The sequence below is a fragment of the Eubalaena glacialis genome, chromosome 3 (assembly GCF_028564815.1).
Source record: "Eubalaena glacialis isolate mEubGla1 chromosome 3, mEubGla1.1.hap2.+ XY, whole genome shotgun sequence".
NCBI classification, from domain to species: domain Eukaryota; kingdom Metazoa; phylum Chordata; class Mammalia; order Artiodactyla; family Balaenidae; genus Eubalaena; species Eubalaena glacialis.
In genome coordinates this window covers 44,958,437-45,246,794 of record NC_083718.1, presented here as the reverse complement: position 1 = coordinate 45,246,794, position 288,358 = coordinate 44,958,437, and positions in this window count along the sequence as shown.

The following is a 288,358-nucleotide window of genomic DNA, read 5'->3' as shown; positions in this document are numbered from 1 at the left end:
TTTCGTGACAGCAGAGCTTCCTCTTCCACGTGGAGTAGCTAAGCCTTGTTGCGGCCTGAGGTTTTTTCCCCTCCACTAAACACTAACAACGAAAAGGAACTTCTCAAGGAAACTCGACAACAGGATTCAAAAGGAACAATAGAATTGCATTTGATTTGTTTAATTCTGAAATCAAGGTCACTAGAAAGTACTATGGGTCTTATTTGCGTGGTTTGGGTTTTTGTGGGGTTTTTTGTTTTTTTTGGCAACATCTTTCTTTTCATTTGATGGTCCTGTCATGCCCAGAACTGTGTATGTTACTGATCCTGCCTGTATTCAAAGCTGTTATTAAGTGGAGTCTTTTAGATTTTAGAGAAATGATAATGGTTCCAAAGATGACAGAAAGTGGCAGCTGGTGACAAAAAAACCCTTGATAAGACGACAACAGTAAATCAAACTACCGCCACTTTTTCGTTTCATGTTTGTTAATACCACCTCGCCTTTTGAAGTTTAAAGCAAGGTTCAAAAAAGCCAGGTGCTGAATCATAATATTAAAGCAAGTAAGGAGCTCCATGAAAGCCAGGAGATCTGAGGGGGGGAAGCAACAAACACAGCTTTCAACTGCCTTTTGTCGGCCTTTCTGCAGATGTCACCAGTGGTTATCCCAGCAGAGGGTTCAGCTTGTAGCAGCGCCTCTGGCTGATTCCCGCGCTGCGTTTCAAGTGTCAATCAAAAAGGAAGGACGCAGCTTAGGTCCTGGTCATTGTCCTGTGAAAAGAGCCAAGCATTTAACATTGATTTAGCTCCCTCAATATACAAAGATAGAGCCAGCTTTGTGCATCGAAAAGGGCCTTTGGCAAGGTTGCTTGTAGAGCAATTCCATCGCATCCAATGCGCCTTGGTTTGGCTGTCACACTGCAGTGTCTGGAGCCCTCTGAAAAGTTATTCAGGACTGAGTGAGCAAATTAAAAAGAAATAACACTCCCTGCAAGAGCGGTGCTGGTGCTGGATAAGGCCTGTTAGTATCTCTTGGTCTTGAAAACATTTCAAATAATTACAATAAATATCCAGCGCTTTTGAAATGGTGAGTTAGAGCAAGCAAGAAAGGAAGCCAGAGAAGACCCATGAACTCCGGTCAGTCCTGGGAAGGGGGGGCGGCTTAGCTGACAACGTTTGTTCCTCCAACTTCTTTCTCGCCTGTATCCCAAGTGGACTTCAGGGCTGAAAGTTTGGACCCGTTCCTATTGTGCCTTACCTTTATTTCTGTTTCCTCTTCCTGTGATCAGACTCTAGCTGGGCCAAATTTAGGAGGGAGAGTGATTACAGCCACATTTGAGTTTCACCAAATGACCTTGTGGTTTTGTTACTCTTTTTCTTCTGCTGCTTTTTCTTTCTTTTTTTCTGCTTTTCCTCCTCCTCCTTCTCCTCCTCCTCCTTTTTCATCCATTTTCCTCCTCCTCCTCCTCTCCATTCTCCTTTTTGCCTCTGTTTCTCTACCAATATCCAATTACAGAATCACAGTTTGCCTTGTCTTTTTACTTTTCAGCTGCTTGGTCTGGCGCCTGTGTGGACACAGCCCCAAGCCATGTTCCCTTCTCACTTTCCAAGTCTCTCTCCTCTCATCACTAAAGAGTCATGCTCCCTGAAATGTACTATTTGAAGGTAAAGTCTTGGGATCCTAGGTGGCTGATGAAGTTCAACAGCTGTGATTGATGCTCCCTGAATGTCCATGTGTGCTCTCTTTCATTTCCAGCTTTCTTTGCAGTTGGATTGGGGTCTGGAATAAGTTTGAGCTCATGGGAATGTGACCAAAGTGTTGTATTGCTTCTGCTTTGAGGTGCAAATATCAGTATGCTCAGTCCATCCTTTCCGCCCCCTTAGAGGCTAAGCATTGAGATGGCAGAGTCCTAAGATAGAAGTAACTTCTGACCCTGAGTGAAGGGAAGTTACAGAGTCACCCAACCCCAGTGAATTTTGCATGAGCAAGAAATTAACCTTTATTGAATTAAACCACTGAACTAGAGTCTCATCCATCATGTCTGATATACCTGGTTTAGCTAGAAGTCTCTTGATTAGGCACTCCTGGAAAAGAGGTGGTTCTGAAATTTTGGCTAGCCAGAGAGCTTTTTCCAGCAGCTGATGTAACCTATGTAAACAGAGCAAGGTGATAAATGGAAACACAGCAACACAAAAATGGTTCATTTTCCATTTAGCCAAAGTTCTTAGTCCTCAACATTGAATAGTCCGTCATACTGAAGGGTCATCTCTTCATTTATGCCCACCCATATCCTCAATTCCCTTGCCAAAATGTCCTTTAGCTGCATCTGCCTGTCGACACCCTAAGAATCAACCAAACCATCTGCCTCTTCCACAGTTGAACCCAGGCTAGTGAGTGTGACTTAAGGGAAATAAATCAACCATGCTGATGAGTGCCACTGTTGATGTTTGGTCTCCAGTCTCAGCTGCCCCTCAGTACCAATCAACCACTCCATCACATGTCCTCAGTAGTTTCTTCTACCATCCTCTCTGCAGACTGTATTACTTCCAATTCCACAGCAAAACAATAAGGGTATTCGAAGTTTTCCCTAAAATTCCCATCCATATCCCACAAGCTTTTCTATGCCTCCCTCCATAGTCTCAAAGCATTCTTCCTTTCATCCAAGGATGAGCCACACACCCGTCTTCTGGATCTCATCACCTAGAACTTTGCTCTATTAATTATCTCTTTAATTCCTGGAATTTCCACCTTCAATGGCTCCATCTTCCCAGCATTTGAAACAAGTTCTCTCTGTAGTGCTTTGGATAGAGTGGCCTACATTGACATTTTCCTTTTTCTCATTCCCCAACTCTTACTTGACCCATAACAATCTGCCTTCAATCTTCTCTATTTAAACTCCTCTGGCAAAGGCCACAGATGACCTCCCTGTTACCACCTAGAACATTAGATTGCCATCTTCTCTGTTTTCTCTTTCTCAGTCTCTTTCACTATATTCCTGCCCCTTTGAACAACATGCCTCCCTGAATGCCAGCTCTCAAGCTCTAATAGTGGCTCTTTTCTTTTCCAACTTATGGTTTTTTATATAGCCTTTGACATAGGTGCTGGTTGGAATCCGGGAAAGAACTGGGTTTAAAAACTCAAAATAGACTATGTATTAATAGAGGAACCTTCTTGGCCCAGATTCTGGCTCTATACTAGAATACTAATTCCCCCAATACAATTGGGTTGTGCAATTTTGCAGATATTTGACCCTGACTGTGCCAAGGACTGGATCTCCACCTATTTTTATGATGCTGGGTCTCTGCACAGAGCTTCTATAGATAAGACTTCTTAGGTCTGTGGCCTCCCTTGTGCTGTCTGGTTATAGGGGTAGAGCTGGGGCTAGAGGGACAGTTTGGCAACTGGCTGCTGCTTCTTGCCTCAGCATATCTGAAAATGCACGTGTTCGCCTGTGAACTTCTACACTCAAATGTCTACCTGGGGATCAAGTTCTAGGCAATTCCTTGAAAGACAAAACTATATACCTTCTTTTGCTCTGTTTTCCAGAGATGCATCTCCGAAGACTATCTTCCTTGACACTTCTTTCTCTTTATGTCTGGAAAAACTCTACTCCATCGCCTCTCACTAATTAGTAATTTTTTTACGTGTTTTGCTTTGATTTGACTCTAAACTTCCTGAATCAAGAACATGTGCTCTGTTCCTTATAACCCTTACACCCCCATTCCTAGACACCACTAGACATATACCCACTCTTACACTAAGACATCATACTAAGGATGCATCCTCAACCTTCTCCTTGTTACCATAGACACAAAACAATTCTTTCCCTGTAAGGCTGATGCCTTTATCCTTGAAAAAAAGAAAGCATGTTGGTTTTATCAAAAGCTGAACTATTCTGGACATCTCCATGTGGCAACTAGGTGAAGCGTTTTGACTGAGATTGCTAGTCTGGTAGACCAAGCCGTCAGCTTGAACTGATTGGTTCTTGTGGTCCAAACGGTCATATGGGTTACATGCTGATTTACACTGCTTTGGTGACTTCCTCCCAGCTTCCTAGTCATGATGACAACTCAGCCATGATTCTTAGATTGTGATTCATTTTTAAGCATTAACCCAGTTTTTAAACCACAAAAGACAGCAAAGCAATACGTCTGTCATATGGGAAAGGTGGAGTCACAGGACATTGAAAGAGAAAGAAGGAAAAATACCATGAATCCACAGACAAGGCAAAACTAATGTCATATGACGTGTGACTTTGTTTACTCTGAGCACTGGGGGCTGGGGCAGGAAGGTGAGGGAGACTTGTTCAGAGATGAGAGTCATCTACACATTGTGTCTATTAAAGATTTAAGGGGCCCTTTGGGTCTTCCCATTCAAAGCCTATTGTCTTCCTCTAGCTGCTTGGGTACTGTGCCTTCTTAGGGCACTCAGGGCCACAGTGTAATGAGAGGATAAAATGTGGGAAATATAGAAGACCAGAGAAGAAAATTAAATTCACCTGTAATCTCATTGCCCAGAGATGGTAACTCATGTTAATATTTGGGCATATGTTATTTGAAATATATAGAGAGGTAGGTATATAGATATGTATATGTATACAATTTACATTTATGTAAATTCTGTACATATTTACGTTGATATTTATGAATAGTTTTATTGTGTACACACACACACAAATATATATATACATATGTATTTTATTTTATAGGGATTATACAATATGTATTGTTTACTAGGACCTGCCCTATCCTTTAAGGAAATAGGATGCATTGAGAACACTCTCCCAAGTCCCCATAGCTAACTTCCTACCTCCCAACTTCCTTCCTCAAATCTTCTACCCTCGGCCCTGCTTCTTTTTAATGAGGCACTTCCGTATGTCTGTCATCTAGACCTCCCCACAAGAAGGTAAGCCTCAGTTATCTCTGGGCCTCCCCACTCCTTGTCCCGCCCTGGCCACAGTCATTACTCACTCTGTAGTTGTGGAATGAATTCATATTTAATTCCAACTTCTTTCTTCACTGCTCATACTTTTCTAGTAACTTTGGGACAGGTTTCTTGAGTCATCAAGTAATGTGCTCTGAGGAAATGCAAACTAATGTAACTCTTTCCCCAAACAAAGCATGAAAGAGAAGTTAAGACGGCTAAGAAATACACACGTGGGATAGTTAAGTACCAAGGATTCTTTAGTGCCTGTAGTTTTAGAGTTCACTGTGCAAAGTGTATGAATGCTCTTACCTATGAATAGGTAAGTGCTTTGTTTATGTTTCTCATTCACCACTGGTTTGTGTCTGCCTTGCATTTCTAGTTTTCTCTTTACCTGTCTGTTCTACCATTAGAATGCAAGTTCTCAGGCGTAGGGCCGCAGGAAGACTGTCTGAGCTTTTCCCCAGTACCTAGTATACAACCTCGCTTTTGGAAAGGCTGAGCAGAAAGGTGCACGGATGAAGGAGTCATGTCAGCCTTTCCCTTTTTACTCTGAAATCATGCTGAACAGGTACCTAGATTGCACCGAGGAGAATTGAAAACTGAAAGTTTGCATTTGGGCGTCAGGATTTAATTCCCTGACAAGTGACATTTGGCTTACCTCTAACCCCAATTCTCCACTCTCCAAAGGGAAATGAGCTACACTGTAACCGATTTACCATAGCTGAGGTTATAAAATATTAATTATGGCTTTTACTCTGATAACTTGCTGAAAGGACAATGAATTGTTTCTAGGAGATGAGATCTTGACATCACCTCCACAGGTCACAGTGAGCTGGCAGAGGATAGCGGGGAGGTGGGGTGGGAAGAGAACCTCGAAAGCCAAGATGTGTGTGTCTGGAGGAAGGGCACACAAGTAAAGATACACTGAAGAAGCCACACACATCCTGACAGCATGGAGTGAGCAGCTGCTCAGGAAGCTTCACCCAAGAGATGGGCTTAGGGAGTCAGCCATGGAAGCTTGGTATGATGGTCAGCTTTCTGTGTCATCTTGGTTAAGCTCAGCACCCAGTTATTTAATCAAATGTCAATACAGGTGTTGCTGTGAAGGTACTTTTAAAATGCGGTTAACATCTACAATCAGCTGACTTTAAGTAAATTACCCTCAGTAAGGTGGGTGGGCTTCATCTAATCAGCTGAAGGCTTAAGCGCCAAAACTGAGACTTCCTAGAGAAGAAGAAATTCCATCTCATGACTGCAGCATCACCTCCTGCCAGAGTTGCCAGCCTGCTCGCCTGCCTTAGGGATTTGGGACTTGCCAGCCCCATAATCAGATGGGCCAATCCCCTAAAATAAATCATATACATATACACATTCTGTTTCTTTGGAGAACCCTGACTGATACAGTTAGGAAACAGGATGCGCTCAGAAGAGGGAGGTTCGGGCAGAGGGTTGGGGGGGTAGCCACGGGGGGGACGGCGTGCCAAAGAAAATGAGAAGGAACTCAAAGACATTCCCAGTGCTACTGCCAGAAGTGAAGGACGTCCCAGCTCAAGGAGAGGAACCGGGACGTGAAGTAGGTCTGGGGGGATGCGGTGTCAATAAAGAACCGTGCGTCTGCCTCAGGAACCAAGGTGGCTGACAGCAACCCCTTGGACCTCGGTGGACATCAGGGCAGAAGCAAGAGTGACCGGGAACCCTTATTAGCTTGTGCTTTACACCTCCCCAAACCACCCCTGTGTTTCCTCACTTGGTTCCCACACCAACCCTGCAAGTTGGCAAGAGCCAGGGTTAAAATGCCCATTTCACAGATCAAAAAATAAAGAGCCACTGGATACCTCAAGGCTGGGAACTAACTCACAGATGCAACAGGGAGGTTTCACCCTGAAGAGACAGAATGGTGTTTCGAGCCCCATCAAGCTGAGGCAAATCAGGAAGCTGGGGCCAACCAACCTTTTCTGTACCCACCTGGGCCTGAGATGGCTCTACCTCAACAATAAAAAAACACCCCGCACTTTAGAAGTTACCTACTGGAGAACAGTCCCCAGGAGAGGCCCTGTCGACAGGAGACGCCTCCCAGGAGAACTGAAGGGGAAAGGCTTTGGAGGACAGAGTCTTTTCGAGGGGATGTTGAGCGGTGGCAGCAAAAGTTACCCGTCAGCAAAAACAGCTGGAGAGCCATCTGTCTGGGAGAAGCCTCCGGCCCGTTTCATTACCCCCCTTTCTGCATTTGCAGGAGGTCTGGCCGCTGATGGGAGGCGGTTTATAGCAGAGGGAACAGAAGGAAACCAGTTGGCCCTTGTATAACCTTGGCCTCATTAGCATCGAACCAAAGCCTACTGCACTATTGACTTCTGGTAAATATCCACCCATCCAGGAGATTTCCCCCAGCCCTGCCTGGGGGCCCTTCAGACACCACACAGGGCCTTCCTGCTCCTCCATCCCCGGCTTTGTGATCCAGGAGATGCTCCTCCCCGCCCTCAACAATGCAGCGCTCAGAAACCCCTCCATCTTACGGGAGAGGAAAGTGGGGAAAAGAAGGAAACCTCCGTGGTCCCCTCGCTGAAACTCTCCCATTCTCTCACTCCAAAGGGCCAAACAAATAAACCCTAGAAAGGCGGTTCAGCCAGTGAAGCGTACACAATTCTATTTCCAATGGCTTTGAAAACTTTTATTTCTGTACAGCAAGTAACACATTATCTTTGCGGAGGTCAGGGAATAATGCAGTCAGATTCTTGCGACATTGCGAGAGTTAATGTTTCTGTTTGCCATTGTGTCCTGTGCAAAGAAAGACGGCCGGTCACCTGGGGTTAGCACAACACAGCACGGAGATGGTCGAATCCACCAGAAGTGCTTTGAAAATGTTGGACACTATTGTATGGATGGCCTCCTTCCTGGCCCTCGCTGCATAATGGGCCTCCAAGTGCTAAGGAGATAAACGATACTATCCTTGGAGTGTCAGAGGTAGAGCTCTCCAGGAGCTGCATTCATAATTTCCTGGAACTTAAGGACTTCGATTTTTTAATAGTAATTGAAACATAATTCAATAGAAGTGTCACTCTAATATAATAATTGCCAAGGAAATTGAACCACAAAGAAGTAGATAAATTGCAATTTACCTTTATTAGAGTACTTGGAGCTGGCAATGTTTTCTCATCAAGAAAGCACACCCCCTCCACCGCGATATCTTCCCCTTCCATCATTTGAATGTTCATCCTCATTCACGCTGCCCTCTTCAGCAATGCCTTCACTTCTTAGATTTCCCATCTGCGTATTTGGCTCCTCTTTAAATACTTATCATTGCAAAGTGTTTATATTAATTGCTCTGGTGAAAGCTTCATAATATAAACTTCAGCTAAACTCTTCATTGTCAAATGACAGCTTCCTCACATTCTACCTAAAATGTTTTCTTTGCTTTTGTGAGGATAAGTGATATAATGATGTTTGTATATTAAAGGACTGGGTGAGTATCAGTTGCTATTATTGTGATTCTATACATCTTTCTTAAAATGAAACAATCTTTACATAAGTTATATTATACTACCACTGAACTAAATCCAGGACTCAGAGGACAGCAAGATAAAAAGTTCCCTCACTCTCCCCAGGAGGTGTTGCTTGGAACCATCTGAATTATTAGTATCATTATCATTTCTTTTGTTGCTAGACAGAGAAACTCTTCAGTTCCTAATGCTGTGGAAATGCACAACCCGCCCCCTTCTCATCCCACCCTTATGCCATGCTGTCACCCTTTTGACTGCCCTGGATTTGGAGCCATTGTTATAACTACCCACACCCCTTCTTTCATCCCTGTTTACTTCTAGGAAATATCTGGCATGAGACTGACCTAAGATGGGTGACCACTCGGAATTGGATTCATGTACTCCTGGAAAAGAAAGCAGGCGAGACCCAGTCAGAACTCAGCAGTGTCTTCATTCCCAGGGATCCCAGAAATCTACAGCAAGATTTAGACACACGTCCATATGTAAAGGCATAAATGATAGCCAAGTCATAGTGAACTTTAACCTATTTAATTGAAACGTTTGTGTAGGTAGCATCCTCAAATTCTTAGGAGTCAACTCCTTGTCACCTGATTTTGACCTCCCAGATATTAAAATATAAATAGGCTAGAAATGCACTTCTAGATCAGACTTGGATCTTCCAGACCTCTGCTGGTGAGGTCAGCAAGTTTGGGGAATGAAGGACATCACACTTAAAGTTTAAGGATGCCCCTAAAGCACACACGTTGTCCTTAGTACCTAATTTTTTTTAAAAATTTGAATCCATTACTTGGAACATTATTTAAATTTTTGAAATCATTTTGATATGCAACTAAATACGTGTGTGTGTGCATATATATATATATATATATATATATATATATATATATATACACACACACATACATACATATATATACAGGCATGACATGGAGATACTGTGGGGGTTTTTCCAGACCACTGCAACAAAGCAATTATTGCAATAAAGCAGTCACATGAGAAAATCATAGAGGGGAGAGAGAAAGGCTAAGAGACAGAGAAAGAACAGGGAGACAAATAAAAGAAAGGAAGGGAGAGAAGCGCTAGGGAGGAAACAAGAGAAGCTAACCACACACCTCCCGGACAAAGTCTGTGACATTGAGGCAAGTGGGGAAAAAGTGAGCTACAAAGTGTGCACCAAGATGCCTGTAACTATGGAGAATCTATATTAATGAAGACAGAGGATGGGAATAGAATTTATAGGTTGTCAGGATCATGAGTATTATTTTCCCCATTTTCTGGACTTTTTATTATGCACCATCTTTATAACAGGAAAATGGAAGCGAGAAGGTGTTAAGGAGTGGGAGTGTGGAGGCATGGCCACAGCTGCCCCTTCCAAGCCCCTCCCACCCCAGACCCCAGCCTTCCACAGCCGGGAAAGGAAGCCTAGACCTTTATCCACAGTTGGGTCTCTCCTGCTCTCTTTACTCAGAGTCCCCCAGGCTTGAAGGAAGAGCTTCAAAGTGGGAGCCATGAAGAGCTCTGTGTAGGGATACGCTGATCCCAAGGGCCTGTTCAGAATTCTTTGTAAGTCAAGTATTGCAGGAACAGCCCATGACAGTTCTTAAGGGACTCTTCTTGGAGGTTTGAATTCAACATTTTTTTTTTAACTGAAATTTTTTCTCATTATTTTCTTCCCTTTTTTTTAATGTACTGCCATCCCCCGTGGCAGCACATATATTGGAATTGTTACCACAAAAAGGGAGTGAGTCTGGCCTGCGAAAGAATGACATGAAGAGCCAAAAACATTACAACAAGCTTGGGCTCTGAAGTCACCTGGATTTGAGCTGTCACTGCATTCAGCAATTTGGTTAACCCTACTGGGCTGTGATCATCTCCAGGGCTAAATGAAAGTCGTTTATCTTGCCTCATTGGGTTGAGATGAGAGTAAAAGTGTCTAGAGTTTGCAATGTGTGTCAGATGCTTTGCGCATTTAAGTAATCGACAGGTGTAGTCCCCATTTCCTTCTGACCTGAGGATGCCCATTCACTCCTGTTCACTTCACTGGGCCTCTTCTACTTCCAAAGAACAGAGAATAACCCTCTGGGGCTACATTACTTGTTATCACACACATGTGATATGCCACTGATTATATCACGACCCATAAAATGTTCCAACCACATATAATAACCAAGTCTTGTAAAACACACTTGCTTGACAAGTTCCAGTATTGAAAGCAGGTGGCTAGGTGCTGGGGAGGAATGCTCCCCGGACTAGGGACCGGGTGTTCCAAGCTTGGGTACAAATGCCACAAACCACGGAGGGACTTTGAGCAAAGACACTGCTTCTCAGCCTCAGTTTTCTCACCTGTGAAATGAAGGGAAATGGTCAGAATCAGGAATGTTAAAACACTTAGAACCAGAACTTTAAAACAGTTTAGCAGCACTTCTCTGTTCAAATTGTATCTTACCCAAAAGAGAGATATTCTGGTCATGGCAGGGGGCAGTGTCTGGTGACCCCTCCCAACTTGGTGGCTGTCACTTCATGGGGATCAACCTTGAGGCCCATCTTCAAGGACACAGAGCAGAGCTGGAAAGCACAGATTTTTACAATGTCTTGAACCACTTAGCAATCTAACAGTCCACAATTTTATAGATTTCTATTCTACTTTATCAATGCCTAGTCACAAGACATGACTATTTTTTAAAGTATTTTCAATTTATATCAAAGCATACTATCACATTGCTTTGGTCATATCCATTTCTGGAGATTTAAAGAATATTCAACACATAATTTTGCTTTCCGGAGTGCCTGTCATCTCCTCCCCCTCCTTCTCCTTCTCCTCCTCCTCTTCCTCCTCTTCTTCTCCTTCTTGTTCTCTGATTGTTTTACTTTCTTTCATTCCTGCACTTTTCCAGAAAAAAATTCCTCCCTTGCTGATATTCTCATCGTTGACTTCCTTCCCTGGATTGCCTTGTGAGGAGGGAGGCAGGAAAGTTAGATACTGGATGCTGGTCATTTGGGAATGCCTTTCTCTCTCTCTCCCAGGTGGTGTTTCTCATTCATATTTCTGTCCCCAGATCTTCCCCCTTCCCCCAGACATTCTCTAAACTGGTCCAAGGACCCCTGGCAGTGGCGTTACCTTGGAGGTTTTTTAAAAACACAGATTCCTGGGTCTCATCCCATAGCTCCTGAATCAAAATCTCTGAGGTTGGAGTTTAGGACAGTAGATGCTAAAATGAGCTCCCAAAGTGATTTTTCATCTCCTTAAATTTTGAAAACTACCTTTCAAACAGCTCTCCTCAGTTTCTCCCATTTCTCCGTCTCCTGCTTCTCAGCTTCTTTCCCCTCAGTTTTCATCCTAATTACCAGCTAACTGGTGGATGTCACTGCTACTTAAATGTGCTCCCACTCTGGATCCCTAATCATGCCTATTGTGCTCCTCAAAGCTGAGTCAAGAATTGCTGCTTTTTATTTCCCCCTTTCTATATACTGTAGAAGGAAGCAGGTCCCTGCCACTTTTGTTATCCCTACTTCTGGGCCGAGCTCCATTTGCTCGTGAACAGGGCTTATCTTCACTCTCCCCCTCGAAATACTATAACATTCAGCATCCTTTCATGTCTGTGCTTTTAAAGTAAATCTTTGGACAATTAAAGATATGAAATGGCTAAATAGAGTTCTGCCGGTGTTGTTCTCTCCCTTTTTAATGGTTTAATCACACTTAATGGCTCTCTTCAAAACTTGAATTTTCCATTTTGGTGTTTTGACTCCATTGAAAGAGTTTACTAATATTCTTTCAAAAGTGTTCTCTGCTCAAATGAGCTATTCAATAAAGTTTTATGGCAGACTATAGGATTTATGCTAAATGGAAAATAATTTAAAGGGAGATCAGAGTTAGGGGGTGCCATTCCTCTCTACAGGTTTTGTTAGATGAACCATAATCATCAATATCGAGTCCATTAAAAGTTGGTGTGAAGGAACGAGAATTATCATTTAGATGTAAGGGAGACTATTGCAAGTGCAATTTCAACACCCCCCCTTTCCTTGGAGATAGTTTATTGTTCAGCTTTGTGAGTCTCTAAATAAGAACTTAGGAAAAATTCTCCTTCTTCCCTCCCTCCCTCCCTTCTTCCTTCTCCTCCTCTCTATTTTTTTCCTGAAGAAGAGTGGACAAAAGAGTAGGGGGGAGTGAAAGGAACCAGTTACAGATTGTTTTGAACAAATCGTCTTGACTCTTCCCAGTCTTAGTCCTGCTGAGTTCTATCTGGTTCTTACTTGTCACCGTCAAGAGTAGGAAGCCGGCAGGACACTGAGGCCCCCCTGGGTCATACTCACCATCCAAATGATATAGTTTGCTACTCACAGGGGAAATTTAGTGGAAAAGCAAAGCCAGTACTCCCTGACAGCATCTTTACTGACCCCTAGACTTTCTGGTGGGCTGAGTGATATAGAGATGCACATGATACTAATGAGGTACATTGGCTCGGATAAGAAAAATTAATGCTCTGTGTCTGTGACCTAATAGGGACACCTCTTCTCCCTGCTGCCCCCTGGCTTGCCGCCTTCTGCTTTGCTCAATTCTTTTTTCCCTCAAGTAACACTTGGGCACTTGCAACATGCCCAGTAGTGTGCTAAGTGCCTAGACATGTTTGAGGGAATTATGACCCAACCTTGAGGAGTTTCACGTTCGGCTAAAAGAAACAAGAAGTAATATAGATAATGCAAAGAACACAGAAGATGTGATCTAGGATCCAGGCAGTGTCATATGCCAACTCTGTGATCTCTGGGAAGGCATTTAACTTCTCTGAGACTCACTGTTTTGCTTTCAAGAACAGGGTTGCTGAGATCAAGTAGCATTTATTGATATCTGAAATCATCTCATTATTTATTTGCTATTTACGTCCCTCCCCAGTGTAAGCTCCATGAGACCAGGGGCCTTGGCTGATTATTCACCTCTGGATCTCTGTGCCTAGGACAGAGGCTGACACAGAGCAGATGCTCAGTAAATAATTGTTGAGTGGATGCATGTATTATAGTTAAAGAAATCTTGAAGACTGAACTACTGACCTACCAAGGCTTGCTTGGTTGGATTTGCATCAGGCGGAGGAGAGGAAGAATATTTCAACAAGATAGCAGCAGAGGGAACAAAACAAAACAAAAGCAATTTCTGTTTCAAAGATACTGAAGAGACCAGTTTGCACTCAGGAATAATGGATGTGCTCTGGGAACCATGGATTAGTCCAGATTTTAGAAGGCTTTATATGCAAGGATCAGCCAGTGGGGAGATAGTGATGGGATTTTGATCAGGGGTGTTATTTGAAGAAAGTAATGTTTTAAGAAGGTTAGTCAGGCAGCAATATTACAAGACTGAAGATGGTAGAGAAATAATTTAAGAAGACATTGCAATAACTGAGGCATCAGGTGACAAGGCCAGAATTAGAATCATGGAAATGGGAGTCTAAAGGAAAGGAGAATTAGGAGCTCTGACAAAGCAAGAATCAGTAGAACTGGGTCCCCGAGGAGCTAGAAGAGATGAAGAAGAAGAAAGCACTTAAGGTATGAAGACTAGAGTTCTGGTAGAATCAACAGAAATAGGGAAATCGAGAGGGGAGGCCATGTTTCAGAGGAATAGAGTGAAATTGTTTGGGGGCATTTTGATGTATTGGTGGAACACCCAAGTGGAAATATACAGCAGGCAGTGGAAAATGTAAGGCTAGAGAAAGGCACATGGGTGGTGATCAAAGATAACAGATGTCGAAGTCATCCCCTTGGAGGTGACAGAGAAAGCCACGGGAGGAGATGCCGTCTTTGAAGGAGGGAAGAACAGAGGCCCAAAGGCAGTACCTGAGTGAATGAATCAGTTAAGAGTGAGAGGAGGAGGAGTAGAGGCAGAAAAGGAGCACTCGGGGAGGGCCAGAAGTAGGACAAGGGAGGGAAAGCTCCCAGTCGTTTCAGGAAAATGAGATAGGATATTTGAAATGCCTATCACTGTGTCCAGGTCATGATATATAATCAGTATAGGGGTCATTATGATGCAAATCCTTACTAAGTATGAGAAAATGGTCAATCATATCAAGTGCTATAGAGCAGATGTCAAGGAGAAACTAAAATTAGACAAAGTCTTTAGATCTGCCCATTAGGAGGCCTTCGAGAAGAACAGGAGAAAGACTATAAGATTTTCCTATGTGGGAGCTTATTTCGCAAGGTAATTTGACACATTTTCAGCCTTTCTGTAAGAGCACATGCTGGAAAATTCTGTTTCCTTCTCACCTCCCATCCACAAGGAATGTCACATGGGGAAGTCCTTATAAGCCATGTGATGGCAGCCCAGTTTGTGTTCTGGATTATGAGCAGGTCAACAGTTACTGATTAATTTCACCCGCTAGAAGAGGAGCCACTGATTTCTTATCCCTGACACTTGCCATCACCACTTCTTTGTTTTGCCTTTTTCTGGAACCAAGTTCTCACAAATAGCATGTTTTCAAGACTCAGAGGGAAAAAAGTAATAAAATGTTAAACAAGCCTTGGTCAAGTGCTGGGCTTCCACAAGTTTAATTTCATCTCAAAAAGACACGTTGGGAAGTTGGGTTCCATTAGGTACAGAGCTGATCTAACATTACATACGCTAGGTTGCTGGCTGGCTACTTGTTAACATTTTGGGTTGCATTTTAAAATAATTCCCTTCTCTGAAATACTTTCCCAAATCTATCTATTTCAGCTTGGAATTCCTTTAAAGGGGACAAAGCCATGAATCCACAAGAAGAGGTCAAGCTTAAAGTATAGAATGTATATTGTGGCTCCATTCCCATCACCACTTGGTTTAAATTAACCCTGAAGAACAAATGACTTACAACAAAGAATAAAAACTACAACTTGATTTTATAAGATTCATCATAGTGTCCCTAAAAGCTGGTGCTAGGGAAAGGTTTTGAGTTTCTTAGAGCAGCTAACTTGGGTTACATGTTCAGATAAAGGTCAGGGCTGGGGGCTGAGGGTATGGGTTGGGCTTAGGTGCCTGGGGTTTATTTGCTTGTTTAGTTCCAAAAAGTTTCTTCAATTCAACAAACAGTAAGACAGGCTTGTACTGAGGCTGGAAATGCAGTGGTGAAAGCAACACCTGTGCCCTGAAGAGTCAGTGGCTCGGTCAGACTCCTAGGCAGATCATTACAAAACAAAGTGCTAGGAGACAGAAGAGCTGGCAATGCACTGAGGGTAATGGATGTACTCGGAGGAGCTCCCAGCCTCCTAGGTGGGGAGGTCACAAAGGCTTTTTTCAAGTGAGTTAAAGGGAACTTAGAGATGAGATCCCTCTCTTCTATCCTAAGTTGAGATTTGAGCAGAGAGGCCTTCTCAGAGTCACTGCAGGAACATTCTGTCTTGGTCTCTCCCCAACCCCATTCTCTCTTCTCTGAGGAAGAATAGAGAAAAACCAGTCACTACCAGCAAAGGCTACAGAAGGTTTACAGGGCTTGTTAATACTTTTAGGCCAGTTCCCCCATTAAGACTAAACAGAGGATTCCTTCCAGAAGTTGGGACCCACCGGCTCCCTGTTAGCAACCCAGTGCATCAGAATGACACCTTCACAGGGACGGAGTGGAGGAGGGTGTCCAGGGGCTGGTGGCCTAATGCCTCCCAGGGAGGCCTGGGGACTTGCTAGAATGAACCAGAGAAAGGCAAGGGAGAGCTGGGGGTGAGAGGCACCCAGCCCATAGGAAGCTTTCATGGAAGGAAATGGCCTACTTCTGATTGGTCTCTTGAGGAAAGCCAGAAAGTGGTGGGAAGGGGCAAGCCTGACTTCACCAAGACTGGAGGGGACACACTCAGCCCACCTGTGATTTTCCACAGCCTGATTGGAGAGGCAGGGTTTTCAGCTCTGGGCTTGACCTGGATGCCTTCACTTGCTTGCTCTGCCGTATGACCTTGATTGGAACCAACACTCTAGCATTAAAGTTGCACTTTGCAAGCTTTGCATTGACTCCCTGAGTTGGAGTCCTGTTCCCAAGAATGTTCACTGCAAAACTGTCAGAGGGACCCATGCAGGAGGCACTGGAGGCCAAGGCCAGCTTGGACAGTAGTGTAGAACCAGAGCTTTTGAGTTTTCTAGGGCTCATGGGACAATGGAAAGAGACAGCGATGGATAGCCATTGGGCCTCTTTCTGATTTGACCATGCTTTTGTTTTTTTTGCCTCAAACCCTGATTGCAGAGACTTGCCAATAAGAGGGTTTGATGGAGGCTGGTCCTGGATCCTTGAATGTTGAAGGAGGAGGCACCAGAACAGGAGGGAGAAGATGGGCAAGGGAGGAACACTAGAAATCAAGCTGGCTGACTGCACCGCGATTGCCCCAGGTCAGCCGTTCTTGGCTCTAGGAGATTGGAAGTCTAAGAAAGATTCCCCTCCTCCCCAAAGTTTTCATTTCCAAGAGAAATAGCTTCTCTCCCTGCATGTTTCCTTCAACTCTCAGTAAGACCTGTACAAGCACATGAAAGCTGTAAACCTGGTACTTCACTGGAGCTGTTTATTTTCAGGCGACAAATATTGTGCTGATGTTCACTTCAGTTAGGAGACACATTTGACAATCTGACTACTCCATCTGATGCCTCCAGGGCAAATTTCAACTCTTTTCAGGAAGGGATGGGCCGATAATGGATCCATATGAATAAAATAAACAGACAAGGAATATTCAAGGCAGTTTGGGGAAACTACCTTCTGCAGCAAGGAGAGTAAAATGTCTACATGAAAAAAAAATTCACATAAATAAAGCATGGGGCTTAAACTGGAGGGAGGCTGGGAATTCAGAGTGAAGACTACAGTGCCCGCTTGCCCTTCACCTGTCTAGAGTCGGAATTCAGTGAGAATCAGCATCACGGAGCCTAAGACATTTGTAATTCTGTGGAAGAAAGCATTGCAGCAGAGTTCAACTCACTAAGGCTCTTACTAGTCTTATTCCAGCTTTTAAAATCATCCTGACAACTGGAAGTTCTTCTGGGTGTGTAATTTCACTCCTTCTGTTGAATCCCTTCTCTTCTTTATTACCCTGAAGCCAACCAGAAAACGGCTCAGCATCCTCCTTTAGACAGCTTTCCATGTCCTAGAAGGTGAAAGTCAAGGACCAGGCCCCACTAATAGAGCAATTCCGGCTCAGAGTGGACCAGGATCCATGTTACCCTTTTCCTGGCAGTAGGACAATTGGGGCAATGGTTTAGACCCTCAGCCACACCTCCCTTGGACAAGTTTTATCAGCTCACAGGGCTCCTGTATCCCCATTAGAGGCAGGGAAGTCAGTTCCTTCCTTATCTTACAAGGGTCTTCTGGGAATAAAATCATGTGATAAGAGTGGAAGGAAGTGAAAACTTGGTAGAAATGGCGGCACCCTTGTTATTTAGTTCCTGTTTCGTGAGCTGACTTGATCTCAGGTGCAATGAGCTCCCAGGGGCAGTTTGATCACAGGTCAGAAAAAAAAAATTGCCTTTAAGTCAAGCCCTCTCAAACTTCACATTCATCTAGTGCCCTTGTTAATTAAACTGGGTTATCTTAAACACTTGTATGTATACTTGTTTTAAAAAGGACCTCACTCAGCTTCTACATAAGCTTAATAGAATAGGATTCATTTTGTACTTTAATATTAATGACAGGTATGTTCTATTTTTAAAAGGGCATTATAAACAGCTATTGTTAGAATAGAGAACTCTCTTGAGAGTGACCATCAATACTGCTGTTTGACTTATCCTCAAGACATTTTTCTTTTTATTGTTATTAGCAAATCTAATTGAAATTAAATTTATCATAAGAGAGTTCTTGGATAAATCCCTAGTTATTCCTCAATTCTTTCATTTTCTTTTATTCATTCATTCATTTACTCAGCAAACATTTGTGGCCCATAGGATGGACCAGGATGCTGGTAAAGTCATGTTTTCTTGCTCTGGGAGACAGAAAGGCAGACAGCCTTGTGCACGACAGAAGTGAAGTTGAGGGGAGAGCGTGTACTTAGCTCTGCACCGAGGAGCACACAGGTTTGATCTGAGACTAGGAATGTTAGTAGGAGATTGTGGTGCCCCAAAGAGTGAAAGGACAACGGGCAGAGAGCATCACTTGTGCAAAGGCACAGAGTTCCAGCCGGGACGGCACAGCTCTGGGTTTAAGATCTGGGCTTGGTTTTCCTCATCCTTCTCCCTCTTTCCAACCATCCCACCCTCCTTCACTCCCTCCTTCAATCCTCCCTTCCTTTTCTCCTTTCCCCCTTTTCTCTCCCCCACTTTCCCTCTTCCTCTCTCCCTGCCACCATTTTCCTCTTCACTCCCTCACTTTCATCCTCATGACTCTAACAATAATTTTGGCCTCCTCTCCAATCCAGATATATCTGAACAGAAATAGAAAAAAAAATCAAATACCTACACTTCAGGCAATGCTCCAATAAGCCCCATGATGAGAGGGAAGGGTACACAATGGCCAGATGCTGAGAGTCGGCACCCCCAGCCCACTACCAACCAGCCCTGAGACACCCTTGTCTCCCACTTGGTCTCCCATGTGAGGAGACCCATCATTCTTGCCATCATCCCTGCCACCTGGCTACATTTTTTCTACACGCTTGAAAAATTCATTTGAAGAACCCGGGGACCTGGCCGGATATGGAGAGGCTGCCCGAGTGAGCAAAGGAGGCACTGAGCCGTTGGAAGTTCGTCAAGGACCCAAAGGCAGAGGTGTGTGGACAGGCATCATTTACATGCCTTCCAATCCCGGCATCAACCAGAACGTGTGTGTACAGTCCAACCATCTCAGCAGCCTTTACACAATATGATATCAACAGGAAAATTACTATGCAAGTCTTATTAAAAGTCTCACTGAAATTATTGGGATTCTTTCCTCCGATCCATGTCGCCCATACAGCCCCAGATAGCAGAAATTATTAAAACTACACCTTCCTGCTTTGGTTTTCAAAAGTTTGTAAAAGAGAAATTGCTCCCGCTCTTGGCTGCAGTGGCCCTACCATGTGGCCTTTCCTCTCCCCCAAATTCATCTGGCTGTGCTTTTGAGCTAAACAACATGCAGCCTCAGACTTCATAAATCATCATTCCTCTGCCCATCCGGAGAGTAGAAATTCATGACTTGATCTCAATCAAACAGTGTAAAAACCCAAACAAAAATACATCTGGACAGACAAACAGGATGCCAGGTTTTTGCTTGATGAAAAGAGAAATAGCTCAACCCTGGCCCTTGAAATGAAGGCTCTATCTCAAAAAATGCTCATGGAACCTTAACAGAGTCTCTGAGACCAGCTTTGCTTATAATATCCAACATAAACTAGATATGGAGCTCATTTTGCTCAGTGTTTTGTGACCTGGAAAACATTTTGTTGGTGCCTTAAAAAAAAAATTAGCCCATGTTCATTTTTTATCCCCAAATGCGATGATCATCATTTTCTGTTCCTTGAGCCCAGGTGAAAAGCAGCCAGGGAGCTGGGGCAAAAAAAAAAAAAAGGTGGACTCGCAATTTCCTGACACAGTTAACAGGCCGTTAAAATTCTGTCCTGCTCAACCTTCATGTCAGTGTTCAGGGAATCAGAAGGCTAGAACTACAAGAGAAAAATAGATGCTTATCCCTCTGACTGGTATCTGTGCACAAAGTATCAACAGATTGAAGAGTCAACAACAGCAAACACCATTCGCTGGTCAGTTAAATAACCCATTATCCACACAACTGGTTACTAATGTGATGTTTGTCTGAATACACATTTTCCTCCCCCCGATTTTTTTTTTCCTGTGTTCTGTAGGTAGGTAACGTGTGGTGTATTTTTTAATAGCAGGAGATCCATCTGGAATCTCCCCCATTGAAAGCAAAAGCAAAACCAAAGGTTACCCGAGCTGAGATCCCATCAGACCAATTCAGACCAAAAAGGAAACCTAAAACTGTTGATAGATATTCCTCTCTCCTTCTCCTCCCCCAAGTCCTCTCTCCAGGGCTGGGAGGGTGGTGGTATCTGGGCAAAAGCAGCAGCAGGCAATATGCAAATGTTTTCTTAATTGTATCTCGGCCATTACTCAATTGTGGAGGCTTTTAAGATAATTTATTAATATTCTCTTTAACCACTATGGATGAAGCAGAGGGCTGCTGTGGGTTTTTGTGGGATGTGTGTGTGTGTGTGTGTGTGTGTGTGTGTATGTGTGTGTGATTTCTTCCTGAGTTATTTATTTGATAATGATATTAAATATTAGAAACTCTAACAGCTGGTGTGTTTATCCTGACTTGAGTGTATTAACCTCTTTAGCCCTTTTTTCCAGAAGAAGGATTCAGTATCACAGATTTGACTGTCAGCTGTGGTGCCTGGTGGCCCCGCCGATTGGCACCCTGACAGAATGAAAAGTCCAGAGCAGCAAGTAAACATGGATGACATTGCAGGGAGAGACAGGGGAGAGAGCACATGATAACTTGAGGCACCTGCAGCTGCTTGCACCCAAATCAAAGTAAAGGCTGAGCTCACTGAAATGGAAAAACACTGAATTTGCTGGGAGTGAGTTGGCGCTATGTTAGGTGAGGGAGGAGGGGGCTTGATGGAGGGCAGGGGAGGGGAAGACGGAGCCCCAAGCACCGGCATTTTGCCCACTGACAATACTCAGCTAAAGTACCTTGAGGGAAATCCCTGGGTCCTAAGGCCCATTGTGTCCCATATGGTGAGTGAGGATGGGCAGCTGCCAGCACTAGGCTGATAGGTTAGTGGGTGAAGGACAACCCAGGTAGGCTGAGCCACTGGGCAGGACAAAGGTCATGTTCACCTGAAACTCATGGGTCTAGCCCTGGAACTACATTTTACTGGCTGTGTGACCTTCAGCAAGTCATTGAATCTCCTGGCCTCAGTTTCCACATCTATAACATGAAAATAATACATCATCATGGTCATGGTGAGCCATAGTCAAATGACATAATGAATGGATGAAATGCAAATAGAAAGAATTGCTAGTTTCCTGTCTCCCCTTAACACACAGGAAATAACTTAGGACACTTCTCAACTGACAGCCCCCAAATTTTAAGACACTGAAGCATGTCCAAGCTTCTGTAGCTCCCTTTCCTTCTGGACTTTAAGAGTGTAGGATCCCGTTCCAGAGTCCAGGGAGCTCCTCACCCCATGTTTGGGCCTGAGTGTCCCTGGAATGATGACTCCGGGAGAAGGGATAAGTAATGGTACAAAGCAGTGTTCAGAGTCACCAGCAAGACTTCCCCCTTGGAAGAGACACGTTCTCTTCCAGGGCCACCCCGCAGTCTCAGGGCCCTGCAGTGTGAGATTTGCGGTGATTGGTCCAAGTAGATGGAGTGCAGCGTCAGGAGGGATGGAGAGCCAGGGACGGGGCTGGCGTTGCTTTAGGGCTGTAACTAAGGCGTTTCCATTGCTCTAGGAAGCTAAGGTTAGTCCTGTTTATCACAGTGCTTGGCATTTAGGAGGTGCATGAATCGGTTAATGAATGAATGAAGAAAGGAATCATTGAATAAAAACAAAATCCACTTCTGCAATGGAGCACGTGCAGAGAGTACATGTCAGTGAGTCACCACACGTCCGGCAGCGAGTTTCGGTATGCCGGACCCCTCTTATGTCTCATCTCAGATCTTCTTGAGCTCGCTTGTACTCAAGGTCTCAGACCCTTGTTCCACTCCAGCTGTCACTGCAGGGGCCAAGGAAAGCACAGCCTGACCATGCCCCCCGGGCCTGCACTGTGTGCCTCTCACCATCCCATGGGGCCCTCCCTGTTGCCTTGGAGACATGACACACTGTGGGAACTTCTTGGTGCCCACATACATGCCACTGTAAAGTGTAGAGAAGGTAATACCCTGTGGGGGGCAGGATCTGGGAGAATCCCTTAAATGTAATGGAAGACTCCTAGAATATTTTTTCGTCACTTAACTTGGGTACACAAGGATTAATACCTTCTTAACACACATTTGCGCTATGGATTAAAAAGTTAAGCAAAGACAATTGAATTAGATTTGTTGAATCATCTCCACTTCTATTTCAACCAACCTGAAATGTCAGATGGCTTCCTAAGCTACAAAGGCTGGGGACAGCAGTGAGCGGCTGTAGAAAGATTCAGAGCTCCCAAGAGGCTAGAAGGATGCGGACTCCCACCTCCCTCTTAGAATTCACCATCCTCACAGGGCTCAGGAGTGAGGTGGGGCAGGGAGGGGTTAGTAGTTAGTACAGTCTTCTTCCCAGCCTTCTCCATGCTTGTCTCTGCCCCCTCTGTGAGCATAGGATGACATGGTGATCATTCATTCATGTGATATAAGCATTAAAGTTGTCAATTGTGAGTTAAATCTACAAACATTAATTGAGCACCTACAGATGCTTTGCTATTGGGTAATATTCTGGGGCGATGGGGGTCATGGTGGAGGAGGAGTAGATTCACAGAAGCATATGTGCCCTTTAGCTTCTTAAGGCCTCTGGAAAGAGGCATGGATGTAAGTGCTGGAGGGGCTCAGAGAAAAAGCCTCCCTAAACGGCCAGGTGGTCCTAGAAAGGTGAGTGTAAAAGGAGACTGCAGATGTGGGTACTCAGAGAGCACATAACATTGGGAAACATGGTGAGAAACAGTTCTGTGATAGGAGGCAAGTGGGACCATCTGAGGGACAGAGGGTAGAACAATCCAGTGGGACCCTGGGAATGGCCTTCTTATTCTGGATCCACAGGATTTTGTCTGTAGCTGCCCTTGGGGAAGTGAAACAGATTAAAGTTTCTTGGCTCAAGTGATCTCCACAAATACATACCTTTGCTACGCAATCACCCAGACGGAGGACATTTTCACTGCCCGCTCTTCCCCATACTGCAAGGGTTAATCCATAGCCAGCAGCCCTCACTGGATCCACGTATGAGATTCATATTTTGCCCCAACATAATTCTGACCTTACACCAAAATAGTCTTTGCCCCCAGGTCTACCCTGAATTCTGATTCTTCCTCCCAATTTTGGGGAAGAAGTGGGCTATTACTGGGGCTGGAGGGTAAGGTGGGATTGGGAGATTGGAAAGGGAAGAGAAGACCCTCCTACCAATCTTGGAGCGCAGAGAGACAGCTGCCCCCTTGCACTTCTATTCTATTTTTTTTCTTTTCTTTTAAATTGCAGTATAGTTGATTTAAAATGTCGTGTTAGTTTCTGGTGTACTGCAAAGTGATTCAGTTATTATTCTAAGAGGTGAAAAACTGGAAACTGAGGATTCAGGCTTTAGGAACTGTTGAAAGCAGCCACACACTGTCTCAGAAGGCGGCAATGAAGGATCTACTCTTTTGGTTTGCTCTTTGTGATGAAGAAATTTTGGCTTGGAGGTGGGTATGGAATGCAGAAGGCATCTGTCTTGATCTGGAAGACTTGAGCAAAAGTCCTAATCAAATCCGTTCACTTTTCCCTGCCCTCTCTACCCATTTTTAGTTCTCCTCCCTCCAGGTGCTTAGCCTCCCAGCAAAGTCAAGGCCAATCGATTCAAAAAGTGTATAATATTGTGATTCAAATTAGAGCTTAATCTTCATCTATGATTCCTTCAATTTGCATTTTGGCAGGTATCTCTCCTTTCTCCATGGACCAACCAATGTTTAATTCAAAGGAATGACTTTCTAATAGTGGAATTTCTAGTATTCAGCACCTCATGGGGGATGGGGGGGCAGATGAAGTCCTTTCCCGCTTTTCCTTTAGTTTTGCCACATCAACAAGCACCTGCATGTGAGGTGAGCTCTATGTATATGTCTAAGTCAGGAGTCAGCAACCTGACCACAGGATAAATTGGGCCCACTGCTTGTTTTTGTAAATCAAGTATTTTTGGACCACAGCCACAGCTACTCTCATTTGCTTAACATATTGTTTATGGCAGCTTTTGGACCTACAATTGTAGAGTTGAAGAGTTGGGACACAGACTGTATGGCCCACGAAGCCTAAAACATATTTACTCTCTGGCCCTTTACAGAAAAGTTTTGCCAAACCCACTGTAGGTTAACACCTACCTTAGATTTACTGTAAGTTAGAGACCTGGGTATTGTCCAATCAGAACCTGCTTTTGGCCCTATCAAAGAATATTTTCTCTGGAAGTATGAGGCATGGAAAGAGCCCTATGTTCAGGTATTTCCAAAAATAATACTAATGCTACCACAAAATAAAGCCTTTTACTTACTTTATCTGATCTTAAGACTCACAATAACCCCCGGGGTAGATATTGTTAACCCAGTTTTAGAGATAGTCAAACTGTGGCTCTGGGAAGTTAAATAAGGCACCCTATATCTTGTAGCTGGGAAGGGGTAAAGCTGGGATCCAAACCCTGGTCTGGCGTGTGAGCTTAACCACTTCTCTATACCTCAATTGATGATAATTACTACCATGTATTAAGCATTTATTAAATACCAGGTACCATATAGTGTGACTTCCTCACATTTTCTCATTTAGCCTTTAAACCAACTCCATCAGATGGGAATTTAAAACCTATTTCATATATAAAGTCTCCATAGCTTTTATAAAGTGTCCCCAAACTACTAACCACGATGACAATGATCAGTGATGACCCTTCATAAATCCTTCAACTCTCCAACGGAAGGCGGTTCTCTTTCTGTTCCTGGCAGTTAATTCTGCTCGTCTCTGGGGCGCTCATCTGCTCTGTTATCTTCTTCCAGGCTGAGAGAGCTCAGCCTTCTCCATCCCTCTCCCACATCAGGGGAGCTGGACTTGTCTTGCTGAGTGGCAGGTGGCAGAGGGACTCCGGGTATCTAATTGGGAGGTGGGAGTGACAGAATGGACCAAAGCGTGGTTTGGCTGAAAAGATGAGAGAAGTGTGGTTTCTCAGCTGCCAGCATGCTCTGGCTCAGGAAAGACAGCAACACTGGGGTTTCCAGCTTTCCAGCTTCCCAGCTTCCCAATACGTTGGAGCCACTGGGTCACAGAGCAGCACCGCTCCAGGCAACTGCACCACCAACCCAGCATGCTCTTGCATGCACTCTAGTGCTCCCCAGCCCACCCTGACAGCCAGGATGATTTTATCATCTCTCCAACGATTGTGGTGTTCACTCATTATACCACCAAGGCACTTTGGGCCAGATGCACTATGATAATCTATTGTCTGTGTAGAAAATGCATGATCATGTAGTAAGTTGCTAAAATTGCTATCTGTCTACTTCTTCCAAAACGTTCAAGATACCCAGTTCTGCCAGAGGGTCAACTAGAAGGACAGAGCTACTCTGAGGGGCTATGTTACCCAGCAGTTTTGATTGGGTACCAGCTCCATGTACTTTAGTTTGGATTGGGTACCAGCTCCATATACTTTAGTTCCTCCAGTTCCACATTATCAGTTCTTTTTATGACCAGCAGTAGGTTGTTTTGTCATTAGTGTCTCTGGCAGAAAAGACAAAAGGTGGGATTTAAGAAACTGAAATCAAAATTAAAATGTTTCCTTGGTTATTGATATGACATGGGAAACTTTGCAGGGGGCAGGGGGCAATGGGTTGGAACTCTATCATACATGAGTGTAAGTGCAGATGGAATCACATCTTTGGCCCTATCTGTCATTGTCACTCCAGAACCCCAAACTTGCCTAAGCAGTTATCTATGAAATCTCCACCTACATGTCCTTCAGCCAGGTACTTTCAACCCAACAGGTTCAAAAGAGAGCTGTTTCTCCTCCTGCACTGGATACAGGTCTCACCATCCACCCAGTCTTCCAAGTTAACAGCTCAGTTGTCACCCTGGACATCCCTTCTTCCAGCCCATATATCCATTCCCATTCTCAGTGCCCTGGCTTGGACCTTCATCATCTCTCCTGGATTGTAAGAGCCTCTCAACATCCCCTCCAGCTTGTATTAAACTGTAGACTCCTTGCCAAGCAAGAACAAAGAGAGATAAAGATGTCAATCAGGAAAATGAGCAAACAGAGAGAAGGAGAGGGCCAACAGAGAACTGAAAGCAAAGATTTGCCCTCCGACTTCCAGTAAAATGAAAGTTTGAAAACTGACCCGTGTATGAAGCAGGAGATTCAGATGTGGTTGTATAAGACATTGCTACTTTGTAGCTGGAAAAGATGCCAAGTGTATGCTATGCTATGCTTCCTTACAATCAGGACTGATGTTTGCTACAAATTAATTATTGGTAACTTGTCCCTAACCCCCAAATAAAGTAAACCAAAATCAGGAAAAAGGCTCTTGAATTGAACTCACTCTGATTGTCAAATTTTAAAAAATATTTACTGACTAAAAAAGCTATTTTCATTTGACGTGTGTCTTCCTAGCATTTCATGTTCGGGAAGATAAAGCAAGCATTGTCTATACAGCTCCCAGAGAAATTTTTGAAGTTAGGTAAACAAATAAATAGTGACCTTGGGGATGTCCCCCGTCATCTTCCCCCACGATCCAGTCCCCCAACATCAGATGCATCACTCACCTCCTCAGTTTATCACAATTTGCCTTCCTCATAACACCCTTATGATTCCACCAGCAAGTCTGGGGACACCAGCAGAGTCCTCTCCTGAAGTTGTCCCCTGAATAACGATGACGACAGTCAAAGTGGTGCTGACAGTAGCTGCCACTCTAGACACTGTATTGAAATGTTGTGCAAAGTGAGCAGGAGATGGGGGCTGAGGGAGCTGGTGGTGCTCCCAGAGTATGTGGGGCTCCTGCAGCTCCTTCTTGATTGCAGGGATTGAAGGAAGGTTCGCACACAACTCTGATTTGTCTCTACTTCTAACCTGCGGGAAAGCTGGCAAGTGGGTAAAGATCTGAGAGACAACCCACGACATGGCCAGGGGCACATGCCTGCTGGTTGGAGGCACCTGTCTTTGGCTACTCCTCCCTCTCCCTGGAGTTCATGCTGCCCACAATCACCAAGTCCTCTTCTCCCTGGTTCTGGACACAGAAATCTCCTATTCACCTTCCATATCTCAATTCAAGGGTCTCCCCCCTGCCCTAAGGGAAGTAGAATTGACCATTGGTTCCTTTGCTCTCCTGCCTCATCCATGCATATGGCTGCCCGGCAGCTCAAACACTCTTACAGATGCTCATTTATGAGTCTGAACCCCCACCTAAACCATCAGCCTCTGGAGGGTTCGTGCTTGTATCCCAAACACCTTGCACAGGGCTCAGCATCTAATAAGGGCTTTCTTCTGGTTTATGAGAGATTCCGTCTTTGTCTTCCAGGAGCTCAGAGACTAGCAAGGCAGTCAGCCAGGTAAACATCATTTTAATATGATGTTGTCAAGGCTATAATTCAAACAATACAATTTCAAAAAAGATTTAATAGATTGAATGCTTATTATGTTTCTAGCACTTGCCTTATCTCCGGCAATTATTATCCCCATTTTAGAGTTACCCATAGGTAACCTGGAAGAGACCTGAATGTGGCAGAGCCGGTGAGGCGGTCTGATCCCGATGTGAGCCCCTCATGCACCCTCATGCTGTGATAGAGGTGGCATGGAAAGCTAGGAAGACAGGCCTTTGTTTCTTTTCCTACATGAGTATAGCACCAGGCACAACGTTAGACACTTAGTAGTTAATAAATATCTTCCACTGCATCTGACCAAGTGCTATTTCCATTCTCCCTTTGTTCTGAACTCCCAACAGTCTGTACACCACCCACTCTCACTCTCATTCATGAGCCTTTCCATTGGGTATGTCAATAGCTCCCTGATTACCTTTTTAAAATTATTTTTACCCCTAACTTGGCTTTAAAATCCTTGAAGGACAGGATTTGGTTTATATTTCTCTTTCTCCTTCTGCACCTAGCACAGTGTTGATATATGGCAATATCCTATATATCGGCTAGTTGACTGATTATTGCTGTGTTTTTCCCATGGTAAAACTAAACCAAATCCACTCCCAAGTTCTCTGAAGTACTGTTCACAATAGTCAGGATGTGGACACAACCTAAATGTCCAGTGACAGGTGAATGGATTTTAAAAATGCAGTTTACGCATACAATGGAATATTATTCAGCCTTAAAAAAAGGAAGGAAGTCCTGCAATATGTGAGAACACGGAGGAACCTGGAGGACATTATGCTAAGTGAAATAAGCCAGCCACAGAAGAACAAACACTGCGTGATTTCACTTATACATGAGGAATCAAAAATAGTCAAATTCATAAAAACAAAGAATAAAATGGTGGTTGCCAGGGGCTGGGGTAAGGGGAGTTGCTAATCAGGGGGCATAAAATTTCAATTATGCAAGATGAATTAGTTCTAGAGATCTGCTGTACAACATTGTACCTATAGATAACAATACTGCATTGTACATCTAAAAATCCAAGAAGGTAGATCTCATGTTGTGTTATTATCACACGTACACACACACACAAATCCCTAATGTCTTTAAATATTCCAAAAAAAAAAAGAGAAAGAAACTAAACTAAACCAAACCAAACCAGATCAAGCCAAACAAAAATGTACCTTGACCCAATTTCTTCTGCTAGTTGCTGTTTTCATTTCTTTACTCTCCTCTGCACCAAAACCCTTCAAAGGAGTTTCTTTCCCCCAGTTTTACTGAGATATAGTTGACATATAATATTGTATTAGTTTAAGGTATAGAACGTAATGATTTGATGTATGTACATATTGTGAAGTGATGAGCACAGTAAGTTTAGTTAACATCCATCACCACACATACATTTTTTCTTGTGATGAGAACTTTTAAGATCTACTCTTTTAGAAACTTTCAAATAACGCAGTACAATATTGTTAACTATAGTCACCATGCTATTCATTACATCCCCAGAACTTATTTATCTTATAACTGGAAATCTGTACTTTTTTACCACCTCCACACATTTTTGCCATCCCTCACCCTCCACTTCTGGCAACTACCGATCTGTTTTCTGTTTCTGAGTTTGGTTTTCTTAGATTCCACATATAAGTGAGTATACAGTATTTGTCTTTTTCTGTCTGACTTATTTCACAGTGACATAATGCCCTCAAGGTCCATCAATGTTATAGAAAGTGGCAGAATTTCCTTCATTTTTATGACTGAATAATATTCCATTGTGTATGTGTATATAATATATATATATATATGTATGTATATATATATATGCCACAACATCTTTTTTTTTTAAACATCTTTATTGGAGTATAATTGCTTTACAACGGTATGTTAGTTTCTGCTTTATAACAAAGTGAATCAGTTATACATATACATATGTTCCCATATCTCTTCCCTCTTGCGTCTCCCTCCCTCCCACCCTCCCTATCCCACCCCTCTAGGTGGTCACAAAGCACCGAGCTGATATGCCACAACATCTTTATCCACTCATCCATTGATGGACACTTAGGTTGTTTCCATGTCTTGGCTATTATAAATAACACTGCAATGAACATGGGAATGTAGATATCTCTTTGAGATAGTGATTTCATTTCCTTCAGATATATACCCAGAAGTGGGATTCCTGGATCATATAGTAGTTCTATTTTTGATTTCTTGAGGAATCTGCATACTGTTTTCCACAGTGGCTGTACCAGTTTGCATTCCCACCAACAGTGCTCAAGAGTTCTCTTTTCTTCACATTCTTGCCAACACTTATCTTTTGTCTCTTAAGTGATAGCCATTCTAGCAGTTGTGAGGTGATCTCTTACTGTGGTTTTGGTTTGCATCTTTCTGATGATTAGTGAGGCTGAGTCTCCTGTACCTATTGGCCATATGTACATCCTCTTTGGAAAAATATCATCTATTCAGTTCTTCTGACCATTTTTAAAAATTGAATTCTTTGGTTTCTTGCTATTGAGCTGTATGAGTTCTTCATATAGTTTGCATATTAACCTCTGATCAGATATGTGATTTGCAAATATTTTCTCTCATTCCATAGGTCGCCTTTTCATTTTGTTGATGGTTTCCTTTCCTGTGCAGAAGATTTTTAGCTGCTTGTAGACTCACTTGTTTATTTTTGCTTTAGTTGTCAAAGCCAAAAAAAAAAAAAAAATAAAATCATTGCCAAGACATATATCAAGGAGTTCATCCCCCGTTTTCTTCTAGGAGTTTTATGGTTTCAGGTCTAACATTCCATTTTTCAGTCTGTTTTGAGTTGATTTTTGAGCAAGTGAGTTTTCTCTGTCGTTAGTAATTCCTCTCCTCTCATTTTCTCTTAGACCTGATCCAGTTCAGCGTTTGCCTCCATGACTTCTCCAAAACAGCTTTGAATCAGGTCACAAATGACCTCATGTTGCTAAAAAGAATAATAACATCTTGGTACTCATCTTTCTTGACCTCCTCAGAGCACTTGAACTAGTGGAGTTCGATACATTTCATTACCTGGCTCCAAGCTCCCCAATCATTCCTACTGCGCAGGTGGCTCTCTCCCAGCCTCCCTCGCTGGTCTTCTCCTCTCCCCAGCCTCTTAATGTTGGAGTGTCCCAGGGGCCTGTTCCCAAGAGTGCCCCTGGTCCAGTTCTCTTTCTATCTTTCCTCACTCGCTTGGTGTCACACCCAGTCTCATGGCCTTTAAATACCGTGTGTACGCAAACCACTTCCAAATTGATATTTAAAGCTCAGAGATTCCCCCTCCGAAACATCTTTAGACTTGTACTCAACATTTCCTTTTAGACATCTGTAACAGACATATCAGATTCAACATGCCTAACACGAAACTCCTGATTTCTCCTTAAAATCCTCCCTTCCATCTGAGTTGTGAGGAACTCAGCTCTTTCAGGGCTGAAGCCCCAAACCTCAGGCTACCACCAATCTATCAGGAAATCTCCTTGGCTTCATCTCGAAATTATATTTGGAAAAGACCACTTCTCACCACCTCCACCTCTGCTGCCTCCATCATCTCTCTCCTCCTCATCCTTTCTCCCTGCCGTATACCCTTGCCTTTTCTTCTCAACACAGCAACCAGAGTTATCCTTAACAAATCTAAGTCAGATCTTGCCATTCCTCTGCTTAAGATTCTCTAAAGGCTCCTGGTTTATCTCAGAAGGAAAGCCAAAGATCTTACAATGGCCAATAACACCCTACAGGGTTGAAAGCCCAGAACTCTTCTGACCTTATCCATTACTCACCCTCGGCCACCCACGTACACCCTGATCTAGTCACACTGACCTCCTTGGTGTTCCTCAGACAGCCCGAGTGCTCTGCTACCATAGGGCCGTCGCACTGAGCAGTTCCTTCTGCCTGGAAGCTCTATCTCTGCATATCTGCACAGCTGAGGTCCTCCCCTCACTACAGTCTTTGCTCAAGAATCACCCCCTCCAAGTTCCCACCCCCACAACTCTGTGCTCCCAATTTCTCCTTCTCAGCTCTACTGTGCCTGTTCCATAGCATTCATCGCATTAGAACATGTGATAATTTGCTATTTCTTATGTTTATTGTTTATCATGCATCTTCCCACACTGGCATAGAAACTTCGCGAGGGCAGAGATCTATCTATTTTGCTCACTGAGTCATCCTAAGCTCCTGGCATATAGTAGACACCCAATATTTGTTGAATGAATTAACAATTCATTAGCCTATCACTCTGGAAGCAAGTAGGCAGAGTAAGGTCCTAGAGTGGGTCTTCACAGACCAAGAAACCTAGTGGGTACAGGGTCCCAGGTACAGGAGGGAAGGAGGATTAATCATTTATCCACCTGCCCTTCTCCTGATGGTGGTGTAAATAGAGATTTAACCCGAGCATCCTTCAAAGCTGTGAGCTTTCCCAGGAGAAAAGTGTTGACAAAGTACAGGAGGATGGGAGTTGCTAAGCGTGAGACTTTGATTTGCAGAATTTCAGTTTATTGGAAGAGCACATTGGGTCCTTCCCTCGTCATGGGACTGGCTCCCTTTGTCCTTCCTCTTCCATCCTGGCCTCACAGCTACACCCTGCGATCAATCCCCTTCCCCTGGGGGACAAGGCGGGGCTTGGTGCTCAGAGGAGACCAGCAGCACAACCCCAATCGATGCTGAGATCAATGCTGGTGTTTGAAATCCAAATCTGTGGCATTCACTTCATCCGGGGGCATTTTCCTCAGCTGAGTGGGGACTCCGGGAGCTGCAGCCTTTTTCCCCTCTAAATTGAAAGTGATTTTTTTTAGTCACAGTAGTGGGTTTCAGAACTGCAAACCGGAGAGGCGTTTTGATTCCACAAACAGCCCCCAGAGGAAACCATTTCAAGCTCAACATTTTTTTTCTTTAACCAGGGGACCCAATAGTATCATCTCAAAACGCTCCTTCCCCCAGGCCTCCCCCATCCCTTGCACACACACACACTCACACACACAAAAAAATCTACCTTCCATTGAACTAACTTAAATGGGAAATAAAATCAGTTTCTTCAGCCTATTTTTACTCCATCAGAATGAGGAAGGAAAAAAATGCATTATAAAGAACGGTTCTAATGACCTTACCTGCTTAGAGCTACAAACACCAGAGGATCTTATTAGCTGCAAAGTCTCTTTTGTGTTCGCATCTGTCTAGGTAGGGACACTACTGCCGGCGTGTTTGTGTTTGGATGGGGCCGCCCAGCCTCCCGACGTCCTGCGGAGAGAGGCACCTTGAAGTGCCTCACAGGGACATCACAGAGCCCAGTCTGCTTATCTGGGTCAGCAGAGAGCCAGCTCCCCCCAGGCAGCCGAGCACTTCTGGGGGAAATTGAGGATTTGTTAAGAACTGCATGTTTGTTCCTGTGCCTTTGTGACTAGCAGCTCTCACCTTCCCTTCCCGAGAAAGAGAAATCTGGAAAGGAAAAAGAGTGTCTCCTAGAAAGCCTGGGGCTTAAGAAGTACCAGTCAGAAGACATGCCTCTCACCTCATCCTTGCCTGGCTTTCAAAAGCTGTCTCACCTGATGGAAACTGGGGTGTTCCAGAACATTCCTCACTTTTGGAGAACACAGAATCCTGGGATATCAGATCTGGAAGGCATATTAGAGGTCGATCAATTCATCCCCTTCCCCATTCCCATTTTATAGATAAACAGACTAAGGAACAAAGAGAAAAGGCCATACAGCAAACAGGGAGCAGAGCTGGGCCTGACTAGAATGCAATTCACTTCAGAATTTCCACATAGGAAAGAACTGTGGCAGGCAATGTTTCGGAGCAGGCAACTAGAAGACACGTTTTGAAGCTGCTTTTGTGTGCAACATACTGGTTTTTACCTAAGATGCATGTTTATTTGGAAGGCCTTGCAGACAGTGCAAGGGAAGATTCGGGCCACCACTCTTGTCAATAGCTTCAAAGAGTTGAAAATCAGTAAACAGTATTTACTCTATGATGCCCAGGTCTGTGTTGCTCCTGCAGAGCCAGGAGCAGTTTGTTCTGCCATGTATTCAACTAGTACCTGGGGGACAGTGTCAGGACACGGAAATTGTACTGGTTCATGGAAGATTTTTTTTTCCCTAGAATGTTAATGTTTGCAGCAATCAAGTACAAATGTTCTCACAATTAGGGAGAAGTCCTTGACATTACATAAAGATCTTAAGAAAACAAACATTCTGGAGTGGCGCCTTTCATCCATTCAAGAAGAGGTGGGTTTAAGAAAGAGACTCAAAGACAGAGGAAACAAATGTATGGTTACCAAATGGGAAAGCGGGGCGCTGAGGGATAAATTAGGAATTTGGGATTAACAGGTACACACTACTGTATGTAAAATAGATAAACAACAAGGACCTACCGTATAGCACAGGGAACTATATTCAATATCTTGTAATAACCTATAATGGAAAAGAATCTAAAAAAGAATATATATATATATATATATATATATATACACATAAATACCTACATAAATACATATATATATATATATATATATATAGCTGAATCACTTTGCTGTATACCTGAAACTAACACAACATTGTAAATCAACTATACTTCAATTTAAAAAAAGAAGAAGAGGTGGGTTTAGTAGCTTCTATATTAAGTATAGAAGGAAGCTGCAAAGATACGGCCCCTGTGTTTAAAACAAAAAACAAAAAAAAAAACAGATTAATGAAGAAGGCTGTCACTAGTTTGTACATTTTAATCTTGAGGACCCTGGACTCTATTAGATCTGAATGTCTTCAAGGACTGACATACCCAAGGAGAAGCAGAACCCCAGTGTTTATGGAGAAACTAACTGTGATTCTAGCTGCAAATGCCAGCAAACAGTTAACTGTGCTAATATTTTTCTTAGGATTATTACTGTTTTTGTTAGTGCTTTAGTTACAAAGTTCTACAAGTTTTGAGTCACCAGCCAAACCCTATTTTTCCCGTAAGCCCTATTATTTTTATTGTGTAATTTTGTAGATCATGAAATAGTTCAGGAATGCCTATATGATGTTACAGCAGGAATGCCAGTTTGTGTTGGGTTTATACTTCCTTCTCAGCTGCTTTGATATGACCACTGTGATACTCAAAAGAAAATATTCCTAGAGACAACTTTGAATTAATTATTCCTTCCTTTCTATATTTTACCTTTATAATTTTCTCAGGTTTCAAGCTCTCCATCATCATCTCTAGTCTACTAATTACCGTTACTTCTAGAAACTAATCTCCAGTTTCCTCATTTTGCTCCACCTTAGATGGGTTGCTCCCTGGGTCTCTTCATAGCTTTTGTCTTCAGACACAATTCATTTTTTCTTGCGTTCCATATTTTCCTCTTCCTTGGTTTAGCCACTTTTATTTACTGGCATATATTCTTAAGAAACATCCTATAAAAGAGTACGAGAGGCATACCTGTGAATCCTTGCACATCTGAAAAGACTCTACTTCTAGCACTTCACCAAAGATTTGTCTGGGTATAGAAATCTAGGTTCAAAACATTTGCCTCTGAATTTTAAAGGCATTGATCTATTGTCTTCAGCATCCAGTGTTTCTGAAAAGAGCTGTGATACAAATATGATTCTTATTTCTGATTTTTTTCTGAAAGGTTTAAGGATCCTTATTCTTACTGTTCTGAAGTGTCACATGTGTGTTTAGTTGAGACTCTTCTTACTCATTATGCCTGGCACTTGATTTGAGGAATCTAGGAAATTCTCTAGTATTAATTCTTTGATAAGTTCTCACTTTTATTTTTTACTGTTCTCTATTTTGATAACTTTCATTAATCAGATGTTTGGTCTCCTGAATTAATACTTGATATTTCTTGTATTTTATCTTATTTTTCCATTGTAAAAGCTTTTCTGAGACATTTTTCCAGCTTCATCTCTTGAGCTCTCTATAAAGACTTTTTTTTTTATTTCAGCAATCATATTTTTAAATTCCAAGAGTTCTTCAGTCATTTCTTTTGTGTATCATCTTTTTCTCATGTATAGAAGCAATACATTCTCCAATTTTTCTGAATATATTTACACATTTTTAAATTTCTCTTTTGTTCCCTGAAGTATTGATACCTGTTGCCTTCGGGTGAGACCAAGGCTTCCTCCGCCCTCCCCAACTTCTCTGGTCTCTAACAGGCTCGTTACCTCCTTCTTCATGGCACATCCTCTAGCCAGGGGCTTCCTGAACTCTGCTTCATCAATTGTCACCCCTACATCCACTTTCTCTCTTCCAACAAGCCATTTTGTGGAAAACTCTTGTCTGTTTCTGTTTCTCCTCTGCACTGTCTTTATTGATGTGGGTTTATACCTGTGTTTAATGAGATCTCCTCATGGAGAACATGCATCTGTGATCAATTCAACATCTTGTGAGAGAAGTTGGCACCTAGAGTTTCTAAAAGTTCTGCAGAATACCATATGACCTCTGAGCATTTATCCTAGAAAAATGAAAACTTTTGTTCACATAAAAAATATGTATACAAATTTCATAGGAGCTTTATCTGTAGTAGCCAAAGAACTGAAAACAACCCAAATATTCTCCAACTGGTAACTAGATAAACAATTTGTGTTAGATCTATACAATGGAAAGCTACTCAGCAATAAAAAGGAAAAAACTATTGATATAGGCAACAACTTGGATGGATCACCAGGTCATGATGCTAAGTGAAAAAAGACAATCTGAAACATTACATGCTGTGTGACTCCATCTATATAACATTCTCAAGCTGACAAAATTATAGAGATGTGGAAGAGATCTGTGGTTGACAGAGATTAGGGTTGGGGGAACAGTGCACCTATTAAGGGATATGAGAGAGTTTCTTTGTGGCGATGGAACAGTTCTATAACCTGATTGTAGTGTTGGTTACTCAAATATACACATGTGATAAAATTTCATAGAACTATGCACACAGAACTATATACAGGGAGAGAGTGTATGTAAAACTTACGAAATTCAAATAAAGTATGCATCTGCATTGTTAACATTGTTTGGACAACATACAATGTTTACGTAAAATATTTTCAGTGGGGGAAGCCAGATGAATAATATATGGAACTCTGTACTATTTGATATGGGTTTATACCTGTTGTTTACTTTAAAATCCACTATATTAATGAGTCCTAAATAATTTCAAAATAAGAAGTTACTTTAAAAAAAAACAATTTCACAAGAAACAAGCAAACAAAGCTCTGCCAGTGCTGCCAATTATGAGTCAGTAATGAGTTGTACCACATTAAACTAGGCTCTGAGAAGTCCTACAATAAATTCATCCCATTGAACTCTGTTCAAACCAGCATTTACCGTGCTCATTTGTCTGAGGAACCTCTCGTTACATGCTATTTAGAAACATGCTCTGGAAAACTCAGTGGGAAATGATGATAAAAGAAATGTCAATATTGCTGCAAAGAGGCACTTCCTTGTTTATAAAAGTGCAGAGTCCTCCATCCCTACCAGCCAACCTATAAAGTCGGCTGCCTGATATCTTTTGCATTTGAACATATTTTTTAAACGAAGTTTCCAGAGCCGTTCTGACCAGTGTGGCTACTCTTTGCATACAGGTCTAGGACTTCGGGGTGTTAGCCCCTATTGCAAAGTTCTTCCACCAAGACACCTTGGTCATAGCTTCATACCTCTGGAGGAGTTATGTCTACCACCCTATTTAGAACACCCCCAGTTCAGTTCGGGGTTAATGAATGGTGCCCAGAGCAAATCAGACTTGCTTTCCAAGACAGGAGACCTACTCATCAGCCAACCTAGACCGTGGTGTCAGATGAGAGAAATCTGGCTGGCTGGGCAGGTGGGGAGGCAGGTCATTGCTCTGGACCTTTCTCTTGCCTGTAGATATAAAGTTGCTACTTGGTTTGATTGGTTCATAGGACAGAAGCTGGCTGCTGCAAGTAGAGCTGTGCTGATTAGTAAACTGGACCACCTTCCCTAATGTAGTCTGAAACCACCACTCTGCTTGCCCACATTAACCTTGCCTTGAACTTTTCAGGAGTTACATAACCTTGCCTCCCCCTCAGTGCCTTTGAACTCTGTTTCCAGTAGGCCAATTTGCACTGGCTTGTGTTTTATGCTGAAAAGACTGGAAAGTCCCTGTCATGGGCCTAAGCTGCATATTCAACCTTGGGGATTCACACTTATGTTGTTTTGAAATTATGCTAAGGTAACGCTAAGGTAAATGTACCTGTTTCCAGGTAGCTGAACTCACCATTTTGACTCCTTTGTAACTGGTCAATTCAAATAAAGCTGTCAATCTGAGTATGTTCTAGTCCCAACCTAGGTCTTTGCCGATGTGATTAAAAACTCCTTGTGAGGTAGGATTTACTTTTTTCATAGAAAAATCAAACAAACTAACAACAACAACAAAAACCCAAACTCTACTTCACTGCCCCAGCCCCAAGTCCAGAGCCGTGCACCCAGCTGATGGCCAAGAAATGCTCAGCTCACCTGCATGGTCTTGTAGAAGAAGTCTGGCTCGCAAGTCAAGAGGCTGGATCCTGTATTATTCCTACGTGAGACGAGAGCATTAAGGCCTCAACATTCAGCCATGGAAATGTTCACACAATAAATTACACAGAATCCAACATGTCTGAGCAAATCGGGAGCTGGTGTGCTCAGTAGTAGAATAGTGGGAAGGGCTTGGAAGCCCACTCATTTACCATCACCTTGCCACCTCCTTCAACTCACTGGGTCTCCAAGGGCTGCTTGGAGAATGGTTGGACCACCTCTGGATGATACCATTTTGGTTTCTCTCTCACTCCTAATACTGGAAAAAAGAGAAACCAAAGAAGACCTGAGATCTGCTTAGAGTGACCAGCTGTCCTGGTTTGCCTGAGACTGAGGGGTTGCCCAGAATTCAGGACTTTCAGTGCTAAACTAGGACAGTCCTGGGCAACCTGGGATGGCTGGTGACCCCACTGAAGATCTTAGAGAATATGGATTCAGCTGGTTTAGGAGAGAATTCCAATAAGGTTAGAGTGATGAGAGAGGTGGGAAGAGACTCCAGGTGTGTGGCAGACAAACCCTAGGTGACCCCCAGTGACCCCACCTCCTGGTGCTCACGCATTTGTGTGATCCCCTCCCTTTTACTGTGGGTGGGACCCAGGACTTCCTTCTAGCCAATAGAATACACAAAGGTGGTAGATACCACTCCATGTTAGCAGTCTGGAGCTGGAACTCTTCTCGCAGGCTTGAGGAAGTAAGCAGTCAAGTTGGAGAAGCCTATGTGTCAAGGACCTGTGGGTGGCCTCCAGCCCAGAGCCAGCAAAAAGTAAGAGCTCTTGGTCACACAAGAAGGAAAGAAAGGAAAATCTGCCAACAACCTGACAGGCTTGGAAACAGATTCTTCTCCAGTGGAGCCTCCAGATGAGAACACAGCCTGGCTGAAGCCTTAACTGCAGCCTTGTGAGACCCTGACCAGAGGACCCAGTTAAGTTGTGCCTGGACTCCTGACCCATGCAAACAGGGATAAGGTAATGTGCATTGTTTCAAGCTGCTAAGTTTGTCGTAATTTGTTCTGCAGCCATAGAAGATGAATATGAGGTGTTTTCAAATATTTCACTATGCCTGTGATAGCTTACACAGGAAAGGGTTAATTTCTTCACTTCACCATATTGTGATATGCGGTCCTCACTTCCTAAGAAGGTGGCCCAGCCAGGCCAGGTGGGGTCACGTTTCTCCACGCCCGAGGCCTCCGTAACCATGCTCCATGTTCCACAGAGAAACTACACAGAATCTGGGAGGACCTCCTTGTTTCTAGACTAAGATTCTCAAAATCAGAGAATCAAGGTTTTAAAAACAGGTCACTCCTGACTTAGAATCACCCTCCTTATATAGCGGTGACCAGCTTTCATTAGGATGTTACATTGGCTTTTAACAAATTGTCAAGTCGGGAGCGAAAAATCACCCTTCAAAACGATTCCCTTCCTTCCTTTCTGTCTCCTTTTCTTCCTTCCCTCCCTCCCTGGCCTCCTCCCCGTTCATTTGCACTCATTTCTCTTGTTCAGATAAGATGGTAAAAGGATTAGAACATGCAGCATTGTACCAAATTGGTCTAATGGAAATGAGGACCCGGCTACGAGAAATGTAGGGAGGACATAAAATAGGATAATTGACAGTTTTCACATTGCAGGCCAACCTCAGAGTTCCTTTGTTTGACTGGCCTGACCCCCATCTCAGTGTGATTATCTATTTTACAACTTAGTGAGGGAAATAGAACCAGGGCAGCGCATAAGTCTAATGCGTCCACCTGTGGAAGCAGGAGCACATGGGTGTCTTTGGGGCCCCTTCCTAGCACCTTGTCACCATATCCCTAAGACTGAACATCCCCAGGCAACTGACTTGGTCCCAGATTCGCATATAGAATCAGGAGCTGCCCTGGATACTCTGAGCTTAGGATCAGGGATGCCAGCAACTCAGGGCTGTTTCCAGTTGGAGAGGATCAGGGAAACATCCTCCCGGGAAGACATGAAGAGAGACAGAGTTCTTTCACAGAAGAACTCATCTGACTTCTCAATTCCGGGGCAACCAGCGCCACAGGCAGTAGGAACGAGATAGCTTCAAAACCATGACGTTGGTGCTGCCAACGCCAAGGTGCAGGGCAACGTAGCTCTAAAGCTCTAATAGTAAGCATTTACTTTGCAAACTAATAGATGTACTTATGACTTAAGGTGAACATTCCAGTATATTCATCAGTGGGCCTGGCCACCCACCTCTTTTCACAATATGCTACAGAGGACTTTTTTTTGCATATATCCGGGGGAGGGGAGGAGCGGGTGTCTTTACACAGCTGCATGAGATATGTCACTCAGTAAGGGAGAAGGCACACAGGCACACACATTCACACAGTGAAAAATCTCATGAGTCAACCTGCTCTGTGTTCCACTGACTAAGTAAATGCATGGAATATTTTATTTTATTTTATTTTATTTATTTTTGGCCTTGTAACATATTAATAAAAGCAAAGAAGAGAATACGAGCCGTTTTTCTATATACCCCATTGCCAGCCTCTTCTATGTGGTCGTTCTGATAACTTGCTAAACTTGACTTAAATGGTATCAGTGGAGACCAAGTCTACGTGATATCTAAGGAAGCTAGTTCATGGAGGAGAATTCAGCCCTGGGCTGTGGTCATCTGACCAGCTCCTTTTTTCATCTCCAGCCTCCTTGAAGATGGTGCACAAAGCTAATTTCTGAAGACAACTGTAGGTCAGCAACGATCACTTTTGTCACATGCTGAAGCCTGGACTATATATAAATAACTGATGGTCATTTTTCTCGTGTGTTCTTTTTTTTTTTCCATTAGGAAGATGGGTTTCTTCAAAGCACTTTGCTATTTTAAGGCCTCAGACATTTCCAGCACTTGAACAGGGTTGCTCTGAGCCTTGACTTATTTACAGAGAGATACTGGACTGAGATAAGGCTACTTAATAATCCACCGATTCTTACTAAACACAGTTTCTTTCCATATCCTCAGTGAAAGCTGGGAGTAAGCACTCTCAAATAGAGCTTTAGATGTTGCTGTGTTTTTATTCTAGAGAAGGTTACTTGAATCTTGAGTTATACAGAATGGCTTCCGTGGATGGATTTTAACATTGGTCAGTGGCCAAATAGTTTTCAAAGGCTGTAAGGTGAAATCCACAAGAAGGGGTTTGAAGGAAGGGAAATTTCAAATTCTCATCCTTACAATAATCTTACAAGATCAATAACATTATCATTCCCATATTACGGAAGAGAAAATAGAAGACCAAATCGCTTGTTATGTGGCAGAACCAGCATTTGAACCCAGGTCAGCCTGATTCATCACATCCATTACTCCCTTATCTGCACCATGCTATTGACCTACAGAGCCATGGAACCCCGGTTTTTGGCATTGCTCTGCCAAAAGGTACTACAAACACTTTCGCCCCAAAATTCATACACATGTCACATATGTATTAAGCACTTACTATGTGTCAGGTACTGGGCTAGGATCTGGGAATAAAAAGTTATTGCCTGCCTTGAAGTGCTTAGACTAGGAACAACAATCAATGATAATCAACATTTATTAAAAAAGCAAAGAGGTTAACCCTTCTTATTTTAGGCTTACACACACACACACACACACACACACACACATAAACTCATATATACACGCCATCCAGGCTGAATCTTTGTGATGCCTTTTCCTCTTCAAAACCACACTTGGATTCACTGCAATCTGAATAAAGTGAAATTAATAATTGAGGGGAAATATTGTCCCCTTCTCCCTCATCAGGGATAGCTCAGAAAACGGTACCACCTTGATTTGGGAGAAGAAACATGGATAATTCTAAAGAGTGAGATTTGTTTTTTAAATGTATTTATTTGCTTAGTTTTAAAAATCCTATTCATTATAGAAAAAATGAAAGAGAAAGAAAAATTATATCACACCTTCCCACCCCCATAAGACAATCAGTATTGACACCTTATTTATTGTTTCAAACTTTTTCCAGGCATGTGTATATAAACACAGGATTGTACCCTAGATACTGTTTTGTAACTCACTTTTTTCATTGTATATCAAAACATCTTGCCATGTAATTATATACATATAATTATATACATATATCATTTAAAATAAGTATGTACATAATCCACTGTTGACACCTCATGATTTATTTAATCAGTTGCTACTGTTGGACATTTCAGGTTGTTTCCAATAAATGATGTTCTACTGAACATTCTTGCCCATTCATCTTTGTGCAATGATCTGATTATTTCCTTAGGATATTTTTCAAGACATGGAAATGCTGGTTTAAAAACTATACACATGTGTTAAAGATTTTTGCTCTCCAGAAAGTCTGTATTATCTCACATCTCACGAGTGGAAGAAGGAGGGGTCCACTTTCCACACTCCCCAACAAACATTGGAAACTTTAGGCAGCAGTGGGGTGAGAGAAAGTTCTAAGACTACATGTGAGGCTTAATCCCAATGACTGACCCTGGAGGGAATGGGTCCTTGGCAGGCTTCGCATAAAGGAGTCATTGCCTGGAGGCAGGAGCTTGCACTTCATAATCTGCTCCTGTCTCTCTTGGTTTGAGGTTTCTATGAGCTGACTGATTTTCAGAGACAATCAGGCTTCCAGGAAGCTTTCCCTCCTCCTGCTTCTTTGATGGCTACAAAAAAACATGACAAGAGAATCTTGACCAGTTTAAGTCCAAGGAAGCTATTTTTGCATTAGGACACGATAAACGATGCCACATTTGGAAGCACAGGTACAGTTCTTGATCCTTTATTACAAAAGACCGTCACAGCCCCAAATGGGGGTGTAACAGGGAAGTAAGCAGATAGAGTCATTGACCCCAGGAGACCAAGGAAGTCGGACGAAAGTTAGAGAAGCTTGTTCTGGGTTATCAGAGGGAAATACTGCAAGATTTCAAACCCTCAGACGTAAGACTGAGGATGGTGGAAGGGATGAGGGGTAACCTGCTCACTTCTGGAGAAGTCCAGAGTCAGGCTGACCCTCCCCTGGTTCCTCGGTGCCACAGCAGGTCAATGAGAAAACACTGCAGGTTCCGGGACCTGCAGCACTGAACTGTTCCTTTGCTACTATGGAAACTCAACCGCTGTCTTTTACCTGTCACTAAGCACTCCTGGGCATATTTGCTGACCTCTCCGTGCTCTTTACTGACCTCTGCCCTCTGTTTAAAATGTGTTCACCCTGCCCTGTGGTTCAGCGTGATCCACAAAGCCCCTCACTCCCCGAGGAATCAGGAAACCCCTAGTTCTCGTTCTAGTTCTGCTTGTGTGAGTATCAGCCAGCCCTGGAATTTCACTGCGTCTCTGTTTCTTAGGCCCAACTGAGATGTGACCTATATGGACAAGTAAGAGGGCAGAGAAGTGATTCAGCTAGAATCGGGTGGCAGAAGCCCTAGTTGCCCTCACCCCTCTCCCCACCCCCATCTCCCAAGTTCTCTGCCCCTTCTTTCTTCTCAAGCATGGAGCTCATTCCAACAAAGCCAACAGGAGTATGCGGACCTGCCTGCAAATGGTGACACTAGCCCTTGCCTCACTTTACCTCTGAGAGCCCTGCCAGTGAGTCCTCTCAGGCTCCGATTTATAGATGAAGAAACAGAGGCTCAGAAAGGTGAAACACGGCTGGCATGAACGTCAGGCTTTTAGAACAGGGCCCGGCACACAGCAAACACTCTTAATATGAGCTCTTATTTACTGTTTGTTATGACTCCTTTATCACTGCGAGCCCAGTGAGATGTACACTCAATGCAGCCAGGGCTGCACTTGACACTTAGAAAGGACAGAATAAATGGTGACTGCTTTATGATCAGCCTAGTCTGGGACGATGTGTTTGATACCAGCACATCATTTTGTTCACAAATTTGGAGTCGCAAGGCTCCCCAAAGGCTCTGGCCCCTCAGATAATCTCCTCCCGGAACTCTTGGCCAAAGACTTCTTTACGGGGGATTAATCTCACCCTTTCCCCTGGTTTTTTCCTCTCTTCACCGCGTGTCGCTTATCACTCTGCTTTACTCTTCGGCTCTCCACTTCCCTCTATTATCTCCTCAGCCGCCCACAGTGGCTTCCACTTTGCATCCAGCCACTGCTTTCTGGCTGCTTCTCCCCTGTGACTCTCCTCCCTTTGTCTCTGCGCTCCTGAGTCTGATACGTGCATCGCCGGAAGGTCAGGCGCACTTCTCAGCTACACGTTTTATCTCCTGCCTTTGGAAAACAATGATTGCTCTCCTCCCCTTACTTTCTGTCACCGGGAACTTTTTCCCTTTCTCCCTACAACTTTTTTTTTTTTTTCTGAAAATCACCAGTGGTTTGTTTTCACCTTTTTTCGTCCTAAATACCAACTTAACAATAGTTTTTGCAGAATGCATAAAGACGTGGGGGACTGGAAAATCTCTTCTCATTTTCTTTCTTATGTCTTTGTGGTTTGGAAAAGGCACATGTATTTCTGCCCTGACCCCTTCCTTTTCTTTTGTGAGTTTCCCCTGACAAAGAACGACTTCAATCTTGCCAGCAATATCTTCCTGTCAATAAATCACTCTTGTGGCTTCTCAGCAAATAGTTCCTTCATAGACCTTGACTTCCATTCACACTTGAAACATTTCGTATTTACATTAAAATTCTTGGAAGTCCTCTCATTGTCTTGCTTTGCTTTACTTCTCAATATTGACACCCTCCCATCTACAAATTGGAATCCGCATGGTCAAAGCCAGAGCTGAGGTTGAATACTTTCTCTCCTGTACCTCTGATGACTTGTCTGTTCTTGCCATCCTCCCCGTTCCCCCATCTCAGAAGGCACATGTTCCTAGTTAGTATTTGCATGCAAAGCGTCCTCACCTGTGAGTATATAGCAGGAGTCAAAATCCCAGAGACGGTTAATTCTCAATCACATAGGTGCACATTTGGTGGATGGTCTATTCATCTCAGGCTGGGCCCCTCTGATGCTTACCAAATAATCCAGCTGCCCCTTCACATTCCCCAGCCCCCCTGCAGATACGTGGGGTCCCATGACAGGGCCTGGCCAATGAGCTGTGGGTGGGAGTGACGTGCCCCACTTCCAGGCCAGAGTATAGAAGAGCCAGAACAGTTCTCCAGCTGTTCCCTCACCTGCCCAGTGACTGAGGAGGCCTCATGTTGAGATGATGGAGCCATAAGATTAAAGCCCCCTAGAGCCCTGCTGAGAGCAGGAAAGAACTTGAATTCAGCCCCTGGGCTTGTTGGGAACACATCACAACCTGGCTTACTCTAATATTCTATCATTTCATGCTATAGGGCTAGGGTGTCCCTTATGGGTTAAATTCAGTGTTCTGAAAACTTACACTAATTTTAATATTGTTCCACAATAGACATAGGTAGAAAAATATCAGTTACCAAGACACACACATAATGCGTGCCAATCTCACAAGGTAGATAGGAAGACAGATCAAGAGACGGATACAGATAGAAATTATGCCAAATCACCACGGAGAGGAATATGATGGAAAAAATTTTAATATCCTTAGATGCTTAACCAGCTGCAATTTTAATTACTCAGTAGAGCGACGGGAGAAAGAGGCAGGCTGCCCCACAAGTGAGACCTAGATGGACTCCAGAATCATAGACATGTTCGACAACTCAACGCCAGCACCGCTATCAGGAGAGAGAAATCTCATTCTTAAGGACCATAGTCATATGCTCCAAAGGCAGATACCTCCTTATTATGACAGCGAATGCCATTTGCCTTTTGAAAAATATGTCTAAAACAGCAATTATGAAATCTTGAACAAAACTTTTAGAAAAACTATAGATGGATAATGTTTGTTGGTGGAGTATAAGATGTGGAGTCGAGTCTGTAAATAGTGTTTCAGACACCAAAAGCGCATATCATAAAAGAGAAAATCAAGTTTAAAGTTAAAAGTTTTATATAGTAAGGTAAAAAGATGTGTCACAAACTGGGAAAAGATATTTGCCAGCATGCAGTTAGCAAAGGATTCTTTTTCAGAATATGTTAAGAACTCTTCAAAATAAGTAAGGAAAAGACCCAAAAAAGGTAGAAAAATGGGCAAAGATATGAACTGGCAACCCATAAATGTGGCAGCCAAAAGACTAAAAACCATGTGAAACATACTCAACCTCTCTGATAAACAGAGTTATCCACCAACATTGGATTTTTAGCTAAACTTGTCATCACACTTAGCAAAAGAGGGCATTATCCCCAAGGCAAAGATTTACTTTGAGACAAAAGGGAAGGGGGCTCTGGATTTCTGTGGCTGAAGCATTACCCACAGCAGCAAGGCCAGACCTCAAAACACTGACCTTGAGAGAGCCCAGAATGCCTTTGGGAAAGCAAACACTGTAAAGAAGGACTTCTTTTTAGCCACCTGGCCCACATGCTGCTTTGCTGGCCTCAAAGCACCAGAAAGAATATGTGTTAAGGCTCCTCGCAACAGACACCCTCAAGAAGACTTCACTGTCATCGGGAGAGCCAGTGACACTTCCTGGAAACTGGTGTGAAATATTTCACGCTGCTGTCAAAGACTGTGTTGCTGGGCTCATGCCCAGAGTTTTCCTCATCACTGTGGACAGACTGCAGTCGTTCATGCCTTGTATCAAAGTAATGAGTTATCATTGTTGGGAAAATTTATGTTGAAAAATGTTGCACACTTTAATGTTGGCAGTCACTTATTGGAAATAAGATTTATTAGTCCTTTGGTAAGATGCTATGCCAGTAGCTTTAATTGAGGATAAAAGTGTTAGGAAGCCAATGAAAATCAGCTCCAGCTCAAACAGTGACTTACTCTTCCCTAGACAGCTCAGCCCAGTGGCTAAGAGAGGCTAAAACTCTTATGATGCATCAGATGGATTTGGGGCAAGTTCCATAACCTCTCTGAGCCTCACCTCAGTTTCTTAATCTGTAAATGTGAAAATGAATAGCTCTCCTTGGGCTTTGGGGAGGATGAATAAGACCAGGCACACAGCACAGTGCCTGGCACATAGCCTGCAATGGACGTCAGCCCTCCTTAGTAATAGATTAACAGACTGTTTTCATCCACAAGGGTGATTGTGCTCCTGGCTCCCAGGCTGTGGGGTGAGAGCCTTAGACTGCTTCTCCATCAGTGGCCCTCATTTGCTGAGAGCCAGCCACAGCCATGCTTGCAGATCCCCTTGTGACCTTGGGCTTGTATTGGTGAGACATATGACCAGGGTAGGGAGGGGAAGAGCATGTCTGTGCCTGTGGAAAAAGCAGAGTTAATATTCACAAAGGAAAGATGTCTAGTCTCATCCTTCCCCACTGAATGCCACTGCCCTTCCTCAATGAATCCACCCTTGTGGGAGATTTACACTCAGTCCTGCCTGGAGGTGGGATATGGGTTAGATGACGCTCCCTATGCCCAGACCCTGCTTTCACTTCCTCCATAGCCTGTACAATTATTCAACATGCCACATATTTTTTCTTATATTTTCTCTGCACCAGAATGTCTGCGTGTTCACTGCGATATCCCAAGCATCTGAACAGTGGTACTCAGTAGGTACTCGATACAACTTGTTGAAGGAATTGAATAAAATTCAACTGAGTAAAATCCAATGTTGACCAAAGTTACTGTCATGGGTTGAATTGTGTCCCCCACAAATTCCTGTCTTAAAGTCCTAACGCCAGTACCACAGAATCTGTATTTGGAGATAGGGCTCTTTAAAGAGGTAATTAAGGTAAAATGAGGTCATATGGGTAGACCCTAATCCAATATGACTGGGATCTTTATAGGAAGAGGAGATGAAAAATATACATGCACAGAGAGAAGACCATGTAAAGACACTGAAGCAAGACTGCCATCTATGATACAAACAGATGGAGAGATATACCATGTTCTTGGACTAGAAGAATCAATATTGTGAAAATGACTATACTACCCAAAGCAATCTACAGATTCAATGCAATCCCTATCAAATTACCAATTGCATTTTTTATAGAACTAGAACAAAAAAATCTTAAAATTTGTATGGAGACACAGAAGACCCCGAATAGCCAAAGCAGTCTCGAGGGAAAAAAACGGAGCTGGAGGAATCAGACTCCCTGACTTCAGACTATACTACAAAGGTACAGTAATCAAGACAATATGGTACTGGTACAAAAACAGAAATATAGATCAATGGAACAGGATAGAAAGCCCAGAGATAAACCCACGCACCTACGGTCAACTAATCTATGACAAAGGAGGTAAGGATACACAATGGAGAAAAGGCAGTCTCTTCAATAAGTGGTGCTGGGAAAACTGGACAGCTACAGGTAAAAGAATGAAATTAGAACACTCCCTAACACCATACACAAAAATAAACTCAAAATGGATTAGAGACCTAAATGTAAGACCGGACACTATAAAACTCATAGAGGAAAACATAGGAAGAACACTCTTTGACATCAATCACAGCAAGATCTTTTTTGATCCACCTCCTAGAGTAATGGAAATAAAAACAAAAATAAACAAATGGGACCTAATGAAACAAAAGCTTTTGAAAAGCAAAGGAAACTACAAACAAGATGAAAAGACAGCCCTCAGAATGGGAGAAAATATTTGCAAATGAATCAATGGACAAAGGATTAATCTCCAAAATATATAAACATCACATGCAGCTCAATATTGAAAAAACAAACAACCCAATCAAACAATGGGCAGAAGACCTAAACAGACTTTTCTCCAAAGAAGACATACAGGTGGCCAAGAAGCACATGAAAAGCTGCTCAACATCACTAATCATTAGAGAAATGCAAATCAAAACTACAATGAGGTATCACCTCACACCAGTTAGAATGGGCATCATCAGAAAATCTACAAACAACAAATGCTGGAGAGGGTGTGGAGACAAGGGAACCCTCTTGCACTGTTGGTAGGAATGTAAATTGATGCAGCCACTATGGAGAACAGTATAGAGGTTCCTTAAAAAACTAAAAATAGAATTACCATATGACCCAGCAATCCCATTACTGGGCATATACACAGAGAAAACCATAATTCAAAAAGACAATTGCACCCCAGTGTTCATTGCAGCACTATTTACAATAGCCAGGTCATGGAAGCAACCTAAGTGCCCATCGACAGACAAATGGATAAAGAAGATGTGGTACATATATACAATGGAATATTACTCAGCCATAAAAAGGAACGAAATTGGGTCTTTTGTAGAGATATGGATGGATCTAGAGACTGTCATACAGAGTGAAGTAAGTCAGAAAGAGAAAAACAAATATCATATATTAACACATATATGTGGAACCTAGAAAAATGGTACAGATGAACCGGTTTGCAGGGGAGAAATTGAGACACAGATGTAGAGAACAGATGTATGGACACCAAGGGGGGAAAGTGGCGGGGGGGGGGATGAACTGGGAGTTTGGGATTGACGTGTATACACTAATATGTATTAAATGGATAACTAATAAGAACCTGCTGTATAAAAACAAAAGACTGCCATCTACAAGCCAAGGAGAGAGGCCTTGGGATGAAATCAACCCTTCCAACACCTTGGTCTTGGACTTCTAGCCTCCAGAGCTGTGAGGAAATAAATTTCTGTGGTTTAAGCCACCCATTCCAGGGTACCTTGTTATGGCGGCCATAGCAAAACAATTCAGCCCTGAGGGAGGTTTCTGCAGCAGAACTGAGGTCTGGGTTTGGTTAGCTTGAAGCACTAACTTTTTAATAGTCCATCGTTTGGAAACAGTACCTCTTTAAAAGTTGAGCAACCCCCCAACGGGGTCCAAAGACTTGAGTTTTCAGGTGACCCAGCCCAGCTCTTCTCTTCTTTCCCTGGAAAGGTCAGCGAGTATAGCTGCAGCCCAGGATTCACCCTCTGGGAAGTCCCGCCCTCCCACGGCAGGACAGACACCTCCAACAGCTGCTTTGGCTTCTGAAGAGTCCTCACATGGGATTGCTTATTGCACAGACAGTATCCCTTGTTTACTTGGGGTCTCGCTCCACTGGAGAAAGGAGATGACAGTCATCTCATGTACTTTCTCATTTCCCAGTCGAGAGATGACAGCAGTGCTTTCTGTGTACAGGGCCCTGGGCTGGGCACTGGGAGGAGATAGATACAGTCGAGCTCACTTCCTTAGGGAAACCTATAGTCCAGTAGGAATAATATGATTTACAGACCTGAAACAGCCAGAGGCACAAACATACCCAAGGCGGGATCTAGTAATCCCCATCCTAAACGGTAGGTAAAGAGATGCTACAGTAATTCAGAGAAGAGAGAGGACTCGAGGCTAGAGTGGATGGAAGGGGAGGCTGGGAGCAGAGTCTCCTGTCATTGTAATATGGGGACTCGTGGTTGTAATGTAACACTGCACTATTGGGATGGTGACAGTGGGCTGGGAGTAAGGTGGAGCCTTCGAACCTTGGAGGACAGCAGAAGTCAATGTCCAGAGGAGGATTTGAGCACGAGATGTGTTTGTCATGTCTCAGAGAAAATATCTAAGGCACGGCAAGGCCAGCCACCCATTTCCACACTAGATCCCAGGAGGAAATGAGCAAAGCATCTGAGCTACATTCAGTTACTTGCTTTCTGACCATAGGCCTTTGGCCCAAACCCTAACATAGGCTCCTGATGTGTTCAGGGCGATGACAGGGAGCTGCTTCTCTCTGTCCTGTTACACGCAGACACCAATGTCCCCACACTAGACCACATCCGGATCCTGACCCTAAGCATCTCAGCACTGGTCAGTGCACACAGGCAGAGCAAGAAGGGAAGTGGCATGGAGGGGAGAACGTTTTCTCCTTAGAGGGTGAAATAGTGAAAGCTACTCAGTCACTCATTCTAAGTCTTCTCAGCAGGACACAGCCTCAAGCTTGCCTTTAAACCCCAGGTGTATATGAGGGGGAGGGAGAGAATAAGAGAGAGAGCAAGAGACCAAATGAATGAATGAATTCCAATAGATAACAGAGCATGCATTTAGAAGCACCACTAATAAAGTCCTTGGATCCTCCTAACCTTACCTTATCAAAAGTCCTCTCCTGGTTATGTGATGTGAGGAAAGGAGGTAGGCAAAGATCTTTGAGATGCCCCTGAGATATGGCAGGCAGTGACCAGGCTGGTCTTCTTGGAGTAGAAGGGAGGGCCATGCTGAGTGATGACCTAAGGAAGAAGGAGGCACAGGAGGCCAAATCAAGTTTTCAGATTTGCCACCTACACCTAAGACTAGGCTTCCCCATCAGTTCCTGTCACCTCCCCTCTTCTCCCCAGCCATGCACAGGTCTAGCAGTACAGGCAGGAACCGAGATAGGGTTTGCCTTTTTAATCAGTGCATTGCCATTATCCACAACTCCTTTGCCTCACTACCATGGATTATATGTTATTATTATTATTACAACTTGTTCAAGTATTTGCTCAGAAGCTTCATAGATTTTTCTTTCCTGAAACCCGAGTTAAATTAACTTATTTACATGTATACTTTGGAGCTGCATGGGAAGATCCCCCTGTACTTTGACACAATGTATCTCTTTCCTAGTGACAGCGATGGAGGTTAAGAGAGATCATCTCACTTTGGTAAGATTATACTGTGATGTCACATGGCATCGAATCACAGGACATGTACTAGTGGTTTCCCAATATTTCTTTAGCAAAAGGGGTCAGAGATGTAAGTAGGCGCAACTTCAAACTGAAAATAATGGCCTCATAATCGTTCTTAGCCATTTCAGGCGCGATCTTTCTGTGGATCACCATCTCTTTGAACCCATCTCCCAATTCTCTGCCCCTCTAAGGAGTCCTCTGACAGTTTATTCTTCATTGCTGTGCTGGACAGTTGAAAAACGTGCATTTATTTGAGAGCCTTCCTTCTTTCTAGCTGTAATCAAGCTGCAAGGTACATGTGAAAATTCCAATCAGGAACCTTTGGAACATTTTTTAAATTCCCTTAAGCCAATTTTTTAAACGTCAAGAAAAATTTGCGATGAACCCCCAGGCTATCCTCTGTTGAACACTTCAATTCTAATGATAGATGGTGTTACTAGATCTTAAACACTCCCCGACTTCTCTTAATTGACTGGATTTGGCTCAGTGCCTAGAATCAGCCCCTTGGTAGCCTCCGACCAAGTAGACTGTTCAATAGAGTGGAAGGAAGGTGGTGATTTCATGTGACTTTGAGCAATGCTTTTCCCTCCTTAATTCTTCCTTTGCTGCAGCCTGAGCAACAGGCTAGGAAATAAGATCCCCATGATTCTTGTTTGAACTGTTGAACATCAAACCCTCAACTATCCTTTTACTAAAAATTAAGTTCATGCTTCTTCCTGCAGGATGGTGCTTTCAATCATTTGCATTTCTCAGCTTTTATAGATTTGGAAATGTTTAGATGCAAGGATTGGGGGAAGAGATGTAGGCAGATGAAATGTACTGTTGGACAAAGTGGAAGATACAAAAGAGAGAAGGGAACAGAAAAGCAGGGAGAACAAGAGAGAAGAGAGAGACAGAGAGAGAACTGAAGCCTTTTGTCACAGACCCACCTGCCAACATTTCTTATAAGAAATCCCATTGGCTCTAAACTTAGCACTTTTCGATTTCCCACCAAAGGCTTTGGTACGACCACCATGGATATTTCCCAAACTATCTCTGTAACTCTCTGACCAAGGGGGTTTGGTCGCAGATGGCAGCTTTAGCAAATATAGGATCTCAATATAAAAATGCTTTGGGCTTTCCCTGAAATTTTCCTTCTCCAGAGAGTTCAGATGGAAGTTCCAGTAGCTTGGTCTTCTGTGTTTAACTTGACCTTAAATAATTACTGGCATTTACGGGGGCTGCCTCAATAATTCCCAGATCAATGTTTTATGTTCCTGGATTGCACTCTTGACAGAGAATATCTATATTTAAAGCAAATATATATTGAATAGGCTATGTACCCAGAAATAGAAGGACGTGAGAAGATCAGCTCAAGGGTAAGGAAGAGTCAGCCTTGCCTTTGGGCTCCCGTGGGAGTGGGGCAGACGAGAGCTCCCTCAGCCATCAGCAGGACCAAAGCTCATCATTGGTACATCGTTCTCTTCTAACTCCTGGAGGAGGTGGGTGCTAGGAAGCTTTCTCAGCATCCCAGTCCTGTGCCCTCGGTACCCTGCTTGTACTTTTTTGCCACATAGCTCATGAGCTGCTACAGGAGGGGCATCTCTGCATCCTCCCTGGGCTCAAAGGCTCTCTTCACTATTTTCCTCCTCACATTGGGTGTCTCCCTTGATTTTTTTTTTTCACCACTATATGTATCAGCCTTTTTCTCCCCAAACCTGACAAGATGAGTTTTAGAGGAAGCTTCATCCCCTCATTCCCCCTTCCCAGTCCCAACTGCTCTTCCTCTCTGTGCCCACCACACCCCCCCTCGCCCATCTCACCAGCCCTGCAGGAGCAGCTCCCTCACTTGCTCAGAGATGGAAGCAAGCTGGCCAAGGCGCTGCTCTTCCCAGCTCTCTGGGTGGCTGCCCTCTGCAGCAGTGCACATAGTGCACTGAGCGGAGGGCCGGGCTGGACCCCGGGGGGATGTTCACAAGCTTCTCTGTGAATTAAAAAACACTGTGCCTCAGCCTCAGTGCCACCTGTGTTGGGCTGACCCTATGGAGCACACTTGGTCAGAGCTTGCTTTACAAAGATGCGGACCGCCTGTGGGTTTATCATTCATCTGCCATTGTGGGGCTACCAGGAAATTCTACAGGCCTGACCCACCCCTGACATGTGAGTGCTGAGGTCTACAATGACCTTCTTTGGGGGAACTCCACTCTTGACATCTCTAAATCTCACTGAGAACTGGTTTCCAATTTTTGATTCACCTGAAGACCTCATAGCTCTGAGTACTTACACCTGGATAGAAGAACATGGTAAAAATCAAAAATGATAAACAGAGACTGAAACCTTTCTTTATAAACTCTAATCTTTGAGTCATTCAAATCCCCATAATGCTTCTGAGTATCTCTGTTGTACCTGTCATGCGTGGCCTGTGAAAGATATATGGAGATGCTTGTCTCTCCCAATGTCATAGCACTCTTAGATCATTGAGGGTCAACACTTGGCACGTAGATTGCCACTTTCCACTTCTAAACCAATTTCAGGGCTGGGTAATAGCTTACCCTTTCTTTACTAACAAGCCTAGATTCAATCTCAGAATCTTTTCTAACATAGCCTTCCAGGTTATCATTGTCAATCAGTTGAAGTTGGTATCCAAGATAAAACACATTTGCCTTATTTATCCCAGACCAGTGTTTTTCAAACTGCAAGTTACAACCAACTGATGAGTATATTAATTTAGCGGGCAACAGCCAACACAAGGGAGAGAGGAAGGGAGGAAGGAAGGAAAGAAGAAAGGGAGGGAATGACTGATTGGGGAGGGTGGGAGGAAAAGAAATGGAAAATAACAGACAGGATCAAATAGGAAATATCAAAACATATCACATAGAGTTAAGCATAAATATTTGGGTTGGTTACTCTCTGTTTGCCAACCCTCTCTCTCCCCACCCCCACCCCCAAGATTTATTCATCATCCTGCTAAGGACCTGGGGTCTCATCCTCCATGGACTCTATCACCACAGCTCCCTTGCCCCTGGCTTCTTGTTGGCCTTGGCCAGACAGGAGCACCAGCAGGAGATCCTGGAGAGCAGTGGCTGCATCCTTCCACACCTGCAGCCAGGTCATGTGGTCCTCTTGCCATGCCCCAGAGCTTACTGGACATCAGTATTACTTACTTCCTTCTTTTATGTCTTTATGTCTTTATATCTAGGGGATGTTAAAAAAAACTATTAAATTTTAATAAAATGTAAATATTTCCAAAAACTTTTGCTTCAGCATTAGATATGTACATATGTGTACATATGCCTACCTCTAGACACACACACACACAAAGTGTACCAGGATACGATGTAACATTTATTCCTTACTGTGTTGTAACATTTATTCCTTACTGTGTTAATAACTGTGTTATTGTGGGTCATGGTCCAAAAAAAAGTTTGAAAGTCACTACCATAGATGGCAGGCTAAAGACTTTCTTTTGGTTTCCTCTTCACCTAGTGCTTTGAGAATACATTAACTGGTAGTCATTTCTGAGCTCCTTGGACTTGACTCCTGCCAGTTCACCCTTGTTAATTCACAGCTGGGTACTCCTTTTGTTTATCATTTCTCATCATTTGTTCATTCAGCAACATCAGACACCAGCCATGTTCTAAGTCTCTTGTTAACCCCTGAAGGCACTGCAAAGGTCTCTGCCCCTCTGGTCTTGTTTTCTCGACCTATCAGGGAACAATCTGAAGGCAGGGCTTCCTCCAGGCTTTCCTTCTTGTCTCCAATGTCTTGCTGCTCAAAGTGTGGTCCATGCACCAGCAGCATCAGCATCACCTGGTTGCTTATTATAAAAACAGAATCTCAGGCCACCCCAGAACTAAGGCTCTGACTCTGCATTTTTACACACTCTCCAGGTGATTCATAAGCAAATGCAAGTCAGAGAAGCACTTCTCCAAAGCCCAGCCTGTGCTGGGCATGAGAACGGGTTGTTCAGCAAAGGGAGGTTGGGTGACTGAGAAGCTCTTGAGACTGGAGAAGATGGTACCCAGCAGATGGTGTGTGTGGAGGATGAGACCCTGGGAGACATGCTTCCCTGAGGCCTTGGAGACCAACAGGCTATCTGTGCCTTAGTCTCTTCCATCAGGAAATTGAGGAAATAGTCATTTCTCCCATGCAGTCAGCCTCTTATGGTAAAGTCCCAAGGGAGGAACTACCAGGTTTCCCAACGAGTGAGTGAAGAGAGCATCATGCAACTGGAAGGGAGCTAGTCCAGGATAGGAGAGGCTGAAATGACTCACCCATGGGGTTCAATTTCCTCATCTGTAAAAGGAGGATAATAATTGCTCTCCTGCCCACTTCTTGTGGACATCCAATAAAGTCCCAGGTGTGAACAGGCAGGTGGGCACCAGCCTCATTATCTGAGCAGTCTCAGCTTCTGGGTTGTGTGGGGTCCAGAACATTCTACCCTTTTACCATGAGTACCTGCAAGAACAAAAGGTTTCTGAAGGACTTTACAACATTTTAAAGTTTATCTCAAATAGAGAACAAGGTAATTAAGCTCATTAGCAGAAAATAACTTGCTCAGCTTGTCGAAGGTCGGTGGCTCCAGTCTCATGCACAGCGCAGAAGGCAATGGAGAAAGAGGTGGAGTTGGAACAGACAGACGATCCCTGCCTGGCCTCTCTTTTCCATTTTCATAGGCACTACAGAGTCTGGTGATGTTGAGAAGAATGGAAGTGGGAGCCTGAAGTGAGGAAATAATGGTGGAAAAGTAGGGTCTCTAGGAAATCTGTCTGGATGAACACTAACATAGGGAAAGTAGGTGCTTTCTTATGCTCTCAGGTAGAACATGCTCTCAGGTAGAAGCTCAAACCCAGGCAGAATCTAGTCTACAAACTCTGCTTTTGCAAATGCAAAGACTGGCTCTGAGAAATTATCTCTCTTTAAAATATACTCACTCATTCGATCAATATTTATAGAGGACCTACTCTGTGTCACACATCAGCAGTCAGAAAATACAATGCAGAAGAAAACATATTTCCCGCTTTCCAGGAGCATGTCTGATTTCATCAGTTTCTCTCTTAAAAGCCCTCAATAAATCCATAACTTAGAAGATGATATCTAGGTAAAAAGATGAGTAGTTGCCAGGGGTTAGGAGAAGGGAGGGATGAATAAGTAGAGCACAGAGAATTTTTAAAGAGTTAAACTATTCTGTATCATACATAATGGTGGATACATGTCATTATAAATTTGTCCAAACCCATAGGATGTACAATACCAGAAGTGAATCCTAATGAAAACTATGAACTTTGGATGATAATGATTTGTCAGTGTAGGTTCATCAATTGTAACAAATCTACCACTGTGGTGGGGAATGTTGATAATGGGGGAGGCTGTGCATGTGGGGGCAGGGGGTATATGGGATATCCCTACATCTTATTCTCAATTTTGCTGTGAACTTAAAATTGCTCGAAAAAATAAAGTCTATTAAATACTTTTTAAAAAAAGAACAAGGATGCTCACTCTCACCAGTACAATTCAGCATTGTACTGGAAGTCCTAGCCAGAGCAATTAGGCAAGAAAAAAAAAGAAAAGGCATCCAAATTGGAAAGAGGAAGTAAAATCATCTCTGCAGATAACATGATACTATATATAGAAAACCCTAAAGATTCCAGCAAAAAAAAGTTAGAACTAATAAATTCAATAATGTTGCAGGTTACAAAATCAATATGCTAAAATCAGTTACATCCTTTTCTCCAAAAAGAGAAATTAAGAAAATAAACCCTTTTACAACTGCATCAAAAAGAATAAAATACTTAGGAATAAATTTAACCAAGGAGGTGAAAAATCTGTACACTGAAAACATTGAAAAATAAAACATGGATGAAAGAAATTGAAGAAGATACAAAATAAATGGAAAGAAACTCCATGTTCATGAATTGGAAAAATTAATATCGCTAAAATGTACATACTACTCAAAGTGATCTACAGATTCAATGCAATCCTTATCAAGATTCCAATGGCAATTTTCACAGAAATAGGGAAAGCAATCCTGAATTTCATATGGAATCACAAAAGACCCTGAAAAGCCAAAGAAATATTGAGAAAGAATAACAAGCTAGAGGCATCACACGTCCTGATTTCAAACTCTATTACAAAGCTACAGTAATCAAAACAGTATGGTATTGGCCTAAAAACAGAAAGATCACTGAACAGAACTGAAAGCTCAGAAATAAACCCATGCATGTATGGTCAATTAATTTTTGACAAAGGAGCCAAGAATATACAATGGGAAAAGGATAGTCTCTTCAATAAATGGTGTTGAGAAAACTGAATAGCCACATACAAAAGAATGAAACTGAACCCCTATCTTATACCATACAAAAAAATCAACTCAAGATGGGTTAAAGACTTGAACATAAAACCTGGTACTGTAAAACTCCCAGAAGAAAATATAATGGGCAAGCTCCTTGTCACTGTCTTGACAATGATTTTTTTGGATTTGACACCAAAAGCAAAGGCAACAAAAGCAAAAATAGACAAGTAGGACCACATGAAACTAAAAAGCTTCTTCACACCAAAGGAAACTATCAACAAAATGAAAAGGCAACCTGTAGAATGGGAGAAAATATTTGCAAACTACATATCAAATAAGGCATTAATATACAGAATATATGAGAAACTAACACAACTCAAAAGCAAAAAAAAATAAAAACCAAATAACCCAATTTAAAAATGGGCAAAGGCCCTGAGAGACATTTTTCCAAAGAAGACATATAAATGGCCAACAGATACATGGAAAGGTACCCAACATCACTAATAATGAGGGAAATGCAAATCAAAATCACAATAAGATATCACTTCACAACAGTTAAGAAGCCTCATATCAAAAAGACAAAAGCTAACAAACGTTGGCAAGGATATGGAGAAAAGGGAACTTCTGTACACTGCTGGTGGTAATGTAAACTGGTACAGCCACTATGAAAAACAATATGGAGGTTCCACAAAAAGTTAAAAATAATATTACCATAAGATCTAGCAGTCCCACTTCTAGGTATATGTCTAAAGGAAATAAAAACAGGATCTCAAAGAGATACCTGCACCTCCATGTTAACTGCAGCATTATTCACAATAACCAAGATATGAAAACAACCTAAGTGTCTGTTGACAGATGAATGGGTAAAGAAAATGTGGTATATATGTATAATGGAATATTATCCAGCCTTGAAAAAGAAGGAAATTCTGCCAAGTGAGACAACATGGATGAACCTGAAGGGTATTATGCTAAATGAAATAAGCCAGACAGAGAAAGACAAATACTGAACGGTATCACTTATAGAAGGAATCTTTCTAGAAAGTCGAACTCATAGAAATAAGAGTTGAATGGTGGTTTCCAGGAGCTAGGAGGTGAGGGAAATAGGGAGAGACTGGTTAAAGGGTACAAACTTTCAGTTATAAGATGAATAAGGTCTGAGGATCTAATGTATAACACGGTGACTATAGTTGCTAACGCTGTATTGTGCAATTGAAATTTGCCAAGAGAGTAGAACTTAAGTGTTCTCACCAAAAAAAAAAATAATAATAATAATAATGTTTAATATGGGAAGTGATGAACATGTTAGCTCTATGGTAAGAATCCTTTCACAATGTATATGTATATCAGATCATCATGTTGTACACTTTAAATATATCAAAGTTTTATACTTCCATAATAAAAATAGAAAAAAAAAAAGATAACATCTAAACTCCTTTGCTTGGCTGTTCAAACTCCGACCCCAATCCACCTTTACAGTTTCTTCTTTGGCCAACCCCACCCCTGCCATCCCTCCTGCATAAACTCGACACTTAAGCCAACTAAAGCACTTTCCAACCCACAAGTTTAGTATGCTTTTTAGGTCTCCTTAACTTCAAACAAGTTCTTCCCACTGTCTGGAATATCCTTTTTCCTCTCTTCTCTCCCTGGTCAACTCCTATTCATCCTTCAAAACCCATCTCAGAAGACATCTGTCTGTGTAGCCCCCTTGATGTCCTCAAAAAGTGACAATTACTTTCTCCTCTGAGCTTCTACAGCACATAATAGCATGTAGTTTTGTTATACAATTCATTCAGCTGTTTACTCGCAGCGGCCAGCATTAGACTGAGTTTCTTGAGGTCAGGGCCATGTCTTTTTTATCTTTGCATCACCATCATCTGGATCAAGGACAGAGCTGGAACCAGGACCCAAGCTTCTAAATCCAGTGTTCTATTCATTTTGCCATCCTGCTAGCCGGCCAGCCTCACTTACCACCTTTAGGCTTTATTAGCTGGATTCCCAGAGGCCTGTAACAAGCACAAGGCAAAGAGAATTTGGAATCAGGATATGATTTCTTAAACTTTCTTTTCAGCCCTCTGACTCAGAGTCCATGAAATTTGGTTTTTATCTTATTTCTGTCATAACTAGTTCATCCTGGGAAAATGACTTAATCTTTCTAGGTTGCCTCAGTTTTCCCATAAGTTAAATAGATATAAAGAAACTTCTGCAAGTCTTTTTCATAGAGATGTTTTCAATATTAGCCAAACATTTAACAAGTATCTATTAAAGCCCTATCATGTAAAACCCAGAGTGAAATTTTATCCAAGGGGAAAAAAGATGAAAAGTCAGAGTCCCTGTTCCTAAGTAACTTGTCATCTAATAGATAAGAAAAAATGTATACCCTACTGTCAGTAATAAAATACAGAATGTGTTAAGTGCTATAAGAGAAGTACAAATTATGAGCTATAGAAGAGTGAAGAAAGGAATTATATAAGTATATAAGTGCTGTTTAAATACACCCTTTATTATATTCTAGAAACTGAGATTTTTGAAACTTCCAAATTATGTTAAAATATTTTATAATAAGAGTCTGCTTAAGTGCGTGAGACACTTTATTAACAGGAGGCTTGGGGAATTCTGAAGGAGACTGTCCACCTCCTTAAGAATGCCAAGGGGGAAGAGTATCAGTTACGGCATATTAGTTCCACGGTAAAAAGCCACTGGGCTGAGCATTCAGGAGACAGAATGTTCTGGAGCAAGCTGTCTTCAGGGGCATCAGAAAACATCTCTCAGAATTAGGCAGAGAGCCCAGGAATCCTGGCCCACAGAGGCCAGCTGTGGTCCTCAGTGCCATCCAAATGGGTGCTTAGACCACAGTCACGGGCTCTAGAGTAAAATACCTTCCTCATATGCAATCCACAGGATGCTAGGAATTATACAGAAAAAAATTAAAAAAAACAGTTGGGAAACTCCTACTTACACAGATTAAATAGATTCTTCTGTATTGCAGAACTTCTTGGATTCTTTAACATATTAATGTGCTTTAGAACTTTGAAGAGGAAAATAAATACAGCGGTATTTCCCCAATTTATTAGACTACAAACCTTACATTTTACAAAGCATTTCATGGAACTTGTGTCACACAGAATATTTTGGAAGACTGTGAAGAAAAAAGAAGGAATCTGAAACCTACCAGTTACTTCTTACATAAGTTTTCATATTTATTATAAACACGTAAGCATTTGATGGAGGAGTTTGTAGACAATGTACCCTTCATTCCTGTACCTTATTGGGTCATTGGAGCAAAGAGAAAAAGGGCTCACAGAGAGAATGAATGACTGATTTATAAATCTCAAATGTCTTGCCTGGCTTTATTATATTTTTCCTCCTTACAAATGCCAACAATGATGAAAACAGATGATGGACTAATCTCTCTGATCAAACTGCATTACTGGGATCCAGGCTGATTTTAAACAAATCAAGAAAAATACGCACTTCCCAGAGTATACCTCTTAGGGGGAGAGAGCTTTGTTTTTAAAGTCCTCTGTGAACTTTCAAACAGCAAGGATCTGAACCAGGAGTGTCAACTAGAATTCTTTGGGGGCCCAGTTCTTATCTTATTCTGTTGGCTTCTCACTTACCTGGAAGACCAGAAACAAATGTAGGTGAGAATGTGCATTTAGATCCATTCATAAAGGACATGTTAGACATTTAACCACCTCCCCATTCAACCGACACGTTTAGAGAAACGGCTGTGACCCAGCATGGTTCCAGAGGAAGAGAAAGATGGTCTTTCCCATGTACGAAGATAAGTAGATATACAAGGGTACAGTCTCCCAGCTGTTTTAAGCTCCCAGATCTGCCTCTGATTCCTCCCCACATCAGAGACAGTCAGTTCCTCATAAAAATTAAAAGCGAGCTTTTGACACTTTTATAACATTTATAGCCATTTTCGTGAACCACCACACATACTGCTTTCAACTTCCTTCCAATTGTCCATGCTGCCGACCACACGTCCTGCCCTCCCTTTCTCAATCTTGCCTCACAATTTTGCCCTAAATGAGAATCTCAGCTCCCCAGCGACGGCCCTTTCTCTCCTTCCCACGAAATGAACAATCTCTCTGGTCCTGCTGTTCCTCCCACTCCCACTTTCTGCTCCTGCTGACTCCAGGAGACTCCTCTCTGCACCCCCTGACCTGCTGCCCCCTCCCTAAGGAGAAGCCTGCAGACCGATGGCCCCACCCTCCCACTCACACAGAGCGCAGTTGGTTCTGCTTGTGAGGGCTGGGTGGCAAAGAGCCTGTGAACGGCTGCACTGTTGGCCTCATCCACTTCCAGCAGCAGCAACGTTTATCTCCAGGTTGAATGCTAGAATACAGGAAATAGTCGCCAAAGAAATCAAGCCAATCTGCCTAGAAGGGCTTAGAGTTCCCAGAGTGGAAGTTGATGCCCGAGAATAAGGCCTTCCTTGTTTTGACACTGGTCGGAGAATGGATTCAAATTTCTGAGAGAAATGATTTGAACCTAGACGTCCACAGCTCAGAATACACCCTGAAGGGAAGCCCACAGTATGTCTTGCCCTGTACACCTGCCCAGACAGGTAGTCAGGATTCTCAGGACAGAGAAAGGCTAGAAATAGCAGAAGAAACCCAGGTGAGCCATTTATACTAATCAACTGAATCCTTCATTCTCAAATATGAATGGACAACTAAGGATCAATAGAACACTGAGGAAAATAAGCAGCAGAAAAGGGAAGGGTACTCTACTGCTGTGAAGATGGCTAAGTCAGCATTTTCTTCTTCCTTCTAGAAATCATCCAAAAGCACAAAAAAAGAAAATTTTTAAATCCAACAAATGATATTTTTGGTGAAAATAACAACAACAACAACAACGATAATAACAGCTAACAATTATATAGCAATTATTATGTACCAAGTACTGTTTGTAAAACTTCGTACACACTAACTCATTTAACTCTGCACTAAATCATAGATATAACCAATTTTTTTTTCTTTTGAAGTTATTGAGGCACAAGATACTAAGTAATCTGCAGAATGTCACAGAGGCAACAAATCGAGAACTAAGATTAGAACTAAGGCAGTTTGATTCTGGGGTTCACAGTCTTAACCTTTGAACACTGTCACTACCTTCCATGACAGATAGAGTATGCACATTCTGAAGAATGTGTAATGTAGGGTCAAAGCAGATTAAATCAAACAGAAGACAGAAATGAAGGAAAGAAATACAGAGAATAAGGAGAGAGACTGGTAGCAGCATATCTTAGAAAGCACCAGCAAAAGTACACTTAGGGAAAGCCAGGAGTGCACTGAAATGCAAAATATATCTATAATTTGCCACAGTTAGTATGGGTTCTAAGGTAAACATGTCTGGTGGCAGAAGTTCTTCTGTTTCTGGTTGGTTCAGAGATGCAGAGGAGGTGGGCTAGAAAGAATACAAGTAAATGCACCAGCACTTTATGCCCTCCTTTATGGCAGAATATGACACATCCAAGTGATACTTTCAGGGAGGAATCTGTCTCTGTGGCAGCAGGGAAGACTTTGGGTTGTGAAAAACAACTAGTCTTGGTGACTTGCCTACACACACCCCACTCCACTCCACCCACAGAGACCTCATGTTGGCTTAGGAAAATGCAACTTATTAAAAGACAAAAATTAAATGGGAACTTAACAAAACATTGAAACAAAGATATCCAAGAATAAGAGCAGTAAAACTTGATAAGAAATGAACAATATTTACTAAAAATTATTGCTATGAAACAGATGAAAGTTATGAATAAGTGTTTCTCAGGAAATTAAAAGTGATTAATTGAAACAATTGCCTCTATGAAGCACGATTACAAAGTAGAAGTGTGAAAACTCAGGGAGAAAAAGGAATAGGGCAACAGGAACAGATAAAATATGAGCTGGCTCATTTAGGAGAAAAATATTATGTTGACCCATATGAAATTTTTGTGCATCAAAAAATGGTCAAACCTTGGTTATTGCATATGGTTAGCATAATAGGAGGAAAAATACAAAATAAAACCAAACCATCATAGAAATAAAAATGAAATTGGAAAAAGCATCAGAAATTATCTAGATTGTGAAAAAAATAAAGGACAAAGGATATTAATTAAAAAATGCACAAAATAAAATGGAAATAAAAGGTCAAGAAGAAATAAAGAAAAAATATATATATACACAGGAGAGATACAAAGGAAATCCAACATAATTGCAGACCCAAAGAAGGAAACCAAAAACAAATAACAGACAAATATTTAAAGTTATAATGTGGCTAAAAATTTCCTGAAATTAAGAAAAACTTGAATCTATATAAAAAAAGGGCACAAACGGTAGCCAGAGAAAATTGACCAAGAGCAGTCAAAACTAAGTCATTGCAGTAAAGTTTCAGACTTCAAAGATTAAACTCCTTTAGTCAATAAAATAAAAAGATAGGTCACTTTTAAGTGGGGTACAAGTAAGGATAGCTCCATATTTCAATGCAAAATGAGACTGAAGACAGAAAGGAACAGAGGCAGGCTTGAAAGTGGTGGCATGTTTACTTGCTTAATAACTGTGACTATTGACCATTGAGACCTAGTGTAGTTTTCCCACAAACAATGAATAAAGTGTGCCCACTGAAATAAAACACAAAGTCAAATTGGAAAAAGAAAAGAAATAGTGCCAAAAGTAATAGAGCAACACTTACACAATATTCAGGAAAAGAAAGGCTGACTCAAAGGTTTTATATCCAGCTAGACTAACTCTGTTTAGTTACAGGGAAGCAATTTTGAGCGTACAAGCACTCAAGTAGCGTTGGTCCAGTGAGCAATTCTTGAGGAAACTACTAGAAATAAACTTTGGCAAAGAAAGTGATAAGTAAGGACAGTACAGAAAAATAATATTCTGTGAAAATTAATTATATTTACCTATATTATTAAGGTGGCAGATTTAAGATAAAATCAAAGGTGGATTACAGTGACAACCCAGAATGTAAATATTATTGGTCAGGCCTTGTAGAAATGATCAGACTAATAAAATTAGGAGAGGGGAGAAAGAAAATGGGAAGCAAACTAATTTCACTGATTGAAAGAGGCAAGTTAAAGTTTCTACAATAGCTGGGAGTCAAAATATATTATTTAATAGTGCAAAGATAAATACTAAAACATATAATATTATTGACTAGCATCAGGTAATAGTAGAAAAAGAAAGAGGATAGAGAAGAGGAGGAGATACATTAATTTTGTCATTGTTCATAAGGACCTAAAAAGTTGAGGACCAAAGGTATTACCCAAAGTTATAATCATAAAGGTAACCACTATAATATAATAGAAACCTTCCTAAATATCAAGGAAACAATATACAAAAGGCAAATAGGACAAACCACATAATAGAATATATATATTCTATAGTAGAATATACATATATATGTGTGTGTGTATATATATATATATACAAAATTTAAGATAATGTGGTCAAAGTAAAACTAAACATATTTCTCATACTAAAAATATGTGCACTTAATTTATCATTCTAAAGAAAAAATTTTTTTTCAGACAGGATTATAATGCAAAACTCAACTTTATGCAGTGATATATTCAGCAAATGAAAATAAATGAAAAATGAGTGGATGTTCAGACAAGGTGGAATTAAGACCAAAATTAGTTGAATAAAAATAAAGAATTATAATTTAGAATGCTAAAGGGTGAAATTCATAATGCAGAAATATTTTCATTAAGAAAGCAGAAATTCAGAAATATAAAGAAACATCATAATACAGAAGACTTTAATTCACCTCTTTCGATCCATCAAGATCAAGTGGGAGGGGGAAAAATAGCTAATCATATGAGTAAGTGACATAAAGGATCTGTTCAGGAAGATCAATTCTCTTCCCCAAAAGAGAAAAATAACAAAATGGAAGAGCAAAGAAATCAAAGAAATAATAGAAGAAAACTTTCTAAGGCCTAAATATAGTAAGGAAACAACTAGTACATTCATGATTAATGAAAAATGACACACATCTAGACAAATCCTCATGGAATATCAGAACATCAGAGCTCACAAACGGATACTAAAAGTGTCCAGAGAGAAAAACTGTATCAGACTTGTTGTGGTAGGTAGGCTTTAAGATGGCTCACAATGATCTCTGTCTCCTGGAATCCATGTCCTTGTGTAATCCCCACCCTTTGAGCATGAGCAGGACCTGTGGCTCACTTCTAACCATTAGAACATTGCAAAGGTGATGGGATGTCATTTATGTGATTTTGCTACATAAGATTGCAACTTTTGTCATACAAGCAGGCTCTCTTTTGCTTTCTCAGCTTGCATGCTTTGACGAAGCAAGCTGTCATGTTAGAGAGGCCCATGTGGGAAGGAACTGAGGACAACCTCTAACCAAAGTCAGTAAGAAGCTGAAACTCTCAGTCTTATAGCCCACAAATAACTCATTTCTATCAACAACCATGTGAGCTTGGAAGCAGTAGAGCCTTGAGATGTGACTGAAGCCCTGGTGGGCACCTTGACTGCAGCCTGATGAAAGACCCTGACATAGAGAAAGCTGAGGTGTGCCTAGATGCCTGACCCACGAAAAATGTGAATAGCAAATGTGTGGGGGTTTTTTCTTTAATTTTACTTTATACTCTTAAATGATTTACTTCACTGTTCATAATCCTGTTATTTTTAGACTCTGCAATCCCATATTTCATTTCAATTCTGAGATGGGATTGCAGAGAACTAAGATGCATAGTGGAGGGACCACCAAGGCATGGAGTTAGTAGACTTCAAATCTGTTCTCAGCTTAACACATTATTTAGGCTTATATTTATGTCAGCATTATTTTGGTAAAGTCACTTAGACTCTTTAGCTTCAGCTTCCTCATCTGTATAAATGTAGGATTGGACTAGATAATACCTAGTATTCTTTCAAGTCCAAAAGTTCTATTTATATTTAATCTTAAACAAAGTAAGTGTCTGGTGTTTTAAACTAAGTTTGTGACAATTTGTTATGCATCACTAGATAACTGATGCATTGGCATCAGATTTCCCTTTAACATATGTAGAATCAGAAAAAGCTTTTGAATTTGGATTATATTTACAGCTAAATTATCAATTAAGTAAAACTAAATCATTTCAAATATTATTTCTGAAAATAATTTTTAGAAGTTTGCCTCCTACACATAACTTCTTTTAAAATATATATGAGAGGTTGTATTTGAGCAACACCAAAAAAAGGGACTAAGGGAAAAACAGGGGATCCAAGAAGTATAGTGGAACTAACCCAAGTGTTCTTTAAAATCTGAGATGAACAGCTGTGTAGCAGCTCCAGAAAGCAGTCTTTCAAAATTGATTATTTAACAAGTGGTCTGGTTAAAGAACTGAATGAGCTTCGTGATAGGAGACCAAAGGAACAACAATTTATTCAAAATACCTCAGGCTAATAAAGCCCCAGAAACTTTACTAAGATGGCAATTTCCTATAATTTTATAGGATTTGTTTTTCACCCTTCTGATACACAAATCCAGGGTAGGAATCTAGAGTAGCTGTTACTTTCTGCTCTCAAGGACTTATCAGCATAATATTTTTAATGTGGTATATAGTGGAATGGTGAGTCAGAGAATTTGCCTGCAGATCAAACCTTAGCATGGTTAATGTAACTCTGAGGTTTTAGAAGTTTTGCTAACCCTGCCAGCTGGGAGGTTTGGGGAAGAGAGAAAAATTTTTTACTAGACTAGTAGCTTTATACTTGGTTTCAGGGACTAAAGTGATTTGCTTCAGCGAGGAGGCAAGATCTAGAACATCATCTACATTTAAAGCCAACCGATGAAGCTTGTCATAATCCGATGGCGGATGTGATAGAAATTACAATCTTTCTAGCATTTAACATTATAATGGTGGTACCAATCTCTGTGATTCTCTCAAGGTTATAATTTTTGATTTACTCTTTTGGTAAAGAGAAGAAGAGCCTGAGGCTTCTGCTTGGCTTTCCCTTCTAAAATAGGGCTTATTCTCTAAGTCAGGGAGATGATATAGGTTTCTGAGGATGTGCATGTCAACTGTATATATTAGGGCTATATCCGGAATCCAAGGCTCCTCTGACAAGCTCTGAAGAGGCCTCGCTCCACGGGCTGGAGGGTTTGAATTCCCAAACAGCTGCAGAAGGATCCAAGTGATACAATACAGAAATGCAAGGGAGTTAGCTCTCCACTGAACAGGCCAAGGGAGACAGGAGACAGGAGATAAATTTTCTCTGCAAGCCTCCCTCTGATAGCCTGTCCCAAGGTACAGTTGTCGCATATGTCCTTCCTGGAGGATCCTGGGACTGAGTGGGTACATCAGTTGGGTTGCAACTCTCTTAGCAGCATGCCTTGAAGCAGTGGCTGGTGCAGTAATTCATCACACTGCGTTTATTTGCCATCTTTCCCTGCCTTGCTTCCCTTCATTCCTACTACCCTGGGATTTTACTTCCGCAAAAAGTTCTGTTTCAATGTCTCTTTTCTAAGGATTCTGGTCTAAGACACTTGGGTACAGTTGCTTTGGTAAATGGTAGGTCTTTGGGGGAAGACTAAGACAAAGATGTACAGGAGGTTCTTGTAATATTATTACAAGCCAGACTTTCTCTATTCAAAGGGCTCTAGATCAGTAAACTGACTGAGATCTAGGAATGAAGTGAGGGTCGATCCAGGCCTTTATTCATTAGATTTGGAGTTTTTGTTTGTTCTTTTTTTAGGTAGGGGAGGGAGTACATTTTTCTTTTTGGTTTTTGTTTTCTGTTGTTTTTGTTTACTTTCTGGTCATTCTTATCAAATAGGGCCTTTGTGATTATGGCATCTATTTTGGTCCTAGATCTCCATGATAACTTTATTCCAGTTTTAATGACTGATTTCACCCCTTCATGTCATATGAAACCAGATTCCCACCTCTGAATACTAGGACTGTTGCTGTCTTCAGTATTAAGGAGGCCAGATAACCAACCTCAGATTCCTTCCACTTCCCTTTCATGAACAAATGTTTCTTGCTGATAACCCACTGTCAGTACCAATGTCTGTATAATTCAAGATTCTTGGTTGTAAGCAACGGAAACCAACTTTGGCTAATATAAAAGAAAAGGCATTTAATTGGAAGAATATTGGACTATTTTGAGAAAAAGTAAAAAGTTGAGAGATCTAGGCTCAGAATAAAGCACAACATCCAAGGGAGGTAAGACCAGCCAAGGCCACATGGATGTTATCACTCCTGAATGTCTGCTGTAGTGTCACTGTCTTTGTCACCTCTAGACTCTCCCCACTGCTTGCTGCATTGCTGGACTCTCACAGCTGCCACAAATGATCAGACCATCCCTGATGTATCACTCCATCAATATTCACCCCCCAGTTCATCCAAATGACCTAGCTTCTGTCTCATGCCCATTCCTAGCTGTTAGGATTCTGGGAAAGGACATGTCTGACCCCTCAGCCTTGATGGTGGAGGGACCTTGCCTCTACATATTTTTGGATTATACTGGATTTATTTATTTATTTATTTAATTTATTTATTTTTGGCTGCGTTGGGTCTTCATTGTTGCACACAGGCTTTCTCTAGTTGTGGCAAACGGGGGCTACTCTTCATTGTGGTGCGTGGGCTTCTCACTGCGGTGGCTTCTCTTGTTGCGGAGCACGGGTTCTAGGCGCACGGGCTTCAATAGCTGCGGCACGTGGACTCAGTTGTTGTGGCTCACAGGCTCTAGAGCGCAGGATCAGTAGTTGTGGCACATGGGCTTACTTGCTCCGCGGCATGTGGGATCTTCCCGGATCAGGGCTCGAACCGGTGTCCCCTGCATTGGCAGGCGGATTCTTAACCACTGCACCACCCGGGAAGTCCTGATTATACTGGATTTTAAAACTTATTTGTATATGGAACAACCTAAGAAAACAAGAATCTTCTTCAGAGAGTGAAAAAAGCATATTTCTTTTGTCAAAAGGAAAAATAAAAGGTAGTTAGAAACTCCAAAAGTTACACAAAAAAATCATGGACCAATATGAACTCTAAAATAGATAGGTGCTGTTTGCTTTTTGGCTATTGGACTCAATTTTAAATAAACCCCAGAAAATTGAAAGATGCTTACACATCATAATGTACATATAACAAACCTTAAAAAGGCCAAAGAAATATTACTGAGATATTTATGGGGGTTGGGGAGGGGAAGAAGTGGAGGGAACTGGAGTTTCTTCAATTTACTAAAGTGTCAAGAAATGTTATCTAAAATTAATGTATCAAGAAATAAAATTTGAATCATATTAATAAATTTATAAACAAAATCAACAGAAAAAAAAGCAAGAAAATGAGACATAATGTTAGAACGGAGTAGAAAAGGGTAAGTGGAACTCAGGTTATTTCTTAAATACTGTCAAAAGTTGAGAATCAAAACACTGAAGTATAAGCACATTAATCAGAATTATAGAGGAAACCAGTAGAATCAATGGAAATTAGAAGAACTAGGGCCATGAAGCAGAGGGAAGATTTTGCTTTTCATTTTCTACTGTCCTGCTTTGGTCGAGACAGGCACCGTGGAACCCTATAAATGATCACAGGCCCAACAGACAATGGTCCTTGTAAGGTTCAGTCTCAGCCCTCAGGCAAGACTCAAGCAAGGGTATAGAATTCAGGAAATACAAAGGGGTAGAGGCTGAGTGATGGTCAGACAAGTTCTCTTAGAGCACCAAAGAGGTAAAACACCTTGCCTGCTGATCTCAGCCCACCCGGGAGCTGAGGGAGATGCTATTCCTGTTGAGGGTGGGGAAGGCCATGTCAAATCAGGGGGACCACGTCCTTTCTGGCTGGGTTTCTCACTCTGGGATTACAACCTGCTACACCCAGACATAGCTGCCTTGTTTGGGCCATTTTGCGGCTGAGGTCAGCAGTTAGCCTCAAATTTCTGTCTCCAAACTACATAATTTCACCCTACACAGTTACTAAAAAAAAAAAAAAAAAAAGGCTAGTTGAAAATCAGGAATTTAATCTGCAGAGTTATTCATTTCATGAAGATGAAGCTTGCCCAGAGCTGGCCCTCTGATGGGTACTGACCTGGCTTCATTAGCCTTGTCTGCAGAACTTACTCAAAATACTGCTTCCCAGGCCCTGCCTCTTAGTCTTCTGAAATCAGCAGGTTTCGGTTGGAGACTGATAATCTGCGTTTTTAATAAATATCTGAGTAATTATGATGTGCAGCCAGATTTGAGAATTCTTGATATGAATGTGTAGTCTTTAAGTTGCTTAAAACAAACCATGAAAGAGACTAGAAGTCAGACATACAGCATCTCCCCGAAGGAGCAACTTAACTTCTGTTCCTAGTCTGGTCTAGAAGTTGTTCTGATTGTGTGTTTGTGTGTGTGTGTGTGTGTGTGTGTGTGTGAGAGAGAGAGAGAGAGAGAGAGAGAGATACTGCCCTTTCACTCTTATTTTACTCAATAGAAATTCTATGATAATTGTAGAGATGAAAGAAAAGGCAGAGCAGAATTTGTCTCTTGATGTCATCTATTAAGTGATATTAGAACAACCAGATGGTTTAACCATACAGGGAACTTTAGGTCATATAAAAGGCTACCACTTGGGCATTTCTTTTAAATCCTGACCTTAGCTCCCAGGACTCAGGTTATGATTCCTTTGTTCTGGTTCTGTGGGCACAAAGACCAGCCAGTAGTTGTAGTGAAATCAATATCCTTACCCTATGTAGCTGTACATAATTACAAATAACTGTAACTATATATATAGATTCTTGTGTACTGTTTATATGTTTTATTTACCAATCACACGAAAATTTCTATGTAGACAATGTTCTAAAAATAACGGGTGTATGATTCTTTGTCTAAAAGAGTTTTAGAAGAGTTTCCAACATCCATGATTCTCAGTCTTCATAATAGTTTCTGGTTAATTGAAAAATAATTGTATCCATTCATGATTATCAGATTGTACTCTGCTCAGAAAAGTGTGAAAATATGAGGTTGAAAAATGTACTCAACTGGAAAAAAGGAGACTGTTAATGTTTTAAATCAAGTTTTCTCTTTCTTTCAGCTTGTTTCCTAAGAAAAGAAAGGGGAGCAGGAATTACCCCTCAGCGAGCTGAAGGTAGACAGTATCAAAATCCGTCTTCTTACTGACGAGGTATCAACAACCACGGGCTGTTGCAAGATGACTCAGATTCTGTGCAGTCGGAAAGTTGAAGGCAGTTCACCGGAGGAAGTTTAGATTTTAAGCTGACCTAGAGCATTGCAGGAGTCCAAGCCAAAGGTTCATGATGGTTTGGGAGACCAGCTTTTCATCTTTATGGTTAAAATAAGAATTACAATGAAGTTATTGATAGCAGTCTAAAATGCTGTATGCTTTATTCAAAATACACACTTTGGACTCTCTACCCTTTGATCAATGTCCTTCACCGTTTTAATAAGCTGTCCTTTTAAGTTGTCTCAAAAGGCATTGCAGGTGGGTAGAAATGTATGCTGATGCCTTTCCTAGCTGTATCTACAAGATGGGATGATAAAACTACACCAGTCGCCTGATGACCACCCATTCTGGGTGATGACAAACTCCCCAAAAGGGAAGGCCAGCCTGTTGAAAGCTGGACTTGCAATCCTGATCCCATAAGTCCTTGTAATAGGATGCTGTCACACTGAGAACATCAAGTAAAGGGGAGGTAAAATCCCTTTTTCGATGGGCTCCTCACCGCTCTCCGTAGACATGCCGCTGTCCTTTCCCAGGTCTGTCTCCTGAAACTCCTTCAGGGCAGTTAGAGTCGGGCCAGCACTTCCTTCTCAACATCTCCAGTGCCAAGCTCTGTCTTCCAGCCTTTGGTTGGGTTGGCTTCTGCCTCTCTTCCCCCCCTGCAGGGAAGGCACGGGTATCGCATTTACTCCCTTCCTACATTTTCAAGTCCTATTTCAGTGCCAGCACCATGAAGGAATAGCTATTATCTCTCACGCCCAAGACATTTTGAAGATATTATTGCCCACTCTGCCTTCTAGTTCTTACTCATCTTTCAAGATTCATCTCAGGTGTCACTAACATTCATTCAACAAATATTTATTGAGCGCCTACTACGCAGGCACTCAGTCAGACATTAGGAATACAGCAGTGAATAAAGTCACACAAATCCACAGCCTCACACAATGGAACACACCTTCAGTGAACAGATGAGTCACCTCTTCTAGGACCCCTGGTTTGGGTCAGCTGCCCCAACCCTTGGCTTCACTGGCACTCTCTGTGTACCTATTATATCTTCCTCACACTGGACATCAGTGTCTTCATCCCCACAGGTTTGCGGGGGTTTTAGGAGGTGGAACTTGCCTTTTTGTTTTTCTTGCCCCTCTAGTACCTGGAATGAAGTAGGTGCTCAATAAATTCTTGTTGAACATGAACATGTGAATGTTAAATAAAACAGTGCAGAATGTGACTGGTTGCCGCACCAGCATCCATTCCCTTCCTCCTTTCTAACTAAACAAAGAAAGTTAGTGTAGTTCAGGGAATCTATCCTCCTCCCTATGGTCATGTGTTGCCCTAATCCGAAATCATCCAAATGATACAGAATTTGTACCAGGACTGGGGTGCTGCAAGAAACAGAGCCTACAGTTAGGCTGAATGCAAGAAGGGAAAGTGGAGAGCGGGGATGTCCTGGCATCCCTAGCAGGGAAGTTGGTGACTCTTGTTATATGATGGTAAAATTCGCAAATTGTCGCTTGTGGAACCTCAGGACACCAGTCACGTGCTTACAGAAACAGTAGTATTAGGGAAGTACCAAGGGAAATTCAGAATATTGGCATCTTTTATGTCGTGCAACCTTCAGTCAGGTTATACATGAATGAGACCAGCTCAGATTAAAGGTGACCTATCTGAAAACGGGGGGGGGGGGGGGGGGGAAGACAGCTTTGCTTAAGAGAGGTGCTTTCCGTCTGTCTGTCTATTCTCTGAGATTGAAATGGATTGACTAAGAGTCCAATAACTCGACGCCTTTCAGGGTTGAAAAAGCAGAATTCTCTAGTCTTAGATAAAATCAGTGGGAGCAGAGGCAAAGAGGCAGGAGATGAAGCAGGAGATAAGATTGAGCCCAACTCTAATCCGGATCCCCAGGCCTCTCCCAGCACCTTCTGTTCAGCGTTCTCCACCAGACAAAGGAGACACTCATGCTTATTGTGAAGATGCTGGCTGGGAAAAATCAGATTATGGGTGGTATCTCCCCGCCAAGCTATTGTTTCAAATTGCCTCAAGGCAGAGGCCATTGAATGGAGGGCCAGGGTGACGGACAGAACCCAGAGGCCAGATGGGCGGTGGGAATTCTCAGACTCAAGGACCATGACAAGATCTTTGCCCCATGGAACTGACTGGGCACAAACAGATTAGAAGCCAACCACCATAATGGAAAAGAATATTTTAAAAAAGTATATATATGTATTGATATAACTGGGTCACTTTGCTGTACAGCAGAAATTAACACAATATTGTAAATCAACTATACGTCAATGAAAAAAAATGATTAGATGCCAACCAAGTTTTTTAAGTAACTATATTATTGCCTGTTTAACACATAAAGCAATACCCAGGCCCACAAATAGGAAGTGGGCTGCTAAGTTTCTATAGCCCCCCAAAAGGGGATTCTTCTCTGTGCCCTTCTCAGATTTGGCTTTGAAGGACAAAGAACAGCAGTGATTCTCCAAAGTGCAGGTCCAGGGGCTGCCTGACACCAGTGGGCTCCTTCCTCAGCCAGGGCACAAGTGTCACAATTCCTGCTCTGTGGGCCAGTGACCAGTGGGTGCTGTTTCCCATTCTTCCCTGAATGAGGTTTGACCACAGCTGTTCAGTTTTTTTTCAACCACTGAATTTGGGGTGTTGGGTGTTAGAAACACATCCTTGTGAAATAAAATTCGTGTTTTATGGCAAGACATGAAAAATTTAAACATAAAAATTCTTCTCTGCCCTTTGGCCTCCTCTCCCCCCACTCGCACTGTACATTGTATATCTGCATCAACCACACCTCTCCCACTGTAAGAAATACCTGCTCAACCATAAACAGCAATATTCTCCCAGCATCAACAAGACAACTCCATAAAAGATAACATTCCTTCTTGATCTTGTAAAGGGTCCCATGACCCACCACGTTGGCACTTAGATCTGGATTATGTAAATTGTCAATAATACGTCATTTGACGTACACCCCTCTGTCTCAAAAAACTTATATAAAGTGTGGCTTGACTTCTAAGGGGTAGGACAGTTCTCAGAGCTTTCTGAGATGTTCTTCCTAGGTTATAATCCTCAAATTTGGCCTGAAATAAAATTTTCCATATCTTTCTTAGATCGACTTATTAATTTCTTGTCGACATCCTTAACAAAACAGAGTCCCGCCTTCAAGGAGCTTGTAGCCTAGATGAGGAGACAGAATGTATGGGGCCATCGCCATACTGCACACACGGGGTGAACCACACACAGCATGGGGGGCGGGGGTGTCAATCAAGGCTTCCAGAACAGCGTGAATCCTAAATTAAGATCTGAAGGATCAGAAAGGACACTGGATGTCAAGAGTAGGGTGGGGGCCAGGAGGGTGGGAGCCAGGAGGGTGAAGCCAGAAGGCACTCTTAGAAAGCCCCACTCGGCTGATGAGAATGGATTGGAGGGGGGAAAGAGGAGGGGGCACTGGAGGCCCATTGGGAGGCAGCTGATATAATCCAGCCTTGAATGCCAGACTCCGGGTTTTATTCTCGTTTGCCTTTGTCGGCATATCCTGATGTCCTTGCTAAACCCCTCAGGGCAGGGCCTTGGGTCTGTCCCAGGACTAGAGCCTCAGGGAAAGTGAAAGCAGGTCTGCAAATGCCCAGTCCCCTTCTGTGTCACTTGTCCTTGAGCCTTCCTGCCCCTTCTGGAAAGTCTCCAGCCCCAAGGTCAGTGCCGCTTGCAGAAGATTCATTCTGATAAAGACTTGAGTCCTGATAAGCTTCCTTCCTCACACCTCTGATGAAATAGCCCTGAAAAATCCCTTCCCGTGTGTACTTTCCATACCCAGCTAACCTCCCAGATTAACTAAATACTCCCAGTAGCTAAATACGACAAGAAAACACAATTTCCCTAGAGCCATTTTGTTCCCTGGATCTTTTCCATCATTAGAACATAGAGTAATTTAATTTGGGCTCCTGGGTCAACCACACTGTTTAGAAGGTACTTTGGAGGCAGAGGCACTTCTCTGGGACTGTGATTTCAACTAAAAGGAAGTATATCCTTGAAAACCTGGCTACCCAGATAGCAGCAGAAGTTTCTAAAAGATGGAATCTAATAGAAAATCCTGCTCAAAATATTTATGAAATTGTTTTAAGGACCCTTACCAACCCACTAAGGAGTCCCTTTGCACAAACATGTAATGTATGATTGCAAAGAGGCCTCTTTACCAGGACCCCAAGGTCTCACAAGAGGAGTTTGCTTCAGACAGGAAAGAAAAGCATGAGATAAGAGGACCGCACATCCGCTCAAGTATTTGTATTTGGAGGTTTGCATTAAGAAGAGAATCTCTTTATACCATCCTGATTAGGGATTTTCAACTAAAGCTGAGTCCACCAGTTTTAACTTGGCTCAGCAGAGCAGAGCAGAGGAGGGGGTGCCTTGCAGGGGTGGCCCTGAGCCAAGGAGGCTTCCATTGGATGTGCTGACCAGAGCAAGGGAAGATGGGGAGATGGCCTCTTCCCTGGAGTTTGCAGGCGTGGTTTATAAGAAAAGGGAATGGGCAGCTCTTGGAGTGGGGGCCCCTCCAGGGAGAGAAAAGGGGTCTCTCTCACACTCCCTCTTGCTTTTCTGAAAAGTAAAGCAGTCAAAGAGGAGTCGGCAGGACACTAAAGAAGGCAGCAGCGGAGATTGCCTTGGCCTTTCACAAAATGGAAAGCCCTTTTAGTGCTTCGTCAATGGCTGGCATTTTGGAGTGCCCACTCTCTGCTGACTAGTCATGGGGTAAAGGGTTTCAACTGTATTATTTCACTTATTCATTTATCTCTCCCACCCCCAACAAACCTATGAGTAGATACTCTATTTTTATTCCCATTTTCTAGCTGGGAAAACTGAGGCTCATGGAGTTTGAGAAATTCATGAAAAGATAGCTGGCAATAGGTAGATCCAAAATTGGAATTCACATCTGAATTCCAGGCTCTAAACCACTAGGGCAGACAGTATCCCCTTCAAAGGAGAATGAGATCCGCTTGTCTTACAGCTCGGTCCATCTTACCCCCCACTCTTGGAGACCAAGTTTGAAACCCCCTTGGATTGGTCAGTCAGTGAACTTGGTGGGCATATTCCAGGAGGGGTGTCCCCAGACAAGCAGCTCTGTGTCTAGTGACTGATTGATGAGATAGTGCAGTCCTGAGGGAAGGAGGAGCACCTGCGGCATCTCATTCTCAGCTCCCTCCCTCCCAGAAAACCTATTGGCTTAGCTGCTATCAGGAAAGTGGCCTGCTAGGGAGAAGTAGGTGTCAGTTGGTCAGCAGACAGACAAACAAATAGAAAATGCCTTTCCTGAGCATTGTCCTGGGCACTGTGGGAAGAAACAAAAGAGAAGAAATAGAAGCCTTCAAGGACCTTGCTGTCTGGTTGGAGAGACAAGATAAACACACAGAGTGAGACATCTAAGGGCCTTTCAAAGCAACAGGCAAACATGAGCCTTTCTAACCAGTGCAGGGGAAACACAGGAAGCACAGAACACAAGAGCAAGCGAGTGTGTGTGGCGGAGGAAGAGGGTGAGGCGCATGCCTGAAGATTTCCTGCAGGATGGGTGCTTGGCTATGGCGAGCTGGAGCAGAGGAGGGAAAACATCTAGGAGAGTCTAACTGGAACCACGCTCCATGAGACTGCTCCCTTGTCCCTGGACCACACAAAAAAGGGGTGGGACTTAAAAGGCTCCAATTCGGAAACCCGACACTACCTACCTCCAGACTCAGCACCCTCCACAGTCCTTGGCTGGATGGACCCCTTTGTTCCTCATGTCTCCTGTCCCCATGGCTTTGCAAACCACCTCATGGCAGGAATCCTTTGCCTCCTCAGAGCCCTGCATCTTTTGCACGGAGTAGGTGTTGCCAATGTTCTTCTCCCCAAAACCCATCTTTTGGCTTCTGTCACAGCTGTTCGGTTATGTTGGCTGATACATATTCCAAGAGAATTTGAATCGTAGTCTGAGGATTCTTGAAGCCTTTGAAACTCAAGAGAATGAATCCATACAAATATTGGCAGAAAGGTACTGGCTATCAGCGCATAGGATTTTACATCTGCTAGTAGCCGCCTACCATGACTACGTGTCAGTTCATTCTCCACGTTGACTCTCCCTTTGAGGGAAATACCCTAATGAAAACCCCAAACCCCTTTTCCTGTAGGGCTAACAGGCTCTTGCCTTCCGGGGTTGGAGGGAGCTCCATCCTGGTGGTCACAGGAGGGGATCCTATACATTGATTCATAGACGTATAGCTCTGGAGACCACCTTACCCAGTGTTTCTCCAAAGGTGTTGTATAGATGACCTGCATCAAATGACCTGGTGGTTGGTTTAAAATGCAGACTCCTGGGCCTGGCTATAGAACTATGGCACTAGAACCTCAGGGATCTGGGATGTGAAGCAGCTTTTCAACAGCTCTCTAGCAACCCTCATATGCAGAGGAATTTGTGAATCTGTAACCTAGTCCACAGTTTGGAAATGAAGAAACCAAAGCCCTGAGAAGTTATGTTCTTGGCTTACACCACCCATCATGACACGTATCCAACAAATGCAATCTTGAGTTTAATAGAGAGAAATGAAATTGAATTGTGGAATCATGACAGCCCAGTGTGAGAACCCAGACCTTCAAATACCCAATGAGGAGGAGATCTCAAAGTCAGGAAGCTGCGTTTGGTAGCACCAGGTATACCTTTAGAGCTTGCCCTTTCAGCCAGCAGGTGGGTCCTGTGAAAGCACCACCAGAACTAGTCCTGGAGCTGAGGGGGGAGGGTGCTGGGGAAGCACTAAAGCCAAAAGGGAGGCAAAAGAGAAGGGACTTTTGGGGGACACACAGAGGTTGATCCTTCCTCTGTTCCAGCCCAATGCCCAGCTACCTGTGCAGGGGGGTTGACACAGCTCCACTTCTAAAATCCAGACAGAGGAGCTCCAGGTTAGTGGGGGCCCCTCCTCTGACTGCTTTCAGGAGCCCAGAAGAGGAAGATTCAACACACAATGAGGAATCTTCAACACACAATGTAGAATTTCCATGAAGTATTACTGGGATTCACCTGCAAGATGTTAAATCCCACAGTTATCCCCTTCTCTCCCGCCTTCCATTTTTTCTTTCTTCTCTCTCTTCCCCACAAATGAAAAAAAAAAAAAAAAAAAAAAAAAAAAAGAAGAATAACATTAGTTAGAAGGAAAGTAGACCATAGTCGTGGGAAAATTCCCAGCTTTCTGAAAATGTGTTTTCTTTAAGAGGTTGGGGAGGCTCGCTACAGAGCAGGTGGAGATGGTGTTGTGGTACCCAGATCACTGAGTGTGGGGAAAGGGGCAAAGGGTTCAGAATGGGGAGGCAGTGGGCTGCCAAGAAAACTCTACCTGCTTCACAGTTATGCCTGGGGCTGGATCCTGAATCAACAGAATTCCATATAATACATACGTGCCTTCAAGAAAGAGAGAGAGGGACAGCGATTTGATGAGTTTAGAGGAGCTGAAGGGGCAGGCGGGATAATTCTCTTAGGAAAAGGGCACATCACAGTGCAACAACCTTCACCCATCAGGTCTGGCAACTTGCCTGTTTTCCAGAACATTTTGGAAACGCAGGCAGCTAAATTATTCCTTCCTACTTGCTCCTTCTGTGAGAGAGGTAAAAGCGAAATGATTTACCTCTGGGCATGTTAGAAGCACCTCCTGGGAGGTTCCCAGCTGTGGACGCTGAAAGATCAGAGAATCAGAGATGTGCAAGGAGGGTGGGGAGTGAGGAAGAGGCAGTTCAATGAGGCCAATAAAATGAAAGGAGTGATATGAGTAGTATTTATGGCACCCAGGAGGCTGAGGACTCTCCCAAGTAGGATACAGCCAAGACTCCCAGAGCTGACCTTGAATGGAGCTTGGGGAGGGGGAAGTGGGAGGGAACAGGATAGTCACACTGAGGCAGAGGAAGAACTACTTCCTCTCTGACCGTGGCCTCCACATTCCATAGGGTAGCTTCTAAAAGGGTGGGAACTGGCAAAACCTTTCTTAGAAGCAACAAGAGTTTGCTTTCCCTGGGAGAAGCTAAAGAAAGGAGGAAGCTAATTAAATGAAAATTGAGGAAGCTCCGGGCTGCACGCAGGCTGAGAATAATCTGGGAGTGGTCATCAATCATCATAAACTAGCGCTTACTCAGCATCTTCCCCGCAAGGGCGCACAGTACAGGCTCTGGATGTGACTGAGGCCACTGGTCACAGAGACTCCCTTGGAGCCTGAGAGGGAGTGGAATAGGGAGTCAGAAATAAAGAACGCAGACTGACATGCTAGTGTGAACCAGCCCCAAACACCTCTCTCTCTATGAGAATTAACACATCATGAGTTTATCATTCATTTGTAAATGATCATGGCTGTATTATGGACTTTTTTAATTTTTAGTTTTTCATATGTTTATGCTTTGTCTCTCCTGCTAGAATGTCAAGTCCCTGAGGTCAGACTAAAGGGTCCCTCTAGTAAATTTCTTTTTATCTCCCCATCACTCCATCCATCCACCTACCTACAATTGTGTGGTATTTTTTCCCCATGCTTCTCACTGCTAGAAATGCAGAGGGAAACAGTGCTCAATCCCTAACTTTGATGAGTATACAGTGTTGTATAATACATATATACATATATGTGGGGTTTTTTAAAAATTTTTTTTATTTTTTGGCTGTGACGCGCAGCATGTGGGATCCTAGTTCCCTGACCAGGGATCGAACCCATGCCCCCTGCCTTGGAAGCGTGGAGTCTTAACCACTGGACCACCAGGGAAGTCCCATACATATATGTGGTATTGTACATAATCCAACAAAGTACCAGTTGTTAAAAAGGAGGCATGGGCACCATGGATTCTCAGAATAGATGGGGGTGGTAGCAAGAAGAGCTCAGGCCCTAGAATAAAATAAACTTGAGTTTAAGATCCAACTCTGTCACATAGTAGCACAGAGACCTTCTGGGGTTATTTAAACCTCCCTATAATGGGGAAATAATAGAAACTCCTTCAGAGAGACAAGTTGAGACTTACATGATTTAATGCATGTCACGAGCTCATTATGGAGTCTAACGTAGGTAAGTGCTCCAAATTTGTCACACACACACACACACACACACACACACACACACACACAGGAAGTTCATGACATGGTGCCAAGACATTCACTCCTCCTGATCCTCCACACAAGATGATTTCACAAACAACTATTTCCTCAGGGCATTTTCAAATTCTCTGAGTGAAGTTCATTTGGGTGAGTGGCCAGGAATCTGAAAAGGGCGAGGATACCAGGAGTTTGCTTTTGAACTCCACTGACCTCAGTTTCCAACTCAGGAGTTCTTTCTCAGCTGGAACAAACAAGGAACTAAAGCCACCACACATTCCCTCAAATGTGCATGCAAAAGCTCTGTGGCCACCAAAAACTGTTCTACAGAAAAGCTGTTGAAACACATGCTTGTCTCCCAGAGGGCAATGTCATAAGCTTATCTCACTTCTCTGTTTGGGACAGGAAGTCTGGTAAATGGTTGAAACTTGGGGGCTGGAGTGAGCAGTTGTGACCTAAGATGGTAGACAATCCCTCATTTTATTCCCCTCCAACACCAGCTCCTCCCCAGGGGCAGTGTTCAAGCCAGCCTTGCACGTGGTCTCAATGCAAAAGGGAAGAGATGCTCTATGTCTTTTTACCTCCCCCAGAGGTGACAGCTTCTCTCACCTGGTGATGGATGCTCAGCTAATGAGGAATTCTAGTGACACGTTTGCAATAAAAAAAAAAAATCACTGGAGCATCCAAATGTTCTGTTCTCAATTTGCCATTAATCTGCTCATAAAGCAAAGAACTTAAGCAATGGATGGCAACACACAAAAGCTGAGTTCAACGATTATTTTCATTTATTTTTCAATTTAACAGACACTTTTGTGGTGCATACTATATGCCAGACACTGTTCTAAGTAATCTCTTACATTGGAACAGCATTTTAAAATTTGAAAAGGACTTTTATGGACATTACCTCATTTGATGATCATAATAAGCCTGAAAGGTGAGTTTGTTGTTTTAAGTCATCGTACAGATTTTTTTGAAAACTGAGTTTCAAGAAAATAAAGTTATCCATTCAAGACCATTCAGCTTGTGATAGGGGCGGGATTCATACCAGGTGTTCTGACCCTGTACTCTTTCCATTGTACAAATAAGAGAAAAGAGAAGAAATTTCCTGTCCTCAAATTGCTTATGATAAAGTGGGGAACAGACACAAGCATGTAATATTGACATTTTAATCCAGGGCAACAGGTAAGTGGACCCTGTAAGGGGATGTAGAAGCAAGGACTGAAAGGAGGATTTATAAAGAGTGTTGGGGGTGGGTGTTAAATTAGTCAAGGCTCTGGGTTTTTTTTCTTTTTTTTTTAAATTTGTTTATTTTATTTATTTTTGGCTGTGTTGGGTCTTCGTTTCTGTGCGAGGGCTTTCTCTAGTTGCGGCAAGAGGGGGCCACTCTTCATCGCGGTGCGTGGGCCTCTCACTATCGTGACCTCTCTTGTTGCGGAACACAGGCTCCAGATGCGCAGGCTCAGTAGTTGTGGCTCACGGGCACAGTTGCTCCGCGGCATGTGGGATCTTCCCAGACCAGGGCTCGAACCCGTGTCCCCTGCATTGGCAGGCAGATTCTCAACCACTGCACCACCAGGGAAGCCCAAGGCTCTGTTCTTTGAAAAAGATGACACAATCCCAATTCAAACCAGCTTCAGGCCTAGTGGAATCCACTGATGCCAGCAGTGTCTTCAGGACTTGGCTCCCTCAGGGTCCCTTTTTGCTTCGTGTTCCTCTTTATCAGCTTCATTCTCAGGCAGGCATCTCCAAGTGGCGGTCCATGCTTACATTCTACAGATTTAGAAATTTCAGCAGAAAGAACGCATCTCTTCCCACACAACTCCAGCAGGAGACCTGCAGTTGCACTTCACCGTGCTGGCTTTGGTCACATGTTCTTCTCTCAACAAATCACTGTGGTCAGAGGGACGCACGGCATGGATTGGCCAGCTCTCACCATGAGTTCACCCACAGAGCCCGGGGGGTGAAGTCGATCCCATCAAAATCATGAGCTGAGGGGGCGGGGATGGTTTCTCAAGGGAAAAATGGGGTTCTATAACCTAATAGGGGTGAACGTGCTGGGCAAGCAAAAAATAACCTCAGGGGCTGTGTTGAGGGCCGCTCCTGGAGGCTCCCAGGTAGGTGCTTTAGAGATGAGGGGGACACAGCACGAGGCAGAGAAGAAGCCCCAGGAGGCGGAGACATGAAGTCCTTGTTCTAATTCCAGCTCTTTCTGTAACTACCGATGTGACTTTGAATAAGTCATTGAGCCTCCATGAGCCTCAGTTCCTCCAATATAACAGGGAATAATAATTTAAATAATAGTAATAAAAAAAACCCGGGTTGCTGTGAGGATCATGATATGATCCAACTGGATGAGATCATAGACAAAAAAGCCTTTTGAAATGCTAAGTGAAAAAGATTTATAAATATCAGAGTGTATTTGAGGCAAGGGACTAACATCAACAGAGACAGGAGACAGGAATAAGTAGGGTGTGTACAGGGAATAGTAAGCAGATTGAACAGAAAAGCGAGAACAATGAATGCAAAAGCTTATATCCAGCGACCCCAACACACATCACGGCTGGAACTTGGTCTAAGTCGGTGTTTTCTTTCTTTGGATGGTACTGGGAAGAGGATTCTTTCTGATGGCTGAGAGTTGGTGCCTGGAAAGGAGCCCCAGGTAATTCCAGTTAGGGAGGACTTTCCCTTGTACGGCCAGCTTTCCCAGGGGAAAGGTGTGGACGGGGGTGGGAGCCTGGGTCTGCCCCCGGCCAGTGTTTGGTTTCCGGGAGGCCCCTTCCCCTGCCCACCACCAAAGAAATCACAGCAACAGGTGGGGAATGGAGAGCTGGGGAGGGCCAGGCCAAGGCCCCTAGAGGGTGGGGCAGGGGTGAGGAGGATTGGAAAGTAGCAGGTGGAACTCGAACAGTTACAGCTTTCATGTGTGACCAGCCCTAATTAAGGAAAATCACTTTTGTTTACTAACCAGTTCGCTGCGCCCTTCCAAGCTGAGCTAAATTGCCAGCTTATCCCTGCAGAGTTTTTCTCAGTTCATGAGGATATGAGGCTGGTGCTGGGCAGGGGTGGGAAGAGGAAAGCCCTTTTCCAGACTATGTGTATTGTGGAAAGAACACTGGCTTGGGGACCTCGAGATACGATGGATTTCTCCTACCAGTTAAGGGGTTGGGTGGTCTGTTCCATTTCTCTCTAACAACTTCAGGATAAATACAGAATGATGGAGAGCAGGGCTCATCCAAAAAAGCATGAGAGGTGAATGCTGAGGAGATTCTGTCCCTGGCCTGGCTTGAAGACAAACCTGGGGGACTCCTGACCCCTGTGATCCCAGACCCACCCAAATGAGATTCCAGAGGGGAATAAGAATGAAGATAAATAACCACTTACTTGCTTGGAGCACTTAACTATCTACAGAGGAATTTCAAATAATTTACCATATCCACTTTTGCCTATGATACAGGCAGAGAGGTTTTATTTCCAGAAGCACTTTATAAAGTTTCTGTCATTTGTTCAAGATTCCAACTGCCGATACATGGGAGAGCCGAGACCGGAATCCACTCCTTCTAACTCTCATGTTCGGCGTTCTGTTGCTATGGAGTCTGCAACCTTATAAGGTTGGCAGTCTTCTCTGCCCTGGCTGGCCCTGCCCTGGAAAGCCTGTTTGGGGCCTTCTGGCTCTACCTAAAGAGCCTTTGGAATGGTTAATGAAGTACAGCGTAAGGAGTGTGAAGGTGTGGGCTATCATCTTGTATTTGCCCAATCTGACATGGCTCAGGTGACTCGCTCTTGGTTTTCCTTTTGCCGTCTGCAAAGTGAAAGTGGCATTACACACCCAGCCCACCCCACGGAGGCGCTGAAACCTCAGTGGCCGAGTGTTGCAAGCGCTTTGAAGAGTTCCCTGTGCTGTTTGTGCAGGAGAACAATGCTTCCTAGTTTCTGTTACTCTTCTGCCCTTAACAATAGATGCTCCCCTCAGCCCCAGTTAGGGAAAAGACTGTGTCGTCTCTGATCTGGGCTGCTGCTAGCTCATTCATTTACTCAGGATCCCGCTTGGGTAGCCGAGTTTCACTGACTCTGCCCTGGGCAGGCTGCCGAGGGACCCATTTTGCTGGAAGGATGAGTCATGGGGGGGAAGAGCAGCTCCACAGGTGAGCAAAAGAGACAGCCAGCTCCGAGCCTTGAAAACGTAAAGTGTTCTCTTGGGAGTGTGCAAAGACCTGACCTGTGGGAGATCAAAGTCAGGAATACACCGCTCCTCCAGAATCAAAAGCTCCTTGCTCTCAGGAGGAGACAGCCCAGATTCCCCCAGCTAGGAGAGCCAAGCATAACAGTGGAGGGTGAGTGGCTACCCGCCTCCCCCAGACTGGGACGGGGGCCTGGCTATGTTTGCAAACATCTGCACCTGGGCTGCACCTGCCAGGCGAGGACTGACCTGGACGCAACGGAGCGCACCTGCTCCTCTGATTTCCCATCGTTCATTTGCAGTGGGGATGGTCCCGCTGAATCGTGCACATCTCTGCATCCCTCCTTCCTTCCTGCTTGGGGTTGGCTGAGGGAGGGGGGCAGGGCGAGCAGCTTCCAGTTCCAGCACTTCTACTCCTTCCCTCTGTGACCTTGGGCAGGTCCCCGGCTTAGCCAGGGTTACTCAACAGTACTGTGGATTCACGCCTTATGTCCTTTTCAGTCTCAGGGAGCTGTGGGCTCAGCCAGGACAATGGAAGAGACCTTTTGTTCTGTGGTCAGGAATGAGCCATTCGTGTGTGATTGTTGGCGGCTTTGACTGGAGAACACAGAGAAGGAGGGAGAAAACCCGAGCCTTCCACAGTGTTCAGTTCCAACTGGGTTTCTTTTAATCATCAGGAAAATGGAGGCTAGCAGGAGTGATGTTTCTCACCTTTCCACCCCCAATCCCCACCTACACAGGTGTCTTTAAGCACACCCACCCAGCATCAAAGCATGAGGAGCCCCTCTTCTTCTTCAAGGCTTACAAGGATGCCTTTGACTCCACTCTCTCCCACATCTTCAAGACCTTGCCCCACAGGTCATATTCCACCTCTTCCTCCAGGGGCAAGCCTTCCCTTCAGTCTATGAACCTGCTCAACACATCCTATCCTATCAAATAAACAAACTAAAACTCTCCTCCACACCCTTCTTTGGCCAAGACCCAATCTCTTTCCTCCCTTTCTCATCCACTTCTCGAAAGACTTGTCTATACCCTGGGACCCAATGTCTGTACCTTCTTCTCGGCCTGAAACTAATTTGAATCTGGCTGCAGCCCTCACTACTCTACTGAAACTCCTCTTGCCAAAGCGACTGGAAAATTTTAATTGCCCAATTCAAATCTTTTTTTCATACCTCTTTACTAAAGTGACAGGTTGAAAATGCAATTCTTCTTAAAATTTTAGATGACCTTAGCTGTGATCCCACACTCCTTTAGCCTTCCTAATATCTCTCTGACTAATTACTCCTTCATCTTCTGTGCGGGGACCTCTTCTTCCATCCACGCATGAAATACAAGCATTCTAGAGTTTTATCCTACACTCTTAACCTTATCCGCTCTCTCTGAGTGTTTCAACATTCACATATAAACTAATAACTCTCAAATAAATATTTACAGCCCCAAACTTTTCCCTGAGCTTCACGCTTGTATAACCAACGGTGGGCTAGATGTTTACCTGGATGGACACTCAACACATCCAACAAGTTCATCAGCCCATCCCCGCACAGTGTTTCCTCCATCACTCCTGACCTCAGCTGCTGGCATTTCCATCCACCTGTCATCAGGCCAGACCTGAGAATCCATCCATCCCCCTCTACCCAAAGACCACCAAACTTTAAGTCCTGTTAGTTGTACACTCTAAAAGAAAGTCTCAAAATCTGTGCCATCCTCTTTTATCTTTCCTACCCCGTTTCTAGTTCAGGTCCTTATCCCCTTTCCCGTAAACATGAAACAACCTCCCAACTGATCTCCCTGCCTCTAATTGTATCCCTCTAAATCCATCCTCTATAGACACACACACACACACACATACACACACACACACACCACTGAAATGCAGGTCTGACTGTGGCACTTCCCTGGTCAAAGCCTTTTATTTTCTTATCAACACCCAGCCAGGTTCCTATGGACCTCCAAGACCATTCTCTTGCATACAATCCCAGTCTCAATTCCTACAGCTTTCAGCCTTGCACTTCCATGGGACTTTGCTCATTCTAACTTCTCTAACTAGAATATTTCCATCACGATGTTAGAAACTTGATATTGACAATGCCAGAGAGAGGGTTTTTTTTTAAACATCTTTATTGGAGTATAATTGCTTTACAATGGTGTGTTAGTTTCTGCTGTATAACAAAGTGAATAAGCTATACATATACATACATCCCCATATCTCCTCCCTCTTGCGTCTCCCTCCCACCCTCCCTATCCCACCCCTCCAGGTGGACACAAAGCACCGAGCTGATCTCCCTGTGCTATGCGGCTGCTTCCCACTAGCTATTTTACACTTGGTGGTGTATATACGTCCGTGTCATTCTCTCAGTTCGTCCCAGCTTACCCTTCCCCCTCTCCATGTCCTCAAGTCCATTCTCTATGTCTGCGTCTTTATTCCTGTCCTGCCCCTAGGTTCTTCAGAACCTTTTTTTTTTTTTTTCAGATTCCATATATATGTGTTAGCATACGGTATTTGTTTTTCTCTTTCTGACTTACTTCACTCTGTATGACAGTCTCTAGGTCCATCCACCTCGCTACAAATAACTCAGTTTCATTTCTTTTTATGGCTGAGTAATATTCCATTGTATGTATGTGCCACATCTTCTTTATCCATTCACCTGTCGATGGACACGTAGGTTGCTTCCATGTCCTGGCTGTTGTAAATAGAGCTGCAATGAACATTGTGGTACATGACTCTTTTTGAATTATGGTTTTCTCAGGGTATATGCCCAGTAGTGGGATTTCTGGGTCATATGGTAGTCCAAAGAGAGTTTAAAGTTAGGTTATACTACGGAAAACTCAGGAGCTTGCCTATATTCCAGGTTATACATTTCTTTCCCTTCTGTCTCTATTTACTTCTTTAAAACAGACAACTAGAATTTTTATTTTCTAAGATGCAGTATTTCTCATCCCATCAACTCCCAGCTGTGTGGGACTGAAGACAGAGACATGTCTAACTGTCCCTTGGGAGGACTTTCTACACAGGGAACCAGCCCACTTATGGATGCTGGACTGAGTGCAGCAGGTCTCCAAACCCACAATCATTTGGCCAAATGGTACAGGTACCCCCTGCTTTTTGAAAGTTCACTTTATGCCACTTCACTTTTACGAAAGACCTTCATTAATACCTGTTTTCACTAACCTAAAGAAATGTGAAGATTTTCACTTTTATGAAAAAAGGCAAAAAGTAACCATAGCGTTCAACATTTGTTTTGCAGGAGTTGTAATAGAGGCAGCGTGCACCCCAAGCAGTGAGAACAGCACCACCAAGTTCCTTCCCTGGGAACTTCACTCAGCATCTCAGCCTCAATCCTCCATAGCTTTGAACTGTGTCTGTGAGCATCTGTGCTTTATCTCAATGTATTGTGTGCATCCATTAGCAAGATGTGTCCTAGGGTAATTGCTTCTTCACTTTCACAGGAACATTGAAAAGACCACATTAAGATTGAAATTACAATTTGGGGGAGAATGTAGGTTCCTGAAAATATTTTTCAGGGAAAGACCTACCACACTTATGCATCATATAAGTTCACACTCTAAGGTGGGGTGGGGGAATCCCTAAGAAATAACTGGTCAGAATTGATTTTTATCTAGACCCTACAGATACTCAATTTCTTAATAAGGCCTTTCAGCTTGAAAGAGGACATTGGGGTCAGGTATGCTCAGATCAAGGCATTCTTTTTACCTCCCCTGGTTGACACTAGACCCTGGTTCATCAGGCGATAATAGTCTAGGTCAGGCACACATTCAGGATGGGAAAGTACTAATGTAGATAAAACATATCTTCTATAAGATCCTAGAGAAATCTGCTGAGACTATAGTACCAGGAATTGGACAAAACAGCCTCCATAGAAACTGTACAGGGATGGACAAACTCTGGTCAGAGAGAGAGAATTATCCATGGGAGAGCCTGCAAGACTCCACACTAAGAACTTTTCATGGGCCCAAAGTCGTAAAGACTGAAGTTTCCATGTGATTCTGATTTAGAGTTCTTACATAGGGTTGACAGCAACTGGGATTCATATGCTAGATTCGTAACCATGGATCAGCGTCCTGGTGAGAAGTCCTTCACTATCATTCCTGGTTAGAAAAATTGCTTCAACTTCCCATCTGCGAGGGGACTGAAGAATAAGGCAGGAGCAGCTAGGTCAAGTTTTCTCTGGGGAACACACAGTCAGGTATTCTAAATGACACTGGATTCCATTGCTTCTTCAAGAAGCCACCTAGATTTTCACTGTTGGGAAATCCAATCAGTGCCCAAAAGAAAAGAGAAATGAATCTGTCAGCCAGCTGGGAGCAAGACAGACTAACAAAGTTCAGACTAGAGGCACTGCAGCAAATGTCAGAAAATGACAGTGATGAGAGTTTGACTCTAAAACTTGGAAGACATATCCCTGGCAGGTGTGGTCCCCAGTCAAGGTCAGGCACTGTGAGAAGCACCATCTATAGAAACTCTGAGACGAGAGTGTCTACCCCAAGACCAGACCTAGAAGCTCAGAAAAGGGAAGCTATCTGCCTATGTACATGGTTTTAAAATATCCTGGAAAAACATCTTCTTCAGCCTATAGCTCCGTTAGAATAGCCCTCTACATTGTAGTGTGAAGTAGGTGTTTTTTTTTTCCCTTTCTCCAGTCTTATCTATTTCTAATGTATCCTGCATGTTGCTCCTAAGTGATCTTTCTAAAATATATGCCTAATGCCATAGTCTTCTCCAAAGCCATTCAATAACTCCTTTTAGCTCTCAGATAAACTTCGAACTCAACTAAGCCTTCGTCATCATTCGTGATCTGGTTCCCATCTTCCTCTCCAGCTTCCCTTCCACTTCTTCTCCCCCTGTATCGAAACGTGCAATTCCCTGAATGGAACCTGTGACTCTGGGCCTCCATACCTTAGTGCACGCTCTTCTCTTTTTGTGGAATAACTTCCTTCTACCTCATGTCAAAAATCTGCTCCAGCATCCCTCTTTACTCTCCCAGCTGGCAAGTGCTCTGTGCCCCCAGTCCCCCAAGTTCCCTCCCCTTAGCACCTGTCATGTGTGACTCTGCTTGTTGGTTACCATTCTGTCCCCTAGAGTCCTTGGGAGAGTACCAAACACTCATCTTTGTGCCCGCAGGACCCAGGAGGATGCCCGTCATGGAGAAGGTGCTCTGCAAATGTCTTACAGCAAGGTTTTTCTAAGGGATGGAGAAGAAAAGAACTGCCTGGGTGGGAAGAGCAGTCCTCATGGGGGAGAGGGAGAGGTGGGAAGGCACTGAGAGTATGTTGCTTTAAGTTGGGTTGAGGGCTGAGCTGTGATTCAGCGATGGGCAGGTGGTCACACTCCTCTGTCCCGTTGACCCTTGGGTGCCCTCAGTCAGCTGTTCACACTGACCAAAGTCACCTCCTCATTGCCCGGCCTCCCATTTTACTTTGCCCTTTTGGATGAGGGCAATGGGTTTGACCTGTGTTGAGCTACCCTGTCAACTGAAGATGGAGCCATGTCACTTCTTCTCCAACCAGCCTTCTTTTCTGTGCACCCCACCCTGTTCCCTCACACACCTGTTCATCTCTCTGTGAGCAAGTTTTTAAATGCATCAGTGAAACGTCCCCCAACCTGAGCTGATCCTTCTGCTAATACAAAGTGGCAGCTTTTAAATAGGGTAGCCTCCAATTGTCACTTTCAATCATAGGCTCTGCTGAAGGAGACTTAGAAGGACTTAATTGTCTTAAGAAAACAAACAGAGGCCCTCTGCCACAGAGCTTCGTGCCGACAGATAGACAGATAGGAGAGAGGACAAGCTGGCATGCCCAAGATCCTTCCTGTGATCTACCGCTGCCATTCCAGCACTTACAGACCGCGTGTCCCTGCGAGTGAAACCGACAACTCGACATGTCCCTTATCCTTTCCAATTAGCATCCAGCTCCTGTTCTTTCCCTCTTGCCGTCTGCCTCCCTCTGTGCATCTGGCCCTCATAAAGGAACAAGGTCTCTGCTGTTATTCCCCACCTGACCCTCCCTCTTCATCTGAGCTGACCCCAGACCATTAAGACTTAGAATGTGACAGCTGAAAACAGAAAGCCTTGTGCACATGAGATCTAGTCTAGCGGCCTCATTGCACAGGTGTGGAAGCTCAGCCAAGGGGAGCCCCTTATATACAGTCACACAGGCTAGAGTTGAACCCAGGTCTCCTCCCAATTCCTAGCCCAGTGAGCTCTCTTCTGCTGCATCCGATGTTCTCAACTGGCTAAGCATTAGAATCACCCAGGGATCTTTAAAAAAAATTAATAAAAACCCTTGCCCAGACCCCACTTCCAGAGTTCTGATTTCACTGGGCTTTGGGGGCCCCAGGCATCAGTAATATTTTAGGATCCCCCCATGTGGTGCTAATAGGGAGCTTGAGTTCAGAACCACGCGTGTACCACAGTGCTTCTCAGCCTCTCTCCCAGCCTCTGTCCAAATTCATTGGGTTTGTGTAGGGAGGGGCTGGGAGGAGAAGTAATTAGGAAGAAGCAGGGTGGGTTACTGTATGTTGGGAGCTAGGAAAAAACTCTAGAAAGAAGTTCAGTGGGCCAGACCAGAGATCCCTACCTAGTGATGTCTGTCTTCCTTCTGAAGAAGGGGGTTTTGGTTTTGTTCAAACCCCTGCTATCAAGCCTTTTGATTGGCCCTGGAGCTTGGTACTAGGTGTTATTAATTTGCGTGGGGTCTTGTGAAGACACAGATAAAAAGGAACTGGCTCTTGATTTCTGGGACAACAGGTGACACAAGAAACACGTGCAAAATAACAGAACTTTTACAAAAAACCACGCTTTCAGAAGCTTGCATACACATCAACCCCTGTGCTGTGAACCCAGCAGGCCTAGGGCTCATAACTTATTGGTCTCGTAGGCTCAGTGTGTGCTGCTCACAGTAGGCACTCCGTAAATGGCGTCAAACTCTGAGCCTCAAGGTGAGGAAAGCACCGGAAATAAGGATGGTCTCATAGGACAAGCACGGAGCGAATTGACCCAACTGTAAAGTCAGACACTCTGGGGGACGGTGGGACACGTGCCCTAAACTGACTCCCCACACCTGGCTGATCACAAGATTCACCTGAGGCTTCTGAAAAATACAGATTCTTGGTCTCCACCCAGACCTATGGGGTCAGTCTCCAAGGACGGTACTTAGGACTCTGCATTATTTTCTAAGCACCTCAAGCAATTCTGATGATCAGTCAGGTTTGGCCATTTCTGCTTGAGGGAACCTTAAACCTGAAATTGAGTCACCACACAGTGAAGGGATTGAGAGTCCTACTTGGATTCAAACTGACTGCACTAATTGATTCCAGGCATGACGTGACACCTTGCTAGCTAGTCCCCTGCAGCAAGTCCTCTACTTCCCTGAGCCTGGTCTGTCATTTGTAAAATCTGCCACAGGTGGCTCTCATGTGTGTAAAATATTTAGCACCACCCCTGGCAAAAAGCAAGCAAGCTGTCACTAATTGGAAGCTCTTACTTTAAGCATCCCTTCCGTGTAGGAGAAGGGCTGGGAGTAGCCTAGACATCAGAGGCCTGACATCTAGGGAGTGTGAAGCTGTCTCTTTTTCTCTCCACCCTGGCCAGTCAGGATGGATACCCAGATGCTGGGAAGGAAGTGAGGACTTTCATCTTATGCCACGTTTCCCAGTGTGCAAGGGGCGAGCTAAAGGGCTGCAATCCTTGAGCTCTTGGAATTCATTAGCCTTTACTCTTCTTCACTCATTATGTGATCTGGTAAGACCTTGAACCTCTTTGGACTCCAATGTCTTCTTCGCAAAACGGGGTTGATAACGTCCTATGTCCTCCCATCCTCACAGAGAGGCTGGGAAGATCACAACAGACCAAACCACAGTTCTACCTTGTTTACACTGAGAGTCCTTGAACATTTACAATGGTCAGGCACCGTGCTAAGTGGCCTACATGTGTTATCTCCTACAACCCTCAAAATGGCGTTAGAGGTAGGTTTTACTTTATGCCCACCTTACAGTTAGGAATGTAAGTCTTGAAGAAGACAAATAACTCAAAGGCCCACAGCCGGTAGGAAGTGGAGTTGGCAATCCAGCCCAGGCCCAGGACTTCAGGGTATAAAGTCACAACCATAATAGTGCCTCACGTCACCATAGTTCATCAGATTTTCACAGAACCTTCCCGTTCCTGATTCAATCCTCTCATTGGCCGGGGGGGCTAAATCCTATTTTCTTCAGTGTCTGAGTGTCATATTTGAACCGAGTTTTTGACCCTGAGGCCTGAGTCTTTCCACTGTCCTACTATTTTCTCTAATGGAAGGACTTTGAAACTAAATGCAGTACATAAAGGAACACTTGCTAAACAAGACTGTACTTTAAAGAATACATTTCTCATCAAATTGAACTTGCTGAATTTAGCTTTATACATTCATTAAAAAAAACCAAAACACAGAACAACAGCCAGCTGTTTTGACTTGCTAGGAACATAATTGTAAATGAACCCCTATTTAGGAAAACTTGGCAAATAAGAATCCATGATGACAAAATAGATATCTTAAAGTGAGTATTTGCACATTATAAAAGGATTTGCTTTAGCATTATTTTTAACTGTTCTTTAATAAATTTGTTTTGTTTTCCCTTTCATTAAATACTTGACAAAGTGCCTGGGGTAGGGAGAGGGAGGAAGAAAAAATTCACGTGTTAAAGAAAGAGCAACCTGGGATGTCTCTCAGTGAGAGTTGCTGGAAACACAGGATCATGTTGACCCAAAGAAATCCTATTATCTACAACTTTTCAGAAACATGACTATTGCACAAAGAGATGTACACCTGAAGCTTCTTGATGTTTAATCGGAGGTTACAAGTAAGACTCAAAGGGCTGGATTTGTGCCCGGTAAGTGAAAAACAGCACGAGATGGGAATCAGTCGATAGCCCTCTCGTGCTGAATGCTGCCTTCTGAGTCCCAGTCTGGCTCTCCTGGTCCAGAGATCTGTTTCACAGGAACCCGAAAACCTGCCAGATCCATCAACCATGATGAGCAGGTGAACGGAGGAGCCCCTGATTTATGTCAAAGTGTCCTAGGGGCAGAAGTGCCTTGCGAAAGGACTGTCAGCCCTGATCGGTGAATCAATGAAGTCACTGACCAGGGGGACGGCTCACTCTTTTCTTTTTTAGGGATTTTTGTCATGAGAGAAATCACTAAGATTCACTTCTGGGCAGGATGACATTAGCATAAAGCTCCACTTTTATGCTTTTCTTGGGGGCAGGGAGGGGAGAAAAGGGAAGGATGCAGGCAAAGGTTTTTTGAGTGGTGGTTCCAAGGGAAGGTATATTCCCCCAGCTGAGTGGGGCAGGTTTGAGATGCTACTCAGGGAAATTTTGAAGTTGTGAGGCTCTGATCTGCGTGGGAAAAGACCCGACGTTGCACAGACACTCATTTGTCAACTTCCTCTGTGACTGGGCTCAAAATGGCTGTGTAAATAACTCAGCCAGGGAGGACGGCAGAGCTAAGCGCTGGCAGTTATTGTGCTATGAAATATGCATTAATTGCATTAAACATTCAGTCTGAACCTCAGCAGCGAGGCCCTTTTTGTCAGTTTTTATAGTGCGCAGACAGAGCCCAGGATGCGAATGGCAATGGCCTTCTTGTTAGACCCCAATGCTGTAACCCCCGAGCTTCTCCTCAGATGTTCCCAGCGTGGCCTGTGGCTCCCCACTCAGCAGCAGTGGTGCTAATGAGGTCAGGGTCACCAGCTCTCACTCCCTAGGAGCTCCCACCTGCACTCTGTTCCCCAGATGCTGCCGACCGTGTCTTGCATCTCAGCCAGCCATGTCCTACCCTTGTCACTGGTCACAGGGGCTGGGTGTGAAGACGGAGGGTTTGGTAGACTCTGTCCCCACGAGTGCACCCACCAGTGGACAAGCAGCTTCCCTCCGACAAGGGAAGGCAGTTCTTACTTGGATTTGATTATGACGTTTGAAAATTCGAGGTGTATTTTATAAGGAGAAGAAACCATGGCAAGAGACAAGAACCAAGAGTGTAAGGATACCTTTGGAAAGAGATTTGGGAGAGAGAAGGGGAGAGAGAGAGAGAGAGGGAGAGAGAGAGAGAGGATCATGTGTGCCAGAGGAGTCAAGCCTTAGGATTTCAAGGGCCTTTGATCTTCTACTTGTACAAAATGAAGTCCAAGAGTCTCACTCTGGCATTCAAGGCCCTCTTCAGTGAGTCCTAACCTAACCTTCCTGACTTTACTGTGCATGGTTTCCCTACTCTTCTGCCATGCTCTAGCTAAACTGGACAACCTATGTCCCCAATTTGCTTTCTTCTCTTCCTGCCTTGATTACACCGTTCCAACATCGAGTGACCAATCATGCCGGTTGGCCAAGGAATGTCCCCGTTTCAGTTCTGAAAGGCCCATGTCCCAGGAAACAACTCAGCGCTAGGCATGCCGGGTCATTTGGTCACCCTACAGTTCCCTCTGCCTGGAATTGATGGCCTCCCTCTCTGCATTTTTGCCTAGATAAACCCTTCAAAGTCACGTCAGATATCAATACCATCTTCTCCATAACCCAGTCCATACTTTTTCACATTGATTTATCTCCCTCCATAAACCTGTAATACTACTTCCTTTACACCTCTCCGTCTTATCAAAGTGTTCATTCCACCAACGTTAAGGGGAGCCTGCATGTGCTGTGGCTGCTGCCGGGCCACCTGTCCACGAGGAGCTCACAGTCAATGGGGGAAACAGATCACTAGCACTTATATTACAGTGGAAGGAAGAAGAAGCATATGCACGAGTTCCATTGTCTAAAGATTAAGAAGAGAGAAAACTGTCAAAGACACATCAGAGACTTCAGACGAGGGAAACTGCTGAAAAGTGATTAGTGAAAAGAGAAAGACGTGAAAAGTGATTGTGTTAATACATTTGATCTTTGTGGAAAAAACCCTAGATTCTCATAATTCAATATTTAGAGAAAAATGCATGTTTTCTTCCTAAGTGCAATGAGAATATATGGTCATTTTGGAAAATTTAGGCGATTTTATATATATACGTTTGCACGTGTGTATGTGTGTCTTTATCCTATCGTCATCCAGGGATAACCACTGTTCACATTTTGGTATGTAATCTTCCAGAATTCACATAGAAATGAAGATATAGATTTTAAAACAAAATGAGATTTTACTACACATATGGTTTTATAAACCACTATTAACAACAGACTACCTCTCCGTATACCTGTGTGTGTGCATGTACGTGTATGAAAACACACATCTGCCACAGCATTTTTAATAACTGTATATTTTTTATCATGTCGGGGTGCCTTCATTTATTTAACAAATCTTCTATTATTGGACAATGAGATCATTTCTCATTTTTTATCATTATAAATAATACTGTAATAAACCTCCTTAAAAAGAACACATTTTCCCAGTTATCCAATATTATCTGAGAGATAAACCCCTCACAGTGGAATTACTGGGACAAAGGATGGATATATTTTAAGGCATTTGATACATATTGATGTTTACCCATCTACTTATATTTTATAAAATTTTGTTTTCCTGTACATTTTGCCAGCCAACATATATTTTGTCAAGTTATAATATCTGCAGTTCCCAAAGAGCATTTTTCTAAGTGAATGCCAACTTACATGATCACCAAATACACAAAAGCAGGAGAAATAAATCCAGGCATGACACAAGCTAAGGAAAAACCAAAACAAGTCTGCTCTTGCGGTAAAGTAGTTAAGCTGTCGTCTTAAGCTCACTCTATCAGAGTTATTGCCGCTTATTCATAAGGGCACCCAGCAACAGCTGTTCACCTGGCCGAGCAAGCTCTCCAAAGAAAGATCTCCATATGTTGCAGGGCGCGGCACGTGAGCTGGTTCTCAGACAGAAAATGTCCTTGTTTCCTGGTTCTGTGTGATGATGCTTCAATCAGAGAGATGGCAAGGAAAAAACCCAGCTCCGAGTCTGGTGGAGGAGAAACCTGTCATCTTCATTGTTTTATAGGGTTCAAAGGGCTCATCTGTACCTTGTTTCATCTGGAGGTGGACAAACAAAGCAAGTCTGTTAGGGACACTTTTACCGTTGGGTTTGCCCAGAGCCCATAATCAGCAAGTGACTGAACCAGGCTTGGAACTCAGGGCTTCTCGGAGGATCTTGTCACTATAAATACTGAGTAAAATACAAAAGGGAAAAAAAATTTCTGTGAAGTTACAGCAGAAAGAAAATGCGAGGAAGTGGAATGCTCCTGATATTTTTGCAAATTTTCATCTATGCAATCAGAATATGTCTGGGTTCGTTTTAATTTTTTTTTTTTTTTAAACAATGGAGCTGGTGATGGGCCACTGCCACCAGGGACATTGGGTGTGGAAGTTGCGAAATTCAGGTTATCTCAGGACTATGGGGAAATGATTGATCATGCACTTAGCACCACCTTGTGTTTCTGGATAAGACTCAGTTTGGTCATCTGAAAAATGGGGATCTACATCTACTTCTCAGGGTTTTTGAGAGCATGAAAGTGCTTCATTCAACAAGTACCCACCAATACTCTGTCCTGTTCTGTTTATTCTTTGTCACCAGCCAGTTTCATCTCCTCTCATAGACTCTAAGCTCTTTGAGAGCAGGAATAAAGTGCTGCTAACCGTCAACACCGCTCTGAGAAGAGGTTGTGGATAACATTCTTTGTATGCAGCCACAAATAGATGCAGAATACATGCTATCTTATAAAATTGTACTGTAACATTATTAATTTTATATTGTTATACATATGTTTAATAAATATTAACTAATACATATACAGACATATTTATATAAATGGATTCATAATATAGATATTTTTCTTTATTTTTCTTTAATTTAACAATATAACTTGGACATATTTCCATGTAGGTGCAGATAAATCTTCCTTGCTCTTTGTATTGGCTACATAATATTTCATCAAATGGACTAAAGTACCATAAATTTACTTAGCTTTTCTTCTATTCATCGATTTTGGACATTTCAAATTTGCCGCTTTGACGAATAATGTGCAATGAAACATTCTATACATGTACCATTGTCCACATATATAAGTGCTTCTTTGGAGTCAAACCAAGAAGTAAAAATTTAGGGTCAGAACTCATATATCTTTTACATTTTGATAAATATTTCCAAATTGACCTTCAAAAGGCTGTTCCAAAATATCCTCCTACGTCCAGGAGTATTCCTATTTCATTTAATATAGACCAACCCTGGGTTTTATCATTTTTTCCCATCTTTGCCAACTTAGAGAAAAATTATATCCACTGTCATTTTCATTTTCATTTGTCTACTCATACCTGTTGTCAATTTTCTTATTGATTTTTTTCCTCATTGATTTATTTGAATGCTTTATATGTTAAGGATATTAACTCTTTTATGTACAAATCTTATGTACTTTTGTTACATTATTAATTCTTTCTTATTCTGACATAGAGAAATGTGTGTGAGGTTTTTTTTTTGTCTTGGTGGTTTTATTTATTAAGATGTCTCTTTACTCTTTCCAGTTTTGGTATTATGCTTTAATTGCCCTATTTTGTCATGTGCTAACTAACGCATTCTACATTTGTGAAATGATAGGAACAAGATAATTTATAATGTTCTATGATTTTACATGATCAGAACCTCATTAATTCAGAAAAAATACATGGCAGCCACTATAAATTTTTGAAAATGATGTATACCAAAGTATATATTTTAACAAAACATGTAGTCCTTCCATACATAAAGTGCAGCTGTAACTTTGGCAACAAAACACTGCTAAGTGTTAACACTGGAGGTGTCTCAGTGGACCATTTTTAATTTTAAAAATTCAAATTCATTCATTCAAATATATCTGTTGAGCCCCATACTAAAAGTATCAATCATCGCCATCCTTTCCACAGCCCCCCAAAAACATGGCTGTGTAACGTGACTGCCCTGGTCCAAATGATTGGACCAGGAGTGCACACCTGACCCAAGAGCAGCCAGTCCATTGGCTTTATTTTAAAAAAAAGAGAGAGTAAAGAAAAAGAGCTGGGCCAGTCAGTTTTCTTTTTTAGTGATTTAATTTTTGGAAACTGAAAGAATAAACCAGTTAGCAGTAGAAGTTGCAGCCAGAAGTCATAATATAGAGCTATGCTCTTCTAGGTGTACGCTGCTGTTTTAAAAAAAGGTCAAAACTCTCAACAGGGCCAGCTTCATGGGCATGCAGCCAGTGGTCAAACAGGGCCCCATGCTTGGATTTGGTGCTTAATTTTATTTCTGAATTTGGGTTTTGTTAGTGAAGTGGATAGGACAACGAAACATGCACCAGGGGCCGTAGGCTCATCTCACACAGCCCTGCCCCTGCTGCCTTCCTGCCCTGCATCCTCAGACCTGCTCTTCCTCACTGCCCTTCATTGTCCTTCCTGCCCCTCCGCTCACCGGCCAGCAGGGAACTGAGTTTAGGCCAGGGAGGGTCGGGCTCTTGTGACCTCTAGAGATAGGGTGTGGTGACAGTTGTCCCTGCCTGGAGCCGGCACACCATGGGTCATTTGGCGGGCAATTCAGTGGGGCAAATCTCTTGGCCTCCCCTGATCCAGGTACCTAGTACATTATCGTGGGCAGAGGTTGCAGTACCACAGGGCCTTGGGGGGTGCCTGTCTATCTTGGATTGGGGCAGTAAGCTCATGGCTCAACTTCTGTGCCCCTCCCTTGGGCATGGTGCTCCCATCTGGGGGATGGCAGGCAAGGGGAACCCAGCTGTAGGTGTGAAGTCGCAGGGCTGTGCCCCTAGGCGTCAGTGAGGGTCTGAACTGCTCTGCAAATATTTCCATCCTTGAAGAAGGATGGTATTAAATAGCAAATATAAAACACCATACAGGTGGAGACAAAAAGAGACAGAGGAAGAAAGAGGCCTTTGAAGAAAGGACAAACTTTATATTTTAGTTCACATCTCACAGCACTCTTTTCCTCCTTTTTGAACAAGGGACCCCTCATTTCATTTCACAATGAACCTAGCAAATTATGTGGCAGGTCCTGGCTCTAAGTCAGCCACAGAAGCCATTAGTAAGGAAGAGAGAACAGAATAGATGGAGAGAGAGAAACTGACACGTGGCAAGAGGAAGAGCTACCTGGGAATCTAGTGAGTCATCGACTCCAGTCCAGAGACTTACAATCAATCCTCTTCTCTTGAGATAATATGAGAGGTCTCAGCATCTTGCAACTAAATGAACCTGATTAAATGATGAAAGTAAACACTGACTGAAAGACAAGTTCTAGAGAAGATGCAAGGATCATAAGTCATAGGCCTTGTTGCAAAGAGAATGAAATGGGGTAAAATAACACAATAAATAATAAGAAGAAGAACAGCAACAGTCCACGCCAAGGGCACAGACATTAGGTGAAGCACTCTGCACACACTGTCGCATTTAATCCCCACGACAACCCAGCCACCCCACGAGGAAGGAACTATTAGTTCACAGATGGGGGAACAGAGGTCGTCTACAATGCAGTTGGCAGAGCCAGGACCTGACTTGCAACCTATGAGAAATCTTCTCAGAATAGTATAAAGCACTAAAATATTACTTCAGGCTAGGGAAATCAGGGAATGCTTCTCGGAGGCTGTGCCCAACAATTGGTGAAGATTTGCTGAAGGAATCCAATTCAATAAATGACTAAATGAATGAATGAAAGTGAATTGGATTTAAAGGAAACCTGGCGGGGGGGTGGCGGGCAAAAATCCAGGCGGATCATTTGTAAAAGGGCTGTGATGGTAAAGGGCAATGTGAACTTGGGCACTGGGAAGTAGACCAGTTTTGTTGGAGTTGAGGGTACTTAAAGGGAGCATAAGGCTGATTAGACCAGACGTTAAGATCTCCATTCTGAGGGTTTTACACTGTATTTGGTAGTAGTCTGGAGCCACCGAGCAATTATAAGCAGAAGAGATACGATCAAGGTCCTGCTTTAGAAAAGTTAATTAGTCGGTAGTGAGTAGAATGACTCAGTCGGAACAGAAACAGAGGGCAAGAAGATGTGAGGAAGCTGCTACGCTAGACCAGGAAGGCTCCAAGGAGGTGGAGGGAAAGGAATTGATAAGACACACTTCACAGGAATAAACAGGAGTCATTGCATAGGTATCTGAGGAGGGTAAGGGGTAAATAACGTCTAGTCTGTGTGCCTGGAAAAAAAGACGGCTCTGTCAGCAACACCACCGTCATCTGGTGGATCTATTTCTTATGTTGAGAGAGGAGAGACGGGAATGAAAAAGGATTCTGGGAAAGATCTTGAAAACACTGTGTTCTTCCTGCATTTAGCCTTTTACTAGTAATGGATTTGGTAAATGCTTTCTTCAAAATTTCAGTCCAGCTCCAATCACATGAATGTGAATTCAGTAGGATCTCTGTGATAAGAGTTTTCTGAATATAGTCAGAATCTTAACCTGAAAATAGTGATATTTTTATTTCACTTAATTCAATTTCCACTCATTTAGAATCTGTGATTCTTCTAACTGGCTAGGCAAAAATTCACCTTTATTGAAGCAAATCCATACTTTATAAACTAGGGCAAATTGCAAGTCTAAACATTTCAAGGGGATATCTACCACATTTAAGAGAGTAAAATATCTTCATGTAATATTCACCCTCCACACCCTTACAAGCATCGTTGACTTAAAATGGCTGATGTGATGTTGTTTAGAAATCCCTCTTGTTTCTAAAGGAGACCCTTTTGCTGCTAATCAGGACTCGGTCAGTGTGCTTGAGTTATCATAGGCCCTCAAAAGTAATAAAAGCACATTTCTTAAACACCTTCTCCATTTCAGACTTCTTCCTGATTCAGACTGACCTCTACCATACATCACTGTAAAGAAATCCCCACCGGGTTAGTTATCACGGTGAGCTGCTAGTCATCTGGAAAGGCGAGGTCAGTGCCTCTTTGTAAGGTCTGCTCACACTCTGAAAAGGGCCATTGGAGTCATGACAAGGAGGCTCGCCCAGGCCGTTCCACCCCGCCACCTTCTAGATCGCCCCAGCACACGGCTGAGTCGATTGCTTTTAATTTCCGTCTACCTGAGACCCTGCCATCACGTTGGCCTACTTTGACCCTGGCCTCTGGTTTCCATACTAGGACACGGCTCAGGCAGTTCACGCACCAGTAAGCGGGTCGGTCCTGTAGTTATTGACTTATTTGTAATTTCAAAAAAGCTGCATGTCTGGGAAAGGATTCCCCATTTGTTAGGGTAGAAAAAAGGGGTGACCTAAGCTCATGGATCCGGAAGCAGGGACAAAATTAACCAAGAGTCTGAGGGACTGGACTCGTACATAAATAATTTCCTCAAGATGAAAATGGGTCCAGGTTGAAATAGACAACCAGGGAAGGCTGTGAAAACTTCCACTCTCAAGGTTCAAATTACAGAGCAGAGCCTCACTGCTCTGAGCAAGAGGCAAGATGACCTCAAAAGTCTTTCCACAGAACTCAAAGACTGTACTAATTTGCACATTGGGAAAATATGCCACATGACCACAATCAATGAGAATGATTTTTCCCAGCCCTCAGATAAAATGAGTTGCATTATTGCATTGTCCTCCTATGTACACTGGGGAGAAAGGTGTTGCTTTCCTTGCCTAGTTACTCCTTGATGTTTTAGGCACAGCTGTGTTGTGAGATCGGTGTGCCATACAGTGAAGAGTAAAGGGATAAATAAACCACAATCAGAAGGCATGAATCTTTCATCCCATTCTTCTGTTATATTCACTCTTCCAGCCTTCTGCATATTTGAGCTATTTATCTATGCATCTGTCTCCCTAGGTGCCTTAAAATGAGCCACCCAGAACCTTTCACAATCTTTGCCAGTTAGCTCTGAACAAGGTAGGTACTCAATAAATGTGTGGTATATTAAACTGGGCCAGCAAGCAATAACTGATTTTGTTTTTTCTCAATGGATCATATTTTTCTAAATGGAAATCCTGGGGTTGCACTTCTGGGTGAAACACATCACTTTCTTCCCTTCCGCATCCCAGGCATGTGACCTTAGACCTTTGGGTTGGAGTGGGGAAAGTCCAAAATGAGCTCACGGGCATCAAAATCCCCTAAGGCTTCCAAACATGGAACTTGACATTTTCCACATTCTCTAGAGATATTGGTTTACATTTAGACTGCAGTCCCATCCCATTCCTCCTCCTGGCCAATCCAACTCAATGATATCTTAACTTATCTTTCACATATTTGACCATTTCAAAATAAACTTACCTCCTGGAGAGAAGTTAGCTGTAGGGTCTCCTGTAGCCAGGCTGATGGGCCCAGAGCTAATATTAAGCCAGTGACCCCAGATGTCCCAGTAAACACATGGCAGCCACTACACCTGAGACAGCTTGTTCTCCGAGCCAAGACACACACCTGCTGTAGGTATAAAGTGGATTTCCCATGTGAAATTGTCCCTGACACTCCAACTTGAATTGACTCCTTTGCTACCTGACCTTAAGGAAATAAGTTCAATGCTTAATTGGTGAATGTATTTTCAGGTGTACACAAGGGATGGAGGAGATATCTTGCCTGAAGTTAGATAAACTACTTCCCTTTTCCCTATCAATCATTTTCTTTTTTAAAACTTGATTGATCCAAAGGTATTTCATTGAGTCATGTGAACAACATGTACTTCCAGGCATATATGCATCTCTGGCATATTTACATATAATTATTGTTTTGAGAATAAATGTTAAGAGAGCTGTAACAAATTGAAACTTGAACATGTATGCCAGTGAGCTGTTTAAAAAAACCCGAATAGAAGAGAAATTCTTAAATCAATAAAGTCACTAGTTTCTATTTGAATTTGAAGATTGTAGCAACTTTCCTTTTGGCCATTAATAATATAGTTGTACCTGATGATAATTAATTTCTTTCTGAGAAAATATTCTTTGGCACCTGCTAGTCAAAGAAGACAGTCTGAGAAGAAGAAATCAATAATCGGTTTCTTGAACCTATATTTTATATTATTGGAAAGGGAATGATTCTCAAATAGAGTGGGGCACTGGGTTCCTCCCAAAGCATGTCAGAATCACAAAGCCTGGAGGAGGATTAAAATGATACAAGTTTCCTCACCTCCCACTCTCACCCAGTCCTGCCTGTCTATGAAAATATTGGCTGGATGAGCACCTATTACTAATACATGTTTGTTCTCAAATGTGTAAGGCTGGAAACAATGTAAAGAACCACAGTCAAGGTTAAGTTTAGTGAACAAAAGTGATGAGAAGAGCTGGATGGGAAGAGAGACAGGGAATGGGGAAATCTTAGCAGACATTTCCTCCAGTTTCCTTGGTCAAACACCACTAACCATTCCCTTTTATAACTCTGAGCTAATTGCCTTTGACTTTTTCACAGTCCTTCCATTTATGTGATTCAGAATAACGTTTGATCTATTTTATTGCTCCAGATCCTGGTACCAAAGACATTAAAATTTTATCTGCCTCTGTACTCGGATTCCTCCTCTCCATTCTCTTGCCTGTGACCATGGAGGATCTGTTTTACCTCTAAATTTCTTGTCCCTAGGCTCATTACCTTATTTGTCACTACACTGAATTGGATAATCAAATTACCCACCTCTCCTCTTCCAAGACTCAGAGTTTTATGGTCCTTCCTGACCACATTTGTTCCTCCCTCTGACGCCCTGTGCTCTTCAGCCCCTGCAGGGCATCCTTCATTCTGTGTGTGGGAGTAGGGGTCCCCGAGACAAGTGTGCTTAGCTCAGCCTCAAAAACTTTTCCTTACGGGCCACTCACCCCTGCCCTGGATGCCAGGATCAGCCACCCAGCTTGCAGTCTCATCCATAACAGATCCCCAATGTGTCTGCAGAAGTGACCCACACAATGTGATGTAAGGGGCTCCTAGAATAGCTCGCCCTAAATAACCCACACCACTGACACCTGACTTTATGGAAGCCCTTTTAAAATTATCCAGAAATGAAAGAAAACCCCAAGCTCTGGGCCAATTGTTCTACATTATTCTAACAAGCATTCATGTCATTCGTTTCCTTCATAAAGATGGAATTTGATTGTCCCGAACAGAAATGACCTCCCAAGTCTCTATTTCCCACACCACTCAGCCCTCCCAGCTCTGTAGCCTGAGCCTGTGTCATATAACCGTTCACAGAGCACGTCCACTCTACAGAAACATAAACTCGCAGAGGCAGGGGCCACAGACAATACCTTATTCATCCATGTATCTGCCCATATATAGCACCATGCCTAGCACTTAGCCAATTTTCAATCTACATTTGTGGAAGGGAAATAGGAAAGGGGAGGGAGAGAAACAAAGAAGTTGGGTCTAGTGTTGCAAGACAGCTGGGGGCAGTGCCAACCCTTTAGTCAGGGGGCTTGTGGTTCCCCCAAACTTTTGTTTTTCAAATCCTCACTTCATGTTCCTGTTATTTATTATTCAAGTGTGTTTGCATATGTGCTGCCTTGGACTGAAGTCTCTAATGTTTTTTTCTGTTTTCCAGTCTTAATTTCTGAACCTCTTGTGGTGGCTTGTTCCCACCATTCATCAATCTTTCTTTGGTTTCCTTTAGGAAATGTATGTAGACTTCTAACATTTGTCCCCCATCTTCCTGAGAGTTCCAAGGTAAAAAAATCATTTAATGTTTTTCAGCCACATCATCTACCTCTTTTTTCAATAAATTACTCTTTGCTGTGTCTTAGCCATCCACTGTCCCCTTCAATGACCCCTGCGTTCTTTATGCACTTGGAAAATTTTCCCATGATTTCTCTTAACCTTCAACGCAGTCCCTTTTCATTCACTACCTTTGCCCTTCTTATCTCTTTTTACAGTCTCTGGACTTTGTTCCCTAATCCTCCCCAGCAGCTTCTGTACCTGATGCTTAATGCCTCACATATGCCTCTTTCTTACTTTTGATTACTTTTTTTTCACTTGTTCACCCACATTGTAGATTCTCTTATTGCCAGGACTGCATGCCAGATGACCCCTGGGTTATATTAATTTATCTTTGAATACTTTTCATTTCCAATGCTGTTCTTCATTTCTTCCCTCACTTCAGCCCATGTGCTTTCACCTGGCCCGTGTGACGCTCTTTAGAAATGCATGGCATCTTTATGAAATGGGACAGAGACAATGAACTCCATTTCCAGCTTCAGCTGCATTACCTGCTCCCCCAAAAGTAACATGAGGTCAACAAGGTGCTCTTCTCTTACCAGAAAATGTGTCCATAAGGAAATAATCCTTGTAAACAGTAGGATGAAAATTCCCTTCCATGCGTTGTCGACAAACCATATGCCACCCAGGAAGTGGACATTTTACAAGGAGAACCACAGAAAGAAAAAGGCTCCTTTCTGCTGAGCCTCCTCCAGCCCCTCAGTGATCCGGAGCCCACAGGCTGCCTTCAGAGGAAGAGAGGGCTCTGGACCCAGAAGATGGAGGATTGCGGCCCCAGTCCTGGATTTGCTGCTCACGAGCTATGGAATCTGAGCACCCTTCTCTCCCTTGTTCTCTGTCTGCTGCCTCAGCCTCAGTTTCCCTCATCTGTCAAGCGAGGGATGAACTTCAAAATTAAGAGTCCCACCTGCAAATCCAAGAGGGTCCATTGCGACAGTTTTCTTTCAGCTGCTGCCATAAATGACATAAGCAGACTCTGTCCTCATTATTCACACCCTCCCTTGTGTTCTTTTCTCCACCCCACTTCATTTCCATCAGTGCTGTCCTGTTTTGTAATTTGCAACCCTCCCTCACCCTCCCCAAACGTTCTAGAAGTAGGAAGGCTCGCAATGTCATGGAGACACAAGGGGCTGAGAGGGCTGCATGGTGTAGTGTGAAGCCAGCCCTGGATGCAGACTTCCTGAGTTCACATATGACTCTTAGACCTTGGATGTGTTACTTGGCCTCTCTCCATGTTTGTGTTTCTCATCTGCAAAATGGGGACGACGTTCATACCAAAGTCAGAAGGTTCCTGAAAGGATTAAGTAAATTAATACTCACAGAGCATTAGAATAATACCTAGCAGGAAGTGAGTACTATATGAATGTTAGCTAGAGAAAAAAGAAGTATTTATGTTTTAGAAGATTTCAAATCTTAAAATAAAAGACAATTCTGTCATATAGAGGGAAGTAAGTTAGAAAGAGAAAAACAAATACTGTATGCTAACGCATATACATGGAATCTAAAAAAAAAAAAAAAAGTGGTACTGATGAACCTAGTTGCAGGGCAGGAATAAAGAGGTAGACATAGAGAATGGACTTGATGACATGTGGTGGGGAGGGCAAAGCTGGGGCAAAGTGAGAGTAGCATCAAGATATACACACTACCGAATGTAAAATAGTTGGCTGGTGGGAAGCAGCCGCATAGCACAGGGAGATTGGCTCAGTGCTTTGTGATGACCTACAGGGATAAGGAGGATGGGAGGGAGGCTCAAGAGGGAGGGGATATGGGGACATGTGTATGCATATGGTTGATTCGCTTTGTTGTACAACAAACTAACACAGTATTGGGAAGCAATTAGACTCCAATAAAGAGCTATTAAAAAAAATAGATAACTAATAAGGACCTACTGTGTAGCACAGGGAACTCTACTCAATACTCTGTAATGACCTATATGGGAAAAGAATCTAAAAAAGAGTGGATATATGTATCTGTATAACTGATTCACATTGCTGTACAGTAGAAACTAACACAACACTGTAAATCAACTATACTCCAATAAAAAAAAATAAAAGACAATTCTAATGCATCAGTTTCAAGAAACAATAAACTACATAAAGGTTTAGAGACTAGGAGGACTGTTGTGTTTCCCTAAAATTACAACACAGAGGCTGACATCTTCTAAAAGCACACACACTGGTCCTATGGGGACTGATCTTAGAGCTCAGATCTTAGATTTTAACCCAGCTGTATTATTTTATATCAAAACTCCAGTTTCCATAGAAATATTCAGTATATTTTTTGAGGGTAACAAACCAATTAAAGAATGTTTCACAGTAGGTCCCTTTTGGGTTCCCAACCAGAGAATCTGTATGATCTCTGAGACCTTTTAGTTTCTGTTATAGACACAAGTTGTAACCATGAGGTGACCTAATTTTCAATTTCTCTCTGCCACTAGAACCTGAAATGTATCATCTCCAGCAGGTAAACTCAGTCAACGCATAAAATCTACCATGTTTTAGAATATCCTTCTCTATAGGTAAGGGGATAATAAATGAGGGAGAGACCTTCCAATTATAAGATGCTCATGACTCCCAGATATCTTATTGTTGGATGTCTGGACACAGGAGAGACATAGTAACCATTGGGGGTCTCTGATGAGATGCTTCTAGATTTAAGGGACACTTGGAAACATCCCATAGTCTTCAAAGACAAGTCACACTACTCTGCAAAGCTGAGACACTAGGGCAGTTTGTTGGAGATTTTGCCCCATGAAAAGAGATTTTTTAAAAATATTTATTTATTTATTTATTATTTGATTGTGCCGGGTCTTAGTTGTGGCACGCAGGATCTTCGTTGCAGCAGCAGGATCTTCTGGGTGCGGCATGCGGGATCTTTAGCTGTGGCATGCAGGCTCTTAGTTGCGGCATGTGGGATCTAGTTCCCTGACCAGGGACAGAACCCGGGCCTCCTGCATTGTGAACACAGAGTCTTAACTGCTGGACCACAGGGAAGTCCCAAAAAGAGATCATTTGTAGGACTTGGCTAAACCTTAGTGAGTGAAAATTGCCTCTTGAAATAAACTTGATGTGAATATCAGTGTTATAGTGAAAGTACCTCAACGACCTTATTCTTCCAATATCTAAGTATTAACATTTGAAAACCCATAGGCTGATAATTCGGAGGAATAGAGCTGTTACTTGAGACAACAATACGAGAAAGAGCAGAGAGGCAGCAAAGATTGAGGACACATTAGAAGGCTCACTGCTCTTAGAAATATGACTTTTCTCAAATATTAAAAATAAATCTTTAATTCCACACATGCCATCCAGAGTCTTTTCTACAAACATCTGGATAAAGGAATCACACCAAATCCACAGTGTTTTGAGACATTCCTGGAGCAGAGATGTTCTTGAGATTATGCTTTTGGATTACTTGAATAGAAATAATAAATACTTTCAGTACTTAAAGCTGTAATGCTTTGGGTTGGATTTGGATTTTTGTTTCATTTTAGTAAAAGGTGGAGATTCAAAGTCAGCTCCTTAAGCAGAAGGATATATTGGATGTGAATATAGTTTATTGCTTCCTGACCTACATTTTCCCCTTTTTTCATCATTTGAAAAGTTACTTGACAAGTTGAGCGCCTGCAGCTCAGCGTTTCCAAACATCTGCCTTGAAGGAAGCACTTTGCCTCAGATTTTCACATGATGATCAAAAGTGGGTTTAACTTTCTCAGGTTAAATGGGAACAAGGGGGATGGTCTGACAGGGATAGAAATATATTTGAGAGCAACATGAAAGAGGAAAAAATACTTAGAGCTGTCAGAAGCTTAACCCTAGAGTCAGCTTGGACTCCCAGAGACAGCCTTCAGCTGAGAGATGAATAATCTGTGGTCTGGCATGGGTTCTGCCCCAGTTTGTCCATCTGTACATTGGGGACTTCAGTGTCTACCAGTTGGGGAGAATGTAAAGTAGATGGATGACGAAGATGTGAATTAAAGTCCTGGCTCTGCTATAAGCTAGCTGTGTGACGAGGAAACAACATGCTATCCTTTAAAGTTGATGTTCCTGCCAAAGAGGTCTCTACCACCTCTAGCATTTTACAATTCAGAATTTAAAAAGGAAAACTCAAAAATGCAGATTAGAGCTTCATACCAGCCTGAAGAAACTGGAAATTAAAATAAAGAAGTTCACAGTTTTATTTCAATCCATTCAACAGTACAAGCAGACCTCGTTTTATTGCACTTCGCTTTATTGTGATTCACAGAGACTTCATTTTTTACAAATTGAAGGTTTGTGGCAACCCTGCATCAATCAAGTCTGTCAGCGCCATTTATCCAACACCATTTGCTCACTTCATGTCTCTGTGTCACATTTTGGTAATTCTCGCATTTCAAACTTTTTCATTATTGTTAGATTTGTTATAATGATCTATGATCAGTGATCTTTGATGTGACTATTGTAATTGTTTGGGGGCTCCACGAACAGCCCATATAAGACGGCAAGCTTCACGCATAAATATTGTGTGCATTCTGACTGCTCCACCAACCAGCCGTTCTGCATCTCTCTCCCCCTCCTCAGGTCTCCCTATTCTTGAGACACAACAATATTGAAATTAGGCCGGCTAATAACCTTACAATGTCCTCTAAGTGTTCAAGTGAAATAAAGAGTTACACATCTCTCACTTTAAATCAAAAACTAGAAATGATTAAGCTTAGTGAGGAAGGCATATTGAAAGCTGAAATAGGCTGAAAGCTAGGATTCTTGAGCCAAACAGTTAGCCAAGTTGTGAATGGAAAGTTCTTGAAGGAAATTAAAAGTGCTACTTCAGTGAACACATGAATGATAAGAAAGTGAAACAGGCTTATTGCTGATATGGAGAAAGTTTCAGCAGCCTGGATAGGACACACAACATTCACTTAAGCCAAAGACTAATCCAGAGCAAGGCCCTAACTCTCTTCGGTTCTATGAAGGTTCAGAGATGTGAGGAAGCTGAGAAGGAAAGTTTTAAGCTAGGAGAGATTGGCTCATGAGTTTTCAGGAAAGAAGCTGTCTTCATGACATCAAATTGCCAGGGGAAGCAGCAAGTGTTGATGTAGAAGCTGCAGCAAGTCATCCAGAAGATCTAGCTAAGATCATCACTGAAGGTGGTTACACAAAACAACAGATTTTCATTGTAAATGAAACAGCTTCTGTTGGAAGAAAACACCATCTAGGACTTTCATAGTTGGAGACGAGAAGTCAATGTCTGGTTTCAAAGTTTCAATGGACAGACTGACTCTCTTGTTAAGGGCTAATGCAGATAGTGACTTGAAGTTGAAGCCAGTGCTCATTTACCGTTCTGAAAATGCTGGGGCCCTTAAGAATTATGCTAAATCTGCTCTGCCTGTACTCTATAAATGGAACAACAAAGCCTGGATGACAATACATCTGTTTACAACATGGTTTACTGAATATTTTAAGCCCATTGTTGAGACATACTGCCCAGAAAAAAAGATTCCTCTCAAAGTATTACTGTTCATTGACAATGCACCTGGTCACCCAAGAGTCCTGATGGAGATATAGAATGAGATTAATGCTGTATTCATGCCTGCTAAAACACAACATCCATTCTGCAGCCCATGAATCAAGGAGTAATTTTGACTCTCAAGTCTTCTTATCTAAGAATTAAATTTTTAAAAACTATAGCTGCCATAGATAGTGATTCCTCTGATGCACCTTGGCAAAGTCAATTGAAAACCTTCTGGAAAGAATTCACCATTCTAGATGCCATGAAGAACATTCATGGTTCATGGGCAGAGGTCAAAATGTCAAAATTAACAGAAGTTTGGAAGAAGTTGATTCCAACCCTCATGGAGGGGTTCAAGATTTCAGTGGAGGAAGTAACTGCAGATGTGGTGGAAATAGCAAGAGAACTAGAATTAGAAGTGGAGCCTGAAGATGTGACAGAATTGCTGCAATCTCATGATAAAGTTTTAACAGATGAGGAGTTGCTTCTTATGGATGAGCAAAGAAAGTGGTTTCTGGAGATGGAATCTACTCCTGGTGAAGATGCTGTGAAGACTGTTGAAATGACAACAAAGGATTTAGGATATTACATAAACGTAGTTGATAAAGCAGTTGCAGGGTTTGAGAGGATTGACTCCAATTTTGAAAGCAATTCTGTAGGCAAAATGCTCTCAAACAGCACTGCATGCTACAGACAAATCATTCATTAAAGGATGAGTCAATTGATGTGTAAACTTCATTATTGTCTTAAGAACTTACCACGGCCACCCCAGCCTTCAGCAACCACCGCCCTGATCAGTCAGCAGCATCACCATCGAGTCTAGACCCTCCACCAGCAAAAGGATTAGGACTCTGAAGAAGGCTCAGATGATGGTTAGCATTTTTTAGCAATAAAATATTTTTAAATTAAGATATGTACATTGGTTTTTCTAGACATAATGCTATTATACACTTAATAGACTACCATTTAGTATAAACATAAATTTTATATATTTAAACATAAATTTTATACGCACTGGGAAACCAAAAAATTTGTGTGACTCACTTTACCGTGATATTCACTTTATTGCAGTGGTCTAGAAATGAACCTGCAGTATCTCCAAGGTATGTGTGTACATATTGAGCCCACAATATGAACCAGATCAAGGGTTACAACCATGAGCAAAATCATTTTAGGCCCCTGCTCTGTCTGAGTTTACAATCTAGGGGGGAGATTAAATTGATCAAATAATCATAGAAACAACTATGAAGTTATATCGTTAATGGTTGAAGAGCCCAAAAAAGAAAAGAACACAAAGGAGAAAAAAATTAAAATGGCAACAAATGACTTTATAAGGTATTCTGAAATTAGGTCGATAAGAACTTGAAAGCATCTACAGAAAAATAAGAGTGCCAGTATTTTAAAATTACCATCTGTTCTGAAATTCTGAAGTATGTCACGTAGAATGAATTCCATAATATCTTAGAGTTAGCCACCATATTTTGGGGGGGTCTTCCTGCTTCAACCCCACTTCTGTTTATTCACGCAGTCAACACATTTTTACTGTCAAAGTGCTATGTACCTGACATCCCGCTAGGCACTAGGGACGTAACCCGAGCAAGACAGTTCTTGCCAAGTTAGTCTTGGCTGTGCAATAAAACTTCTCAAAACTTAGTGGCTCAGGGCAACCGTGACTTATTAATTGTCATGATTCTGTGGGTTGGCTGGCTCAATCACATGCTTGCATTCAGCTGGAAGTTTGGCTAGGCTGCAAGGTCCGAGATGGCCTCATTCTAGCACCATGTCCGGCAGCTGGTACAGGCTGTTGGCTGGGCTGCCTCAGTTTTCCTCCACGCGGCCTTGCGGGCAACTATAGGCCAGGCAAGCTTCCTGACAAGATGGTCCCAGGGCAGCATTCCAAGAGGGAGAAAGCAGAGGCTGCAAAGCCTCTTAAGGCCTAGCCTTGGTGGTTATACACAGAGCATCACTTTTATTGCATTTTGCTGGTTAAAGCAAATCACAGGAGCATTCAGTTTCAAGAGGTGGAAGAGACTCCACCTCTAAGAAGTGTACATACCAAGGTGGGAGGAATTTGTGGCCCTGTCATCATGATTAAGAGCATGGATCTGGAACCAAAGCCCGCCTGAGTTCATATCCTGCTCTGTAACTCACTCACTCACTCACTAGCTAAGTAGCACTGGGCAAGTCTCTTTACCTCCCTGTGCCTCAGTTACTTTATCGATAAAATGGCAACAGTAACAGTTACTACTTCACAGTGTTCACAGTATCCTCAAGAGGATTAATTAAATAAGTTAACATATGTAAAGCCTTTAAGAGAGTGCCAGGTTTGTAGTAAGCACTGAATAGAGGTTAGCTGTTATTATGATTATGATTATTATTATTATTACTACTACTACAGTCTATCTGGGGCATATTCATCAATAAATTGCACATAAAGATATTTAATTAGCATTGTTGTAAGTGCTCTGAAGAAAAAATAGAAAGTAATAAGAACAAATAGCACAGGCCATTTTGGGAAGCTTTCCTGTGCAGTGATTAACTGCTGAGGCCTGAATGGGACGCATGTGAACTCAGATGAAGGGGGGAAGGGATTTCCAGGAGGCAGGGTTTACACAAGCCAGGGTAGGAAGCATCACATCACACAAGGGACTGAAAATTTAGTCTACTCATTCTTTCTTTCCCTCAGCACTTGCTTACAAGAGTTGAATATTAGTAATTCCGTGTTTTCCCAACCTTCCCTTTAAAGTATTCTTAAAGCTATTAGGGAAACAGTGGAAAGGAGTGGAAAACTGCTTGTCTTTGGAATCAGGCCTAGTTCCCAATCCTGCCTCAGCAGTTCACCAGCTGTGCACACTTGAACAAGTTGTTTAACCTCTCTGAATCTCAGGCTCCTCAGCCATAAATTAAAACCAAAGCACTTTAAGAGTTGTTGTGAACAGGGTATGATATTCAAAATATTTAGCAATCAGAACAGACACCAATGGGCATGTGTGCCAGAGTTTACCACAGTCTTAGGCATGGTTATGAGGAGTAACATAATAGCCTTCCAGGTGCCTAAAATTTAGTGGGAGCCCAAAAAAGTTGCTCTGATTACAGTTGTTTATGTTTAGTGTTCCCTTTGCCCCCCATCTCCCCTGTGGGGCTCCTAAGGGACCGTATCTCCTCTCCCCTCCCAGCACCCTCACTGGGTGACCAGCCCAAGGCTCCACAGTCAGCCGCTGACTGCCAGGCTGGGGTCTGTATCCAGGAAACTTAACCAGCTCCAGTGCCCGGAAATGGCTGAAGATGCATTACACACGGCAGCCCTGCCATGAAAGGGAGGCTAGAAGTTGAAGGGTTTTAAGGGGATTGGGGCTCCCCTTCCTGGGGGGCTTCTCTCTGCCACCCCACCCTTCTCCCTGCTCTCTGGGGCAGTTCAGCTTCAAAGATTCAGCAGCCTTTCTCTTTACCGCCACACCTCCACGCCCGCCAACCACCACTGTTCTCTCTCTTTCTCTCCCTCTCCCCTCTTTTTTTTTTTTTTTAACATGCAAGTTGCCATGAAAAATTTGTTAATGAAATATTTGCTCAGAAGTCTGCTCTGGGCTAGACTGATAACCTATCTGTGTTTGAGTTTGGCTTCCCATATTCTAAATACTCATCTTCTGTCTATTTAGCTTATTGATTGGTTTGGCAGGAAAAGAAGCCTTGTCATCAGTGACCAAGGTCAAACTAAACAAAAAGGGATGGGGTGGGGAGGAGGGCCTGAACTGATGGGCCCAGGAGACAAGAGAAGCTTCTCCAAGTTTCCTTGAAGGAACGGTTCCCTCCCATCCATCCACCCCAGTCCCACGTTTCAATGCAGCCTTAGCTGGCAAGGTTGATTTGTTAGTTAAAGAATAGTTGTTAAACTAACAAGAATAAAGCCAATGGACAGGTGATATTTATAGCACGAATTCTTGGCCCCAATCATTGATAACCCACAAGGATTTATGGCTCTATTAGGAGCTGAATGCTTTACTTAATGCTTTTGCTTCTGACTTGGTGTCTTAATTATGTTTCTAAAAGCTGACAGTTAATGAGGGGGCAGTCAGTGAGCATACACTAGTTGGGCAATGTCGGGGTGCCTGGGTGTGTACAAAGGGGCTGGAGTTGGGCTGGAATCCTGCTTCTACCACTATTAGCTGTATGACCAGAGAAAATGTACTGAGACTCTCTGAGCCTCTGTTTCCTCATCTGTCAAACATGGGCTATAGTACTATAGAATTGCTATGAGGAAAGATAAGACAGCATCTATAAAGTGCCCAGAAATAATGAGAAACCTAGAAGCAATTGTTTGAGATCAAACGTCTGCTACAAGGATGTTACCAACCCCGCTGCCCTGGGTAGCCGAGAGTTATCACTGCCTGTACCAACTACGTCCACTCACTCGCTGGACACAGGGTATGCGTGGCCCTGGGAATGCAGGTATAATTAAGACACAGTCCAGCTCTCCAGGAGTTTACAATATTTGCTGGAGAAAAGCACAGAAACACAGAGAGTAAATGGCCACCGACACTGTGGCTGGAAGGACAGCTGAGAACACAAAGGAAGTCTGACCATTTCCCCCTGGTGGGCAGAGGAGGGAGGGTCCAGAAAGGCTTCTCAGAGGACGTTTTGAAGTACGTGCTGCTTGCCAGAGGGACAAGGGAGAAAGCGAGCGAGGGAAACATCAAAACCATGGACTGCACAGCCTCTTCTGAGAGTTGCATGTGGTCCCTGCGGCTGGAGGGCTAGGCGGGGGCCAAGCGGAGTGAGGGACGGGCTAAAGAGGAGAGTGGGGGCCTGGGGCTGCCTGCAGGAGACTGAGGAGCACGTGGTTGGTCAAGAAACGGAAGCAGTGAGTGTGGACTCTTCTTCAGGGAACTTGTCTGCCAATGGGAGCAAGACAATCAGGCATCAGTTATCGAAAGGACATTGTTAGAGCCTGTTGACTAAGTAGGAGACTTGAACACACACATAGGCTATGTAGGAGGAAGCCGTAAAGATGAAGAATTTGAAATTACAGGAGGGAGAGGAATTGTCCAGTGGAGTCAGATGCTGGACCATGGGTCATGGGAAGGGATGGGTTTGGGAGCCCAGAGCAAGGGTGAGCCTTAGGCATGGAGGGCAACACCTCTTCCTCCCAGCCTGGAGGGATGAAGTGAGAGGGTAGGTGCAAAAGGGAATGTTTATGGGTGAAGGCAGAGCTTTAGTGCTTTTTTCTGAGAGCTTTGAATGCTCTATGAGTTAGAAGGCAGGTTACCTGCTGAGCAATAGTCTGGGATGAGAGAAGAGAGTAAAGGAACTGTGGAATGTTTTGCTGGGAGCTGGGAAAATTTACTTGGCTATATTAAAGGGTTGCCCAGGAACCTGAGGGCCCAGCTGAGACCACAGATCAGACATCTGGGGTGGCCCTAAGATGCCCGTTTGGGGGATTACCTCCTCTGAATTCAGTTGAGAGAAGACATGAGGCAAATGGTGAGGAGGATGCAAGGGTGAGGTTTGGCAGGATTGGCATGGTGGAGCGCAAATGTGAAGGCACTGAGGGTGCTGGGGAGAGGAAGGCTGACGTGATGGATCAGAAGGCTGGCAAGAGAAGTGAAGCCCCCTGGGGAGATTAACAGGAAAATTAGTCAGGAGAAGGCTGATCTCCCTGACATCAAACAGCAAGTGGGCTGGGAGAAGGGGCTGAGCCTGCTGATGTGTAGGAGGATGTGACAGCCGAGTCATCCACCAGCCTTCCAGAGAAGACTGGTGACTTCCAAGGGCTGACAAAGCCCAGTGTGTGGCCTGGGAGCAGTGGCTGCGGTGGAGTAAGGATGACACTTGCTTGTCTCTGGAATGTCACCAACACACCTGAGGCTGGGGCACTGAGAAGATCATCACCCGGATGATTCCTTACTTACCAACAGGCCAGGACTCCCACAGACATTGCACTGAATTTTTGAGAACCGTCTTATTCTGTGCTTGGCCCATGGGTACCAAAAATGTCTGCAACAGGGAGGTGCATATGGTTCCATTGAAAATGGAAGACCTCAAACATTGATTCCCATGCTTCCCAAACTGTACCTAGGCACCCAGGGAAATGCAGCGAACTCGCTCCAGGATATTATTAATTTTCTAGGGAACCCAGCAATAACTTTTAGGCACTACATAAACTATTAGTTTGAGGTTCACAGTTTCAAGACAGATGGTGCTACATTCCTTTCAATGACATCGGATCTTTGCAAAAACTAGGTTTTAGTGGTTGCTATGATAAAAATCAAGTACTGAGCGAAAGGCAATGTGGAAGAAGAAATGAGAATGCTAGGGTCCAGTTGGATTCCATGGTTTGAGAAGTCATGCTGTGCTCCAAACTCACATTCCCCCATGAGTAAGTAAGCATGATCATGTAGGAATGAAATAAAATATCACCTTTTCTTTCCATTTATATTTATTATTTTTTCAAATGGCTTAAATTATTAGGACATAGGTACTTATTAAGTTGTTTGGACCAAACCACTTAACAAATGGAATTTGGGGGTATTTCTTTTGGCCTCAGTGCACTATGAAAAATATCACTAAGGCACTAAGGATGCTGTGAACAGAGAAATTTGAGAATCTTTGGATTAGCAGACTGTCCGCACTTGGATATCTGTTATAACTTTCTTAAATCATAGAAAATTAGAGTTGGAAGGAACCTTAGAGATAACTAAGAACAACTTCTGTCATTTTACAGAGGACACAGCTAAGCAAGGTTAAGGGGTATCGTCAAGGGTCATCAGTTGTTGGTAGGACAAGAACTAGATCTGGTTTTATCCTTCCCTGTCTAATGTGCCCTTCCACTGAAAACAAGTAGCTTAATTCACTCATATCATTTGTGCAATAATAATAAAAATGCTCATTCATTTTCTCTCAAAAATCCTATTTATAGAAATGAAAAACACTCAGGCCTGTGCTGGCTGTTCTTCCTTGGTGTGAGCCTGTACTGATACCTAGTCCTACTAACTGACATGTCTTCATTCGCTGATACTCCTGCAGGACCCTATAAATAAGTGAAAGCAACCTCTATTTTTTAATTTTTATTGAAATATAGTTGATTTACAATGTTGTGTTAGTTTCAGATGTACAGCAAAGTGATTCAGTCATATATATACATATATATATGTATATATATATTCTTTTTGAGATTCTTTTCCATTATAGGTTATTACAAGATATTGAGTATAGATTCCTGTGCTATACATTAAGTCTTTGTTGGTTATCTATTTTATATATAGTAGTGTGTATATTTGAGTCCCAAACTTCTAATTTAACCCCGCCCCTTTCCCCTTTGGTAACCATAAGTTGTTTTCGATATCTGTGAGTCTGTTTCTGTTTTGTAAATAAGTTCATTTGTATCATTTTTTTAGATTCCATATATAAGCGATATAACATATTTGTCTTTCTCTTTGATTTACTTCAGTTAGTATGATAATCTCTAGGTCTATCCATGTTGCTGCAAATGGCATTGCTTCATTCTTTATTATGGCTGAGTAATATTCCATTGTGAATATATACCACATCTTCTTTATCCATTCATCTGTCAATGGACACTTAGGTGAAAGCAACCTCTTTTGGCCAAGTCAAACTGAGTTCTGGAAATGAAATTGGTAGATTCTATATATTCTAGAGGGCTACTTTCCTAAAATGTTTCTCATCCCCAAAGTTTTGGATAGTGTTAAAAACATGAGGCATCCAAGCAAGTAGAGAACAAGGAAAGTGCGCAGGACACAGACGTAGGCCATCAGCTCTGCTTACTCACTAGCTCCTGCACTTGCACTGTGATTCAGAAACATTATGAATGTGAACACATTATTTTATAAGCAGATGAACTAGCTCAAGTCCCTCTCCCACGAACTGAGTGCCTTTCTCCAGATCCCTAATGCTGCCCAGGAGAGTTCGGGGAGGTGCGGAGGGCAGGTTCTCTGCTTCCTTCCTCTTGTTCCTTCCTCTTGCTTGGGTGGAGGGCTGTGTGCTCTTTGCATCTTGACACCCACCATGGTTCTCTCTGGTGTATTGTCTGGCCAAATGGTTCCAACTCTGGAGTACAACTCTTCATTTAATTCCCCAAGGCAATACCTGTATCAGACCCAGACTAATGGTGGGGGCTGATGGCACAGCCCAGAACAGGAATCTACTTAAATTTCAATGTTAGGAATCACTGTCTGAAAAAGTCACCAGCCATTCCTCCCCATGGGCTTTTCTCATTAGCTGTGGTCCCCCAGTTCCAGCTATCCACCATCTTCCACAGGCCACTCCCTTTTCTCTAGACCATTTATTCCATCTTCTCTTTCAAAGTCCAACCCCTAACCCCAGGCAGAAAATTCCAAATTGCTGTCATTCTGATTATTAGAGAATTTATTCCTACTAAGTAGTCCTGGTGCCTGTGTTCTCACACCCAAGTAGACCCACCCAAACTAATGAAGGTATTGAATCTCATTTATAAGTATAGCTGTAACACCCCTTCAAGGTGTTGCCCTTTTTTGAGCATTTACTACAAATCCTGGAACAAGGTTGCCTCAAAATATTCAAAACTTTCCATGGTTGAGGGGTACTTTACAAGCTAAAAGCAAATGATGAAAAACAAGGTGATTTTTCAAAACACCAGCTTCAGATGCTGCTGTATTTGTTTCTCTCTCAAGTTACTGATGCCACTGTTTCCAAAGACTGACAGAGTTGTCTATGACAGGCTCAGACCCAGAAACAACACCCAGAAGTGTGGACTCATTTCTTTCTAGTTCAAGATCGTGGGAGGTGTGAACCAGAAGCTGGAGCAGCAGTTTGGGCATTGGAGAGCTTTATGAAGATAAGTCGGTGCTGCTGTTGACACATGAAGCTTCAGTGGCCCAGCCAAACTGATCAAATATAAACCCAATTTCCGATTTGCAGGGTTGGGTGGGCTAACAAATTGTATCAGAGGCTTTGTACCGAAGCCTTTAAGAAAACGGAGCTATTGCCATGAACCCATAACTCCCTGCCCCTCCCTCTGCCTCTAACACCTCATTACCACTATTCATACATAATCCAGGTGGGTGCAGACCTTACCCAGGGCAAGTGGATGACACAGAGGTGGGCTACAACCCTAGGGACAAGAGCTAATGATAGTAATAGGGGATACATTTTGAGGATCCTCTGTTTGGTCCAGGCATCTTTATATACACTGTCTCATTTATTTCTCACAATGGCCCTAAAAGGTAACTACTGTTATTATCTCTGTGTCAGAATCATTTTATGAAATATTTACCAATTGATTTTTCACCTGTATGGTTTTGTTTACCTAGTCTCCTTCTGCTTGCCCCCAAAATACACCTTGGCATTCACAGCACTTGGAGTAGGATTAGGATAACAAAAACCAAAATAAAAAATGAAAACAAAACAAAAAAACAAGTGTTCTTAGCATTTGAACCCCAAATTTTATGCCTACTGCTAAAAGTCAGATTTGGAATTTGGGTAGATATCAATTTTTTTACCTGTGTAGTTGAGAGAGACTCAGGACAGAGAGAGGTCTAAGAGACCTGAAGTGGCCTCACAGCTGGGATATGAAGGATAGAGAATGACAGGTGTAGCCTGTAGACCAGAGAACAGCCAGGACTGTGGGTGTCTCTGTGCTGCCAGGAGAATGGATGTTGGCATTGGAGAGCAGAGGAAACAGCCTGGAGCCACAGGTATCAGGATGGTCAGGTGACAACTGAGGGCCACACCTTCCCCATGATCTGATGTCCCATAACTAACCTCTACCCACTCTCTACTTCACCTCCCAAACCATATGCCATCCAGGAAGAAAAGATGAATGACAGATTTTACTCTCCATTAACTGTGACAAAGTTTTCACCATCTTAGAACTGAGGCTCAAGGCAGAAATGATGTTCCGTTACAGTAAAGCAAAGAAAATCTCTTAGTCAGATCTGAGTTTGTTACAAATGAAATTAATCCTGACTACACACAAGGATACTGAGGTGTGGAAAGATTAAGGAGCCGGCCCCAAGGACACAGTTGGTAAATGTGAGAGTCTGTCTGATTTCAGAATCCAAGTCTGTGACTGCTCTGCTCAACTGTGAACCAATTGTATCAAATCTATCACCTTTGGGCCAATGGTTTCCAAACTAGTCCAGCTCAACACCCTTTGTTGAACTAAATGTGAAAACAGAGTGACAGCAGAGTTGCTTTGGCTGCAGAGTGGGGGCCGAAGCCCATCACCTCCCAGTGGCCCCTGCACACTGTCTCTGGGGGACTGTCCTAGGCAAACACGTTTGTTTCCCATCAGCTGGCACTCGTTCCTAAAGCCCGCTGACTCTGCCTCCCCAAAGTCTGTAAACTAAACTACTACATTCTTTGTCCTGCCGCAGCTGTCATTTAGGTTTCTAGCACTTCCAATCATGATAGTTCACCGTTTCTGACCTTCAGCAATTAATGAGGTCTGAGCCTCAGTTTCCCTGTCTGCATAATATGAACATAGACTTGTTCTTAAGATTAAATAAAATATTTACATAAAATACTTTGAACGGGGCTCATAGGAAATACTCACATTATGAATATGATTATTGACTTTATCTAGCTTTTCCTTGAGATGTATTTCTAATGTGAGCCCTGTGAGTTTTCTAAAAGGAATAATATATTTTTTTGCATTTATTTCCACTCCTTCTCTTGATGCCCAGATACTAGATTAAAAACACTACAAGAAAAAATTTATAAGCCAATCTCATTTATAAGTATAGATGCAAAAGTTCTAAATAACTCATTAACAAATTAAATCCTGTTGTGTATAAAAAAAGAAATTCATCATGACAAAGTAGGGTTTATCCTAGGAGAGCAAGGATAGTTCCACATTAGAAAATAATTAATAGGTTTAAAATTTACAAACATCTGAATAAATGCTGAACAATCATTTGATAAAATTCAATATCTATTTGTGATTTTAAAAAAATTATTAGCCAACATAAATACAAAACACCTTCCTGAACTTGATGAATGCTATCTATTAGAAATTTGTAGCAAGCATTATTCTTAATGGTGAAACATTAGAAGGATTTCCAATAAAATTGGAATAAAATAAAGATCTTTTCTCTCCTCTCTAAATTTAAATCTATACTGGTATTCCTAATCATCATAACAACAACAAAAAAGAAGAGTGAAAGAGAGTGAGAGAGAGGAAATAAAAGATATAAAAACAGTCATTATTTATGGAAAATATGATCATGTACCAAAAAAACTAAAAGATTTAATTGAAAACCTACTAGAACTAATAAGTACATTTAGTAAAACCCTGGATACAAGATAAGCATAAAAAAATCAACAACATTCCCATATACCTAAATTAATCAAGCATAAAATAAAATAGAAAAAATACCCTTCAAAATATCAACAAAACTATAAAATATCTGGGTTTATGCTTCATAACATGTATGCAAAATCTTCATTAAGAAAAACTATAAAGCTTTCCTGAAGGATATAAAAGGAGACTTGGCTAAATGAAGGTATATACCATGTGATGGATGAGAAGACTCAAATTGTATACATGACAATTTTCTCCAAATTAATCTATAAAGGCAATTCTAATCAATATCCCAAAGATTTGTTGATTCTAAAATTCATACAAATGCCAGGAACAGTAAGGACAATTTTGAGAAAGAAAAATTGTCAAGGAAGCCCTTGACCTATCAGTTATTAAATTCTTCAGCTTCCCCTCTCCATTTTCTTCATTCTCTTGCACCCTCCAGGCAATACTATGGTGGTGGTGATGGTGGATGGCAATAATAACAGCAGCAATGGTAGCCTGCAGGAACCAAACTTCTAAGGGAGAAGAACTTTCTTCACCATTCAGTGGAGCAGGGATTCCATGAAGGTAAGGCCAAATTTCATTGTTTTTTGTTTTTGGCATTCTTTCTGTCCTTCTACCACTTGGCCACAGACACACTGCAATTGCAGTGTTGGAAGACCAAAAGGAACTGAGAAGGGAACTGCAAAGTACTGGGAGATGACAGAGAAGGAGGAGCTCAAAACAGTAACCCAATGAACTTCTGGGCTCACGGCAAACCCACACTTGCTTGAATCTAATCCTAATAAACATATCAAAGACTTTGAGAACTGAGCTAACAAATAGACTTCCACCCAGGTCCCAGAATGACCAGTTGGTGGTGCACTCATGGGACAGATCTGGATAGCATTGCAAAGAAGAAAACTTAACTGACATTGTAACCACAGCCTACAGAAGGCAAGTGGGAACTTGTGGTCTAAATCTAATCATCAATTAAAACAAAACAAAAATAAAAATATCAATGATATCCATATAATTCAAGCAAAATCAAGAGTCTCATAACCTGATATTCAAAAAACAACTCAAAATCATGTGTGAAGAATCATGAAGTTCTCAACTCATGTGGGAAAAGATAATCAAAAGACACCAACAAGGAGATGACACAGATATTGGAATTATCTGACAAAGATCTTAAAAAATTATAAAAATAACTTAAAATGCTTAAAAGAGCAGTGCAAACACTCTTGAAACAAATGTTTTTTAAAAAGGAATTAGCAGAAATAGATGATAAAGAGAAGAACTAAATGGAAATTTTAGAACTGAAAAATAATGTAACTAAAATTTTTAAATTAACTGAGTGGACTTATTAGCAGGTTGGAGATGACAGAAGAGTCTGTGAACTTGAAGATAGAACAATAGAAATATTCTAATGTGAACAACAGAAAGAAAAATGATTTTAAAGGAAGAACAGAGCCTCAAGGACCTGTGGGACAGCAACAAAGGGTTTAATATTTCTGTGATCAGAGTTCTAGAAGGGGATAAGAAAGAGGGAAGTTCTGAAAAAGTATTTGAAGAAATAATGACTGGACACCTCTCAAGTTTGACAAAAGACAAAAACCTAAAAGTTCAAAAGTACCCCAAACAGGATAAACCTAAAGAAATCCACACCCAGACAAATCATATTCACATTGCATGAGCCAATTCCTATCTATATATATCCTATTGATTCTGTTTCTCTAGAGAGTCCTGACTATTACAGTTGTTGTCAGGATACAAATCTTTGATGGTTGCTGGACTGATGGCCTCAGTTACTTACTGATTGTTGGCTCAAGGCCACCTCAGTTATTTGTAATGGAGGCCTCTCCAACATGACAACTTGCTTCATCAGAGCTAGAAAGGGAGAGAGAGTCTGCTAGCAAGACAAAAATCACAATCTTTTGTAACTTAATCATGGATATGACATCCTTTGCTGAATCCTATTGGTTAAGAGCAAGTAACTAGGGTCAGCCTACCCTCAAGAGGAGGGAATTACATAAGGGCACAAATACAAGAAGGTGAAGACCATTGGGGGCCATTTTAGAGTTTGCCTACCACAAGTGGTTATATTAATATCAAAGTAAGCTTCATGGCAAAGAAAGGTCCCAAAGCTAAAGAAAAATAATACATATTATTAAATGTATCAATTTACCCAAAAAGGCACAGCAATCCCAAATGTGTGTATTCCTAACAACAAGAGCTTCAAAAATACATGAAGCCAAAACTGACAGAAATGAAAGAATAAGTAGACAAACACATAATTATAGTTGCAGATTTCAACACTCCTCTCTCAGTAATAGAACTAGTAGACAGAAAATCAACAAGAAATAAAAGAATTGACCAACATCATCCATCAGCTAGACCTAGTTATTAACCAGAAACAGCAGAATACACTTTTTTTTCCAAGTGAAGATGGATTATTCACCAAGATAGACTGTATCTAGGTCATAAAATAAAACATTAACAAATTTAAAATAATTGAAATCATACAAAGTATATTTTCTGACCATATTGGAATTATACAAGTAATCAATAAATAGAATTTAACAGGAATGTCTCCAAACACTGGGAAATTTAGAACTCTTAAAAGTAACCCATGGGTATTAAGAGGTACAAACTATGTATAAAATAAATAAGATACAAGGATATAGTATGGCACAGGGAATATAGCCAATATTTTATAACAACTTTAAATGGAGTATAATCTATAAAAATACTGAATCACTATGCTGTACAGCTGAAACTAACATAATATTGTAAATCAACTATACTTTAATTTCCAAAAAATTTTTAAGTAACACATGATTCAAAGAGGGTCAAATTTTCAATAAAACTGCATAAAAAAAAATGCAACATATGAACAGCTGTGAGATGTGGCTAAAGCAGTGCTTGCAGGAAAATTTATAGCACTAAAATGCCTATGCTATAAAGAGAAAAAGCCATCAAATAATCTAAGTTTCTACCTTAAGAAACTAGAAAATAGAGTAAAATATACACAAATCAAGCAGAAGAAAGTAAATAGTGAAGGTAATTGCAGAAATCAATAAAAATGAAGACAGAAATACAGTAGAGAAAAATCACTAAAACGAAAGCTGGTTCTTAAAGAAAAATCAATAAAATTGATGTCTCTAACAAGACTAACGAAAAAATAAGAGAGAAGACACAAATTACCCATATCAGGAATGAAAGAGGCAATGTCACTGCAGACCCCACAGATATTAAAAGGATAATACAAAAACACTACAAGCAACTCTGCACAATAACCTGATACCTTAGATTAAACAGAACAATTCACTATGAACCACAAACTACTAAAACTCACCCTAGATGAAGTAGATAACTTGAATAATCCTACAACTGTTAAAGAAATTGAATTTTCAGTTAAAATCGTCCCAAAAAAGAATCTCCAGGTCCAGATAGGAGTCACTGTAAAATTCTACCAAACATTTAAAGAAGAAATAACACTAATTCTACACACTTTCCTCTACAAAACAGAAGGGCAATACTTTCCAACTCATTTTGTAAAGCCAACATTACACTGCTACCAAACTACAAAAAGATAGTACAAAAAAGAAAACTACACACCCATATTCCTCATGAATATAGATGGAAAAAAATCAACAAAATATTAGCAAATAAAATACAGCACTATAAAAAAAAAACAATTCACCACAAATAACTGGGATTTATCCCAGGAACACAAGTCGGATGCAAAATTCAAAAATCTATAATATAATTTACCATACTAACCATCTATAGAAGAAAAACCATGGATCTTATCAATATATGCAGAAAAGCATTTGACAAAACATAGCATCCATTTATGATAAATACTCTCATCAAATTAGGAAGAGAAGGGAACTTCTTTAACATAACAAGGGGCATCTATAAAACAAAAAACACCTTAAGCTAATATCATACTTAACAGTAAAAGATTTCCCCCAAGATGAATTCCCCCTAGGATCAGAAAGAGGGCTAGGATATCTATTCTCAATATTCTCATTCCACATAATACTGGAAGTCTTAGTGCAATGTGCAAGAAAAAAAATAAAAAGCATATAGATTTTAAAGGCTGAAATAAAACCGTTCCTATTCACACATGATATGATCATCTATATAGAAAATTTTAGGGCTCTGCAAAAATCTTCTAGAATGAACTGAGTTTAGCAAGGTTGCAGGATACAATGTCAACACAAAAAAGTCTATTGTATGTCTACATACTAGCAATGTACAATTGGAAACTGAAATGAAATAAACCATACCGTTTACAATAGCTTCAAAAAATGAAATACTTACAAGGGTATAAATCTTACAAAACATGTACAGAATCTGTATAAAGAATCAGAATCACTATGAAACGATGATTAAAGAAATCAGAGGACCTAAATAAATGGAAATACATATCATGTTCATGGAATGGAAGACTCAGCATAATAAAGATATCAATTCTCCCTAAATCTATGCATAGATTTAATGCCATGCCAATCAAAATCTCAGCAAGCCATTTTGCAGATATTGATAAGAAGATTCTAAAATTTGTATAGCAATGCAAAGGACTCAAAATGTCCAAAGCAACTCTGAAAAGAATAAAGTTGGAGGACTCCAACTACGTGATGTTAAAACTTACTATAAAGTTACAGTACTCAAATGTGATACACCACATTAACAAATTGAAGAATAAAAACCATATGATCATCTAAATAGAGGCAGAAAAAGCTTTTGATAAAATTCAATATCCGTTTATGATTAAAACTCTTCAGAAAGTGGACATAGAGGGAAATACCTCAACATAATAAAGGCCATATATGATAAACCCACAGCTAACATCATACTCAGTGGGGAAAAGCTGAAAGCATTTCCTCTAAGATTAGGAATAAGACAAGGATGCCCACTCTCACCACTTTTATTCAACATAGTTTTGGAAGTCCTAGACACAGCAATCAGAGAAGAAAAAGAAATAAAAGGAGTCCAAATTGGAAAAGAAGAAGTAAAACTCTCACTGTTCACAGATGACATGATGCTATACATAGAAAATCCTAAAAATGCTACCAGAAAACTACTAGAGCTCTTTGATGAATTCAGTAAAGTTGCAGGATGCAAAATTAATATGCAGAAATCTCTTGCATTCCTATACACTAACAACGAAAGATCAGAAAGAGAAATTAAGGAAATAATCCCATTTACCGTTGCGTCAAAAAGAATAAAATACCTAGGAATAAACCTACCTAAGGAGGCAAAAGACCTGTACTCCAAAAACTATAAGATTCTGATGAAAGAAACTGAAGACAGCACAAACAGATGGAAAGATACACTGTGTTCTTGGATTGGAAGAATCAATATTGTGAAAATGGCCATACTACCCAAGGCAATCTTAGAGATTCAATGCAACCCCTATCAAATTACCAATGGCATATTTCACAGTACTAGAACAAAAAATTTTTTAATGTGTTTGGAAACACAAAAGACCCGGAATAGTCAAAACAATCTTGAGAAAGAAGAACGGAGCTGGAGGAATCACATGCACTGACTTCAGACTATACTACAGTAATCAAAACAGTATGATACTGGCACAAAAGCAGACATCTAGATCAATGGAACAGGATAGAAAGCCCAGAGATAAACTCAAGCGCTTATGGTCAATTAATCTATGGCAAAGGAGGCAAGAATATACAATGGAAAAAAGACAGTCTCTTCAGTAAGTGGTGCTGGGAAAACTGGACAGCTACATGTAAAAGGTTGAAATTAGAACATTCTCCAACACCATATACAAAAATAAACTTGAAATAGATTAAAGACCTAAATGTAAGACTGGATACTATAAAACTCCTAGAGGAAAACATAGGCAGAACACACTTTGACATAAATCACAGCAATATTCTTCTGGATCTGTCTCCTAGAGTAATGGAAATAAAAACAAAAATAAACCAATGGGACCTAATTAAACTTAAAGCTTTTGCACAGTAAAGGAAATGATAAACAAAAGGAAAAGACAACCTACAGACAGGGAGAAAATAGTTGTAAATGATGCTACCAACAAGGGACTAATTTCCAAAATATACAAACATCTCATACAACTCAATAACAAAAAAACAACCCAATCAAAAAATGGGCAGAAGACCTAAATAGACATTTCTCCAAAGAAGACATACAGATGGCCAACAGGCACATGAAAATATGCTCAATATTGCTAATTATTAGAGAAATGCAAATCAAAACAATACAATGAGGTATCACCTCACAGCAGTCAGAATGGCCATCATTGAAAAGTCTACAAACAATAAATGCTGGAGAGGGTGTGGAGAAAATGGATCCCTCCTACACTCTTGATGGGAATATAAAATTTTTTTAATAAGTTTATTTATTTATTTGTTTGTTTATTTTATTTATTTATTTATTTTGGCTGTGTTGGGTCTTCGTTGCTGTGGGCGGGCTTTCTCCAGTTGTGGCGAGCGGGGGCTACTCTTTGTTGCGGTGCCCAGGTTTCTCATTGTGATGGCTTCTCTTGTTGCGGAACACAGGCTCTAGGTGCGTGGGCTCAGTAGTTGTGGTGCACGGGCTTAGTTGCTCCACAGCATGTGGGATCTTCCCAGACCAGGGCTCGAACCTGGGTCCCCTGCATTAGCAGGCGGATTCTTAACCACTACACCACCAGGGAAGTCCCAGGAATATAAATTGATACAGCCACTATGGAAAACAGTATGGAAGTTCCTTTAAAAACTAAAAATAGAGTTACTGTATGATACAGGGATCCCACTCCTGGGCATATATCCAGAGAAAACTCTACTCCAAAAAGATACATGAACCCCAGTGTTCATAGCAGCACTATTTACAATAGCCAAGACATGGAAGCAACCTAAATGAAGCTAAATGTCTATTAACAGATGAATGGATAAAGAAGATGTAGTGTGTATATACAGTGGACTATTACTCAGCCATAGAAAAAGGATGAAATAATGTCATTTGCAGCTATATGGATGGACCTAGAGATGATCCTACTAAGTGAAGTAAGTCAGACAGAGAAAGACAAGTATTATACAATATCACTTATACGTGGAATCTAAAACATAGTACAAAACAGAAGAGGTGAGTTTTGAGTAAGCCTTTGAGGATCGGCCAGTCAGAGATGGTCAGGTAGGGGAGTAGAGGCACGAGCCCGCGAACGTCTGCCTCGACCTACAGAGCTGCTCACAGCACCAGCCGCCTGCTGTTCTTGATAACCTAGGGGCTGAGCAGGTCCAAGGGGCTCCTGGGCCAGTGGTGTGCCGGACGTGGCTCGCACGGGCTTTGGAGAACCAGTACTGTGCATCTCTTCTCAACCCACTTTTACGTAGCATTGTGTTAGTAGCTTGAAATCCACTGTGATGGGAATGTTTACACCACAGACATCAGCAAATTCTGCAAATCTGGGAATTATTTTCCCCCTGGATTTCTGACTGATCAGCACACTTTACCCCTGGCCCATTTCCCCCTGTGATTGAATGACAAAATAATAGAAATGATGAATGATAGAAATGATGGAAATAAGAATGATAGAAGTAAATCACGAACTCCAGGAGAATTCTCAACCTGGATCTGATCAAGATCTTACTTTTATCTGAAATAGTTTAGTAAACAGTTCAAGAGTTCATTTTCAAAAACATGCACTTTTGGGTACCTACCGCCTGGCAGGCATTGTGCCAGCACTAGGAACCCAAAGATGAGTATGACACAGGGGTGAGGAAAAGGCACATACAAATTGTTGGCAAAGTAAACTGGCAAAGGCTTTGATGGAGTTATCTGTAGGATGCTACAGGAGCACAGGAGGAGAACTGGAGTGGATGGAGAATCAGGAAATTTTTTATTTTTTAAAAATAAAAAATTTTTATTTTTCCTGAGAAAGCAGCTCTTGTTTTGATTCCTGAAAGACAATTCCATGCAGAGAAAACCTACCAGCAAAAGCAAAGGTATGTTTGAGGGCTTTCTGCTCCGTGCACTCTCATTTATAAGGCTGGGATGTAACAGGCTCTGTTTTTAGCACACAAGTAATGCATTAATACATTTTTGATGTAAAAAAAGAAAAAACCCAAAATCTCTTTAGATGCTCCCAATCCCCGTTAATTCTCAGAAGACAGTACTGTTCCTAATTGGTTATGTATCTCATAGCCTTTTATTATATTACTATATGTGTGTGCACTTATGAAATACTTCTTTAAAATATACAAATGGTAATACGCTGTATGCATTGATTTGCAATTGCTTTTTTCCCACTTGAAAATATGTCTTGCAGCTCTTTTCATGCCACTACAAATAGATTTATCTCATTCTTCTTAAGTGGTGTATTGTATTCCAGAGTGCTGATATGTATTCTTGGCCATCTTTCTACTGATGAACTTTAAGTTGTTCTCAATTCTTTGTGACTACAAACAATGCCAGAATTTAGATCTGTCTAAACCTTCTTGGGCATGTATATGAGTGTTTTTCTACATAATAATTATAATTACTGGGTCATAAGGTATAAATATTTCGTGTTCTAATAGGTAAATTATCTTTTTACATGACTTACCAATTTAGTCTCCCACAAGTCTATTTCCCTCAACCACTTACCTTGATAAAGACTATTATCAAATATGTTAATTTTTGCTATCTTGTTGGGTATAAAAATGAGATCTCACTGTTTTTCTTTTATTTTAATAAATAATGTTATTTTTGAAAATAGAGGTTTTTGCCTTGTAAAATTCTAGTATTTAAATTATCAGAGTGTGAAATTAGCTTTTTTCTTTTGGTGTACAGCTCTATGAATTTTAATGCATACAAAATTAAGACAGCTTCTTCTCATTTCTAACACCCGCCAACCATTAGTGTGTTCTCTATCTCTATAGTGTTGTCTTTTGAGAATGTTACGCAAATAGAATTATATAGATTGTAACTTTTTAAGATTGGCTTCTTACTCAGAAGAATACTCCTGAGATTCATGAGATTTGTTGCATAATATCAATAATTTGTCCCTTATTATTGCTAAGTAATATTCCACTATAAGGATGTACCAGGTTTGTTTATCCATTCACTGAATGAAGGACATTTGGGGTGTTTCTAGTTTTTGACAAGTATGAATACAGCTACTCTAAACATTTGTGTACAGGTTCTTATGTCAATATATATTTTCATTTCTCTAGAGTAAATACCCTTGGATGGAATTTCTGGGTCAAGTAATAAGTATATGTTTAACTATAAGAAATTGCCAAATTATTTTCCAGAGTAGTTGTGCCATTTTGCATTCCTACCAGTAATGTATGAGAGTTTCAGTTATTCTGCATCCTCACCAGCCCACTCTTGGTAATGCCAGTATTATTTATTATAACCTTTCTAATAGATGTGTAGTAGTATCTTATGGTGGTTTAAACTTGCATTTCTCTAATAGCTAATGATGTCTAGCATCTTTTATTTGCCAACTTTATATCTTTTGGTGATGTGTCCAAAATTTTGCTCACTTTTTAGTTGGGTTGTTTGTTTTTTTATTGTTGAGTTTTGAGAATTCTTTACATATTATGGATATAAGTTCTCTGTTAGAATTGTGATTTGCAAATATTTCCTCCCAGTTTATAGTTTGTCTTTTCATTCTTGCAGGAAAAGTTTTTAATTTTGAAAGACTCCAACCTATAAATATTTTTTATGGATATGCTTTTGGTGTCATGTCTAAGAACTTTTTGTAATTAGGTCATGGAAATCTTCTCCTATGTTTTCTTCTAAAAGTTTTACATTTCACATTTAGGTCTATGATCCATTTTCAGTTAATTTTTTAATAAGGTTTGATGTATAGGGCAAGGTTTATTGTTTTGCATATGGATGGCAATTGTTTCAAAACTATTTGTTAAAAAGACTCTCCTTTCTTCATTGAGTTGTTTTTGCACCTTTGTCAAAAATTAAATGGACATATTTTTATGTGTCTATTTTTGGACTCTATTATGTTTCAATGATCTCTTCCTCTATCTCTTCACCAATACCATACTGTTTTTCTGTTTGTTTTTTATAACCATTTTTTAAAATGGAAGTATAGTTAATTTACAATGTTGTATTAGTTTCAGGTGTTCATCAAAGTGATTCAGCTAGATATATACATATAATATAGATATTAAATATAGTTCCCTATGCTATACAGTAGGTCTTTATTCTTTATCTATTTTGTATATAGTACTGCATATCTGTTCATCCCAAACTCCTAATTTATCTCTCCTTCCGCACCCCACTATCCCCTTTGGTACTCATAAGTTTGTTTTCTATGTCTATGAGTCTATTTCTGTTTTGTAAATAAGTTCACTTGTATCATTTTTTTTAGATTCCACATATAAGTGATATCATATGATATTTGACATTTGGAATTATTTCATTATTTTTTACGGCTGAGTAATATTCCATTGTATATATGTACCACATCTTCTTTATCCATTCCTCTGCTGATGGACATTTAGGTTGCTTCTACATTCTAGCTATTGTAAATAGTGCAGCTATGAACACTGGGGTGCATGTATCTTTTTGAATTAGAGCTTCTGTCTTTTCCAGATATATGCCCAGGAGTGGGATTGCAGAATCATATCGTAGCTCTATTTTTAGTTTTTTTAAGGAAACTCCATACCATTTTCCATAGTGGCTGCACCAATTTACATTCCCACCAATAGTGTAAGAGGGTTCCCTTTTCTCCACACCCTCTCCAGCATTTATTATTTGTAGACTTAATAATGGCCATTCTGACTTGTGTGAGATGATACCTCATTGTAGTTTTGATTTGCATTTCTCTAATAATTAGCATATTTTCATGTGCCTGTTGGCCATCTGTATGTCTTCTTTGGAGAAATGTCTATTTAGATCTCCTGCCCATTTTTTGATTGTGTTGTTTGGTTTTTTTAATTATTGAGTTGTATGAGCTGTTTGTATATTTTAGAAATGAACTTATTTACAAAACAGAAATGAACTCACAGACATAGAAAACAAATTTATGATTACCAGAGCGGAAGGGGGTGGGGGATAAATTGGGAGTATGGGATTAACAGATGTACATTGCCATATATAAAATAAATAAATGACAAGGATTTACCGTATAACACAGGAAACTAGATTCAATATTTTGTAGCAAACTATAATGGAAAAGAATTGAAAAAATATATAGACATATACACATATATGTATAACTGAATCACTCTGCTGTACACCTAAAACTAACACAATATTGTAAATCAACTATACTTTAGAAAAAAAAAAAAACCTCCTCCAACATGCTTCCCGAGAGAGCCTAGAGCAACAAGGCACCCCTTCAACATTTATGAAATGAGTTGGGTCTGCAATTGCTCTTTCCCAGTTCCCACAACTTTTTGGACTTGACGTGTATACTCACAATTGTTCTCATATGTATATGCTCCACTTGTTTTGTTTCTATTTACCCTCATTTGCTCGGCTGGATTATAAGCTCTGTCTGGACAAAGACCATTTCATGTATTTCTCTTGGATCTTCTTCTCACCTGGCACAATGCTAAGCACACAGCAAGGGTTTAATATCAATATATAATTAGCACCAGGCCTAAGTGCCCATCTGGAGATTGAGTCACAGGAACTCAGTGACCACATCTGGGGTGTCTGTATGCAGGCACCTCATTGGCTTGCCCAGTCTCTGGCCTCTGGGCCATATTTTGGGTTCTACCTCTGGCTCTTGCCCCATCTGTCATTAAACTTCACACCTCCATTCTGTTAGCCCCACTCACTATGCTGCTTCTTTGTTTGCAAACACTTTCTAGTTCCTACTCACTGCTTCTTCAGGATGGGTCACACCCCTGGTGTGCCCCTCACAGCCAAGTGTGACATCTTGGACGGATGGTGGGATGAAGGAAAGATGATTGGTGAATAAACAGAACAGCTTGCTTTCCCTTTAGATCTCACCAGACTTGCCACTAGTGGTAACTGCCACCTACGGTGTCTTTGCCTTGTTCTTGCCTCTGCTTATGAATCTTACCAATGCTCCAAGGCTCGCATCCAAACCCATCTTATTTAGCAATTTTCAACATATACTTAATGAATACCTAAGGTGCCTAATAATGAGTTCCTAATAAGGAATTGCCTTTTGTAATTCTTCCAACTCCGTGTGACAGGTCACTTTTCTGAATCTCTGAAACACCTCTGGTCAACTTCTCTCATTATATTTATCATACTTTTTCTGGTCTGATCTATTTATGTATGTGCCTTTGCCATCACCCCGATTAGATGGTAAGCCCTTGAGAGTAACTTTTTATACATTACTATCTTTATATTTCCGGCAGCCCTCGAAGACAGGGTTTTGTGGCTAGTAAGGCACAGTGGGTATTTCTGATTTGACTCAACTCACTAAATTGAATTACATGGCCAGATAAATGGATGGATGAATGAAACTATTAATACACAGTTCTGCAAGTCTCCCCACAGTACCCAGTCCGTGGTTCTTCACAGAATAGACCCTCAGTCAATGCTGTTGACAGACCGATTGATGTGTCTGAAAACAAAGAGTGAAGATTCCTGGTGAGTCAGAGGTTTTTATTTGCTGAATATGTTTTAGCTTCAAATCCTAAAACAGTCATAGCCCCCGAGGTTTCAAAACCAGAACTGCAATCACCTTCTTTCTAGAGCCAGGTTGCCACAGAGACAGGCCTGGAGAAAAAAGTACTTCTGAATGGATAGGTCCAAGCATATCTGAAGACAGAGAATTCCAAAGGTTTTCCTGGACTGCCTCTAGGCTGGGCTCTATTATTAACCTCCTCTGTGAGGCCGGGCTTCTGTCTGCCCTTGTGCGACTGAAATGGTTTTCTCCTGGGCTCATGCCATGGCTTTGTAAGCCACAACTAATTCCTAGAAGCCAAGTCAATCAGAAAGATAAGGGAGGCCCCAGTGGTTCGTGGTTGTAGAAGGCGTTTCCTTTGACATTAAGCCCGGGGAAGGACAAGCAATCCACAGCAGGCCCAAGAGAAAGACAAAGCGTGGTTTGGGATGTCCACAGGGGCACTTCCCAGCCCCAACCCTTCCCTTCTAGCAGCAAGACCCTCACCAGATTAGTGCCCACTGGGGGTTTGGGGGAGTGAATGCCCAGAGTCCTATGTGCAGCCAACCCCGGAGGTATCGCTGATATTCAGAAAGAGTGTCAAGGAAATAAGCACAGCTCAGGCCCGCCAAGTTGCGAGCCGTGCACTCTGAGAGAGCTGAGGGGGCATGGAGGAGCCGGGGGGGGGGGAGGGGGGCAGGGGCAGGGAGGGGAGAGGGAGGGAAGGGGTGGGGGCAGGGGGACAGGAGGGCAGGGAGGAGTGAGAGACAGACTACAGATGTGCAACCAAAATGGAATTCAGCCTGTAGACGTTTCCTGCGGACAGTGTTTAAGCATGTCCTACTGTACAGACTAGGGACAGGGGAGGAGGGGGTAGTCCCTCCAGCTCCATTCACAAAAGAAGAGGACGTAACTTGCACCCACAGGGATAAATGCCCTCAAGAGCACAGAGCCACAGCCTCCACAACTGCCAAAATAAGTGGGTGCCTGTAACAGTGTGATTTCAAGGGCTCTGGGCAAATCTCCCAGCATAAAAAAAAATTTAATTTTCCCATGAACCAGATAATACCTGAAATTCCATCATTGCTTTGCTTGAGGCTTAAATTTCTGTAAAAATACCAACACGTAGGGGGAGCACTCCAAATATTATCAGTCATTTACACCTCAGTGTCTGGAACTTTTTGGATCCTTTCCTGCAGGTAGGTTTTCTGAGGCGCGGGGATGACAGAGTCAGGGGACTCTGGGTAACTGAGAAGGGAGGAGGCTTGGAGGAGCAGAGGAGGGGGTCATAGAGGGGACACAAGTTCCTAAACAGACTGTTCCCTGCACATTGTCACCTGGGGCCAGCCTCGCAGGTCACTGTCAGATCCACTAATAAATCGGGCTCCGGGTTCTCCTAACCAGGGCCAGCTTCATGGGCGTAAACCTGCACAGTCCCACACGGCCCCGCACTAAGAAGGGCCCCGTGCTTTGTTCAGTGCTCCGCTGTCACCATCTTGATGTTCTTAAAAATGTTTAAACAGGTGGCCCCTGCATTTGTAATTTGACTGCACCTCCAAAATTCTGAGTGGGAACTGCTCCTAATTACTCCCTAGAATATCACAAAAGCCCTCTGAAGGGCGCAATTCTCTCTTCATCACACATGTATTTCCTTCAGTCTATTTTTACACATCGGGGGATATTTGAAGAAATGTCCTTAATTCCGAGCACTTTAATTCACCTCCACCAACTAAGCCTCTTTCGAGGTGACTTAGGTGTCATGTGATCCATCCTATTATTAGCACATGCCCAACCCCCAAACTCCTGCTTCCTTTGCCCTTATATACATATCTCTCTCTTAGCAGAAAAGTGGCACATGACCTCCTAGCCTCAAGAATACTTGGCACAAGTCCCTGTTTCTCAGCCATGTCCATTGTTCTCGTCCAGAATGACACTGATTCTAAGTGTCATTCTAAGCTGACATTTCTGACTTTTAGTGGGGAGTGCCATTAATCAATCGGCTGCATCTGTTTTGGAAAAATTAAATAGCTCAAGTCAAGGCAAACACAGTAAATAATCTGTCAACAATCCAGGAGAGTAGTGGGGGCAGTGAAGGCAGGGTTTTGTCTTCTCATTATTTGAAATGCATTTAATCTGCTGCTGGATCCTCCACACCCAGGCTAGGGTTACTGGATGCAGAAAGAAGAGATCAAAAGCTCTTTTAAAATGTGGAGACCAAACCAGGTTATTAACAGTGTAAGTGGGCTATTCAATACATGTGTCATGGAGAATGAGTTAGCCAGCAGGAGGCTCATGAAATGGCTCTTCAGAGAAAGGAGCTATAACCTTCCTTGTGGTTTAAAACTATAGAAACATACTCTCTCTAAATTCTTTGGTATGTGTGGCCTTCCTCAGAAGAGACAATAGTGGAACTGTGGGTAAATATGGTTTCTGGAGCCAGACTGACTGGGTTCCAATCTTGATACTCTCTCTTACTAAACATTGACCTTGGGCAAGTTACTTAACCACATCATGCCTCCATTTCCTTATCTATAAACTAATTACTTGTAACTATCTCCAGGTTGTTGGGGGAATAAGTAAATTAGTATTTGGTGGATTAAAGATTGCTGCAAATTCTTTGACGTTCTTCCGATTGAAAGGTGGGAATCTCATTTCCCCTCCTCTTGATTCTGGGCTGATTTATTATGGCTTTGGCTAACAGAATAGGGCAGAAGTGAAATTTGCAGTTCTGGGCCTAAACTTGTGAAGAACTGGTAGTATTCACCATCTCTGTCTGACTGGAGAAGCCCCATGGAGAGGCAGTAAGACTACAGGAGAAGAAGAGGAACACAGCCAAACCTAGCCTTCTAGCCACTCTACCAAGGCACCAAGCATGTGAGTCAAACCACCTTGGACCCGGAATACCAGCTCAACCACCAGTTGAATATCACTGAATGACCCCAGCTGACACATCTGAAACAGAAGAATCATCCAGCAGAGCCCTGCCCAATTTTCTGAACCATAAAATTGTGAGACATAGTAAAAGGATTGTTGTTTCAATGTTTTAAGTTTTAAAGTAGGTTGGTAATTAGCCACACATAAATGAAAGAATCTATACAGCACTATACAGAATGACCTATATGCAAAAACAGAACAGTGCTTGCAACAGAGTATGCATTCAATTCACTCTTCCAAATTCTTCAGGGACATACTTGTTTTGGTAAAATTGGGTGGATTTAGTTTTATGAATATTTTAAAACACTGGAAACTGTATCTAAAACTCCACAACTTTGAGCTCACTGTAGTCAGCCAAATGTCTTATATTACTTTTTCCTCCACTATCTCTGTTCAGGCAGTTCTCTCTTCCATTTCCTAGCCCCATTCCATTTGCAAATACTTTTACTTGGCTACCTCCTATTCAGGCTTTATATCAGTGCTTCTCAAACCTCAATATGTACATGGGTCACCTGGGCATTTTGTAAAAAAGGCAGATTATGATTCAGTAGGTCTGGGACAGACCTGAAATTCTGCACTTTTTACAACCCCCTAGGTGATGCTGATGCTGCTAGCCCACAGTCCACACTTTGGGTAAGAAGGGTATAGTCTCAGCTCAGGTATTACCTCCTCCAGAAAGCCTTCCTGGTTCCTACTCTTTCACCCCAAGGCTGAGTTAGATGCTGTTGAAGATTCTTTTGGCTGACTGCCTAAAGACCAACTTTTATTTTCTTTAGTGCTGTCAAAGCCCCAGTTTTATTTAAGGTCTCCTCCTTCTCCCATGACTTGGTAAATTTTAATAAATCTAAATGCTGTTTTTGACATTGCCCTTCTTTTTACTGTGATTTTTTCACAAGTGGCCAGGTGACTTGGTTAGGAAATGTTAGGAGCAGCCTGCTGTTCAGGAAGAGGTACTTCTTAGAAAGTTTTCTTCACTCTTAAAAACTGATACATAAAAAAAAAAAAAAAACCTGATACATAAGGAAGAAACAAGTCTTTATCTTTCCCTTGGTGTTAGTCTGTTGCTACTGTTGATGTCTGGATCTACTGCAGCCATCTTGTGATTATGAGGGAAGTCTTGACAATATATTGAATGAGGATGGCAAAGTGAGAAGATGGAAGAAAATTGAGTTTGTGTTTAGTCACTAAATGAACCAGCTCTGGGCTTTCCTAGGTTAGGATTTCTTTTTATGTAAAATGCGTCTCTTTATTATTTAAGCCATTTTTAGTCAAGTTTTCTGTTAAAAGTGGCTAAGGGCATCCTACTGTGGAGTCCTATGTCCTGGCTCTCTTCTACCCAGAAACCATATATATCTCCTTATCATTGCACTTCCTATATTATTCTGTGGTTACACACATCTGCTTCCTCTGGTCAGGGACCTCTTGAGGTATATTATTTGCATTCCCAGCACCTGGTGTCGTGTAAACGGTATGAACTTTTATGAACTAAAGTGAATCCGTGGGTTTTCAATTAGAGAAAAATCAAATTTTAGCCACTTCAGGTATTATCCCCTGTCAAGGTTTAACCTTGAAGAACTGCCTCTTGTTGCTTTGCACTCCTTAGCCTTACCTCCCATGAATAGCAATAGTCCTGGAACACAATCTCATTTTGATACCAACCCGAATGAAATATCATTAAGAAGGTTGCAGAAAGGCCACATGACTCATTCTAAGACTGAAAATAAATTTTAAAAAAATCATTATAATGATGATAGTAATGCCTTGCCTTTGCATAATAATAATGGTTACCATTAGCTGAGTCCATCATATCCCAAACACTCCTCCATACCCATAACTCCCAACTAACAGGGATAAATAACTTGCTAAAGGCCACAGGGCAAGTACATAATGATGTCAAGATTAGAACCCAGGTGTCTGGCCCCTGAGCCTGGGCTCTTCCCAGTTTGCTCCCTCAAAATCCCTTTCTCAGCACTGCATACTTGTCAAAGTGATTTTATGCACATGATCTCATTCAGTGCTCTCAAAGGAGCTGTGGGTATGATCAGCCACATCGTTTTGATATTATTCAAGCTGCTTACTAAATATATGTTACGCTGGGATCATTATAGAGCTTTTTTCCCCCTGTATCTTCCAGTTTATTGTTTTTAAAATCCATTTCAAATAAGAAAACACTTTTTGGAGGGGAAAAGAACCTAATGTGACTTGGGAATTGGGAAACTTTTTTTTAGTGCTAAAGGAAAAAAAATTAAGTTGGCCCAGTTTTTCATAGTGGCATGTTGATGCAATGCCATGAATGAAATGTGGGACGAATGAATGAAATATTTCAAAGTGGAAAAATAAATCATGAGGAAGAACCAATTCCCCAAAGAAACAAGGCTACAGATAGCAATTCCCTAATTTCCAGCCCTATGCACATTTTTCATTCTGAGAAGACCCCTCTGTCAAAACCTCTTTGATGGAGACATAGAGCTAAAGCAATAAGACAAATCTCATTTTTTAGAGCATCTCTTCGCTTCCATCCCAGGCTTTAGGATGCTGGAATGTCTTTGTTCCCATGGACCAGGTGGTCAGCACTCATCACAGCTACTCAATGGGTCCCTTAGAAGTGAAGACAGAGCAGGTATCGCTCGATGCCTGTGAACAACAGAGTCAGTAGGGACGTGCTTTCATTTCTCACAAGAGCACATGAGTTTTCCCACTCAAAGCTCCCCTTAAGAACAAAATCCTCTTTTTATGGATTATCTAAAGCATAATATTTATGTTTTCTTAACTCACTCATAATAAGCTTCTAATAGTTAACTACCTGATCAACTGTTGAATGGCTGTGCTTCCAATACAATAACAAATAGTGATGGAACAATTCTAAGCACAGAGAAGGCACTCAGTACATTTTTCAAAAATTAAACAGAATGAGGCCAGGTTGATATTCCTCCTTCCATCTCCACATCCAGGTCAATGCTTTGCCCGTCCCCGCCTATCCTCTGGTGTCAGTTGCACACATTTGATTGATGCAGACCTGTTACTTTAGTGGGACCCAGCAGAATATGGTTGTTGTTCCCATCAGATGTGGTGACCCTCCTGTCAAAGAAGGGGAATGGTGCCTGATAGCCACCTTGTGTTGATTTCACGTGACACACCCCTGGGTGACCTCTGGGATAGGGCAAACTTGGTAGCATCCTGTCTTTTTGCATTAGGAGGTAGGAGCCAGGCTAGAGAAACAGGAATTGAGTAGTAGTAGTAGTAGTAATAATAATGATTATGATGATAATAAAAAGAATAATTACTCTATTAAGAGCTGCCTCAGTTTGTTGAGCTGCTAAAACAAAATACCACAGACGGTGACTTGTAAACAACAGAAGTGTATTTCTCACAGTTCTGGAAGCTGGAAGTCCAAGATCAAGTTGACAGCATGGTTGTTCTGGTGAGGGCCTTCTTCTGGGTCACTGACTGCTGACTTCTCACTGTGTCCTCACATGGTGGGAGGAGTGAGGGAGCTCTGTGGGGTCTCTTTTATAAGAGCACTAATCCCATTCATGAGGGCACCGCCATTATGACCTAATCACCCCAAAGTCTCCATCTCCAAATACCATCACATTAGGATTTCAACATATGAATTTTGGGTTGGGGGACACAAACATTTGGATCATAACAAGGGTCTAAGATTATGCCAGACCCACCACATTGCCATTTGACAGCTTCCTGCATGGACTACTGTGATGCCTCCCTTCTTACAGACGAGGACACTGAGGCCCACAGAGGTTACCGACATCTCATGGCTCGAAGCTGGCAGAGCAAGGGTATGAACACAAGCCTATCTGATTCCAGAACTATTTCTGTTCACCGTGTCCAGCTGCCACTCACAGATCTGTCCTCCTGGAGCCAAGGACTTCCAGTGGCCTCAACCTCTGGAAGTCTGAGTCCAGTTCCATCAGATATCCTGCAGTGGCTTCCCAGCCACAGGTACACACTTCCTGTCCTGGTTCCACCTATATCTGTTGCACATGCCACATATGTCCCAGAAAGATTAAGGCTCTGGATTTTATAAATTTATTTATTTATTCATTTATTTTTGGCTGCGTTGGGTCTTCGTTGCGGCACGGGGACTTTCTCTAGCTGTGGCGAATGGGGACTACTCTTTGTTGCGGTGCCCGGGCTTCTCATTACAGTGGCTTCTCTTGTTGCGGAACACAGGCTCTAGGCGCTTGGGCTTCAGTAGTTGCGGCGTGGGCTCAGTAGTTGTGGCTCACGGGCTCTAGAGCGCAGGCTCAGTAGTTGTGGCACACGGGCTTAGTTGCTCTGCGGCATGTGGGATCTTCCTGGACAAGGGCGCGCAAACCCGTGTCCCCTGCATTGGCAGGCGGATTCTTAACCACTGCACCATCAGGGAAGTCCAAGGCTCTGGATTTTAAATTCCCTCGGGACATTTATCAGTCTGGCATCAAGGATCTCCAATGACTGCTTCACCCTCCATCATGACCCTACCAGGCATCTGCAGTGCCCATCACCCTAGGCTTCTCATTTCTCCTCATCTCCAGGCCTTTCCCTGGCCACCCCCTGGATGGCCTCCCTCCTCGTTTCCACCAAGGTCTCGATGAGAGCTGCCTGACCAGCTCAGTGCCCCCTCCACACCCCGCAGACCTTCCCTTTCCTGAACTCCTGCAGAGCTCACATTCTGTCCCACTTAGCATTTGCTTACAGTCTCACATGTACTGTGCATTAATAGCTTTCTGTTTTTAATATCCTTTTTCTGATTGGATTGTAAGCTCCTTAGAAGCTGGGACCATGCCTTGCACTTTGCTGACACTGCTTTTCCAATCCTGTCCTTACCAAACTCCAGTCTATTGCAGTGGGGAGTGGAGGGGACACCTAAAATAAAAGGATTCCTTTGAGCACCTGATCCCCAAGGCACTTTGCTCACTTTGGGTGTGGAACTAGAGTTGGTCAACTAACCAGCTAATTTTTCTTAATCATTTGACCTCCCCCTACCCCAGAATAGTCACAGAGGTGGCATTCCACCCCACCCCTAACAGTCACCCCTTGCAGAGAATCGGTTTCTCCCTCCCCAGTCCCCATGGAAACAGGCAGAACCAGGCTCAAAGGGAAGGGGCTGGATGCCTCCTCCTGGATGCAGTGTACACTCTCACAGGGGCACATTCTGTCTTAGCAGCAGCTCAGTTAGCTCCCAAAGTCCCAGCCATGTCCTGCATCAAGGCCCCCAGATGGCATGTTCTGTGGAGCATGCGGTGATGGAGGAGGCATGAGCGCCACCAAATCATGTGTCCCTCTGTCTCGGCCCTTCTGTAAGATGTCTTGCTCTTAACAGCCATCCTGATGGCGAAAGAAAGCCTGGGCCACATCCAGCCTGTGACTGCTGGAGGCATGCTGGCCAGAGGAGGTTGCTTTGCTTTCTTCTTTCTCATCAAGGTTTCCTTTCTTCCTCTCTCAGGCTGAGTTGGAAAGCTCTCGAAAGGTAGCAGATTGCAGGCACTGAAGGCTGGTGTATTCTGTTTATCCACAGAACGAGGACATCGGCCAATGCAAGAGCCCCTGTACTGTCCCTTCCATGTGCTCCTGGCTCCAGAGCCCTCGAAGCAGCCCGCCTGGGCTGTCTAAAGTTCCAACTCCCCCCATCCCCAGCCTCTCCCTCCTCTAGGCTGTTTCAGAGGGAGCTGAAGGTGTGTTCTCTGTGGCACTGGTTCTCAAATTGTAGGATCATGACCCATCGGTGGAAAAAGGCAACTTACCAGGTCACAGCTAGCAATTGTTTTAATGAAATAGAATGGAATAAAACATCTCAGTGCATCGCATATAGGAATGGTACTGCTTCATTAGATTATTGCTACACACACACACACACACACACACACACACAATGATGTAAAATGCCCTTTTTCCTGTGGCTTACAATTTCAAAGGTTTGTAAGTCCTTGTTTCACAGGCTGGATGAGCCAAGTCTTGCCCTTGACCCTAGTTCTGGCACGGCGAACTTCTGAGGCAGTGTGGGATGCTTCCGCAAAGCTGACCAGCCCTCTCTCCCTCCCCCATTTGGAAAAAAAAAAAAAAACACCTGCTAAGGGTGAGGCATAGGAACAAGAATGTAGGAGACCAAGAAATGGTTAAGAAATGATTGCTGCCCTCCAAGAGTATAAATTGGAAACAATGCTTAAATAAGGCCAGCAGTCTGGAAGAAGATACTTGAAACATCTGATAATATGGTGGAGAGGTGTTAATTCCCACGGCTGAAGAGACCCTCACAGTTCTGGTTTTACCAAAAGCAGCAAAGAAGTTTTGCTGTCTCAGGTGTGGCCCTCAGAACTAGGGATGTGCTGTCAATTTGCCTCCAAATGCCTACATTTCCCTTAAGCTAGGTTTTTAGCCCTCCATGGCCCACCCTCTCTAAAACCAAACTGGTGCACAGGACTCTCAGAAGATACCCCTTTTGCCCAGAGAGAGTCTTTCCTGTTCTAGGTATCCATACTTCCATGCAATGTCTAGAAAAATGGGGACCAGAAGACTAGACTTTACCCAGGGACTGACATATTTTGCTCCGTGACTTTGGGTGAGACCTTTCACCTCTCTGAGAGATAGCTCTTCAGCTACTATCATGGAATGTGGACAAAAGTGACTATACCCAGTAAATGGCTTTGCTTGGTGAACTTGGCTGAGGAAAGACACATGTCCAGAAAGAATGAGGATAAGACAGGCTCTCACAGGTCATTCCCATAAGATGGAAAGATCTTTCCTCTACCCAGCCCCAGTCAAAGCCAATTCCCTGCTGTCTGGGACATTTATTCCCTGAAACAGTGAAATGCCTGTTATCTGGTGAAACACAAAGGATTATGGAGCACAGCTGACTTGAACTTGAACTAACATTCACACATGAACCAACCACATTGGTCTTAGGGATGGCTTTGCTGGGTAAGAGCTGGGTAAAAGCAATCCTGCCTGGGCAAGTGGAGTGGGCACCTCCTGTCTGGCACCAGCCTGATCACCCTTTGCCCAGAGATGTGATTCTAGCACAGAGACACTGAGGCACTATGGCTTCATGTGCAGCAAACTTACAGTTACTCTACAAGCCCTTGTTTGTAAATCGAGGTCCCCTGCCTTTAAAATTAGGGCATCATAATTCAAAAAGAGTCATGTACCACAATGTTCATTGCAACACTATTTACAATAGCCAGGACATGGAAGCAACCTAAATGTCCATCGACAGATGAATGGATAAAGAAGATGTGGCACATATATACAATGGAATATTACTCAGCCATAAAAAGAAACGAAATTGAGTTATTTGTAGGGAGGTGGATGGACCTAGAGTCTGTCATACAGAGTGAAGTAAGTCAGAAAGAGAAATAAAAATACCGTATGCTAACACATATATATGGAATCTAAAAAAAAAAAAAAAAATGGTACTGATGAACCTAGGGGCAGGACAGGAATAAAGACGTAGATGTAGAGAATGGACTTGAGGACACAGGGAGGGGGAAGGGTAAGCTGGGACGAAGTGAGAGAGTAGCATTGACATATATACACTATCAGATGTAAAATAGATAGCTAGTGGGAAGCAGCTGCATCGCACAGGGAGATCAGCTTGGTGCTCTGTGACCACCTAGAGGGGTGGGATAGGGAGGGTGGGAGGGAGATGAAAGAGGGAACGGATATGGGGATATATGTATAGGTATAGCTGATTCACTTTGTTATACAGCAGAAACTAACACAACATTGTAAAGCAATTATACCCCAATAGAGATGTTAAAAAAAAAAAAAAGGCCAATAGATACATCTTTACTGCAACACTGTCTGCTGCCAGTTATCGTATCAGTCCTAAAGCCAGAGATAGTCTTTCATGACTTTGACAAGTAGCTGGAGTCTAAAGCTCACCACTTTCCCTTTCTGGACATTTTCCCCATGTTTTTTGTCCCAATTCACCTCAACTGGATCCTGCACCCTGCTCCAGGACACTTCCTCTCACTCTAAGCTTCCTGTAGCCCCATATCTAACACCCTCTAAGAGGGGTGTAGTGCTGGTGCTACCTTTTCATGGTGGATGGTAAGGAGTGACAAAGATTAACCTACAGGAGGAATGATCTGGTGGTGCAGAGTCCAGCACAGTGCGGCGGGTGGGACCATTTGGGATAGAGAGAATTACCTCAGTAGTTATTCTACCTGGTCTCTCTTGCTCCTAAAGGCAAATTTGCTCATTTCCGCCATCCATAATAATGCCAGGCCGAGTAAAAATGATGTGTTACCATCTTACTGAATTCAAGCCTTCTTGGGTGGCTGGGGAGAGTGAGGTGGGAGAATCAGTTATAGTTGCTGATGACATGAGCAATCTATACAGTGGCAAAAGACACAGAAGTGATGATAGTCACCATTCCCGGGGAAAGATATATTGATTTCCTCCATCTTCATTACCGAGGGTTCAGTTTGGAAAATGGCATTAAAAGGGAGAAACTACATTTTCTCTTTATTCTCTAAAGGAGAAGCTAAAGATGACATCAAGAATAATTTGATACAGGGTTTCCCTGGTGACGCAGTGGTTGAGAATCTGCCTGCCAATGCAGGGGACACGGGCTCGAGCCCTGGTCTGGGAAGATCCCACATGCCGCGGAGCAACTGGGCCCGTGAGCCACAACTACTGAGCCTGCGCGTCTGGAGCCTGTGCTCCGTAACAAGAGAGGCCGCGATAGTGAGAGGCTCGCGCACCGCGATGAAGAGTGGCCCCCGCTTGCCGCAACTAGAGAAAGCCCTCGCACAGACACGAAGACCCAACACAGCCAAAAAAATAAATATAAAAAAAAAAGAATAATTTGATACAGATATTTTACACCTTCCCTTGCTAAGGCAAATATCCTTCATGATGGATGTTGGAGGGAAATCTCTCCCAATAGTCTCATTAAAACCCAAGTGATTATTGTAAGGTGAAGTCTCAGTGTAAAAGCAATGCCTGAATCCATAACAACTTTGGATTTTGTACAGAAACTATAATTATTCATTGGAAAGGGAGACTGTATTTTGCCTAAATCAGATTCAGAGAATATTGACCCAACATCAATCTCTACACACATGAAGCACTTTACAGATGTCCAGTAACTTTACTTCCATTTTTCAATTACCTTTTACACATTCTGGTGAGCCATGCAGGGCAGTTTTTAATCCCTCAACCTTATTGACAAGGAAAATGAAATGAATTGTTGGAGGCCCTCAGCAACCAATGCTTTAATTGGGGTCTCTTATCTCAGGCCCTCAGTTCTTCCCTCTATGCCATGTGGTTTTTCAAATTTCTGAGGTCCCTTTGTTCACACAATTCATCTTGAAACTGGTAGTGACCAGAGTCATTGATTATAGAAACGTGAGACGTAGAGGTTCTTACTGAATCAGGATACAGACTTGGGTATTATATAAACCAAGTGGTTCTCAAACTTAAGCGTGTATCAAAATCCCCCGGAGTCTTATTAAACCACATTGCTGGGCCTCACCCCCGGAGTGTCAGATTCAGAAGATCCGGGGTGGAGCCAAAGAATTTGCATTTCCAGCAAGCTCCCACATGATACTCATGCTTCTGGCCCAGGTCACACACCTGGACAACCACTGACCTAGGTATTTTCAACTGAAAGCACCTGAAGGACAGAGGTAAGTCTTCCCTCTCCCTCTGCACCTGTCTGTGGTCTGGTCCATCCATCTGGCCTCTGCACAGATTTATCACAAGATTGTTGCCTCATCTCTTAGCCCCTCTATTTCTGAGGTTTTCCCAGGAAGGAGCCTGTATTATGAATGCCATGGACCTCCTTCCCTGCCACATACTTTATATCTATCCTAGTGATGACATTTCCCCATTGGGGTCAGATTCCAACCTGATGGCTTATGATTATAAATTGCTGCCTTTCGCTGTAGGTTCTGAGAAACATCAAAGACTTTAAGGCAGAAATGAGCTTTAGCCACAGGAGTAACTTCGCTAAGTAGCTCCAGGGGCTAAATACTATCCCATACCATAGTCCCCCAGCCTCCCCACATGATTCAAAATGCACATTAGTACACTCAAGGCTCTGAGAAGTCCTGCAGTATGTAGACTGGTTTAACTTTAACATAGATCTTTCCAATTTTACATGACTACAGCCTCCTTTTCTTTTCCTGATAACACGTCCTATCATTCATGGAGTAAAAGCATTCTGATAAATACTCATTAGGAAATACACCCATTAAGGGGTGAGTTGCAGATCTTATGGAGTTGATGGGATAATTCCTCAATTTCAAGTTTACTCTTCAACCGTCCCTTCCCCAAAGGACACACATAGGGAGCCTGTCTTGTAAAACCCAAGGCATGGGGGTTAGGGGAGGAGGGGCAGAGCAGAACACCTGTCTCATGCGGGCAGCTGGATCCCAAGAAGAAGGAGGGAGAAATTTCTCTCAAATTTACAAAGCAGATGGATCATCCCCCCTTTCCTGGAGAAGAATGAGTGAGGAAGCAGAAGGAGGCCAGGTGTGTTACACAAATGGAGCTTCCTTTGGCATAAAAGACAGCAAGGCGGGGAAGGAGCAGCTCCTGTGGCCCCACCACCAACAAAGCTGATCAAGAATCGAACAGACAGAGACTTGCCCCCAAGGAGCCTTTAAGACCGTCAGGGAAGATTCATGCAGGAAGCAGTGCAAGATATCATAAAAGCACTGATGGTGTCAACCCCTACATGCAACCCAAGAGAAGAGTCATCATACACAGGAAACGCTTTACACATTTGGCGGTGGCTGGTGCACCGCCCCCGCGGACGGGCTCCTGGACAGGAAAGTGCCTAAGCTGCTCCTGCTGGCAAATGCGGGTGACTCCAGAGGATGGACCTGTGGAGTCCTCCTCGCACAAACAAGTAGGATCCCACGAAACAAATTAACTCTCAGAGAATGACGTTTTCCTACCTGAATGCCTCACATCTGTCGTGTATTGTCTTCCTGCAATCCAGGATGAGGGAAGCGCTGAAACAATTCCTGCCCCCGGGGAAGTGTGTTCCAGACGTAATCACCTTCCGTGATCCGAATAACCTCAAGGTCACAAGCCAAATTCTATTTTCCTGAGGGAGAAGGACAGAATCATGATATAGGAAGCCCTAAGATGGCCAGGGGTCAGGAGACAAGTAGCGTTTCCTCTGTGAAGGCAGGTCTCGTGGCACTGATAGTAGGAGCTTCAGCCCAATATCCTTCTTGCTCCTACACAGAGACGCCTGCTTCCTCTCGTGTCCCTCTGGGGACTCTTCCATGCCTCCGTGCTCTCCAGCAAAGCAATAGTTCTTGACCAGCAGTGAGGATGGGGTGCCTAGCTCCTAATCCATTAATAGCCCTCTGCCATCTCTCCTTTCTACAGGCTTTGAAAGCATTCTCTAATGCCTTTGAACCCATAGGCCAAGGATGTGAAGAGACAGTGTGTCAAAAAAAGACTGGTTCATGAGTATATGGAAACGTGTTCAACCTCCCTATGACTCAATAAAATGTCACCATTTTGCTTATCACATTAGCAATTAAACAGACATTAAATGCTGGGTGTGAGCCAGGGTGTGGTTTAAAACAAGATACTGCTGATGAGCACCTTACTGGAAGAGACTTTACAAAATCTTAGTAAAAGTGTTCATGCGTATGTATTGAATAACCTGGAAATATGTCCACAAGGTCTCTGGTTTTTAAGATGATTGTATTGGGTTGGCCAAAAAGTTCGTTCGAGTTTTTCCGTAAGATGTTATGGAAAACCCAGAATGAACCTTTTGGCCAACCCCAAATAAAATAGCATGTACAGAATAATCTTATCTGTGGGTGTGCAGGTATGTGTGTGTGTGGAAATGTATTTGGAAGGATAAATTCCCAACTTTTGGTTCTGATTTTCTTTGGCTCTATACTCCCCTTGGGCTTGGGTCCTTCCCAGAGCCCCATAATTTAGAGGGCCTCACTCTGGCCCTTCTGCAATCTGCCCCTCTCCCTGAGGCAGAAACTATGCAAGGCAAGAGGGATGAACCCACTAGAAGCCCTAGTTCATTCTCCTTCTAGTACACACTCTAAAGCCCAAGACCCTGGAATTCCCATTTCCAGGGCTGCACAAGCTTCCTAAGTCCTTTTCCCTGAGTAGATTGTGTTACTGGTGAGCACACCCCAGACGCAACGGGTGGCCAGGAGGGAGCTGTTGGCAGGGGTGCAGATGGTGCTTGCACCTGGGACTGCAGCATCCACACGTGCACCCCAGGGCCCTCGTGGTGAAGGCTTAAGTCATGGCTGGGACGAGACAGGAGGTGGCCAGGAGCCTGGGGTCAGCTCTCCCCAGGCTACCACACTCCTGCTCAGGACTTCAACAAGTCCCAGAACTCTAAATTTGAACCTGTACTTTCAGATTGTTTCAAGCATAAGGATAGAAGCTATTTAATAGTCCGTCAGCTGGGTTTATAACTTCTAAGTATTTAGACTTTCTCAACTTTCTAAATATGGTATGTGGACCTTCACTTATACACTTGCCTCAGACCACAAGAGTGTTAGGGATGGACCTGTTTGGGATAGTAGAATTAAGGATATTTTAATTCTCTCACTCTCTCCCTTCCTCTCCATCTCCCTTTCTCTCCTTCCTCCTCTCCTTCCTCTCTATCTCTCTATCACTTATTATCTCTCCCTCTGTTCTTTTTTTATTTTTTACTATATACTAACAAATTGATGTTCTTTGTTTTAGTAATTCCAAGTCTATGAATCTAATCTAAAAAAATTATTAGAAATGTAGACAAATATTTGTGCATCTAGAAATTAAAATAACCTAAATGCTAAACAATGGGGAAACAGCCAAATGAATTATAGTACACCATATGGATAAATACTTTAAAATTATATTAGTAAATCCATGTTACGCTGATGAAGAATTTTAGTGAAAAATGCTCAATACATTAATTGAAAAGCAAGTTACAAAATATATAGTATAAATATAATTTAACATATAAATATACGAGATATATATATGTAAAAGATAGAAAACCACCAGGATATTAACTATGTTTATGTTAAATGAAATCCTGGACGAGGATTTTTTTCTTTATATTTTTGGGGTTTTCCTACAATGATTAGGGGTTACTTTTATCATCAGGAAGAACTTGTTTAAAAGTCTAAACATGTCTGTCCCTGCGTCCAGGTTTGTGTTTCCATGAGGAAGCCATACCCTGGTGGCCTTTGACGTAATCTACAAATGAACCCTGCATCCTGTTGCCACCGTGGAATCCTGCTTTCCAAGTGCTATTTCCCTTCTGTACCTTCTAACGTTTGGATTCCTAGAGCAGCCCTGGGGCCTCAGCCTAATCACGACGGTGCCTTTTACCTGGGCGGCCAGGAGGGTGGCCTCCCCAGGGAAGCAACACTTACAAGACGCTCTTACAGAAGCTGAGCAGACCCGCCTGCCTCTTCCCTGTGGGAACCGGGCCTCTATGAGCTGTTGAAGATCCCGCTTCATACATCGCATCTCCGCACACCACTGCCATCCCTTCCCTCCCCATACTCCACAAGGCAGGTACTTTCATTATCTCTCACTTCCTGGGAAAAGTTCTGATCGATTACTTCACACAAACATTTACCCTCCTAAGCGTTTCATTTGTAACAGGGAGATGGCACACTTAGCCTAGGGAAGGAATCTCCAAAGGCAGGATGTCCAACACGTGACTTCTGAACGTAAAGACACTTGGGAACAGCAGTGGGAAGCAAGCTACCTGGTGCCTGGAAACCAAACCACGTCAATCAGCTCCTTTCAGTGAAGGCCACTAAGACCTCGAGGATGCAGGATTGAGAAGACCTCCCCTGAGTATCAGAAAACTGAAACTGGAAGCCACGCCAGTTGAGCCCAGACGTCTCTTACTCAAACTAGAAATCAAGCACAAAGATTCAGATGAGAACTGCTGGGAACTCCCAACCCTCAACCTGGACCTGACATTTCTAAATGTTGAGACCAGAGAAGAGAGTGTCTCTTACTGTAATTGCTCTAACCATTATCAGTGTTCTAGAAACGCTTCCAGATAACAGACTAGCATCCTATTATGATTTCCCCTGGTGTGGGCTTCCTCCTCCTCACCGTCCTCTACCTCATGCACAGAGCCTCACCTTAGGATGCTGGGCAAGGGCTTCATCAGCCCCTGCGATTTCCGGTTCTTGGCAGCCAGGCCAGGAGTCACGAGTCCATCTGGAAGTTAGTTGTAAATGCTAGAATACAGACCACCAGAGACAGATATCTACCGGTAAAATCGTGTGACAGTCATCCGGACCCCTAATTTCCGCCTCTTAAAAAAACAAAAGATTATACTACATTTCCAAATCCTTTATTCCTCTATATCATTAAGCCTAAATATGGCTTGTATCCTATTTTCCTTTTTTCTAAAATCTGAGATCAATTCTCCAATTTGTAATAATATAGCCACGCTCTAAAACTTTTTCTGAAATTGTACTTATTTCCAGCCTGCCCGGTTTAGCCCCTCATTTGATGCTTGTTTCTTCTGAGTTAGTTTTGTCTTCCCGGTAAATTCCTCGAGGGGAGGGCTCAGAGGAGAACACGTCATTCTCCTCTGCAGGGCCACCTCAATGCTGAAAACATTGTTCACCCATAATACGTGCTCAGGAAATAGGAAAACTAACTGGGCTGGCTGGATGGTCTCAGCATCACTTCCCAGGCAAAACCTAAACTTTGCAAACAAGCCGGCCTCGGGTGAATCCTGCTCTCAGATCCCTCATTTGTAAATGGAGGTGACTGTTTAATGAGTTTTAAATGAGATTTTATACGCAAGCGTTTATTACAACGCCTAGCACGGAACAAGAGCTCGGTAACATCAGCTCTCACGTTTTATTGCCATTGTGAGAATTTCTTTTCTCTCCTTGAAGAACAGAGTTTAAAACCATAATCCCCACAAGGAGCAAAACAGTTGGTGTCAAATCCACCTCCGACAGTTTGGGAGTCTCTGGGAGGCGTCGCGCACAAACTCCGTACTTGGTACGGGTTTCGACCTCAGAGCTGCCACCCGGGCTCCATCAGCCTAAGAAAAGCTTGGCTTGTTGCCTTGGAACTTATTGGCACAATAAGAGATAATGATTTCCCTGTACACACTCCCTCAGAGCAGTTATTGTTTAAGTATTTCCCTTATTCCTCCTTTACCGGAAAACAATACCTTATAGAAATCAGCTGAGGAAGACACTAATAGCAACTTCAAAGTGCAGCTTTCTCACTGCCCTGACTTGGCAAGGAAGCCTGTTTGGAGCAGTTCGCCTCAGACCCAGGAACAGAAAGTGACCAAAATGAGTCCCTGGGGACTGATGTGGGCACCAAATCCTTGGCAGCTTTGGGGCCAGCAGGGCCAGCGATAAGAGATCGGTTTCCTCAATTGCCAGCCCCAGAAGGTCACAGCCATACTATGAAAATAGCGTGTTTTTTTTTCTCTTTTCCACTCACTCTTCTTGCTTTCCATGATATTTCTTCTCTGTCCCTTGGGAAATTTGTGTCTTTGCGGGGTCTGTCCTCTGCCCTTCTTTTGTGAGCGTACCAAGGCAAAGATTCATTTAATTTTCAGAAACTGTGTCTGTCAATAAATTGCTTTTGCTCTATCTTGGAGGAAGCGCTGCCACTGTCCTCCCTGAGCGGACATTCCTTATGTATGGGAAGCGTTTCTCATTATCTGTCTTGACCTCTTGTGCAATCTTCTTTTCATCCTCTCCTTGGGCTTTTCTTATCGTGGTTTGCACTCCCTCACCCTCGTTCTGTAATCGGCAGCATCCTCCTTAGCACATGGCGTTGTATCCCTTGTACATGTCCCTGTTATAACCTTGATTAGTTCCCCTCATCATCCACCAGGCCTTTTAAATTGGGAATGCTGTCCTTGCACTCACCAAACCCAGCACTTCAGCTAGTTTGCTTCTAAACCCTCCAACCTTGCCTTGTAGAGAGATCAGGCATGAGAAATTGATGGGCTCTGTTCCTCCACTGCATGGGCATTTATTGAGCACCTCCTGCATGCCAGCACTCTTCCAGATCAACAAGACAGATATGCTCCCTGTCCTCGTGGGGCTTACAAGTGAACAAGAAAGAGACAAGTAAGCAGACGATGCTGGGCGATGAGCCCGAAGAGCCCAGACCATCACAACAAACTCACAGGGCTCTGGGGATATTTGAAGTCTTTGAGCGTCACACGGCACTACCCTCCATCTGCCGGATACAACATGAACTACTGGCTTGAGATAGTATCTATTTCCACATTAGATCACACCGCTTTCCTTTCAAGGATATATCTAGAAAGCTGTTTTTTTCAGCATTTGCTGTGATAAAAGAGACACTTGCATAAAAATCAAATGCAGTGTCTAATCTGATCCTAAAGTTTCAGAAGGTGGATACTGTCCAGCAGCTCTGTACATCCCATGAGTAGGTAATTGTGGTTATCTAAGAATGAATTTTAAGTACTATATTTCCTTCTATTTGTGAGAATTATTTTTCAAATGGTTACTAAGGCATTAAGGTATAATGACTTATACTACATTGTTCAGACCTAACTACTTAATCAGAATAATTGCTAGGGATTTCCCTTGGCCTAAAGCTCATGAAAGCTGGGGAATCTCTGATCTAAGCTGAGACCTGAAGGATGAGGATTTGGTAGTTGGGCTGAGAGGAAAGAATGTTCCAAGCCAAGTAACATGATATCCAAGGCCCAGATATGAGAGAGAACAGGGGCAGTAGGGGAAATGTAAATTGTCTAGTATGTCCTGGATTCCTGCTCCCCTCCCGGCCCCCCGTCCATAAGCCACCACTTTCACCCAGCCACTGGCGTCCCCATGCCCACTCACTCACACATTTGCATACCCCTCCCCTTCCCAAGTGCCTGCCCCACTCTCTCCCCTCCCTCCAAGGCCTGAGATCACACCTGAGCAGGGAAAATCAAGACCTAAAGATGTGACAAGCGTACTGGAGCGGAGCCAGGCAGATGGTCGCCCAGGAGTGTCGGGTGACAGACAAGAGTCGGGGTGTCGGCAGCCCACATGGCAGGTCTGGCAGCAGGTGACAGAGACCCGGCCAGGGAGAGACTGGATTTCAGAGACAGGAGTCCAGTCCCTGGAAGGAACTGAGGCCCCAAGCAGGAAACCAAGCAGGGACACTGTTCCCAGAAATGGGGCACCGGGTGGAGGTTCAATGACAAAGGACAAAGTTGGAGCCCAGTTATAAGAACAGGCAGCAGAGCTGAGAGTGACCAGCTGGGAGGAAGTGGTCTATTTATAACAGGAGAAAATCAGAAACAACTTTAATGTCCAAAAGTAGGGGATTATTTTAAAAATTATGGTAAAACTACACTGTGGAATAAGGTGAGGGATAAAAAAACGTTCTGTAAGACCGTGTGAAAATAGGGAACGTTTCTTAAATCGTGTACGCTACTAAGCTGGGGTGTTAAGTTGCCCTCTACTTTGTAAACTAAAATGCCTATCTGGTGTATACAATTAGACACAGCAGAGAGAAAAGAAGAAATTGAACAATGGCTGGAAGAAGACAGAACCAAATATTATCTAAGTGGGCAGAGTGTAGCTGATTTTAATTTTTCTTTTTTCTATTTCTCTATATTTTCCAAATTTTCTAAAGTTAAAAAAAAAAAACTATCACCTTAGTGTCTTTAATAAAAATTAAAACAAAACCAAAAGCTACTTGGAGTCATAATCTTTCCCAATGCAGACCAAAGCCATAGGAGAAATGGATCTCTCCAAATGGGTTGGTTCTCCATACAAATATGGAAAGCCAACAATTAGAAGGCAAGAGATGGGGCTACCCGGATTTTTGATAAAACACCAAGGCCAGCTTGGAATTAGGAAGAACAAAAAATTAAAGACCAACAACCCAGTTACCCCCATTCCTGCTGCTACCTCTTTGTGTGGTTCCCTTTCCTTTACCTCTACTCATGGCCAGGTATTTTGTCTCTCCCCAGTTGTAACCTGCTGCTCAAACTACCTCTGAAGCCCTAAACGTCTGATGAGGGGAAATCAGTTGCAGTGGTAGCATCAGGCAGGACAGCACTGTCTGGGCTAGTGACAGAACACAGGGTCTGGGCCAGCAGTCCTGGGTCTGAACCTTGACAATGTCCAAAACCAATGGTGTGACTTTGGATAAACCATTTCTGAGCCTATTTCTTCACCATAAAGTAGGGAGAAATAATAATATTGGCTCTAGTGGATTACTGTGAGGCTTAAATGAGATAAATCCTCCTGGCAGTGCTTTGTCAACTACAAAGTGCCATGCACGTATCAAATTTACATTACTAACTGCTAGTTGGAGGGTCTACTAACACAACAAGATAAATTTCTGGAGCATATCAGAGATCTCACCAAGTCCATTAAACACATCATCTTTATTCACTGCAGTTATGTCTCTGTACTTGCTTCTTTTTTTTTTTTTTTTTTTTATTTATTTTTGGCTGTGTTGGGTCTTCGTTTCTGTGTGAGGGCTTTCTCTAGTTGTGGCAAGCGGGGGCCACTCTTCATCGCGGTGTGCAGGCCTCTCACTATCGCGGCCTCTCTTGTTGCGGAGCACAGGCTCCAGACACGCAGGCTCAGTAGTTGTGGCTCACGGGCCTAGTTGCTCCGCGACATGTGGGATCTTCCCAGACCAGGGCTCGAACCCGTGTCCCCTGCATTAGCAGGCAGATTCTCAACCACTGCGCCACCAGTGAAGCCTGTACTTGCTTCTTTGTCCCATAGAGACAGACCACATGGCTCTGATTTCCATGGGGAAAATGCAAATGAGTGCCTCTTCTGTCTCCATTAGGGAAATTCCACAAAATAAAGTCCCAAGACTATGAGGCTATAAGGGAGCTAGAGAAAAACTAATGACAAAAGTCCTTGGTCATGTTGGCTTGGCATCCAATATTTCTAGCTAAGACATCAATACATCTCTGCTTTCCAATGATCCTAATCTTGATCAGAGCCTCAGGTCATGACCTGGGAAATACAAAGCCTCAGAAGATTAAATGAAAAGAAGCAAGTCTAAGATGATCTCTTCTTTCAGGGTTCCTAAGAAGTCTCAAAGAAGGCCATCAAATATTCTCTCATTGAATTCAGAGATTTTATGTTGAAAGATGAATGAATTAATAGACAAATGAATAAATGATGAGTAAATGAAGACAGGGAGTTTTATTTGGAGGAATGAGAATTATTCTCTAGTCCCTTAGGAACAAAAAAAGAAGAAGAAGAAAGGATATGGCCATTTTAACTACCAAAGAACCATAAAAAGTGGACAGAATCCAATCCGGGGGCTTGGAGTTCTGAGAATACTTTCAGAGAAAACCATTAAGTTCTGAAAAACTATTAAGCTTCCCAGCCAAGGAACTCCACCCTCAGAGAGCCACATGAGGCTCTGAATAAAGCTGTCGTTAACCCAACAGACCAGAGTCTCTGCTCCATCCTCCCTCCGGCCTTTGTTTCCCTGAAGACACCCAACACCAGCCACTTTCCTCAAACTGCAACCTGCCAGACTATGACTCTCTCCTAAGCCAGCTCCCACGCAATCTCTTTCTGTTCCCACTTCTACTACACACTCAGTCACTGCCTGACCCAGGGCACCCCACGCTGCCAGCTCAGAGCCAAGTCCTGAAGCCTCAGCCCCAGGCCAGGCGTGGGAGAAGCCGGAGCGCAACAGCTCCTGCCTCTGGATGGAAGAGGGCTTCCTTCTCAATCCTGACTCCTAAGCTCTGAGAAGTCAAGGCTCTAGGATCTGTGGCCGCCTTCTTAGTCCTTGACTATCTGAGACCTCTTCACGTGTCTTAAGGACTTTTTAAATAAACATATTCAACTCAAATAGAAATATGAACCACCGCCTTGAACTTAATTCACTTCGACTGAATCAGAGTTTTGTTTTGGAAAAAGCAAATCAACTCATTTTGTGGAATTTTCCACCTGTTTCTGAAAACCCTGAATCTGGCCCCATGCCAGGGTGCGAGGGATCAGGAGGCAACCATCTTCTCTCGCCGCTTCTTTGTTCTTGCCTCACAATTTCCTTCCATCTTGTAAAGCACTGCTTCACTCGGAGGGCTTCACAGGCAAGGCACACTGCCACATCCTCCCTCCCAGCCTGGGAGGCCACGAATCTTTCCCTGATTTCCCACAAAATCAGCCAACGGGTGGAGCCATATAATGCCCTACCCCTTATTCATGTATTTATTCATTCATTCATTTAACAAACATTACTGAGTAACTAGTATGTACCAGCCATTATATTTAAGACGATCTCACCAAGGAAAATGATCTTAGCAAAAATATACATACTATGGTTTATTTTAAAAGTATAGGAAATTCCAGTCAAAATTCTGGTGGGTGTCTTACTAGTGGGGAACAGTAGGGAATGAATAGGGGAACGTTCTTGCTTTGCCACCTCCTAAAACAGCCACCTGTCTCATCACTTTGGGCTTTATAAGGAAGAAAGGAAAGGCAAAGAGGAGACTCAAGGGTCCAAGGAACTGAGTTAGAAAGGATTCAAGTGCACTCTAGCATAGGTCTGAGTAGAAAAACCAGTTATTTTCCCAGAAAAGAATCACCAAAATGATAACGATACTTTATGCCCCTATGTCTGTTTAAAAAGTGATTTTCAACTTAGGCAAAAGGGGTGGAGAGGGACCTGCTGGATGCTTCTGCGGTGTGTGGACTGTCCTGAGCTCTCTGCCCCAAATGGAAAGAAGCTTCTGAGATGCGGCTCAGCATCCTTCATCTACACAGCTATAATCCCGAGCCGGTTCAGGGTTTCCCCAGACCCCGCCGTGGAGAGGAGGAATGGGGGAGAAGAAAAAAAGAATTCTGATCTGTTTCGTGAGTCACAACTGCTTTCTCTACCATGCGCTTCAAGTCCACATATGAGTCAAGAAACTCCACAACTGGTACAAATGACAGATTTGAGGAAAAAAAGTAATCATGCAAAACCGCCAACTAGAACAGATTTCCCTGTGATTGAAGATGGCAATAATAGGACAAAAGACAGATTTTTCGCCTTCAAGAAACTCTCTCTTCATTGCAGCCAAGGCAACACAAAATTCAAGGCAAACATTCCAGTATTTTCCCCCCACTGTTTGGAAATATGGAAAAAGAAAATCTTGCCATGATTTTTTTTTCCCCTAGTTCTACCAGAAGTGACACTTTTTTTTTTCTCCAACGTTAACAAATGACAGAGTATGATTCTTCTCGTGCTTGGAACGGAGGACAGACCCAGCAAAGAAAAGAGTCTGGATGGGAGACAGTCTGCAGGAAATTGTAAACCTGCTAAGAAAACAGAGGCCCCCTCAACTGGCTGTCTTCAAAACATTAGTCTTTTTGAATATGATGAAAATATTATCTGCCTTATTGATCACCAGCTCCCTAAATAGAACAGAGTTGTTTATAACAAATGCAACCAGCTATCATAAATGTGCAAAACAATAACACGCTACCCTCATATCTTGGCTCCGTATCCACTGCCAAACACCAAGCCGGGCAGATGAAACACCATGCATCTTGTTCATACGGAATCTGGGGAATCATAAGAATCTAAAAATGTCACAAGATTCTAAATGTAAGATGCAGTCTGTTTTGAAGGATCAAAACACAGAGTCCCCAAATTACTTTTTTTCCAGGAGAGTTCTGAATTTTTTTCTAATCTTTTGGTTTCCCTAACTGTAGATTGCTAAAAGTGAATGGGACCCTGGAGATCATTTAATCCAATCCACTCATGTTATAGGTAGGACAACTGAGGCCCCATAGAGGATGTGTCTTTTCCAAGGTCACATAGATAGCCAGTTACAGAGCTGGGAATAGAATTCAGATCTAACTCTAGATGACTCAGTGCCCTGGTTAGGTGAGTTAAAAGCCAGTTCAATTTTGGGTGGCTTGCACAGCAAGAATTCTATTTGTTAATATGAGATTGTGTATCCTTTAAGCTAGCTGGTAACGTACATGTTGTTATGACTTCCTTAGCTCCTTCTCCCACCTCCCCATCCATGTCTAGGGAATACAGAAGATGGGTAATAACAATATCCGTAGCTCTGAAGGACAAAGATACACTTCCTCATGGATATTCTCCTGGCACAGGTAAGATTGTGTTTCTAGAAGTTTTTTGTTTGTTTGTTTGTTTTCATGCATCTTGGGACAAGTTATCTTTCCGTGTCACTTTTTTTTTTTTAAACAACCTTGAGTTTGAAAAGTGACTTCTTAAAGCCTAACTTCCTTTAAAATCGGGCTTATAGTCATCACATATCAGCCCATCTATGTACTTAGCAGGGCAGGCATTCAGTGCCTCTTTAAATGCTCCCTAGGTTCACCTGACCCTGGTCCCAACCCTGTCCTTTAGTTTTCACATTGTTTATTTCCTACATTGTTCTATATGTATATTTCCTAATTAACAACAAAGTAATTGGGTCCTTCCATTGAAGTAGCTCTGGCTTCTCCGTAGGGAGCAGGTTCAGGTGAAACAGACCAGTGAGCTTCAAAAGCGTATAGAAGTCAGAGCTGTCTCCGTCACCCAGCGCTGGTCCCAAACTGCCACTGACCCTCTGAGTGATTACTCATGCAGCCTCTCTGTTCTTTAGTTTCTTCTTCCTGTCTCATCTGAAATGGGCTGTGCAGCTAAACTAGGCATGTATTTACCCTTCTCTTCTCAAATCCCCTCCCCGTGGTTTCTACAACATTCTCCTCTGGGTCCTCCTGCCTGGTCTCTCTCTGTCTTCTTCTTTGAACCTTCTTCCTCTTGATGCGCTGAAAGATTTCTTCTCCCAGCTGTGACCTTGGCCCTGCTTCTCTCACTCCTATGCTGGCTGATGAGGCCCAAACCCGACTCACACCTGAGCACTAACCTGCATCTCTTCATGTCTTTGGAAGGTTATCACTTGGATATTCAAATATCAGTTTTACATTTTCTTTTTTTGTGTGTCTCTGAATATATCAAATTCATTTTTTTAGGAAATTCTTGGTTGAGATATAGCTCACTGAATTTTTTTCTTTTTTTTTCCACTATTTTTCAAATTGAAATATAGTTGATTTACAATGCTGTGTTAGTTTCAGGTATACAGCAAAGTGATTCAGTTATACATATATATATATTCTTATTCAGATTCTTTTCCACTATAGGTTATTACAAGATATTGACTATAGTTCCTTATGCTATACAGTAGGTCCTTGTTGTTTACCTGTTTTATATATAGTAGTGTGTATATGTTAATCCCAAACTCCCAATTTATCCCTCCCCATCCTGCATTTTTTTAACTAGAAGAAAACACAGGTGAATGTTTATCTGTTTTCTAAACTCGTAAATGCGAAATAACTTTCTTTTTTTTTTTTTTTTAATAAATTTATTTATTTATTTATTTTTGGATGTGTCGGGTCTTCGTTTCTGTGCGAGGGCTTTCTCAAGTTGTGGCGAGTGGGGGCCACTCTTCATCGCGGTGTGCGGGCTTCTCACTATCGCGGCCTCTGTTGTTGCGGAGCACAGGCTCCAGACGCGCAGGCTCAGTAGTTGTGGCTCACGGGCCCAGTTGCTCCACGGCATGTGGGATCTTCCCAGACCAGGGCTCAAACCCGTGTCCCCTGCATTGGCAGGCAGATTCTCAACCACTACGCCACCAGGGAAGCCCCGAAAGAACTTTCTAAACCTAAAAGCAAGGGAAGAAATCACAAAGGAAAAATAGATTTAATCATAAAAATATTTAAACATCTGTGTGTTAAAGAAAAAAAAACCCAACGTTTCCATTCCCGTGTTTGGATATGCCATCCTCTGGGGCTCTCGGTTTGTACAGCCTCTAATCAGTAACCTAGTTTTTGAACTGTCTGTCCTGACACTGACTTTGGCTCCACTTGGAGCAATGCCCCTGCCCAGCCGCCATCACTGTGCTCTGTCCACGTGGCCACCCTGGCGGACAGGGCCAAGGTATCAAACTTAAAGTTCATCGTCCTCCTTGGTAAATCTCACAGTTTCGCTTGACCTGTATCTCAATATTTGACTTCATAAGGGCAAAAACTGTGTCTTCAGCTCTTGGCATGGTGAGAGATTTGAGAAAGGTTTACTAAATGATTGACAGAACGAGAGAATGACAATTATGAGGCCAAGCGAGAGGAAACTAATTTAAGGATTTGAATTCTTCAAAAGTAAGGCTTTATGATCAGCTGTCAATTTTCAGTGCTAATGATTAGCCAAAATAATGTGAAAGATCAAACCCCGAGTGATGGAAAAGCCCACCATCTGAGCAGCAGGGTGTTCTCACCCCAGGGCCCGCTTCTGGACGAAGGGGACACACGTTGATACGCTGTGCACAGCGAAAAGCTGACCCTTCGTTCCATCATAGCCAAAGCTACGTAAAACCAGCTCTTCCAGTGGCTGGCTTTACTCTGCTCTCTTCCCCAACTGGACCTCATTTACAAGGCTGGTGGAGAAAGCCTTTCAGAGACAGGAGGATGACCACCTCTTGCTGGACTACAGGAGCACAGGAGCGTGTGTGGCCATGGAGCCACCAGGCAGGAAGGGCCCTCCCACACTGACTCCCATCGGCCCAGGGATAGCGCCCCAGCGACCCCGCCCCCGGAGCTGTCACCCAGAGCATGACGGAGGAGCGACAGAAAGCTCGTTACTCCTTTTCACTAAGTTGCCCTTAGCCTCTCTATTCCCTCCTCATCACTTATCTGCACTGGCAAGGCTTTCCAGTTTACTTTGCAGTGTCGTTGTCTTCATCCTTCTGATGGAGCCAGCCTTTGCCAATTCCTACCATTTCCATAACTCAGACAGTCTTAAGCTATCTGGCATTTATAATTAATTTACCTCCTACAATTATTTTTCCATGTCTTTTTCTCTCTACACTTCTTTCTTTCCAGTATTTAAAATACAACAAAATAAAACAAGAAAGAAAAAAAACTTGCATATAACACAATCTGGGGGGAACTGGGCATTTTACCATGTCATTCAGGAATCTCTATAAAATGTGGAAGCTCCCACTAGGCTACAGCACACACAGTTTCAGATGTTATTTTATTTTATTTTTATTGAAGTATAGTTGATTTATAATACCATGTTAGTTTCAGGTGCACAGCAAAGTGATTTGCTTATGCATATATATGTATATATCTATATTCTTTTTTCCATTCTTTTCCATTATAGCTTATTACAAGATATTGAATATAGTTCCCTGTGCTATACAGTAAATTCTTGTTGTTTATCTATTTCATATGTGGTAGTGTGCATCTGTTAATCCCATACCCTCAACTTATCCCATCCCCTCCCTCCGGTTTCAGATGTTATTAGGTTAAAAATCTATGAAATTAGCATTTTGGCAGATCAAAAGTGGTTGCATATTGAGACTGTCCCATGGTTCAGTGTCATATTATAAGCACTCTGTTCAAATTTGGCTTCACTATGACTCCTAAAGTAAAGGATTTGTGCATGTCCAGCAAAAAGTCAGCAGAACTGTTACATGGTGTTCTGAGCAAGGCACGAATTGAGGGTCTGGCAGGATAAAGCCATCGGCTTCTCAAAGCAGCTGAAGAAAGTGTCGAGGGACTGATGGTCTGTGTCCCGGCCGCTCGTGGTCAGGAAAAGGACACCTGTGTGCCTGTCTGCTCCTTTCTCCCGCCTGCCCTTTGCAGAGGAAATGCAGCTGTAATGTCCTCTCACCACAACAATGAGGAGAAGTGGACAAGAGGCTGTTTCATCACCTTTTCCTCTGCCCCGATGCCCCGCTGGGGACCGGAGAGCAAGCGTCCACTGTGTTTTGGAGGCTGCAAGAGGAAGTCGCTGTCGTTAACCCAACCTGGGTCATTCCTTCCGGGGTACAATGGTTGGAGGTGGAAACTTTAGCAGGAAAGCCAAAGGAGTTCTTTGACCCACGTGCTTGTGTCTGGGTCTATGGGTGAGGTCGCAGGCGTCCATTTGTGTCACCGTTTATGATACAGATCACAGTGGAGTTTTACCCTGAAAGTAAAGACGAAAAAGAGGAAAAGTCTGGGAGCTGGTGTTGGTGGTGTCATCACAGCCCCAGAATGGAGTCCTGTTTTGTTTTCATAAACAGGAAATTTCTCTTTTCACAGCTTAAGATGGGATATAAAGAAGTATTGTTCTGGAATGACTCTCTTCCTTCTTCTAGTTGATGTTTCTAATGGATTACCCCACCCCCCCAAAGGCCAAGAGGGCCAAGATTATTTTCAACAAATCCAGCCCCGGGCCACTTCTCCAAGCAGAATGGGCTTCACTTTGACATCTTCTCTACCCTTGCTCACTTCTATGCCAGCAGTTCTCTGCCTTCCAGCAACTTATCCCTGGTCCTGCCTGGTCCTTCCTACCAGGAGTAATGCATCCCATTTGGTCATCTGTGCCAGGGTCCTTAATGGGTCTGCATGTTGCATTGAGGATTAAATGTACATGTATCTGTATAAGGAGAGTACTTAGACCCACACTATATAAATAAGCATTCTATAAATGTTAACCAATAGTACTGTAGGAGGTTATAATTAATGGAGCATTATTGTTATGAAGACTGGGGTGGTATAAGCAATCACTACTTGAGGACTTTGATTAAAAGTCAACTCTAAATTACTGGATGAGAAATTACAGGATCTCTTCACCTTGGCTCTCTAAAGCAGTGCTGTCAAATAGAAATGTTAAATTTTCTAGTAATCACATTTTTTGAAGTAAAAAATAAAAAGATGAAATTAATGTTAATAACATATTTTATTTTATCCATGAATCAAAATATTCTCATTTTGACATGTAATCAATATAAAGTTTTTAATGAGATATTTTACTTTTTTGAATGCCATGTCTTAGAAATCTGCTGTATAGTCTACACATATAGCACATCTCAGTTTGGATGCTAGGTTTTCAATGATTAAAGTCAAATATAATCCTACCAAAGCACTGAAGTTTTGTTTAATGGGAAAAAAAATGGTCCTCATTGCTTCATGTTTTAAATTTGAATTTGAATTTAAATTAATTAAATTTCAAATTCAGTTCCTTAGTTTCACTGGCTACACGTCAAGTGCTCAGTAGACATGGGTGCCTAGTGGCCAGTGTATTGGACTGGGTAGGTCTGAGCTGCCCACCAACTTCCTCCGATGCCCTCATACCTCCCGCCTGGCCCGTGCAAACCCTGGCTCCGCCTTGCTCTCCTCACTCCCCTGCACTACTTCCTGCCTATGCTGGGCCTCTGCTCACACCTTTCCTTTTACTGGGAATGCCTTCCCCTCCTCTAATACATGGCCTCCTTCAACTCCAAAGTCACCTCCATCATGAAGCCTTTCCCAGCAGCTTCCTCTTAGAACTTATCAGCATTCCCTCCAACCTGGTGTGCTCAAGGCTCTGTTATATGCAATATGAACGCGTTTGCACCTATTTGCTAAGTGTGTATGTGTGTGTGTGTGTGTGCACGCACATGCATGCAAGTATTCTATGTTCCCGACTTGACTGTAGACCCTTCAGGAGAGCATCCCTGGCATTACAAACCATTTCCCTCTCACCTGGGCTATCACAGTAGCCTCCTAGCTGGTCTCCCTACTTCCTCCCCTGGCCCCCTTGAAAATCCACCCTCCACACAGCAGCCAGAGTGACCCTGTTGGAAACACAAATGATCATATATCTCCCCAGCTAAAAGCCTTCTGGTGACTTGCTGCTTTTCTTAAAATGAAGTGCACATTTCTCAGCCTGGCCTCTACAGCTTTACTGAGGGGGCGGGGGCAGGGGCAGCCATCTTCTGTGGCTTCATTGCCTCCCCCATCACAGTGCCCAGGTGCCCAGCCACACTGGACTTCCTTCTGCTGCTTGAGCACCTCGAGGTCATGTCCACCTCAGGGCCAGTGCCCTTGTTGGACCCTCTGTCTTTCATGCTCACCCCTGCCCCAGATTGTGCTCAGTTGGTCTCGTATTGTCATCTGTGAGGTCTTACCTGACATCCCATTCATCTCCACTCCCACTCCGAAGCCCCAGACTTACACTCTTCCACAGCTCTCTGTCTGATTTTCTTCATCTGTTCTTACAACTTTGTTGATTTTTTCTTACAACTATTTGAAATCATTGTTCATTAATTGACTGGCTTGTTTAATGTCTGCCTCTCCACTAGAATGTAAGCAGGGAGCTCATCCCTTCTGTTCACTACTCTACCTTAGGGCCCAGAGGCTCAGCAAAATGGAAATCTTCAATTAATATTTCAAATTAATGAATGAATATAAAATCCCATGTAACTCCTACAGTTGGTAAAACCCAATGATATATTGAGGGCTAAATCAATATCACAATTCACAAAGCAGATAAAACAGTGGTTGCAAACTCAAGTCCTTACAGAGACTTGGCAATAGTACATGAGTAAGGCACAGTAGGGAGAGGTGGGGACTGTAGCCAACTGGAGAGTGCTGTTTCCATTTAGAAGAGGCAAAATCATTCAGCTCAAATCATTACCGTCTCATCAGAATACAGGTCTAGTGTGACCTGAACCTTTGATTTTTCAAGAAAAGCTAAACATTCAACTTTTTAAATAAAATGTTTTAATTATTTAAATTATATAGACAAAATAAAATAAGTCTGCTGGATTTATTTAGCCTACCAGTTTGCAACTCTGAATTCTAATGCCTTTGGTTTAATTTGGTTTAATTATGGGCACCTGAGACCCATAACTTCTCTTTTCTTTTTTACATTCCCCTTCTAGTGCTTCCTTCAACTCAGTAACTCAGAAGTCATTGGGTTTTTGAGTTCCAAATCCAATGACCCTTGATTTCAATCCTCATCTTCTTTGATCATGTTAGACCTTGGCCTCAGTCGTGTAGTGGGTGCTGAAAGGCACCACCCAGATCCCCCTTCAGGAATGAAGGTTTATACCCCTAAACTGCTGGGAGCATTGCCTGCAGACAACCCTTAGCTCTCAGCCTCCTTTGGGGATTATCTAAGTTGAAGAGAACTGCCTTGCCCAAGGCCATGCCCCCTTCTTGGTGGGGGGCCCACATCTACTGACAGTTTGCCACAAAAGTATAGAGTCCTATCTCTCTTGCCCCAACTCAGGGCATGTTTGAAGGGGCACACCCATTTTGGAGCTCCCCACAGGGTCTGCTGAGGCCTCGGTTGTAAGGCCAGCACAGCCCAACTTCTCCCTCTACCTAACCCTGTTTCATTAACCTCCCTTTCATAAATATTAGCACCCCCTAATCAATTTTTACACAAAATCTTCATGTGAGTCTGCTCCTTGGGGACCCCAAGTATGACTGTTGGTATAAGAAGCGAAAATGTGGACTAGATCTCTTACCACCTGGCTGGCAACAAGGACCCCATCCCTGGTGTTGGGCCAAGCTCAGACAGCCCCTGGCACAAGGTTGCAGGGTCACTGTCAGAGATTTCCTACCTGATGAAATAGGATGATGTGCTTGTAGAGGGGGATGCACTAGCTGGGGTTATGAATCAGGTATTTGAGAAACTAATTATGGGAACAGTATAATTTGGTGGCTCTTGGGAAGTTCAGTTGAGGCGTTGAAGAAAGATAGTAAAAGTTGGATTGTGAGTAATGGGCACTTTGGGCTTCGTGTGTGCAAGAATGAGCAGTCAAGAAGAGGAATCACCATCTTGGCAAGGGGAATAGACCCTGACCTGCAAGAGGAGGTAGGGCTGTTGTTACAGAATGGGGACGGAGAAGAATATGTTTAGGCCCCCGTGATGCATTTGAGCATGTCTTGGTTCTTTCTTGCCCAATTTTGACAGTAAATGGACAAATACAGCAACACGCCTCTGAGAAAGACATGATGTCCAGTGGCTCAGATTCTCAGAGACAAGGCATCAGCTAAGCCAACAAGACCAGCAGAAGCATTAGATGATGGTGAAGGGAATCTAGGCTCGAGGGAGCAGGGGAAAGGTGGGGTATCAGCTATAGCCCTGAAACCAGCTGCAGTCACTGGGGCTACAATTTATCCCGTAACTGTCCTCTTCCAAATTTTCCTCAGGAAGAGATGAAATTCCCATTGAGTCCTGGAGGAGCTGCTCCGAGAACATATATGCAGTGATTCCGAAGGGCACAGTGTGGACTGTAGTGGACACTGTAATGCGCCGCCCAGATCTCCCTTCAGGAATGGACCGGCCACCACCCCCACCATCCAGCTGCCAGGCGTGCTGCCAGCAGACTGTCCCAGGATGCCAGTCACCTCTGGGAATGGCCTCAGCTGAAGAGAGCCACCTCACTCAGGGTCACATCCCTTCCCAGAGCAGCCCACTTCCTGTAACTCATCAGCACGGGGGTATAAAGGCTCAGTCCCCTCACTCCAACTCAGGACATCCCTGAAGGGTCATCCCAGCTCAGAGCTCCCATATGTCATCAGAAGCCTCAGCTAAGGTCACATCACAGCTCAGTGCCTCTCTCTGTCCAATTCTGCTTCTTTATCTTCTCTTCTACTGGTGGGTTAATTCCAAAATCCTCCTGGATGTTAATCTTCTTAGGATCTACTTCCCCAAAGATTCAGCCACTGACATGCTGACTTTTCCTTCTTGAAGTCCCCCTTAATGCTCAAATGCTGTATTCCTGCTACCTCTCTGATGACCTCTACCTCCATCTCTGGACACCCCTCTTCTTCCTCCCAATCCTTAAGGGTAAATGTAGCTTATCTTAGTCACTGCTCTTTGAAAGAGAGGATTTTCTGATAACAGGATGCTACCTACTAGCAGAAGATCTACACCCACACCTACATAAATGGATTGCTGTGGGACCTTTACCTCTCCTATTTTTCACATTTCCTAAAAGTAAAGCATCAGTTTCTCTTGTTTGGCCCCAGAAAATATAACAGAAGGTGATATGTTGGCAAATGGTCTTCCCAAGTCAAGAGAGTACTAGAAGTTTCTCTAATCCTTTATAAAGATTTACATTTTGCAATGTTATACCCTCTCCCTCATTGCTGGTCTACACACATACACACACTCTCACTCACTCACTCTACTCATCACAAAGATAAGGCAAAAACACATACCCACAGACTATATGTGAATTCCATCTTACTGCCCATCTTTTAGTCCATTGCCTGATAACCTCCAACCTCTGGGCAGCAAGGCCAATTCCCTTTTTTAGTTCACATTAATTCTTTGACCCCCATATGACCAACAGAATCTTATGAGACTAACAGGTGGTTTAACATAATGGAAAACACAATGATCTGAGAGCAAAGAGACCTGGGTTTTAGGCATGGTTTGCTGCTTACTAGCTATTCTTAAGCAAGTTCTTTGTTTCCCACTTACAAAAGTAAGACAATAGTCCTTGATTAACCAACCCCCTTCCTAGTACCAACAAGAAGCTAAACTAAAAATTTATATGTGGAAGTGAGTAGGAAATGGAGACACATCCATTAAGGCAAATTTCCCCTTGAATGTTCTCTTCTGATGTACATCCTGCCTAAAGGAAACATCTAGATTTAAGTAAGGGCAGGTGAGTCCAATTCAGGGGTCCCAGGCCTCCTGGAAACCCACAGATGACTCAAGTCTGAGTTTTCTGCTCAAGGCTGCTGATGCACTGAGGAAGGAGGTCTCTGGAGGAATTAAGCCTCTGCTGAAACCACCCTCTGCCTCCCTCCTCTGCTCTAAGAGGCCAAAATAAGGGCTGCTCCTTCCTCCAGCAGCTGCTTCCCCATGTTCCTGAGAGATCCGTAGGAAAGTTGCCTGCTTTTGAAATTCCCTGCCCTCTGCTTACTTTTGGGAGCCTCCTCTGGGAATTCATTCTTTATGAGGCTCATCTGTGCCCCCAACCTGAGACTGAGTGGGGATGACCACCTGCCATGCTGATCCCTAACCAAGTACAAATACCTCTTGCAGAGGAATCTGCTCTTTGTTCTATTTCCACTGGGGAAAGAGAGTCACAGTGTACCAGTGACTAGAGCCCAGGGAGATGCTGCTTTGGGGCACAGGCATGGGGGGTTGGGTGCCACCAGCTGCTTGGAGGAGGATTTCCCACCCTATAATTCAGCTGAGTACAGGGCAGAGAGGACTGCTGAATGGGACTTCCAGAGATTAGCTTGCTCAGACTTTTGCCTTCTTGCAGGAGGATATCTAAACTCAGACAAACAGGCACTTAATATTTTCTGGATGATCTTCAAGGATGGGATCTTCTCAAGCTCCCCGGGCACTGAAATAACAATGTTTGAACATTTCAAAGATATGGAAGTTTTACCATCTAGCCAATCAAAATCTCGATTGCTTTACCTTAAACCCATTTAATTCATTCATTCTTTTATTTATGAAATACTCTAATGCCTGCAGAGGACAAAGCATTAAGAGAGCTATTTCTCTTGCAGAGTTATCGGCAGGCATGAATGATGGCAGCTCACCATCTACCCCATGAAAACCCTTCGTCTTCTTGAAGTCATCTTGCCCAGCATCTCGCGCGCCACCTCTGTGCCTCTTGCCCCATTCTATCTTTAGCCTTTCATACCTTCCCGGTGTTTAGGAAGATCAATGAGAGGCCACAGCAAGCTGGATGCCACCCGTGATATTTAGAGCTGGAACCCAGGGCTGCCGCCCCCTTCCTCCCCCGCCCCCGACCTTCTTGTGGAGTATTGACTTATTTCCCTTTGGTTCTCTGGCACTCAGCACAGATTTGGCACACAATAAATAGCTGATATAAATAAAACAGCCCGGTTCCTCACACAACTTCCATGCCTGCTTGGGGCTTTGTCAGTCCCTGGGCAGGTCCCAGAAAACATAAAGGCAAAAGGAGATCCTAACATCAAACACCGCAGACAATGGGAGAAAGGTGTGGGACACGTGAGTTATCACCAACGGTTTCCAGGGATACAGAGGAAAGCCTGAGAAATTGGCTTGGAAGTGAGTCACCCCCAAAGGGTTTGGAGAATTAGGGCACACGTCCAGGCTGATGGGAACAAGGGGAGTTGGCACGCACCTTCCACCCTCTGAAAGTGTGGGAACATCGACTGGGTCAATAAGGGCAGTGTGGGAATCCCCCTGGGAGCTGAGAAGTGGCCATGTGACCTCTCAAGGCCATCACCAGGACGCTCACTACCTGTCTCTCAGCACCCAAGTCCCTGGCACCTGTATCACCTACTTCCTGGTTTTGAGGCCCAAGGAGGTGGGAGGGGAAGAAGAGCCACAAAGCCAAAAGATTAAGTGCCCGGAGCCTTAGAAGGATGGTGGCCTTCCCCTCATCTGTCTCACTCTTTTAAGTTGAGTCTCTTCCTTCACTTTGCTAATAATGTAAAGTATCAGCTAAAAATTGCAAAGCATGCATTTCATTTGAGTTTTATTACCCTAACAGACAGCATTAGATTACAAAAGAGGACATTTTTCTTCTCAGTTTTAGCTTATTCTGATGATTTATGATTAGATACAGCAAGAGTTCATAAACTTCCCTGACCTGCTGACAGTTTTTACAGGCTCCCAGATTTATTTCCATCTCAAACTTAACAGCTTTCATGTGACTGATATTCCCAGCGTCGCAGCGTGGCCGAGCCAGGGGCTGGGAGAGCGCCTCTAATCTCCATGTTACTAATTTAAATGAAGTCTTGGTCTGTTGTTTAAAAAAGACATCAGTCATCCTGGGGAGGTTTACAGATCCTCTTGTAATGTAATGTCAGCCCCTTCTGAGATATGAGGTTTATAAAGCCTCACGATGTTGAGTGTTGGCAGACACGCCAAGGTCACTGTGTATGGCAAAGGGGAGGGGAGGGGAATGCACTTCAGAGCAAGAGCAAAGAATTCCAAAGAAAGAGTGTTCTCCTGGAGAGATGGGCTGTGACTATCAAGAAAGGAACCTGAGGCTGGTGTCTGGGGGGGACTGGAGAGAGGAAGGCGGAGTCGAGTTCTAAGGACGGGACCCCTTGCTCTCAATTCAGCACGTCTCAACTCCCTCTGGGGCTGAGGAGCCCTGAGAAAACGCAGCCCCTGGCCCCTGCCCTGAAGGTCATCCTGGGCACCCGCTCTTTGTTGGCAAAGGACCCGCTGCACAGGGCAAGTTGAGCTGTGCCCCCAAGTCTGGGTAGACAGACCCTGAAAAGTCTGCTCCTCTCTCCACCTGCAGACAGTCTCCTGGGCTTGGGAAATCTCAAGAAGGAAGGCATGTCTGCCCAGCTCTGGGAGGCCCCCCAGAGGCGACGAGGAGGCGAAGGACAGGACCCCATCATCAGAGTGAGGCGGAGCTGGGAGAAGACAGATTCCTTGTGCCAGCCTGGGCTGTTCTCACACATTCACACGCCTGGGTGTCTGAAGGTCACTTCCAATCAGACTTTCACTGGGCAGGAGTTGCCTTTGTGTTATTTGGAGATCAGATAAGAAGTGACAAGTAGCAATAAGCTCTGGCTCACTAGGGAGATGGCTGAGGCCCACAGGGCTGAGGGCTTGGGGGATGGGAGGGCACTGTTCATTCCCCTGGGAGAAGAGGGAGGTGTGGAATAAATGCTTTGCCCATGTACTCTCTTGTTAGAAGGGGAGAAAGGCCAGCCTTGTGTATCTCTGAAGGCCCAGGTTCTCCAGAGGGAAAGTCTGCATGATGAGGATTCACCATTTGCAACCCTGGACCGACAGAGGCAGGTGACATTGCTGTTCCTACTGACATTCACCCAGTGCTAAGTATATGCCAGGCTCTGGGTAGGATCTTAGTCAACCTTCACAGCCATTGACAATTGAGAAAGGTGAATGAAGTGGATGTTATTATTGCCATTTTACAGATGAGACAACTGAGACTTAGGATACTACAGAACTAGCCCAAGACCACACACCTAGTAACTGGTGGACTTGAAGTTCCAATTCTAAGGTCCAGTTTCTCACCCACTACATCCTAACACCAACTAAGAAGACTACAGATAATAATAGTAATAATAATAATACTACTACTAAAATACCAAGCTTCTGTTTGTCTATAATCCTCTGGAACCCAGACAGTTGATCATTTCCTCTTGCCCTGGAGAGAGACTGAGAAACAATGGTTTATTTCAGTGTTTCTCAAAGTGAGGTTCAGTGCCCACCACCATCAGGGGCTGTAACTGGGATGTCAATCAAAGGCAGTTTCCTGATGGGAGCCCTTCCAAGCTCTGCATATCAACACGTGCCCTGGGAGATTCGTACTCACTGAACATTTGAGAACCACTCATCTTTTCAAAGCATGTAGTTGGTGTCCTGGAGCACTTTAGCAGCAAGGGAAATTACACAGTTTCCCAACAATTCCTGACTTCTCTCCTCAAAATGCAGGCTCTCTATTTGCTTGACATGAATTCCTAGCTCAGAATATTAGAAAAAATAAGCATAAACATACGTTTCAAAGTCACTTCAGAAAGGTTTGGAAAGTATCCACCATTCTTTGTCATTTATCTCTTCATCTAGAGCATCCATAGATAATGGTGATAGAGAAACAGCTGGATGAGCCAGATGTTGGCATTTGTTAAGTGCAGCCATTTCCCTGTTAGAATACCAGATGTCTCTGTTTCGGGGGATTTTCTCTGGAAAATCTGGTGAACCACATAGCACATTTTCTCAAAGAGTGTTCTATGGACCACCAGCACCCCCAAACTTCTAGGGCTGTTTGTTAAAAATGCAAATTCCGAAGCTCTACTCCAGGCCTACCGAAGTGGTTACCCTGAGGGATGGGATCCTGGAATCTGTATTTGTAACAAACTCCCTGGATGATTCATACATACACTCAGATTTGGGAATATACCTGGTACATCTGGGAGAAAGGACCTGGGTTTCACAATCAGGTGGACCTTAGCTCAGAGCTAAGCTCCACAGTCAAACCCTCATACACTGTTGCTTGGAACGGAAAATAGTGCAACCACTTGGAAAGGCAGTTTGACAGTTTCTTGTAAAATTAAACATATACTTACCATACAACCCAGCAATTCCACTCCTAGGAAGTTACCCAAGAGAAATGAAAACATGTTCACACAAAAACTTGTACACAAATGTTCAGAGCAGCATTACTCATAGTAGCCCCAAATTTGGAGCAGCCCAGAGCCCATCACCTGGTTACTGAATGAACAGATGTGGGCCATCTACACAGTGGAATGCTCCTCAGCAAGAAAAACCAACAAACCATTGATACAAAAGGGTGAATCTCAAAACAATACGCTAAGTGGAAAAAATCCAGATATGGATGACTACATACTATATCATTCCTTTCAAATGAAATTCTAGAAAAAGCAAAACTAATCTCTAGTGACAGAAAGCAGATCACTGGATGCTTACGTCAGGGATGGGAGAACTGACTGCAAAAGGACATGAGGGAACTTTTGAAGGTGATGAAAATGTCTCGTATCTTGATTTTGGAGGTGTTACATGTGTGAGTGTATTTGTTAAAACTCATCAACCTTTACACTTAAAGTGGGTGCACTTTATTGTATGTGAATTATAACTCAAATTGATTTTATATATTTTTTTAAAGTTCAAAAAGCCCCATCATTTATGAACTATGTGACTCTGACCAAATTACTTAACTTCCCTGTTCCCTTCTCCTTATCTCAATCCAAAGTAGTTTCCAATATTCCATTGTGCCTCTCACCCTAAAATCATCCTTCCTACTTTAAAACTCTAAAAGCCCCATTGGTTATATAAAGCTGTCTTTTATAATAAATAGGTAAGTGTCACGGTTCAAATGTTTATATCAATTTTTAAATGCTCTTGGTGATTTAAGGACGTGTTCACCATCAATCATGTGATCCTGGCTGACAAAGTTTGGCAGTAGTGTTGCATGCTGTCAGGAAGGATTTTAGGTGTTTTGGCCAATAGTTGATGGAGGCCATGTTTGCTTGGGGTTCATTTTGCCTGGCAGGAGGATCCCAAAGCCACTGGAGAACAGGACTGAGCTGGGGCTGTCCAAGGGCTTGCATATTTATGGATAGTGCATTACAGCCCAGAAGAATTAAGCCATTTACCCACAACACCCACATGGGTAGCACCCTATGCAGGAAACACGGGCTCCCTTCACCTTTCACTTGCACCTTATGGTTGCAGCCCCTTCATTCATGTACTTAATACATTCTCATTAAGCACATGTTTAGAATATGTGCCAGGCACAGAGAACAGCCACTGGGGGTTCAAAAATGAATTTTAAAAAATATATATTTCCTGCCCTCCAAGAACTCAAAGTGTATTCAGAGCACAGATACATAAGAAAAAAATAAAAGCAATATTTTGTAATGCTATGATACAGGCAGATGTAAGATGCTGTGGGTTACAGAGGAAGTCAGGCTCAGCTCTTGTTTGGGAGGAGTAAGGAAGGCTCCACGGAGGAAATGACGCTTTAGCTTCATCTGAAATGATGATTAGATGTGCAACAGACAGAGAAAAGGGGAAAGAAGGTTTCTGAACACAGGGAATAGCACGTGGAAGAGCTCAGAGGCCTGAAAAGGCCTGGAAAAGCCTGCTAAAGCCAGGGAATGCAAAAAAATGATGGTGGGAGTGAAGAGTGAAGTAGACCACAGTAGGTAAAAGCCTTATATGAGGGTGGTGGCCACCCATTACTGGGAGCTGCTCTGTTCCCACTTGCTGCAGAGAAAGTGTGGCTTTTAAGTGCTCACACTTGCCCTTGGCTGATTGGTGCTGCCTCATCTAGAGATACCGGGGCGTTCAGACGCCCCTACCTCTGGAAGACCCGCAGCCAATGGCTAACCTGCCTTGTCTCTGGACAGGACAACTTCCTCCTTGGTGCAAGTCTTGCTCCAGAGCGCCCCCTGGGATCAGACAGGGGTTGCGCAGCTCCTGAAACATCTGTGTCTGGCTTCTTCTCCAGCCGTATCCTGCTTCTTTCAGCCCCTTACATGCCCCTTCTGAGAGCTCTTCCTCAACAAATCACTTGAATGCTGCTTAAGGAAACCCAACCTAAGAATCCAAGCCAAGGACCCTGAGCTTCGGTCTCTAACCAAAACAGCACAGCACTTGTGCCTTTGCTGTATAGCCCAGGGCTGCCTATATTTACTGTTTGTGGTTTTCTTTCATTTTCCCCTCACTTGTGCCCCCTGCAGACCCCACCGTGGAGAGAAAACAAGAACTTCTCTGAAATGAGTCGCCTCTACTTTAGATCGTGGCTTTCTGATTGCCATCTCTCTGCGGACAGATCTACTTCTTGGGCTTCAGGGGACTCTTGAAACCATCCCTCGCTCCTTCCCTCCTCTGCCTCCCAACCCTTCAGCTCCTGGCCCCTCTTCTGTTCATTTCGGACCCAGTGACTCTTCCGCCATTGGTGTGTCCCTCCACCGCCGGGCTCGCAACCTGTCTGGCCATCTGCTTCCGTTCCGTTCTCCTCCTCTCCGCTAGTTTCCCCTCTGCCCTTTCTAAAGCAGGTCTCTGGCCGCATCCCTCTCCTACTTAAGAACCTCTGCTAGCTGCCTGCTGCCATCACCTTAAGGTGACTTGACCTTTCAAGTCCCTTTTCAATCTTGCCACAATATATCCTTCCAGACTCTCCCCTACTATTTCCTGATAGAAACCATTGAGTAGAGGTATAGCGGTGAGGAAAGTTTGGGGCATGTAGTAGCTGTATCACCTTGGACCAATTACTGATACTTTCTGTAACTCAGTATACTTATCTATAAAATGGCAATAAAATATCTATTTGGTGGTTTCTGAGGATGAACAAGAAATGAACTAAATGGCTAGGTCAATTTAAAGTACTTGATCAATTATATTCCAGCCAAATGGCACGACTTGTTACTCAGCAAACACCATCTAGAACTTCCTTCCTCCGTGTTTTTCCTCAAGCTTCTCTCCCCACTTAGGACAACTGTGACAGTCAAGGTACCTCAGTATGTAACTCCTTAATAACAGATTAATATCCAAAATATATAAAGAACCCAACAATTTAATGGCAAAAAAACAACTAATCTGATTAAAAAATGGGCAGAGGATTTTAATAGACATTTTTCCAAAGAAGGCTGACACATGGCCAATAGGAACATGAAAAGATGCTGAACATCACTAATCATAGAGAAATGCAAGTCAAAACCACAGTGAGATGTCACCTCATACCTGTCAGAATGGTTATCATCAAAAAGACAGGAGATAACAAGTGTTGGTGCAGATGTGGAGAAAAGGGAGCACTTGTACATTGTTGGTGCAGCCACTATGGAAAACAGTATGGAGGTTCCTCAAACAATAAAAAGAGAACTACCATATGATCCAGAAATTCCACTGCTGGGTGTTTAGCCAAAAGAAACAAAAACACTAACTTGAAAAAAACAATCTGCACTCCCATGTTCATTGCAGCATTGTTTACAATAGCCAAGATATGGAGACAACCTAAGTGTTCCTTGATGGATAAAAGGGTAAAGGAAATGTGGTATATACATATACAATGGAATATTATTCAGCCACAAAGAAGAATCTGGCCATTTGCGGCAACATGGATGGACCTTGAGGACATTATGCTAAATAAGCCACAGAGAGAAAGACAAATACCATATGATCTCACTTACATGTGGAAATGAAACGAAAAAAAAAAGGCCAAGCTGATAGACACAGAGAACAGACTGGTGACTGCCTTGGTTGGGGGGCGCGGGTAGGCAAAATGACTGAAAGTGGTCAAAATGTACAAACTTCCAGTTTTAAAATAAATAAGTCATGGGGATGTAACGTAGAGCACAGTGACTATAATTAATAATACTGTATCGTATATTTGAAAGTTGCTAAGAGAGTTGATCTTAAAAGTTCTCAAAAAAAGGGACCTTGTTTCCTTCCTTAGATAAATAGTTCCTTTTCCTGGCTTTTCAGCCCCATAAGAGGCTGTCTTATGACCCAAAACAATGTAGAAATGTGGATAGACTCTGACTGGCAACTAAGGAAGAATGCAACAATAAAATGTCATTTTAATGACAGGTGGGGTGGGGAGTGGTTGAAGGGGAGGGGGAGGAGGGCGGCAGAGATGAGCAGGAGTGGACACCTTGAGGACACTTCTCTTTCAGAGGGTGACAGTTGACCTGTCATTGGTGCTTTGGAGCTGTGAGCAGAAAGCAGAGGCTTCAGGTGCGGAAAGCGTCCCCCCGTCCATGCTGTCACCATGCCCTGCCTTGTGACATGAGACCAGGCAGCTTGGTGAGCCAGTCCCACTCACCCCACCCCACCCTTCAGCCAGGCCTCATCCAGCCCACCCCCAAGGGGCTGACAACCCATTTCCATCTTGGGAATGACGATCTAACAATCCCCATTCACTCTTGGGAAACACGTCCTGCAGCCTGTACTTCCTTGTGTCTAACTGCAAGTTGAGCCCATTTCTACCTATTTTTCCCCAGGTGGGAATGTGAGGACAGAATTGAAGATCAGTGACTTCCTACTGAGCTTGGTGCTAAATTCTGACAAAAATGTCCACTGACAGTTCATAGGCTGCATTGGTCTTCTGTGGCAGCATGCCCCTCCTCAGCCAGATCCATGGAGCTCCCCGTGTAGGATCTGAAGTCCCGATTTCAGGTCGTATGAGGCTGTTTCATCAGCATCACCCCTGGTGGACACCGGGGGCCTGTGCTTCCCCTCCTCACATTTGGATACAGCAATAAATGCTAACACTGACATCACATGTACTGTGTGCCAGGCACAGATCAGATGATTTACATGATAAAAAATACATATACTAAAATTCATTTCATCATCACAAGAACACTGAGAGCTAGATGCCAGTATCATCCTCATCTTACGGGGATGCTGTGACTCAGGTTAAATAATCCGCCCAAAGTCACCCAACTATAGGATGGCAAGGCTGGGTTTGAAGCTGGCAGTCAGGCTGTAGAGTTGTGCCCCCAACACCTCACTGCCTTTGGGGACCTTCCCCAGCCCGTCTCCCTGTCTCCGCCCCCCACTACCTCCTCCAGTCTAGACTGCACACTGTGGCTCTCAACAGACAGCAATGTCATCGTGTTCCTCTCTGGGCTGGAGCCCCCAATGGCTTGGTCCTGCCAGTCCCACACTCCAGGCGTGGGGATCAGGACCCCCTTCTCCCTTCCCTCGTCCAGCACCCTCACATGGTTTGTCTGGCTCTGCCACCAAGTTCACCCACATGCCACTTCTAGAAGTGCCCATATGCCCTCCTTATCATAGACCTGCCACTATTCATATCATAATACGACCATGACCTGGTTTATCCATAAATGTTTCAGATAAGAATTCTGGGTCTCTTATGGTTTTCTTCCTTATTATTTTTCAAACCGACTGAAGAAAAGGCTGGTTTATCTTTCCTCAGCAAGGTTAGTATAATTCCAGGGAAATTAAATTCTGCCCCTGAATGCCTAAAATTCCACCATTAGAGATTCATTTCTTTGACTTGAACTTTGTCTTCCCTCTTCCCTTAAAACGAATAGGATCTTAGTAGGAGTTACCAATTGAGCATTTCTAGCCATTATTCTTAGAATGGGTAAGCTGAAAAGATTCTAATCCTGTATCAGCATTTGAAGGAAGGGAGGACAATAAGGAGAACAGAAGAGTATAAGCACCAAATTTAGGAATTGGGAGAAAAGAAAGGTACCAAAAAGAGAGGAAAAGACACAGAAGGGGTTTGCTAGCGATGCCGCAGAGCAACTGATCTGCCCAATGATTTTGTTGCCCCATAGCACACCAACTTGCCCCTGCACTATCACTGACTCGTTGAGCTCAGCATTTTGGCAAAGATTTTCTAGGTGCGGGCTCAAGTTCTTTTTCCTTCCGACTTTCACTCCCCACTCCCCTAACAGCTGATGCATCAGATCTACAGCCACAGAGTCAGGACTTGCAACTGGGACTACCAGCCATTGGTTTGCAGCCCATCTACTTGTCTGCCCACCTGCCCTTCACCAACATTCCTTGGACCTCCACCCACCTCTGACATTTCCAGAAGTGAACTCTCTGAGGTGAAGGTTTTTGCTGCAAGCCAGAGTTTGGGGCACGGAGCCTGGCATCTGAGGTCCTTCAGATAATCCATTGTTTAGATGCTTTCATTTCCAGGAACAAAACCTCTCCCACCCCCACCTCTCCTCTCTGTCCCTTCAAAGGGCACCACTATGTAGCAGCAGAAATGCATCATGATATCATTTCTGATATCCATAGGTTTCAGCAATCAGTAACTGGGTTTTATTCCAGGAAAAAGCAATATTCTTTGACAAGCCATTTGCAGAGCAGTTTAAATGACATTGCAAAGAGTGACACTACAAACCCATGAGCCTGTTTTCTCTGGTCCTATTCACCGAGAAACAGCTAATGTACCCAGGTAAAGAATGTAGATCACATGCGACTTATAACATGAATACAGCACTGGATAAAGAGCCACAGGAAGAGACCACCCTGGTCAGCCACTGCGCTGATGAGACACCCAACCAAGCTGACTCTTTTTCCTTCCTATCTTCGAATGGGAAAATATCATCACCCCCATGTCCTTGAGGGTTTTCTTAAAAGACTTCTGTTCCTTAAACATTTCTCTTCTAGTCACTGATGTGGCCAAGCTCGGGTCTCCACTAGCCCTGGAACTATTGTAACCTGCTTGAATGTGGGGTGTTTCCAGGAGGCAGATGTTTTAACTAGCAGGGGAAAGAAAGGTCTGTTTCTTATTGATGGAACCCTAGCATGTGTAATAGAACTTCAAAGATGCAAGGCCAGATTGGGCAGGCAACATCAAAAGCTTTTGACTGGTGCTGAGTAAACTTTGTATTCTGACATACAAGTTCTTATCTATTCTGCTCCAGACTTGAGAGAGGGAGGCTGCATCTAACCAAATCACATTGTTTTTCCTCACAGCTGCCAACTTGGAAAAATATCAGGACACAAAGGGACCATTAAAAAAAAAAGAAAGAGAGAGAGAAACACACACACACACACACACACACACACACAGACATGTTTTGTTAGTTCCTAAGCAACGCAATATTGCCAAGATGGGGGCTTTTCGGAAAATAAGAAGACATTTGCTACACTACCCATCGACGCCATTCACTCATCCTAATTTTTATCTTTTTATAAAGAAATTAACAGTATGTATTTGGATAAAGTCTGCTACTCCCTACCATCCACTTCACTTCACAGTGTCTCTGTCTCTTTGATAAACATTCACTTTCTAATGAGGCCAAATCAATGGTTTAATTATATCTAAACTCAAACAATGAAGCTATTTCCTTATTAAATTTTTTTAAAAATAATAAATTCACTTATTTTTTAAATTGTTTAAAGGAATTATATTCACTTCTTTGGATTACCTGCTTTTTCCATTATTAAAAAAAAAAACAAAAACAAACCTTTAAAATGTGTTTCATTTCAACATAACTGAATAACATTTCCCCAGTCTGGGAACCAGAGTAAATCAGGAGGGCCATCTTTCTATCAAAGCCTGTATGTGCCTCCCTCATGTGGGTTTGTTTCAAGGCATCCAGTTATTTCCTCTGAGAACATCAATGTGTATCTACACTGGGGAAGAGAGGAAGAGCCCCACAGAAGGGAAATTAGTTTTAAACCTGAGGTTTCCCTCCTACATTAAGAACACATTTATTTAATCAGAGGGTCCTTCTGAGGTTCTTGTGTGTGGGTTCCGTCAGGGACAGAATCGCAGCTCCAGCCCACCTGCCGCAGAGCTTGCCCTCGGGGACCTCTCCGAAGCAGGCAGTTCTGCCTTCTCATCCTTCCTTTGAAGCTTTGAAACTCGACTCCATAGCCCAACTCCATCCTAATTTCCTCCTGCCTCTCAGCTCTGTGCCTCTGTGGTCACATCCATATTTAGAGAAGCTTAAACAGGAGACCCTGTAGACCAGTGCCATGATACTCACCTTGGGTGCGGTTCAGAAACCCAGGGCCCTCCTAGCCGAAGGATGGACCAGGGACCCGGAGTGTCAGCCCCACCTGGATGCTTGTAGAAAATGCAGACTCTCGGGTCCTGCCCCAGACCTATTGAGTCAGAATCTGCATCTTAACAAGCTCCTTAGGAAACCTGTGTGCACATAAGTTTTGAGAAGCGCTACCCCAGAGCTCTTCAATGTACACCTGCCCAGGCTCCAACCCTGAGGTTTTGGGGACGATCTGCAGTGAATTCATGGATTCTGTGTCTCAAAAGTGCCCGCAGTGATCTGCTGCGCCTTAAGTCTAAGAATCAGTAGTGAGATGTTCAAAGGTATCAGACAGACCCAACTTGCAATTTTGGCTTCTTTACTTATTAACCCGTGACACTGAGCTACTTAGAAATGAGCTAAAGGGACCCAGAGATTCTTAACATTCAGGGAACTACGTGTAATAAGGCCCCTCAAAGAGCCCAGGGAATGGCCATCTTTGAGGTCCCTGATTTTCCTTCTATCCTTCCCTGTCCTTGTCATGTCTTCAACCCAGAAAACTTTTCCACTCTCCTCTCTGCTTCCAAGGTCTGGCCATCTACCGGAGAAGGCATTTTGAGAAGGCTGTTTTCCTCTGATGCTACTCCTCAAGGCCCTTTCTGCCTCCTTTTTTTTTTTTAAATAAATTTATTTATTTATTTAGGCTTCATTGGGTCTTTGTCGCTGCGTGCGGGCTTTCTCAGAGTCACCACAACCCCTTCCTTTCTCTGTCCCTGTGTTCCCTTCAGTGGCTGGCCATGTTCCTCATGCTGAGAGGATACCCAATAAAAATCAGTTAAGTCTAATCGAAGTCATTCTCATGAGTTCCTTGAATTGCCATTCCAAAAAATCCTCTCTTTTATACATCAAGGCCAGGAGAAAAGAGGTATTTCTATTGAATATTGGTTTATAAAGGCCACATCTTTACAAGCAAAAGTAAGCAGAATATTGAGGCAATTCATTTATTCAGTGAAGCGATTATTAGACCAATAACCTATAATTGAAAGAAACATACGCATTTAAAGACTAATTTATTTAGCATATTCTACTGTCAAGCCTGATAGTATTAATTATCAGAGTAAGACATTATTTTGACTTTGGTTTCTGACAGAAGAGTGACTTTACAGTATCTTTCACTCATTGATACTTTAATTAAAGAAGTCCAATGGGGTCCCCCCATTCTCATTAGGTGGGTTTTACAGTGACAAGGAAGTGGGTGGGATGAGGGTTGAAGGGGGTTGTGCCACCGGAAGTGGTGTAGGAGGTGGGGCTAGACCACTCAGATTCATTGGATAATCTCTCACCCTCCACACCATTTGCCCTAGGTCAATACATTCTTGACTCACTTGATTAAAAAGTGGACAACTGCCCTGGATGATTCATAGGCCAGATGATACTGACCCAATAACCCAGAGGTTCCACTTCAATTATAGAGGCAAATGAAAAATTCCTCGCTGGTAAAGAATGAAGTATTTCTCAGGGAGAAAACTGGTAGCAAATAGTCCTCTATCCTGAACAGAGAATGCCATCATCTCCATGACTCTCACACACAATGGGATTCTTCTTTGAGGACCATAAGAAAACAGGGGTCTCTTTTTCAGCTGGGAGACAGGTCAATAGCAAGGGCAGGATTAAATCCTCACAGCTCTGTCTTCTGAGCAGAGTGGGCTGATCCCCACAGTAAGAGTGGCACCCAATCCTTTCATGTGGGCCTGTACTACAAGCATCATGGCCATTCTTTTTGTTTGAGAGCCCACTCTGTGCCAGGTGTTTCACATACAATATCTCATTTAATCTTTACAATCACCCTGCAGTAAATAGTCCAATTATTCCTTTTGACAGATGAAAAAACTGTAACTCAATGAGGTTAAGTAACTTGTCCCAAATCATTCAGTTAATAAGCTACAGAGCTGGGCTCAGTACCAAGTCCCCTGGCTCTGAATATGTCTTGCATCATAACTGGTCTTCTTGAGGCAGAGTCTCCAGGGTCTGATCCACGTTGCCTCCTCTTCCTCACTCTATGCTCTCCTAAACGAAACTGTGCAGGTTATCCCTCCTATTTCTGGTTTCATGTCCGGTCGCTTTGTAAGAAGCCCACTTGCCTCAAGCTTACATTGATCCATCAAAGAGGGCAATGACTTCAATTCACTTTTTATGGAAAGGATTTGATAAAGTCTTTGGTCTCCTTGAGGCTGCATGTTTTTGTGTATGTGTGTGTGTGTGTTTTTATTCTTTTTTTATTGGAGTATAGTTGCTTTACAATGTTGTGTTAGCTTCTGCATGTTTTATATTTCTTTGTGGCCCTGACCACCACTTAGATAATGTCTCAAACTCACCTTGGGTTCTCCATACCTGTTACTGAATGATTAAATGAGGGAAGGACTGCTAAATGCTATTGAGGTAGTAATTCCACACTTCTGCTCTGACCACAAATGATCTATTTAATTGATTTTAGTGACTCTGCAGTAGCTGTTACATTACCTCAGGGCAAAATTACTCATTTCTTGTTTCTAAGACCTAGGAATTTATATGCAGAATATGTAATAATCTATTTTATCAAATACCCACTCCTATTTAAATAAAAATAGCTTGCTGCAGAGTGTAACAGCCCTGGATACGCAAAATAAGGACAGGTGACTTATGAGTTTGCACAAAAGAGTCTTCTGTCCTGGACACAGCTGTTTCAGAAAAACACAGCTAAGAGTATAGAAGGAAGCCGGGTAGGTAAATATTAGAAGAGGCCTTTTAAAAGCAGCCCTGGCTATTGTAAATAGAGCTGCATTGAACATTGTAGCAACCTAAGTGTCCATTGACAGATGAATGGATAAAGAAGATGTGGCACATATATACAATGGAATATTACTCAGCCATAAGAAGAAATGAAACTGAGTTATTTGTAGTGAGGTGGATGGACCTAGAGTCTGTCATACAGAGTGAAGTAAGTCAGAAAGAGAAAAACAAATACTGTATGCTAACACATATATGTGGGATCTAAAAAAAAAAAAAGCTCATGAAGAACCTAGGGGCAGGACGGGAATAAAGACACAGGCTTACTAGAAAATGGACTTGAGGACAAGGGGAGGGGGAAGGGTAAGCTGGGACAAAGTGAGAGAGTGGCATGGACATATATACACTACCAAATGTAAAACCGATAGCTAGTGGGAAGCAGCCACATAGCACAGGGAGATCAGCTCAGTGCTTTGTGACCACCTAGAGGGGTGGGATAGGGAGGGTGGGAAGGAGAGAGATGCAAGAGGGAAGAGATATGGGGACATATTTATATGTATAGCTGATTCACTTTGTTATAGAGCAGAAACTAACACACCATGGTAAAGCAATTATACTCCAATAAAGATGTTAATAAATAAATAAATAAATAAATAAATAAATAAAAAGCATCCCTGACCACTGGATCCTTAGGATGTGTTTGTTAGACAAGGATACCCTAATAATGTTTAGTATTGATATAGCATTTGACAATGCAACAGACAGGCAACGAGAAGGCTGTTCTCCTAAAGATGAGCAAGTAGGGACATGAGAGACCAAGCTCATGACTTCAGACCAGGCAGTAAGTCACCCAACAGCAAGGAGCAAAGACCCAGGCTGGGACTGCCTGCATGACGGTCTACAAACAGCAGAGCTGACAGGAAAGGAATTTTTATCTCCAAGCCCAGCATCTCAACCACTCCATCAAAGCCGACAGTGGGTAGAAGTATACTGCGGAGGGGAAAAAGAAAAGGGAGCTGGATACTGGCAGAGAGCACCCCGTGCTCTCCTGCCCACTTCCCTGAATCTCTCAGGCCTGATGGTACCACTGGAGCAGTGTCCACTGCCTGCTACTTCCCAATAGTAGGTGGTGTTTGCAAAGCCCATGACACTTTTCAGTGCCCGCCTCTTTTTCATCCTTCCTCTTCAGCCCCCAACTCCCTAAATTAGTGCTGGCATAAAGAGCACTCCTCCTCATCCCCTCACTGTGGTCAAGTTACAAGAAGCCCTGGCTTTGGGGTCAGGTTCACCTGTGTTTGAATCCAGGGATCGCTATTTGCAATCATGTGATATTGAGCAAGTGACTTCATCTTGCAAAGCTTCCTTTTCCTTCTCTTCAAAATGGGCATAATATCATCTGCCTCATAGCGTTCCAGTCGGGACTGAATGCTAAAATATAGACTAAGAATCATGGGGCTTCCTTGGTGGCACAGTGGTTGAGAATCCGCCTGCCAATGCAGGGGACACAGGTTCGATCCCTGGTCTTGGAAGATCCCACATGCCGTGGAGCAACTAAGCCCAAGTGCCACAACTACTGAGCCTGTGCTCTAGAGCCTGTGAGCCACAACTACTGAGCCCGCGCACCACAACTACTGAAGCCCACGCACCTAGAGCTCGTGCTCCACAATGAGAGAACCCACCACAATGAGAACCCACTGCAAGGAAGAGTAGCCCCTGCTCGCTGCAACTAGAGAAAGCCCGCGTGCAGCAACAAAGACCCAACACAGCCAAAAATAAATAAAAGAGAGAAAGAAAGAAAGGAAGGAAGGAAAGAAGGAAGGAAGGACGGAGGGAAGAAAGAATCTAACCAAACGCCTGACATAGGCACCCATGCTCCGTAAATCCTAGTTCCCTTCCCTGTTGCTCTTACTTTCTGTCCCTCATAAGCTGCTCCATCTTCTGCTGGGACGTAACTAGGAACAGCTGGGAAATACCTGGTGAGGGTTTGCTTCATTCCATATGTCCTTGAAATGAATCTTCTGTCCTCTGTGTTCCTCTTCTCACCATTAAACCCACTTCCTTTCATCTCTGGGGAAATCTGGAAACCAGAAGATGCTCTGGCCTCCTATGGCAAAGTACTGGGATTGATCTGGGTTAACAATGTCCCAGAGTGGTCTGCACTGACTGACATCCCGGTTTCCCCAGAACTCACCCAGTATTAGCACTGAAATTCCCATATCCCTGGAAACACCTCATCCCAGATAAACCAAAGCTGTTGGTCACCCTCACTGTCTGCAAGGTAGTTTCAGAGACAAACAGAAAGCTCATAACTTCTCAGATTTGCAGATAGGAGCAAGTGACAAATAAAACTCAGTCAAAAATCTATCTGAGACACAGGAGTCCCATGTTCCTGTGGCTGAGTGTTCTTGTCAGGCAACAGAGGGTCACTTGAGAGTGGTCTCATATGGGACCTCAAACACCATTCTTTCAGATGGCCCACAGGCTGGTCGTGACAGGCAATGGAAGAAATTCAAGACACCTTTTTCTTATGGTACAAAGAATACTCTTCAGGCCTTGCTGCTGAATAAGAAGATAGCAAATGCATACCCAGAGGTGAGGTTGTTACAGTACTAATCTACTGACACTGCTGACCCAGGCAAAGCAATGTTCCCAGGCCAGGAAGTGGGTTTCTCTATCCTTGCAACATAAGAGAACAAAAGCCTACACACCAGAATCATTTAGACGTTGAGGGAATCCCAACTCTTTCACACTTTCCAGGTTGTGAGACCTGGAAAAACTGCTTAATTCCTCTATGCCTAGACTTCCTGGACTAATAGTACATATATTATAGGGTAGTTGTAAAGAATTAATAAAATAATCCATGTGCAATGCCTAACACAGCTTTCATTTCTGGTATTACGGAAGATCAGATTACTTGAAGACCCTCCCAATATGAAACACCTAGAAAATACTGAATAGATTATAATAAAAGTCTTTTTAAAAGCAATAACTGGATTTATAAGAAAGTGAGGGAAATTTCCAGAGACACAAAATAAAGAGAGAACTGAAAACCAGTGTAGAAACGCTGAGCTGATGCTGTAGCTGCCAGTGGGAAGGCTGCCACATTTGGTAATGCAAGGGCTTGGGTGTGAATGTCCACATGAGGTCAAGGAGATTAGACCTAGAGTCCATATAATGCAAAGAAGAGAAATGCAGACACCTCCCCCTCCTCTTCCTACAGAAAGCCAGAAGCCTTGATGTGCTTTCCTAGTTGTAGGAAGGAGTAAATAAAATCTACATTCAAACTCAGGAAGATGATCAAGTAGCTTAGCTATCTCAAATTGAGCCTGGATAAAGAAAAGAAATAGTCTCCTCTGATAATTCATGAGCACAGGCTTGCCTTCATATGGGTTTGGGGTTCAACTTTGCTCTAGATGCATGATATAGAAAAATTAATATAGAGAGTGAGTAGGGCCTACGACTCTGATGTGCCTGGCAGAAACAAATAAAAAAATTTCCCTGGAGGGACATAATCTTTCTCAAGCTGGAATAGTCCCTCAGATAAATGTCCACAACCATAGTGACAATCCAGATTTAGGAAGGACACAAGGAAGCAATCCACAATGGGCTAAAGTCAGCAAGTTCAGCAAATAGCAGAATTTTAACCCCTGATAACCCTAACCTAAAATAAACTATCATAATTAAGCTAAAAACTAAAGATGTTTAAAATCATTAAATACATTAAAGAATTTTTTAAAAGACACAATAAAACGATGATTATTGTGGGAAAAGAATTAAATAGAATTTCTAGAAATGAAAAACAGTCATAGTTTAACCAGAAAATTAGATATAGCCAAAGAGAGAATCAGTAAACTGAACAATGAATATGAGGATGAGATATCCGAAGATGCGAAGTGAGGGCACCCAAATTGCAGCCAAGAAAGACAAAGATATGTGAAACAGAGGCTAAGATTTGAGGATGATAGGATGAGAAATTTCAACACAGATCTAATGGGAATTCCAGAAGAAGAAAAGTAAGATAATATTCAAAAAAATAAGGGCTGAGTTTTAAGAATTAAAAAAAAAGATGTAAGCTCATGAGCCTTGAGTGTAATAAAAATTAATTTATACCTAAACACATTACAGTGAAAGTGCATAACATTAAAAACACAGATTTTTAAATAAAACTATAGAAAAAACACAGAATACTTTAAAAATAATTATTATTAGATGAACAGCAGCTCTTCCAACATTTTATTATGAATTTTTCAAACTGAGCAAAGTTGGTAGTGCTTTACAGTGAACACCTATATTCCCATTACTTAGATTCTACCATTTATATTTTATTCAGTTTAACTGTATTTGCTTTATCACATATCTATCCTTTATCCATCTCTGTATTCATCCATCAGTCCCTCATTAACTTTTTGTTGTTGTTATTTTATTTCATTTGGAGATGTTTTTCATATGTGTGCATTTCAAAGTAAATTACAGGTATGACTACACTTCTCCCTAAATGCTTCAGTAAGAATATCATTAAATAGAGTTCAAACTTTGTTCACAGGTGCTTTATTTTTATGTCAAATTTACATACAATGAAACGCACAAATCGTAAGTGTAAATTTCTATGTGACCTAAACCTCTATCAAATATAAAACAGTGCCATTGGGCTTCCCTGGTGGCGCAGTGGTTGAGAGTCTGCCTGCCAATGCACGGGACACGGGTTCGAGCCCTGGTCTGGGAAGATCCCACATGCTGCAGAGCAGCTGGGCCCGTGAGCCACAGTTACTGAGCCTGCGCGTCTGGAGCCTGTGGTCTGCAACAAGTGAAGCTGCGGTGGTGAGAGGCCCGCGCGCCGCGATGAAGAGTGGCCCCCGCTTGCCACAACTGGAGAAAGCCCTCACACAGAAACGAGGACCCAACACAGCCATAAATAAATAAATAAAATAAATTAAAAATTAAAAAAAAAAACAGTGCCATCACCCCAGAAAGTTCCCTCATGTGCCTTTCTAGTCAATCCCCATCCCCATCCCCTCAAAGGTAACCATTATACTGATTTTTTTTTTCTGTCATAGATTAGTTTTACCTATCCTGAAATTACACATAAGGGAACTCCTACATTTTTTGTATAAGGCTTCTTTCACTTACCATACTGATTTTCATTGTCATCCATGATGTTGCCTGTATCAGTAGTTCATTCCTTTTTATTGCTAAATAGTTTTCCATTATATGAATACCACAGTTTGTTTTTCTATCCCCCTAATGATGGACACCTGACTTCTTTACATTTTAGAGATTATGAAAAAAGCTGCTATGAACAAGCCTTTTTGTGAACATATTTTTTTGTTTTTCTTGGGTAAATACCTAAGAATGGAATTGCTGGGATCATAGAATAGGTGTGCATTTATATTACACTACCAGACCTTTCTCCAAATTGGTTGTACAATTTTACATTCTCAATGATGTATGAGAGTTCCAGTTGGTACACATCTTTGTCAACATTTACTGTTGTCAGTCTTTTTAATTTTAGCCAATCTAGTGGGTGTGTAGTGGTAGTTCATTGTGCTTTTAGTTTACATTTCACTGATGACTAATAATGTTGAATACTTTTTCATGTGCCTACTGGCCAGTTGTCTACCTTTTTTATGAAGTATCTATTCAAATCTTTTGCTGACAACAGTCTTTTGCATGGCAACAAATTAAAACAGAAAACAACAGAATAATATTTCATCAGTGAGGGTCCAGTAAGAAACCACACCAGCAATTTAAGCAGTGAAAGCTTAACATAATGAATTATTAACTAATAAAATGTGGTTAACAACTAAAACAGGCAAAACAAACCCTAAGGCATAGATAGATAGAAACTACAGAAAAAAAAAAACCTGCTACCCTTAGGGATTGAAGGAAAGTGAACAAGAAAGGAATTTAAAATCCCAGAGGACAGTCAATAAAAAATAATAATAATAAAATCTCAGAGGACAGGAACCTGCAGAGCTGAAATTTAGACCTCTAAGGAGAGGGTATGGATGCCATTGAAGTGGTAACAAAGAAATTGACCACCAAGTGAGCCATTAAAGCTAAGAGACACCCTCCAATGTGGTAACAAAGAAACTGGCTGGAGGGTGCCACAAATAAATAAGGATCTCTACACCTTGATCTGCTCATCCTGGTGAGACAAAAAACAGAACACCAGAAGGAAAAAAGTTTCCTTTTCCTCTTCCTCTTCCAGCATTGTAATGTCCCTCTGGTGCCCTCTCTTGGCAGAACCTAACATGGAACCTTCTTGCAAGGGAGAAACACAATCTACAGAGTTCAGGTGTGATATCACAAAGCATGAAAAATAAGGGTAGATTTGGAGCTGAGAGGCAAGAAATCAAAAACAGGCACAAAGATCTTCCAAGTGCTGAGAAAAAGAAATACCTGTGAACCTAGAATTCTATACCCAGTTAACCTATCATTCAAGAGTAAAGACATAACAATGACTAAAAATGGTTTTTCTTTGTTATACTTCATATAATACATACAAGAGAAAATATGTAACAGAGAGGTAAATTAAGACTTTTTCAGTAGGGGGCTTTAACACCCCACGTACACCAATGGACAGATCATCCAAACAGAAAATAAATAAAGAAACACAAGCTTTAAATGACACAATAGACCAGATAGATCTAATTGATATTTATAGGACAGTCCACCCAAAAGTGGCAGAATATACTTTCTTCTCAAGTATACACAGAATATTCTCCAGGAGAGTTCACATCTTGGGTCACAAATACAGCCTCAGAAAATTTAAGAAAATTGAAACTGTATCAAACATCTTTTCTGACCACAACGCTATGAGATTGGAAATCAATTACAGGAAAAAAACTGTAAAAAAACACAAAAACAGTGTACTACTAAATAATCAAGATATCACTGAAGAAATCCAAGAAGAAATAAAAAGATACATAGAAACAAATGACAACTAAAACACAACAACCCAAAACCTATGGAATGCAGCAAAAGCAGTTCTAAGAGGGAAGTTTATAGCAATTCGATCTCACCTCAAGAAACAAGAAAAATCTCAAATAAACAATCTAACCCTACACCTAAAGAAACTAGAGAAAGAAGAACAAAGAAAACCCAAAGTCAGTAGAAGGAAAGAAATCATAAAGATCACAGCAGAAATAAATGAAATAGAAATGAAGAAAACAGTAGCAGAGATCAATAAAACTAAAAGCTGGTTCTTTGAGAAGATAAACAATATTGATAAACCCTTAGCCAGACTCATCAAGAAAAAAAGGGAGAGGACACAAATCAATAAAATTAGAAATGAAAAAGGAGAAAACACAACTAACACCACAAAAATACAAAGGATTATAAGAGACTACTACAAACAACTACATGCCAATAAAATGGACAACCACAAAGAAATGGACAAATTCTTGGAAAGATACAATTTTCCAAGACTGAACCAGGAAGAATTAGAAAATATAAATAGACCTTTCACAAGTAATGAAATTGAAACCATAATTAAAAATCTTCCAACAAACAAAAGTCCAGGACCAGATGGCTTCACAGGCGAATTCTATCAAACATTTAGAGAAGAGCTAACACTGATCCTTCTCAAACTCTTCCAAAAAATTGCAGAGGGAGAAACACTCCCAAATTCATTCTACAACGTCACCATCACCCTGATACCAAAACCAGAAAAACATATCACAAAAAAAGAAAATTATAGACCAATATCACTGATTAACATATATGCAAAAATCCTGAACAAAATACTAGAAAACTTAATCCAACAGCATATTAAAAGGATCATACAGCACAATCAAGTGGGATTTATCCCAGGGATGCAAGGATTCTTCAATATGTGCAAGTCAAACAACGTGATACACCACATTAACAAATTGAAGAATAAAAACCATATGATCATCTCAATAGACACAGAAAAAGCTTTTAACAAAATTCAACACCGATTTATGATAAAAACTCTCCAGAAAATGGGCAGAGAGGGAACCTACTTCAACATAATAAAGGCCATATATGACAAACCCAGAGCAAACATCATACTCAATGGTGAAAAAATGAAAACATTTCAACTAAGATCAGGAACAAGACAAGGATGTCCACTCTCACCACTCTTATTCAACATAGTTTTGCAAGTCCTAGCCATGGCAATCAGAGAATAAAAGGAAATAAAAGGAATACAAATTGGAAAAGAAAAATAAAACAGTCACTGTTTGCAGATGACATGATACTATACATAGAAAATCCTAAAGATGCCACAGAAAACTACTAGAACTAATCAAAGAATTTGGTAAGGTTGCAGGATACAAAATTAATGCACAGAAATCTCTGGCATTCCTATACACTAACAACAAAAAATCAGAAAGAGAAATTAAGGAAACACTCCCATTTACCATCACAACAAAAAAATAAAATACCTAGGAATAAACCTGCCTAAGGAGGCAAAAGACTTGTACTCAGAAAACCGTAAAACACTGATGAAAAAAATCAAAAATGACATAAACAGATGGAGAAATATGCCATGTTTTTGGATTGGAAGAATCAATATTGTGAAAATGATATAGTACCCAAAGCAATCTACAGATTCAGTGCAATCTCTATCAAACTACCAACGGCATTCTTCACAGAATTAGAACAAAAAATTTTACAATTCATATGGAAACACAAAAGACCCCAAATAGCCAAAGCAATCTTGAGAAAGAAAAATGGAGTTGGAGGAATCAGGCTCCCCAGCTTCAAACTATACTACAAAGCTACACTAATCAAGACAGTATGGTACTGGCAGAAAAACAGAAATATAGATCAATGGTACAGTGTAGAAAGCCCAGAGATAAAACCACGCACATATGGTCACCTAATTTACAACAACAAAGGAGGCAAGAACATACAATGGAGAAAAGACAACCTCTTCAATAAGTGGTGCTGGGTAAACTGGACAGCTAAGTGTAAAAGAATGAAATTAGAACACTACCTAACACCATACACAAAAATAAACTCAAAATGGATTAAAGACCTAAATGTAAGACCAGACACTATAAAACTCTTACAAGGAAAATATAGGAAAAATACTCTTTAACAAACCACAGCAAGATCTTTTTTGACCCATCTCTGAGAGTAATGGAAATAAAGCCAAAAATAAACAAATGGGACCTAATTAAACTTAAAAGCTTTTGCACAACAAAGGAAAGCATAAATAAGACAAAAAGACAACCCTCAGAATGGGAGAAAATATTTGCAAATGAAATAATGGACAAAGGATTAATCTCCAAAATATACAAACAGCTCATGTCAAAAAAACAAACAATTCAATTAAAAAATGGGTGGAAGACCTAAATAGACATTTCACCAAAGAAGACATACAGATGGTCAAGAGGCACATGAAAAGATGCTCAACATCACTAATTATTAGAGAAATGCAACTCAAAACTACAATGAGGTATCACCTCACACTGGTCAGAATGACCATTATTTAAAAATCTAGAAACAATAAATGCTGGAAAGGGTGTGGAGAAAAAGCAACCCTCCTGCACTGTTGGTGGGAATGTAAATTGATACAACCACTAAGGAAAACAGTATGGAGGTTCCTTTAAAAACTAAAAATAGAAATACCATATGACCCAGCAGTCCCACTACTGGGCATATGCCCTGAGAAAACCATAATTCAAAAAGAGACATGTACCACAATGTTCATTGCAGCACTATTTACAATAGCCAGGACATGGAACCAACCTAAATGTCCATCAAAAGATGAATGGATAAAGAAAATGTGTCACATATATATAATGGAATATTACTCAGCCATAAATAGAAGTGAAATTGAGTTATTTGTAGTGAGGTGGATGGATCTAGAGTCTGTCATACAGAGTGAGGTAAGTCAGAAAGAGAAAAACAAATACTGTATGCTAACACATATATATGGAATCTAAAAAAAAAGAAAAAATAAATAGTACTGATGAACCTAGTGGCAGGGCAGGAATAAAGACGTAGATATAGAGAATGGACTTGAGGACACAGAGGTGGGGAGGGGGAAGCTGGGGCGAAGTGAAACTAGCATCAACATATATACACCGCATGTAAAATAGTTAGCTAGTGGGAAGCAGCAGCATAGCACAGGGAGATCAGCTTGGTGCTTTACGATGACCTAGAGAGGTGGGACAGGGAAGGTGGGATAGGGAAGGTGGGAGGGAGGCTCAAGAGGGAGGGGATATGGGGATATATGTATGCATATGGCTGATTCACTTTGCTGTACAACAGAAACTAACACAGTATTATGAAGCAATTATACTCCAATAAAGATCTATTTTTTAAAAAAAGACTTCTTAGGCAATGAAAAACTGAGAATATATAACTAACAACCTCTCAATGCAAGAACCACTAAAGTGCTTTCCTTCAAAAAAAAACTTTGAATTCAGAAGGAAAAATAACATGAAAGAAAAAAATGGTAAGCCAAAAAATTGGTAAACTTATGAGTAAATATAAATAAAAAAGGACAGTATAAATCAATAATGATTTTAAGAACACTAATTCGTGGTATAAAAGCAAAGTATAGTTGAAATGTTGGACAATAATATGGTGGATGGAAGGAAATGTTAAATGTTAAAATGTTAAAATGTTTTAAGCTCCTTGTATTTTTGGAAGGAGGATAGCGATCAAGGCCTTACCATCTAACAATCCAGAAAACAGTATGACTGGTACTGCCTGCAGGTGTACAACACAATCTTGGATGACAGTTTCTAATATAATGTGCTATATAATGTTAAGGTTGCCTCTAAATAACAAAAATAAAATGAACAGTCTTAAAATCAGTAGAATAGAGAAAAGAATAAAGAGAGCTTGATCAACTCAAAATAAAGTAGGAACGGAAGGAAAAAAGAAAAAATTAAACCACAAAAAAATGGAAAACACAAATCTTTGGGAGAAATAAATCTAAATATATTAGTAATTCCAATAAATATAAATGAAATAAACTTCCCAAGTAAAAGATGAGGTTTTTTGTTGTCTTTTCAAAAAATCAGTTATATATACTGCATAAAAGACATATAAAAGCATAGAAATATTATAAGTGAAAGGACGGAAAAAAGACATCAGATAAATACTATCTAATAGAATGCTGCTGTCACCATGTTAATATCAGATGAAATAGATTTCAAGAATTATTAGAGATAAAGAGACACTTTATAATGATAAAGAGAACAATTCATCAGAAAACTAAGAAAATTTACAAACTTCTATTGACATAGCTTTGAAATGTACAAAACAAAAATTAATAGACTTTCAAGAAGAAATTGAAAAATCCATCATCACAGTAAGAGATGATAATATACTTCTTTCAAATTAGTAAATCAAGCGGATAGAACAATCAATAATGACATAGAAGATTCAACAACACAATTAACAAAGTTTACCTAAAGTCATATAAAGAACTTTTCAGGCAACTCTACAGAATATATTTTTTTCAAACACATGTAAAACACTAACAAGACTTGGTCATATGCTAGGCTGCAAAGCAAGTTTCAATAAATACCAAAGTATTGATATCATACAGATCAAATGCCTTGACCATTACACAAGTAAGTTAGAAGTTAATTACAAAAAATATTTGATGATGTTAAAAGCACACTTCTAAGTAAAATGGGTAATATATCCCTTTTCAGTAGTGAAATTAGTGGCCGCAGAATAGAGAGAAAGAACCTGGCCTCTAAGCATAATGAATGTGCAATCTTGATTCCCCTAGGCTTGTCTGCCCAACAATTGACTTCTGGGAACTGAAAAGCACTTTCACCTGAAAAGTTTGGCTTATCATAGTCACCTGGAGCAGACATATCCAGGTGGAAAGTTTCCCTTTCACTCTTCCGAAGGACAAAATTACTGTCTTAAAGCTGAATTGGGCTGTCAGCGCTCCAAAATGCTTGAGATAAGAGGATGCTCACTGGGATTGGAGTGTGTAACTGATGGGTGAGGGGAACCCTAAGAACAAACATGCTTCAGTGTTTATCCAGAGCTGTCCCCAAGAAGAGACAGTGCTGGTCTATAAGCCTGTCTTCTATTGAAGTTCTAGGCCCTAGAGCAGGGGTTTCAGTCTGGCAGGACAAGAGTCTAGAAAAGAGAAGTAAGTGTGCACTTCATGCAGCAACATGGACTGAGGGCAACAATAGAAAGGGTGTCCAGCTCTCTGGATCCTAATCTGCACACCCCAGCATCCCATTGCTCTAACATGACATACCATGAGAGCATCCCTGTACATACCATGACATACCATGAGAGCATCCCTGCACAAATGGCAGAGTAAATCATTCTACCTTAAATGAAATATGGTGGCAACCTAATTTATCGGTCTGCCTCTGGCGAGTTTGGTGAATATAACTCTAGTCCTCTGGAGTGTACATTCTCAGCAGGGGCAATATCGCCCCCAAGGGGGCAAAATTTGATTGGGAGGGTAAAAATACTTAAATATTACAACTTACAGCCTTCCAAAGGACCATAGCACATAAATAGACATACAGTATATAAAATTTCATGGGGGAGAGGAGACAACTAGGGGAAAATTTTAAGTCTAAAAAGGCTCCATGAGGGGGCAACAATTTAAAAAAAAAAGGAGGAGGGGTTGAGAAATACCCCTCTAGAGGATAATATCTGTGAGTAGACAGATACATATGAGTCTGACAAGCAGATTCTGCCCTAAAGTAATTCTACACCTAGGCACCAGCCAGACTAATTGACCAACCTCTCCGTCATTAACAGCTTTTAAACTTCAGGAAAAGGTATCAATCACTTTGATAAAAGGCCACAGAACTCAACTCTCAATTTTCCAATCAACCTCTCAACAAATATTTATTTGGTAGTTTCTACGTCTGTACAATTTATTAGCCACTAGCCACATGTGGCTACTGAGCACTTGAAATGTGGGTGGTCCAAATGGAGAAGTTGAGAGATATTCCTTCACAAACCTCTCTTACTGCCGAGTGTTTTGCTTGGTATGAGTTATATCTTTGGGGCTTTTATAACAAAAATACCATAGACTGGGTGGCTTAAACAACAGAAATTTATTTCTCACAGTTCTGGCACCTGGAAGTCCAGGATCAAGATGTTGGCCGATTTGGTATCTGCTGAGGGCCCGCTTCCTGTTTCATAGACTGACATCTTCCTGCTGTGTCCTCACGTGGCAGAAGGGGGTGAAGGGTCTCTCTGGGGGAGTTTTTATAAGGGCACTAATCCCACTCATAAGGGCTCCACTCTTATGACCTAATCACCCCCCAGAAACCTCACATCCAAATACTATCACAATGGGGACTCAGTTTCAACATATGAATTTGGGGGGACACAATCATTCAGTCTATAGCAGTATGCCAAGAATGTGAGGCACTCATGCTTTTTACGTGGGACATTTATCGGATTTGTGTTTGCAGTAAGCAACCTTGAAGGATGAGATAATATCTCCCTCTGGGAAAAAGAGCGGGCTTGCCTGCTGCTCTCTATTAAAGACTGAGGTTCCCAAGCTCTAAGTTCCTCGACTGTGATATAAACTCACGTGCAGCATCTATCTGGGCCCTCTGTGTCACCTTCATAGGACTTATTAGTTTTCTATTACAGAGTAATAAATTATCACAAACTTGGCAACTTAAAATAATACTCACTTACTAGCTCATAGTTCTGAAGGTCATGAGGCCACACAAAGTTCTCTGCTCAGGGTCTCAAAAGCTGAAATTACAGTACTACCAGGCTGAGTTCTCATCTGGAGACTCAGGAAAAATCCACTTCCAAGCTCATTCAGGTTGTTGGCAGAACTTAATTCCTTGTGATTGTATAACTGAGGTCTCCGTTTCCCTTGCTGGCTGTCAGCAGGGGCAACTCTGGGCTCATAGAAGCCACCTGCATTCCTTGTCATGTGGCCCCTCCATGTCAAAGCCAACAATTTCTTACCGTAAATCCCTCCTGTGTTATTAATCTCTCTGACTCTCTCTCTCTCTGACCTCTAGCCCCATATTTAAAGAGGTCAGACCCACCTGGTTAACCTCAATTCTTAAAATCTATTTTAAGGTCAACTGATTTGAGGTCTTAATTATATCTGAAAAATCCCCGCACAGCAGTGTTTGGTTGAATAACAAGGAGAAAGTGTGTGTATGTAAGGAGATGGGAATGTCTCGGGCCATCTTGGAATTCTGCTGATTACAGGGGACCAGGGCAACTGAAGCAAAGATGTTGATGCTTACACTGCTTGCCGTGCCATGAGTAATAAAGTCCTTTTTCTCTGGCCTAAGAATCTCATCTCTTCTCTCAGCATCCGTGAAACAGGGTAAGTAGCTTGTCAGAAGGGTAAATTCAAATCCCAGACCTGCCATAAAATATACACTGGATTTGAAATGACAATATTTTGGATATATGTGATTAAGTAAGGTATATTATTAAAATTAATTTTACCTGTTTAGTTTTACTTTTTAATGTGGTTCCTAGAAAAATTAAAATTACATCTGGAGGAGGTTTGCATTATATTTCTATCAGGTAGTGCTGGTCCGTATGCCTGGCTACGATTGAAATCTGAGGCTCTTTGGCAGGGGTTACAGTCTGGCAACACATCTGTGTCCTACAAATATTTTGTTGTCAGGACAGTGTTCAAATTCTTTATTATTTAGATGTCTTTAAGAGGGGTATGTATCTTCTAGTATACCTCAGGCCCCACCACTCCACATGGTTTTTCACCTGGTCCATTTATGCATTTACTTCACCCACTGACTTCTATATTTCGATTGTGTGACTCTTGTAGTCACACCTATACTTTTGTTGGGTTATTAAAAGACACTAACACAGGAGGGCAACCAAAGAACAGCATTCAACCAAAGGTTAACCTGCATGGCCCAAAAGGGCTGTAAGAGCTTCAGAAGGAAGCAGTCCTTATGGGCAGGGTGGTGGCCATGAGTCAAGAGACCTGGTTCTAGACCCAGCTCTGTCACTGATTTCACTGGGAGACCTTGAGCAAGTCAGTTTCCCACTGTGGGTTCCCATTCCCTCCATGGCAGTGAAGGATAGAACTAGAAGGCCTCAAAGTTCCTTTCTGAAGACCTACAAGTGATGGCTTGCAGGCAAAAGCAATCAGAGAGAGCTACGCAGAAGGACAGGACTTGAAAATACTTGCTTCTCTGTCCTTTGCACATCATTTCCTTGCTGTCATTGGCCCTAAAAGAAGGGAGAGAGTCAAGGAGAAGACTCAAAGTCCTACAAAGCTCCAGTGCATAGTTTGCCAAAGAAGGAAGTCAAAACCCTCGGCTGCGCTGTTGTTTTGTGTTCTCCACGGATGTAGATCATTCGAGCTTTGGCCCTGTACCCCACATGGTAGGTAATCAAGTGCTGGCAGCATCCTGCTCCCTACATCTGCTCCCCCCTCCCTCTCACTCCTGACAGTGGCATTTAATACAGTCCAGAAGCAGATGCTGCACATTGGGGTTGGTGGCTGGCAAGTTCCCATTCTCTCTACCCATGACATCTTTTTCATAACCTGAATTTCTTTAATTAAAAAACATCTGCCAACTCCTGTTATCTGCAAAGATGTGCCATGGCAACTCTCTTTGCAAGCCCCTTTTGTAGCCGATGCAAACAGGTGGAAGAAAAGCCTCCGTGGAGTCTCTTGAGTGTAGAGAGAGAAAGGCAGGGAAGGAAGTGCCTCAAATTGTATGTGGGCGGGGGGGGACACAGAGGGTGGAAAGATCTCTCTTGCAATTTATCCTCTTCAAAGCTCTCCCTCTCATCAGAGAGGGTTAGAGGAATTTGGGAACATGGGCATCACCCCTCTCTTATGCGTTCCACAAAATAAGGACTGGTGCCTTGTGACAAACCAAACGCGCAGAGTGAAGAATTCATTGAGATGGGCCTTACTTGTGAGGGCTCAGGTTGCATTTTGCCCAGAATGAGTCCGATTTGTCAGCGGGAAGAGGAGGCCAGATGTCTTTGTCCTCCGCTGCCTTTGTCTTCTGCCCCATGAACTTCTGAAGGAAAATCCTTCACAATAATCTCGAGGAGGAGAGGGAACATTTGCACACCCAAGGCAGGTATACAAATGGAGACCACACAGGATGTGTCTAATAGGTACCAAGCTAATAAACTGTTAAATAAAATATTTTTCTATCCTCAAACCCTACACATACACTTTCAGATCAACCTGGAAGGCTAGTTTCACATTGAGAATTCTTGGATTCCTTAGAGTTCTGCCTGGGATGAGGAAGTGCAGAGAAAGCCAATCCCAGGATTCCGACCTGCTGCCTTTTCCCTTGCCATCCTGTCCTGCACAGCACAAGCCTCTCATGTACACAGATACTCCAGTCCACACACCCAAGTCCCAAATGTGTTTTCTTTAAGCCACAGCCCCCCTGGCAAACCTGCAGGCCCAGGGTGTGCATGAAAGTATTGTATTCTGTGCTCTGGAGGACTGAACCAGGAAAAAAGCTACATCAGCCCTGAAGGGCCAAGGAATTCCAGACCTTGGAATTTCTCAACCCAGAGCATGATCTAGAAAGTGGAGGTGGAGAGGCATGAGTTCAGGGTGGACACACGTCCTAGTGCCATGATCCTTCATCTTCCATAGAGCGCAGTCAGAAGAGAGACAAAGCATGGCCCTAAAAGGGCATCCCTCTGGCTGGGTCTAAGAGCAGTGCTGATGTCAGCCACTCACTTCCACTCCTGGGCCCCCTCTTAAGATGGATCCAAGTGTCTCTTCCTCCCCCATCCACCCAAGCATGGTCCTCTCTTCTGCTGTCCACCCCATTACAAACATGCTACCTTCTCTAAGAAGAGTGTTCCCATTCTTACAGAGGAGGTAAGTCCCTTTGGTCCCCAACCCATGTGGATTAAGCCTGAGCTCCACTAAATCTAAAAAGGAGGTACTGAAGGCAATAATGAATGACCTCCTCTATCTCAGGCTTATCCTCCAAACCTGACAGTTTCTAGAGGGAACGGCCTTCGTGCTTGGGATGTTCCCACAGCACATTCCCTAGCATGGCTCCATGTGGACAACGAGACAATCGATGCCTTTTAAAATTATATTTAATTTTTTCTGATCATAAAAGTGTAAAAGATTGAGAGATGTTTTCAGGTAGTAATAATGTCTGGCATGTTTTGTTAGCAATCTTTAGGACAAACCTCTAAATTTGCAGCCCGAAAGTCACTTTCCTCCAGGGTGGCTCCTCAGTTATCAGACGAGGTTAACTGCTCAGCAATTTCTTCATATTCTTAATCTCTGCCTTCTTGTAAGTTCCATCCGTTGACGCAGTTTCACCGGCTCGCTGCAGCAGCCAAGCTCTGTGAAGCAGCAAACCTGCTCCCTCAACACAAATCTAACAGCCCTCATTCCTTGACTTGTAGGGTCAGATGTGACAGCTAGTGCCAAGCGCCTAACACCATAATCACTACATAGTGGGCACCTCAATAATCTATTCTTGTTATTATCGCTTTATTTCTTTCCACTTCTCATTAAGAGGTTAAAATTTTTAAATAAGTAAAGACAGCTAACCCCCATTCTCTGCATATTTCTCCACCTTTTTTTCATTCCCCCTTTGCCTCCCCTGCCTCCTCTTCCCCACATAGTCCAGGGCAGGGCAAGGAAAACAGGAAGATGAAAACCATAAATGCTCCTTTCTTAAAATTCCACCTCAACCCTGGCTAAAGACAATATATTTACCCCCAAAGTGAAAATATCCAATGAACTATCTGCATTATATTTTGGATCTTTTAGCTACAAGGTGTCAACTATCCTAGTCCTCTTCCAATCGTCTTGAATAATGTCCCAAACAATGAGGACATATAATGCCAGGTGGTGGCTCAGAGTTCTGAAGGAGACTAAGCTGGGAGAAGACAGAAGACGTGGAGTCTTGTATCCTATTTTGGCCACAGCGATGAAGAAAACCCGTAGCCGGCTTTCCCAAGCGTTCCCAGATCATGGCATGAGTGTAAGAGAACCAGGGACAGGGTTAGGAGAGGTTCAAGGTTAAAACAGTTCAAGAGAAAGACGTTGTGGTAGAGGAGAAGGAAACTGTTGATTTCACTTGGAGAGAGTTAAGTGGAATGAGCTTATGTCAAATCCAAAATAGCATCTCCTTGGATTTGTAAGTGCACTTAGTAGTAACCACATTTCCCAGTACTCAGCACAGTATCAGGACTTGTTGAAAAGGAAAAAAGGGGAAATGTATACTATTCACAATTAGCAATCAACCGAATGTCGGTAAATGTTAATAAGAAATAGCAATCATGAAATATTCAAGCAATCCCAGAGTTTCCCAGCGTTCTAAATTGTATAAATGGCATGGTGTGACAGTTCTCAACAGATGGATATCTTCAGCCGCTTTTCCTAAGAGCTGGACCATTGGGTGTTCTTGCCAACACCGTCAACTGCCAAGGACCTTGCTGCCAGGGAGGAGGGTGGGCATGAGGGGAATGGGCCCCTGGTTTGTTTGACTCTTCAATGACACTTTCAAATTGCAACATTTTCCTTTTTTTTCTTTGTGGCAGCCCTTTGGAGGATCTTAGACTTTCTGGGTAGACTGTCCCTAAAACAAGTTGAAGACCTGATTTTAGGATGAGATTTCTTCCATGAATAGATGTGCTTGTGAATGGCCGTCATGGATAAAATATACCACTTCCTGTCCCCGAAGCTGGACGTGGGATTCACTCAGCCTAGCCCAGGTGGGTTATTTCTTTTTATTTTTATTTTTTTTGTGGGATCAGCCATGGCTAATAACAAGGGGAGAGGTGACCCAATTGGTAATATTTACTTTCCTCTATCTAGAACAGGGTGGTTTCCTGGACTAAATAGAAGAACCATAATTCACTAACATAGATAAATTAATGTTTAGAATGCACTAAGATGCTATGTTGCTAGTTATTAGTTTTTTTTTTTGTAGCTAGGAAATTGCCTTCCTTCATATTATCTCCTTAAGAGTAAAATTATCCCTGTCAACCTCAATCTCAGAAAAGTTGATTAAAACAAAGTGTCCCCTAATAAGACTGCAGGGGAAGCACTGCAAATTCCCAAATATTCCACACCTATCCACTCTCTTTACCTATCCCCACAAGACTTATCTAGAATAGAGGTCAGTAAGGGTCAGGTAGCCACAGAGACCTAATTAGGTATACTCTGTGGCTCAGGCTTTATCAAGAATCCTATAGTATATTTAAAAATATACATACAGTCAGGTTTTCCAGGGTCTAAAGACTTTCTAAAGCTATATGCATGTAAATGACAAGTGGCAATTTTGCTAGATTTAAAAATTATTATATTTTAAATATTTAAAAATGTTACCATATTATTATTTTTCCAAGTAAGTGTTCCTTTTGATTTATGTTTACTACACAGTCATTTAACCAACATTTACTTAAAGGCATATCAGGTAGGTTATTTCTACACTTTTTTTTTACCCTATCCCCATATCACACTTGGGAAGATTATCCTACAAAGGTGAGTGAGGGGATATTTTAAAGGTGAGCACTAGAAATTCTGAAAGAGAGAAAGTATATTATGTTTGGATGAAATGCCTAATGGCTTATTTGGGTATGAAAACATAGAACGAAGAGTATGTTCTAGAAGGAGAGACCAAAACAAAAAAGAATTGAATAAATATCTCTGTGTCAGGAAATGAGAGGAAATTTTTTGTACCTATAATCGGAAAAGGGGGAAAGCCAAAAAGTTCAGAGCCTGGAGAAGTTTTGGGGAATATAAAAGAAGTCAAACAGAGAGAAAAGACGTGGGGGGGAAATGCAACATGCAGGGAGAGGAAAGGGTAGCCACTGAAATATTCCAGATGCTGGGTATGGCTGAGAAACTTTGAAGAATGGCTGTAATTAATGTTGCATTTTTAATTATTACACAGAACCATGCTGTAACCTCCCTCCTATGCCCCAAACCTTCAGTGGACCCACGGTGCTGGGAGGTGGGATGGAGGGAGTGGCAGTGGAGATGAAAGGAATTACAAGAAAAAAGAGGCCACATTTCATGTTTGCATCTACTCTACTCAGAGTAGGGGTCAAAAATTCTCTGGATACAGGAATCTTAGCTAGAAGTGACTAAGAAAAATGTAAGTCCCTCCACTTCCAAGAATCTTCGGAGGCATTGATGGGAATATTAGATTTCATATGGCAATTGAGACTTTGTTTTAAAAATATGTTAAAGACAAGTCACAGACTAGGGGAAAATATATACACAAGACATATCTGCTAAATATCAAAAAAACACAAAGAATTTTAAAATTCAACAACAAGAAAGCAAACAACTTGGCTAAAAAATGGGCAAGAGACCTAAACAGACACCTCACCAAAGAAGATATATAGATGGCAAGTAAACGTAAGAAACAATGTTCAACATTATACATCATTAGGGAATTTCAAATTAAAACAACAGTAAGATACCACTGCATATATCAGAATAGCCAAAATCTAAAACACTTGGATAGATGCCGAAACAAAGGACAACACCAGATGTAACAGGAATGCTCAGTCATTGCTGGTGGGAATGCAAAATGGTGCAGCCACTTTAGAAGACAGGTTGGTAGTTTCTTACAAAACTAAACATACTCTTACCATATGACCCAACAACCATGCTCCTTGGTATTTACCCAAAGTAGCTGAAAATTTAGGTCCACACAAAAACCTACACACAGATGTTTATTATAGCTTTATTCGTAACTGCAAAACTTGGAGGCAACCAAGATGTCCTTCAGTAGGTGAATGAATAAATTAGCTGTGGTACATCCAGACAGTGGAATATTTTTCAGCACTAAAAAGAAATGAGCTAATCAAGCCATGAAAGATATGGAGGAAACTTAAATACATATTACTAAATGTAAAAGCCAATCTGAACAGGCTACATACTATATGATTCCAACTATATGACATTCTGAAAAAGGCAAAACTATGGAGACAGTAAAAAGATCAGTGGTTGCCAAGGGTAAGGGAGAAGGAGGAATGAACAGGCAGAACACAGAGGGTTTTCAAGGCAGTGAAACTATTCTGTATGATACCATTAATGATGGATACACATCATTTTGCATTTGTCAAAACCCATAGAATGTACAACACCAAGAGTGAACCCTAACTATGGACTTTGGGTGATAATGATGTGTCAATGGAGGCTCATCAATTATAATAAATGTACCACTCTGTTGGGGGATGTTTATAGTTGGGGAGGTGGGGTGTATATGGGAAATCTCTGTACTTTCTGCTACATTTTGCTGTGAACCTAAGACTGCTCTAAAAAAATTAAGGCTATTTAAAATTTTATGTTTATTTATTTATATTTCAAAAGGGTGACTTCAGAAGTCTGTAGGCCACAGGAACTCCCAGATGGCTGACATCTGGGTTAAGTGACCAACACTTCAGGGTGAGCAGAGAGAAACAGCGGTCAGTGGTCCAAAAGTTTTCACTCTCGTGGAGCAGTGTGGACGGCTCATTTACTTCTGGGTGTGCTTTCCCACCCTCTTGTGGTTTGGCTGACCATGGACCAGTTCTGACCAATGAAATGTTCCTGGAAACGGCCTGTGTCACTTCCTTGCCAAAGCATGGAATTGTCAGTGCCTGGATCTCCAGGCTTCCCTTCCCCTGCCATGGCCATGGTGGAAGTGCACATTGGGAGGGATGGAGGAGCTGAGAGGTCAAAGCAGTCTGTGATGCCAGGCTGGAGATCTGGAGGGCAACTTTTGTGGAAAACCAGTAGCATATACAGGGGACTTTGCATGGAGAAGAAATAAAAACTTCTGCTGTATGAAGCCCCTGAGGTTCAGTTTGCTGCCAAAGCCCAAACTGGTCCATCCTAACTGCTATGCCAAGTTACAGTTTCCAGTTCAAGTTCATTGAGGCCAGACTGGTACAGGTATGCAGAGCAGGAAAACCAGGAACAAGGGAAGGCTGAAACTTTTGTGGAGAATATTAATCATTTTAGGTGAATTTACTTTTGAGGGTTTTCTCCAATATGAACAATACTTAGGTCAGGGCTACAGTGCCCATTTTGCTTCTCCCAGTTTCCTGGAGAATGTATTTTTAGGGGAGAGCAGAGAGGGCTGCTATCCATCATTTTGGAAAGTCAGGAGATGTACAGAGATAGATGCCTAAACAAAGGACAAGCGCATTAACAAATCTCGCTGTCCAAAAGTCAGGGCTAATGTTAACCAAGATGAGCATTACTGCGATTCCATCAAGATGTCCTGTTATTTATTTAACTTTTCCATTTTCATTTTTTATTTGGGTAAGATAATTGCTTGTGATAAGCCTCGGGTGTGGAGGTCTGGTGCATACAGAGTGGCGAGGTGAGATTCAGTTTGTAGTCTCAGGAGGCACTGGGGAAAGGAAACGATGTATTAACATATTGAAATGATCTCAAGTCATGTCCTTTAGCAGCTTTCTTCCGAGAAGAGAACCTCTCCAAAGCAAATGGCCTACTCACAACAAGAAAAAGGCCTGTTAGGAGGATAATGTGCTTACCTGCTTAAGAAAAGAAGGTCTCTTATGAGTGGATTTCCTAAGAAACAAAATATAAATATATATAGTGTTTCTCTCCCTGGGTCTGATACCACAATGCCACTCATGCATTTTACTTCATAGCACCTACACCAGTGCCTCCCACTGCTTTCTGGCCAAGACCCTAAACTGGACAACACTAGGAGCCACAAGTCCTACAATGGAGCTTCAGTCAATGAGTCCTGTTTATATAAATGATGGCTTAGCACACTCTCGTAATCCTTTCAGTGGGAAAACCACCATGACCTCAGGCTCTTGTGTGCCGCTGAGCACTCCTCTCCCTGCTACCCTCTCTGTTCTGGCCTGAACACACCAGAAGCTTCTGCAGAAGCAAATCTGGGTGTGGTCTCTGTTTCTGAGAAGCTGGTAATGGCTGCAGGCAAATTCAAGAGCTCTGTTGGATAAGAATGAAAATAGCCACTGGTATAGTGTTCACAACAAGCCCCAGAAGTGGTCTGGCTAGCCTCTTCTTTTTCAGATGAGAAAAATGAGGTCTAGAGGGTAAGTGTCTGGTCCATGAAGTTTCATCCCCAGAACTCAGGACCCCCTGCTCTACCTGGAACACTTCTGCTCAGCATTCAGAACACATTTAAATGTAAACTTTCTGGTGAAGTTTTTTCCAGGTCCTCCCATTTGTGCCATCTGTTTGCAGGCACTATTATCATACTCGTGCAGGGGATTCATACCAGTCTTAGCTTCTACACAGCTGTCTCTCCCACTGGACACAGCACTCCTTGTACAAGTGCCCTGAGTCCCATTATAACTCTGGATTCTCAATGCTTTACCCAGGGCTTGGAACCTGATTTGGGTTGTTATAAAACTGTAAGCTTCCTCAGAGGACAGTGTCAAGGCATGATGGATTTAAAAACTCAATTAGCGCTGTGCACATTTTCTTACTGGGTAAACTGAGATTCAGAGCTCTTCATCATGTTGCCGCAATCACAGGTCCAGTGGGGCTTATAGATCCAATGGATCGATCTAGGGACTCCAATGCCTTCTGGTAGTAGCATCGCTTCCTCTCCTGCTGTCTTCACTAGAGGTGGCTGGGATGCTAGGCAAGAACAATACGCAATCCACGCTTTATCACGCTCTGCTATCCCTTGCTCCAAACGGCACGACCGCAGCCTGTCCCTGTGTTCATCTGCTTCCCATCTCACTCTGCGGAGATGCCACAGACAGAACTGAGAGCCCGATCTGGAGCAAGGCCCCACAGAAAGATGACCCCCCCAAAACCCTGTTTGCTCTCCAACTGGAATGGCTTGTGATAAAGAAACCGCTGCGCTTCGGGTCAGGCAACACTGCCAACCACAGAGGCGGATGATAATTCCTCTTACTGACAGGGAGCCTCTATCGTTTTAGAATATGCTTATTTTTCTGCAAGGAAACCAGGCCAATTTATTCAACCGTTTACAATGTCATCGTGCATTTGTGGAATGGAAGCTTTCTCTGGGCTCAGTGTGACAAAATGCTGATCACCGATTTTTGGTGGTTCTGTCACCAGGAAGCTGGATGGATGTCAGGGCGGAGGTGAGGGTTCCAGGGCAAATAAAGAAAACAGGCTTGCCCTCTTGCAGATTACATGCTGGAAGAGGAGCCTTGCTGGGTAGTCTGCATTCACTGAGTATCTTCAATTACCCAACACTGCAGCAGGCAGAACAAGCTGGAGGGGAAAGAGCCAAGGGCTGTGTCCTTTGGTGTGTCACCACAACTTTCAGAGTCCCCTTGTCTATAAGATGGGGATCATAATATCTGCCCTGCCTGCATCAGAGTTGTGGTACGGATGAAATAATGGATAAGAGAACTCTTTGTAAACACAGTGTTCACAGCATCCCATTTCTTCCCTTTATGGCCTTTATCATACTCTAGACGTATTTTGTCTCTGTTTCTGCTTTGTTTAATGTCTGTCTCCTCCAGTAGAATGCAAGCTCTCTGTAGGCAGGAATCTAGAACAGTGGGGAATGCACAGAATAAACTCATATTTAGTAATTATTATCACCCTCCTGCTATCCCACCTCAAGACATACTCGTTCCTACATCTACAACTCCGCTCAAGCTGTTCCTTCACTCTGAAAACACCTTCCCCTCATCTTTCTAGCCACCTACACCCTATCTTCCTTGAAGGGCCACTTCAAGTCCCACTGCTTCTATGAAATGATTTTCTCATCCCTTCTTAAAATCTTCCTTTGCCAGGCATTTCTTGACTAGGAAGCACACTTTCTGCAGCCTACGGTCACACACTCATTCACACTGTCACTTGGCATGGGTGGGGTCATGTGGTAAGTTTTCTCTGTCCTCCTAAACCCAATGTCAAGCTGGGTCCAGCTCTGAGTCCTTGAGTATTCTCTAATAAGAGACATACTTCTCCCACAAAGAGCAGGAAAGTATGCCCTAGCCTGGGACTTAAAATCACCCCTGATGTGGCCATCCTCCCCATCTCCTTGGATTCCCTTGACCCGGGTGGATGGACTCCAAATTCAGAGATTCAGCCAACTCAAAGCCAATCCTCTGCAAACACTAAGTATCCTACAATTCAATTCAATTCTGACACTAACTACTCAGAGTTAGCACAGGCCCACAGGTTAAGGGCTCAGTCTCACAAAACTGCCCCCCCCAACTTTAGACACCCATCGCAAGTAGTGGGTTCCCAGTTTACCCACACTTTTGTCCTACTGGGCTACAAATTAGGAGTTCCCACCTCCCCTCCCCAGGTTTGTAATTTGCTAGAACAGCTCACAGAACTCAGGAAGATTCTTTACTTATGTTTACCAGTTTATTATAAAGAATACAACTCAGGAACAGCCAAATAAAAGAGATGCACAAGGCACGTTATGGTGGGAGGTAGCAAACGAAGCTTCTGTGCTCTTTCTAGGGACATCGCCCTCCCAGCACCTCAGTGTGTTCACCAACTGAGAAGCTTATCACATCTCCTTGTTCAAGAGTTTTTATAGAGCTTAATCTCCAGCCCCACTCCACCCCTGTTTCCTGGAGGTCAGTGGGTGGGAATGAAACTTCCATCCCTCTAATCACTTGGTCTTTCCGGTGACTAGCCTCATTAGCATAAACTCAGGTCTGATCAAAAGAAGCTCAATATAAATAACAAAAAACACTCCTCCTCTTACCACTCAGGAAATTCCAAGGGTTTTAGGAGCTCTGTGCCGGGAGCCAGGAATAAAGACCAAATATACTTAGCATAATGCCTTCCAAGTCCATCCATGTTGCTGCAAATGGCAAAATTTCATTCTTTTTTATGGCTGAGTAGTATTCCATTGTGTGAGTGTGTGTGTGTGTGTGTATCACATCTTCTTTATCCATTCATCTGTTGATGGACACTTAGGTTGCTTCCATATCTTAACAATTGTAAATAATGCTGCTATGAACACTGGGGTACATGTATCTTTTTGAATTAGTGTTTTTGTTTTTTTCTGATATATACCCAGGAGTGGAATTGCTGGGTACACCTGTAACTTACATAATATTATACAGCAACTATACTTCAATTAAAAAATAAAAGACAAAAAAAAAAAATACAAGACCAAATATATTTTGTATTATACCATAACAGCCAAGTGTAATAAAGGCATCTCTCTTGACTTAGATGAGTTGGAGGCCCTCTGAGGAGTTATTATGTTGTTTCCTTTCCAATAATGATGGCTGTATTACTCTGCTTTCCATCTTGCTCTGGCTGCTAGGAAGCAGAATCTGAAACCTGTTGCTTCATCACAACAATTGTATTAACCTATATGATTGGCAATATTTCTCCCTCTTCTTTGTCTCAATCAAGATTTTCTATTTTTCTATTCTATTAACCTTACTGTACATGTACATAGATTCTTCCTGAGAAGAGACGAGGTATAAATAAATGAACTGATAACCTAGCCATAGGACTGGTGTCTAAAGAGGAATTAATAAAATGAACCTCCAGATGGAGCCTGCTGACCTAAGCTGATCGGCTTTCTCAAAGCCAAGTACACAAATCCCCATGAAGTCAAGCTTTCAGGGTCAGTAGGATACTGTTTAGAACTCTACTCAGTGTCAACATGGAATGTCCTCAGTGTGATCTTAATCATAGGATTAACCATGACAGGGGGGTGGCATTGAGGCTGAGACTACAGAAGAGGAGACCATCAGCAGCAGGCCCAGGAACGAAGACGGGGCTGAAATCAGGGTCAACTGTTGAAGGCAGAGACTTCATGAATGAAGTGGGACTTCAGATGGGCCTTTTCTCTTCTGAGGTGTGAGCTTCTTAAGGACAGCAACTGGGCAGGACTTATTGATTTTTGACTCCTCAGCTTCTAGCACAGAGCCTGGTACACCCTAAATATTCAAGAAAGTGTTGCTTCTCTCTTTACACTATTCTTTGTTCTCCTTCCACACATAACTATGAACACTGGGGAGCACAGCAGTTTGTTTCCATGGGAGAAAAGATCTCTGGGCTGGAGTCAGGAGACCCGGGCTCTGGGCCCCACTAACAGGAGTTATGTGATTTGCACAGAGCAGAAGAGCAGCAGTTGAAGGACGTAGCTTAAGTCAGATTATTTGGATTTGAACCCTGACTCCTCTTCCTGCTCTGTGTGTTTCAGCAGCCATTTAACATCTCTATGCCTCCTGCTTCCTCCTCTGTAATATGAGGGTAAATACCTAGGAGGTGTTGGGAGGATGAAATGAGTTACCATATATGAAGTATTTAGATAGAATACTCCCTAGCACATACTCAACATTCATGTTAGCTTTTATTATCTTTAATCAGTCACAATGTTTCTAGGCCTTCATTTTTACATCTCTCAAGAGTCAGGTTCAAACTAGATGAGAGATGTCAGATATGTACCTTTCATCGCTACAGGCACACCTCAGAGATATTTTGCATTTGGTGCCAGACTACCTCAATAAGGGGACTATCACAATAAAATGAGTCACGCCAATTTTTTGGTTTCCCAGTGCATGTAAAAGTTATGTTTACGCTATACTGTAGTCTATTAAGTGTGAAAGAGCATTATGTCTAAAAAACAAATGTGCATACCTTAATTTTGAAATACTTTATTGAAAAAATGCAAACCATCATCTGAACCTTCAGTGAGAAGTAATCTCTTTGATGGTGGAGGGTCTTGCCTCGATGTTGATGGCTGCTGATTGATAAGGGTGGTGTTTGCTGAAGGTTGGGGTGATTGTGGAGATTTCTAAAATAAGACAACAATGGAGTTTACTGCATAGATTGACTCCTCCTTTCATAAATGATTTCTCTGTATCATGCGATGCTGTTTGATAGCATTCTACCCACAGTAGAACTTCTTTCAAAATTAGAGTCAGTCCTCTGAAAACCTATTGCTGCTTTATCAATGAAGTTTATGCAATATTCTAAATCCTTTGCTGTCATTTCAACAATCTTCCCAGCATCTTCACCAGAGGTAGATTCCATCTCAAGAAACCACTTTCGTTGCTCATCCATAAGAAACAAACCTCATCTATTCAAGTTTTATCAGGAGATTGCAGCAATTCAGTCACATCTTCAGGCTCCACTTCTAATGCTAGTTCTCTTGCTATTTCCACCACATCTGCAGTTACTTCCTTCAATGAAGTCTTGAACTCCTCAAAGTCATACATGAGGGTTGGAATCAACTTCTCCCAAACTTCTGTTAATGTTGATATTTTGACCTCTGTGAGTGCTCTTCATGGCATTTAGAATGGTAAATTCTTTCCAGAAGGCTTTCAATTTACCTTGCCAAGATCCATCAGAGGAATCACTGTCTATGGCAGCTACAGCTTTACGAAATTTATTTCTTAAATAATGAGATGTTAATATCAAAATTACTCCTTGATCCATGGGCAACAGAATGAATGTTGTATTAGCAAGCATGAAAATAACATTAATCTGGTTGTACATCTCCATCAGAGCTCTTGGGTGACCAGGTGCATTGTCAATGAACAGTAATACTTTGAGAGGAATCTTTTTTCTGGGCAATGGGCTTAATATATTCAGTAAACCATGTTGTATACAGATGTACTGTCATCCAGGCTTTGTCGTTCCATTTATAGAGCACAGGCAGTATGATTTAGAATAATTTCTAAGGGCCCTAGGGATTTTCAGAATGGTAAATGAGCATTGACCTCAACGTCAAGGTACCAGCTGCATTAGCCCCTAACAAGAGAGTCAGCCAGTCCATTGAAGCTTTGAAGCCAGGCATTGACTTCTCCTCTAAAGCTATGAGAGTCGTAGATGGCATCTCCTTCCAATAGATTTCAATCTACAGTGAAAATCTGTTTTTTAGTATAACCACCTTCATTAATTATCTTACCTAGATCTTCTGGATAACTTGTTACTGCTTCCACATCAGCACTTATTGATTCCCCTTGCATTTTTATGTCATGGAGATGGCTTCTTTCCTTAAACCTCATGAACTAGCTTCAAACTTGCCTTCTGCAGTTTCCTGTTCTCTCTCAACCTTCATAGAATTGAAAAGAGTTAGGGCCTTGCCTGGACTAGGTTTTGGCTGAAGGAAATGTTGTGGCTGGTTTGCTCTTTCTATCGAGACCTCTAAAACTTTCTCCATATCAGCAGTTAGGCTGTTTTGCTTTCTTACCATTCATGTGTTCACTGTAGTAGCATTTTTAATTTCCTTCAGGAACTTTTCCTTTGCATCCACAACTTGGCTAACTATTTGGCACAAGAGGCTTAGCTTTCAGCCTGTCTTGGCTTTCAACATGCCTTCCTCACTAAGCTTAATCTTATTTCTAGCTTTTGATTTAAAATAAGAGACATGTTTCACTTGAACACCTAGAGACCATTGCAGGGTTATTAATTGGCCTAATTTCAATGCTGTTGTGCCCCAGGGAATAAGGAGGCCTAAGGAGAAGGGAGAGAGATGGAGGAACGGCCAGTCAGTGGAACAGTCATAACACACAAAACATTCATGGGTGAAGTCCCCATCTTATATGGGCATGGTTCATGGCATCCAAAACAAGTACAATAGTAACATCAAAGATCACAGATCACATTACAAACATAATAATGAAAAAGCCTGAAATATTGTGAGAATTACCAAAATGTGACAGAGAGACACAAAGTGAGCAAATGCTGTTGGAAAAATGGCACCAACAGACTTTCTTGATACAGGGTTGCCACAAATCTTCAATTTGTAAAAACAAAAACACAGTATCTTCTAAGTGCAATAAAGTGATGCACAATAAAATGAGGTCTGCCTGTAGTTTCTCTGCCCATAACAGACATCACTAATTGATTACAGCACTCCCTTCTACTGGGTCCAGTTATAGCCTCAAAATCTTTCCCAGGGCAATACTCCAGGCAGCCATTGCCAGTCTTTCAGAGTCAGCACAAGAAATGAAACCAATTCCTTATCCTGCATAGAGATTATCTTACAGATTCTGTGATTCTGTGATTCTTAATGAACAGATGTGAGAAACCGGTGAGGAGGTCAAGGGAAAGGAAGGGAGTCTGCCTGGACAAGACCTTCAATGTCATTCCAGGTACCATCTTTGACTGACCGACCCCTCCAGACACACAGCTTTGAGATTCTGCTATTCCTCAGCTTCCCCTGGGACAATGACTGGACTGTTTTCTCCCTTTGCAGTGTAATTGCAGAGCTAAAATGGTGTGTGGCTAATTGCTGGGTAGGCCACAAACAGAGCAACCTCACATGTAATTTCAGATTGGCGGAGACTGTAAATTATTCAACATGATAACCAAAAGATTATAGCAATGTGTGGAAGTGGAGAGAATGTTTGAGGGGAACTAAAGGATGGCTTTGAAGCCAGGGTAGTCACAAACAACCTTGTATACACGTGAAGAATATACTTTGGGCCGAAATACAAGGGGACAGCTGAAACTCGGACCTGGGAGAGAGGCCTGAGGGTTGTCACTCTCCAGGAGCCTTTGTTCCTATAAGAATAATAAACTACTAGAGAAAATTAACACTTAGTTACCCATGAAATTCCACAAACAGTACAAAGTAAAATGCACCATGTTGATTAAAATAACCCAGCTGAAAGATCTTCCCATCAAGCCAGAGCCTCCTCTAACTCCCCTGTCTCCATTAACGACCCCTCTATTCTCTCCATTACTCTAAAGGCTTCTTTCTCTCTTCCCTCTTCCTCTAAGTTCTCATCCCATCATCACTGTATCCTGGTGAAGGCCTTCCTACCCTACTTTTCTTTCCATTCCCATTGCCATTGCCTTCACTCAGGCATGAACCATCATGGCAGCCTCTGAGCTCCAACTTCCAGGCTCTTGGCCTTCCGGCACATCACCACTTTTTCTAGGTTTCACAGAGAAAGCTCTGATCAGAGCACTTATCTACTCAAAACCTTCCATGGTTCACCCCGTCTGTCAAGTGAAGCTGAGCTTCCAGCCTGGCATATAGGGTCCCGTATGGCTCCACCCACCTTTCAGGCTTAATCGCTGTCACTTCCTTCCCCTCCCTCTGCTCTCCCTGGACTGCCTAGAAGCTGTTCCTGAGACATACTCTCTCCTCTAGGAGCCTTTGCTTGGCTGTTCCCCCACCTCGATGGCCTTTCCCATGGACTCTGCAGGCCAGACCTGGGTGACTGCTTCAGGATGTTTGAATGTGCTAACAATCACCTGCTTGAGCTCCAAAATCATGACACAGTTCCTGGGGCAGTAGGAGGGCTGTGCATTCCCTTTGAAGGGCTATAAGGAGCCTGCTCCCACCTCCTAGGATCCCTTGGCCTGTGCTACCAACCACCCACAGCACGGGCTCCTCCAGCCTTGACCACAACCCTGATTAGCCTTGGCCTGGGGGCAATGGAGGTTAGCCTGCTGTTAGGATAGTTGGCATGTGGTGGAGAAGGGGTTGGCAAAGAGGTTATAGTAGGTAAAAATCTCTTTAGAAGCCTCTCTGGTCCTTCTTTATCTCCCACATTCTTCATTGTTGTTCTCTGAGTTCCCAAATTCCCTTTAAGGCCATTAGAGTCAAAGCCACAATATTTTGATAGGATTCAAGTCACATTTTCTCCTCAAAACAAACCCCAGCCAGCGAGGTCTAGGAAACCATAGACTTCATCCCACTTTAACTCCTGTCCTATCAGTCTAAGGTGGAGAGATCATCCCGACATCCTCAGTTGACAATCAGACTCTCACCACCTCCACTTCATGCACCTCCAGGATGGGCCTGCCTTGGCCACTCCCCACCACTTCTACCCATCTGCTGGGATGGCATGGCATCCGCTCACAAGTTGGTTGGAGCCTATGGAGGTGCCAGGCAACAATGTGTTTTGATGGGCAGCCTGCAGAAGGTGGCAATTGCCATCTCTGGTGAGTGAAGGCCGTAAGCAGTGCCAGCCCTGGCATGCCAGGTCTGTACACTTGTTCACACCTGTTGACTCTCCAGTGCCAAGAAAAGCATACTTGAGCTAGGGACAAGGGTTGAGGGAGAGGACATTCTCAGAGCACCAGCATCTTTGGGTGTCCTTGTGGGGACAGACAGAAACTAGAGAGATTTGGTCAGTCAGACCCAGGGTCACATCTTTGTCCGGCACTGGAACTGCTTTGTCTGGCCCTGGAATATGTCCTCTACCACAATCTGCACTCACTAAGGAAAAGGTACCCAGCAGGGAGACTGCAGCACAGACACAATTCAACACAGAGACAAGCCTTATCTCCAAGCCAGAGAGGAGATGCAGAGAGAAGGGCAGGTTAAGGTTAGGAAAGTTCTTTCCACCAATAGCCTAAAATACTTTGAACCCTGATAAGATATGTCCAACGCAACTGGAGGCCTCCGGTTCCTCACTTCCTCACCTGTCCCAGAGAATTGCTATTTTCTAGCTAGGACATGAGTCCAGCTCCAGAGTCAGACAGAGCTGGCTTTACGGCTCAGCTCCACTAACTGACTGAGTGATCTTCAGTGAGTTACTGACCTTACCTGAGCCTCAGTCTTCTCTCTCTAAAATAGCGGTAACCCACCTACTTCCTTGGATTACTACAAGAGTGAGACAGGACAACATAAGTCAGGTGCCTAGTGTGGTGTCTAACACATAGTAGGTGCTCATCAAATTGAGTTTCCTTTTGTGCCTTGCCATTCCCTGTCTTCCCTGTCTTCCTTCATTCTCCATTCCAAATAAGAAAGGCGTTACAAGAGCCAAATGATATTACAGATGTCAGTCTAGGACTAAGTCATTGGAACTAAGTAACAGAAGAGATTGCAAGGTAAACACAGTGGGAGAGAAAAGGGAAAAGAGATGGAAATGGGAAAGAGGGAAACTGGGGTTCCCTTTCTAAAAGGCCCCTTCCATCTCTGCACTCCCATGTCAATGCCTCACCCCAATAACAGCCCTTGCTCTGTACTCGGACCCCACCTCAGCTCACCAAGACCATCCCATCGTCTGCTTAGGCAAATTCAAATTAGGAAAGGAAGTACATAGTGAATTTTCATCACCTAGAAACTCTATCTATGTACACAAGATGCTCCTACACCAAATCCTTGACCTTCTTGCTTGCTATTCTATGGTGCCTGCCATGTGCTGATGGCCATGCTAGGCAGAGGGAGGGTGACACGGGCATGAGTCCTGCCTTCAGTCTCTCAGTGCAAGAGGCAGAAACAAGCTCAAATAACCCTTAAACAAGACAGAATGGATGGATGCACCAACCAAGACATAAGCAAACAGCTCCAGGGAAATATGGCTTTAATTTGCCTCTACCTTCCTCGTTTGGCTGGTGTTCATGTGCTGACCACATCCGTCAGGCCTGTCTCCTGCCATCAGGTCCTTGAGAGTAGGACCCACATGCACTGCAACTTGGGGCCATCATGGAAGGTCTCACTAACCTGGACACACTTGTTTGCATTAGAAACTGTGAGCAGCCATGAGAAGTTTATTTGGGTGGCTGGTCTGACCCTGCTAGTTTCATGCCACTACTGTAATTGTGGCCCATTGGATTTTAAGGTTGGATGGCATACTTGGGGACAGACCTGGATGCTGGAACATCATGTGTAGGAATAAGATCTCAAGTCCATAGCTGAAAGCCTGAAGGACAGCTCAGATCTGCCAGAGATCCCCAAAGGATTTCCCTGAGGAACCGTCCTAAGCACTGGATGACATATGTGAAGAAGGAAAGAAAGAGTAGAAAACTATTGGGAGAAAATACACAGGAAAAGCTCCACCTGCTTCCCAAGGTGAAGAGCAGAGATGGGACCTGCCAGGGATGAGAATAGAGGCGTGAATCTTGGAAGTGGAAGAAACTTCTTGTAGAGACAGCCCCTGGATGCCTCAGGGCTATCAATGGAGTATGGACCCCTACAGCTCCAAGGAGGACAAAAGGTTGAAGAGGGACAAAGGGTGCTTGAACAGAGTGGATCGGATGGACACCCAATCCCAAGAAGAATCTAGCTTTCATGTCCACAAGACAGCCAGAGCAGAATTGACCCACCATAAGGAAATCAAGTCAATTCACAAAACATATAATATATCCCTCCTGTGAGTCTCTTTCTAGAGATCAATGGTGAGCTAAAACATAGTCCCCCCACCCCCCATGGAGCTTAAAGTCAAGAAGTCTGCATTCAGAGCCTAGCGACTCCACTGAGGAGCTGGGTGAACCTGAGCAAATTATATAAGCTCAGTCTTCCCATCTGTAAAATGGGAATAAAAAGTAATACATAATTCAGGGACTTCCCTGGTGGTACAGTGGTTAAGAATCTGCCTGCCAATGCAAGGGACACGGGTTCGATCCCTGGTCCGGGAAGATCCCACATGCCGCAAAGCAACTAAGCCCGTGCACCACAACTACTGAGCCTGCGCTCTAGAGCCCGCAAGCCACAACTACTAAGTCTGTACGCCACAACTACTGAAGCCCGCACGCCTAGAGCCCGTGCTCCGCAATAAGAGAAGCCACCGCAATGAGAAGACCGCGCACCGCAATGAAGAGTAGCCCCCGTTCACCACAACTAGAGAAAGCCCGCGCGCAGCAACAAAGACCCAACGCAGCCAAAAAATAAATAAATAAAAAGTAATACATAATTCAAAGAGTTGTTGTGAGAACTAGATCAGGTGGTACGTGGGAAAGCGCAGCGGTACGCCCGGAACGCAGGCTCAGGGAATGTTAGCTGCTGTTATTGTTGTTGCCATTGTTATCCTTATCATGGTCTTTATTATTATTGTTAGTTGCAAAGTTTAGGTGGGGAGAGAGTAATGAAATATAAGCACAGAAAATATCATTTCAAGCTGTGAAAAGTAGTAAGTGATAAGCACCCTAAGCAGAGGTCGCTTATGGTGATTTGAGAGTGAAAACTAGGGCCCTGACTTGGTCAGGGGATCTGAGGAAGCAGCCTTGAAGCTGAGAACTGAGAGCTATTTAGGTGTTGACAATGGCAAAGGGAGTAAGGGGATGTGAGTGGGTGGGTAAGACAAGGGCTCCAGGCAGGGGAAACAGCTTGTGTCAAGTCCCCGAGACACGTCCAAAGTCATGGCAAGAAGCTGATCCCCACAGGACTGATGGTGATTCCCAAAGGGCAAAAGATGGAAACAGGAAGTGCCAGAAGGCAAGAAAACACAGATCTATGTTCCCTACTGTGTGGGTGTGAGGTTGAGAAAAGATTGGGAGAATCAGCTTTTCTGCCCACAGCAGGCTGATGACTGCTGGAGATACCAGCACAACTCCACCATGATCTGGAATCCATAAGCCACCTAAGTGCCAGCAGAGCCCAGGCACACTGCCAGACCTGGGAAAAAACAGAACTGTCCATGTCCTTTCCCACTCCTCACCATCACCCAGGAGGCACGGTCAGTGTCCTGCCCCAGGCCATCCAGCTCCACGGTGCGCTCACTTCTGTCTGACAGGGTCACGTGGCTCTCGTCAGCCAGCTCCACCACTTCCCTGAAAGAAAAGCCAACTCTGGCACCAGCCCAATGGTGCCAGTCTCTGACTCAGCACATCCACTAACCTCCCTTCTGAGAAAAGAAAAAAGTGTTGAAGCAACACCTGAGGCTCTCCTCCCTGGCTCCACCTGAGTCCCTACCTCACCCATTGAGTGTCGGTCTGTCCAATGGGAGAAGTCGGGGCTTAGGAGTTTCAAAGACCAATGTATAAATCTCATCTCTACCACTTACTGTGAAGTAGCCTCAACCTCCTCATCTGTGAAATGGGGCTAATACCATCTACTCACAAGACTTTCCCAAGAGGATAAAAGAGATGATGTATAAAGCATTTTTGCAGTGTCTACCACATGCACTCTGTGAAGGGTCAATAGCATGGCTATTACTATAAAATTGATCTACATGGGGCAAGGAGAATCAATCATTTTGGGAAGATGGCACTAAAAGCCCCCACTTTGAGTCTCTCATAGTCACCACACACCAAATTTGCTCCTAAATTACCAACTGTGTGGTCTTGGGCAAGTTATTTAACCATTTTCTGCCTTCGTTTTTGCATCTGCAAGACATGTATAATAATAAATCCTACCTTGTAGGGTTGTTATGAGAATTAAATAGATTAATATAAATAAAATGCCTGGCACCCAGTAAATATTTGCTGTAATAATAATGATTATTATTTCAACTTGGATAATAAATAGGTCACATTGGCTGCTATGGAGGCGAAGTGAAAATAGAGAGACCAGTTAGAAGTTCACTATGATAAATCAGGCAAGAGGTAGCAGCTTGGATCAGAGTAGCAACAGGGTTGGAGAGAAGCACTTGGATTCTGGATATATTTTGAAGGTAGAGAGACAGTTATTTGCTGAAAGATCAGCTGTGAGGGTGGGAGAGAATGGGAGGAGTTAAGGATGAGCCCCAAAGGGCAAGGCTCAAGCAACTGCAAGGATGGAGTTGCCATTTCCTGACTAAGAGAAAAGCAGGTATGGGAGGAAATCAGGAGTCCCTTATTCCAGGGGAAATTAGTCATACGACTAAAGATATCAACTAGGTAGCTGGATGTGAAAGTCTGGATTTCAGAGAGAGGTACCAGCTGGGGATATAAAAAGTCAGGGGACTCAGATGAAATTATTACAGACTAGGAATGGATAAAGAGAAAAGGTCCAAAAACTAAGCCCTGTCTGGGCTTAGGAATTTCAAAGACCAGAGTATAAATCTCGTCTCTACCATTTACTGTGTAGCAGCCAGGGTGGCAGGAGGCTAGAGAGAAAATGTGTCTCAGCAGATGAATGCATAAAGAAGATGTGGTATGTATACACAATAGAATAGTACTCAGCCATAACAAAGAATGAAATAATGCCATGTGCAGCAACATTGATGGAACTAGAGATTACCATGCTAAGTGAAGTAGGTCAGAAAGAGAAAGACAAACACCATATGATATCACTTATGTGTGGAATATAAAATATGCCACAAATGAACTTATCTACGAAACAGAAACAGACTGACAGATATAGAGAACAGACTTGTGGTTGCCAAGGGGGGGGGGAGGGATGGATTGGCAGTTTGGGATTAGCAGATGCAAACTATTATATATAGAATGGATAAACAACAAGGTCCTACTGTATGGCACAGGGAACTACATTCAATATCCTGTAATAAACCATAATGGAAAAGAACATGAAAAAGAATATATATATATATATATATATGCATAATGGAATCACTTTGCTGTACCGTAGAAATTAACACAACATTGTAAATCAACTATACTTCAATAAAATAAATTTTTCTTAAATGTGTCTCAGGCTACAAGTGAAGCAAGGATTTCCTGGCAGAGGGAGTGGTTGATCATCGATGCCAATGTGGGGCTGATGGCCAAGTGGGACGGAGCTGAGGGCTAACATTGCACTTGGCAGTGTGGGGTCATTGTGTGCCTTCTTTGGTGGAGTGGTGGGGGAAAGCCTCGATACAGCTGAGATGCTTATCCTACTTTACAGAACAGGGAGACCGAGGCTTGTCCAGAGACCCAGAACCAGTAAGTGACAGAGCCCTCTTCCCAGACCTATCATCACTCCATTACGTCATGGGGTTTGCGGGCACATGGGACCAGAACCCAGGCTTCAGGCAGACAAGCAGCAGGTAGGGATTATATATTCAAAGAGTAGGCAGCACGGTGCTAAGGAAGCTACACCCTGCTGGGGAGGGCAGAGATTACTCAATAGAAATTGAACGCAATTCTCAGGACATTCCCATTCTGCAAAATCATGGCCTATCCTCAGTCCCCTCTGAGTCCGCTTGACATCTGGAGAAAGAATAGAAAGGGTTTTGGTCCCAAATTGAGAAACTTCGGTTGTCATTCTGCTTCTGCCACTCACTGTGGTGTTTTCCTCTTTCCATGCCTTAGTGGCCTCGTTTGTAGTGTGAGGTTGGCTTGTGGCATCCCTGGCTCCTCCATCCCTGACTCTGCAGTTCATCTGTGCCTGCTCTCCCAGAGCCGCACAGGTGCTTGCCCCGGGTCCTCACAGCAGCTTCATCACTGAGGAGCACAAACAACAAAGAAATCCCAATGGCTCTGGGTTACTGAAGTGATGAAGGAAAAAACTTGGGGTACTGATTATCCAGTGGCCCGTTAGAAGTCTCCTGGAAAATGCACTGGTGTTAGGAATGTAATTAAAGCAAAGCATTCATTCCTTCCTTCGTTCATGCAGGTTCTCTACAGAAAAATGGGCCAGGCACTGGGAACCAGGCATTGGGACCACACTGACCACATCGCTGAACAAAATCAGGCATAGTGTTTGCCTTCCTGGAGCTTGTGGTCCACTGGAAGAGACAAACGGTAGTCAGTTAAGAGCAGAAATATGTATAAAGTTACCATTGTAAGTGCAATGAAAGGGAAGTACACGATGCCTTGAGAGCATATAGTGGGGGATTTAACCTCGATGGAAAGATCAGGGCAACCTTTACTGAGGAAGTGACAGTGAGGCTGCCACGCTAAAGAGCTAACAAGGCAAAAAAAAGGAAGAATGTTCCAAGTGAGAAGAATGAAGTTGGCCATCTCCATGACGGGAGTGAGTGTGACAAATTCATGGTCTAAGAGAGGCCAGAGTAAAGGAATTATTGAGAGCGATGGGGAGCATGGTGAAGGATGGGGCTGAGATGCAGGAGCCAGGCCAAGAGTACCACTAAAAAGTTTTTAATGTGTGCATTTTTTGACCCAGCAATTCCAGCTCTAAGATCTGATCCTACAAGTACTTGCACAAGTCAACAAAGATATACATGTACATGTACATATGCATATACATATGCATAATGAAGCTTGGTACATCTATTGAAATAAAATGCTATTCAGCTATTAACGGATAACAAGGTAGATTTACATGTACTGATGTGGAGAGATATGTTATTAAGTGAAAAAGGTAAATTGCAGAACAGAATGTATAAGATGAAGATAATTTGCTTTTTAAATATGTATGCATATTATATATTGGGTATATTCTATACAATTCACTAAGCATAGAAATGAATCCAAGACTATATACATCAAGCTATTAAAAATGGTTACCTCTAAGAGGTAGAAATGGAGGAGAAGGCCTTTATTTTTCTTATGTGTCTGTTTTGTTTGAATTTTTTTTTATATCCAGTAACTATTTCTTTGGCAATGAAAGAATCTTATATTTTGTTTTGTTTTTGAAGAGACAGAGTACCCACCCATCTCCTTAAAAATCCCCCAATGAACCCAGAACAAAAATTAATCCTAGGTTTGTGCTTCCTTGGAGCAAGTAGACAACCATCCTAAATTATTCCTCACCACCAACCTGCCCTCTCTCTCGCTTTCATCTTCTCTTGGATTTAGTGGGGAAGAAAAAATGACTATGGGTTAAGTTTGATGAAAAGAAGGAAGGAAGAGAACTAAAGAAAGGAAGAGGGGGAGGGAAGTTCAGAGGAGGAGGAAAGGAAGAAAAGAAAGAAAAAGAAAGAAAGGGAGGCCTTCTATTTCTCTCTCCTCTCCATATGTCCCTCCAAAAGTCTCTGAGCAAGAGCCCTCAGGAGTGAGAGAAAAGCGAATCCAGGTGTGAGGATGCACCTGCCAAGGAGACTGACAGAATAGCCCCGGGTTTGGACACAGAGCACAAGAGCCATAAGAGTAACAACTCCCATCATCAGGTGCAGACTCCTGGGTTGGACCCTTTTACATACATTAACTCAAGATTAAGGATCTCAATCCCTAATTCTGCATTTAAAAAGCAGAAGCCCTGTGACCTCCCAAAACTGTAACTTCTCTCATCATCTCAGTGTTCTTAGCTGGATCATGGAGGAAACTTCCTAGCTTGTAGGGCTTTCTGAGGATCAAATGAGAGCCTACATAAGTATACATATTATTCATTCTATAATTGATATGATTATTGTCACTCCAGCTACTGAGCCAGAACAGAGAATGCTTATGAGCATGAAGTGCAGTAATCCTGTTATCCAGTGGTTACTATGTGGTTGCTCTTTAGATCTGCTGAAAAATGGTGACTGTGGAAATAATTTTAGTCCCATTCACAGATTTTTAAATAACTGACTGTATGCAGGGGAGAGGATTTGGCTGTGGAGAAGGGTGGTCGCTAGTACCACGCAGCTGCTATGGCTGTGAAAATTTAACCTCAAGCAGCCTAAACATTCATTTTACAATGTACACTGCTGATTACTTAATTATGTCTAAAATATAAGTCAGACACACTACAAACCCCAGGGAGTAAATTACACAGATCTATGAAGCAATATGCACTCATTCTGGTCTCACATTTCTGAATTATTTTTCCCCCCAGTGAATTTGAAAAATCTCTTCCTTTTCTGCAAAATGTATGACTATTGCAAACAAATGATCATTTTCTCAGTATTATGAGCTCAGTGGAGGAGAGCCCATCTTCAACCTAATGTTTCAGACTCTTACCAACAGGTTCTTATCTTTATGTACATTTGAACTAGGAGATCTACATATGCTTGATCTCAGCATGAACCTCCCTATGACCTGATTTTGTTACCATAGTCACCAACTAGATGAGTCTTGTTGACTGCAGAACAACAGTCAAAGGATTTCTATTAAGTTCCAGGGTGGAATAACAGTCATATTTTGTGAACACACTTTATAGATTATTTTTCCCATTTGCTTGCCCCAAGGTCTGCCTCCCTCTATCTGCTGAGAATGCAGTTGTTACATAAAATGCAAAGAAAATGCTTCCTGGGGCCAGTAATTAAATTTTCCTATAAAATGAATGGATCAGCTGGACTCCTATTTCCCTCTTCTCCCTCTGGGATATAGCAATGTACGTCTTACTCAGGACTCACCTACCGTCATCCTTTCCTAAAATAACTTTACCCCCACTCCATGGCCACACATGTGTACATGTGCGTGAAAATACACTATGACCTTTACTGATATCAGCTATCCTATATATGAAAACACTTAAGGGTAATTTTGAAAGGTTTAGCTGGGTGAGGTTTTTCATATAACCATTCCAGCCAATGAATGTGGTCAGTGATTCAATGATCTCATGAAAACCATGCCTGATGATTTATAAATGTTGACATTAATAGGTAACATGTACTTACTCTATGTTTTATGACTATATGAGTTTCCAGTGGCCACCACAACAAATTAACAAAAATTTAGTGATTTAAAAAAACAGAAATTAATTCTCTCACAGTCTGGAGGCCAAAAGTCTAAAATCAAGGTGTCAATAGGGTAGTACTCCCTCCAAAGGCTCTAGGGGAGAATACTTCCTTGCCTCTTCCAGTTACTGGTGGCTTCAGGCATTCCTTGGCTTGTAGCTGCATAGCTCCAGTCTCTGCCTCCATCTTCACATGGTCTTCTGCTGTATCTGTGTCTTTTTTTCTATCTCTTATGAAATACTTGTCATTGGATTTAGAGCCTACTGGATAATCCAGGATGAGCTCATCTTGAGAGCCTTAATTACATCCGCAAAGACTCTTTTTCTAAATAAGGTCATATTCACAGGTTCTGGAAGTTAAGATGTGGATCTTTTGGGGGGGGGCCACCATTCAACCCACTATAATAACGACATGTTTTCCAAAGGTTTTATAAAATTAAGCTTAGAATTTTTGTATGTGCAACATCAGATACTTACCACCAATTTGAACTTAATACAATGCCAAAGACTGTTTACAAGAAAATATACTTCCCTCAGCACTTATTTATTAATCAAAGGTTAAAAGTTCGATTTTAAATTGGCAAATCAGGTGTAAGAATGCTGAGAAGTCGTTAAAAAATCCTAATCAAATACCTTAGGATTTCTCAAAATGGCTCTAAGACCAAAATAAAGTCCAAACATGAGAAGCATTCTCAGGATAGTGAAGAAACAGAAGAATGACTGGAATTGAGAAGACCCCTGAAACAGCTCAGAACTAGTCAAATAGACGAGAGTTAATAGAATGGGTGAAAACAGTCAACAAGCCATAAGCAGCAGGGAAGACATGGCAATGTGTCAGAGCACTTGAGTGCAAGATATCGGGAGCAAGGGCCACCATGGGATGTATTTTGTTGATGGCTGTTAGGATGGCTGGACTGGTATTGGTGTTACTTTGTGTCACTGCACCACTTCACCATGCACTTTGTGCAATATTATTTTGTTCTTGTGATGGTTGCTCTTGATCGTGTAGCTTCATGTTTCAAGCTATTTCAGGTGTCAGTGTATATCTCCTCCATTGTTAAAATGCTGTGCATGCCACAGAGTTTGGGTTGGAAAGTTTGGAGGTGTTTTTGTTTATTTTTGTTTTGTTTTTTAGCTCCTGCTAAAGCAACATATTAAGAAATGAGTTACCAGTAGGGAGAGGAATGGGGGAGGGGCAAAATAGGGGTAAGGGATTAAGAGGCACAAACTACTATGTATAAAATAAATAAGATACAAGGATACATTTTACAGCACAGGGAATATAGCCAATATTTTATAATAACTTTAAATGGAGTATAATCTTTAAAAATATTGAATCACTATGTTGTACACCTGAAACTAATATGATATTGTAAATCGACTACATTTTAATTAAGGAAAAAGAATGGGGTGAAGGTTTAAGTTTGTACTCTCCAAATATTGTTATTGAAAACCGGCCTTACGTGCCCATGTCCTGCCACCCCAATACCTTAAGAAAAGGGATTACGTTCTCTGTCTCTTCAACTGCCCTGTCACAAAGTCTACTGACCTCCTTGGGTATTGCTCAGTTTCCTATGCTGTTGCAACAAATTTCCATAAACGTGATGGCTGAAAACAGCACAAACAAATTACCTTACAATTTCAGAGTCAGAAGTTGGAAATGTGTCTCACTGGGCCAAGATAAAGTGTCAGCAGGACTGTGTTCCTTTCTGCAGGCTCTATAAAAAGAATCCTTTCCCTTGTCCTCTCCAGCTTCTAGAGGCTGTCAACATTCCATGGCTCACGGCCCTCCTCCTCTGTCTTCAAGCCAGCACAAGAGGTCTTCTCACATAGCATCACTCTAATCTCCTCTTCTGCCTCTCTCTTCCACACGTAAGGACTTTTGTGATTACATTGGGTCCATCAGGATAATACAGGCTGATCTCCCCATCTCAGGGTCCTTAATCACTTCTGTAAGTTCCCTTTTGCCATGTAAGGTAACATACTCCCAGGTTCCAAGGATTCAGACATGGTCATCTTTGGGGGGCCGCTATTCTATCTACCACAGGAACAAAACAGATCAAGAATCATGGCAGGGGCGGTGTGGGAAGATGTGGAGTTAGCATCTCCCCACAACTAGGACTCCTGCCGGCTGCTGGTGGGGGACTCTGATGCCCAAGGAGACGGGAGGAACCCCAAAGTGAACCGGTAGGATGTAGGGGGACTGAGGGGGGAGGAGAAGTGGAGGCCAGACAGGATCGGCGCCCCTGAGGCTGGGGAAATCAGGAGAGGCAGGCAGGAGGGACTCTCTGGGAAGAGAGGGAGAGGAGCAGAGGGTGATCACCTGGCCCACTCGGGCCGGGGAGCCTGCTGAGCTCCCAGGCCGGTACCCCCCCCTCCAAAGCCCCATCCAGGCCACGTGGGTCCTGGGGGCAGAGGAGGGAGGACAGGGAGATCAGGAAAGGCAGGTGGGAGGGGCCCTCCCGGGAGGGGCCCTCCCAGACCGGAGGAGCAGGAGAGGAGAGGAGGGTGTTTGCCCCACCCACTCGAGTCCAGGAAGCCTGCTGGGCTCCCAGGTGAGGTCCCCTGCCCTCTGAGACCAGGGGTGGGGGGCACGCCTGGGCCTCTTCTGTTCCTTGAGCCTAAGCCCCACCCCCCACAGCCCCCAGGGCCTTTTCTAGCCCTGTGGGTCCTGAGCATTGGCCCCGCTCTCTGCCCAAACCTTGCCCTTGCTTAGGCCCCGCCCTCCACAGCCAAGGCCTATCCCCCCCTGCCTTTTTTGTTCACTCCTCCTCTTTTTTACTATTGTGGTACTGTTGTACCTTTCAGTTATTGATTCATCTATATTTTTATTTTTATGTTCTTCCTAACATATCTGTTAGTTTCCTAGTCTAATTTTACTTTTTACTTTGTTATTGTTTTTTGTTTGTTTGTTTGTTTTGTTTTTGCCACCCCAGCAGCTTGCAGGATCTTGGTTCACAAGTCCAGGGTTGGGCAGAAGCTCCTGCAGGTGGGAGCTCCAAGTCCGAACCACTGAACTAACAAAGAACCTCAAATCCCAGGGAATATTCATCAGAGTGAGGTCTCACGGAGTTGTTATCTCAGCACCAAGACCCACCTCTACGCAATAGCCTACAAACCCCAGAGTTGGAAACCTCAGGCCAAACAACCAGTAAGACAGGAAAAATCCCACTCATTAAAAAAAAAAAAAATGAGACGGCAAAATAATATGTCACAGATGAAGAAGCAAGGTAAAAAACCTACAAGACCAAGTAAATGAAGAGGAAATAGGCAATCTACCTGAAAAAGAATTCAGAGTAATGATAGTAAAGATGATCCAGAATCTCAGAAACAGAATGGAGGCACGGATAGAGAAAACAGAAGAAATATTTAACAAAGATCTAGAAGAACCAAAGAACAAACAGAGATGAACAACATAATAACTGAAATGAAAAATACACTAGAAGGAATCAATAACAGAATAACTGAGGCAGAAGAACGAATAAGTGAGCTGGAAGACAAGATGGTGGAAATAACTGCCAAGGAGCAGAATAAAGAAAAAAGAATGAAAAGAATTGAAGACAATCTCAGAGACCTCTGGGACAACACTAAATGCACCAACATTCAAATTATAGGGGTCCAAGAAGAAGAAGAGAAAAAGAAAGGGTCTGATAAAATATTTGAAGAGATTATAGTTGAAAAGTTCCCTGACATGGGAAATAGTCACCCAAGTCCAGGAAGCACAGAGAGTCCCATACAGGATAAACCCTAGGAAAAACACACCAAGACACATATTAATCAAACTGACAAAAATTAAATTCAAAGAAAAAATATTAAAAGCAGCAAGGAAAAGACAAAAAATAACATACAAAGGAATCCCCATAAGGTTATCAGCTGATTTTTCAGTGGAAGCTCTGCAGGCCAGAAAGGAGTGGCAGGATATACTTAAAATGATGAAAGAGAAAAACCTACAACCAAGATTACTCTACCCAGCAAGGATCTCCTTCAGATTAGATGGAGAAGTCAAAAGCTTTTCAGACAAGCAAAAGCTAAGAGAATTCAGCACCACCAAACCAGCTTTACAACACATGCTAAAGAAACTTCTCTAAGCAGGAAACACAAGAGAAGAAAAAGACCTGCAAAAACAAACCCAAAACAATTAAGAAAATGGTCATAGGAACATACATATCAATAATAAACTTGAATGTAAATGGATTAAATGCCCCAACCAAAAAACACAGACTAGCTGAATGGATACAAAAACAAGACCCATCTATATGCTGTCTACAAGAGACCCACTTCAGACCTAGGGACACATACAGACTGAAAGTGAGGGGATGGAAAAAGATATTCCATGCATATGGAAATCAAAAGAAAGCTGGAGCAGCAATACTCGTATCTGATAAAATAGACTTTAAAATAAAGACTGTTACAAGAGTTAAGGAGGGACACTACATAATGATCAAAGGACCAATCCAAGAAGAAAATATAAAAATTATAAATGTTTATGCACCCAACATGGGAGCACCTCAATACATAAGGCAAATGCTAACAACCATGAAAGGAGAAATTGACAGTAACACAATAATAGCAGGAGACTTTAACACGCCACTTACACCAATGGACAGATCATCCAAACAGAAAATAAATAAGGAAACACAAGCTTTAAATGATACAATAGACCAGATAGATCTAATTGATATTTATAGAACATTCCACCCAAAAGTGGCAGAATACACTTGTTTCTCAAGTGCACATGGAACATTCTCCAGGATAGATCACATCTTGGGTCACAAATCAAGCCTCGGAAAATTTAAGAAAATTGAAATCATATCAAGCATCTTTTCTGACCACAATGCTGTGAGACTGGAAATCAATTACAGGAAAAAAACTGTAAAAAACACAAATACATGGAGACTAAACAGTGTGCTACTAAATAACCAAGAGCTCACTGAAGAAATCAAAGAAAAAATTTAAAAATACATAGAAACAAATGACAATGAAAACACGATGACCCAAAACCTATAGGACACGGCAAAAGCAGTTCTAGGAGGGAAGTTTATAGCAATTCAATCTCACCTCAAGAAACAAGAAAAATCTCAAACAATCTAACCCTACACTTAAAATAACTAGAGAAAGAATAACAAAGAAAACCCAGTGTCAGTCGAAGGAAAGAAATAATAAAGATCACAGCAGAAATAAATGAAATAGAAATGAAGAAAACAATAGCAGAGATCAATAAAACTAAAAGCTGGTTCTTTCAGAAGATAAACAAAATTGATAAACCCTTAGCCAGACTCATCAAGAAAAAAAGGGAAATGACGCAAATAATAAAATTAGAAATGAAAAAGGAGAAATCACAACTGACACTGCAGAAATACAAAGGATTATAAGAGACTACTACAAACAACTGTATGCCAATAAAATGAACAACCACGAAGAAATGGACAAATTCTTGGAAAGATACAATTTTCCAAGACTGAACGAGGAAGAATTAGAAAATATAAACAGACCTTTCACAAGTAATGAAATTGAAACCACAATTAAAAATCTTCCAACAAACAAAAGTCCAGGACCAGATGGCTTCACAGGTGAATTCTATCAAACATTTAGAGAAGAGCTAACACTGATCCTTCTCAAACTCTTCCAAAAAATTGCAGAGGGAGAAGCACTCCCAAATTCATTCTACAAAGCCACCATCACCCTGATACCAAAACCAGAAAAAGATATCACAAAAAAGAAAAATATAGACCAATATCACTGATGAACATAGATGCAAAAATCCTGAACAAAATAGTAGGAAACAGAATCCAACACCACATTAAAAGGATCATACACCATGATCAATTGGGATTTATCCCAAGGATGCAAGGATTCTTCAATATATGCAAATCAATCAATGTGATATACCACATTAACAAATTAAGGAATAAAAACCACATGATCATCTCAATAGATCCAGAAAAAACTTTTGACAAAATTCAACACCCATTTTTGATAAAAACTCTCCAGAAAATGGGCAGAGAGGGAACCTACCTCAACATAATAAAGACCATATATGACAAACCCACAGCAAGCATCATACTCAATGGTGAAAAACTAAAAGGATTTCCACTAAGATCAGGAACAAGACAATGATGTCCAATCTTGCCACTCTTATTCAACATAGTTTTGGAAGTCTTAGCCACAGCAATCAGAGAAGAAAAAGAAATAAAAGGATTCCAAATTGGAAAAGAAGAAGTAAAACTGTCACTGTTTGCCGATGATGTAACACTATACATAGAAAATCCTAAAGATGCCACAGAAAACTACTAGAACTAATCAATGAATTTGGTAAGGTTGCAGAATACAAAAATTAATGCACAGAAATCTCTTGCATTCCTATACCCTAACAACAAAAAATCAGAAAGAGAAATTAAGGAAACACTCCCATTTACCACTGCAACAAAAAGAATAAAATACCTAGGAATAAACCTGCCTAAGGAGACAAAAGACTGTACTCAGAAAACTATAAAACACTGATGAAAGAAATCAAAGATGACATAAACAGATGGAGAAATATACCATGTTCTTGGATTGGAAGAATCAACATTGTGAAAATGGCTATACTACCCAAAGCAATCTACAGATTCAATGCAATCCCTATCAAACTACCAATGGCATTCTTCACAGAATTAGAAGAAAAAATTTTACAATTCATATGGAAACACAAAAGACCCTAAATAGCCAAAGCAATCTTGAGAAAGAAGAAGGGGAATCAGGCTCCCTAACTTCAAACTATACCACAAAGCTACAGTAATCAAGACAGTATGGTACTGGCACAAAAACAGAATTATAGATCAATGGTACAAGATAGAACACATATATACAATGGAATATTACTCAGCCATAAAAAGAAACGAAATTGAGTTATTTGTAGTGAGGTGGATGGACCTAGAGTCTGTCATACAGAGTGAAGTCAGTCAGAAAGAGAACAACAAATACCATATGCTAACACATATATACGGAATCTAAAATAATAATAATAATAATAATCGTACTGATGAACCTAGTTGCAGGGCAGGAATAAAGAGACATAGAAAATGGACTTGAGGACATGAGTGGGAGAGCAAAGCTGGGGCGAAGTGAGAGTAGCATCGACATACATACACTACTGAATGTAAAATAGTTGGCTGGTGGGAAGCAGCAGCATAGCACAGGGAGATCACCCCAGTGCTTTGCGATGACCTAGAGGGGTGGGATAGAGAGGATGGGAGGGAGGCTCAAGAGGGAGGGGATATGGGGACATGTGTATGCATATGGCTGATTCACTTTGTTGTGCCACAGAAACTAACACAGTATTATGAAGTAATTATACTCCAATAAAGATCTATTAAAAAATTTAAAAAATAAAAAGAATCACAGCAAGCCAACTTCTTGCAGTCTACACACAGGCCACACCACCAGGTTTGAGCACATCTCTTCTAATCATCAGGGTTTTTAGTTAATGCCTACGTCACTAGAAGTAGCTGGCAGGGGAAGGGAGTGGCAATTAGAGGTAGGTGGCTAATGGTCAAGTCATCAGCAGCTGAGTGTTTACAGTTTCCAAGTACAAAACTATCCCTTTCCAAATGATTGCCCTAAAAATTCTACCCCAGATGGGAATGAAGTACAGGTGTGCCTCATTACAAGTAAACGCCACATAAGGAAGCCTGCCTTTACATAGATAATTTGCCAAAGCAATGCGTCACTGCACTGATGTCAACCAACCCTCACCCTGCTGAGACTCCCAGCAGTTTGTACCACTTAAAGGTCTACTAATGGGCTAAAGCAGTTACTAGTAGGCTAATAAGCTAGCCGTTAACAGCTTCTTAAGTAGCAGGCTGGGGGAGCTGTGAGACTCTAGTTACAGCCACTGAGAATGCGTTGTCTTCTCAGTTTAAAAAAAAAAACCTAAATTGGGACAAGAATTGTTTCCCTAAAGGTTGACTTACTTGGCTCCAAATATGGAGGCAGCAATTGTTCAAGTTACAGAGGAATTTCTCCCTTTATAAAGATATTCACTCTGAAGTTCCCTGCCAAGTTCTTCCCCTGGGCACTGAAATTTTGGTTTATAGACCATGAATTACTTCCAGAGACTCTAAGGAATAGAGATATTTTGTAATGGAGCCTTAAGACATAACTTTAAAAATCAGTCAGAAATGAAGATACAGTCTGGTTACAATTGTAATATGAATGTCCCAAGCATAACCAGCTAAGAGTGCAAATGAAGTCAGGGTCATATAAAAAGCTGATTAACCCTACCATGAATCTAGACCCTCTTATTCACTCACTCATTCAATACAGACTTATTGATCACACAGTGGGTAGTGATCTAGGCACAGGAGAACATTAGAAAATCAATGGGAGAAATTCTGTGTTATAGTTTACATTCTGTAAGTGGAAAGACTGAAAATAAACAAAAAACAATGAAATTATATAATATCTTAGAAGGTGACAAGTGCATGGAAAAAGAGAGAGCAAGGGAAGGTGAATCAGGAGTGCTGGGTGAGAGGAGAAGTAGTAAAGGGACACCTCCTTGAAAAGGTGACATTTAAACAAAGGCTTGTAGGGGGTGAAAGTAGTAAGGCAGGAGGAAATCCAGGCATGGGCAACAGCTAGTGCAAAGGCCCTGAGGCAGGACAGTATCTAGTTTATCTGAGGAAAAGTAAGGCAGCCCATGTAGCTAGAGAAGGGAGATGAAGTCATAGGGGTAACAGCGGCCTGGATTGTATGGGTCTTAAAGGCCTTTGTAAGGACTGTGGCCTTTTTTCCAAGAGGAATGAATTACTGTTGGTGGATTCAGAGCATAGGAGTGAAGGAATCCCGTTGTCAGAAGTCTCCCTAGTTGCTTCTGGAGAACCCCAAGGCAATGTCCACAAGCTGGCTTGTTCTCCTGTGGTACCCTCCTCATCAAGAAACGTCTTCTCCTATCCCTCACCAGTGCCCTCTGCGAAAATGCCAAAGCCTGGCCTGATGCTCTCTGATGCTCCTGAAGAGCCAGCCCCAGCATGCCAGAGCAGTCATGCAGGTCTTCCCAGCCCCATCCTGCCCTGGGAGAGCTGATTCCCAAAGCCACACAGGTTCCACACAGATGCTTAGAGCCTTCCAGGAGAATACCTCCTTCAGCTTTTGGTCCTTGTGCTGGTCTAGTAAGCCATGCCTATTTCTAAAAAAGACATTCCCCAACATTTTCCAATTTTCAACAGGTATTCTTCTCTTACAATTGAAGGTTTTTCTTGAATTATGTCTTCTCATAGCTCCATTTTCCATGAGTATCTTATTCCTTTGAAGACTAACTATATGAGTTTAAAATATAGCCTCTTTTCTCACTTCTCTTTTGGATTAATCCTATCTTGGAAACCCTTCTGATGGCAGGGAATATGTTTTTTATTGTATTCCCCCCCAATACTGAGCACCAAGCTTTGCATACAGTTAAGTACTTAATCAATATTGGCTACATTACTATAGCCTATGACCTCAGCCCTGTACTAGGCACTAAAGCCATCATAGATGTGAAAGGTACCCTCCTACCCCCAAATAAGCTTATAATATGTTTGGTAGACAAGACAAGTCTGGGAAACAGCATCAAATAATGGTAGAATATGGTTAAGTACAAGAATTGAACATTATAAACTCTGGCTCCTGTAAATTCAAGGAGGAACTGGGTGGGGTCAGAACAGTGGAGAATGGTTTCTCAGGGCAAAAAGGACTTAACTGGACACCCCAAAGGATGAACAGGGTCAAACAAGATACACAGAGCCACCACGCTCCAGTGAAGAGGAAGCTATAGAACAATTTGTGTTGCTTAGACTATTTTTATAACCATCCTTGTTAATGCCTATGATTTGGCCAGTAAACCCTGCCTGGTTTACAACATTAAGTTTGGGAGTGTAGAATAGACCTCAGCAGAAACCCTATTAGTGTCCCATGAACAACAAAAGCAAACTATACTGTACTTACTTCCATTAAATGAGCTTAAATAACAAAGATAAAAGTGTGTCTAACTTTGGGGTAAAAAAAGTCAGGCAGTTGGGGACACTGCAGGGTTTGTTGTAGGTATTCAGGATCTGGTGACTAGCCCTAGGAAGCACCACAAATGCCTAAGGGAGGAAACTTGTTTACATACAGATGGGCAGATGCAGGTAATGGATGGGGCTTAGGAGTTGACAGAACACGTAATTGAAGGGTGCTGAGCATTACATCAAGGGGCATAATAATGCTGTTCCTGTCACCTCGCCAATTAGCCCTCCAGTAAACGAATTAGCACCCTATTGTAAGCAGGAACCCAAGAAGTAGTTGGGAAACAGGCAATTCAAGATACTAGAAGCAGAGTTGTGAGAATCAGTCTGTCCAGATGGGAAAGAGACCAGATATTCAGCTGTTTGATACATGTATAAAACAACAAACTTATTGACATTCTTCTTCCACCAATGAAAAAATATTTCAGAACACATGCTTCAATAAAATACGTCTATGGACATAATAAAGGAGCTTAAAATGGCTTCAGGAACCATGAGACATCATCATAAAAATTGGTTATCCAAGAGATGAAAATGAGTTTTTATGCTAGCATTAAAGTTTGTAGTCTCTGGGTGCTGCTGCTGGGGAGAAAATTATAAAATTCATTAACCAACATCCTACTTACCCTCTAATACCTAAGAACTGGTATTTATTGGTTTGATAACCATATATGCGGATCCCAAGCATCATCATTTGACTCTGTTGACTGAGCCCAAGTTCCTGCTAAGAAATTAAAGTTGTGTTTAGTATAAAGACTTCACATTTGTGCAACAGATATTCTCTAGGCAAGACTTGAATAAATCAGATCACATACAAAAATAGGTTGCTGGCTAAGAATCTAGTAGGTCTTTTCATTACAGAATAATTATTTTGAAAAGTGAAAAACTATTGCCTAATTTATCTACTGTGTAAAAGTGGCCTTTTGCTAATTGTGTTTTCTGAAAGCAGAGTTTACTTGCCTTTGTGGGTTCTAATTCCTCAAAAAAGATCAATTGTTTTTCTTTAAATATAAAACAATAACCAACCTCCAAAGAAGGGTGTAGTCAGAGCCTCAAGTCACTGTCTTTTCATTCACCTTTCTTGCTTTACGTCTTAGCCAGATTTTTAGCCATGTGAGTTTAGGGCAATCATATAAACAGGTTTGCTCAAAACAGTGCTAGTTTACACTTGATGTGCTGGCATAACTATTTAATGCAACACACTCCCAAAATGTCCCGAGTTGCATGATAAATTATATGGTTACCCTATGTATTACAGGTTCTAAGGAAGTAGAAATTTATTGTATGTTGAAATCAATTAAGAATGTAACACACAGCAAAGGAAACCATAAACAAAACAAAAAGACAACCCACAGAATGGGAGAAAATATTTGCAAACGATGCAACCGACAGGGGATTAATCTCCAAAATATACAAACAGCACATGAAGCTCAATATCCAAAAAACAAAGAACCCAATCAAAAAATGGGCAGAAGATCTAAGTAGACATTTCTCCAAAGAAGACATACAGATGGCCAATAGGCACATGAAAAGATGCTCAACATCACTAATCATTAGAGAAATGCAAATCAAAACTACAATGAGGTATCACCTCATGCCAGTCAGAATGGCTATCACCAAAAAGTCTACAAACAATAAATGCTGGAGAGGGGGTGGAGAAAAGGGAACCCTCTTACAGTGTTGATGGGAATCTAAATTGGTACAGCCACTATGGTGAACAGTATGGAGGTTCCTTAAAAAACTAAAAATAGAACTAACATACGATCCACTCCTGGGCATATACTTGGAGAAAACCATAATTCAAAAAGATACATGCACCCCAATGTTCACTGCAGCACTATTTACAATAGCCAAGACATGGAAGCAACCTAAATGTCCATGGACAGATGAATGCATAAAGAAGATGTAGTACATATATACAATGGAATATTACTCATCCATAAAAAAGAATGAAATAATGCCATTTGTAGCAACATGGATGGACCTAGAGATTATCATACGAAGTGAAGTGAGTAAAAGACAAATATCATATGATATCACTTATATGTGGAGTCTAAAATAATGATATAAATGAATTCAATTACAAAACAGAAACAAAGAGGAAAGGTAGGGGGGAGGGATAAATTAGGAGGTTTGGATTAACATACACACACTACTGTATATAAAATAGATAATCAACAAGGACCTACTGTATAGCACAGGGAACTCTACTCAATACTCTGTAATAACCTATATGGGAAAAGAATCTGAAAAGGAATAGATATATGTATATGTGTAACTGAATCACTTTGCTGTATACCTGAACCTAACACAACATTGTAAATCAACTATACTCCAATGTAAAATAAAAATTAAAAGACAAACAAACAAAAATGAAGGCAGCATTTGGACATTATTCACATTGCCTCCAAGGACGAAGTCTCAGCTCTTTTATAATCCACTTGGAAGGTTTTGCTAAGAATTTGGTGAGTGTACATTTCCAATCCCAAATGAAAATCCTATCATTACCTCCTTCTCTCTAGCACCCGCTCTCTTTTGTCTGTGGTTCTCTAAACACTGTGGATAATATTTGCAGGTTAGCAACTGAACTTAATCAACACGAATTTACTAAGACCCCCAAAACATACCTCAGGTAATGCGAAATCCCTGGTATATCAATCATTTGATTAGATTATGATTCCTCACCATTTTCAATGCCCTTATACTCAAAACTTTGTCTTCCTGGTTTACATGTGGAAACTAAGACTTAAGAAAAAAGGATAACTCACTGGGGACATAGCCTAGTAACAATTCCAAGCTTTTCCCAACAACCACTACCCACAAACCCTGCCCCAACACACACACACACACACACACACACACACACACACACACACACACCCCTTCCCAGTGATAGCAGAAAACCTTCAAAAGAAACATTCATTCTACAAATGTCCTATTTTCTGGCTCTCTATTTTTTATATGCTGAATTGGTAATGGAGCTAATAAAGGTTCAAGATTGCTCTTTCTGGGGGCCAAATTTTTCTTTTCTCCATGTCGTGCTTTTTATTCAGAAAATAATTCTCTTTGCATTGTTTTCACAGAAGCTTTCCAACACCCCCAAATAATGCAGAGAAATTGCTTTTATTTTGAATGGGCATTTTCAATGCACACTGTATCTCTCAGCATATCTATTGTATTAATCTAAGCCTTAATGATACAATGGGTAAAAACAGTGTACGGATGTGTATAAATGAAAAATTTAATAGATTTCCCTCTTAATGTAATAGAATTGGCATGAGGCATTGGGAACAGGAGTGAGAGTAGTCACTCAAGCATTGTGTTTACATGATATTTAAATACAAGTGGCTGGGGTATAAGTACTCCTAAGTACACCTGAAAGGGATGGTGCCTCCTAATCATTGTTTCAGCAAGTGACAGTTGTTTACACAACAGCAGCACATTCGCTGCTGATTTGAATAATCAACACGCTTAAATACCAGCTGGATAATAGAAGGATAATTGAAACATAGTTTAAAGCTCTGATTTATAGGCATCGTAGCAACACTTTTATTTGCTGTACAATGCAACACTTCTGTGCAGTCTCTGAAAAAAAAATTTAAGGCATTGTTTCAAACATTGGGATCTATTAAACTTGATTAATATGTACCCATATGTACCCATAGCTCAAGCCGTGACTGGGCATACTTGAGACAGCTATTGTACAATGTGTTTTAGCAAAACACTTGAGGCTGTAATAGAACCATTCAGGAGGCCGGCAATGCAGTGTGTCCACCAGGGCCCTGAACGGTGGATGGCACCACAGGTACCTGAGACAGAACCAGAGAGCATCACCTAGGTCTTATGATTCACAGGTGAAAATCAAGAGGGTTGACCTGGTAATCTCTAAAGGTAAAATTTTACAAAGTTATGATTGTAAACTCTAGCAAATCTTTCTCGGTTTCTTCACACGTCCATTTCCTTCTTTCCATGCTGATTGCCACCATCTTAGTTCAGGACAGTTTTACCTCTTACCTAGTGAATGCAAGAGGCCTGACCTGGGTATCTGTTCCTAGGACAGCCCTGTTTCAACCAGCTCACACAGCATCGCCAAGTGAATAGTCCCCTTTCAGGTGGAAGCTCTGGAGTAAGACGGCTACCTGCCCAGGTTGGCCCTTATGGGTAGGCAGCACCTGGCAGGTGTTAGTTACCACCCAAGTCCTTACATTTGGAGACCCTGAAACGTGATTGCACCTGTTCACTTAGAATACGTCATACCTGGGGAAGTTCCTCCTGTAACCAAATCAGCAGGAGCCTAATTTGCCAGCCAGAATGCTAATGTGTTCATTGATTTATCAGTTTACTAGGGGAAATATCTCTTAGAGGATAATTCATATTGGTCATTCAACACTCTCTTCTGGAATGATTACCTCAGAGGAGCAAATTACGCGTCAGAAAGTTGCTTAATGAACATAAAGTAAGAGCAAAAGGAACAGAATGGATTGCCACTTTTTACTCCAGAGAAAATGTTGCCTAAAAGTAACGACACCCAGGCACCAAGCCAGATATCTATTATCTCTAATTCTTACAAAATCCCCCAAGAATTATTATTCCCTTTTAAATATAAGGGACTGATCTAAGGCCACACGGTTGCTGAGTTATAGCTTTGAAGCCACACTATTTGCTAACTAATTACTAATCATATTGCAAGCTCTCTCTCCCTCCCCCCACTTCCCCCCCCTCTCTCTCTCACACACACACACACACATTGGGATGAATAAAAAAAAAAAACAGGTGTATATTTTCTGACTCCTTTTTCAGTGAATCATTTGCACCAGTCACCGGGGCTGTCTCACACTCCTTGGAATTGGTGGGTGCCCTATAGGTGTGGAACGAGTGACTAAGTGAAAGATTAAATGAACGTTGGATGGTTACTTAATGCTAGACATGTCTTTCTGAGACCACAGCTTGGTGCACGGTAAGAGAGCTTGGGCAATCATTGCATCTCTAATCCATTAAGAAATGGTGTTGTTTCTGCAAATATCTCATCTCATCTGGTATGAGTGGCTCACTAAAATTTAGTTTCCATTACAACCACATCTTGAAATTCTGAAGACACATTAGCAGCATCCTATTTCTAAGGCCATCGGTTTCATTGTTACTCACCCATTCAAAACCAGGTCCAAAACCAGGAGGTCCATTTTCAGAAGAAAGAACAGCAGTTCCAAGAGCCTTTCCTGCAGGGTACTCAGCAGGTCAATCTTGGTACCATCTGGCCCTCAGATCGCCTTCTATGAGAATTTGCTCCAGTCACTGTCACTGTTGAAGTAGGAACTTTCTCCTTCTCTCTGAACCCCAGCTGAGTGGAGGGGCAAGGGCAATGACAGCAAGGACAACAGGTGCAGGGGCCAGCCAACAACCTACCACACGGCCGGACACAAAAGAAGAGCTGGGTCAATCATCTCAAGTTCTCTCTCTCTCCCTCCCTCTCTCTTACTCGCAGATTAGAGAAAACTCGGGCAGTTGGTAGTGAAGCCAAAGGCAGAAACTATGCCCAAAGAGAGAAGCCCTGAGGTACCATCAGGGCCATGAGAGCAAAGCCAATTACAGCTATATAGAAGCAGGAACTATGACGTAGAGCAACTAAAAGAACAGCAGAGGAAAGTGGTCAAACATGTGGACTCTGGAACCACTGCCCAGGTTTGAATTCCGGTTCATCTTTGTTCCAGCAGCGTTACCTTGGGCTACTTACTCGCCTCTCTATCAGTGCCTGGCACATGGTCAGCACCACACACGTGTTAGCATGTTAGGGACTGTCACTGAGCACTTAAAATGTGCCAGCCAGTGCTCTCAGTCTATTACATGTATTAACTCAATTAATCCTCATAACAAGCCCGTGAAACACTATTATCATCCCCATTTTGAAGATCAAGAAACTGAGGCACAGAAAAGTTAAGTGCCTTGTCCAAGGTCATGTCACTGGTAAGTGGCTGGGCTGGGATTTGAATCCATGCAATCCAGCTCTAAAGCAGTCCTACAGAAAAAGCACAGACATCCTCAAAAAGAGAAGAGGTGATCTGCAACGGGGAAATAGCACACTAAGGAGGTACTCTGGCCAGAGACCTAGTCCTAACTCACAAGCATCCTCCAAGTCACCCCCTCTACCCTTTGCCTCAGGTGGCCTGCATGGGTCTCTTTCTTGAAACTGAAAGAGTCTGACTAAAACTGAAATTGGTCCTTTGTTGGGTTGGGGCAAGGTGCCCTAGAGGAACAGAACAGGATCTCAGAAGACACGTGGGACAGATGTAAGCAGACAATGCACAGGAACAGGGTGAAAAGGGCAGTAAACGCCTATAGCCCCACACACCAAGACACTGACAGAGTGAACACCGGGCTTTCGTTTACAGAATCTCGGGACCCTGAGCCACTAGAGGGTGGCTTGTGGAAGATGTGGAGGTCTTGGTCCTAACTCAGTTTCATGGGGTTAGGAATGAGGTAAATGGACCTTCCTTGGGTGTTGTATCATTATATGATGCTAAATGTTGATATAAAATAAGTGATCTTCAGCATGAAAACACATTTACGTTCTTGGGAAGAGTTGCTTCATTTTATCAAAAGTCTTTCTTGCCATTCATTAAAATGATGTGTGGGGTTTTTTTCTTCAATTTCTGAACTATTGTGAGTAATTATATTAAGAGATTTCTTAATATAGTTATACAGGAAATATCCTGTATAACTAGAATAAAAATTCTTGACTATAATCTATTTTTTACTTTGCTGACATTTTATTTTATTTTTATTATTAGCAAATTTTATTTGCTGATATAACACATTTCTTTTAGGATATGTTCATCATATATGATCATGATGGATATATTCTCAAAGAAATTGATTACTAATTTTGGTTGTTAATTTTATCAGGTTATGGTATGAGATTATGCTCGCTCAGAAAATAAAATTATAAACTTTCACATTGTTTTCATGGTAGAAGTAATTTTAAAGGATGAGAATCATCTATACTTTAATAGCTTGAAAATAGTCAACATAAAAGAGCTTGATCCTTTTCTTACTTACGGTAAACTTTTTCAACTTTTCTGGTCATTAGTTTATTCAGATTTATCTTGACAAAATTTTTACAATTAGTAATATAAAACTTTAATCAGTAGTCTCTCAAAATTTTAAAAACTTTTTCTACATATTTAGTTATATCCTATTTTGATTCCTACATTATGAGTTTTTTTCTTTATTATATTTTCCAAGTTTTAATAACTTTTAGTGTTCTCAAAATCTTAGAATTTGAATCTATTTACTAACTACACTACTTTATAACTGTTAAAGAATTTATAAATCTCTGCTCTTACATTTAATTCCCTCAACCTGCTTTCCTTGGGACTTTTTTTTTTAACTCTATTTGCAGTTTCTTAAGCTAAAATATAATTCACTCATTTACATTAACTTTTTAATATTAAAAGCACTTAAGGCAATGAAGTTTAATTCTGTCACTGCTTTGGTTACATCCAATAAGTTTTGATATGTAATGTTCTTGATATTATTTTCTAAATTATATGCAACTGAAATTTTAATATCCTCATATCATTTAGAAACTGTTGGGGAGGGTTGTGTTATTGTTTTCTTATTTTTTGGTTTGATTGGAGGTTTAATTGCTGCTTTTTGTTGTTTGGGGCAAACTTCTAAGTGGTTGGGTATGTTTTCTTAAGTTAAATTTTGTGGGTAATTTCTAGTTGTTTTTACAGTACGACCAGAGAAGACAGTCTGTACCATATACAGGCTTTTTGGAGTTTGTTAAGATTTTTGGTTGAAGTTTAGAGGTTGCATGGATGCTAAAAAAGAACTAACATATACGGTAGCATACACTGCTCAATAAATACATATTTACTAAATCAACTCAATTCCCTTTGTAATTCAAATTCTCTACATATTTATTCTTTGCAGACTTATTCTACCAAAAGGAGAGAAACATTGAAGTTGCTTGATGATATTGTTTCTCTGTTGATTTCCTTAGGTATTTCCAGCAATTTCACTTTATATATTTCAATTAAATGTTATGGTGCATAGAAATACATGATGGATATCTCCCTTGTGAATTTTACTCTTTATCAATACAAAGTAACAAGTGGTGTGATGGTAAACTGGCTCTCTGAAGAAAAACTGTTAAAGCCATGATTTGTAGCATTTGCCAGTTGTTGTGTAATGCTCCCATCATGGTTAATTTCAAGTTAGTGATGTAAGGTCACTGAACTAAGAGTTGGAATGAGATGGACACAATTGGCTCTCACGGGCCAGCACATGCCAGCTCCAGAACACCACTGAAAGTAAGCATCTTTATGTTTTATGACCTTTGTCTTTGATTCTGTTCTAGTACTAAGAATACATATATTTTTTTTTTTTTTGCTTTTGTTTGTTTGCATCTGCCTGATATATTTTTGCCCATTCATTCATTTTTAGCCATATTATGTCAGTTTTTTACATTTTTGTCTCTTGTGAACTATACTTTGTTTTAAGACCCATTCTGAGATTCTTTATGTTATAATAGACAGGCTTATTACCACATTTATATTTATTGGTTTTGCTGATATATTTGGTTCTACATTTTTTTTGTTTTATTTTTCTTTTGCTTCCTTATGCTTTCTATCATTTATTATATATTTCACATTTACTTTTCCAGTTTTGATTTCTAGTATTTGTTATCTTGTGTTTTTTTTCAAAAGCATTCTGAAGTGTGTATTTCTCTAATTGTCACCTTCAAGAATGAAAAAGTATCTTTTAAGCTCCTCATATTTAAGATCAGAAATTTAGGACCCAAGAAGAGGGCTGTGATTTCTTAAAATGCTAAAAGAGAGAGGACTCATAACACATAAATGTCTTAATATTCAATTATATTATCTAAGGTTTGAATGCCAGATTATTATAATCACTTTAAATTATGTTACTTTATATACTTTAAGAATAAGACATTTGCATCCATTTTTATAATTACATAAAAATGTAATTTATGCCTATCTGTAACTTAAATAATTTTAGAACTGACTCAGCCTTTTAAAACAGGAAGATAATAGAGCATGAAGGTGAAGAGGACAGACTTTGGCACCACACTTCCTGAGTCCAAACACTAGTAGCACCATCAACAGGTCATGTAACTCTGGGCAAAGTTATTTAACCTTTCTGTCTCTCAGCTCCTCATCTGTAAAATGGGCATATTAATAGTATATACTTCATAATGTCATATAAAATTTATATCAGTTAATGTGAGTAAAGGTCTTAGAGCACTGCACATATTTGCTTTATCATCATCATCACCACTACATTTTAATGTTGCTCTCTCTTTCTAAGGACTCTCTCAAGAAAACATCTTGGAGTAATTTATCAAGATGGATATATGTAGTGTATTTTCTAGACCTAGTATAGCCAAAGCTGTCTTTCTGTTACCTTCACATATTAAAGACAATATTACTAGGCTTTAAATTCTTGGATCACAACTATTTCCCCTCAAAATCCCATAAATGAAAAATGCCAGTGGTAGTTTGATAAGGATTGCATTGAATCTGTAGATTGCTTTGGGTAGTAGAGTCATTTTCACAATGTTGATTCTTCCAATCCAAGAATATAGTATATCTCTCCATCTGTTTGTATTATCTTTAATTTCTTTCATCAGTGGCTTATAGTTTTCTGCATACAGGTCTTCTGTCTCCTTAGGTAGGTTTATTCCCAGGTATTTTATTCTTTTTGTTGCAATGGTAAATGGGAGTGTTCCCTTAATTTCTCTTACAGATTTTTCATCATTAGTGTATAAGAATGCAAGAGATTTCTGTGCATTGATTTTGTATCCTGCTTCTTTACCAAATTCATTGATTAGCTCTAGCAGTTTTCTGGTAGCATCTTTAGGATTCTCTATGTATAGTATCATGTCATCTGCAAACAGTGACAGCTTTACTTCTTCATTTCCGATTTGGATTCCTTTTATTTCTTTTTCTTCTCTGATTGCTGTGGCTAAAACGTCCAAAAATATGTTGAATAATAGTGGTGAGAGTGGGCAACCTTGTCTTGTTCCTGATCTTAGGGGAAATGGTTTCAGTTTTTCACCATTGAGGGCAATGTTGGCTGTGGGTTTGACATATATGGCCTTTATTATGTTGAGATAAGTTCCCTCTATGCCTACTTTCTGGAGGGTTTTTATCATAAATCGGTGTTGAATTTTGTCGAAAGCTTTTTCTGCATCTACTGAGATGATCATATGGTTTTTATTCTTCAATCTGTTAACCACTGGCATTTTTCACAGAACTAGAACAAAAAATTTCACAATTTGTATGGAAACACAAAAGACCCCGAATAGCCAAAGCAATCTTGAGAAAGAAAAATGCAGCTGGAGAAATCAGGCTCCCTGACTTCAGCCTAAACTACAAAGTGACAGTAATCAAGACAATATGGTACTGGCACAAAAACAGAAATACAGATCAATGGAACAAGATAGAAAGCCCAGAGATAAACCCACACACATAGGGTCATCTTATTTTTGATAAAGGAGGCAAGAATATACAATGGAGATAAGACAGCCTCTTCAATAAGTGGTGCTGGGAAAACTGGACAGCTACATGTAAAAGAATGAAATGAGAACACTCCCTAACACCATACACAAAAATAAACTCAAAATGGATTAAAGACCTAAATGTAAGGCCAGACACTATCAAACTCTTAGAGGAAAACATAGGCAAAACACTCTATGACATAAATCACAGCAAGATCCTTTTTGACCCACCTCCTAGAGAAATGGAAATAAAAAGAAAAATAAACAAATGGGACCTAATGAAACTTAAAAGCTTTTGCACAGCAAAGGAAACCATCAACAAGACAAAAAGACAACCCTCAGAATGGGAGAAAATACTTGCAAATGAAGCAACTGACAAAGGATTAATCTCCAAAATTTATAAGCAACTCATGCAGCTCAATATCAAAAAAACAAACAACTCAATCCAAAAATGGGCAGGAGACCTAAAAAGACATTTCTCCAAAGAAGACATACAGATTGCCAAAAAACACATGAAAGGATGCTCAACATCACTAATCATTAGAGAAATGCAAATCAAAACTACAATGAGGTATCACCTCACATCAGTCAGAATGGCCATCATCAAAAAATCTACAAACAATAAATGCTGAAGAGGGTGTGGAGAAAAGGGAACCCTCTTGCACTGTTGGTGGGAATGTAAATTGATACAGCCACTATGGAGAACAGTCTGGAGGTTCCTTAAAAAACTAAAAATAGAACTACCATACGACCCAGCAATCCCACTACAGGGCATATACCCTGAGAAAACCATAATTCAAAAAGAGTCATGTACCACAATGTTCATTGCAGCTCTATTTACAATAGCCAGGACATGGAAGCAACCTAAGTGTCCATCGACAGATGAATGGATAAAGAAGATGTGGCACATATATACAATGGAATATTACTCAGCCATAAAAAGGAAGGACACTGAGTTATTTGTAGTGAGGTGGATGGACCTAGAGACTGTCCTACAGAGTGAAGTAATTCAGAAAAAGAAAAACAAATACCGTATGCTAAATCTAAAAAAAAAAAAATTGGTCATGAAGAACCTAGAGGCAAGATGGGAATAAAGATGCAGACCTACTAGAGAATGGACTTGAGGACACAGGGAGGAGGAAGGGTAAGCTGGGACAAAGTGAGAGAGTGGCATGGACATATATACACTACCAAACGTAAAATCAATAGCTAGTGGGAAGCAGCCACATAGCACAGGGAGATCAGCTCGGTGCTTTGTGACCACCTAGGGGGTGGGATAGGGAGGGTAGGAGGGAGGGAGACGAAACAGGGAACAGATATGGGGATATATGTATATGTATAGCTGATTCACTTTGTTATAAAGCAGAAACTAACACCCCATTGTAAAACAATTATACGCCAATAAAGATGTAAATAAATAATTCCATAAATGACTCTCCATAACTTTCCGAAATTTAATGTAGCTAAAAAGTCTAAACCAAACTTATTCTTGTTTCTTTGTAGATAATCTAGTTTTTCTATGTGAATTTTTGTATGCTCTTTTTATCATTATTGTAATTCAAAATATCTGTCAGAATATCTAGGTATGGTTTCCTTTTCAGTAGTTTTATCTGGAATAGTCTTTAAAATCTACTTACAAGTCTTTCTTCAGTTCAAAAAAATTTTTCTTTCATCACATATTTATGTATTGGGGCTTTGCTTCTTTCCATTTATTCTATCCCTAACTTCAGAGGCACCAATTATTCATGTGCTGGCTCTCCATTCTGTCTCCACTTCTATCATTTCTCTCTCACAGTTTTTATCCACTTTCTCCTTCTGCATTGTTATAGAGCTTTTGTCTTTCAAAACAATATGATTTTCTAATATATCATTTAGTGCCCTTCACTGACACCATTTTGTCACTAAATACTACTATTAAAACTTCGGATTTTTTTCAATCCTTTCACCTCTATCCTTCTTTCTTTTTACCTCATCCTACAGCACGTTTCTGGTACCCATGTTGATTTGGCCTCTATTGAAGATGTCAAAGGATTTTCTGAGTTTTAAATCTGCACCCTAACATCGATCATTCTTAGCAGTATGCATTTCCTTGAGTTTTCCTTTATTCATAGTGTCTTAATTGGCCTTCCTTATCCTTGAACGAGGTGAATATCTACCTTTAAAATTTGCCAGAAGACATGGTGAAGTGATTGCACTAGTCTCAATTTCTAAATGTGTTTGGCAATCTCATCCCAATCATTTCTATAGCAAGGGGGCAGGCTAATGTGCGTATCTCCACGTTTAATTCCCAAATACAGCAATGTCACCTCTGCTAGATCACCTCTGTTCTCCAAAATAGCATCATTTACTACAGTGGTTCTCAAATTTTAGCATGATCAGAAAGCTTGAACCCCATCCCCAGATTTCTGATTTTGCATTTCTAACAAACCTGCTCCAGGACCACACTTTGAGAATCATTAATCCATGAAACCTCTCTCTGGTTCTCTGATCCTCTGCAATGTTGTGGTACGTGAAATGCAATGATTTCCAGCACAAGCTTCTCTTATGTTTTTCCTCTCTGTGCATTACCCTCCAGTGTTTCACATCTGGGTTCTTTAGATACAATGTGCCTCCACAATCCTTCACTCCACTTCCTACTCAGTTGTTTTTGGTGAATCTCTGACTTCAAGGAGTTATAAAAAGATGATGGAGGGTGGGAAAAATATGAGAGAAGACATCAACTCCTCTAACGTCTAAATTGTGGGTTGAAACACACATTCGCACCTCAGAAGCATGAGAAAGAGGAGGGCATAAAGCCCCTTTCTGTCACTGTTCAGGTCATCTCTGTTTCATGCAGCCAAGAGTACGTCCATCTTTATTGAAGCAGTTCTTTGTTATGGTTAGTGTAGCTTCATCATAAATTTTGGCACTTGGCTGTTGGCACTCTACTTTTAATTTCCATAAATTTTTCAGTAGATCTTTGCTGAACGCTATATCAGGCTTTACTGGCCAGGCACCATTTTGAATTGACATCATTTTGCACCAAAACTCTTTTTTTTTGCACAACTTGACCAAAATAAAAAGTTCAGGGATCCTGACTTCTTACTTTCACATCCATCCCAATTCCTGACTCCATAACATTGATGGAGAACCCAAAGACATAAGCCTTATGCAACCAAAGATCCCTGTGACTAAGCGCCAACTACCATTAACTTCATAGCTGAAGCTACTTAAATATAATCCTTTATGAAAAATGTAGTGAAATGTTCTTACAGAGCCAATCATACAGGCCATGTGACCATGACTACAAAGGGCGCCTCCTCTGGTATTTTTAGATATCACCACAAACATCACCACTCTTTCTACTACCACTATTTCCACCACATGACTCCTCCAGAATGTGACTGCTCTTAATTTGCATTAACCAGCTCAGAGCAGTGTTCTACCTCCTAACACATGCCCAGCTGAGCTCTGCTTGGAGCTCTGCTGAAGGGACCAGTCACAAACGGTTTCCCAGGGGAACAGCAGTTCCCACACAGCCTTCCAAGGACATAATATGCTTTAAAAAATGTGGGGCAGACATTTTCAGGAATTGTTCACAGCCACTTTATAAGAGGGAGAGAGTACACACATGCAAGAAAGATGGTAAGCATCGGAGTGCTCAGAAACACGGAAAAGGACATTTCTCTATTGGTGATAATGCCTATTATATGACATTCAAACACCACAAGTGCCATTCAGCTGCTTGTAAGTCACAAAAGGTGAGTGAAAACACTTATCTCCGTTGTCGAATGGGAAAAGGAGGTGGAGAATCCTTCACACAAACATCCACTTTGACTTAAAATACAGGGTAAGCAGTACTAGAAATCTCCATGCACAAACCCACCTATTAAGATTCTGAACAAACAGGGAGCCTCAATACCACAAGGCTCTGTTGTTAATATGTGGTTAGTTATGTCAAGGACACTAAACAAAGCTGCTTTTCAAGTGTCAGTTTGAGCTCTCCCAGTTGATAACCGTGGGGACTCCTGGGTCACAACCCCAAACGGGCGGCCATTGTGCCGGAGAAAACAGCAGATGGGCCCCAGTGCAGACAGAGCCACTAGGAGACCAGGGCTTCAGCCACCTGGGCTGGGTCTTAGCAAAATTCAGAAGTAGATGAAGTTTTACCGGGAGGTCTGTTTGTTCTCCTTCCCGCACCTCCTCTGTGCCTGCTCCCCCAGCTCTGAGGCTCACCTGGAGCTTCCCTCCTCCCAGGCAAGCCCCGCCCCTGACTCGGGGGCCCCATGAAAGCCTTCCCTCAGGACCCTGGTTCTGCCAGTCTAATAATCTATTTGATGCTGAGCCTCTGAGGGCTGCTGATAGATAAACCCATCTCCTTGCCAGATAACAGATGTATTTTGTTCCAGATAAAGGTAGCGTTCGAACAACTACCTTCAATGCCTCATCACCACTGGGCTGGGAGGTGAATGGTGGGGTGGGTGAGGAGGGACATAGTTTCTCCTCAAATGATGCAGCTTCCCTTCAATTAAAAATAGATATATATATCCAAAAAAAAAAAAAGATGCAGCTTCCGACTCCACCCTAGAACAAGCCCAACCCTGTTTCTGCATCCCATCGCACTGAATTTGAAATAGTGTTTCCTGGATCCTTTGCTTCACTTCCCATTAGCAAGTTCTGAAAATTCTGTGAAGGTGCGGAACAGAGGGTGAGGTCCCGTCCCAGTCGGCTGTAAGCTGAGCTATTCCACAGCCCCGCCCTCTCTAGAGGACACTCTCCCCCCCCCCCCCCCCCCGCACTGCTAAGATGCAGACAACCGGCTGCCACCTTTTAAGATCTTGTTTAAAACAAGCTGCTTTTCAGATGCCCTTGAGAGCAATTAATTCTCTCTGTCACTGCACTTCTACGGCACTCATCCTCCTGCCATCTTGAACCTCCCATCCCAGCCAGAGGGGCAAAGCACTGGCCTTGTCCTGGCAGCCAAAGGCCAATGCATGTCCCCCTCCTCTGAGAACCACGGAGAACTCCGAGCCTTCCTAAAAGGGGCTGCCAACTGCGCTGGAAACAGAACAATTGTCTGACGCCCGAGCACAATGAGCCTGTGAGTGAATGGATGTCCAGGCAGAGGAAACGGATGCCCGCTTCACCTCGCAACGGAGTCGAGGAAAACGAGAGACGGCTGGCCTCGGAGAGCCTCTCCTAGCAAGTCAAAGGTGCACTAATGTTGGCCTCTCCCGCCGGCCCCGCCGAGAGCCCACATCGGTGCCTCCTCGCTTCTGAGTGCAAGTCATTGTATTTACTGCCATATTAAGCCGCTTTCAAGTTCTACAGGGGAAGAAGGGGTGAAGGCTGAAGGAAAGGGACCTGAATTTGCATTCAGTAGGAAATTAATGGAAATAGGAGTGAAAGAGTTTCTTCCGGAAAAAGTAGAAAACACACCGAGCCAGGCTTAAGAAATGATCCCTTCTCCATTCCCCCTGCCCCAGTGCATTTCAAGCCCATTGTCACTCAGTTGCTGCGATTGTCACAAATCCCTTCTTCCTAAACTGCAGTCCCTGTCCCAGGTTTTGTCTGGCTCCACTCTGTCCTTCACCGCATTTCCAGAGCTCTGGTCTTGGAAATAAACGCCATCGTCTTGCTTCCATGTTGCGATGCCTAGCCAGCCCCTCCGCCTGCAGAGTGGAGGCTGAATGTCTCCACCTGGTTCTAAATTCCTCGTCCGCCTTCATGTCCCTTTTTCATGACCCATTCCCACTTTCCCCTAAGAACCAGCCACCCTGAACTTCTTGCTTTGCCCCTTGAACAAATAAGGCTCATTCACAATTCTTAAGCCATTGGGATACCATCCTTTTGGCCTGAAATGCCTTTTTATGGCTGTGATGCAGCCCACACACACTACCTCTTCTATGAAGTCATTTCAGAGTCCCTCCTTCTCCGGGTTGCCCCTGCACACCTCTGTTCTCATCTGCAGCAGATTGTATTGTAATTTTCCATTCCTGTGTCTCCCCCACTCAACTCTGGACTCCTCCAAAGTAAGGACGGTGTCTTATGATCATTGTATCTTCCGTGTCTACCTTGGAGTCTGGAATCAAGTAGATGCTCAGTGTTTACTGAATGAAGGAGCCTGGAGGGAAATCAGCCGTCTCCACTCTTAGACCTGGGTCATCATCCACATACCCAGCCTGCCAGGGAGAGTGATTGCTAAACACCGTGACCTTGACCTCACGACCACAACCACCCACTCGCATTTGATTCTCCCTCCTAATAGCTTCTCAATCTTTCACCTCCCACACAGCCCACTTGTGCCCTCCCCAGGACCCTTCTCCACACCTAGAATACCACCTCTCCGTTCCTACAAAGGTGCTGAAAATTCATCTTCTTCTGTCAGACTTCTTTAAGCAATTGCACTCGGGGCTGGTCATTCCCTTTGTCATGTCCCACCAGAGTAAGAGGCCTATTTCACACTATATTATTCTACCCTTGGATTCTTGAAATCTTTTTTTTCTCTTGGATGTGCATGTCACAGCTCCCAGACGAGAGCTCAGGCTCCCTAAAAGCATAAACTTCCACATCCTCCCAAAGCTTCCTGCCCACTACATCGCAACAGGTGTCATCATGTTAAGGGGGAAGGAGAGTGAGCACAAAATCATCTGCTCTTTACTTCATATTCAATTTGGAGACAATTATATGAATCACCAAAGGATACGCTGCAGTGTTGCACTTTTATATGTAGTATTTAATTTTTTTGGACAATTCACAAGGCAGAAAGTTCTAAGGTCACTACGCTGTTAAGATCCAAACTCGGAGTCTTTCCATACAAAGATCAAATCTTTGGAAAGACTATATGTAAATTTGGGACAAATAGAATTCCTTGTTCCCAGTTGTTTTTTATATACAACTTTGCAGGAAATGAAATATTCTTAGAGCCTGGACTCCAATTATGATGTCCAGGTGCCTAATGTAATTTGCATAGTCCTTGCTCCAGTTCCCTGGGGTAGAGCCCGTCTACTCTGGAGGACATTTAAAGGCCTTCATTTTCTTAGGAAAGTTCACTCTTTAATGTAAGAAGTTGTAAAAATCTGCTGGGCTTGAGAAACAGACACCACAACAGCCCACCGCCACCACTACCAAATAAAACCCCTACTGCCACCTCCCTGCCACTGGGAAGTCTGCTGGAGGGTTGGATGTCTATCAGTAACTCTCAGCAGGACACTTTTCTTTTTTCTGGACACAGCTGAACCTCTAGGAGGCTCCCATAATAGTTTATATTATATAGATAGTTCAGCTATGTTTTATTGCTAATACAGTCATCAGTGTCAGCTAACCCCCTGCATGAGCTGAGTATACTATAGTGAATAAAGTGCATTGGCATCCCTGACTCAAGGAGCTTGGATCTTTCCAAGAACAGAAATTATTTAGGTGACCACAAGTGTGATGAACATTACAGAAGAACTATGGATTATGTAAGTGCTATGGGCACACATAATAGAGAGAGAAACTAGTCTGGGGAGGGAATCAGGAAAGGCCTCTGGGAGTGTATGATTTTTAAATTGAGACCTAAGGATTAATAGAACATAGTCAAAGGAGGGGGAAGGGCCTAGAGAAAGGTTACATCTCACACCCACAACCCCACAGCACATACAGCAGAGCCAGGATGGAAACCAAGGCAGCCTGAATGCAGATGCATTAACCACTAGGCCCACCTGTAGGCTGGAGGTGTGGGAGGGGGTATGTCAGGTGAGACCTTGTAGGATTTTAGTCCTAAGAGAAATGAAAAGGAATTGCAGAGTTGTAAGCCGGGAACTGGCATGATCATTCCTATACCTTAAAAAAAAAAAAAAAAAACACTCAGGCTGCTACCTTGAGAATGGATTGGAAGAAGACAAAGATGAGTTCAGAGAGACCACTGAGGAGGAGAGGGGACGGTGGCCAGGACCAGGTGGAAGCTGTGGTGGTGAAGCAAAGCTGATAGTCTCCAAAGATGCTCAGGTGGTTCAGGTAGTAGGAATGTCAGGACTGATACATTGACTGTATATAGCCAGAAGGCAGAAATTATCACTCATCTAGATGTTCTCATATGCCTTAACTTAATATTTCCAGTAATTCTATATATTTACCTTAATTTTCTGCGTAAAACAATGAAGATCTAAAGAAATGGTCATTTCAAAGTCAGAGAGGCTGTAAATGGTGAAGACAGGATTTGAAATGTATGTATATAGGTCTATCTTTCCTGCTGTTTGAGGGCAAGGCCCATGTCTTGGTCATTTTGTATTCCAAGCTGGATGGGGCCCATGCCTGGCGCATGGCAGGGGCTCAATAAATTACTGAACTAACGAGCAGGAGGAAAGGTGTCCATGGGCTCCAGCTCTGCCCATGACGTTGCCTCTTAGGACATCATCACACAGTGGCAGGTCCCACTGTCCCCAAGCAGCACCATCAGAATTTTTTAGACCTACTAAACAAAGAGGTTCACCCCAAAGTACCCAGATGTCACCTTTCTTTGCCTGCCTATCAGGCCCCAGCTGTTGACACCTGCCCACTGGTCCTCTCTCACCTGATGATCTAGAATCCTGAGTCTGCACTTCAAAGCCTCATCAATTCCTTAAGTAAAAAAAAAAAAAAAATTAAGCCAAATTAAGCTGGACAGCTCAGGTATTATTTAAGTTCCTCCAAAGTCTTAATAAATTTCACAAATATTTAACAAGGAAATTAATTTATGTAAAGATCTGCACATATTTGATAGACTTGAACCAATTTAATAAATCCTGTCCTGTTTTAATAAATGATGGATTAGGGTTATATTTCCTACAAACAGTAAATACATAAAGAAAATATTTGTTATGTGTGTATATATACTGTGCCTGCCTTGTCAAAGATCAAGAAAAGATTATCTTCGCCAAAAGGACTTTAAAGCACTGTGTTGTCTGTGTGTTTGTTGGGAGAAGAGAGTGAACTAACACATGTTCAGGCCCTCAAGCTGAAGATGGCTTCTTGGACGAGATGGCATGCCAGAGAGAACACCGAAAGCTCAGACTATGTAAAACTTGAGTAAAGTAAAGACAAGAGTGGGAAAGGATCTAGAGTACCTATATGCTCATTTTTTTAATAGCAAATGCCTCTGCCTCTCATTCTTTCTCCTGGCACTGCTTCCTGACTTTCTTCAATCAACGAAATCCTATCTATTCTTCTTCAAGACTCAGCTCAGACTTCCGCTCTTGTGTGAACACTTCCTTAGCTTCATCTCCACCTTCAGGCAGAGGTAGCATTTACTGCCCTAGACTCTGATAGCAAACCCGTGAATATCTACAGAATAGCACTTATCCTACTGCAGTTATCAGTGTGCCAGTCTATCTCTCTCACTGCTCTGTGAGTTCCCTCATGGCGTCATCATTAACGACCCCCATTCTCTCAACAAATATTTGTTGAGCAAGTTTGTGCTGGGTGATATGCTAGATAATGACCATACAATGGAAAGAAAAGGACAGGCAGATGATTCTTGCCTTCATGAAGCTTATAGTTCAGCTGGGCATAGTGGACGTTGTTGGTGTCCCTCCCACATCCTTTCAGCATTTACCTCCATAGAAAGTAAGATTAGAGGTTGGGGGTGGAGATGATAGAGGATACTACTCTTAACATATATAGGACAAGCAGGAGTGCCAGAGAGCCCACAAGCAGTCCTCAACCCACACAAGCAGTCCTCAACCAATGATGGACGGAAAGTTTTTAGATAAATACCCCAGCTTCCTCCATCCTTGGCTGGGATAACACTGTGGCATGTTCTATATTGTTTCCCAGATCTCCCAGCAGGATTGAGCTCCAGCTGCCCAGAGTAGTACCTAGCTTGAAAACATTCCCTTTATGGGTTTCCTTTCCTTTCCTATCTCACATCCCCAATAGTTCCCAGATTTTCCTGGGATCATCTTCCAAATAAACTATTCACAATTGAATTCTTTCTTTGGGGTCTGCTTCTGGGAAAACTCAGATAAAGACACTGGAGAAGAAACAATTAAGTAAGAGGTTGTGTGGTCCCCACCCCCTGGTATTCACACTCTTCTGTAATCCTCAACCTTTGAATGTGGGCTTGTGGGCTGGACTTATTGACTTGTTTTTAGTGAACAGAATATGGTTCATGTGATGGGATGTCACCTCTGAGATTAGGCTATAAAAACACAGTGGCTTCCATTTAGGGTTCTCTCTCTCACTCACTCTCTTTCTCTCGGGAAAGACAGCTGCCATATTGTGAAGCAGCCCTGGGGAGAGGTCCACATAGTGAGGAACTGAGGCTTGCCAGCAACCACATCAATGAGCTTGGAAGCAGATCTTCTGAGACCTGCCAACCAACAAGTGAGTGAGCTTGGAAGCAGACCCTTCCCCATTCAGGCCTTGAGATGACTGCAGCCCCAGCCAACACCTTGACTGCAACCTCCCTAAAGATGCTGAGCTCACCTGGCTGAGCAGCACCTAGATTCCTTACCTATCAGAGATAATAAATGTTTGTTGTTTTCATCTGCTAAGTTTGGGGTAATTTGTTATGCAGCAGTAGATAACTAATAGAAGTGATATGATAGAATTCTAGGAAGATGGTGATATAATTACATCATGGGCTGTCTTCCTCCTTTTATTAATTCTCTCCCTGAAGCGATTCAGTTAGTGTAAAAGGAAATCTTATAGCATCCCTGAAAAGAAGAAAGGGGTCTCACCTACGTATCTAAAAATTTGGATTCCTATGAAGACAAGATCCTAAAAATAAGGAGGAAAGATTGCCACTGGCCTATGCTGCCTACACCTGGAAGAGACCCTTCTTCTATGTCAGCTTTTCAGAGCCCCTGCCCACACTCTCACCGCACTTGAGTAAAGCCTTAGACTCTGCCAGGCAAGCAGCTACAGAAAAATGGGTTAAACAATGCAAAGGAGAAGTTCCCAAAGCCACCCTCCTTCCCTATGGTGTTTTGTTTGCATCCAATAACTCCACAGATGCCTTCTCACTCACCAGGAGTCACTCTTTATATTAGGAGCCACATCCATTGTGAACACAATACCTGCAGAGATGCTGATAGGGGCCAGAAGAAGTTGCCACAACTGCCCTTATTTGGGCCTGATGCCCTTCCAATAGCTTCCAAGTTAGATTTTAAAAATTTTTTGAAAGACGCAAACTACCAAGGCTCACTCAAGAAGAAATGGAACTCCCATTCATTGCTGATAGGAATACAAAATGTATAACCTTTTTGAAAAATATTTTGGCAGTTTCTTACAAAATTAAATATGCACTTATTGTATGGCCAATCAAATATGAAACTTTATACACATGAGTTGTACATGAATTTCCATAGCATTTTTATTTATTTCCTCCAAAACCTGGGTTCGGGAAGGAGTGTCCATCAACTGGTGAATAGATAAACAAATTGTGCTATATCCCAAAAAGGAATACTGTTCAGCTATAAAAAAGAACAAACTATTGATACATGCAACAACATGGATGAATCTCAAAAGATTATGCTAAGTGAAATATGTCAGACACCAGAGAGTACAGAATAATTCTATTTATAGGAAATTCTAGAAAAAGCAAAATTAAAATGATGGAAAACAAGTCAGTGATTGCCAAGGATTAAGATAAAAGAAAGGAATTAACTACAAATTGGCAAAAGAGAACTTTGTGGGATGATAGAAATATTCCATATGACGATTACAGTGATGATTACACAACTGTATACATTTGCCAAGTTTTGAATTATATAATTAGAAATGATAAACTTTATTGTATGCAAATTTTGCCTCAAGGAAACACATTTTTTAAAATAACAGCAGGTTTCTATTTTTTATAGAATAGGGACAATCTGAGAAGAGGAGAGTTATTGGAATTTTTCTCAAATCACAAAAATAATAACTCAATGGAGGAAGTGAATCGCAAAATTCATGTTAACGAAAGTTGATGTGATTTAAAAGACTGTCTTGAGAAATTCATCCAAAATACAAGGCAAAAGACAAAGTATTGTGATTTAAGAGAGAAATAGTAGGTCTCATAGAGGATAGAGCCAAGAGAACCAATATCAATACAAAAAGATGTCTAAAAGAAAAAGAATGTAGTGGATGAGAGAGAATAATAGTGAATTGTTCCATAGATAAGGTTAGGTCAGTGGACTTCTCTTACATAAAAAAGAATTGATCCTACCTCCATTTATAGTCATAAAAAATTCTAGTTAATTGAATACCAAGATATAAAGAATAAATCTCTAGAAAAGAATGTTTTTGTGAATTCAGTTTGTTCTAATTGGATATGGCATCTATTTTGATTGGTAAATACTCATGCTGCACTGGTGTTTCATATCCCACATATTTTTATCATCTCTGCCAACAAAAACTTCATATCCTGAATACATGGATAACTCCTATAAATTAATAAGAAATACAGAGCCCAATAGAAAATGGGCAAAGGGTGTGAACAGGCATGTAACAAATGAGAAAATGGCCAATAACTATGAAAAGTATTCTGCCTCAGTAGTAATCAGAGAGACGCTGTTTAAAACAGCAAATGAAAGAAACAAACAAAAAAATCAATGAGTTGCTAGTTCCCATCCTTAAAACTGACAAGAATTTAAAAATCTGGCCACACCAATTGTTGGTAAGAATATGGAAAAATTAAAACCTCATATATTCCTTGTGTATACTGACACAATTACGTTGAAAAGTAATTTAGCAATATCTAGTAAAACTGAAAAAGTCCTGCACATCCTATAACTCAGAAATTCCACTCCCAGTTTCATGCACTAGAGAAACTCTTTCACACAAGCACAATGAGACACTAAAGCTTTTGTTCATAAGAACAAAAAATTAGAAATAATTTAAATGCATAGGGAAATAAATATAAAACGTGTAATATATTCATGTGATAAGATACTCTAATTAAAATGAGTAAGTATATCTATATGCATTAACATGGGTATATCTTTAAAAACACATAGATTGAGTGGGGGGAAAGGTCTTAAAATGTAATGTACAGTATGAGATCTTTTAAGTAATTTTTAAATGAATAAAACATTACTTTGTGCTCTCAGTGAATACATGTAGTAAATATATAACAGTCTAGGCTGAATACACACTAAATTCATGATAATTGTTCCCTTTGAGGAGGGACAGAAGGGAATTGGATTAGAGAGGGAAATAAAGGAGATTCAAGCTTCATCTGTGATATTTTATTTGTTTAAAAACAAATGTGTCATAGACTAAGAGAAAATATTTGCAAAAGACATGTCTAATAAAGAACTGTTATCCAAAATATAGAAAGAACACTTAACAGTAAGAAAACAAACCAACCAGATTAAAAAATGGGCAAAAGACTTAGACACCTCATCAAAGCATATATACAGATGGCAAATAAGCAAAAGAAAAGATGCCCAACATCATACATCATTAGGGAATTTCAAATTAAAATGAGATGCCACTACACACCTATTAGAATGGCCAAAATCCAAATCACTGACAATAGCAAATGCTGGTAAGGATGTGGAGCAACAGGAATTCTCATTCATTGATGGTGGGAATGAAAAATGGTACAGCCACTTTGGAAGACAGTTTGACAGTTTCTTACAAAACACCCTCTTACCATATGATCCAGCAATCAAGATCCTTGATATTTACCCAAATATAGTTAAAAACTTATGTCCACACAAAACAACTACACATGGATGTTTACAGCAGCATACTCATAATTGCCAAAACTTGGAAGCAACCAAGATGTTCTTGCGTAGATGAATGGATAGATAAACAAACTGGAATATTATTCGGGGCTATCAATCTATAAAAAGACATGAAGGAATCTTAAGTTACTTTAACCTATTACTCAGTGCAAGAAGCAAATCTGAAAAGGCTACATGGCACCTGATTCCAACTATAAGACATTCTGTAAAAGGCAAAATTTATGGAGACAGTAAAAAATCAGTGTTTCCCAGGGATGAGGGAGGAAGGAGGAATGAATAGGCAGAGCACAGAGGATTTTCAGGGCAGTGAAACTTTGTGTAATACTAAAATGGTGGATATATGTCATACATTTTTCCAAACCCATAGAATGTACACCACCAAAAGTGAACCCTAATGTAAACTATGGACTTTGGGTGATAATGTGTCAAAGTAGTTCATGGATTGTAACAACTGTACCACTCTGGTGGGGATGTTGATGGTGATGGAGGCTGTGCATTATATGAGGGCCAGGCAACAGTGAGAGTGGGGGAGGGGTAATTTAGGAACTCTCTTTATTTTCTGTTCAATTTTCCTATGTCCTAAAATTTCTCTTAAAAGTAAAGTCAGGCTTCCCTGGTGGCGCAGTGGTTAAGAATCCGCCTGCCAATGCAGGGGACACGGGTTCGAGCCCTGGTCCCGGAAGATCCCACATGCCGCGGAGCAACTAAGCCCACGTGCCACAACTACTGAAGCCCGCGCGCCTAGAGCCCGTGCTCCGGAACAAGAGAAGCCACCCAATGAGAAGCCCACGCACCGCAACAAAGAGTAGCCCCCGCTCACCGCAACTAGAGAAAGCCCGCGTGCAGCAATGAAGACCCAAAGCAGCCAAAAATAAATAAATAAAATAAATAAATTTATTTTTTAAAAAAAGTAAAGTCTATTAATTTTTTTAAAAAAATCTCAGGTACACATGAAAAATTTAACATTTGTTCATTTGGGGTGGTGAGTATCTAGGTTTTATTACATTTTCTTTTGTAATTTTATTTTTGTTTGTTTATTTTTAATTTTCAAAAAAACATTTGGAAGAAAAAGTGATCAGAAATATATATCAGAAATTATAAACTAAAGAAAATAAATATGGATATTTAATAGTGATGAAAGGTACAATCCACAAAGAAGATAAAATCATCATAAACATTTACATTTCAAAAATATCAGAGAAATTTATAAAGTAAAATCTATTATATAAACACAAAGAAGCACTGAGAAAGCCTCAATAATAGTGGAGATTTCCCCTTGCCTTTCAAAAAATCAATAGGTGAAATAGATAACAAATAGATAGGGATATGGCAGATATGAAAAACCATTGCAAGCCCAATTTAATAAATGTGCTTTGAACTTTTAAAAATATAAAACATATTGCATATTTTGAATTACATATTTGAAATTCTTTTCAAATATCCTTGGATCATTTTTTTAATTGGGTTTATATTAGACCACAAAAAAATTTGAAATACTTAGAAAATAGAAATATGACAAGGCTGCTGTCCTGGCCCTATGCTAGTTCACATTGGAAGGAGTCAGGCTATCAGGGAAGGGCCCCCCTTGCCAATATCAGCACCAGGAAGTCCCTCATCACAACCCTCAGATCTTACCCCAGGGGCGAGGTCTCAACCACCGCTCCTACAGGGTTGCCCACCGCTCCTACAGGGTTGCCAAAGATGCCTGGAGCAACTGTGTCCCTCTCTGGAAATTCCCTTTCTGAGGAGGACAAGGAAGGGGCTAAGCTGAATGGAGAAAAGCCACAAGCTGGATTCTTCTTGACCTAATTTACGTCAGTCACAAATTACAGCCTCTAAATCCTTTCTTTTAGAGCAACTTGTATTGATTCTTTATAATATAAAGATATAAATTTCCCATCATATTAGTTGAACTTCTGGAGTAAAAGAGGTGAATGAAAAAAGAATACAAAGGGGCACAGTTAAGAGAAGAGAGGAAGGTAAGGAACTGGTGAATCTCAAAAGCCAAAGGGACATCCTATCAGCAAAGCATATGCCTCAGGCTTCCTAGACAAAGTTTTTCTCTGGCTAATTTAACACATGTGAGCTGGGTTTGCTACCATGACAAGCACTACATGTCAGGTTTCCACGGCCATACGTGAAACCCCAGAACAGACTAGGTCTGCACCCTCCCATAAACCTGAGTCAGAATAAATGGGAAGATTTATAAAGGGGACGTGCAATTCTTCAGCTACATTCGTTTAAAGATGGTGAAATAAATGAGTTAAACCGTTCACTCAGAGTGTTTCATGAAGCAAATCTAATGTGCAGTTTTGTCACCTGATGTGACTTTAACTCCTCAGTAAATCAAAAAGCTTAACAAATATTAAGATGGCAAAGATTCCCTGTGTGGGACGGATTTGCTCTTTCATCCATTATCATTTAGGAAACCAAGGGCTCCAGAAGAAAGCAGCCAGAGGGTCATGTGACCAGCGGGGGACTCTGAGAGGCAATGGAAGCAGAGGCCAAGCCCCAGCCAAGGACTTCAAGGTGAACACTGATCTCTCCCATCCTCCAAGAAGATTTACAACTGCAGAAGTTTCCAAAAAGTGAGGTCTGCTCCTTAATTCCTGACACTCCCTCAAAGCTGACCAGTGACACCCCTCACCAGCTACAGGAAAACAACGCGAGTATTGCCTTGGGACCCCCCAAATCCCTGGGAATAGGCCATGTGGGAGAAGACACGCCCAAGCGTGCGGTTCTGAGAGATTGATTTACGAGACCCCCAAGTTCCATCCAAAAAGAGCCAATGAACAGGAGGGCAAAAGCCAACAGCCTCACCCCCTTTTTTCAGTCACACACATCAAAGCCAACACCAGAGGCCAGAGATGGCCATTCACCCATGAAATACCTAGAACCCCCAACCCTGGAGCTGGAAACACTTAGCAATCGTCCCATCCTGGGGACTCAAACAGTGACTGTGGACCCCTGGACCATGTCCTTGTGGGCCTCGGGGACCATCAAAGGGACTTAGGGAGAAACAGGTAAAGAAGGGCCAGTGGGTCTCCTCGCTTGATTCCAGCAAAGCAGCTCTACCGGTACATACTCTATCCATTGACATTTTGCATAAGATATCTTGGGAGAAGAAAGGCTGCCTCTGCTTATCTTACGGATGACAAAACTGAGGTGCAGGCAGGAGAACAGCAGGGCACAGCACTTAGCCAAGCTGTAGGAGTTTTACTGCCATAGGAGTTCAAAGAAAGAAAAAATGATTAGATGCCCAGGGGCTCCTGAAGCCCCTCTCAGTTAATATGCCTTTAAAAGGGGAGATGAGCAAAGAAAAGTCAAGATTCTGGATCCCCAAGGTAGATCAGTATCTATGATTGAAAAATTGCACCAAAGTTTGTGAGTGGTGAAAGGGGACACATGGCAGAAATCCTCTCCAGCTCAAAGGCATCACGTGCCTGCCTCGCAGGCCCCTAAAGTGCAGAGGTTAAGTTCACCCAAGACCATGTGGGCCTGTGCTTCCACAAGGTACCCATCCAATAAAACGGCCAGTCAGATACCTCCCCGCTGAATCGCTCCCTCCGCCAGCACAGCTACGACCAGAACTGATGCTCAGAACAGAAATGCTCCTCCTCATAGCATCCGGGGAGCCCCAGTTACAGGAGACATTTTTGGTGATGAGGCTTAGAGGCCTCAGTTGTTTCTCAGAGCACAGGAAGAAACCTCCTTGTGTATCCAGGGATTTGCCTTGACTGAGTTAAAAGGGAAAGAAGGGAGAAAGAAAAGAGTTGTAGAGGTTTATGTTGAATTTTGTCCTGATACCGAACCAAAATGACCTCTCTTTCTAAATTTTGAATTTTTAAGGTATTAGCCTCTGTTATTATTTGTCTGGGAGTCCATAATAGTCCCATTTTATTAGATCCAAATTTCCTATTTAGATAAGAGAGCCTAAGAGCCTCTTCAGAACAAGTAAATAATATGCATTTTCTAAAGTAATTTGCAGACAATATGCGCTCTGCTCAGATTACCAAAAGGATAAAATCACCAAGAAGATGATGATGGTGTTTAATAATTTCAAAACGAAGTATTTCTGCACCCAAACTGAAATACTACCGTATCCTGGAAAGGTCCCCTTCAGCCTGCTTGATAAATTATACCTCATTTTACTACCCTCCATATACCATTTCGGATGACTTTGAAAAAGCAGCTAAGAGAAAGTCATCTTCAAACCTGCACGCACTGTTTTTCAGCAATAGAGTTTTCCCTGTCTCTCTCCCACACCCATAATCAACCACATGAAATATCCTTGCGTGCACGGTCAGAAACAGCCTTCGGGAAGGGATTGGAGCACCTGTCCGCTGCAAGCTCCAGACCCTGTCTGCAGGCTGTCTCCAAGCTCAGCTCTGTTTGGGGTGGAACCTAGCAGAGGAGAGCCCTCCTAGCAGCTGAATCCCCCCAGCACCCGCCAGCAGACCTTAAGGAGCAGTTGCTGTATCCACCCTGAGCCCAATAACAGTTGGGCTAAAATTAGTCAGAGGCCCGGGGCAGACTGCCTGGAAGGAGACTAAGCGGTGGAGAGGGAGAGGTGAGAACAGCCTGGAAGACCAACCTTGGAGAAGCACCGGGGGTCTCTCCTAACTCCGTCTGAAGAGAGGAGGGGGAGGTGCTGGATTCTTAGACGGGGGCTGGATGGCAGCTGCCTCAGAACCTCAGGACCTCAGGTCAGTTACTCCCTCACTCCTCACTCAGATCCAGTTCTATGTCTCCCCTCTGAGATGCCCTTCCCACTCCTTGCTGCTAACCCCTGTATAATTCTTCAGAACTCTCCTACATTAACTATGAAAATTCCCCTACATTAATCTTGGTCAGTTTTTTGTTTGTTTGTTTTTGTTTTTTTATAAATTTATTTATTTTATTTATTTTTATTTTTGGCTCCATTGGGTCTTCTTTGCTGCACGCGGGCTTTCTCTAGTTGCGGCGAGCGGGGTTTACTCTTCGCTGCGGTGCGCGGGCTTCTCATTGCGGTGGCTTCTCTTGTTGTGGAGCACAGGCTCTAGGCGCGGGGGCTTCAGTAGCTGTGGCACGTGGGCTCAGTAGTGGTGGCACACGGGCTTAGCTGCTCCGCGGCATGTGGGATCTTCCCAGACCAGGGCTCGAACCCGTGTCCCCTGCATTGGCAGGTGGATTCTTAACCACTGTGCCACCAAGGAAGCCCCTGGTCAGTTTTAGATTTCACTTTTTTAGGCCATAGTCTAAAATAGTCAAATAGAACAGATGATTAAAAATCTGAAGTGGGGGCTTCCCTGGTGGCGCAGTGGTTAAGAATCGGCCTGCCAATGCAGGGGACACGGGTTCGAGCCCTGGTCTGGGAAGATTCCACATGCCGCGGAGCAACTAAGCCCGTGAGCCACAACTACTGAGCCTGCGCATCTGGAGCCTGTGCTCTGCAACAGGAGAGGCCGCGACAGTGAGAGGCCCACGCACCGCGATGAAGAGTGGCCCCCGCTCGCCACAACTAGAGAAAGCCCTCGCACAGAAACGAAGACCCAACACGGCCAAAAATAAATTAATTAATTAATTAATTAAAAAAAAAATCTGAAGTGGTACATCTCAATCAAATTTGGACCTGTGAACATATTCCCAGACTATTGGATTTGGAGGTGGGAGGATACATCTTTCAGAGCTGGGAATTTATCCTTCTCCTTCCGCTATAGATCTCTGGGATTCAGTTTTCCTCTTAGGAATTTGCTTAAAGCAAAGTAATGATCCTAACCGCGTGTCTCTTTGCAAGAGGTTTACTGCTTTCAACAAACAAGCAGAGCTGGGTGCCAACTTGTAGTGACTTCAACAGACTGTCACAGCTCCACAGCGATGGTCTAGAGTACATCTTCCCACTCCATCCCCCCCCAACCCATAGGCAAGAAAGGGAAGCCAGGGACTAGGGTGAGGGGAAGCGTTTGTACCTTCTACAGTTTATTGGGATCCATTTTATAGTTAATGCAAGTCTGAAAGGTCCTTGGCCACTATCCAATGAGGCAGAATTTTTCACCAAGTGCTGATTGGTGAATCGGTAATCAATGAGAGATTGGTTGGCATTGACTGTTGCTATTGCCAGGCTGATTAGTGTAACAGTTAGACAAGGAAGGCTGACCTTCAACTTTAACAGTAACTTGCCCAGTATTTCTTGGTTCTGTGCACTAGAGTCATTTTCCTGGTTACAAAAGCAGAGCAGATGTTCCATCCTAGGCATTTAAAACTCTGAAGACACCTCCCAAAGTCAAGTTCATTAGGAAAGGTGTCCAGATTGCCATGCTGATATTTTGAAGAAGATAGCATTCGAGAGGCTATATAAATTCTGATGTATTCTCTAAGGAAGAGGTCACAGAACTTTAGAGTCACATCTTGATTTGGTCTGTAAAAACTACTTCTAGTTAAAAATGCTAAGGATTTCTTTGGAATGGGTATCCTTTATGCTTTCTTATAAAGATCTATTTTTTCCATTAGACTGTGTGCTCCCCTAGGAAAGGAACCATGTTTATTTCTTCCATAGCCAGCCCACTACACACCTGCCCTATGGATCAGAATCCAGAGTACCTTATAGATGGGTGCTCCAAACAGACTATTGACACTTGATGGGGTTTTCCAGCTCTTGAATTTGGTACACTTTCCATCTCATAAACACATGCACACACAAAACCAAAGGCCCCAAAATACTGACTGTAGATAAGGACACCCATTGCCAGACATCAAACATCACTAATTTCCCAAAGCCTCTCAGGCTCCATCAGAAGGCCAGCAGAGTCACAATGGCTACTTAATGATAAAACCCTTCCAGGTGCTTTCATATTAACATGGTCCAATGTAATATCAAGCTGAGAAGAATAAAGGTTAATATATTCTATTAGTCCCAATTGTCATAAAAATTTTACCTAACAATATGGTTCATTAAATGCTGAATCTAACAATTATGTTCACCATAATAGAAATTATTCAGACAGATATGATCTGAATACTTGCGATTTATTAACTTAGACACAAATTTAATTAGCAATTGATTTCAGTTGTGTCTCCCCCGAACAATAAGTTTTGTGGAAAAGCATGATGGAAAAAAAATGTCAACTAAGAAATATCAGGTAACAACAAAGGAAGCAACCACTATTATGCTATTATGGCTTTCCCCTGAAACAATAACAACAAAAATGATTCCAGGCAGCTTGAAGAGGTGACTCTTTTCCATCCAGTCAGAAACACTGCTCCTGACCTGAGGGGTAATGACATCCCAGTGAGTTGTACAGCTGCTGTGATGCAGACTCACTCATGGAGCAGAGGGGATGTTACAGCCCCAGGTTGTTCTGGATCCACTGGAAACCCCATCTCCAGCTCCAGGTCTAAATGGAGAACTATTGCTATGGCTTCCATCTCTGGTTCCCTGGGGTCCTGGAGAAAACCCAGTGCTACCCCTCATCATCTCCACAAGTTTCTGCTATCTCATACTTGGAACCAAATTTTGCATTCCTTTTTTGGTATCAAACACAAAAGAATGATATCCATAATCCAAAAGAAAAAAAGAAAAATGCAGACAGAGAAATATAGAGAATTCTTTGTTTATAAAAAGGAAAAATGTAATTTTTCTTTCAGTGGTCCTTTAATCAATTCTCCACACCCAACTCCATTCCTAACCCAACTAGATCTGACAGACCAGTGGCGATTTTCCATTTAGAAAAAGGAAACACTTGGCTTCTCATGATGCTCCAAGAGTTGGGGTAAGGGGATGACAGGGCAGGGAGGATGGGAGGAAGAGGAGGAAGGAAATGGAGGAGATGTCTTCCATCTCTTCACTCTTCCTTCCATTGGAAGAGTGAAGGAGCCAGGGGCCACAAACTTAACTGGCTTCCCTCCTACTGGTTCCATGCTTTGGACCATCAAAGACTGTTAACTATATTCCGTTAACAAATACCTATATTAATAATAGAAGTAGACATTTGGGATCCTGGATTTAAATCTTTTTACATTCAGATTTTGATCCCTTAATATAATTCTCCACTAAAAGAAATCCAGGCTTCTTGGTGGACTGGCTGATTCTAGGTCTAGGGTGTGAAATGCACAAGATAATAAGCCTGGAACATCGAGTCATACCAGGCAACCAGCAAGACTACCAGGTCTTGTCAAAAGGACTCAGGTGCCAAACTAAAGGGGCTCCAACTGAAAAAAGTTGGAACGACTTTATTGAAACCCACCAAATACATTATAAATCCATGATTTCCTAATGATACAAAACAGCAACAAACCTCATTGGTCATCTTTGGAGAATAAAGGAAAATCAACTCATCACTTGAACACTGGTACATAAAGGGAAAGAATCAAGCATTTATCTGGCTTTTCTGTAACTCAAAGTCAACAGATAATTGGTGAGAAGTTTCTCTATATAGAAGTATTCCAGCTGACAAAGAAAAGGAGGAATAGTAAAATTTCCATATCACTATTTTTTGACTCTAGTTAAAGTAATGAAACTAGGCAATGCTCTTCAATGGCTGCTGACATTACAAAAGGAAAGATGACCAGACATTATGTGCCTCTGGGAGGATGTACAGAACATCTATAAAGTATCTTCTATGAAGCGTCCTTGCAAATACATTGAATCTGGTTGCAGCAGACTGAATGCTTGAGTCCCCCCAAAATCCATGTGCCGAAACCCTGATCCCCGATGGGATGATGTTTGGAGGTGGAGTTTTGGGGAGGTAATCAAGTCATGAAAGTAGAGTTCTCATGGATGGGATCAGTGCCCTTATAAAAAGAGGCCAGAGAGCCAGCCAGCTCTTTCTGCCAAGTGAGGATAAAGCAAGAAGTCAGCAGTTTGCAATTCAGAAAAGGGCCTTCACCATAACCCAACCATGCTGGCACCCTGATCTCAGACTTCCAGCCTCCAGAACTATGAGAAATCAATTCCATTGTTTATAAACCACCCAGTGCTCTACTTTTTTATAGCACTTTGAACTAAGACACTGATCAAGCTTCTAAATCTAGTTACCAGTTTATAGGACATTCTGGAGGCAGAAGAACATGTTCAATGATAGCACATAAAGGCATCTAGCAAAATTAAGAATGTAGAAACTTTACAAGGACAAATCACCTGTTTTTCTTTTAACGCATAAGTCACAAGCAAAACTGAAAACACAATAACAACAAAAAGAGGAATGGGGAAACCAATGGATTGAAAGAGACTTTTTTTGAGCCGTATTAATCAAGTGCAATGTGTGGACTTTGGATAGTCCCTCAAACAAACCAACCTAAAACAAAAACTATGAAATAGCGATTCCCTGGCGGTCCAGTGGTTGGAACTTCGCCTTCCAATGCAGGGGGTGTGGGTTCAGTCCCTGGTCAGGGAGCTGATATCCCCCATGCCTCGGGGCCAAAAAACCAAAACATAAGCAATATTGTAACAAATTCAATACAGACTTTAAAAATTGTTCACGTCAAAAAAAAAAAAAAAGCTATGAAATAACCAGGGAAATTTGAATGCAGATTGGACATTTGATGATATTAAGGAATTGTTATTTTCAAGTGTAATAATGGTAATGTAGTTATGTGGGTTTTTTAATAAAAGAGCTTTAGTCTTATACAGACACAAACATACTGAAATATTTACTGGTGAAGTGATATTGGGTTGGCCAAAAATTCGTTCAGGTTTTTCCATAAGATGTGGCCAAAAATCCGAACGAACTTTTTGGCCAATCCCATATGATGCAGAACTGGGGCTGGGGTCAGGTCCTCAGGTGATGCAAAGGCAGAGTCAGCACCTGAGGCAAAGCGCGCATCAATGTTGCACCCTAGACACCTCACTTGCCTCTCCCTAGTCCTGGCCCTCATGTGATGTCTGTAATTTGCTTCAAAATAATCCAATATTAGGGACAGAATAGCAGGTGGGAATATAAATGAAACAAGATTTGCAACATTCTATAACAAAAAATATAATTTTTTAAAATCCTTAAAATTGGTCATGCTAGTTTTTTAAATTTTTAAGCTGACAGTAAATTTTGAAATAACTGACAGTAATTACTGTTTTCAAATGTACTGCCACTCAGCACTAGACTGTGAGCTCTTTCACATCACAGCTTATTCAGCTTTGATTGATTGACTCAAAAACACATATGGCATATCTCTGAAAGCCAAGCTCTGCGCTAGGAGCTGAAGATGCAACACTGAACAAGAAAGTCCCTACCCACAGGATGCTTACATTCTAGCAAAGGATGACACCACGGAAAAACAAACTGACACAAAAGGGAGGGGTTGCTAAGACAGAAAATCACAAAAGGGGATGTATTTGAGGACAGGAGGCTAGAGAAGGCATCTCTGAGGTGGGGCTGCTTGAGCTGAAGCCTAAAGGAAAAGAAGGAGTCACCACATGAGGAGAGATGGGAGAACCACAGGCAGAGGCAGCAGGAACCCACGGACAGAGGTCCTGAGTCAAGAAACACCTGGCATGTTCAAGAAAACAAGAGAAGACAGGTGGGGCTGGCACATAATCAGCAAGGGGCAGGGAGGGGCAGATGAGGTTGAGGAGACAGGCACAGACTAGTTCATTTAAGTCTTTATAACCAAAATAAGATGTTTGCTTGTTTTAAAGTTTTTTTTGTTTGTTTGTTTTTTAATGGCTGTATTGGGTCTTCATTTCTGTACGAGGGCTTTCTCCAATTGCGGCAAGCGGGGGCCACTCCTCATCGCGGTGCGCGAGCCTCTCACTATCGCGGCCTCTCTTGTTGCGGAGCACAGGCTCCAGATGCGCAGGCTCAGTAACTGTGGCTCACGGGCCTAGTTGCTCCGCGGCATGTGGGATCTTCCCAGACCAGGGCTCGAACCTGTGTCCCCTGCATTGGCAGGCAGATTCTCAACCACTGCGCCAACAGGGAAGCCCCTGCTTGTTTGTTTTTTAATCTTATATCCACTGTAACAATCGGAGTGTCTGGAGCATGATGAACTCAATGTACTGACCTAAATTAACTCCTTCTATATTTGGAAAGTTGCTCGGTTGGAACCTCAGACACAGGCTCTTTATGGATTAATTCTTAAATCTGTATTAACCCCAGTTCTGTTGATTTCTCAAGTCTCTCTCTATTTACTTCAGGAAACCTATTGAAACTGGCCTATTTAACTCCTTCACTGCTTCAGCACAGGTTTGGCTGAGAATGAAATGACAGTGAGTCTGAAAATCCTTCATGCTTTTCCACAGCTTGAAGTGAGTTGCAAGGTGGAATTAATTGGGGTTGGCAGGACTGGAAATTGGACATAGCCTCTTAGTTCCAGGGGCATGAAGCCTTCCCAGTTTGGCTTCCTAATTTGGTTTGAAATAAATTTCTGGAATGTCAAACATGCCCATATTCAAAGGTAAGCGTATATGTATATTCCAAAGCCAAATAAAAATGTCTTTTGGATTATCTGCCACTTTCTATTACTGGTGATACAATTCCCCTCATTTGGTGCCTATGATCAAGAATTAACATTACACCTCCAATACAAATGAGTGGGAAAGGTAACAGAGAGGAGAGGCTTTCAAAATAGCCTGAAATAGAAGCAATTTGTCTATATCTAATTTGTTGGGTAAAAGGACTTTCACCTATTAAGAGAACAAGGTAATCTAGTTTGAGGTCTTGAAAGAGAGAACAAATGGAAGGTTCTTTTTCTTCATAATTGTTCACATTTAATGGCATTACCAGGGCACATTAGCTATTCCAACTGAAAGCAATTTAGTGAAAATGTATGCATCTTGGTGGCATAGATATGTTAATGCTGGGCATGAAATATAAACCTTTAGGGAACTGAATACTAAAGAGGGCACCAAGGGGCTTTGTTCACCAACTCACCTGGAGTTGGGCTCCAGAGAAGAATAACCTGGAATACATTCTCCCTTCCAGCAACCTACAGGCTGTGGATGTAGGGAGCACAGGGAGGTGGAGATGGGAAGAGGACCAGCTGGGATCTCCATGGTCTGAAACCGCCACAGAAGGGAGCAGATCCCGCCACCTGGAATTTAACCCCTGTCTTCAACCCCAGTCTATGACTTCATAGGCCTTAAAAAATGTAAAATCCATTTTTAGCAAGTCTCCCCTGATGAACCCCATCCAGATTGGTCACTCTCCTTGGGTTCCATCTACATTTGCACGTGTTGATAGGTTGCTCCAAAGAACACACAATTTACCAATACATTGTTCCAGATCATTTCATATGAGTATTTTTGTGTTCATTTGAGAAATCAGGTGCCTGGAACTTTTCCCTCTCATTTGGGAATTCAGGTATAAAGTCAATTTTCTATAATTGTTTGTGGCGTTATTCCCAGAAGGGGAACTATTGGATGACATTTCCATCAGAGATGAAAACTGACTAGCCATTTTATTTAAACATTGTTTGGTAACTGGAATTCCAATTCAGTTGGTATAATTTGTATTGATTCCTCCCATATGTTCCTTCATCAATTCCCAGTATCTCCACTACCTTCTACTGCCCCTTTACCAGTAGGCTCTAGACACACAGACATCTGCCTGGAGGCAATCAATTCTGCTTCCAATATGGAATTTCACACTCACACACACAAAAGTAAAAGCAAAAGTCTAAAAGAGACTAGTAAAAAGAAAATAGAGAAAGATAGGTTTTGACTCATTTCCTTAAGGCTCTCGGGCCTGCTTTCTATTAAATTTGTGTACTGATTTCTTCCGGTCTGTAGACAGGACATGTGGTCATTTATTTTCATGGCTCACTGGGCATCTTTTCATATGAAACCGATGACCCGTCTGTTAGAGAAAACCAGAGCCCCTTCAGCAGTCTCCTCGTTACATTCTTACCTCTCCCCCAAAATCTCGGGAGAAAGGATCCTAAGACTATGAACCAAAAAAACAGTGTTGCTGATGCTAAAGATACATAAGGGTGACACTAGGCCTTACCTGGAGCAGATTCCAAGGCTTAGAGCATCTTGAAAAGCTGACTGTGATTTTAGCATCTATTCATTTCTCCACATGAAGAAGCAGGAAACATGTACAACCAGAATCAGAATAAATAATATTGACTTGTCCCTTCTTTCTCTTTCCCATACTTCTGGTGCCACCTTGAACTCCATCTCCTCAGTAAGGGCTCCTTTGGCAACCCCAGGACTGATAAGCCTTCACTCCTGACCACACCTACAGCTCTCTGTCTGGAGCATGCTCCTGGTGTGCCAGGTCTTGCCACCAGACTGTGTACTTTGAGGGGACAGACAGAGTCTCATTCAGTTTTTATTCCCACAGTTACCAAAATAGCATCAATAAATATTTTTTTCAATAAATATTGATCTGTCTAAAACCTTAACTTTCAAAGGACCAGATCTTTGTTACTTATTTTGTGAGATATCTCAAAGTAGAACTAAATAAAAACTATTACATAAGAATTAATGAACACTTTCTCTAGACAGGAAGCAAGAAGTTAGAATTTAAGTTAGGTGGAGTTTGGGAGGAGGGGAGTGAGAGAGCAAAGAGAATACAGAAATCCATCCTAGTCTTCCGCCTTCCAACCTCTGGACATTCTCCTACTCTAAGCCTGACTCCAAGCCCCTATCAAAGCAAAAGATTTCTTCTTCCTCTAAGAAGAGAGATGATGGTCCCTAAGGTATGACTTCAATGTAGGCAGTGGTAGCATGAGGATGGTGGTAGAAGGAGGGGTAGGGATTGAACTCTGGGAATCATTTGCTGTCAGAGTGGATGTGACCTAGGTGATTCTCTTAGTCCAACTTCCATATTTAACAGATGAGAAAAATGAAAATCATAGAGGATATATGACTGACTCTAAATTATAGAGTTGATCCTGGGCAAAATAGGGATTAGTATACAGGTTTTCTGACCCCCTGGTCCTATATTTTGAACTAAGTCAGTCAACTATATCTCTTTAATAAAAATGATAATAATAATGGAAGTGAACATCTAGAATTAATCTCTTAAAAGCTGGAGACTCACTGATAGAGTTTTTTAAAGCTACCTATAACCTATCTATGAGAGATACAAACAGAGTGACCTACGAAAGTTATAATAAAGGGATGATAACATAGAGTGTTAGCAAGGATGTGAAGGACACCACTGACGGGAGGGCAAATGGGCACAGTCACTTCAGAGAACTAGTTAAAATATCTGGTAAAGTTGAAGATGCAGATTCCCTTTAACCTAGTGGTTCCACTTCTAGGTATAGAAACTCTCATACATGTGCAAGAGAAAAAAAATGCTCATTGATGTAAATGACATTAGAAATAACAATCAAAAGATAGCCCTGTTAGAGATCAGATTCCCCAGGATACAGGCTCTGAGATGAAAATCCCTGTGCAGGAGCAGCTCTCTTGGAAGCCAATACCTGTGAGACACTGACGCAAGGAGGACTGGGCAGAGGGTAAAGCTGAACAGCATTGCAGTAGTAACGGAGGTCTCAGCCAGTCCTACAGAGAACTTTGGATCTGAGACTTCCCCTCAAAGTTGTACCAAATTGAGGCAAGAAGTTCAGGCCTTTGTACCCCTCATCAACAAGTCACTGGATGTGAGCTGCCCTGGGAACCTAAGAAGAGGTGTGACTTTGGGTCAGTAGCTCCCTTGGCTGAAGGCAATGACTACAGAAGGACTCAGCTGTGACCCATCAGCAGCCAACACTCCCTGCACCAGGGAGAATGCATGTCTTGGTCCTAAAGAAAGAACTAGGTGACACACCACAGCGTCCACTATAACATGCCTCCACCCCAAAAATATGCAGCCAGAAATTTAAACACATTTCTGAAAAAAATATTGGATTAAAAAAGAAGTAGGGGACAATCGAAGATGGCAGTGTGGGAAGACACCTAGTTAGTGTCTCCCCACAACTAGGGTGCCTGCCGGCTGCTGGTGGGGGACCCTGATGCCCAATGAGACGGGAGGAACCCCCAAGTGAACCAGTAGGACGTGGGGGGACAGAGTGGGGAGGAGAAGTGGAGGCCAGACAGGATCAGCGCCCCTGAGGCTGGGAAGATCAGGAGAGGTAGGCAGGAGGGGCCCTCCAGGAGGATCAGGATAGGAACGGAGGGCATTTACCCCACTCACTCGGGCATGGGGAGCCTGCTGAGTTCCCAGGCTGCTCCTCTACTCCCCAAGGCCCCCCCTCCCCCAGCCACATTGGTCTTGGGGGCATAGGAAGGAGGCCGAGGGGAGCTCAAGAGAGGCAGGTGGGAGGGGCCTTCCAGGACCGGAGGAGCAGGAGAGGAGAAGAGGGCATTTGCCCCACCCACTCGAGTCCAGGAAGCCTGCTGGGTTCCCAGGTGAGGTCCCCCACCCTCTGAGACCAGGGGTGGGGGGCACGCCTGGGCCCCTTCTGTTCCTTGAGCCTAAGCCCCACCTCCCACAGCCCCCAGGGCCTTTTCCAGCCCCGTGGGTCCTAAGCATAGGCACTGCCTACCACCCAAACCTCGCCCTTGCTTAGGTCCCTCCTTCCGCAGCCAAGGCCTTTTCCCCCCTTTTATTTTTTTTCTTTTATTTTTTTCGCTTTTCCCTCCTCCTCTTTTTTACTATTGTGTTATTGTTGTACCTTCTGGTTGTTGATTAATCTATATTTTTATTTTTATATTCTTCCTAACATAGCTGTTAGTTTCCTAGTCTAATTTTATTTTTTACTTTGTTATTGTTTTTGTTTGTTTGTTTTGGTTGGGTTTCTTTACCACCACAGGTGGCTTGCAGGATCTTGGTTCAAAAGCCCTGGGTTGGGCCGAAGCGCTGTGGTGGGAGCTCTGAGTCTGAACCACTGGACTAACAGAGAACCTCAGACCCCAGGGAATATTCATCGGAGTGAGGTCTCACAGAGGTCCTCATCTCAGTACCAAGACCCAGCTCTACCCAGTAGCCTACAAACCCAAGAGTTGGAAACCTCAGGCCAAACAACCAGTAAGACAGGAACACAATCCCACTCATAAAAAAAAAAAGATGGCAAAAAATATATCAAAGATGAAGGAGCAAGGTAAAAACCTATAAGACCAAACAAATGAAGAGGATACAGGCAATCTACCTGAAAAAAATTCATAGTAATGATAGTAAAGATGATCCAGAATCTCGGAAATAGAATGGAGGCATGGACAGAGAAAATACAAGAAATGTTTAACAAAGATCTAGAAGAACTAAAGAACAAACAAACAGAGATGAACAACATAATAACTGAAATGAAAAATACACTAGAAGGAATCAATAACAGAATAACTGAGGCAGAAGAATGAAAAAGTGAGCTGGAAGACAAAATGGTGGAAATAACTGCCAAGGAGCAGAATAAAGGAAAAAGAATGAAAAGAATTGAAGACAATCTCGGAGACCTCTGGGACAACAATAAATGTACCAACATTCGAATTATAGGGGTCCCAGAAGAAGATGAGAAAAAGAAAGGGTCTGAGAAAATATTTGAAGAGATTATAGTTGAAAACTTCCCTAACATGGGAAAGGAAATAGTCACCCAGGTCCAGGAAGCACAGAGAGTCCCATATAGGATAGACCTTAGGAAAAACACACCAAGACACATATTAATCAAACTAACAAAAATTAAATTCAAAGAAAAAATATTAAAAGCGGCAAGGGAAAAACAAAATAACATACAAAGGAATCCCCATAAGGTTATCAGCTGATTTTTCAGTGGAAGCTCTGCAGACCAGAAAGGAGTGGCAGGATATACTTAAAATGATGAAAGAGAAAAACCTACAACCAAGATTACCCAGCAAGGATCTCATTCAGATTCGATGGAAAAGTCAAAAACTTTTCACAGAAGCAAAAGCTAAGAGAATTCAGCACCACCAAACCAGCATTACAACAAATGCTAAAGAAACTTCTCTAAGTGGGAAAAACAAGAGAAGAAAAAGACCCACAAAAACAAATCAAAAACAATTAAGAAAATGGTAATAAGAACATACATATCGATAATAACCTTGAATGTAAATGGAGTAAATGCCCCAACCAAAAGACACAGACTGGCTGAATGGATACAAAAACAAGACCCATATATATGCTGTCTACAGGAGACCCACTTCAGACCTAGGGACACATACAGACTGAAACTGAAGGGATGGAAAAAGATATTCCATGCAAATGGAAATCAAAAGAAAGCTGGAGCAGCTATACTCGTATCCAATAAAATAGACTTTAAAATAAAGACTGTTACAAGAGATAAGGAGGGACACTACATAATGATCAAAGGACCAATCCAAGAAGAAGATATAACAATTATAAATGTTTACGCAGGGGCGGAGTCAAGATGGCGTACTAGGAGGACACGGAATTTGCGTCTCCTCACAACTAGGGCACCTACCAGGCACCAGTGGGGGACCACGGACACCTAAGGGGATGGGAGGAACCCCCAGCGACTAGGTAGGATGTGGGGAGTGGGGGGAGTGAGGGGGGAGGAGAAGTGGAGGCGGGATGGGACTGGCGCCCCTGAGGGGCGACTGGGGGAGGGGAAGGGATCCCACACCCGAAGGGGGAAATTGGGGAACCACTGGGAGGGCAGAGGATCAAAAGGGAGCATGGCCAGGTTTCCCCTGCCCACTGGGGCCCCCAGGAACCTGCTAAGATCCTGGGTCTGGTCCTCTGCCCACCTAGACACCTGCCAGCCATGCAAGTCCTAAGGGAGTGGGAGGGAGGAAAGGGGGAGCAAAAGTAAAGGCCGGACCTCCGGGACCAGCACCCCTGAGGGGTGGCTGGTGGAGGGAAGGAGGTCTTACACCCAGCGGGACTCACCCACGGTTAGGGGTCCAGCAGTGACGGGGGAGTCCCTGGGGGAGACGGTGGGGGAGGGGCACAAAGGAACGGAAGGGAACGCGGCCAGCTCTTTCCCGGTCCACTTAGGCACCAGGGAGCTGTTGGGCTCCCCGGCCTAATCCTCTGCCCTTGGAGCCTCCCTCCTGCAGCACAGAGGTCAAGCCCCACCCCTACACCCACACCCAGGGCCCTACCTCTAGGGAGGCCCCCTCCAATGTGTTGGGCCTAAACCCCACCCACACACCCTCACTCAGGCCCTTACCTCCAAACTCCGGAACACCACATTCCAGAAGCTGCCTCTCCCCTTCCACGCAGGTCCTAAGCAGAGGCCCCGCCCGGTGCTTGAATGTCACCCCGCCTAGGCCCCGTCCCACGCTCAAATGTCACCCCCCACCCACCTAGGTCCCACGCCTCCCAAAACCCCACCCCTGCCTAAGTTCCACCCCCTGCCTAAACTCCGCCCCCATAGCCAAGGCTTTTTTTTTTTTTTTCCTTTTTCTTCTTTTAGATTGGGGTTCTGTTTTACCTTGTTTCATTGTTGTTGATTCTTTTATATTTTTATTTTTCCTAATAAATCTTTTATTTTTCTAATTTTATTTTATTCTTTATACTTTCTTAGTGATCTCTCCTTTTGATTTGTCTCCCCACCCCTTTTTTTTTTCTTTTTTCTATTGTGGTTTTATTTTACCTTGATGAAGTTGTTTCAATTATACTTTTATTTGTCCTAAAATATTATTTATCTTTCTAATTTTATTTTGTTTTTTATTCTTTGATATTGTACTGCTCCTTTTTTTCTTTCTTTCTTCCTTTTTTTTTTTTTTTTTTTTCCTCTACCGCACCATGAAGCTTGCGGGATCTTGGTTCCCAGGCCAGAGGACAGGCCTGAGCTCCTTGGTGGGAGCTCCGAGTCCAAAAAGCTGGACTGACAGAGAACCTCAGACCCTAGGGAATATCAATCGGAGTGAGGCCTCCCAGTGGTCCTCATCTCAGCACCAAGTTCCAGCTCTATCCAACTGCCTGCAAACTCCAGTGCTGGACGTCTCAGGCCAAACAATAAGTAAGACAGGAATACAGCACCACCCATCAAAAAAAAAAAAATGAAACGACAAAATATTTGTCACAGATGAAGGAGCAATGTAAAAACCGACAAGACCAAATAAATTAAGATGAAATAGACAACCTACCTGAAAAAGAATTCAGAGTAATGATAGTAAAGATGATCCAAAATCTCGGAAATAGAATGCAGAAAATACAAGAAACATTTAAAAAGGATCTAGAAGAACTAAAGAGCAACCAAACAGTGATGAACAACACAATTACCAAAATTAAAAATACTCTACAAGGAATCAACAACAGAATAACTGAGGCAAAAGAACAGATTAAGTGAGCTGGAAGGTAAAAATGTGGAAATAAGAGCCAGGGAGCAGAATAAAGAAAAAGGAATGAAAAGAATTGAGGACAGTCTCAGAGACCTCTGGGACAACATTAAACGCACCAAAATTCGAATTACAGGGGTCCCAGAAGAAGAAGAGAAAAAGAAAGTGTCTGAGAAAATATTTGAAGGGATTAGAGTTGAAAACGTCCTTAACATGGGAAAGGAAATAGTCAGTCAGGTCCAGGAAGCACAGAGAGTACCATACAGGATAAACCCAAAGAGAAACAAGTGGAGACACATATTAATCACACTATCAAAAATTAAATACAAAGAAAAAATATTGAAAGCAGCAAGGGAAAAGCAACAAATAACATACAAGGGAATCCCCATAAGGTTAACAGCTGATTTTTCAGCAGAAACTCTGCAAGCCAGAAGGGAGTCGCAAGACATATTTAAAGTGATGAAAGGGAAAAACCTACAAACAAAATTACTCTACCCAGCAAGGATCTCATTCAGATTCAATGGAGAAATTAAAACCTTTACAGGCAAGCAAAAGCTAAGAGAATTCAGCACCACCAAACCAGCTTTACAACAAATGCTAAAGGAACTTCTCTAGGCAGGAAACACAAGAAAAGGAAAAGACCTACAATAACAAACCCAAAACAATTAAGAAAATGGTAACAGGAACATACATATCGATAATTACCTTAAATGTAAATGGATTAAATGCTCCAACCAAAAGACATAGACTGGCTGAATGGGTACAAAAACAAGACCCATATATATGCTGTCTACCAGAGACCCACTTCAGACCTAGGGACACATACAGCCTGAAAGTGAGGGGACGGAAAAAGTTATTCAATGCAAATGGAATCAGAAGAAAGCTGGAGTAGCAATTCTCATATCAGACAAAATAGACTTTAAAATAAAGACTATTACAAGAGACAAAGAAGTACACTACATAATCATCAAAGGATAAATCCAAGACGAAGATATAACAATTTTAAATATTTATGAACCCAACTTAGGAACACCTCAATACATAAGGGAAATGCTAACAGCCATAAAAGGGGAAAACAACAGTAACAAAATAATAGTAGGGGACTTTAACACCCCACTTTCACCAATGGACAGATCATCCAAAATGAAAATAATTAAGGAACACAAGCTTTAAATGATACATTAAACAAGACGGACTTAACTGATATTTATAGGACATTCCATCCAAAAACAGCAGATTACACTTTTATCTCAAGTGCCCATGGAACATTCTCCAGGGTAGATCATATCTGGGGTCACAGATCAAGCCTTGGAAAATTTAAGAAAACTGAAATCATATCAAGTAACTTTTCTGACCACAACACTGAGACTAGATATCAATTACAGGGAAAAATCTGTAAAAAATACAAACACAGGGAAGTTAAACAATACACTACTAAATAACCAAGAGATCACTTGTGAAATCAAAGAGGAAATCAAAAAATACATAGAAACAAATGACAATGAAAACACGATGACCCAAAACCTATGGGATGCAGCAAAAGCAGTTCTAAGAGGAAAGTTTACAGCAATACAATCCTACCTCAGGAAACAAGAAACATCTAAAATAAACAACCTAACCTTACACCTAAAGCAATTAGAGAAAGAAGAACAAAAACACCCCAAAGTTAGCAGAAGGAAAGAAATCATAAATATCAGATCAGAAAAAAATGAAAAAGAAATGAAGGAAACAATAACAAAGATCAATAAAACTAAAGGCTGGGTCTTTGAGAAGATAAACAAAATTGATAACCCATTAGCCAGACTCATCAAGAAAAAAAAGGAGAAGACTCAAATCAATAGAATTAGAAATGGAAAAGGAGAAGTAACAACTGACACTGCAGAAATACAAAGGAACATGAGAGATTACTACAAGCAACTATATGCCAATAAAATGGAGAACCTGGAAGAAATGGACACATTCTTAGAAATGCACAACCTTCTGAGACTGAACCAGGAAGAAATAGAAAATAAAAACAGACCAATCACAAGCACTGAAATTGAAACTGTGATTAAAAATCTTCCAGCAAACAAAAGCCCAGGTCTGGATGGCTTCACAGGAGAATTCTATCAAACATTTAGAGAAGAGCTAACACCTATCCTTCTCAAACTCTTCCAAAATATAGCAGAGGGAGGAACACTCACAAACTCATTCTACGAGGCCACCATCACCCTGATACCAAAACCAGACAAAGATGTCACAAAGAAAGAAAACTACAGGCCAATATCACTGAGGAATATGGATGCAAAACTCCTCAACAAAATACTAGCAAACAGAATCCAACAGCACATTAAAAGGATCATACATCTTGATCAAGTGGGGTTTATCCCAGGAATGCAAGGATTCTTCCATATATGCAAGTCAATCAATGTGATAAACCATATTAACAAACTGAAGGAGAAAAACCTATGATATTCTCAATAGATGCAGAAAAAGTTTTCGACAAAATTCAACACACATTTATGATAAAAACTCTCCAGAAAGTAGGCATAGCGGGAACCTATCTCAACATAATAGAGGCCATATATGACAAACCCACAGCCAACATCATTCTCAATGGGGAAAAACTGAAACCATTTCCACTAAGATCAGGAACAAGACAAGGTTGCCCACTCTCACCACTATTATTCAACATAGTTTTGGAAGTTTTAGCCACAGCAGTCAGAGAAGGAAAGGAAATAAAAGGAATCCAAATTGGAAAAGAAGAAGTAAAACTGTCACTGTTTTGCAGATAACATGATACTATACATAGAGAATCCTAAAGATGCTACCAGAAAACTACTAGAGCTAATCAATGAATTTGGTAGAGTAACAGGATACAAAATTAATGCACAGAAATCTCTTGCATTCCTATACACTAATGATGAAAAATCTGAAAGAGAAATTAAGGAAACACTCGCATTTACCATTGCAACAAAAAGAATAAAATACTTAGGAATAAACCTACCTAAGGAGACAAAAGACCCATATGCAGAAAACTATAAGACACTGATGAAAGAAATTTAAAATGATACAAACAGATGGAAAGATATACTATGTTCTTGGATTGGAAGAATCAACATTGTGAAAATGACTATACTACCAAAAGCAATCTACAGATTCATTGCAATCCCTATCAAACTACCAATGGTATTTTTCACAGCACTAGATCAAAAAATTTCACAATTTGTATGGAAACACAAAGGACCCAGAATAGCCAAAGCAATCTTGATAATGAAAAATGGAGCTGGAGGAATCAGGCTCCTGGACTTCAGACTGTACTACAAAGCTACAGTAATTGAGACAGTATGGTACTGGCACAAAAACAGATACATAGATCAATGGAACAGGATAGAAAGCCCAGAGATAAACCCATGCACATATGGTCACCTTATTTTTGATAAAGGAGGCAAGAGTATACAATGGAGAAAAGACAGCCTCTTCAATAAGTGGTGCTGGGAAAACTGGACAGCTACATGTAAAAGAATGAAGTTAGAACACTTCCTAACACCATACACAAAAATAAACTCAAAATGGATTAAAGACCTAAATGTAAGGCCAGACACTATAAAACTCTTAGAGGAAAACATAGGCAGAACATTCTATGACATTAATCACAGCAAGATCCTTTTTGACCCACCTCCTAGAGAAATGGAAATAAAAACAAAAATAAACAAATGGGACCTAATGAAACTTAAAAGCTTTTGCACAGCAAAGGAAACCATAAAAAATACAGCCCTCAGAATGGGAGAAAATATTTGCAAACAAAGCAACTGATAAAGGATTAATCTCCAAAATATACAAGCAGCTCATGCAGCTCAAGATCAAAAAAACAAACAACCCAATTCAAAAATGGGCAGAAGACCTAAATAGACATTTCACCAAAGAAGATATACAGATTGCCAACAAACACATGAAAAGATGTTCAACTTCACTAATCATTAGAGAAATGCAAATCAAATCTACAATGCGGTACCACCTCACAACAGTCAGAATGGCCATCATCAAAAAATCTACAAACAATAAATGCTGGAGAGGGTGTGGAGAAAAGGGAACCCTCCTGCACTGTTGGTGGGAATGTAAATTGATACTATGGAGAACAGTATGGAGGTTCCTTAAAAAACTAAAAATAGAACTACCATATGATCCAGCAATCCCACTACTGGGCATATACCCTGAGAAAACCATAATTCAAAAAGAGTCATGTACCACAATGTTCACTGCAGCACTATTTACAATTGCCAGGACATGGTAGCAACCTAAGTGTCCATCGACAGATGAATGGATAAAGAAAATATTGCACAATGGAATATTACTCAGCCATAAAAGGAAATGAAATTGAGTTATTTGTAGTGAATTGGATGGACCTAGATTCTGTCATACAGAGTAAAGTAAGTCAGAAAGAGAAAAACAAATACCATATGCTAACACATATGTATGGAATCTAAAGAAAAAATGGTTCTGATGAACCTAGAGGCAGGGCAGGAATAAAGATGTAGACATAGAGAATGGACTTGAGGACACGGGGTGGGAGGGGAAGCTGGGGCGAAGTGAGAGTAGCATGGACATATATATACACTACCGAATGTAAAATAATTAGCTAATGGGAAGCAGCAGCATAGCACAGGGAGATCAGTTCAGTGCTTTGCGATGACCTAGAGGGGTGGGATAGGGAGGATGGGAGGGAGTCTCAAGAGGGAGGGTATATGGGGACATATGTATGCATATGGCTGATTCACTTTGGTGTACAACAGAAACTAACACAGTATTGTGAAGCAATTATACTCCAGTAAAGATCTATTTAAAAAAAAAGTAGGTGTGCAAATAACATACTATTTAGAAATGAACAACAAAAAATACAACATTACTAAAATCAAGGGCACAAACCCTAAATGAACCTTAAGAAAATTTATGACCTTGATACATTTGATAGAAAATAAAATTGTTGATAACTGAACTAATGAAAATCTAGAAAAATGAAAATAAATAAACCAGATAAAGCAGAAAAAAGTCAATGAAAATAAACTGAGAAATTAAAGATAATATGTTCTTAAAAAGCATTGCTCAATGAAACTAAGAGCTATGTCTTTGAAAAAATAAAAAAATAAACAAACTGGCTGAGTATGATAAAGAAAAGGAAAGCTAGAAATGAATGGAAAATAGTATTTAACTACAGCCATAATTTTTTAATTATAAGAGAATACTATGTACAATGCTATGGCAATAAATTTGAAACCTAGATTAAAAATAATGATTTCATAGGAAAGTATGAATTATAACAGTTTCAAGAAGCACAAGCATCAATGGACAAATAGCCTTTGGAAAGATTCTGCCAAACATTCAAAGAACAGAAAATAACCCATTTATACCAGATGCTGCATAACATGGAAAAAGACGGAAAGCTACTATACTCATTTTATGAAGTTAGCATAACTCAGATACCAAAAATGGACAAGTACAACACAAGAAAAGAAAACTAAATGCCTATATCACCTGTGAACAGGCATGCAAAAGTCCTAAATAAAATGTTAGCAATTTATTAGTAGCATCTTAAAAATAATAATGAATCATAATCGAGATAATTTTATCTTATAAATATAAGGATGGCTCAAGCTTAAATACCTACTCTTGTTAATCATTGTATTAATATATTAAAGGAAAAATCAATATAATTATCTCAATAGATGCCACCCAAAATTAACACCCATTTACAATGTTGATTATCTGTGATATCAATGATTATAATGGCCTACAGTGGCTTAAAGAGCTCACAAGGACCAGCACAATCTAGCCTACTGTTACCTCTCTGACTTCATCATTTTCAAGCTCACAGGATAGAGGGAAAAAACGATAGCATTAATCGTTACCACAGTGATTAAAGTCTAGGGGGCAGAGCTTCAGAGAGGAGGGGGCTGGAACAAAAGGAGCCCGAAAAATCTGCACAAAATTTACCTCGAGCTTTTGTCAAACTCCTGAGGGCAAGACCTCAAAAGACCTCACAGAGAATAGCCACTGGGAGGTAAAGTGCTGTGCAGAGATTTCAGAAGTTAGGCACTGCTGGGAAGATGTCGAAGTACAGGTCCAGCCAATGTGGATAGATTCTAGTGAAAATCTCAGGCTTTCGGTACTACAGTCTTACAGAACTTTACTATCGAGTAAAGGGTTCACAGGATCCCTCTGCAGTATTTCTTACAACTGCATGTGAATCTCTGGAGATCTCAAAATAAACTTTTTAATTGAGAAAAATGAAGGCAAAAAGAAATACTCTCAAATAAGTCAAAACTGAAAAAAAAAAAAACAGCAAATTCATCATAAATATTTCTGGACTACACTAAAGGAAGTTCTCAGACTAAAGAGGATCCCAATAGAAGAACAGAAGTGCAAGAAGGAATAAACAACCCCAGAGAAGGTAAATGTGTGGATAAATATAAAAGACATTTTAAAGCAAGAATATTAGCAATATCCAAAATAGCAAACATACACAAATCACCACCACAACCACCACCAACAAGAACATGTATATCCTTTAGCCTGCTAATTCCACATTTCAGTATATGCCTTACAGGAACACATTAACATCCACATGCAAAAGGAGGCATGTATAAAGGCATTCTCTGCAGCTTTGTTAGCAACGGCAAAAGTAGTATGCATACCCATCAGTAATATGAATATCTATCAATGGGGGATGGCTAAATAAACTATGTACATACAATGAAAAACTATGCAACAGGTAAAAAAAGAGTGGGGTTATATTTACTTGTGCTAACATGGAAAGAGTTTTTCAAAAGGAAGTAGTAGAAATACATATACAGTGTGGTACCAAGTATATAAACCATTGTAATTTTCTAGAGTATGTAGGTATACATAAATGAAACACTTTTGAGCAATTACCATATGCCAGACATTGTTGTAAGTGCTTTACACAAATTAACTCTTTTAATCCTACAAAACCCCTATGAAATAGGTTCTATTATTGTCCCCATTTTTGCAGGGAAAAAAACTGAGGCATAGAGTTAAGTAACTTGCCAAATCACTCAGCTGGTGAGTGACAAGACAGGAATTCAAACCCAAGCAGATGGGCTCCGGAGTCTGTGCCCTTCCAATAATGCCCTGGATAGGGGCTCAAAAGATGCACTCCAAGTTTTTAACAGTGGCCACCTCTACCCAGAAGAATGGGCTTGGGGAGGTTAATCCAGGGAAACTTTAGCTTTGTCTGTACTGTTTGAATGTTTAACAAGAATAAACTTGTGTATTGTTCAGGAGTTTAAAAACAACGACTAAAATTTAAAAGGAAAGTGATGAACCCTACTAGAAAAAAGTTTGGAATGAATTTAAAAGTTTAATTCAGTTGTGGCCTGATTCTATACCAAGAATAATAGAAATATATATATATATATATATTTGCATACACAAATACAAAGAAAAGCAATTTGTAAAATGGTTTCAGGAAGTACACTTACTGTTATAAAAATATCTCATCAAGTAAGAGATAAGGGTTCGCAAAAGATGAAAAGTCACAAGATAGGAATGTGGTTCAGAAAAAAGCCAAGAGTCTTACAAGCAGTTTCATATTTATGAATATGGGGATTCACATGGGTCTCAGCCTATCCAGGAGTTGATGGCATTAAAACATATACAAACCCAGCAAATAAGTTCTTGATCCAATTGTTCCTTGCAGTGGACATACGGATATTAAATTAAAATCATCCTATTCCCCAAATCATTTATTAATATATCTAGAGCACTCCACTTGCTGTTCACTTTGTATTCTAAAAGGGATTAAAGCGACTCCTACTTAACCTGAGCCATATCTGGGGACTCAGTAATTAGGCTGGACTCTGACGAGCTGGTTGGTTGCAGAAGTGAGTTATCCAGTCAACCATGCATAACCAGTGAAATGCAAAAAAGGACGAGGTGAAAGGCAGACTCTGCTCAGTGCGGGAGGATGCCTGGGAAGCCCCTAATGAGTTAACTCACGGAGGCAGTAGGTCCCTGGAAGGGTCTCCTTAGCTGCACATGCCATGGGCCTTCCCTGGAACTCAACAGTCAAAGCAAATCAGAGGAGCCCATCAGTCCGGTCTAGAATTCCTAGAGAGCACACACAGGCCAGCCAGCTGGTGCAAGGCCCTGGGTTGCCCAGGGTGGTGTAGAGGTGGGAGTTTCTCACTCAGAGCTCAGGGCTCCAGCAGACAAATCCTTAGATCAAAACCAGACAGCTAGCAGGGACAGAGCAACCACATCAAAGAATCTTAGGGCTGGATCAGACTTTGAGAAGTTATTTACCTCTCTCCCTCCAGCCCTCACAGATCAGGACCACCTCCTCACCCCACCCCCCTTTTTTATTATTACTATTATTTTAAAGGAAACATTCCACAACCTCCTTCTGTCAGGAAGTTCTCCCTGAGCTCTACCCCAAATTCTCCTTGGGGTGTTTTGAAACTTTATCCCTAGAGGAGCTAGAGAAGAAATACTAGACCCCAAAAATATATTGATAAACTTCCTTGAGCTAAAAAGAGATTCACATCCACTTAAAGAATCTATCTACAAAACTGTGGTCTTATAAAACAGGTAAGTGGTGGGACAAGGGTTAGATAAAGAAGGGAAAATGCGTTTTAATGTTACGAAGGGGGGTTATTTTAAAAATGGAATTATTTCATGAATTTTTAAGGTGATTATCATGGTATATTGAAGTGATTATAGAATAGCAAATGCTTCATAGAAATTTTTAATAGGCAAATTGAAAGTTAAATTACCCATGGCCCATTGTGTATCTGTACGTAATGCGTAAATTTGTAGGTTTAGCACTCCCCGATCCACCAGGCTGGAACATGAGGCTTATTGGAATCTTCATGTGGCAGACAGGAGAAGGAACCATGGGCCCAGTTAGGGAGGCCAGCAGTCGGATTCAGAATACCCAAAGAAAAGTGATGAATGAAGATACTTTCAGGACAGACATCAGAATCAAAAACATCCAGTTGCCAAACAGGTGGTATCACTATGCTTCTTGGAAGGTTTATCCAGAATGAAGCAGGACACAGCTAGGGGCTAGGACACAGGAGGCAGGGTCCAACCTCTACAGTTAAACAGGGAGCCAGGCCCGCAAGCAAAGGAGACCAAGGCAGAAGGCCAACAAGAAGGTATCTTTTCGGGGAGGGACATAACATGCCAAGTTTTGAGCACAAAACTAATTCTAAATACCATGTACTGGTAGGAATGGGGCACCTATTCTGTATTCATACTTGGTTCTCTTTGACTGTGGATTTGCTGATGGCAGATGCTTGGTAGAGCTAAAGCAGGTGGTGGTAGCAGTTGTAAGGGACCCATTGTGAGCAGATTTTATCATCAAGTAGCAAATAGTCTCACAGACTTAGATTGTATGTTAGAGATTATTTTCTTCAGTGCATTTT